The sequence below is a fragment of the Panthera pardus genome, unplaced genomic scaffold (genome assembly GCF_024362965.1).
Source record: "Panthera pardus isolate Hobbes unplaced genomic scaffold, ASM2436296v1 HiC_scaffold_13, whole genome shotgun sequence".
Lineage (NCBI taxonomy): Eukaryota > Metazoa > Chordata > Mammalia > Carnivora > Felidae > Panthera > Panthera pardus.
Genome location: NW_026526688.1, coordinates 43,274,548 through 43,562,905, shown reverse-complemented (window position 1 = coordinate 43,562,905; position 288,358 = coordinate 43,274,548). Strand labels below are relative to the sequence as shown.

Here is a 288,358-nt window from a genome sequence, read left to right as displayed (position 1 = left end):
TGTCGAATTTGATAAGTTCTTATAGATTTTGGATACTAACCCTTTATCATATATGTCATTTGCACATATCTTCTCCCATTCTCTAGGTTGCCTTTTAATTTTGTTGATGGTTTCCTTCACTGTGCAGAACCTTTTTATCTTAATGAAGTCTCAGTAGTTCATTTTTGCTTTTGTTTCCCTTGCTTCTGGAGACATATCTGGTAAGAAGTTGCTGTGGCTGATGTCAAAGAGGTTGCTGCCTGTGTTCTCACATTTAGGTCTTTCATCCATTGTGAATTTACTTGTCTGTATGGTATAAGAAAATGGTCTAGTTTCATTCTTCTGCATGTCATTGTCCAGTTTTCCCAACACCATTTGTTGAAGAGGCTGTCTTTTTTTCTGTTGTGTAGAAGATGAATTGACAATATAGCTGTAGGTCCATTTCTGGGTTTTCTTTTCTGTTCCTTTGATCTCTCTGTCTGTTTTTGTGTCAGTGCCATACTGTATTGATCACTATATCTTTGTAATATAAATTGTAATATAAGTAATATAAGTTGAAGTCTGGAATTGTGATGCCTCCAGCTTTGCTTTTCTTTTTCAAGATTGCTTTGTGGTTCCATACAAACTTTAGGATTATTTGTTTTAGCTCTGTGAAAAATGCTGTTGGTATTTTGATGGGGATTACAATAAATGGGTAGATTGCTTTGGGTGGTATAGACATTTAACAATGTTAACTCTTCATCTTTCCTATTTTGAATGACAGCCTTGCTGGATAAAGTATTCTTGGCTGCATATTTTTCCCATTCAGGATGGTGAATATATCATGCTACTCCCTTCTGGCCTGCCACATTTCTCTGGGGAGATCAGGTACTAACCTTATTTGTCTTCCCTTATAAGTTAGTGACTTCTTTTGTCTTTCTGATTTTAGGATTTTTTTCCTTTTCTCTATGTTTTGCAAATGTAACTAGGATGTCTTAGTGTTGGCATGCTTTTATTGATTTGTATGGGAGTTCTCCTGGATTTGAATGTCTGTTTTCTTTCCCAGATTAGGGGTGTTTTCAGCTGTAATTTCTTTCAAAGTTTGAAATTATTTATTTGATTATAGACAGATGGACAATATAGGGTCTGAAAGACAGTCTGCAAAACACACTTGAAAATTGTTTAGCATCCAGTTTTTCCCTTGCTCAATTATTCAAGTGCAAAGAAATTGTATGGGACATAAAGTAACAAAATCAGATACAAATTAAGAGATAAGACTTCTTGATTTTATATATATATATCCATATATATATATATATAATAGTTTTAAATTTAAATTCTATTTAGTTAAATTACATATACGTATATATGTATACGTATATATATACGTATATATACGTATGTGTGTGTATGTGTACACACACACACACATATATGACTTCTTTTTTTAAATTTATTATTATTTTTTTAATATATGAAATTTAATGTCAAATTGGTTTCCATACAACACCCAGTGCTCATCCCAAAAGGTGCCCTCCTCAATACCCATCACCCACCCTCCCCTCCCTACCACCCCCCATCAACCCTCAGTTTGTTCTCAGTTTTTAACAGTCTCTTATGCTTTGGCTCTCTCCCACTCTAACCTCTTTTTTTTTTTTTCCTTCCCCTCCCCCATGGGTTTCTGTTACGTTTCTCAGGATCCACATAAGAGTGAAACCATATGGTATCTGTCTTACTCTGTATGGCTTATTTCACTTAGCATCACACTCTCCAGTTCCATCCACGTTGCTACAAAAGGCCATATTTCATTCTTTCTCATTGCCACGTAGTATTCCATTGTGTATATAAACCACAATTTCTTTATCCATTCATCAGTTGATGGACATTTAGGCTCTTTCCATAATTTGGCTATTGTTGAGAGTGCTGCTATAAACATTGGGGTACAAGTGCCCCTATGCATCAGTACTCCTGTATCCCTTGGGTAAATTCCTAGCAGTGCTACTGCTGGGTCATAGGGTAGATCTATTTTTAATTTTCTGAGGAACCTCCACACTGCTTTCCAGAGCGGCTGCACCAATTTGCATTCCCACCAACAGTGCAAGAGGGTTCCCATTTCTCCACATCCTCGCCAGCATCTATAGTCTCCTGATTTGTTCATTTTGGCCACTCTGACTGGCGTGAGGTGATATCTGAATGTGGTTTTGATTTGTATTTCCCTGATAAGGAGCGACGTTGAACATCTTTTCATGTGCCTGTTGGCCATCCGGATGTCTTCTTTAGAGAAGTGTCTATTCATGTTTTCTGCCCATTTCTTCACTGGGTTGTTTGTTTTTCGGGTGTGGAGTTTGGTGAGCTCTTTATAGATTTTGGATACTAGCCCTTTGTCCGATGTGTCATTTGCAAATATCTTTTCCCATTCCGTTGGTTGCCTTTTAGTTTTGTTGGTTGTTTCCTTTGCTGTGCAGAAGCTTTTTATCTTCATAGGGTCCCAGTAATTCACTTTTGCTTTTAATTCCCTTGCCTTTGGGGATGTGTCGAGTAAGAGATTGCTACGGCTGAGGTCAGAGAGGTCTTTTCCTGCTTTCTCCTCTAAGGTTTTGATGGTTTCCTGTCTCACATTCAGGTCCTTTATCCATTTTGAGTTTGTTTTTGTGAATGGTGTGAGAAAGTGGTCTAGTTTCAACCTTCTGCATGTTGCTGTCCAGTTCTCCCAGCACCATTTGTTAAAGAGACTGTCTTTTTTCCATTGGATATTCTTTCCTGCTTTGTCAAAGATGAGTTGGCCATACATTTGTGGGTCTAGTTCTGGGGTTTCTATTCTATTCCATTGGTCTATGTGTCTGTTTTTGTGCCAATACCATGCTGTCTTGATGATGACAGCTTTGTAGTAGAGGCTAAAGTCTGGGATTGTGATGCCTCCTGCTTTGGTCTTCTTCTTCAAAATTACTTTGGCTATTCGGGGCCTTTTGTGGTTCCATATGAATTTTAGGATTGCTTGTTCTAGTTTTGAGAAGAATGCTGGTGCAATTTTGATTGGGATTGCATTGAATGTGTAGATAGCTTTGGGTAGTATTGACATTTTGACAATATTTATTCTTCCAATCCATGAGCAGGGAATGTCTTTCCATTTCTTTAAATCTTCTTCAATTTCCTTCATAAGCTTTCTATAGTTTTCAGCATACAGATCTTTTACATTTTGGTTAGATTTATTCCTAGGTATTTTATGCTTCTTGGTGCAATTGTGAATGGGATCAGTTTCTTTATTTGTCTTTCTATTGTTTCATTGTTAGTGTATAAGAATGCAACTGATTTCTGCACATTGATTTTGTATCCTGCAACTTTGCTGAATTCATGTATCAGTTCTAGCAGACTTTTGGTGGAGTCTATAGGATTTTCCACGTATAATATCATGTCATCTGCAAAAAGCGAAAGCTTGACTTCATCTTTACCAATTTTGATTCCTTTGATTTCCTTTTGTTGTCTGATTGCTGATACTAGAACTTCCAGCACTATGTTAAACAACAGCGGTGAGAGTGGACATCCCTGTCGTGTTCCTGATCTCAGGGAAAAAGCTCTCAGTTTTTCCCCATTGAGGATGATGTTAGCTGTGGGCTTTTCATAAATGGCTTTTATGATATTTAAGTATGTTCCTTCTATCCCGACTTTCTCAAGGGTTTTTATTAAGAAAGGGTGCTGGATTTTGTCAAAGGCCTTTTCTGCATCGATTGACAGGATCATATGGTTCTTCTCTTTTTTTTTCTTAATGTGATGTATCACGTTGATTGATTTGCGAATGTTGAACCAGCCCTGCATCCCAGGAATGAATCTCACTTGATCATGGTGAATAATTCTTTTTATATGCTGTTGAATTCGATTTGCTAGTATCTTATTGAGAATTTTTGCATCCATATTCATCAGGGATAATGGCCTGTAGTTCTCTTTTTTTACTGGGTCTCTGTCTGGTTTAGGAATCAAAGTAATACTGGCTTCATAGAATGAGTCTGGAAGTTTTCCTTCCCTTTCTATTTCTTGGAATAGCTTGAGAAGGATAGGTGTTATCTCTGCTTTAAACGTCTGGTAGAACTCCCCTGGGAAGCCATCTGGTCCTGGACTCTTATTTGTTGGGAGATTTTTGATGACTGATTCAATTTCTTCGCTGGTTATGGGTCTGTTCAAGCTTTCTATTTCCTCCTGATTGAGTTTTGGAAGAGTGTGGGTGTTTAGGAATTTGTCCATTTCTTCCATGTTGTCCAATTTGTTGGCATATAATTTTTCATAGTATTCCCTGATAATTGTTTGTATCTCTGAGGGATTGGTTGTAATAGTCCCATTTTCATTCATGATTTTATCTATTTGGGTCATCTCCCTTTTCTTTTTGAGAAGCCTGGCTAGAGGTTTGTCAATTTTGTTTATTTTTTCAAAAACCAACTCTTGGTTTCATTGATCTGCTCTACAGTTTTTTTAGATTCTATATTGTTTATTCTGCTCTGATCTTTATTATTTCTCTTCTTCTGCTGGGTTTAGGCTGCCTTTGCTGTTCCGCTTCTATTTCCTTTAGGTGTGCTGTTAGATTTTGTATTTGGAATTTTTCTTGTTTCTTGAGATAGGCCTGGATTGCAATGTATTTTCCTCTCAGGACTGCCTTCGCTGCGTCCCAAAGCATTTGGATTGTTGTGTTTTCATTTTTGTTTGTTTCCATATATTTTTTAATTTCTTCTCTAATTGCCTGGTTGACCCACTCATTCTTTAGTAGGGTGTTCTTTAACCTCCATGCTTTTGGAGGTTTTCCAGACTTTTTCCTGTGGTTGATTTCAAGCTTCATAGCATTGTGGTCTGAAAGTATGCATGGTATAATTTCAATTCTTGTAATCTTATGAAGGGCTGTTTTGTGACCCAGTATATGATCTATCTTGGAGAATGTTCCATGTGTACTCGAGAAGAAAGTATATTCTGTTGCTTTGGGATGCAGAGTTCTAAATATATCTGTCAAGTCCATCTGATCCAATGTATCATTCAGGGCCCTTGTTTCTTTATTGACCGTGTGTCTAGATGATCTATCCATTTCTGTAAGTGGGGTGTTAAAGTCCCCTGCAATGACCACATTCTTATCAATAAGGTTGCTTATGTTTGTGAGTAAGTGTTTTATATATTTGGGGGCTCCGGTATTCGGCACATAGACATTTATAATTGTTAGCTCTTCCTGATGGATAGACCCTGTGATTATTATATAATGCCCTTCTTCATCTCTTGTTACAGCCTTTAACTTGAAGTCTAGTTTGTCTGATATAAGTATGGCTACTCCAGCTTTCTTTTGGCTTCCAGTAGCATGCTAAATAGTTCTCCATCCCCTCACTCTCAATCTAAAGGTGTCCTCAGATCTAAAATGAGTCTCTTGTAGACAGCAAATAGATGGGTCTTGTTTTTTTATCCATTCTGATACCCTATGTCTTTTGGTTGGCGCATTTAGTCCATTTACATTCAGTGTTATTATAGAAAGATATGGGTTTAGAGTCATTGTGATGTCTGTATGTTTTATGCTTGTAGTGATGTCTCTGGTACTTTGTCTCACAGGGTCCCCCTTAGGATCTCTTGTAGGGCTGGTTTAGTGGTGACGAATTCCTTCAGTTTTTGTTTGTTTGGGAAGACCTTTATCTCTCCTTCTATTCTAAATGACAGACTTGCTGGATAAAGGATTCTCGGCTGCATATTTTTTTTGTTTAGCACACTGAAAATATTGTGCCAATCCTTTCTGGCCTGCCAAGTTTCAAAAGAGAGATCAGTCACGAGTCTTATAGGTCTCCCTTTATATGTGAGGGCACGTGTATCCCTTGCTGCTTTCAGAATTTTCTCTTTATCCTTGTATTTTGCCAGTTTCACTATGATATGTCGTGCAGAAGATTGATTCAAGTTATGTCTGAAGGGAGTTCTCTGTGCCTCTTGGATTTCAATGCCTTTTTCCTTCCCCAGTTCAGGGAAGTTCTCAGCTATAATTTCTTCAAGTACCCCTTCAGCACCTTTCCCTCTCTCTTCCTCCTCTGGGATACCAATTATGCATATATTATTTCTTTTTAGTGTATCACTTAGTTCTCTAATTTTCCCCTCATACTCCTGGATTTTTTTATCTCTCTTTCTCTCAGCTTCCTCTTTTTCCATAACTTTATCTTCTAGTTCACCTATTCTCTCCTCTGCCTCTTCAATCCGAGCCGTCGTGGTTTCCATTTTGTTTTGCATTTCGTTTAAAGCGCTTTTCAGCTCCTCGTGACTGTTCCTTAGTCCCTTGATCTCTGTAGCAAGAGATTCTCTGCTGTCCTCTATACTGTTTTCAAGCCCAACGATTAATTTTATGACTATTATTCTAAATTCACTTTCTGTTGTATTATTTAAATCCTTTTTGATCAGTTCATTAGCTGTTGTTATTTCCTGGAGATTCTTCTGAGGGGAAGTCTTCTGTTTGGTCATTTTGGATAGTCCCTGAAGTGGTGAGGACCTGCAGGGCACTTCCCCTGTGCTGTGGTGTATAACTGGAGTTGGTGGGTGGGGCCGCAGTCAGACCTGATGTCTGCCCCCAGCCCACCGCTGGGGCCACAGTCAGACTGGTGTGTGCCTTCTCTTCCCCTCTCCTAGGGGCGGGATTCACTGTGGGGTGGCGTGGCCCGTCCGGGCTACTTGTGCACTGCCAGGCTTGTGGTGCTGGGGATCTGGCGTATTAGCTGGGGTGGGTAGGCAAGGTGCACGGGGGCAGGAGGGGCAGGCTTAGCTCTCTTCTCCTTAGGTGATCCACTTCAGGAGGGGCCCTGTGGCAGCGGGAGGGAGTCAGATCTGCTGCCGGAGGTTTGGCTCCGCAGAAGCACAGAGTTGGGTGTTTGCACGGAGCGAGCAAGTTCCCTGGCAGGAACTGGTTCCCTTTGGGATTTTGGCTGGGGGATGGGCGGGGGAGATGGTGCTGGCGAGTGCCTTTGTTCCCCGCTTAGCTGAACTCTGTTGTCTGGGGGCTCAGCAGCTCTCCTTCCCTTTGTCCTCTAGCCTTCCCGCTTTCTGAGCAGAGCTGTTAACTTATGACCTCCCAGACGCTAAGTCGCGCTTGCTGTTGGAACACAGTCTATCAGGCCCCTCCGCTTTTGCCAGCCAGACTCGGGGGCTCTGCTTGGCCGGCGAGCCGCCCTCCACCCCGGCTCCCTCCCGCCAGTCCGTGGAGCGCGCACCGCCTCGCTGCCCTTTCTACCCTCTTCCGTGGGCCTCTCGTCTGCGCCTGGCTCTGGAGACTCCATTCTGCTAATCCTCTGGTGGTTTTCTGGGTTATTTATGCAGGTGTAGGTGGAATCTAAGTGATCAGCAGGACGCGCGGTGAGCCCAGTGTCCTCCTACGCCACCATCTTCCCTCTACTCTCTTCAGCTGTAATTTCTTAAAATACCCCTCTGTACCCTTTTCTGTGTCTTCATCTTCTGAGACACTTATAATAGGAATGTTATTATGCTTTATGTAGTTACTCTATTCCCTAAATCTATATTTGTGATCTAATATTTTTCTTTCCCTCTTCATTTCAGCTTCATTATTTTCCATAATTTTGTCTTTATATCACTTATTCATTCATCTGCTTCTTCCACCCTTATGGTCTTTACTTCCTGGACGTTCTGAATCTTGGTTATTGCACTTCTCTTTTTGGCTTACTTTTTAGGTCTTTTATCTCTGTGGTAAGGGATTACCTGGTGTCTTCTATGTTTTTATCAAGCCCAGCTAGTATCCTTATGATTGTTGCTTTCGATTTTCCATATGGCATTTTACTTATATTTGTTTTGAGTAGATCCCTGGCTGTGACCTTTTCTTTCATTTGGGATGAATTCCTCCATCTTGGCATTTTGTCTAGGTCTCTATCTTCTTTTGTGTGTTAGGAAAGTGTGTTATGTTTCCTGCTCCTGAGAGTAGTGGCTATATTATGAAGGGATTCTACACTGTTGGGGGCCTGGCACTTCAAGAATTGTCTCTGGTATGTGCTGTGTGCACTCTGTTGCTGTGTTTTGCCTGCTCTTTCCCTCAAGTCAGTCCTCTGCAGAGTTTCTCCTTGCCTGCAGTGGGAGTATTTGGACCTTGTTTACTGTGTGGCAAGTTTAACTAGGTGTGCTCTGGTCTGCTTGTTTAAAGAGATTTGATGCTATTTGCATTAGAGCTGAAGCTTTGCATAACTCATGGTGCATTGGGTGGTGTTTGTGCTGGCCTTCTGGGAGACGGGACTGCTGCTCTGATTTTCAGGCACATTTGCCCAAGAAAAACAGCATCTGTAGAGTGCAGGGGGCTGGGGCTTGGTGTAAGTAGTTTAGGCCACCACTTTTGGCAGAGTGCTGGTTACTGAAGTTAGTTTATGCTAAGGTGTGGGGAAGGCAAATGGCTCCACCCAGCTTCCTTGTTTCCAGAGAGGGAAGTTCGTGCCTGCTGCTTTCTGGGAAGCCCTTCCAGAAGAGTGAATAACCTCTTTTGGTGTATCCCAGGCATGCTTCAGATTGTTGCCTTTACACTGTCTGTGTCCAGGCTGCCTGCCTGCCTGGCAGTGCAGTACACCGTGGGCTCTATTGAAGGCAGGATGGCTGAGTTTTAAAACTGCACACTTTAGGGGCTTAGTATTGTGGGGACATGTACTGGTTCTCTGGGGGAGGGTCTCACCATGCTGGGACTGATGCAGGTTTGATACAGAATGGAAGTTGCACCAAAGCTCATGAGTGTTGAGTTTGGAGTAAAACACATCAAAGAGCCAGTGTCCAGGTTAGCTGCCTTCAGCAGGTGTCTCTGCATCCCTACTGAGGGGTGAGGGAGGGAAATGTTGCCTGCTGACTCTTTTGTCCCCAGAGAGACAGTGCCACCTCTCCCATATGTACTCCAACAAGGGGAAACTGTCTCTCACAGTGTCCCAGGGGATCCTCAGATTGCACTATCTGTCCCTCTTCTATCTGCCTTTGTTCTCCATATGAGCAGTGCAGCACTCTCAGGGCTCCACACTGGCCATTCTGTGGACCTCTAAAACTCTAGTCTTTGAGCCCTGCTGGGTGTAAAAACACAAAAATCAGCCCCTCTTGTTTTCCCACTCAGTGGCTTTGGAGAAATGTTTTCCTTGTGCAACCCCCTATGCACTCCTCTCTCGCTCTCTCTCTTCTTCTCTCTCTCTCTTTCTCTTTCTAAATCTCACCTCTCTCTGTGATCAGGGATCCCTCCCCTGCACAGAACTCATGATCTGTTTTCCTCAAACTAATATGCTGTTAGTCTATTTGGTAGATCTTTAGGTTTTCTCCAGAGATTATCATGTCTTCTGCAAATAGTGACAGTCTTACTTCTTCCTTACCAATTTGGATGCCTTTTATTTCTTTTTTTTTATCTGATTGCTGTGGCTAGGACCTCCAGTGCTCTGTTTATTAAAAGTGGCAAGAATGGACATCTTTGTCTTGTTTCTGATGTTAGAAAAAATCTTTCAGTTTTTCATCGAGTCTGACAATAGCTGTGAGTTTTCATATTTGGTCTTTATTATGTTGAGATATGTTCCCTCTAATCCCACTTTTCTGAGAGTTTCTATCATTAATGTTGAATTTTGTCATGTGCTTTTCCTTCATCTATTAGAATATTGTATGGTTTTTATCTTTCATTTTGTTAATGTAGTGTGTCATGCTGATTGATTTGATTTGTAGATCAACCACCCTTTTACCACTGTAATAAATCCCATTTGATTATGGTGAGTGATCCTTCTAATGTATTCTTGAATTCAGTTTGCTAATATTTGTTGAAGATTTTTGCATCTAAATTCATCAGGGATATTGACCTGTAGTTTTTTATTTTTGTAATGTCTTTTGCTGGTTTTGATAGTAGGATAATGCCAGCCTTGAAGAATGAATTTAAAAGTATCCTTTTTCTTCTAGTTTTTAGAATAGTTTGAGAAGGAAAGGTATTAAATCTTTCAGTATTTGATAGAATTCACCTGTGAAGCCATCTGGTCTTTGACTTTTGTATGCTGGAAGTTTTGATTATTGAATCAATTTCATTACCAGCAATTGGTTTATTCGGATTTTGTATTTCTTCCTAATTCAGTTTTGGAAGATTGTATGCTTCTAGTTATTTATCCAGTTTTTCTAGGTTGTCAGATTTGTTGGCACATAACTTTGTAGTAGTCACTTATAATCCTATGTATTTCTATGGTGTAAGTTATTTCTCCTTATTTCTGTTTTTGTTTGAGTCCTCTCTCTTTTTTCTTAATGAGTCTGACTAAAGGTTTATCAATTTTGTTTATCTTTTAGGCTCTTTGTTTCATTGATCTTTTTCTTTAAATGTTTATTTCATTTATTTATGTTCTGATCTTTATTATTACCTTACTTCACCTAGTTTTGGGCTTTGTTCTTTTTTCCTTTAGGTGTAAGGATAGATTGTTTATTTGAAATTTTTCTTGTGTCTTGAGGTATGACTGAATTACTGTAAACCTCATTCTTTTATGGCTCTTGACTGTGCATGAAAAATTTTGAATCACTAGGTTTCCATTTTCATTTGTCTCCAGGTATTTTTAAAAATTTCCTCTTTGTTGGGGCACCTGATTGCCTCAGTTGGTTAAGTATCTGACTCTTGATTTCATTTCAGGTCATGATCTTGTGGTTCCTGAGTTTGAGCCCTGTGTTGGGCTCCAGGCTCACAGTGTGGAGCCTGCTTTGGATTCTCTCTCTCCATCTCTCTCATCCCCTTTCCCTACTTGTGTGCTCTTTCTCTCTCTCTCTCTCTCTCTCTCTCTCTCTCTCTCTCCAAATGAATAGACAAACCTACAAAAAATTTCCTATTTGTTTTCTTCATTGAAACATTTGGTACTTCCTAGAAATTTAGTAAGCCTCTATGCCTTTGTGTTTATCCAGTTTTTTCTTGTAATTGATTTCCACTTTTATGCCATTGTGATCATAAATGACACTTTATGTATAATTTTAGTCTTCTTAAATTTATTAATACTTGGTTTTTTTCCTAACATGTGATTTATCCTGGAGAATTTTCCATGTGCTCTTGAAAAGTATGTATTTGCTGGTTTTGGATTAAATATTCTGTATGTATCTGTTAATGTCTATGTGTAGGTTATATGGTCAAACATGTCATTCAAAGTCACTGTTCCCTTATTGATTTTCTACCTGGATGATCTATCCATTGATGTAAGTGGGGTGTTCAAGAATCCTGTTATTATTGTATTACTGTAAAATTCTCCCCTTGTGTCTGTTAATACCTGCTTTATATATTTAGGTGCTCCTATTTTGAGTGCACAGATATTTACAATTGTTATGTCCTCCTGTTGGATTGAACCCTTTATCATTATGTAACACCCTTCTTTGTGTCTTGTTAGTCTTTGTTTTAATGTCTGTTTTGTCTGATATAAGTATTGTGACCCTGGCTTTTTCTTCACTTCCATCTGCATAGAATATCTTTTTCATCCCTTCACTTTCAGTCCGTATGTGTTTTCAAGTCTAACACAAGTCTTTTCTAGGCAACCTATTAAAAAAAAACCTGTCAACCAAGAATATTATGACTGGACAAGCTGTCCTTGTCCTTCAGAAATGAAGCAGTGATAAAAACTTTCTTAAACAAACAAAAGCTGAGGGAATGTATCATGACTAGACCTGACATACAAGAAATGGTAAAGAGTTCTTTGAGTATCATTGGAAGCACACTAATTAGTGTAGCATTATAAAAACATATGAAGGTAGTATATAAAAATATCTGGTAATGATAAATATGTACTCAAAGTCAGATTTCCCAATGGTGATGTGTAATCAGTGTTTAGTTTAAAAATGAAAAACAAACATATCAGAAATAACTATAATAAAAATGCTTTTATTGGATACATAATATTAAAAATGTGTAAAGTGTAACATCAACAGCCTAAACTTCAAAGGAGAGAAGTAAAAGTATAAAGTTTAAGGATTTTATGAAAATCAAATTGTTATCAGTTTAAAATAGGATGTTAAAATTTTTACATACTTTATGTAAACTTCATGGTAACTGCAGGGGAAAAACATGTAGTAGTTACACAAAAGAACATGACAAAGAGGTCAAAGCATACTGATACCAAAAGTTATCAAATTAGAAAAGAAGACAGGAGAATAAGAAGCAAGGAACAGTGTATTTATAAAATAGCCAGAATGCCATTAATAAGAGGACAGTAGTAAGTCCTTACCTATCAATAATTACCTTAAATGTAAGTAGATTAAATTCTCCAATCAAAAGACATAGAATGCCTGAATGGATTTAAAAAAAAAAATCCAAGGATATTCTGCATATAAGTAACTTGCTTTAGCTTTAAACACATAGACCTACTGAAAAGATAGAAAAAGAAATTTGAAGTTAATGGTAACCCAAAACACAAGCAGGGTTATCAACATTATATCACAAAATAGAATTTAAACTAAAAATGGTAAAAATAGACAAAGAAGTTCATTATATAATAATCAAGGAGCCTATCTTCATTTTGTTCGTGCATTGTTTTCTTAATTTTAATTGGCTCTATGTTCTTGTGGTTTACTAAGCTTCTTTAAGGTGATTAAATTCTCTGACAGTTTATAGGTCTCTATTTCATTGTGGTCAGTAATTGGAGCTCTCTTAGTTTCCTTTGGTGGTGTCAAGTTTTCCTGATTTTTCATGATCCTTGATTCCTTATGTCAGTATCTGCCAATTTAAATAAGTGGTATTATTTTCTAGATTTTACAGGTTTGGTTTGGCAGAGATAGTAATTCACCATTCAGCTTAAATTGAACTCTGGGTGTGTCAGCTGGTATCATCCTTGGTCAGGTGGTGTTTGCTATCATGTCAGTTTTGGGGTGAGACTACTGATTGAGCTCTGAGGTTGAGGGTAGGTGCTGCTGGATAGGAATACTGGCTTAGTTCCTTGACCAAGTGAGGCTGTAGGATAGGTTCTGCAGTTGCCTGGATTATCTACTCCTGAAATCTAAGACTTCAGGACTAGGTCCATACTCAGCAGTAGGCAGGGTTATGAATTCATTCTTGTCCTGGTGTGGCAGCAGAACAAGCCCCATGGCTTCCACAGCTAATGTTTGTGGACCCAAGTTAGGCAGCACTACACACTGAATTTTCTGGCCAGATGGGACTATTTGTTTTGCTCTGCAGATGTGGAAGGCCACAGGCTATGTTTTCTGTTTAAGTGCTACTGTAAGCAGGGCTGTAGGATGCACTAAGTAGCATCCTATGTGCTCTGGTAGGTTCCTGGGTGGGTGGGATAAAGTTGTATTCCACAGTGTGCTGAGATATGAATTAGTGTCCATGCCTGGTACTATCCTCAATAGAGAACACGGTTCTGGCCTGTCTCTTGCTTGGGAATCAAATTAAGCAGAACTATGTACTAAATCCCTGGCCTGACAGACCACCATCCTACCTGTACAAATGGGTAGGACTACCAGCTGGGCTTTCTGTTTGAGTGTTGTAATTGGAGTTGCAAGATGGGATACACAGATTCCTCGAACTCTGATTAGGTTTCCTGCTCAGATGGGCTGGAGACTGTACTTGGCTTTGGGAAGGTCTATGAAGTAGTTTTCATGTCTGATTTTGGCTGCAGAACAGGCCCTCAAATAGAATGCTCTTTCTTTGTGGATCAAATCAGACAGAATTGCATCCTCAGCTCCTTGGCCAATGAGGACAGGACCATCATCTTGGCTCTGTAGATGCAGAGGCACTTGATAGGCTCTCCGTTGAAGTGTCTCTGTAATTGAGGCTGCAGAGTGAGCTACCAAGATTTCTGGGAACTCTAGTTAGGTTTTATTGTTGGCAGGGTTGGATGGAAGCTGTACTCAGCAATGGGCAAGGCTACAGATTGGCTTCACTATCTGGGAATATTATGTATTCAACATTATATATTAAATATCACTAGACATGAAATATAGATTAAATATATACAATATATTTAATATTATTGAATTAATGTTAAGTTTCTTGCACACAGGTGAAAATCCTTATTCTTAAGAACTACATGCTGAAGTGTTTGCAATTTAATATCAAATAGTCTAGCAAAATGGACAATGAATGCCCAGACCCACATGCATAGACACATATGATAAAGATATATATAAAGAAGTGTGTCTAACATTAATAGTAGATTAATCTAGGTGAAGGATAAATGGGTAGTCTTTGAATTTTAAATTTTCTGTAGGTTGAATTTTGTCACCATAAAAAGTAAGTGGTATTATCAAAATTAATGACTCCTTAGAATGGCTGAATTTTATTGTATGTAAATTATACCTCAATAAAGTCCTAAAAATTTTGGGGTAGAGTAACAACAAACAAACATTCATTTCAAGAAAATTATTTACACAGATTTTATCACTAAGTCAAAAAGAAAGAGAAATGCACTATTTCCTCTAATGACTTGGTAGGGTATTGGGTTTCATCATTTACATGATCATATTCAGCAAATCCCTAGTGAGAATTTATATTAAGCATTTCAAAAAAAAGAGTTGAATCCTAATAAGTCTTAAAATGTTTTTATTGTCACCTCACAAGGGGTTGAGGTCTTCTTATGTAGGTGAGTCCAGTTGATAAAAATGGAGAAACTTTTTTTACAATATTTAAACATATCTGAATATACAATCTTGAATGTATAACTTGGAAATCAGCACCAAAATATTCTCAGATAATATAGAAAAAGTCAAAAGAAAATACCATGAGGACATGAATAAGAAAAAGAAAATTATAGGTCAGCTTTATTGATTACAATATTGTGAGTGTGATAAATATCCCTTTCAAAGTACAGAGAATCTCAGATTATGTGACATTTATGAGACAGCTTAAACAAAATGGAAGTGTTAGGTATAAAACTTTTTTAATGTTTTATTGTTTTAATTTTATTCATTTATTTTTGAGAGAGAGAGAGAGAGCAGGGAAGGGGCAGAGAGAGAAGGAGAGAGAGAGAATCCCAAGCAGGCTCCATGCTGCCAGTGCAGAGCTTGATGCAGGGCCCGATTCAATGAACTGTGAGATCCTGACCTGAGTTGAAATCAAGAGTCAAGGTGACTCAACTGACTGAGCCACCCAGGCACCCCATTTTTAAAATGTTTTTTGTAAGTATAAAACATCATTATTATTATTTATTATTTTTTATGTATAGAATATTTTTTAAAAGACCATCAAAAATATGCCAGGATTGGCAATCAAAAGATAATGAAGGTGGTATTACTAACAGAAAAAGTAAAATTTAAGATACTTAAAGTAGAAGAATGAGGATATTTTATATTGAAAGCTATAATTCAAATTAAAGAGGCATTTCTTTTTTTTAATTTTTTTAATGTTTATTTACTTTTGAGAGAGAGAGAGAGAGAGAGAGACGGAGCACAAGTGGGGGAGGGGCAGAGAGAGAGACACACACACAGAATCCAAAGCAGGCTCCAGGCTCCAAGTTGTCAGCATAGAGCCCATCATGGGGCTTGAACCCACAAACCATGAGATCATGACCTGAGCTGAAGTCAGATGCTTAACGAACTGAACCATCTAGGCACCCCTAACAAAGCATTTCTAATGATGAATATTTAGTTGACGAGTTATGAAGAAACTATAAAAACAAAACCTCTGGAAATATTCAGAAGAAAGTAATAAATGTCAAAACTATAGTGGAGCACATTAAGGCATTTTTCTTAGCCTCTAACAGATAGAAAAAAATTTTAACATACAAAGATCAAATTATTTATCAACCAGCTTTACTTAACACTTAACCTTTGTACCTTATGAGTGAATGACACATACATTCAATGGTAGTCATTTCTAGGTCACAGGGAAAACAGTAATTTTGTAAAACTAAAAACTGACATGCCAAAACTCCATCATAATACACTAAAACAATAAGGAATAAAAAGAGATATAATAATAGAATGAAAAATTTTAAATATTACCATAAGTGACTTTTTCAAGGTGGAAACACAAAACTATATAGGCTATTTAGAAATTAATGAATTCCATACAATATTTAAAAATTTTGGAGCATATGTATCAGTCACAGCAAACTTGGTGGCGCTATGATAAAAAAAATCCTAATCGCTAAACACAGTTTATTTTTTGTTCATGCAACATCAGCCATGGGTCTGGGTGGCTCTTTGGGCAGCTGTCTTCCATGTGTTGGCTCAGCATTCCAGAATGTTTAGGTTTTTTGGCATTTCTACATTGATAGTTTTTTTTTCTCCCATTTTCTAAGTCAATAGAAGAACAGACCAGACAGACATGAGCCACAGTAGGGAAATACTTTCTCTCAGAAGTGACATTTATCACTTTTGTCTTCATTCCATTGTCCAAAGTGAACTGGCCTGCTTATATTTAGAAAGGAAGCATTCCTGGACTAGAAGAGAGCTGAATATTGGTTAAGAGGGAGAATGCCTACCACAGAGAATTGTACCAAGACTTAAGTTCTAAAACTGTAAAGCAAGAGGAATGTGAGGCGAGCAGGCAATAGTTAATAAGTTGAACCACAGGAACATTAAAATAAATAAGTAAATCTAAGAGCTGGTTATTGAAAAGAAAAATAAATGGGTAGAAAGTACTATTAAGCAAAAAGAAAAAAAAAACATGGTTTAGAAACGATCAAGATGATATAACTATGGCCTTGGAGAAGAGTAAAACAAACAAATGCAAATTTGATGAATTCTCCAAAGGAGATACGAATTTAAGTCAAATTCATCATGTTGTACACCTTAAACTTACATAATGTTATATATAAATTGTATCACAAAAAAGATGGAAAAAAAAAGAATTTTAATAGATTCAGTTGCCAGTGTTAGGTATAGATAGTTTTAAAGGAAAGTTTTTAAGTGTTTGGGAAAACATAGTTCATATACTACTACAATTTTAGGGTATATGAAAAACATACAACTTAATTTTAAGTAGTGCTATAATAATTACTAAGCAACATTCATTTGCTCCATTATGATAAAGTGTGTACACACATAAAAACACATGAGCAACATGTCCATATTAAAGCAGTATTAATTTTAATAGCATATTAATAGAATGTAATGTTTTGATCAAGGAATATGATGGCTTAGTGTTAAGTAATATATTAATGAAATGCATTGCATCAATAGGTCAGAAGACAAAAGTAATTATCAATCATTATCAAAATGCTGCTGATAAAAATTCAACTCCATTTTTAATAAAAATTTTAGTAAATAGGGAGATATATAAATAGTTTTTTCTCAACATGATCTAGAATACTCATAAACTGAATACCACCTAATGATGAAATTTATGAGGTTTTCCAATGAAAAATCCAGAGCAAAGCTCACAATGGTGATATCACCATTGTTGTTTAATATTGTCTTGGCATTTTTAGGCAGTTAGACATAGAAAGAGCTTATTGGTGATGAGAAAGAATATTTCCAAACACATTATCCAGAATCACTTTAAAAGTGAACCTCTCATTAACCTCCCCTCTTCATGCTTATATGTTTTGGTTTGTGATTACATGTTATTATTTTAGAATAAGTACATTTTAAAATACCACATCAAAAACTTATGATTAAATTTTCATAAGTAATAAGTAATGCTACAAGTTGAGTGCATTAAACATTAAAGTCATGTTATTAAATATTTTTATTTACTTATTACATACATTAAGTTATAAATTATTTTATTTAATTATATATTTTATATATATATATATTGATTTCCTAGATTTCAACTAGAATATAGTCCTGTGGCTACTTTCGAATAAAGCACATTGTATAGGTGAAAGGTATGTGATATTTTCTTGATGGCATCCATTAGTTTTTAAAAATAATTTATCTTTTTCAGTTTGATTACATGGGCTCTGATATAAAGGTTGTAACACAGAAGATTATTCAGATAATTGGCTTTGTTAACACTGTAAGTTTTTATGTATTTTGTTTATATATTTTGTAAAAGTGTAGGTAATATGAATTGATGTGTATAATATTTTGTTGTACTGTTGAAGTTCCTATAATCAAAATACTGCATTAAATGTCATATGCGTTCTTATGAAAGTTTAATATAATTTAATTAAAATTTATTTAAAATTTATTATTATTATTTTTTTAGATACTTTCACAGTTAAAACTGACTGTTGTAATATCTTCCATAGAAATCTGGTCAAATAAAAACAAAATTTCTACTACAGGGAATCCTAATATTATATTATCTAGATTTTTAGAATGGAAATACAAACATGTCTCCCAACCTCATCAGACTGTATACTTATTTGCGTGAGTATAGTATTCCATTTTTGTATAGCATTAAAGGAATAACCCAAAATGATTTCATATGTTAATTATGAAAATAAGCACTTAATGAATATATACTCTGTCCTATAAATTTGTTAGACACCATGGGATGGGAAAAACATGTAAATTTAGAAGTCCTTGTTTTCAAGGAGCTAATGTGAGGCAAGACTTAAAAACTTTTATCAACTGACATAAAATGACCTGATAAAAGTAAAATTACATGAAAATACTGAAATAACTAAAGAAGGTTAATGATGAGTGATATAATTTCTTTGGCTTTCCTTGTTATACTGCTTGCTCTCTCTACATTTTTGTCTCCATTTGTTTTTTAAATAACATCAATATATAGAATTTATACATGCTCTAGAATCTAATGCACAGAAAAATCTATACATCTTTAATGGATAAGTGAATAAGGAGATCACAGAAAACTGAATGTACAGGAAACCAGAATAAAAACTATAAACATTAGTGCAGTAGCCTTTTGCATAAGCTATTAGGCCTTATCCTTATTACACTTCTGGAAGTTTATTAAATTTACAATTTACAAAATATCGAAATATTCTTAACATTGAAGATTTGAAAAACATATATTTAAATAGTTTATTTCAGAGTAGCATAGTGCTTAGGACATAGTAATTGTTTAATAATTGTTGCTATGAAAATGATTATCATTAATAATACCATTCTTAAATGCAATTCTGAGGAAAATTATTATTTTTTAGCTTCAAGAAACATCCTAGTTTTATAGGAGCCACATTTCCTGGGAAAATATGTAATAAGAATTATGCTGTAGGAGTTGCTCTGGTATGTAATTATTTTCCAAATCCTCGTATTTTCATGTTTTAAAATTTTCTAAATATTTTAAATGAATAAGTATATTAGTTTAATCATCCTTTAATAGTTTTTATATTGCTAAATTGGAGCATAAATACTAAACTATATAATTGCTTTTAAAAACACAACAACTTTAAATTAAACTGATCACAATGCCATATTATTTTTAAAAAACATATTTGACTAAGTAAAAGTTTAATTGTTTTGAACAGTGGCATGCTTGTATCAATATTTATTATATAACCAAATGTAATTTTAATGTTAATTATTAAACATATCAGCTTCTTACAACATTAATAATTGGTGTAAATTCATTTGCTCTTTTATTACATGACTTTTTTAATTTTAACGTAACTTTTATTGCATTCAATTCTTTATTATGTTTGGGATGAGCAGACTGTTGGAGGAAGAAACAGCCATCAAATGTTCATAACTACTGTTTTTTGGCAAAGTAAAAATGATCTCCTGCTACAGAATTATATTCCTTTTACAAGTTATATAAAAAATGAGGAAGGGAACTAAAAGTACTTCAGAAGTCTGCGCTATGATTTTTTTTTACTGATCCGTTTGCACAATTGGTTGTGTTTTAGTAGCAAGTAAAATGAAGCAAATTGCTATTCACAGACATTTAAAATCAGTTCCAGGGCTCCTGGGTGGCTCAGTCGGTTGAGCGTCCGACTTCGACTCAGGTCATGATATCACGGTCTGTGAATTCGAGTCCCATGTCTGTGGGCTGTGCTGACAGCCCTGAGACTAGAGCCTGGAGCATGGAGCCTGCTTCGGATTCTCTCTCTCTCTCTCTCTCTCTCTCTCTCTCTCTCTCTGTCGGTCTCAAAAATAAATAAAACATTTGAAAATTAAAATCAGTTCTTCACTTATTATTCCTATAAAATACATATTGATTGATTAGATAAATCCAATAACAGTTGTGCGGTTGTTACTATGGGTAGAGAACAATCATACATTTCATAAGGATTTGTTTTTATTCTTAGTGCCTAGTTTTGGTTTTCTCTCAGTGAAAACTTGAGGAAAGACCATCAGAAATTGTCCAGGTCTTCATTGTTGTTGTTAATTCTCCTTTGAAAACAATGTTTCATTGCTGAAGACTAATTTTTAGATCGTGTGTGTGTGTGTGTGTGTGTGTGTGTGTGTGTGAAGCAAATAAAGCAGACGATAATTATTGAGTATAAGTGGTTAGTATGTATGTTTTTCTGAGGCATTCTTTAAGACTTTAGTTTTGATTGGAATTTTTATAATAGGAATTTGTAAATAAAAAGGTGAATATATGAGTTAAGCAAGAATGCTATTAAAATATCAGTATAACATTAAAATATAAATATAAAAATAAATTATTTCTGATTGTGCCAACAACAAAGAGTTTGAAGATTAGATTTCAAAAAGATAGCTACCAATCATAATATTCCAGAAGTTTTTTTTAAATTAAGAATTACTTCCTTGAATATTGTGGCTTTATTAAATGTCTTGAAATCACGATAGTTTAAGTCCTCTGACTTTGTTCTTTGTCAGTACTACATTGTACATAACTTTGCATTCTCATATAGATTTTGAAACCAGCTTTTCTAGTTACACACACACACACACACACACACACACACACACACACACACGCACACATACACACAGGCTTAGATTTTGACTGGGATGGTGTATAATTTATGAATGAATTAGAGGAAATGACATATTATCAACATTGGATCTTCCCATCCACTAACATGGTTTATGTCTCCATTATTGAGGTCCTTAAAAAATTCTCTGTAGAGATTTCAAACATCTGCTAAATTTATTCATAGAGATTTTATATGTTCTGATGCTGTTGCAACTGGTATTGTTTAAATTTATCTTCCAATTTTTCACTGCTAGTGTATATATATGTGGTCTATTTATATATATTTTTTACATATGACCTTGATGAATTTATATAGGAGATCCATTATTTTTTCCAGCATTAATGAAATATAATTTTGCATATATCATTGTTTAAGATGTACAGCATAATGATTTGATATAGGTCTATATTGTGAAATGTTTTCCACAGTTAGGTTAGTGAACATATCCATCACATCTCACATAATTGCCTTGTGTGTGTGTGTGTGTGTGTGGTAAGAACCTTTAAGATCTACTCTGTTGGCAACTTGCAAATGTACAATACAGTATTGTTAATTATAGTCACTATGCTGTACATTGCATCTTCAGAAACTAGAAGTTTGTACTATTTAACCATTGGCACCTATTCCTGCCCCTAGAAACCACCACTCTGTTCTCTATTTCTAGGATTTTGGTTGTGTTAGACTCCACATATGAGGAGATCATACAATATTTGTCTTTCTCTGTCTTATTTCACTTAACATAATGCTCTCAAGATTCATACATGTTGTCACAAATGTCAGGATTTCCTTTTTTATGACTGAATGTTATGTATATATGAATATATATCACAATTTATTTATCCATTCATCTATCAGTGGACACTTAGGTTGTTATCATGTCTTGACTATTGTGAATAGGGCTGCAGTGAACATGGGGTAAAAATGTCTCCTTGAGGCAGAGGGTTTTATTTTTTCCAGATATATACCCAGAAGTGGAATTTATGATTCATATGATAGCCCTATTTTTACTTTTTTCAGGAATCTCCACACTGTTTTCCATAGTGGTGGTACCCATGTACATCAGCAGTGTACAAGGGTTCCATTTTTTCCACCAGCATTTATTATCTATTTTCTTTTAGATAATAGTCATTCTATTAGGTGTGAGGTGATATCTCTTGTGGTTTTGATTTGTAATTCCCGGATAATTAGTGATGCTGACCATGTACCTTTTCACGTACCTGTTGGCCATTTGAATATCCTCTTTGGAGACATGTTTATTCAGGTTCTTAGACCATTTCTTAATCAGATTATTTGGGTTTTGGTAGTGAGCTGTATGTGTTCCTAATATATTTTGAATATTAACCCCTTATCAAATCTATAGTTTGAAAGTATTTTTCCCAATATCTAGGTTGCCTTTTCATTTTATTGATTGGTATTTTGCTGTGCAGAACATTTTATGTTAAATAAGTACTACTTATTTTTGCTTTTGTGGTTTTGTGTTATATCCATAAAATCATTGTGTAGACCAATGTCAAGGAGATTTTTCACTATGCTTTCTTATAGGAGTTTTATGATTTCACTTCTTACGTTTAAGTATTTAGTTCATTTTCAGGTAATTTTAGGAAGTAGTATGAGATGGAGGTCCAGTTTTGTTATTTGCATGTGAATATCCAGTTTTCCCAACATAATTTATTGAGGAGACTATCTTTTCTCAATTGAGTGTTCTCAGCTCCCTTGATAAATATTAGTTGACCATATACATGGGAGGGTTTATTTCTGGGCTATCTGTTCTGTTCCACCGGTCTTTGAGTCTGTTTTTATGGCACTAACACTTTTTGATTACTATAGGTTTACCATATAGTTTGAAAACAGTAAGTTTGATGCTTCCACCATTGCTCTTTTTTGAGGGAGAGCTTAAACAACCAATATTGTCACAATTCTGGATGCAAGAAAGTCTAACATCAAGGTGCTGGCAGATACAGTGTATGGTGAAAGCTGACTTCTTGATTCATAGACAACTTTTTCTTTTTGGTACTTATGTTTTTTTTGTTTCAGTTTTTATCTAATTCTAGTTGGCTAACATATAGTATAATATTGGTTTAGGAGTAGAATTTAGTGAACCATCACTTACATATAACACCCAGTGCTCACCACAACAGATGACCTCCTTAATACGCATCACCCATTTAGCCCATTCCCTACCCATCTCCCCTCCAACAACTCTGTTTTTTGTCCTTGGTTAAGACTCTCTTATGGTCTTTGTCTTGCTTTGACTGACTTATTTCGCTTAGCATAATACACTCTAGATCCATCCATGTCGTTGCAAATGGCAAATTTTCATTCTTTTTGATCACCGAGTAGTATTCCATTGTGTAAATATATACCACATCTTTTTTATCCATTCATCAGTTGATAGACATTTGTGCTCTTTTCCTAATTTGGCTATTGTTGATAATGATGCTATAAACGTTGGGGTGCATGTGTCCTTGTGAATCACTATTTTTGTATCATTCGGGTAAATTCCTAGTAATACAATTGCTGGGTCATAGGGTAGTTCTATTTTTAACTTTTTGAGAAACCTCCGTACTGTTCTCCAGAAGGACTGCACCAGTTTGCATTACCACCAACAGTGTAAGAGGGTTCCCCTTTCCCTACATCTTTGCCAACATTTGTTCTTTCTTGTATTGTTAATTTTAGATATTCTGACAGGTATGAGGTGGTATCTCATCATAGTTTTGATTTGTAATTCTGTGATGATGAATGATGTTGATCATCTTTTCATGTGTCTGGTAGTGTCTGTTAAGTCTTTCTTGGAAAAATGGCTATTCAGGTTTTCTGCCTATTTCTTAACTGGATTATTTGTTTTTTGGTTGTTGAATTTGATAAGTTCTTTATAGATTTTGGATACTAACCCCTTATCAGATGTGTCATTTACAAATATCTTCTCCCATTCCATGGATCGCCTTTTAGTTTTATTGATTATTTTCTTTGATATGCAGAAGATTTCTTTTTTTTTTTTTGTCTTGATGAGGTCCCAATAGTTCATTTTTTCTTTTGTTTCCCTTGCCTCTGGAGATGTATCTTACTACATACTAGAAGTTGTTAGAGCTGAGGTCAAAGAGGATGCTGCCTGTGTTTTCCTCTAGGATTTTGATGATTTCCTATCTCACCTTTAGGTCTTTCATCCATTTTGAGTTTATTTTTGTGTATGGTGTAAGAAAGTGGTCCAGGTTCATTCTTCTGCATGTCGCTGTCCAGTTTTCCCAACACCATTTGTTGAAAACACTGTCTTTTTTCCATTGGATATTCTTGCCTGCTTTGTTGAAGATTAATTGACCATAGGGTTGTGGTTTCATTTCAGGGTTTTATTCTATTCCATGGATCTACATGTTTGTTTTTGTGCCAGTACCACACTGTCTTGATGAGTACAGCTTTGTGCTTGAAGTCAGGAATTGTGATGCTCCAGCTTTGCTTTTCCTTTCCAAGATTGCTTTAGTTCTTTGGGGTCTTTTGTGATTTCATACAAATTTTAGGTTTATTTTTTTTTAGCTCTGTAAAAAATGCTATTGGAATTTTGATAGGGATTGCAATACATGTGTACACTGCTTTGGGTAGTATAGACATTTTAACAATATTTGTTCTTCCAATCCATGAGCATGGGATGTTTTTCCATTTCTCTCTGCCATCTTCAATTTCTTTCATCAGTGTTCTATATTCTTCAGAGGACAGATCTTTACCTTTTTGGTTAGGTTTATTCCTAGGTATCTTACGGTTTTTGGTGCAAGTATAAATGGGATTGATTCTTTGATTTCTTTCTTCTGTTTCATTAGTGGTGTATAGAAATGCAACAGTTTTGGTACGTTGATTTTGTATCCTGTGGTTTGGTTGAATTTGTGTTTTGGTTCCAGAAATTTTCTAGTGGAGTCTTTTGGGTTTTCTATATAGAGTATCATGTCATCTACAAATAGTGAAAGTTTGATTTCTTCCTTGCTGATTTTAATGCCTTTTATTTCTTTTTGTTGTCTGATTGCTGACTTCCAGTACTATGTTAGGTAACAGTGGTGAGAGTGGATATCAGGTTTGTTCCTGACCATAGAGGAAGAGTTCTCAGGTTTTCCCCATTGAGGATGATGTTAGCTGTGGGTTTTTTGTATATGGCTTTAATGATATTGGGGTATGTTTCCTGTATCCCTATTTTGTTGAGGGTTTTTATGAAGAATGGATGCTGCATTCTGTCAAATTCTTTTTTTGAATCTATTGGAAGGATCATATGGTTCTTATTCTTTCTTTATTAATGTGGTGTATCACGTTGATTAATTTGGAAATATTGAACCACTCTTGCAGACCACAACTAAATCCCATTTGATTGTGGTGTATAATTCTTTTAATGTACTGTTGGATATGATTTGCTATTATCTTGTTAGAAATTTTTGCATCCATATTAATTAGGGATATTGGCCCCATAATTTTCTATTTTAGTGGAGTCCTTGTCTGGTTTTGGATTGAAGGTAATTCTGGCTTTGGAGAATGAGTTTGGAAGTTTTCCCTCCATTTCCACGTTTTGGAACAGTTTGAGAAAAACAGGTATTATTTCTTCTTTAATTTCTGGTATAAATCCCCCAGGAAGCCATCTGTCCCTGGACTTTTGTCTGTTGGGAAATGTTTGGTTACTTATTCAGTCTTTGCTAGTTATGGATCTGTTCACATTTTCTATTCTTCTTGTTTCAGTTTTGGTAGTTTATATGTTTCTATGGAAAATTCTTTCCATTTCTTCTAATTGCTCAATTTGTTGGCATATAATTTTTCATAATATTCTCTTATAATTGTTTGTATTTCTGTGATGTTATCTCATTTGTGATTTTACTTATTTAGATCCTTTCTCTTTCTTTTTGGTAAGTCTGGCTAGGGGTTTATCAATATTATTAATTTTTTTTAAACAACCAGTTCCTAGCTTCATTGATCTTTTCTACTTTTTAAAAATTCTATGTCATTTATTTCTGCTCTAGTTTATATTATTTCCCTTCTTTTGCTGGATTTAGGCTTTATTTGCTATTCCTTTTCTAGCTCCTTTAGGTGTAAAGTTAGGTTGTGTGCTTGAGACTTTTCCTTCTTCTTCAGAAAGCTCTGTATTGCTATATACTTCCCTCTTAGGACTGCTTTTGCTGTATCCTGAAAGTTTTGGGCCGTTGCGTTTTAATTTTCATTGGTTTCCGTGTATTTCTTTATTTCTTCTTTAATTTCTTGGTTAACCCATTAAGTCTTTAGTAGGATGTTCTTTATCCTGCATTTATTTTTGGGCTTTCCAAATGTTTTCTTGTGGTTGACTTCCAAGTTTCATAGCATATTGGTTAGAAAATATGCATGTTATGACCTCAGTCTTTTTGTATTGTTGAGGCCTGATTTGTGACCCAGCATATGATCTCGTCTGGAGAATGTCCCATATGCACTAGAAAAAAATGTGTATTCTGCTCCTTTAGGATGATATATATGTGTTAAGTCCATCTGGTCCAGTGTGTCATTCAAAGCCATTGTTTCCTTTTTGATTTTCTGCTTAGATGATCTGTCCATTGTTGTAGTGGGGTGTTAAGGTCCCCACTATTACTGTATTGATATCAATGAGTTTTGTTGTATTTGTTATTTATTACTTTTTTTAGAGAGAGAGAAAGTGCGAGTGGGGAGAGAGGCAGAGAGAGAGAGAGAGAGAGAGAGAGAGAGAGAGAGAGAATCTCACGCAAGCTCCATGTTTTCACAGATAGACCCCTTTATTATGATATAGTACCATTCTTCATCTCTTGTGCCAGTCTTTGTTTTAAAATCTAGTTTGTCTGATATAAGTACAGCTACTCCTGCTTTCTTTTGATGTCTCATAGCTTGATAGATGGTTCTCCATCCCTTCCCATTCACTCTGCAGGTGTCTTAGGTCTAAAATGAGTCTCTTGTAGGCACCATATAGATGGGTTTCATTTTTTTTATCTGTTCTGATACCATATGTCCTTTGATTGGAGCATTTAATCCATTTACATTCAGAGTGATTACTGTAGATATGAACTCATATACTGTCCAGGGCCTTGCACTTCAGGAAGTGTTTCTGGTATATGCTATGTGCCCTTTGCTGTTGTGTTTTCACTGCTCTTAACTACTGATCAGTCCTCTGAAGGGTTTTTCCTTGTCTGCAGTGGGTATTATTTGGACTTTGTCCACTGTGTGGTGACAAGTGTGCGCTATTCACTGAAGTCCATCGGTGCTGATGGGCAGGGGTAGAAATTGTGTCAGCCAGCTCTATCATCTTGGAGAGGGGAGTTCATGCCCACCACTGTTCAGGAATTCCCCACATAAGAGCAAATAACCTCCCCTCAATTGTCCCAGGCATCCTTCAGATCTTTTACTTCACCCTGTCTTTGTCTGAGCCAATGCCCACCTTGTATAACAGTGCTCCTGTGTTTTATCTCTGGCACACGAACTGTGTTTCAAAACTTCAAATTTTAGGGACCCACTGCAGCACAGATTTGTGCTGATCTTTTGGGGGAGGTCTTGCTGTGCTGTGGCTGGTGCCAGTTTGTCCCAGAAGAGAAGTCGCGTGAATGTATAGCGGCTTGGAGTTTATGGTAATGAACAGCACAAAGCCAGAGTTCAGGTTAGCTTCCCTCAGCGGGTGCCTCTGTTCCTATGCTAATGAATGGGGAAGCTCAATGGTGCCCACCAGCTCTATTGTCCCCAGAAAGCAGTGCCATCTTTCCCAAATGCACTCTAAGAAGGGGCACTGTTCCTTCCAGTGGGACCCAGGGGATATTCAGACCACGCTATCTGCTCCAAGGCCTCTGCACCCCTTCTCCACTGGAGCACCTCTATACCCACCCGACTCCACCCTGTGATGGTGTGGACTTATAAAACTTAAGACTTTGGGCTATGCTGCTTGTAAAAACTTGCAATCATCAGTCCCTCTTGTTTTGCCCATCTGTGATTTGGGGGATGTGTTTTTATTGTGCAATGCCCTGCACCCTGTTTTCTCTCTCTCTCTCTCTTTCCTCTCTCCTTGATCAGGGCTTCCTCCCCTCCACTGCATGGGTGATTCTTTTCTCCCCCCAGTCACATCTCTGAACCTCCTACCTTCCATGATGTGGCCTCTTTTCTCCCTCTAGTTGTGCAGTTTGTTCTCTCAGTCCTCAGATTGATTTCCTGGGTGTTCAGAATGATTTGGCATTTATCTAGCTGTGCTTGAGGGAAAAGGCAAGTCTAGGGTCCCCCTACTACTCTCCCATCTTAGCTCCCAGTCTAGAAGGGGAATATGGGCATTTTAACAATATTAATTCTTCCAGTCATAGAATATCTTTCCACTTATTTGTGTCATCTTAAGTTTCTTTCATCAATATCTTATAGTTTCAATGTGCAGGTTTCTCATCTTCTCAGTTAAATTTATTCCTAGATATTGGGGCACGTGGGTGGCTCAGTCAGTTAACTGTCTGACTCCGACTCACATCATGACTCGTGGTTTGTGGGTTTGAGTCCCAGGTCACACTCTGTGCTGACAGCCTGGAGTCTGGAGACTGCTTCAGATTCTGTGTCTCCCTCTCTCTCTCTCTCTCTGCCCCTTCCTTGCTCATGCCCTCTCTCTCTCTCAAAAATAAAATGAACATTTAAAAAATTAAAAAAATTATTCCCAGCTATTTTATTCTTTTTAATACAATTGTAAATGGGATTGTTTTCTTAACTTCTCTTTCTGATAGTTAGTTATTAGTGTATAGAAATGCCGCAGATTTCTATATATTGATTTTGTACACTGCAACTTTACTGAATTTATTAGTTTTAACAGTTATTTTTTTTTTTTGGTAGAGTTTTAAGGTTTTCTATATTTGCAAATAATCACTGTTTACTTCTTTCAATTGGATGCCTTTTTTTTCTTGCCTAATTTCTTTGGCTAGGACTTTCAATACTATGTTAAATAAAAGTAACAGTAATGGAATTCCTGTCTTGTTTGTGATCTTAGAGAAAAATCTCTCAGTTTTTCACCTTTGAGTATGATAGCTGTGAGCTTGCCATATATGGCCTTTATTATGTTAAGTTACGTTCCCTCTAAACTCACTTTGATGAGCAATTTTAATCATAAATTGATGTTGAATTTTATCTTCTATTCATTGTCCTGTTTTTTCTTTTTTAATCTTTCTTTTTTTTGTCTTCTATGGTTTTCATTGTACATTTCATAGGATTCAATTTCCTCTCCTCTCATCATATCATCAGTTATATTAAGAAACCTACTTAAGCATTTGTCCTAGAGTTTACATATACACTTGCAACTAACTTAGTTGTAATGTAGTTTTAATTAACTAGACTAAACTAACTGAACTAAAATAGCACTAATCTAGATGGGAAAAAAATTTAAGGTTACCTAGGATTTATTTTCATCAGATATTAAAAGACATACAGACATACTAATGATTCATGGAAGAGGGGAAGATGGCGGCATAGGAGGACCCTGGGCTCACCTCTTCCTGCTGGTCACTTAGATTCCATCTACACCTGCCTAAATAACCCAGAAAACCGCCAGAAGACTAGCAGAATGGATTCTCTGGAGCCAAGCACAGAGGAGAGGCCCATGGAAGAGGGTAGGAGGGCGGAGAGGTGGTGCGGGATACTCGGACTGGAGGGAGGGAGCCGGGATGGAGGGGCAGCCCGCCGGCCAAGCAGAGGCCCCAAGTCTGGCTTGCAAAAGTGGAGTGCCGGACGGAGTGTGTTCAGACAGCAAGTGGGACTTAACATCTGGAAGGTTATAAGCTAACAGCTGTGCTCGGAGAGTGGGAGGGCTGGAGGACAACAGGAGGGAGAGTTGTTGAGCCCTGGGCAATAGAGCTCAGCTTGGCCGGGAACAAGGGTGCTTGCCATCGCCATCTCCCTCGTCCATCCCCCAGCCGAAACCACAAAGGGAACCAGTTCCTGTCAGAGAACTTGCTTGCACCGCGCAAACACCCAACGCTGTGCTTCTGTTGATCCATCCCTCCAGCGGCAGGTCTGACTCCCTCCCGGTGCCACAGGGCTCCTCCTGAAGCAGATCACCGAAGGATAAGTGAGCTGAGCCTGCCCCTCCCGCCCCAGTGCACCTTGATGATCCATCCCAGCTAATACGCCAGATCCCCAGCACCACAAGACTGGCAGTGTATAAGTAGCACAGACGGGCCACGCTACCCCAGTGAATCCCACCCCTAGGAGAGGGGAAGAGAAGGTACACACCAGTCTGACTGTGTCCCCAGCGGTAGGCTGGGGGCAGACATCAGGTCTGACTGAGGCCCTGCCCACCAACACAAGTTATTCAAGACAGCACAGGGGAAGTGCCCTGCAGTTCCGCACCACTCCAGGGACTATCCAAAATGACAAAAGGGAAGAATTCCCCTTAAAAGAATCTCCAGGAAATAACGACAGCTAATGAACTGATCAAAAAGGATTTAAACAATATAACAGAAAGTGAATTTAGAATAATAGTCATAAAATTAATCGCTGGGCTTGAAAACAGTATAAAGGACAGCAGACAATCTCTTGCTACAGAGATCAAGGGACTAAGGAACAGCCAGGAGGAGCTAAAAAATGCTATAAATGAGCTGCAAAATAAAATGGAGACAACCACAGCTCGGATTGAAGAGGCAGAGGAGAGAATAGGTGAACTGGAAGATAAAATTATGGAAGAAGAGGAAGCTGAGAAAAAGAGAGATAAAAAAAATCCAGGAGTATGAGGGGAAAATTAGAGAACTAAGTGATGCACTAAAGAGAAATAATCTATACATAATTGGTGTTACAGAGGAGGAAGAGAGAGGGAAAGGTGCTGAAGGTGTACTTGAAGAAATAATAGCTGAGAACTTCCCGGATCTGGGGAAGGAAAAAGGCATTGAAATCCAAGAGGCACAGAGAACTCCCTTCAGACGTAACTTGAATCGATCTTCTGCACGACATATCATAGTGAAACTGGCAAAATACAAGGATAAAGAGAAAATTCTGAAAGCAGCTAGGGATAAACGTGCTCTAACATATAAAGGGAGACCGATAAGACTCATGACGGATCTCTCTACTGAAACTTGGCAGGCCAGAAAGGAATGGCAGGAAGTCTTCAATGTGATGAACAGAAAAAATATGCAGCCGAGAATCCTTTATCCACCAAGTCTGTCATTTAGAATAGAAGGAGAGATAAATGTCTTCCCAAACAAACAAAAACTGAAGGAATTCATCACCACTAAACCAGCCCTACAAGAGATCCTAAGGAGGATCCTGTGAGACAAAGTACCAGAGACATCGCTACAAGCATGAAACCTATGGACATCACAATGACTCTAAACCCATATCTTTCTATAATAACACTGAATGTAAGTGGACTAAATGCGCCAACCAAAAGACATAGGGTATCAGAATGGATAAAAAAACAAGACCCATCTATTTGCTGTCTACAAGAGACTCATTTTAGACCTGAGGACACCTTCAGATTGAAAGTAAGGGGATGGAGAACTATTTATCACGCTACTGGAAGTCAAAAGAAAGCTGGAGTAGCCATAGTTATATCAGACAAACTAGACTTTAAATTAAAGGCTGTAACAAGAGATGAAGAAGGGCATTATATAATAATTACAAGGTCTATCCATCAGGAAGAGCTAACAATTATAAATGTCTATGCGCCGAATACAGGAGCCCCCAAATATATAAAACACTTACTCACAAACATAAGCAACCTTATTGATAAGAATGTGGTCATTGCAGGGGACTTTAACACTCCACTTACAGAAATGGATAGATCATCTAGACACACGGTCAATAAAGAAACAAGGGCCCTGAATGATACATTGGATCAGATGGACTTGACAGATATATTTAGAACTCTGCATCCCAAAGCGACAGAATATACTTTTTTCTTGAGTGCACATGGAACATTCTCCAAGATAGATCACATACTGGGTCACAAAACAGCCCTTCATAGGTATACAAGAATTGAGATCATACCATGCATACTTTCAGACCACAACGCTATGAAGCTTGAAATCAACCACAGGAAAAAGTCTGGAAAACCTCCAAAAGCATGGAGGTTAAAGAACACCCTACTAAAGAATGAATGGGTTAACCAGGCAATTAGAGAAGAAATTTAAAAAATATATGGAAACAAACGAAAGTGAAAACACAACAATCCAAACGCTTTGGGATGCAGCGAAGGCAGTCCTGAGAGGAAAACACATTACAATCCAGGCCTATCTCCACAAACAAGAAAACTCCCAAATACAAAATCTAACAACACACCTAAAGGAAATAGAAGCAGAACAGTAAAGACAGCCTAAACCCAGCAGAAGAAGAGAAATAATGAAGATCAGAGCAGAAATAAACAATATAGAATCTAAAAAAAAAAACTGTAGAGCAGATCAATGAAACCAAGAGTTGGTTTTTTGAAAAAAATAAACAAAATTGATAAACCTCTAGCCAAGATTCTCAAAAAGAAAAAGGAGATGACCCAAATAGATAAAATCATGAATGAAAATGGAATTATTACAACCAATCCCTCAGAGATACAAACAATTATCAGGGAATACTATGAACAATTATATGCCAACAAACTGGACAACATGGAAGAAATGGACAAATTCCTAAACACCCACACACTTCCAAAAGTCAATCAGGAGGAAATAGAAAGCTTGAACAGACCCATAACCAGCGAAGAAATTGAATCAGTCATCAAAAATCTCCCAACAAATAAGAGTCCAGGACCAGATGGCTTCCCAGGGGAGTTCTACCAGACGTTTAAAGCAGAGATAATACCTATCCTTCTAAAGCTATTCCAAAAATAGAAAGGGAAGGAAAACTTCCAGACTCATTCTATGAAGCCAGTATTACTTTGATTCCTAAACCAGACAGAGACCCAGTAAAAAAAGAGAACTACAGGCCAATATCCCTGATGAATATGGATGCAAAAATTCTCAATAAGATACTAACAAATCGAATTCAACAGCATATAAAAAGAATTATTCACCATGATCAAGTGGGATTCATTCCTGGGATGCAGGGCTGGTTCAACATTTGCAAATCAATCAACGTGATATCTCACATTAATAAAAGAAAAGATAAGAACCATATGATCCTGTCAATCGATGCAGAAAAGGCCTTTGACAAAATCCAGCACCCTTTCTTAATAAAAACCCTTGAGAAAGTCGGGATAGAAGGAACATACTTAAATATCATAAAAGCCATTTATGAAAAGCCCACAGCTAACATCATCCTCAATGGGGAAAAACTGAGAGCTTTTTCCCTGAGATCGGGAACACGACAGGGATGTCCACTCTCACCGCTGTTGTTTAGCATAGTATTGGAAGTTCTAGCATCAGCAATCAGACAACAAAAGGAAATCAAAGGCATCAAAATTGGCAAAGATGAAGTCAAGCTTTCGCTTTTTGCAGATGACATGATATTATACATGGAAAATCCGATAGACTCCACCAAAAGTCTGCTAGAACTGATACATGAATTTAGCAAAGTTGCAGGATACAAAATCAATGTACAGAAATCAGTTGCATTCTTATACACCAATAATGAAGCAACAGAAAGACAAATAAAGAAACTGATCCCATTTACAATTGAGCCAAGAAGCATAAAATGCCTAGGAATAAATCTCACCAAAGATGTACAAGATCTGTATGCTGAAAACTATAGAAAGCTTATGAAGGAAATTGAAGAAGATATAAAGAAATGGAAAAACATTCGTGCTCATGGATTGGAAGAATAAATATTGTCAAAATGTCAATACTACCCAAAGCTATCTACACATTCAATGCAATCCCAATCAAAATTGCACCAGCATTCTTCTCAAACTAGAACAAGCAATCCTAAAATTCATATGGAACCACAAAAGGCCCCGAATAGCCAAAGTAATTTTGAAGAAGAAGACCAAAGCAGGAGGCATCACAATCCCAGACTTTAGCCTCTACTACAAAGCTGTCATCATCAAGACAGCATGGTATTGGCACAAAAACAGACACATAGACCAATGGAATAGAATAGAAACCCCAGAACTAGACCCACGAATGTATGGCCAACTCATCTTTGACAAAGAAGGAAAGAATATCCAATGGAAGAAAGGCAGTCTCTTTAACAAATGGTGCTGGGAGAACCGGACAGCAACATGCAGAAGGTTGAAACTAGACCACTTTCTCACACCATTTACAAAAATAAACTCAAAATGGATAAAGGACCTGAATGTGAGACAGGAAACCATCAAAACCTTAGAGGAGAAAGCAGGAAATGACCTCTCTGACCTCAGTCGTAGCAATTTCTTACTTGACACATCCCCAAAGGCAAGGGAATTAAAAGCAAAAATGAATACTGGGACCTCATGAAGATAAAAAGCTTCTGCACAGCAAAGGAAACAACCAACAAAACTAAAAGGCAACCAACGGAATGGGAAAAGATATTTGCAAAATGACACATCGGACAAAGGGCTAGTATCCAAAATCTATAAAGAGCTCACCAAACTCCACACCCGAAAAACAAACAACCCAGTGAAGAAATGGGCAGAAAACATGAATAGACACTTCTCTAAAGAAGACATCCGGATGGCCAACAGGCACATGAAAAGATGTTCAACGTCGCTCCTCATCAGGGAAATACAAATCAAAACCACACTCAGATATCACCTCACGCCAGTGACAGTGGCCAAAATGAACAAATCAGGAGACTATAGATGCTGGAGAGGATGTGGAGAAACGGGAACCCTCTTGCACTGTTGGTGGGAATGCAAACTGGTGCAGCCACTCTGGAAAACAGTGTGGAGGTTCCTCAAAAAACTAAAAATAGATCTACCCTATGACCCAGCAATAGCACTGCTAGGAATTTACCCAAGGGATATAGGAGTACTGATGCATATGGGCGCTTGTACCCCAATGTTTATAGCAGCACTCTCAACAATAGCCCAATTATGGAAAGAGCCTAAATGTCCATCAACTGATGAATGGATAAAGAAATTGTGGTTTATATACGCAATGGAGTACTACGTGGCAATGAGAAAGAACGAAATATGGCCCTTTGTAGCAACGTGGATGGAACTGGAGAGTGTGATGCTAAGTGAGATAAGCCATACAGAGAAAGACAGATACCATATGTTTTCACTCTTATGTGGATCCTGAGAAACTTAACAGAAACCCATGGGGGAGGGGAAGGGGAAAAAAAAGAGATTAGAGTGGGAGAGAGCCAAAGCATAAGAGACTCTTAAAAAGTGAGAACAAACTGAGGGTTGATGGGGGGTGGGAGGGAGGGTAGGGTGGGTGATGGGTATTGAGGAGGGCACCTTTTGGGATGAGCACTGGGTGTTGTATGGAAACCAATTTGACAATAAATTTCATATATTGAAAAAAAAATGACGGTGATGCAGGAAGAAGTTTATCACACAGTTCCCTAGAAACAGAAGGCACACCATGCAGGGACCATACAAGGAAGCACCAAGATTGTTCAGGCAGTGTAGTGAGCAAGGGGTAACATGGACAAAAACTTCCGTTGTTGTTTCTTGGGGAGGAATGGGTAAGGCAAGGTAAGCAGGTCTTGGATTGGCTCATTTAAATAATTTCAGCAGTCTTTCTCACATGGAGGCTGTACCTAGTTGTCTGGTACTTAACTCTGGTGTGGTTTGGGCAGATGAAGCGTGGCCTAGGGTATGTCAGCCTAATAAAAGAAGGGATAGGGCATAGGGGCTCTAGGTTGATTGATTTGCATATGAAAGATACACTTGCAGGTAAGTTGTTTACTATTTTAAGAAATTGGGTAACCCTGGGATGGAAAGTCTAGCATTGGCAAAGCCCCAGATATTAAAGCATCACAATACATAAAATAAAATACATCATTAATACAATTATCCCATTAATACAGTTTGATACATTACCAAATTTAAGGGGTAATAAAAGAGAAGACTTTTATATAGTAGGGCATAAGTTGTGTGAAACAGCACAGAAAACATTATGAGTAAAAGGGAGAAACACAGGTAGAAGTATAAGAAGTCTTGTAGGCCTTCCCATAACTAAATTAAAACACCTCATATATAATGAGTCTTTCTATATATGAAGGCAAGACATATCCCCTTCAAATGTAGGAAAGGGTAATGGGAAAGTTTTTAATGTTGATGTGAGGTGTAAGTTAACTAAGCATCCTTGAAGTAAGAGAGATTAAAGTCTTGGGCAGTAGAGAAACTCATTTAGGGATCCATTTGCTGGACTACAATTTGGAAAGGAATTGTTTGAGGAGACCATTATCCTCTTAGTTGAACCTGCTATCTGGGACCTATCAGGAACATTGAAAGTTATACTGAATGCTTCTTTAAAGAGACCAGCATTTTGTCTTCTAAGAAGTGAAATGTGTTTCTTAGTTAATATTAATGATATCTATAACTCTGGAGGGGATGAGGAATGTCCTGGCAAGTCATTGTATATTGTCCTAAGAGCTGCTCCTGATGAAAAGCTTGGATGGAGGAAGAAGGTGGTGCTTGAGTTCAAGCAGTTTTCAACTAAATGAAATTGCTTTTCTCTGAAGGTGGACTGAAATGTCTGATGCACCAGTTGATTGCTTTAGTGTCTGTAGTTGAAATATTAAGCAGCCAGCACAATATTGTGGGATGGAAAATTTAGAAACGTCTTCATGGATCATGGATGCCTTCTCTGAACTCTTCTTTATTTGCCATCTGTTCATAGTGCTTTAGCCTGGGTCATCAGGAACCCATCACTTTTTTTTAAGGCTATTTTTTTTTTAGAACAGTTTTAGGTTTACCACAAAACTGAGGGTAAAAGTACAGATTACCCATATACCTCCTGTCCCTAACATGCACAGCCTTCTGTATTATCCACATCCCTCACCAGAATGGGATATTTTTGTACTAAGGATGAACCTACATTGACCCATCAAAATCACCCAAAGTCCATAGTTTACCTTAGGGTTCAGTCTTGGTGTTGTACATAAGTTAGGGCAAAAGATGATAGATATCTATCATTTATGGTATTATAACAAGTGTTTTCACTCCCCTAAAAATCCTCTGTGTTCTGCCTATTAATTTCTCCCCTCCCTGTCTGCAACCACAGAGCTTTTTATTGTCTCCACAATTCTGTTTTTTTCTGGAAGTCATACAGTTGGATTCTACAATATGTAGCCTTTTCAGATTGGCCTTTTTTCACTTAATAATATGCACTCAAGCTTCCTCCATTTCTTTTCATGACTTGATAGCTCATTTGTTTTTAGTGCTTAATAACATTCTGTTGTCTAAAATGTGCCACAGTTTATCTGTTCACCTACTGAAGGACATTGTGGTTGCTTGCAAGTTTTGGGAATTATGAATGAAGCTTCTGGAAACATCTTTGTGTAGAAATTCAAAACTATCCAGAGATGAACAATATACCTATTGAGGGTGTTTTGGTTTTCTATTGCTATGTAACCAATTATGCCAAAACTTAAAGAGATAAAAACAAGAGAGTTCTGTGGGTCAACAATCAAGGAGCAGCTGAGAGGGTTATCTCATGGTTCAGCATGGGCAGGATTTTCTTCCAAACCTAGTCATTTGGCTGTGGTAGACCTCAGAAAATCTGTTTCCAAACTCATTCCTGTGGGCCTCTCTACAGGACTACTTCATGACATAGTAGCTGGCTTCCCACAGAGAGACTGAGACCTAGAATCCAAAAAGTCAGTCTTTTTATAATCTGTCTTGGAAATGGTGAACCATCTGTTCCTCTACATTTAGTTAATTAGAGGCAAGTCAAAAAGTCCAGTTTACACACAATGGAATGGAAATACTCAAAGACATGAATACCAGGAGGTAGATATCTTTGGGACTCATTTTAGAGTCTGCCTACTGCAGAGAGAATGTAAAATTGATTATTAAAATAAAAGATTAAAGTCATTTTCTTTAAAATAACTCAAAGAGGCAACATAATATGGTGTTTGAGACTCAGTTGGATTAGCTAAGATAGCTGATATTGTCATGAATAGTATTTTGAAATTAAACTACTGTGTTTACTTATCTATGTTTAATAAATCTATTATCCAAATGCTTATATAACTCTACTACAATTGCATTTACATAGGCATCTTGGATGCATTGATTTAAAAAATGAGTTTTATGTACTAATTTTTTACTGTAATTGTATTTAGAATAGTATATATATAACATACACTAATTTTTTATAGTATAGTAATTTTAATTTTGTTATAGTATAGTATACTATAGTATTCTTAGCTAATTCTTTTCTTTTTCCTTGTCTTTAGTATCCAGAGGATTTATCCCTGGAGTCATATACTATCAGTATTGTGCAGTTGCTTGGCTTTAATCTGGGATTGAGTTATGACAATCCTGACACTTGTTATTGTTCAGAAGATGTTTGCACAATGTCACCTAAAGCAGTGTAAGATAATTTTCTTTATTACACATATTCCTTTATTTATTTATTTTTGTTTGGTTAGGACCTTTTACACTTCTATTAACCAAACTGAAGTAATTGACAGTTATAGAACACTATACCTAACAACCACAGAATACACATTTTTCAAGCACAACAGAACACAAACCAAAATAGGCCCACCACGTCCCCCATGCGTCTCCATGCCTGGAGAAACTCTCTTCCTCCTTCCTGCATTCTGGAGTCTGACTTGTATTTTTCTCCCCTGGCCAGATTGAAAGCACCCTCTAAGGAAAAGCCATATGAATTGTGTAATTTCAGTGATTGTGCATAAAGCTAAATTAAATGCTTTGATATTTGCGTTTAAAACTGGCATTGTACGGTATAGGGATGAGTGGTACAATTCATGTTAGTAGTTTCAATTAAGGATTTTTTTTATTTAGAAAGACATTAAATTGTAAATAAATAATAACACCATGACCCATTGAAAGACTGCTGAAGAAAGGAAAAAAACCTTTATTTTAGAACCATTAATAATACATATTCCCTGCTCTATTTCTTAAATATATTTTTAAAGTTTATTTATTTTGACAGAAAGAGAGAGAGAGAGAGAATGCACAAGTGGGGGAGGGACAGACAGAGAGGGAGAGAGAGAATCCCAAGCAGGCTCTGTGCTGTCAGTGCAGAATCCAGCGTGGAACTCAATCCCATGAACCATGAAGTCATGACCTGAGCCAAAATCAAGAATCAGATGCTCCACTGACTGAGCCACCCAGGCACCCCTTCTGTTGGTTTTTTAATCATTTCAACATTCTATTTGTTTCATATATTTTTCTCCTGATGTTCATGCTTTTTGTCCCTAAGAAGTACTTGGTCTACTCTTTACTACACACCTATTGCCCAGGAGAGTGCTCAGTAAATATGTTGCAAACAGTGACTAAATCAGCTCAGTATATTTTCTCATTATTTCATTTTATCCTTTGATTACTGAATCCATGATACCCCAAAGTTTTGTAAAGGCACAAAGTAGATAATAACTAAATTTATTTCTTCTTCCTTGGATAAGTGGTTACTCAGAAGAATATTCATTCTTTCACCATCTTCTTGAACATTTTATTTATAAACTTTATAAAAATTCAACTTTGTCAAGGTATGATTCTTGCTGCAATAAAATTTGTGCACTGTAAGTGTACAAGTTTATGACTTTTGACAAATACATAAATATCTTTGAACCACAGTATCAGTGAGATTATGCAACAGTTTCATTTCCCCAAAAGTTCCTTTGTGACCCTTATTGTCCTTCTACCTTTTATCCTTGCCCCAGGCAACAACTGATCTGATTTATTACTACAATTAGTTTTCCTTGCTTCAGAACTTTATGTAAATTGAATTATTTGTGCTCTATTTTGAGTATTGAATCTATGACTCTGAATTATGTAAACACTTTTTTTTAATTATTTGAATATTTATAGTGCTTTAATTTAGGTATTTGTATGCCAAATCGTAACATCTGGACCATCTCAGTTTTGATTTCTTTTGACTGCTTTTTTTTTTTTTACATTGACTATGGATCACATTTTTTATTTCTTTGTGTTTCTGTTGTTGTTATTATTATTATTAGCATATTAGATATTTTTGATAATACAATAGAAAGCTTGGATGCCCCTACCTTCCTCTGAAAAGCATTGATTCTTGGAAATTCAATTATTGGCTAATTATATTGAATTTTATATGCTTGGTTTTACACTTTGTTAATATGGATCTATAGAAAGCTCAGGGTATTTTGAAACTCCTATAACTTGGCCGGATTGAACTTCCAAATTCACTCTCTTCTGGGGATCTTGTCAGGGCTTGAATTCAGGCTCTATTGGAATTGAGATAGAGTAGATTCTAGTTAGGGTAGAGGTCAGCAAACAACAATCCCCAAGCTAATCTCGGTGGTAGCCTGTTTTGTAAATAAAATTCTATTGAAATACAGCTAGGCTTATTGTTTTACCTATTGTTTATGGTTGCTCTTGTACTACAGTGGCAGAGTTGAGTAGTTGTACCACAGTCTATGGCATATTAGTCTATAATATTTATTGCCTGGCCCTTTACAGAAAAAGCTTGTCACCCCCTGGTCTAGAACATAATCTTTACTCTTAAGTCAGATTCTTTATAGTGTTTTAGTTGGATGCTGAGCTATTACTAGAGTGCTAACAGCTCTCACTGTCAAGACAGGTACTTATGGTGCCCTTCCCATTGTGTAGCTCAAACCACAGGTTTTTATTTGAAAAATGTTTAATTATGTTGAACAAAAGCCCTAATATGTACTTAAGTTAATGCAAACATGTTTATATTGGCATTACAAGAAAAATCCAAGACATATTTAAAAAAATAAAAAATGTGCTAAATACTGAGGCTAAACATTTAAAATTCAATTGTTTGGCATTGGCAAAGAAAATAAAGTGAACACAGTTCTTATGTTTAAAGGTTTAATAAATGTCATAAGACAGGCAAATAATACATCTTGTTTAAAACAGGATGAATGGCAATGAAAAGATTTTGGAGTTTTTTTTCATTACAAGAATTTTCATGGTGAAATTTTAAAAATATGGTAAAACATATTATCAATGCAATGAATAGTTTTCAAAATGTGCTTTTTTTTCCCATAATGCTTTTTAAATATCTTTCTAAAACATCATACATTAGTGGAAATGCAGAGATATACAGCAATAATTTTTGTCATACCCATTTTTAAAATATTTTAGGCAGTCTCGGGGTGTAAAGGATTTTAGCACCTGTACGTTGGATGACTTTAAATACTTGGCCTCACATTCCGGCCTTGGATGTCTTCAGAGAATCCTTCCTGAAGTGCCAGTTTATAAACAACAAAAGAAAAGGACATGTGGCAATGGACAATTGGAACAGGGTGAACAGTGTGATTGTGGCACTGTAAAGGTTAGTAGAAATTTTTTCAATTTTTAAAATTTCCTGTATATGTGTGTAATAGAAAAGAAGAAGATGAAGACCTTGTCTTTTAGAAAAATAAATTTAAAAAAACCTTCTTTGGGGAAGATGGAAGCTTTTAAGTTTCCTAATTTTGCTATTTTTTGAAGTGGACAGCAAAAGCCTTTTAGATAATATTTACCTTCTGACATTCTTTAGTGTATGCATCAACTCTAAACAAAATAATTAGTTACAACAAAGAGTGTCTAAAGAGTTGAAGAAATATACTTTTAACATCAAGCAGTAACAAAAACAGGAATATCTAAAGACCATAGACTATTACCAATGGAATAGCAAAATGCATTGTTTGCTAATATAGAGTGAAAAGTGTGCTATTGGCAGGTGATATCAATTAAAAGTATTTTTTAAAAAATCTATCACCTGTAGAAAATATATAAATATAGAACCAAACCCAAAGAAAGATGAAAGATGATAGAGGAAGCATTGACAATAAAGTGAAGTAGTCATAGGATAATAAAATGAAACAGCAATTGTAAAATATGGAACATATTATTAACTATATATTAATATGTTATTAAATATACAATATGTAAAAATATGTAATACATTATATATAGACATATTTATATTTACTATATATGTGTGTATATGTGTGTGTGTGTGTGTGTGTGTGTGTATTTAATGACACTGGAACACATTTAAAAGAAAAAAGCCAGAGGAGAGTTTACTCTTGAAAAATTGCAGCTGGAACAGATAAGAATTGTGAGCTTATGTTTTCCTAGTCTTGGGTGCTCCTCTACTTCCACAGTTGTGGCCGAATGAAATAGCTGTGAAAAATTGCAGCTTTACTGACTCGGTGTGACAGAGAACAGATTTCAGGGATGAGAATCACTGGAAATTTAAGGGGAAAACCCTGAAAGTAAGACAACTGTGAAAGTGCTAAAACCTAAAATCTGATGACTAATTTTACACATATTTGGCAGACTGCTAAAATATGCATAGTCCAGAAATACCCCACGGAGGAAAAAAGTAGGGTGAGACCATTGAAAGACACCGGTGCACCAGGTGAACCCTGTGAGTTCGATGATTTTTTTTAAGAGAATATTTTCTAACCATGTGCAATTCAGGCAGCAGAAATCCAAAGCCCTACTGGTTTCATTTATCAGAATGTAGAGCCTGAGACTGGCTACAACTGGAAATTAAAGAGGAATCTTCAGAAACAAGGCAATTACAGGTAGATTATACCCTGAAATCTAAGTACTGTCTCTGCCTAAATCCTTGCATGAATGCTACATTACATCAGGGAATCTGGCTAAAAATTCAGCAGTTGGAAGCCATATGAATTGAGCAGAGATAGCTGCTGTACATTGTAGGGGAAACAAAGCTTACAGTTTGTTTCCAGGTTACTTAATTTCCTGTTAGAAAAAAAAAAGCCTCTAGAAGGTCACAGCTGAATACGGGCATTATATCATTGTATCTATATTGTCTAACTTATTAATAAAAAAATTAATAGACATTCAGAAAATTAGGAAAATGTGAACCATATTTAGGAAAATACGCAGTTAAGGGAAACTGACTCTGAGAAGTCCAAATATATTGTATTTTGCAGATAAAGACTTCACAGTAGTTATTTTGAATATTAGGAGCATGAAAGGACATTATGCTCAAACCATTTAAGGAAAAATTATCATAGTAAGTGAGCAGCTAGAGAATCTCAACAGATATAAGTTAACTACAAAAACCATATACATTTAAAGTCTAGAAGTGAAAAGTACAACAAAAGCAGAATCAGTGAACTTGACCAAAAGCAGAGTAATCAATGAACTTGACCAATAGAACATTAAGAAAATATGATCTATAGAATAGAGAGAAAAAACGTTGAAGAAAAATAGCAAAAAACCTCAGACACCTGAGAGTAGATATTTTTTATTTTTTCTTAAATTTTTTAAATGTTTATTCATTTAATTTTGAGGGGGAGAGAGAGACAGACAGACTGTCAACAGGGGAGGGGCAGTGAGAGTGACACAGAATCCGAAGCAGGCTCCAGGCTCCAAGAGCCAAAGTCAGATACTTAACCAACTGAACCACCCAGGCACCCCAGAAACATTTTTCTTAAAAATTATTTATTTATTTTGAGAGAGAGAGAGAGAGAGAGAGAGAGAGAGAGAGAGAGAGAAAGTTCAAGCTGGGGAAGGGCAGGGAGTGAAGGAGAGAGAATCTCAAACAGGTTTCACACTGTTAGTGCAGAGCCCAATACAGGACTTGAACCCATGAATCGTGAGATCATGACCTGAGCCAAAACCAAGAGTTGGACGCTTAACCAACTGAGTCATAAAGGTGCCCCCACCTGAAAGGAAATATTAAGTGGTCCAATGTAGGTGTAATTGGATTTCAAGATAAAGAAAAGAGAAAGTAGGCGGCAGAAAAAAATATGCAGGAATAATACTGATTATTTTTCAAATTTGAAGGAAAACGTTTGCTTACAGATCCAAGATGCTCAGCAAACTACAAGCACATAGACACAAAAAAACCCACCTCTATACTTAGAGTAGTAAAACCTCCCAAAACCCCAAGATAAAAAGAAAAACTTAATTTCAGCCTAAAAAAAAACAGGTTAGATACACAATACAGTGATACAAAATATAGCTGACTTCTTATAACAAATAATGGAGGTCAGTAGACTTTGAAATGACAAAAAGTGATGAAAGAAAAAAAAAAAGGTCAACAATCAAGAGTTCTAGATTCAAAGTAATTATCCTTTAAAATGGAAGCAAACAAAGTTATTCTCAGTTAAGCAAAAGCTGAGACAATATGTCACAGTAAACTTGTACTACAGAATATCCTAAGAATTTAAAATGTTTGAAGAATTAAAAATTCCTGAACACAGGAATTGGTAAATATGTGGGTAAAAATAAATAGTTATATGTATGCTTTCTTTTCTGCTCTTAATTTTACTGACTACATTATATACATGCACAGATATGTAAATATACACACACTTATTCACTGCATAAGTGATACAATACATATATGTGCCTATAAATATGTATTTGTATGTATATATACTAAATATACAAATATGTATGGGTATGTTTGTGGATATGGATGCATATATGTTTATATGCATATAAACACACAAAAATATATATGTACATATACACATTATGTGTATATGTGTGTGTATCTACATATCTACATCTATATAATAACAGCAGCAGCACTAAATGTGGAAGGTGAAATAAGCTGTTGCAAGATTTCTATAATTTACGTGAAGAAAATCAGTATTAACTCTAAGTAGATTAGAGTATTTGAAAGATACATACTATAAATCCCAGAGCAAATATTGAAAAATTATGCAGAGATACAGCTAAAAAGCCAATAGAGGAGTTTTAATGACATGCTAAACATATTTCATCAGCACAAAATAAGACAAGAAGAGAAGAATTGAGGAAAAAAAACAAGATGAAATAAATGGAAACAAATGGTAAAATAACAAATTGAAATACATAAATATTAATAGTTACATTAAATGTAAATAGGCCAAGCACTCTGATCAGAAGCCAGAGATTATCAGACTACATAAAAATCAAGAGACAAGAGATATATTTTAAGCCCAAATGCTCTGTTTGGCAGAAAATAATAGAATGGAAAAGGATATAACAAGTAAACAGTAAATATAAGAGAGCTAAGGGGACTATATTAATATATAAAATAGAGATATACTAATGCTTCAAAATTATAAAAGGATAAATACATAAGGAAGTAATAACAATAATAAATATGTATACACTTATAAAAATATATCTACATGTACACACACACAGTAGATCTTCAAATTTCATGAAGCACTATCTTATTTGGAGGTTTATTTCACATCTCTTAGTAAGTGATAGAACAACTAGACAAAAATATCAGTAAGGATGTAGAAGATCTGAATAATACTTCTACCAACCACCTTAATATAATGATATTTATAGGCCACTATATTTAATAACTTAATATAAAAATTACTTTCAAGGGAACTTGGAATATTCATCAGGATGTACTACATTTTGTGACATGAAATAAATCTCAAAATATTTATTTTTTGTTGAGAATTAAATTAGAAATCAAGAATAATAAGATATCTTGAAAAGTTCCCAAATATTTAGAAATTAAGCTGCCACTTCTAAATGGCCCTTGGCTCAAAGAAGAAATTACAAAAGCAATTAAGATATATTTTTAACAGTTATGAAAATTTAAACATAACATCGAAATCTATGAGATTCAGTTGAAACTGAATTATAGTGTTATGAGGAAAATCTATAGCTACAAATGCTTATAATGGAGAGAAGAAAGGTCTAAAATCAATGATTAAGAATGCTACTTCGGGTAACTAAAATATTAGTCCAATTAAATCCATGATAAGTAGAAGGAAATAATGATAAAGATAAAAGTAGAAATCAATGAGATAGAAATCAGAAGATGAATATCAATGAAAATAAAAGCCAGTGCTTTGAAAATAATCAATATATTTGATAAATCTGCTGTTCTGATGAAAGAGAAATGAGGAAAAGAAAGGAATTCCCAGTATCAGTAATGAAAGAGGGTACATAAGGAATATTAAAAACTACTTTATGTAAATAAATTTGACAATTTAGGTGAAATTGGCAAGTTTTTTTTTTTTTTTTGCTTTTTAAAAATATTATTTATTTATTTATTTATTTATTTATAATATGAAATTTATTGTCAAATTGGTTTCCATACAACACCCAGTGCTCATCCCAACAGGTGCCCTCCTCAATGCCCATCACCCACTTTCCCCTCCCTCCTACCCCCCATCAACCCTCAGTTTATTCTCAGTTTTTAAGAGTCTCTTATGGTTTGGCTCCCTCCCTCTCTAACCTTTATGTTTTTTTTCCTTCCCCTCCCCCATGGTCTTCTGTTAAGTGTCTCAGGATCCACATAAGAGTAAAAACATATGGTATCTGTCTTTCTCTGTATGATTTAAAAGACAAATTATCATAACTGATGTCAGAAGAGACAGTTTGAATTTGTCTATTTGTTTACAGAATTGTACACATAAAGACTGCTGTGATCCTAAAACATGTTCAATGAAAGCAAATAAACAGTGTGGCTCCGGGGAATGTTGCACACAAGATTGCAAGGTAAGAGGCAATCTATTTTAGAGTAGCTCAGCATTAAATTTCTTTTCTTTTTTTTTTTTTAATGTTTATTTATTTTTGAGACAGAGAGAGACAGAGCATGAACAGGGGAGGGTCAGAGAGAGAGGGAGACACAGAATCTGAAACAGGCTCCAGGCTCTGAGCCGTCAGCACAGAGCCCAATGCAGGGCTCGAACCCACGGACCGTGAGATCATGACCTGAGCCAAAGTCGGCCGCTTAACCGACTGAGCCACCCAGGCGCCCCTAAATTTCTTGAAATACTGTTTCAAAGAGGTGGGAAGTATGTCAATATCCTATCTGCCTTTCCCATTGTATTATATCCAAGTACATTGGACCCTTCTTACACTTCATTCCATTTGGTAATCTGTCATTTCCAGAAGTCTCATGTACATATGCCTGATGATTCTTCTTTCCCAACTGTTACAAATCTTTCTTGTACCTGTTGAGACATTCCTATGATCAACATACATCTGAAGCAACCCTCTTTAGTAAGGTCTTATTTTTTAACACCCTACCTTACATGGGGTCAAGAAGTTAGATTAGATTTTTTTGTTATTGTTGTTAGGTAAATTCTCTTTACCATCTTCTGGTAAAGTCTTCTGTTCCTTTGCAGTTCAGTTATTGTTACAATCAATTAAGTGCTCTTTATTTAAAGCATTTAAAGAATTCCTGAATAATTGCCCCACACCCAGAAAAATTAACTGGAAATCTAAAGAAAAAAGAAGCAAACTATGAAAAAAGTAAATGGCAGATGTTCAGATAGGATTGGAGTAAGAATATGCTTTTATCTTTAAAATTTTGTTCCTGGGGTGCCTGGGTGGCTCCGTTGGTTAAACGTCTGACTTTAGCTCAGGTCATGATCGCACGGTTCCTAAGTTCAAGCCCCACATCGGGCTCTGTGCTGACAGTTTGGAGCCTGGAACCTGCTTCAGATTCTGTGTCTTCCTCTTTCTCTGCCCCTCGCCCACTCATGCTCTGTCTCTGTCTCTGTCTCTCTTAAAAATAAACATTAAAAAAATTTTTTTAAATTTTGTTCCCAAACTTTATTGGGATATAATTGGCATATAACATTGTGTAAGTTTAAGGTGCACAATGTAATGACTTCATACGAGCATATATTGTGAAATGATTACAATAAGGTTAACACATCTACAACTTTACATAGCAAAAATATTTAACATTTACAAAGAAAATTTCAAATATACAATACATTATTAACTATAGTTACCATGCTGTACATTAGATCCCCATAGTGATTCATTTTATGGCTGAAAATGTGTACCCTTGACCAACATCTTTCCATTTTTCCCCACAGTTTTACTTCTTCCTTTCTTTAAAAACAATTTTTTTAATGTTTGTTTATTTTTGAGAGGGGGGGCATGGAGGGGCAGAGAGTGAGGGAGACAAAGAGTCTGAAGCAGGCTCCAGGCTCTGAGCTGTCAGCACAGAGCCTGATGTGGGGCTCGAACCCACAGACCATGAGATCATGACCTGAACCGAAGTCGGATGCTTAACCGACTGAGCCACCCAGGTGCCCCTATTTCTTCCTTTCTGACTTGGATATCTTTTATTTCTTTTCTCTTGCCTAATTCCTCTGGCTAGGACTCCTAGTACTATGTTAAAAAGGAGTAGTAAGAATGAAAAACTTTGTCTTGTTCCTGATCTTACAGTAAAACATTTCAACTTTTCACAATTGAAAATTATGTTAGCTACGGCTTGTCATATATGGCCTTTATTATATTGATACATTTGCTCTATACCAAACTGTTGAGAACTTTGGTCATGAACGTGTGTTGAATTTTGTCAGATATTTTTTCTTCATTTCTTTGGAGGATTACATGAATTTTACCCTTATTTATATTAATGGGGGTGTATTATGTTTATTGCTTTCTGTGTCATCCTTACATCCCAGGGATAAACCTCACTTGATCATGATATATGAACCTTTTAACATGCTGTTGAATTTGGTGTGCTGATATTTTGTTGAGAATGTTCGCATCTATGTTCATTAGGGATATCAGCCTGTAATTTTCTTTCTTTCTTTCTTTCTTTCTTTCTTTCTTTCTTTCTTTCTTTCTTTCTTTCTTTCTTTCTTTCTTTCTTTCTTTTCTTCTTCTTCTTCTTCTTCTTCTTCTTCTTCTTCTTCTTCTTTTGGTGTCTTTGTCTGTCTTTGTATCAGGGTAAAGCTGGCCTTGTAAAATGAGTTTGGGAGAGTTCTTTCCTTTTTAATTTTTGGGGGAGTTGAGAGAAATTAGCATTAATTCTTTAAATATTTCATAGAATTCACCTGTGAAACCATCTAGTCCTGTTCTTTTATTTGTTAGGAAGTTTGATAACAGATTGAATATCTTTAGTTGTGATTACTTTGTTCAAGTTTTCCATTTCTTCTTGATTCAGTTTTGATAGATTACCTGTTTCTAGGAATTTATCCATTTCTTGTAGTGTTACGCAATTTGTTGGTGGATAATTGTTATGGAAGTCTCTAATGATACTTTGTATTTTTATGGTATCAATTTCAGTGTCTTTTCTTTTCTTTCATAATTTTATTTTATTGAGTAGTCTAGCTAAAGTTTTGCCATTTTGTTTATCTTTTCAAAATCCATCTCTTGGTTTAATTTATTATTTTCCTATTGTCTCTCTGGTCTCTATTTCATTTATTTCTGCTCTGATCTTTCTTATTTCCTTTCTTCTACTAACTTGGGTCTTAGGTTGTTTTCCTTTTTTAATTCCTTTAGGGGTAAAGTTAGGTTATTTGAGATTTTTTTTTAATATAGGCATTTATTGCTGTAAACTTACCTCTTAGAACTGCTTTTGTTATATCGCATATGTTTTGGTATGTTGTTTTTTGTATTTGTTTTTGTTTATTTTAAGATACTTTTTATGATTTCCTTTTTTCCTACTTCTGTGGTCCATTAGTTCAGGTATGATGTTAAATTGTACATTTTGTGGATTTTTCAGTTTTTTTCTCTGAAGTTTCATAACATTGTGCTTGGAAAAGATATTAGATATTATTTCAGTTTCCTTAAATTTCATAAAACTTGCTTTGTGGACCAACATATGTTTTGTCCTGGAGAATGTTCCACATGTGCTTGAGAATATTTTGTTCTTATTGGACATAATGTTCTATATATGTCCTTAAGGTCCATTTGGTTTATAGTTTTATTCAGGCCTGCTATTTTCTTACTAATTTTCCTTCTGATTGCTCTGTCCAATGTCAATAGTAGGGTATTGAAGTCCTCTACTATTATTGAATTGCTGTCTGTTTATCCCTTTGGTCTGTCAATATTTACTTAAGTTTTTAGGCATTCCAATATTTTGAGCATGTGTAGTTACAAGTGTTATATTTTCTTGACCTTTTTTTTTTTGTGATTGTTTTAATTGAAAGTCTGTTTTATATTACGTAAGTATAGCATACCCTGCTCTCTTTCGGTTACCATTTGCATAGAATAGTTTTTTCTTCCCTATACTTTCAGCCCTTGCATGTCCATAAAGGTAATTTGAGTTTCCTATAGCCAGCTTATTGTTGGGTTCTACAATAGAAATTTGATTGGAAAAAATCCGTTTACATTTAAAGTAATTATTGATAGTTAAAAGGACTTTCTATTGCCATTTTGTTAATCATTTTCTGGTTTGTTTGTTTTAGTTCTTTTTTTCCTTTATTCCTTTCTTACTCTCTTCTTTTGTGATTTATTTTTTGTAGTGCCATTCTTTGTTTCTCTTTATATTTTGTGTATCCACTGTAGGTTTCTTCTTTGTGATTGTTATAAGGCTTACATAAAAATTTTTATAGATACAATAGATATAATAGTCTATTTTTTAAGTTTTTATTTTAATTCCAGTTAGTTAACATACAGTGTGTGATAATAGTTTTAGGTATACAATGTAGTAATTCAACAGTTCCATACATCACCCTGGGCTCATCACAAAAAGGGCACTTCTTCATTTTCATCACCTATTTAACCCATACCCCCACCTGCCTCCTCTCTGATAACCATCAGTATGTTTTCTATAATTAAAAGACTGTTTCTTGCTTTGACTATCTCTTATTTTTTCTCCTTTCCTTGTTTGTTTTGTTTCTTAAATTCTACATATGAATGAAAACATATGGTATTTGTCTTTCTCTGTCTAACTTATTTTGCTGAGCTTGTTGTTGCAAATGGCAAGATTTCATTCTTTTTTATGGCTGAATAATATTCTGTTGTATATATGTATATATACCACTTCTTTATTCATTCATCACTTGATGGACACTTAGGCTGATTCCATATCTTGGCTATCGTAAATAATGCTTCAATAAACATCAGGGTGCATGTATCCCTTTAAACTAGTGTTTTTGTATTCTTTGGGTAAATACCTAGTCATGCGATTATTGGATTGTAAGGTAGTTTTTTATTTTTTTAACTTTTTGTTTACACTTCTAGTAGTTAACATACAGTGTAATGTTAGTTTCAGGTGTACAATACAGTGATTCGACACTTCCATACAACACCTGGTATTAATACTCATCACCTGTAATAATCTATTTTAAGCTGATAATAACCTACCTTCAATCATATACTAAAGCTCTACATTTTAAATTCTCGTTTAGTTCCCCCACCTTTTGTGCTATTAATGTTACAATTTGCATCTTTTTATATTGTGCATCCTTTAACAAATTATGTAATAATATTTACTTTATAATACTATTGTCTTTTAACTTTTTACTGGAGATAAAAGTATTTTGCCACCATTACAGTATTAGGGAATTATGAATTTGATTATATATTTACACTTACCGGTGCGTTTTATACTTTTATGTTTTCTTGAGTTATTGTCCTTTCATTTCAATTTGATGAACTCCTTATAGGATTTCTTATAAGACAGGTCTAGAGGTGATGCACTCACTTAGCTTTTATTTATCTGGGAATGTCTTTAACCCTCCTTAATTTCTGAAGGAAATTTTTTGCCTTGTATAGTTTTCTTATCCAGCAGTTTTTTTTTTTTCTGCTGCTTCATTTTTGGTGTATAGAAATGCAAAAGATTTCTGCAAGTTGATTTTATATCCTGTGACTTTGCTGACAGTTTGAGAAGAATAGATGGCTTGTGAAGTCATCAGGCCCAGGATTCTTGTTTGTTGGGAGATTTTTGATAGATGATTCAATTTATTTGCTGGTTATGGGTCTTTTCAAGTTTCCTATTTCTTTCTGTTGCAGTTTTGGTAGTTTGTATGTTTCCAGGAATTTATCCATTTCTTCCAGATTGCCTAGTTTGTTGGCATATAATTTTTCATAGTATTCTCTTGTGGTGTTGGTCCCTTCTATTTCTGTGGTGTTGGTCCCTTCTTTCATTAGTGATTTTTAACTATTTGGGCCCTTTCTCCTTTCTTTTTGATAAGTGTAGCTAGGGGTTTACCAATTTTGTTAATTCTTGCAAAAAACCAGCTTTTAGTTTTGTTGATCTGTTCTACTGGTTTCTTATGTTTATTTCTATATTATTTATTTCTCTAATCTTTATTATTTCTCTTCTATTGGCTTTAGGCTTTATTTGCTGTTCCTTTCCTAGCTCCTTTAGGTGTAAGTTTAGATTGTATATTTAGATTGTATATTTCTTGCTTCTTGAGATAGGCTTGAATTGCAATTTACTTTCCTATTAGGACTACTTTTGCTGCATCCCAAACTGTTGTGTTTTCATTTGTATTTGCTTCCATGTATTTTTAATTTCTTCTTTAATTTCCTGGTTAACCCATTCATACTTCAGTAGGATGTTTTTTAACTTCCATGTTTGAGGGCTTTTTTTTTTCCCTTGTGGTTGACTTCAAGTTTCATAGCTTTATGGTCTGAAAATATGCATGGTATGATCTCGATCTTTTTGTACTTATTGAGAGCTGATTTGTGATCCAGTATGTGATCCCTTCTGGTGAATGTCCCATGTACATTTGAAAAGAACGCTTATTCTACTCTTTAGGATGAAATATTCTGAATGCATCTGTTAAGTTCATCTGGTCCACTGTGTTATTCAAAGCCATTGTTTCCTTGTTGATTTTCTGCTTAGGTGATCTGTCCATTGCTGTAAGTGGGGTGTGAAAATCCCTTAATATTATTGTATTATTATCAATGAGTTTCTTTGTGTTTTTTATTAATTTTTTTCTATATTTGGGTGCTCCAAATTAGAGACATAAAGTTTTTTTTGTTAGAAAACCATGTTTATTAACATAATCATGAAGCTTTTACATTTATTTATTTTATTTATTTATTATTTATTAAATGTTTATTTTGAGAGAGAGAGAGAGAATGCATGCACGCAAATGGGGGAGGAGCAGAGATAAAGGGAGAGTGAGAATTCCAAGCAGGCTCCACATAGTCAGCCCAGAGCCCAACTCGAGACTTGATCTCATGAACTGTGAGATCATGACCTGAGCTGAAATCAAGAGTCAGTCACTGAAGTGACTGAGCTACTCAGGCATCTCAGAAGTTTTTAATCTTAGTCAAAGAAAGTTGAAGTCAAGACGGATATAATATAACTGCTATAACTCTTCTTATACACAGGGAATAATGACAGTCATAAAACCCAAAATAATATGAGACCACAGAGATTCACTGAGGCTATGTTTCTGTTTCTGAAAGTGACAAATTCCATTGTTTTATATAATGGCTATGGTAAGCTTTTAAATGAAAGCCCCCACTCCCCATCACTTCCTTAACCTCTCCTTCCATATACAGATTTGGATAAGTGTAAATGGGATACTTTGCCTTATCCGGAAAACTTGTTCTGGAAGAAAGTAGAAGGAAGCTGAAATTTAATAAGGCTTGTGGGATTTTCCAAAGTTCAAAATATTATTGTGACTACTTGTGTGGTTCCCTGCCCCCAAATACATGCCCTACCAGATACTAGAGTGCTTAAAATTTCACAATGGATTTATTACTTTGGGTTTTAAGATGACTTTGGGGCATTGAGAATCTCTCTGGGAGTGATAACACCCAGTATGACACATAGTGAATGTCCAATAGATGTTTGTTTGTTTGTTTTTATTTTTAATCATTTTATTTATTTTTTAAATTTACATCCAAGTTAGTTAGCATATAGTGCAACAATGAATTCAGGAGTAAATTCCTTAATGCTCCTTACCCATTTAGCCCATCCCCCCCCCCCCAACCCCTTGAGTAACCCTCTGTTTGTTCTCCATTTTTAAGAGTCTCTTATGTTTTGTCCCCCTCCTTGTTTTTATATTATTTTTGCTTCCCTTCCCTTATGTTCATCTGTTTTGTCTGTTACAGTCCTCATATGAGTGAAGTCATATGATATTTGTCTTTCTCTGACTGACTAATTTTGTTTAGCATAATACCCTCTAGTTTCATCCACATAGTTGCAACTGGCAAGATTTCATTCTTTTTGATTACTAATACTCCATTGTATATATATACCACATCTTCTTTATCCATTCATCCACCAATGGACATTTGGGCTCTTTCCATACTTTGGCTATGATCAGTAGTGCTGCTATAAACATTGAGGTGCATGTGCCCTTTGGAAACATCATACCTGTATCCCTTGGATAAATACCTAGTAGTGCAATTGCTGGGTCATAGGGTAGTTTTATTTTTAATTTTTTGAGGAACCTCCATACTGTTTTCCAGAGTGGCTGCACCAGTTTGCATCAGTGCAAAAGATCTTTCTCCGCATCCTCGCCAACATCTGTTGTATCCTGAGTTGTTCATTTTAGCCATTCTGACAGGTGTGAGGTGGTATCTCATTGTAGTTTTGATCTGTATTTCGCTGATGATGAGTGATGTTGAGCATTTTTTTCATGTGTCGGTTTGGCCATATGGATGTCTTTTTTTGAGAAGTGTCTATACCCATCTTTTGCCCATTTCTTCACTGGATTATTTGTTTTTTTGGTGTTGAGTTGGATAAGTTCTTTATACATTTTGGATACTAACCCTGTATCTGATATGTCATTTGCAAATATCTTCTTCCATTCTGTCGGTTGCCTTTTAGTTTTGCTGATTGTTTCCTTTGCTGTGCAGAAGCTTTTTATTTTGATGAGGTCCCAATAGTTCATTTTTGCTTTTGTTTCCTTTGCTTCCAGAGATGTGTTGAGTAAGAAGTTGCTGCAGCTGAGGTCAAAGAGGTTTTTGCCTGCTTTCTCCTCGAGGATTTTGATGGCTTCCTGTCTTGCATTGAGGTCTTTCATCCATTTTGAGTTTATTTTTGTGTATGGTGTAAGAAAGTGGTCCAGGTTCATTCATCTGGATGTCGCTGTCCAGTTTTCCCAGCACCACTTGCTGAAGAGACTGTCTTTATGCCATTGGATATTCTTTCCTGCCCTGTCAAAGATTTGTTGGCCATACGTATGTGAGTCCATTTCTGGGTTCTCTATTCTGTTCCATTGATCTGAGTGTCTGTTCTTGTGCCAGTACCATACTGTCTTGATGATTACAGCTTTGTAGTATAGCTTGGAGTCTGGGATTGTGATGCCTCCTGCTTTGGCTTTCTTTTTCAAGATCACTTTGGCTATTTGGGGTCTTTTTGGGTTCCATACAAATTTTAGGATTATTTGTTCTAGCTGTGAAGAATGCTGGTGTTACTTTGATAGGGATTGCATTCAATATGTAGATTGTTTTGGGTAGTATCGACATTTTAACAATATTTGTTCTTCCTATCCAGGAGCATGGAATCTTTTTCCATTTTTTTGTGTCTTCCTCAATTTCTTTCATAAGCTTTCTATAGTTTTCAGTGTATAGATTTTTCACCTCTTTGGTTAGATTTATTCCTAGGTATTTTATGGTTTTTGGTGCTACTGTAAATGGGATCAATTCCTTGATTTCTGTTTCTGTCACTTCAACCAATTTCTGTGCATTAACTTTATATCCTACAACTTTGCTGAATTCATGGATCAGTTCTAGCCATTTTTTTGAGGAATCTTTTGGGTTTTCCATGTAGAGTATCATGTCATCTGCGAAGAGTGAAAGTTTGACCTCCTCCTGGCTGATGTGGATGCCTTTTATTTCTTTGTGCTGTCTGATTGCTGAAGCTAAGACTTCCAATACTATGTTGAATAACAGTGGTGAGAGTAGACATCCCTGTCTTGTTCCTGACCTTAGGTGGAAAGCTCTCAGTTTTTCCCCATTGAGGGTGATATTAGTGTTGGGTCTTTCATATATGGTTTTTATGATCTTGATGTATGATCCTTCTATCCCTACTTTCCTGAGGGTTTTTATTTTTAATCCATTCTGATAACTTATATCTTTTGATTGGACCCTTTAGTCCATTTATACTCTGAGTAATTATTGAAAGAGATGAATTTGGTGCCAATGTGTTACCTGTAGAATTGATATTTCTGGTAATGTCCTTTGGTCCTTTCTAGCCTTTGTTGCTTTTGTTCTTTTTTTTTTTCTGACTCAAAGTTTCCCCCTTAAAATTTCTTTGTAGGGCTGGTTTAGTGGTCATGAAGTACTTTAGTTTTTGTTTGGGAAACTCTTTTCTGCCTTCTATATTGAATGGCAGCCTTGCTGGATAGAGTATTTTTGGCTGCATATTGTTTACATTCAGCACATTGAATATATCTTACCACTCCTTTCTGGCTGCCAAGTTTCTGTGGAAAGATCTGCTGTGAACCTGATCCCAACCTGATGCCTTATAGTTTAGGGACTTTTAAGTTTTTTCAGGATTCTTTCCTTGTCTTTGTATTTTGTGAGTTTGACTATGATATGTTTTGGTGATGGCTGGCCTTTGTTGAATTTAATGGGAGTTCTTGGTGCTTCTTGGAACACAGATTTGAAGTCTGTGTTCTTCCCCAGATTAGGGAAGTTTTCTGTGATAAATGGCTTACATAAACCTTCTGCCCCTTTTTTCTCTCTTTATCTTCTGGCACTCCTACTATACAAAGGTCATTATGTTTTAATAAGTAATTGAGTTCCCTAATTCTGCTTTTGTGTCCCTGATCTTTGTTTCCCTCTTCTTTCCAGCTTCATTATTTTCCATAATTTTATCTTCTATATCACTAATTCACTTCTCTGCCTTACCCATCTTCATTTTTATGGCCTCCATTTGGGTTTGCATATTGGTAATAGCATTTTTAATTTCAGCCTGACTAGATTTTAGCTCTTTTAGCTCTGCAGAAAGGGATTATCTGATGTATTCTATGCTTTTGCAAAGCTGCCTAGTATCCTTATCATTGTTCTTTTAAATTCTAGTTCAGATATCTTACTTATAACTACATTTACTAAGACCCTGGCTATCATTTCTTCTTTTCTTTCTTTTGAGTTGAATTCCTCCATCTTGTCATTTTGGAGGAAGAAAAAACAACAACAACAACAACAACAACAACAATAATAGAATGAAATAAAAACAAAAATTGTGCAAAAATCAAATAAAGGAAGCTAGACCCTAGGTGTGTTTTGGTCTTCCTGTTAACACAAGCTTGATAGAAAACAAAGAAAAGAGCAAAAAATAAAAATTTTAAAAATAAAAAATAAAATAAAAAATTTTGCTCTTTCTGCATCCAAGACACAAAAGAAAAATAACAACAACAACAGTAAAAACCAATAATAACAATGAAAAATGAATAAACAAATTACAAACAAAAAATCCCAAATGAAGCTAGATCCAGTTTCCCCTAGAGCTAAAACCTTGCAGCAGTCTGTGGGTGGTAGATTAAGTTCGTGGAAGGGATTCACGCTTGTCTTCTGAGGGAGGAGCTTGCTGTTCTGATTCTCAATCCTACTTGCTCTAGTGGAGATGTGCCTCGAGGGCCGGGGGTGTGTGGGCTCTTGGTGTAACAGCTCCATTCTCCATTTGGTCGTGCTTTTTAGCTTCCTGGTGTCCAACAGTATTGGTGGACTAAAGGTGAAAATGGCTTCACACTACTGTCAAGTCTCCAAAGTAGGAAATTCATGCCCTCACAGACACAGGATTGCATATCAGTCACCGCTCTTATATCCCCCACTTCTGTCAGCACCCTGCCTTCCCCTGTGTCCCAGCTGTCTGCCTACCAGGCAGCATCTCTTTCCAGAATTTTATATCAGGTATGGTTGTGTTTCAAAATACTTCAGAAGACCCTTGGGATTTGGACACAGTGATCTTCTGGGGGAGGGTGTCACCACACTGTGGCCAGCATGTCTCAGGAAATAGTCATGCCACTGCTCAGTGGCAGGGGCTCAGAGTTAATGGGAAGTCACAACACACAACTGGCACCAGGGTATGCTGCCTTCAGCCAGTGTCTGTGTTCCTTTACGGGTGAATGGGTGAAGGTGGCAGCTTGATGGTGCCAGCCCTGTCTTTTGCCCACAGAGAGGGTGTATCATCTCTACCAAGCATACTCCAAGCAGGGGAACTGCTTCTCCTTGAGCAACCCAGATTATCCTCAGATGGCTCTGCACACTCCAGGGGCTCCACCCTGCTTCCTCCTGGGAACACCACCAGGGGCTGACCTCTGAAACTTCAGACTCTGTGCTCCACTGTTCGTAGAAAATACTGGTGGTATTGAAACTGTCCTTTTTCCTCTGTCAGTGGTTTTGGGGAACAGTTTTCTTATGCAGTCCCCTATGGATGTTTTCACTCTTTCTCTCTTGCTGCTTTCAGGGGGGAGTGCTTTCTTATGCAAATCTGATGCACTTCTCCTCCTACCTCCCATCTTTCTCCTCTCTGGGAAAACGGCTGTCTCCCCTCTGTGGCACTGGCACTGTGGCTATTCTCTCCCCCAGTTCACCTCTTTGCACCATGTACCTGTTGTGTTCTCTCCCTCAAATTATACAGATTGTTCTGTTAGTCCTCAGATCAATTCCCTAGGTATTCAAAATACCTTGATGTCCATCTAGCTATGTTCAAGGGACAAGACAAACCCAGGATCCCCTTACTACACCATATTAACTGCCCCAAGCCATAGGCTCTCTTTAATATTTTTTCTTTTTTCTTCTTCTGACTGGATAATTTTATTTTATTTTATTTTATTTTTTTTAACTTTTTTTTTTAACGTTTATTTATTTTTGAGACAGAGAGAGACAGAGCATGAAGGGGGAAGGGGCAGAGAGAGAGGGAGACACAGAATCTGAAACAGGCTCCAGGCTCTGACCTGTCAGCACAGAGCTTGATGCGGGGCTCGAACTCAGGGACCGTGAGATCATGACCTGAGCGAAGTCGGACACTTAACCGACTGAGCCACCCAGGCGCCCCTGACTGGATAATTTTAAATGATTGCCCTTGAGTTAACTGTTTCTTCTGCTTGATCAGCTGTGCCTTTAAAGCTTTTTAATAGAATTTTTCAGTTCAATCATTGTATTCTTCAGATCTAGAATTTCTTCTGTTTGGTTCTTTTTAAAAAAAATTTTCTCTTCTTTGTGAAACTTCTCATTTCATTCATGTATTGTTTTCCTGATTTTGTTTTGTGCTCTCTTGTCTGAGCTTATGATGATTATTTTTAATTTTTTGTCAGACACTTTGTACATTTCCATTTCTTTCATTTGTCTTCCACAAGACCTCTGTTGTTGGCATCATGTTTCCTTGATTCTTGATGTTTCTTGAAGTCTTGAACTGCTGCCTTCACAATGGAAGTGTTTCACATCTCTTCTAGTGTTTACTAGCTGGCTTCGAGAGAGAAAGAAACCAGTCAGTAGTCAGACCAACTAGAGTTTTGGGGGTCTCTCAGACCTTTTTTATGGGTGTGCTTGTTCCACTCCTCTTCCCGGGTTGTTTCACACCTCCAGAGGGCCGGAGTTTAGGGTTGTACACCTTCTCTCAATCCCAGAAAGTCAGTATGGCTATGGAGAGCCCCTCAGAAAATTTCCATAAAACAGTGCCCTGAAGTGTTCAAGGTTGTGCAATTCAGCAAAGTCCAGCCAGGTGCTGATATCCATGTGTTGTCTGCAGGATTGTGCCCACTTGTTGGAGCCTCATGTGTGCCATCTGCTGGAGAGTTTGTCGTTCTGGCGACAGGTTGTGAGTGTGGAGTACTGGGGGTGTTAGTTGGCTTGTTGTGGGTGTCCTCAGATAATGCATCCTGTTGGCTCATGGGTGAGGTTCTTGCTGAAGTCTGTAAGACAGTTAATTAGATATGTGGCTGGTTGTTGTAATCTATGTGCTAGTTGATGTGAACCCCCATCTCTTTTCCCTAGTCCTTGGTATCTCAAGACTATTTAAGTATGCCAATTCCCTAAGTGGTCTGAGTCGGGTGAGACAAAAGTAAATCTCTTGGACAGTGTTTTGCAGGGCTGGGGAAACCAGCTTCTCATCACTTTTATTTTCCTCTGTCAGAGAAATCACAAGCCAAGAGTCTCTCTTGGCATTGAGCGGTGCCACCTTGAGGAATGGATAATGTGGGTAAAATGAAACTGTTCCTACCATCTTCCAATGAATCTACTCTCAGATTTTTTGCTTCATGTGGGGACTAGAACCTTTCAGCCAGATTGTCATTCAAGGTAGTTGTTAAAACAGGCATTTCTGTGAGGATATGCAGCCAGGAATCTCCTATTCTAACATTTGCTGATGTTACTCTCCTCTTCTTTTCCATTATTTGATATAATTTAGTCATAATTATTCATATTAAGGGTAACTTTAAAAAAATTGACTAACCTATCAAACACAAGAAGTATAGAAGATTACTAAGTTTCCTGACATTGATGCATCAAAAGGGAATAACTTAAACCAGTTGTATCAACAGGGATATGTGAACAAGTGCTATTGAGACTGGAATAGTCGTTGGGCCTAATTATCAAAAGGGACATAGCCCAAGCTATGAATTTTCTGATACACATAATACTCTCTTTACTATGCAGTCAAGGCTGGTGTGGTGGTCAGAGGCAATAAATTAACCCACCCATTCCTTATTAGTTGTGTAAAGGGTCATAGCCCTGACAATGAATGACACATTACATATACAGACTGAAAGTCTTGGCAAAAAATAAAAATAAATTAAAAACAAAATAAAAAAACAAAAAAGATTTTAAGAGAAAGCACTTCAGAAACAAGGAGTCAGCCATTTTTAAGTTTTAGGGCCATTTTGGAATTAGGGAGCCAAGTAAAGAAAAATTAACACCTCTTAATAAAGGAGCAAGTAGGATGATAAAACATTTGAGGAACTGCACATTTATAAGTGTATTGAAAAAGAAGTTGGGTGAAAGAAGCCAATCTGAAAAAGTTACAGACTCTATGATTCCAAATATATGACATTCTGGAAAAGGTGAGACTACAAAAAGGACCATAAAAAGATCAGTGATTGCCAGGGACTGAAGGGGAGATGAATGGGCAGAGCATGAAGGATTTTTAGGGCAGTGAAAATACTTTGTAAGATACCATAACAATAGATACGTGTCATTATACATATGTTTAAGCCCATAAAATATATAACAGCAAGAAAGAACTTTCATGTAAACTATGGACTTTGAGTGATTATGATGTGTCATATAAGTTCATCAATTGTAACAAATATACCACTCCAGTTGGAGATGTTGATTAGAGGGGAGGCTTTGTATGTGCTGATCAAGGGTTATATGGGAAGTCTCTGTACTTACCCCTCATATTTTCTGTGGCCCTTAAACTGCTATAAAAGACAGTCATAACAATAGAGGAAATTAGAATAAATGTAATATTTCCATTTATACATATTTATAACAGGAAGCATATTTTAAAGAAAGTAATATTAATACTTTTTCATTATACTTATATGTATTTTCCTTTAGAAACAATTTTGATCATTGTTTTTTATTTGATTGTTAACTCTATAAGCTTGGGTGACACAAGTATTGTGTTTTGTCTTCCCACCCATCACTTGAAGAATTTGTGTCAGAATTGCTATATATTGCAAATACTTGCCAACATGGAAAAAAGTATACAGAAAACCTATTTTGGGGAGTGGTGAATGTTACAGAGGTTGAGCCTCTAGGACCTTTGAAAGCTAGAACAAATTTGACTTGATCTGCATAGGATAGTGATGATAGCGATGAGAAACTGGGGCTTAGGTTGAGGAAAGCGTTTGTAGTGATGATATTTGGGTATTTGTTGGTGAAGACAGGTATACAGGAAATGAATCCTGAAGCTATTAGCTAAAGCATAAGTGCTAAAGAGATCAGAGATATGTAATTGAGGACATTATTTTTTTTTACAGTTGTTTACAATATGATATGTGAAATAAACATTTCCTGTGTGTCCTTAAATTACCTTTAAAAACATCTAGAAACTGTTTTCTAAATCTTTATCATGTATATTTATTGTTTTGTAAATGGTTGATTTCTGCTTTAAGGAACAGCATATGGAGAAACCATGTGAGCATAGCCATAATGGGTTGGAAGTAACTTTTTTGAAAGCAATTTTTATGTTAATTCCTTAGCCGTGCTTTTTGTCTTTCTTTTTTTTTTAAAAAAATAATTATGGTAGTCTACTTATCTTTGAGTTTCTCACTTCTCTCACGAGCATTATCCACTCCTTTATCCACAGTAAATTTAGTTTTTTAAATTTCTGTGCAATGCTTAAGTAGTTAATAAGAAGACTTAATTTTCTCATTGCTTTTAGCAACTTAGGAAAAAGTAAATGAGTGAAAATTTAAAACTTGAAGGGAAGTAGAACTTGAGTATCATTGATGCATAATCTTTTCTTATGTTCCTTTTCCCTTCTAGCTAAAATCAATTGGTATACAGTGTAGGAAATCATATGATGAATGTGATTTCACTGAATATTGCAATGGAGTTTCCCCACACTGTATGCCTGACACTTATGCACGTAATGGACAAAGTTGTGATTCAGGCGATTCCTTCTGTTACAAAGGACGATGTCGCATATTTACCAAACAGTGTAAAGAATTGATTGGAGGAGGTAATGACCATAACTTTCTCCTTAGTTCCTAAATTCTGATTATTACAAGCTTTGTTATTCAATTTTATAGAACAAAAGTAAATGTGATTTTTAATGAGTGACATCTTGCCTAGTATGTATTAGTGTTAAAGGAAATAAAATTTTCTTGATTCTGAAAAATGAAAAAAAACCCCAGAATTTATATGGAATTCTTGTTTGCAAAGGAAGAAACCTCAAGTGGAAATGCAACTTGTCAGAATATTATATAGAATTTGTGGTGGTGGGGTTTAGTTTAGGCTTAAATGAAACAAGGGTTTTTACTAGAACAAAGCAGAGCTCACCAAAGCCAGTAGGGAGATTCAAGACACCCTCTCGTTAGAGATTCTTACCACAGTGCAGTGCCTTACAAGCAGGGAGAAAACATCTAGCTCTCAGCTTCACCCAGCAGAGAAGGATTTGCTTAGATGTCCAACATGCATACATTTTCAAGGGGGATGCCCAAACATCTGGAATCTGTCCTGCCAGTTCTGGGAGCTCTGATGGGTCTGAACTGTCTAGATGTCCAGGGGCAACAGGGGTGGCAGCTTGAGCTATTAGACATCAATGGTACTCCTCCTGCTCACCACCAAGTGAGTAGATAAATAATCCTAGTTCCCAGCTTTCTATTTGGGAGGCAAAGACTTGATCCATTAGTCCAGATCCCCAAGTGCCAAACAGAAATCATGACGCTTATAATACACTAACAACTGAAAAATGCGTTAGAGGTATTCAACAGCAGACTAGATCAAGCAAACAAAATGACCAATGAACTCAAGGAGAAGTCACTGGAAATGATTAAGTAAGAACAGCAAATAAGATAAAGGAATGAGAAACAGTGACTTAAAGGACTTATGGAGCACCATTAGTGGGACTATATGCATTATGAGAGTTCCAGAAAAAAGAACAGAGAAGAAAAGGATCAGAAAGCACATTTGGGGCACCTGGGTAGCTCAGTCTGTTGAACATCTGACTCTTGGTTTTGGCTCACATTTGGTTTGTGGGATCAAGCCCCACATTGGGTTCTGAACTGACAGTGTGGAGCCTGCTTGGTATTCTCTCTCCCCCACTCATGCTTGCTCTCTCTCTTTCCCTCTCTCTCTCTCACTCTTCCTAAAAATAAACAAATAAACTTTAAAAAAGAAAGAAAGAAAGCATATTCTAAGAAATAATGGTTAAAAAGTTCCAAAGCTGGAAGAAGGAAATGAGATATCCAGATTGAGAAAGACCAAATAACCACCTCAAATAAGATAAACCCAAAGAAATCCATAAAATACATTATAATAAAATTGCCAAAATTCAAAGACAAAGAGAGAATTTTTTAAGTAGAAAAAAAAAGTAAGTTTTTACATCCAAAGGAACCCCCATAGGACTATGAGGAAAGTTTTCATCAGAAATCTTACAGTCCAGAAGGTAGTGGGAAGATATATTCAAAGCACTGAAAGAAAAAGCTGCCAACAAAGAATATTATATGAGGCAAAACTGACTTTCAAAAATTAAGGGGATATAAAATCTTTCCAGACAAACAAAAGCCAAATGAATTCGTGACCACTAGACCTGCCTTACACAAAATGCTAAAGGTAGTAATGCTAGCATTATGGTGGCATAAGACATCCCTCTTTTTGTGTTTCCCTTTTAACAAAAAATCCACATATATTTACTATATATCAGGTCTATTTTAGGAAGAACAAGAAGATGGGAAAATTGTTCCCAAGCTCTAAGAAATTAAATTTTAGATGTAAACACCTAAAAGATGATGTTAAGAGTAAAATACTAATTAGTAATGGGCTTCTGAGTAAGAAAATAATGCAATGAAGCTTTAAAAATGTTTTAGCTGAATTATTTTAAATAATATATAAGACAATGTCTACATATAAAATGAAATGGGTTCTTTTGTCTTTCCACAAATTTTTTATTGTGTTAAAATACACGTAACATAAAGTATACCATATTGAGCCATTCATAACTTTTCATCTTGGAAAAATGAAACTCAGTACCTATTAAACAATAACTCCATTCTTTCTCCTTCAGTCCCTGGCAACCACCATTCTACTTTCTGTATCTTTGATTTTGACTATGCTAGGTACCATATCAGTAGAATCATATAGTATTTGTCTTTTTGTGACTGGCTGATTATTTCACTTAGCGTAATGTCCTCAAGATTCACCCATGTTGTAGAATATTGCAAAATTTCTATGCTTTTTAATGCTGAATAAAATTTCATTGTTTGTGTGTATATAGCACATTTTTATTTTTCCATGCATCCATTGATGAACACTTGGGTTGCTTTCAAATTTTTAGTTAATTTTTATTTTGTTTTTTGAGAGAGAGACAGAGTATGGGGCAGAGAGAGAGAGAGGGAGAAAGAGAGAATACCAGGTAGGCTCCATGTTGTCAGCACAGAGCCCGATGTGGGGCTTGAACCCACAAACTGCGAGATCATGACCTGAGCCAAAACCAAGAGTAAGACTTTGCCTCAGGTCATGATTTCACAGTTCGTGGGTTTGAGCCCCACATTGGGCTCTGTGCTGACAGCTCGAAGCCTGGAGCCTGCTTCAGATTCTGTGCCTCCTACTCTCTCTGTCCCTCCTCTCTCCCCCCCACCCCCGTCTCTCTCTCAAAAATAAATAATGGGGGAAATAAGGATGTTATTTGAGTATTGAGTTTTTGTTACTCTACCTCCTTAAATTTAAATTTTGCACCATTCTAATCCTGGTCCTTGGGTAGAATTTGGAGGAATTGAGAAGTTTGAACTAGATTTAATCAAACAAAATCAAATCAAATCAGTAAATTGGGACAAAGCAAACAGATGCTAATTACTTATTGGGTGGGTTCAAGAGTAGGCCTTTTCAAAAGAGAATTGCTTATTATGGTAGATTCTGCTCACAAACCTATTTGTAGATTGTGTTTTGTAGCATCCTTTATGTGTATAGGTTGTGTCAGGAGAGAGAATGAAGTTTATTGAGCATGTTCTTCAACTATGAGAACTGTAAAGTTGCTAAGGAGAGCTCCTTTGCCAATTAATAGTGGTGACAACAAAATATCTCAGTTTTTATTACATGTGACTAACATGATCAACACAACACACCTCTAAATAACCAAGTCAAAGTGATGGGGCAGCTATTATTACGTTTGAATTTTTTGTGATTTAAAAATTAGACATAACTAAACATATGACAGGGGTGAAGTAGGTGCACATTGGCATCCTTCCTGATTTTAAAATTCAGTAATTATTTTTTTTAAGATTTTATATTTTATTTTGAGAGAGTGTCAGTGGGGGAGAGGGGCAGAAGGAGAGAGAGAGGATCTTAAGCAGTTTCTGTGCTCAGCATAGAGCCAGACGTGGGGCTCAATCCCATGATCCTGAGATCATGACCTGAACCAAAATCAAGAGTCAGAAACTCAACTGACTGAGCCAAAAAAGACAATTCTTTTTTTTTAATTGAAGTATAGTTGACACATAATGTTACAGTAGTTTCAGGTGTACAGCGTAGTGATTCAACAACTCTATACATTATGCTGTGCTCACCATAAGTGTAGCTACCATCTGTCACCATACAACACTATTACAACACCATTGACTATATTCCCTATGTTTTACTTTTTATCCCCATGACTTATTAATTCCATAACTGGAAGCCTGTATCTCCCATTACCCTTCACCAATTTGCCCATCTCCCATACTCCTTACTGGCAACCATTAATTTATTCTTTGTATTTATGGGTCTGTTTCTGCTTTTTGTTTTTGCTTTTTGTACATGTTTTGTTTCTTAGATTTCACATATAAGTGAAATCATATCGTTTTTGTTTTTCTCTTTCTGACTTATTTTACTTAGCATAATATCCTTTGGTCCATAAATTTTGTCACAGATGTCAGTATCTCATTATTTTTATGGCTGAGTAGTGTTCCATTGTGTGTGTGTGTCTATATATATACATATGTACATATGTATATATATATATATATATATAAAGAATATTACATATTCTTTAACCATTCATCTATTGATGGATGCTTAGGTTGTTCCATATTTTGGTTACTGTAAATAATGTTGTAATAAACATAGGAATGCATATATCTTTTTGAATTATGGTTTTTTTTGTCTGTTTGTTTTTTTGGGTATATACACAAGAGTGGAATTAGTCATATGATATTTCTATTTTTAATTTTTCAAGGCACCTCCATACTATTTTCAATAGTGGATATACCAATTTACATTCCTACCAAAGGTGCACAAGTGTTCCTTTTTCTTTACATCCTTGTCTTTATTTTTATTTTTTTTACTTTTAAAATTTACATCCAAATTAGTTAGCATATAGTGCAACAATGATTTCAGGAGTAGATTCCTTAGTGCCCCTTACCCATTTAGCCCATCCCCCCTCCCACAACCCCTCCAGCAACCCTGTTTGTTCTCCATATTTATGAGTCTCTTCTGTTTTGCCCCCTCCCTGTTCATCCTTGTCTTTAATTGTCTTTTTGATTCTAGTCATTCTGAGAGGTATAAGGTGGTGTCTCATTTTGTTTTTTCTTTGAATTTTTCTGATGATTAGTGATGAGTATCTTTTCAGGTGTCTGTTGGACATCTGCATGTCTTCTTTGGAAAATGTCTATTTAGGTCCTCTGCCCACTTTTTAAATTGGATTGTTTGCTTATTTTTGGTGTTGAGTTGTGTAAGTTCTTTACATAATTTGGATCTTTTTTTTTTTACATAATTTGGATCTTAACCCTTTATTGGGTATATATCATTTGCAAATATATTCTCCTATTTAGTAGATTGCCTTTTTTCTTTGTTGATGGTTCTCTTTGATGTGCAAAAGCTTTTTAATTTGATGTAGACTTACTAGTTTATTTTTGCTTTTCTTTCCCTTGCCTGAGGAGACATATTTAGAAACATGCTGCTATGACTGGTGTCAAAGAAATTACTGTGTGTTTTCTTCTGGGAGTTTTATGGTTTTGTGCCTTACTTTAGGTCTTTAATCCATTTTGAGTTTATTTTTGTGAATGGTGTGAGAAAGTAGGCCAATTTTTATTCTTTTTCATGTAGCTGTCCAATTTTCCAGCACTATTTATTGAAGAGTCTGCCTTTTCCCCAGTGTATATTCTTGCCTCCTTTGTCATAGATTAATTGACAATGTAAGTATGGGTTTATTTCTGGTCTCTGGATTATGTTCTGTTGATCTAGGTGTCTCTTTTTGTTCCAGTACCATACTGTTTTGATTACTACAGCTTTGCACCATATTTTGAAACCTGGAATTGTGATACTTCCAGTTTTGTTCTTCTTTCTCAACATTGCTTTGGCTGAGGTCTTTTGTGCTTCCATAAAAATTTTAATATTATTTGTTCTATTTATGTGAAAAATGCTGTTGAATTTTTGACAGGGATTTCATTGAATGTGTAGATTGTTTTGGGTAGTATGAAAAATTTAATAATATTGATTCCTCCAATCCATGACCATGGAATCTTGCATTAGTTTGTGTCATCTTCAACTTCTTTTGTCAGTGCTCTAGTTTTCAGAGTACAGGTCTTTCACCTTGGTTAAGTTTATTCCTAGGTATTTTATTATTTTTTGGTGCAATTGTAAATGGAGTTGTTTTATTAATTTCTCTTTATTCTACTTCATTGTTAGTGTACACAGGCACAAGAAAATTTTGCATATTAATTTTATATCATGCAACTTTACTGAATTCTGCACATTTACTGAATTATTACTTCTAATAGTTTTTTTTTGTGGAGTCTTTAGGCTTTTCTATATATAGTATCATGTCCTCTGCAAATAGTAACTGTTTTACTTCTTCCTAACCAATTTGAATTTCTTTTATTACTTTTTCTTGTCTAATTGCTGTGGCTAGAATTTCTAGTACTAAGTTGAATAAAAGTGGTGAGAGTGGACATTCTTGTATTTTTCCTGATCTTAGAGGAAAAGTGCTGTTTTTCACCATTGGGTCTGATGTTAGCTGTGGGTTTTTCATATGTGACCTTTATTATGTTGAGGTATGTTCCCTCTAAACCCACTTTGTTGAGATTTATCATAAAAGGTTATTGAATTTTGTCAAATACTTTTTCTGCATTTGACAAATGATCATATAATTTTATCCCTCATTTTGTTAATGTGGTGTATCCACATTATTGAACCATCACTGCATCCCCAGAATAAATCCCACTTGATTGTGGTGGATGATCCTTTTCATATATTGTTGAATGTGATTTACTGATATTTATTGAGGATTTTGTATGTATGTTACTCAGAGATATTGACCTGCAGTTTTTGTTTTGTAGTATGTTTATGTGGTTTTGGTCTTAAGGTGATGCTGGCTGCATAGAGTGTATTTGAAACTTTCCTCTTCTTTTATGTTTTGGAAGTTTGAGGAGAATAGGTATTAATTATACTTTAAATGTTTAGTAGAATTCTTGACCTTGACTTTTATTTTTTGGTAGTTTTTTGAGTACTAATTTAATTTCATTACTAGTTATTGGTGTGTCCAGATTTTCTATTTCTTGTTTTGTTAAATTGTTTTTTTAAAGAAAGAGAGAGTTTACATGAGCAGGGGAGAGGGGCAGAGGGAGGGAGGGAGGGAGAGAAAGAGACAGAGAGAGAGAGAGAGAGAGAGAGAGAGAGAGAGAGAGAATCTCAAGCAGGCTCCATGCTCAGTGCAGAACCCAACATGGGGCTTGATCCCATGACCCTGGAATCACAACCCAAGCCAAAATTAAGAGTTGCTCAACTAACTGAGATGCCCCTAAATTTTCTATTTCTTCTTGGTTCACTTTTGCAAGATTTTATGTTTCTAAGAATTTATATATTTTTTTCTGGATTATCCAATTTGTTGGCATATAATTTTTCATAGTAGTCTCTTATAGTTCTTTGTATTTCTGTGGTGTCAATTGTTATTTATGCTCTTTCATTCTGATTTTATTTATTTGAGTCCTCTCTCTTTTTTTCTTAATGAGTCTGGCTAAAGATTTATCAATTTTGTTTATCTTTTCAAAGAACAAGCAAGCTCTTGATTTCATTGATCTCTTCTGTTTTTTTTTTGTTTGTTAAATTTTTTATTTATTTCTACTCTGATCTTTATTCTTTCCTTCCTTCAACTAACCTTGATCTTTGTTCTTGCAAGCTGAAGTGGGTGCAAACTGGCAGTGGGAGGGAGAGGGGAGAGTCCCAGAGCTCTTTGCACAGAGTGCAGAGCTGAAACTGAAGTGGATGAAGGTCATGTTGTCCCAGGGCACTCCATGCACAGGGTATCTAAAGCAAGGCAGGGCATGGGCTGGAGGTTCCCAGGGCACTTTGTGCAGGGGTTGTTCTTGTGGGGTGGCTGGAGCTAAAGCAGGTGTGAGCTGGGAGGTCCCAGGGCATTCTGAACTGGGAGTGCCCCCATAAATCCATCTATAGTCAAGGTGGTATGGGCCTGGTGTGTTCCCCAGGTGCTTTGCACCTATGTCAGTTGGGCAAGATGGTTGGAGCTGTAGTGAGCATGGACCAGGGGTGCCCTGGTGTGGCTTTGGCCACCTTGGTGGGATTACTGGGGATGTCATGGGCTAGGAGCCTGGGACTCACTGAGGTAGTAGACCAGCTAGGGCACCCAGGCCCCTTTCCTGTCCATGCTATCAACGTAGAAAGAGGGTGCAAATTGTGGTGCTTGCCAGCCCCTCCAACCCAAAGGAGTTTTAGTAACTTCCCTGCCATGAGGCAAGATTCTAAGGCTAGTTCTTTTATATTCTAGCTGCTCCTTTAAACCACAGCTTTTTATCTGTGCCAATAGGGTCCAGGGCTGGTATGGGCCAAGGACCCAGATCTCACTGAGAAAATTGTCAGCTGTGGTATCAGGATCCTGCTTTTGCCTATGCTATCAAGGTGGAGGGGATATGTTAACTGTGGTGCTTGCCAGCCCCTCTGACCCATAGAGAGTTCCTATAGCTCTCCTAGTATTTGGCGGAGTTCTAGAACTGCATCTTTTATATTTTAGTTGCTCTTTTAAATTGCATCTTTCCCCCCTGTGATTTCAGGGCAGATGAATCTGCTCATGGTCCCTCAGTCCTATCCCTCCCTACTGGAGCATCAAGGGTGGAAGTTTCCTTTGCTACCATGTCTCCACCTCTCTTGTGATTCTCTTTATGGTCTTTCTGTATTTCATTGTGTAGAAACCATTCACTCAGTACTCAGTTCTTCAGGAGGAATTTCTCTATAAATAGATGTATATTTGGTGTGTCCATGGAAGGAGGAGAATTCAGGGTCTTCGTAAGTTGCCACTTGGGATTGGAGCCCTTCAAAATTCTTTTTTTTAGTGATTGTTAGCATACTAGGAAACAGAGATGAGGGCTTAAGTGTAGAAGAAGAGTTAAGTCAAATGCTCTTTGGGTTTCTTATCAGCATTGCATTATAGATACTCTTTCTCTCCTGTTTCATTTGGACTAAGAACAAACTATGTTTTCACACTGGATAGGAAACTAAGAAAGTAAACAATTTAGAGGACAAAGAGAGAGCTATGGCTACTTATATTCCTAATAATGTAACAGCATTTGAATAATTTTGCTGGTTATTTTCTGTTTGGTGCAGAACAAAGTCTATAGATTTAAAATGAGAAGCTCTCTTTTTAATCAGATCTACTCCAGCAACTTTTTAATGCTAGGCAATTATAAGCCTCCTTAGGTATCACATTATAATTTCCAAAGTGAGTTTATTATTTATATAATGATTGTTGGAATTATGTTTTGTAATTTACTTAAATTTTTTTCTTTCAGCTTCTAGAGGTGCTCCATTTGCTTGTTATGACGAAGTAAACTCAAGAGGAGATAGATATGGAAACTGTGGCCGAAACCATTGTGGTTATGCGTATGTATTTAGAAAATTATAATTTTGTTTGGGATGTTGGTTATATATTGCCAAGATCCTAGAATGTATATGATAATATATCTTATATCTTATTATATGGCAGTTTATCACACATTTCTTTGTTTCATGATCTGAGCTGAACAGTATTACCCATTGCCTACAAATAACATGTGTTCAGTGCCTATAATGTTATAACAACGATATTTATAGTGAGAATTATTTATCCTGTTTTACTAATGAGAGAATTGAAAACCAGTGATAATTTGCTCAAATTTCAGAAGCTAATATCAGACAGATCAGGGCTGTCAGGTTGCAAATATCATTATTTTTTCCCTTGCCACTTCGCCTCACAAAACAAAAAGAGTCACATCATACATAAGTCACTGTGCTCAAAAAATTTGCTGAGAGAAAATTAGTGAGACCTGGAGTTAAATTAGTAAGGCACTTTTTAAAAAAACTTAGGTATATCAGCAATCTATGTTATTTCAGTAAAAAGAGAATATTTTTTCTGCCTTATGCTTCTAGTCATCTTCTATGTGGAAAATTAGTTTGTGCTTGGCCACACAAAGAATTAGTGTCACGTGCAAATTTATCTGTGATTTACACACATGTACGGGAAGAAATGTGTGTATCTACATATCGGAACCAAAACAAGGCAAATAAAAATCCATGGACAACAATTGACAGTCCTGAAGAAAGAGATGATACATTTGTAGAAGATGGATCTGTGTGTGGTCCTGATATGGTAATTAGAACAACGACACTTAAAGTGTTTTAAGAATTTTTTTATGGTTATACTCATTTTGAACATACACCAAACAATTCATTTTTAAACAGACTTATTGAGATATTATTTACCATAAAAGTTACCCATGATGTGTACAAATATTTGCTTTTGATTAATGTATGGAATTGTACAGCCATCACCACATCCAGTTTTAGAACATAGCATTACTTCCCCAAATTTCCCTCTTGCCCATCTTTCCCCATAAGCAGCACATCCTGTTTTCCCAGATACTAACATCTAACCATAATATGGTACATTTGTTATAATCAGTGAACTAATGTTGGTACATTCTTATTAAATAAATTCCATACTTCATTCAGATTTCTTTTACCTAAAGTCTTTTCCAGGATTCCACTCAGGATACCACATTACAATTATTAGTTATGTATCCTTAGGCTTCTCTTGACAGTTTCTCATAGTTTCTTTGTTTTTGATGACCTTGACAGTTGAGGAGAACTGGTCAGATACTCAGTAGAATGTCCCTCAAATTAAGATTTGTCTGATGTTTCTCTTATGATTAGGCTTGGGAGGAAGACCACAGACGTAAAGTGTCTTTTCACCATATCATTATCAAATGTACATAACTTGTTGATGTTAACCTTGATGGCCTGCCTGATGTAATGTTTGTCAGATTTCTCACTGTAAAATTACTCTTTATTTCCCTTTCCATGTTGTCCTTCCTTGAAAGAAGTTACTGTGCATAGTCCATATTTCAGGAGTAGGAAGTTATGTTTCACCTTGGGGGCTCAATAGCTTGTCTATTTTTCTCCATTTATTTATTCAATCATTTATTTGTAAGATTATAGACTCACGGATATTTGTGTTATAGTCTGGGTTATAAACCAGTGCTACTGTATTTCTTTCATTGTTCAACTTTTTCTAGCTTTGGCCATTGGGAGTTCTTTTAGTTGACTCATGTGTCTCTTTGACAAACTCCTAACATTTTGAGGTTTTTTGTTGTTGTTCTTTTTGAATGCTTCCTTACTTTCTGGAATCACAAGATGTTCATTCATATTGCATGTTTCCTACCCCAGTTTCTAAAATCAGCCATTCTCTAAGAAGCCCTGGTTTATCTGAATGGGAAATGGTATTTAGAAAACAAGATCTAGGTATTAATTGTGCTTTTTGCTACTGGAGTGTCACTGCTTCTGGTCCCATCAACAGACAGAGCTAGGAAATCTATATCTTTATAATATTCATGTCTATGTAAACATATGGATAAATACACATGAATATATGGTATATGTATACATGTATATATATTCACACTTACACTCATTATATGGGTGTGTGTGTATATATATATATATGTATATATATATATTTCTATATATACCTACATTAAAAAGAATGAGGTCAAAATTATACTTCCAAATTGAATCCACAATATAAGGTTCATTCTAGCCTCCTACCTTTTCATATTTGTGACTGTTTTCAAAAAACCAAACAAAAGAAATAAAAAATATTTTATTCAAGAATTATTTGGGTTAATTCATTTTTCCTACGTGATGTGGTTAGATTATTTATTTGAAAACAGTACACTTTGGGATTTTCCCCTGTCCTTGTTCATTTTATTTTAGTTATTGATATGTGAAATATAAAGCAATTTTTAAGATTCAGAACTATATATGATTATACTCAGAGAATTATCATCTTTTTATCCTTCTACTCCATTCCCATTGCTACAAACTTTCTATCCCATTCCCATTACTCTCCCCTACTCCCAATAGAAAAACAATTAGTTTTTATTATTTGTTTCTATTATCTTAGTTTTTATTTAATTTCTAGTTATCTTACCTTTTAGTTTTTGCACAGTGGAGTTGATACGTGCATTTTTTATCTCTTTTATTAAACAAAAATTAGTATACTATATATGATTTTGTACTTTTTGCTTAACACATTTTGTTGGAATTAATCAGCTTTAGAGTGCTTCCTTATTATTTTATATTTTCTGGCTGAATTTTATTTGATTTATTAAAATTAATGCAATTTTAAATTATGAAAAAATACACATATCAAAAATGACTTGAAAATAGAGAAGAGGAAAAAGAGGAAAAAAGCATTCATACTATCATCACGTAGAGATAAATTCTCTGTATTTCAGAACACTTATTTCTAGTATTTTTAGTGATTATAATATGTTTTCACTGTTTTAATAATACAAAATTAATAAAAATGTAAATTATAAAGGTAATATATCTTTGAATAATTTTTGAAATGGCAAAAAATATGAAGAAGGATAACCATTACACAGAATCCGTTTACTTAGAATTAGCCACAGTTATTGGTGGTCTTTTTTTTCAATTAAACTTTTTATTTTGAAATAATTACACTTTAATGGAAAGTAAAAATAGTTCAGAGAGGCCTTGCCTATCTTTCACCTAGATTGTCTTAATGTCTTTAACCTGTATGATATAAAAAACAGGAAATTGACTTTGGTATAAACCTTATTTAGATTTCATCTCTTTTTATATGAGTGTGTGTGTGTGTAGTTCTGTGCCATTCTATAGCATGTGTATATTCATGGAACCACCACTACAATCAAGATACAGAACTGTTCCATCACAAAAAGGGAACTGTCTTATGGCTTTACTTTGTATTCATACCTCTCCCCTGTATCCCTAATCCCTCATTCTAATCAATTCTATATCTCTATAATTCTGTCATTTGGAGAATGTTATAATAATAGAATCACGTAGTAACCTGTAGAGATTAGTTTTTGTCAGCCAGGGTAATATCCTTGGGATCTATTTAGGAGGATGCATGTGTCAATAGTTTCTTCATATTTAGTGCTGAGTAATATTCCATTGTATAAATGTACCACAGTTTGCTTAACTATTCATTCTTAACCATTAAGAGTATTTGGGTTTTTCCAGTTTTCATCTATTACAAATAAAATTGCTATTGACATTTGTGTATAGGTTTTGTGTGGATGTAAGTTTTCATTTCCTGGAGTACAATTGCTGAGCCATGTGGCCAATGTATAAGTTCCTAAGGAATTGCAAATCTATTTTCCAGAGGGTTGTACCTTTTTACATACCCATCAGCAATATATGAGAGATCCAGTTCCTCTGCATCTTCACCAGCATTTGGTATAAACAATAATTTTTATTTTAGCCATAATAATAGATGGATAGTGATATCTCATTGTGGTTTTAAGTTGCATTTTCTTAATGGCTAATGATGTATATCTTTTCATGTGTTTATTTGCCACTTGTATATCACTGCCAATAAAATGTCTCCTGAAGTCCTTTTTGCATTTTCTGGTTGGATTTTTTTAAGTTTATTTATTTTTGCGAGAGAGAGAGTGAGTGAGGGAGGGGAAGAGAGAGTGTGAGACAGAGAATCGCAAATAGACTCTGCATGGTCAGCACAGAGCCTGACTCAGAGCTTGAGCCCATGAATCACAAGATCATGACTTGAGCCGAAATTGAGTTGGATGCTTAACTGACTGAGCCACCAAGGTGCCCAGTTTTTTTTTTTTTTTGGTCAAGTTTTGAGATTTCTATACTGGATGCTAGTTTTTTTTTATCAGTTATGTGGCTTATAAATATTTTCTTTTAATCTGTAGCTTAATTTTCATCCTCTTCACATGGGCTTTCACACTTTCAAGTCAACTCAAAAAGCGCTTTGCCTAGTCCTAGATACCCAAAGTTTTCTCCTATGTGTTTTTCTAAATGTTCTTTATCTTGAGTAAATTTTTGAATAAGGTGTGAGATTTAGGTCAAGATTTAGGTTAAGACTGTGGATAATGCATTATGGTTCTGCAGAGAAACAGAATAGTGTGTGTGTGTATTTACAGAGACAGAGGAATGGCTTATTTCAAGGAATTAGGTCATTTAACTGTGGGCGGTTGGCAAATTTGAAATCTATAGGGCAGGCAGGCAGTCTGGAAATTCAGTTAAGAGTTGATATTACAGTGTTGAGTCTGAATTCTGCAGAGCAGCAGGATGGAAACCCTGGTTGGTTTCTGTGTTGCAATCAGGAGAATAATTCTTTATTGGGAAAACGTCAGTCTTTGCTTGTAAGGCCTTCAACTGATTAGATGGATCCCACCCACATTATGTAAGGTAATTTGCTTTACTCAGTGTCTCCTGACTTAAATGTTAATTGCATCTAAAAATACCTTTCACACACACAAAAAATAAATAAATAAAAAAAATAAAAAAATAATAAAAAAAATAAAAATACCTTTCACATCAAACAACTGTGCGTCATACTTGACATGTAAAATTAGCCACCACAGTTGTGTAATTGCTCTGGTACCATTTGTGGAAAAAACTACACTTCATTCATTACATTGCTTTGCACTTTTGTTCAGAAACTATTGATCATACTTATGTGGGTATATTTCTGGGGTTTTATTGGTTTTATGTTCCTCTACCAATAACACAGTGTTGATTACGTTAGCTATATAAGAAACCTTATTTTGTGGTAGAGTGATTCCTTTCATTTTATTCTGTCAAGATTGTTTTAGGTATTCTATCACTTGTATTTACCAATATAATTTTAGAGTAAGCTTCTTTTTTTCTTACAAGCCAACCTTGCTGAAATTTTAATAGAAATTGCATTAAACTTATATCAATTTATAGGGAATTGACATCTTGGTAACACTGGAACTTCCAACCCATGAACTTGGAATATTTCTCCATTTATTAAAGCTTTCTTTGATTACTTCTATCATCATTTTGCATTCTTCAAAAAACCAATCCGGTACATTATTTAAGTGTATACATATTTTTTTCATTTTCTTTTGAATGATTGTAATTATTAGAACTTTTTTTTATATAGTTGACACACAACGTTCCATTAATTTCAGGTGTACAACTTAGGGATTCAACTTCTTTTTATGTTATGCTATGATCACCACAAGTGTAGCTATCATCTGTCACCCTACAATGCTCTTACAGTACTACTGACTATAGTCCCTGTGCTGCACCTTTTATTCCATGACTTGTTCATTCCATAACCAGAAGCCTATATCTCTCATTTCCTTTCACCCATTTTGCTCATCCCCCCCACTTCCCTTGTCAACCATCAGTTTGTTCTCTGTATTTGTAGGCTGATTCTGCTTTTTTTGTTTGTTTACCCATTTTTGTTTTTTAGATTCCACATATGAGTAAAATCATATGATATTTGTCTTTCTCAGTCTGACTTCTTTCACTTAGCATAATACCCTCCAGCTCCATCCATATTGTCACAAATGGCAAGATCTCATCATTTCTTATGGCCGTGTAATATCAGAGCAGTACAGTACTGGCACAAAAATAGACACATAGATCAATAGAATAAAATAGAGAGCCTAGAAATAAATCCATGCTTGTGTGGTCAATTACTATATGACAAAGGAGGTAATAATATACAATGGGGGAAAAGACTGTCTCTTCAACAAATGGTGTTGGGAAAACTGGGCAGCTACATGCAAAAGAATGAAACTGAACCACTTTCTTACACCAGACACAAAAATAAATTCATAAGGTATTAAAGATCTAAATGTGAGACCTGAGACCATACAAATCTTAGGAGAGAACACAGGCAGCAATATCTCTGACATAGAAACATTTTTCTAGAGATGTCTCCTAAAGCAAGAGAAACAAATGTAAAAATAAACTGTTGGGACTACATGAAACAAAAAACACTTTTGCACAGTGAAAGAAATTATTCTGTGCTTTTAAACATTGGTTTCCTCATGTTCATTGTTAGTTTATAGAAATGCCATTACTTTGTGTGTGTGTATCTTGCATCCTGTAATGTTGCTGAACTAACATACTAGTTCCAGGATTTTTTTTTCAGAGTTTCTTTGGGATTTTCTACATAGACAAATCATGTAACTTGGAAATATAGACAATATTGTTTCTTCCTCATCATTCTATATACTTTTAATTTCTTTTTATTGCTTTACTGCCATGGCTAAAACTTCTAGTGCAGTATTGAATATAAATGACAAAAGTGGACATCCTTGCCTTGTTCCTGATCTTAGGGAGGAAAGTGTTAGGGCTTTACATCACTAAACATGATGTTATTTGTAGTTTTGTTTTGTTTTCTTTTTGTAGATGCTCTTTATCATGTTGAACTAATTGTCCTCTACTGAGAGCTTTTATCCTGTGCCTTGGGTTTTTAATTTTTTTTAATTTTTGTCACATGTTTTTTTCTTTATCCTTTGATGTAGTCATATGATTTTTCTTCTTTACTTTGTTGATATGTTGGATTACACTGATAGATTTTTGAATGTTGAACCAGCCTTATATACCTGATATAAATTGTTCATGGTTTATAATTCTTTTTATACATTATTGGATTTAGTTTTCTAATATTTTGTTGAATAATTTCTGTATCTAAGTTCATGAGAGATATTGGTCTCTAGTTTTCTTTCTTTATACTGTGTTTATCTGATACTGAATATATTATATGAATTCATAAAATGAGTTTGGGAAGTACCCCCTTCTTTTCTATTTTCTGGAAGAGATTATTTAAAAAATACATTAATTGGTCTTGAAATGTTGGTTGAATTCTCCCCTGAAATAATCTAGGTCTGGAGTTTTCTAAGGAACTTTTAAATTATGAATTCAAAGTCAGTTGTTATAAGTATCTTCATGTTATCAATATCTTATTGGTGAATTTTGGTCATTCATGATTTTCTAAGAGTTGGTCCATTTCTTCTGAGTTTTTGAATTTATGTCTGTAAAGTTGTTCATGGTATTTCTTATCATCTCTTTTAATGTCTGAAGGATTGGGTAGTGATAACCTTGACTCAATTTCTAATACTGGTGATAGTTCTCTCTTTTTATACTTCTCAGTCTTGGTAGATATTCATCAGTTTAATATGGGTTTTCAAAGAACAATGTTTTTGTTTCATTGGTTTTCCACATCATTTTCCTATTTTCAGTTTCATTAATTTCTGCTCTTACTTTCTTTCCTTTTACCTTGGGTTTATTTTCCTCTTCTCCAGTTTCTTGAGGTAGTAACTTAAATTATTGATTTAAGGCCTTTCCTCATTTTGAATTTAAGCATCTTGTGCTATAAATTTCTGTCTCAGCACTGCTTTAGCTGTACCCCACATATTTTGGTATGCTATAGTTTCATTTCCTTTCAGTTCTATGTGTTATTTACTTCCTTTGGGAGTTCTTCTTTGACATGTGAATTATTTAGAAGTGTGGTGCTTCCTGAAGGGATAGGAGGAGTTTCCCCAGGCCAAGCAACAGCACGTCTCTCAGGGAGGAGGGGTGTATTAGAATCCTCCATTTGGTCCCTCCATCCCTTTCACCCCTACAGTTACTTTTATGTGTCTGGGTAGAGAAAGGACTCTCAGATCACTAGGATCTGAGAAGATCAAAAAAGCTTGCTGAGCTCATTTGTTTGTTATGTTTGCATCTCTCCTTCTGGTTGTACCCATCCACCCTGGTTCATCTAGACATGGTAGTGGCTTTCCTGGTTTGGCTGCTTGCTCTGTTTAGGCTCCTTCTCCAATATTACTTGCCTGTCCTGGCACTTCCTAGAGAAGGAAAGAATCTCTAGAGTTTCAAGTTAGTGGGGCTGTGGGGTAAAAGTAGCTTCTCAACTGGACTGTTTGCCATGACTAAGTCCCTCTTGCTGGTTTTGCCCAGCTGTCCTTTTATTAGGAGGAAGAGAGGAGAGTCTTAGGTCCCAAGTGGAAGGAGAAAGATTCCTCTGGCCATTTACTATTGGTGGGGTTCTAAATGCATCCCTCTTGCAGCTGACGGTGTTAGTCTTGATATCCTCTGATGTTGTCAGAGGGGATAACATTTGATCTGGGGAAGGAATGAGCCTACTGGATTGCCTTCTGGTACTAGTTTGAGGTGCAAGATCTGGATGGACTTCTGTTGGGTTGGAGCAGAGGGGAGATGGGGAGAAGCACAAGACACACTACTGTTCTTCCAGTTCAGGTCTCAAACCAACTCACCCTTTTTCTGACCACCACTGAGTTCTTCTTTTTGTCTCCCAAGCCATTTATAATTTTATAATATTTTATAATTGTACTTAGCAAGGACACACAGAAACAGGTCTATGTTATCTTCTCTAGACTCAAAGTCATAATGAATTCTTTGAATATTTGTTGTGATATTGTTTATATTTCCTATAAATTTTGCTTCATGACTTTTCAGTGCTAAGTTATTCCTTTCGTGTGTGTGTGTGTGTGTGTGTGTGTGTGTGTGTTTGTGTGTTTGTGACTTCCCGCATCTTTTCCAGACAAATTAATCCATGTAATGATATATAAATGTATAAAGTCTAGAGTCTAATCAGCAGTAAAAGCAAGTCAAACAAGGTTCAGGCCCCTACCATATTGAAATAATTCTCAGATGAGGAATTCAGATCCCTCTTTGCCTTATTTCCAAGTTTGAATACATTTTCTTAAAAGTATTACATTTTGATCATGAATAATGTCAAATATCATTTCTCAGCATAAAAATGATGGGTCTTGGTTTTGGGTTGATTATATAAATAGGTGAACATACAATTTTGAGCAAACTAGAACCAGAGAGTTACTGTCTGACAAATTCAGAAGGAATTTGGTCTGGATCTTTAAAATGATATTTTACTATGAGGCTAGGAAACCAAGTCCAAGAAATTTTCCCTACCATATCTCACTTGAAATATTTATAAATATAGGTGAATGTCTCTCTTCCCAAGGTTCTGAAAGGCTGCTAACGTCCTTGGCCCGTCAGGAAGAACACATTCTTACTAAATGTGAGCTCTCTAGAAGTCTAGAACAGATATTATGGAACAGAAATCTTTTATCTATGATATTTTCATTTCATATACTGTAGTTTTTATTCTAGAAGTTCTGTTGGTTCTTTTTAAAAATGTTTATTTATTTTTATAGAGCACTCGTGAGCAGGCGAAGGGCACAGATAGAGGGAGAGAGAATCCCAAGTGGGGCTTGGACTCAGGAACCTTGAGATCATGACCTGAGCCAAAAGCAAAAGTCAGATGCTTAACTGACTGAGCCACCCAGGCGCCTCCTATTTGTTCTCTTTTTTTATATCTACTAATGCTTTTCTCATTATGTTCAGGTCCTTTTTATATCCTTGAGCCTATAAAGTTTGTTTATAACAGCTATTTTAACATTCTTGTCTGTTACTTCTGTCACTTTTAACATTAGTAAGTATGGGCTCCGTTGGCTTGATTTTTCTACTATTTATGGGCCACATTTTCCTCCTTCATATTTTTATTACATACTGAATCTTATGAATTGAGTATTATTGAATGACTTCTTGCTTTAAAAATAATTGAATTTCTTTAAATTACTTGCAGGTTAGTTTCCTTTCAAGACTTGTTACGTTCTTTTTAGGGCAGAGAGTAAATTTGCCGCACTTCTAAGTTATGGCCCTTTATGGTTTCTACTGAATGTTCTGTGAATTCAACAAGGTCTGTATGTTTGGGCTGGTAGGACCTTGGACAATTTCCAGACTTCTGTGATTTTAGAAATTTTCATCTTACAGATGTTGATAATCTTTCTTTCTCTGGAAGTTGTTCTTGGTCAGTAATTCCCTCTTATGAAATAGTCTTCCCAGCAAATTCTAGCTTCCAGCCTCCTAAGCCTTCACTTACCCAAATCTCTGTCTATTAGATTTTTAAGCTGTGTTTGGGTGTCATCTCACTACACCTTAGTCAGGAAATTCCTTTTAAGCAGAGAGCCTGGACAGTGGGAGGCCTCACCTAATTTGTCTTTCTTTTTTCTGAGATAATAGTCTTGTGCTGCTTGTTTTCCATTCTCTAGAAATAGTTGTTTCCTATTCTTTACCTATTTTTCTACTTTTTTATGGTAGAAAGGTAATTCTGGACCCTGCTATTTTAATCTGACTGGAAGCATAAGTCCTTAATTTTTTTTTGAGCCTACATTGCCATGACAAATAAAGAAACAGTAAGAATATTGTTTCTGATGTTTGAGGAATGAGTGAGAATCAGTTACTAGTTTTAAACTGCTTTAGTTATAAAAGCATAGATACTAAATTGAGGATTAGGGATGCAACAAGTAGAAAGGAAAAGGGCTTCCTCACATACCATCAGAAAAATAAAAAAATAGAAAAGAAACCACAATTAATTTTCCTCATCATTTAATTCAGTCCTGTATAATTACATCATATCCCTTGGATCGTGAATTAGTAGTTTGTTTTCATGTGGCTTGATGCTTCTGAATGTAAAGGGTTCTAGTAAATCCTCCTGCAGCTTTGTAGTGTGGTCTGAAAATTGTCTAATTCATGCCAGCTTAAGCCCCACATCCTATATCTGTGAGTCTAATTCTTCAAGAATTTGTTAAATAAGTTTGTTAAATGAGTGAAAGAGAATGCAGGAGGCATTTCTGGTCACTTAGTGTATCTAGTTCATTGGCTTCCAGACATTATATCTGGGTAAGGATACAGTTAGACAAGGTCTACTCCATTTTATTTCTAAGCTTACCATTTAAAAAAAATGTTTACTTTTGAGAGAGAGAGAGGGAGAGAGAGAGGAGCAGAGAGGAAGAGAGAGAATCCCAAGCAGGCTCCACACTGTCAGTGCAGAGCCCAACTTGGGACTCGATCTCATGAACTGTGAGATCATGACCTGAGCCAAATATCCAAGAGTCAGATGCTTAACCATCTGAGCCACACCAGCACCCCAACTGACATATATTTTTTGAGAGAAAGTCTCAAGATGTGCTTGCTAAATTCAAATTTATTTCTATATAATATATTTTGATAATAGTCCATGAAAATAACCAAAGTTTCAGTAACATCTTGCTCATCTGGAAGCATGTGGAATACAAATTTGATCTGTGGTCTCTTTCCCCTTCAATTCTAAATGATAGTGTATCAGATCTCTTTTTTCCAGTGTCCCGGTCCTCCTCTTTCTGCACACCTGGTTGTTACTATGATCCAATGACAAAATTTACTCAAAAAGTAAAACCCTTTCACAAAGTACTGAATTTACTGAAAATTTTTCGATAAATGAAAAAAGTCACAAAAATTAATGCCATAAATTAGAACAGTGTAAATCCACAAATTAAACATTCCTTTTCTTTGAAGGCTTTTTAGCCATCTCATAGTTGGGAGTCTTTCATTGCCCTATTATCTCAAATAATTATCTGTCATCCTTGCTGTTCTCTTTCTCCTCATTTTTTTTTTTAACATGGAATCATAAGCTGTCTTCCTTTGTTGCTCATACCGTGATATTAAGATCTCAACCTCCCACCTCATAGTTCTCAACCTTAACTGCTTGCAATAATGAGGGGCCCCTGTCCCCAGAAATTTCGAGATAAATGTCTCAGATGCAGCCCAGGCATGGGTATTTTTTTTAAATGCTTTTTAGATAATTCTTGAACTCCAGGAACTAGTCAAATTATTCTTCCAGATAGTTCTCTTTTTAAGAGGGTTTCTAATGTTAGATGGTAAGAAAATAAAACTTCTAACTTCTCACAAGTGGTTACATCTTTATAATCTGAAGTCACATAGCTTATTTCACATTTATTTCAATGTTTCAATTATCACCTTTTTTTTTGTATTTTTATGCCAATTCTTGAAAGTATGAATTGTGAAATTTTCTTGTATTTTTCTTCTGTATTATCCAGGCACACAATCTGATTATTATGCCTATTTTCACTTCCTTTTGCTTTCAGTACTGTGTCAACTTTAACTGTGTAGAAATTCAATACCAGGTAAATTATCAGACGTGCAATTCTTCTCATCATTGCAATAACCATGGAGTAAGTAATTTCAATTTTCATTTTAAGCAACATGCTTTAACATTTCAGTGAACAGTTTGGAGACTTTTTAAAAAATCATTAAAATGGCTAAAAATCATTTTCATGCTGCTAGGTGTCATTTAATAGTCTATAATTTATAACTTCAATCTTATTTTCTCAAGAAGTCTTGCCAAACTGTTTATTAGAGAAGATAAAGTAGAAACATTTAAGATGAGTCTGGATGTATAAAGTATTTGGTAAATATATGGTGCAAATGTGCTATATGCACCATGAATTACTATACAACCAAAATAATCTTATTTTCACAGAGAGGAGGTAGAAACTAGTAAACAAGGTCATTAGAATTTTCTTACTAGTCTTGCTCGTTAGAATCTGGGCTGTTTTGTGAAACTATCAACTAAATGATAATTAGTGGCATGTTACCGGTAATTACCAATATTTGGGTCTGGTTGTGGAAAGAGATGAAGAATTTTTTAAAAAATGCTTTGGCAGCAGAAGCTAAATATACTTACTAAAGTATGGACAATTTCAAGAGAAAATTTGTGAAAATTTTTTGAATTTGTCTATTCAAGTTAAATTCTCTGGAATGGATAAACTCTCTGAAATAAATTCTCTGTTGAATAAGTATAGAATATTCATTGGTCTCTATTGAACCATCTTGGTCCACAAAACAACGTTCTATTTTCTGATTACTCCAGATTTGCAACAATTTGAATCATTGCCATTGTCAAAATGGGTTTGCTCCTCCTGAATGCCTGGAGAAGAAGGGAGAATTTGGAAGCATAGATGATGGACACATACCTCCATCTGGTTAGTGTCTTTCAAATTTCATTATTCAAAGATAATATGTAAGAGAAGAAATTAAAGTATAGATTCCAAGCTAGGTTGCAAAACAACTGATACCAACAAGCATGGTTTTGTTTTATCTGTAAGATTTTTAAAAATCTAAGACGGTAGAAGTTTGTTCTGTACTTTTATATTTTTTTAATCTTTTTTTAACATTTATTTATTTTTGAGAGACAGAGAGAGACAGAACGTAAGCAGGGATGGGCAGAGAGAGAGGGAAACAGAATCTGAAGCAGGCTTCAGGCTCTGACCTGTCAGTGCAGGGCCCAATGTGGGACTTGAACTCACGAGCCGTGAGATCATGAGCTGAGCCTAAGTTGGATGCTTAACCGACTGAGCCACCCAGGCACCCCTGTTTTATACTTTTATATTAATATTGATGTGGTTTACTAACAAAAAGTACACCCAATTAAATGTTAGACAATTTAAAAGTAGAAATTTCAGTGCATAAAATTTGACTAGTTAATTTAGATTGTTCACTTAGGGTTGTCTTATACATTTCTGGTTTAAAATAGTGTTTGTTAGTAGTTGTTGTTATATCAATGCCACCAGAATTTTTCAAGCTATCTTTTATTCCTTTCTGCTGCATTGTAAGGGTTCTCATGTAATCTTTAGAAATATCCTCTCTAGAATCTCTTCCCTGAGTTTTCTGAGTAGTATTTTGAGTTTAAGCAGATCTAGGCAGGCCTGGGTATATCTGGGGGATAGTTCCTGGTTTTAGAAGATATTGGAGCCCACCTAGAATAACCTGGAATCAGAGGCTAGCCGTCCTTACCCCTTTCCTTTTGGGGAAAATCATGAAATTCCTTGGCAGATTTACATGAAGCTTGGATACTAGGGGAAAGGCAAACCTAGGGTGACGAACTTTTTACAGAGTTAACACACAGCCATATTAGACTCTGTTTTAGAACCCCCCCCCCCAAAAGGGAATAATAATTTAACATGCAACATATAAGTATATATATATATTTATTTTTACATATTTATTTATTTTCACATAAATATGTATAAAATAGATGTTTATTTAAATTTATATTATTCTGTGTTATTGATTGTTTTGTCACATAAATGCTCTTATTTAAGCAAAACACTAATAGAACTCATTACCAGTGTCAATTGATAATAGTTTATAGTACAACAAATTAAGCAAATAATATATGTGAGCAAAAATATAACAATATTTAATAAGGATAATATTTTATAATATATTGTTTAATATAGCAATTGATGTTTACCTCTTTTTAAAAGGTCTTTACTGGATATTTAAATTTTTTAGCTATCCTGTTGTATATTATTAAGATTCATAAATGTAAGACTTTTCAAAAGGACAGTATAAATATAATAGGATTAAATATATGCTCTATATTTAACAAAAAATAACAATGACATGATTCTTTTTGTCCTATGATATGGTCAGGTGTAATTTTGACCCTTTCCATTTAATTGTCCAATTATCCTTCTCTGAATTGCTTGCAGACTTTCAGACATCCTTTCTTTTAAGCAGCAGCAAAATGGAATAGAGCCAAATATATAATTCCTTTTGACTTGAAGCTCTGCTTTATCAAGCCACTTACTAAATTCAGGTGTCTGTCCATTGTGATGGCATCAGCCAAGGATCTTTTCAACAAATGTATTTGAACATGGCATACTTTGGGCTTTATTTACTAGACACAGTAGGTTTTTAGAATTGTAGAAATTAGTTTGCAGGTCTCCAAAAACTTTCATTAGCTTTGTTTCTACAGGTGTCTTCTGGTAGACCAGGTATCTTATCAATCAGTTCCTTTGCATATTTAAATTCATCATACAGGCTACCCGTTTCAAAAATTCTCATCATTTTTAAACAGTGCAAAGCACATTGGATGTCATAAGTAAAATCTTTTTTTCTTAGGGAACATGGTTAAAGCATAGAAGTAATTTGAGTTTGTGAAATTTAAGTTTAATTACAAATAAATTACAATTTTAATTGGGACCTGAGAAGGTCCTATTTAACTTCTTGCCTTTTTCTAGTTACATTTTTTGAATTCTTAAACAGCCTTATTTCCATTATTTCATTGTATGAGTTGATGTCACAGCCTATGTGAAATTTTTCCCCCTAGGATTCACATATTATCAAATTGTTTCAGAGAAACAGTTTGTCAATTTCTGTTTTTACTGCAACCTTTCTTTCTATTTGAATCCTCAATGTATTGAAAAATTACAGAAGTACATTCTTCTTGTCCAGCGTTTTAAGAAAAAGGTGTTATGTCAGGCCAGTATTTTCAACACATTTTCTATAGCCGGTAACACTAAGAGCAATCTTGTGCGTGTCCACTTCTGAAGAAGCATCACCTCCCATTTCATAAAGTTTAAAAAATCCCATTATGAGCTTCTACACACTTTGAGGAAACAAAAGTGACCAAAAGCTTTCATGATGAAAGCCTCTATATCACAGGTAAACATATCTCCCTCCATTCAGCATTGTGTCCAAGGTGTATAGGATATTTAGCAGGTAGGATCTTTTCCTTGTCTTTGATAAGAAGTTTATAGACTGGATGGGACTTGCAGAAGTTTACATTTGCACTGCCTGCTAAGTATGCATACAGATGAGCAAAGTCTAGTTTAGATTTGAGCAAGATAACAAAATTTTTCTTTATCTTATCTATAATTTCATTAAAATTTGCATAGAAATTAAGAAACTTTTTTAAACTTCATTTTTGAAATCAAATTACGTCAGAGCTGGAGAAATACTTTCCTGCCATATTCACTTGGTAGGACAGAATCCTTGCTACACTTAAGGGGCCAACGATGTTATCAAAATTTTCACATTTTTCTCCCACCGGAAATTTTAGTGTAATCAGTGAATCAGGAAATGTAACTTCATTTGGTTTGGTAGGGGAATGAGTGATAGGGCAGTGCATGTTTGTTCCTATAGTGTGCTCAAGCTAATTTGCTGGTTATTTTTGTCGGGACTTTGGTGTTTTTTGGGGAGAGAAAAGTTTTTTGTTTTTATTTGGGAAACAAAAAGTGGAGTTGATTTAAACATACTTGCTTATTTCATCCAAGAAATTTGAGATTCAACCTCCAAATGTGCTTTCACATACCTATTGCATATTCCTTTTTTATTGAGATATAATTGACATACAGCATTATATTAGTTTCAGGTGTACAGTATGATTCAATATTTGTATACATTGTGAAATGATTGCTATAAGTCTAGTTAGCATCCATCACATACATAGTTGTAGGTTTTTTTTCTTGTGATGAGAACTTTTAAGGTCTATTCTGTTAGAAACTTTCAAATATGCAATACAGTATGACTTACCGTAGTTACAATGCTATACATTACACTCCTAGGACTTATTTATTTTATAACTGGAAGTTTGTACCTTTGACCCTCTTCATCCATTTCATTTACTGCCACTCCCACACCTCTGGCAACCATCAATCTGTTCTCTGTATCTATGAGCTTGTATTTTTTTTAACATATAAATGAGATCATACAAATGTACTGTCTTTCTGTCTGACTGATTTCACTTAGCATAATGACCTTGAGGTCTATCCATGTTGTTACAAATGGTAAGTCTTCATTCTTTTTATGGCTGAATAATATTCCATTATATATATATAACCCCATTTTTTTATCCATTTATTCATTGATAGACATTTAAGTTGTGTCCATATCTTGGCTGTTATAAATAATGCTGCAGTGAACATGGAGGTGCATATATAGTTTTGAGTTAGTGTTTTCATTTTCTTTGGCTACGTACCCAGAAGTGAAATTGCTGGATCATATGGGAATTCTATTTTTAATTTTTTTAAAACATGTGAGGTGATATCTTCTTATGATTTTCACTTGTATTTCCCTCTTGATTAGTGATGTTGAGCATCTTTTCATGTATGTTAGCCATTTGAATGTTTTCTTTGGAAAAATTTCTATTCATGTCTTGTGCCCATTTAAAAATCAGATTATTTGTTTGTTTTTTTGCTGGTGAGTTGGATGAATTCTTAATATATTTTGGATATTAACCCCTTATTAGATATATTATTGGCAAATATTTTCTCTCATTCAATGGGTTGCCTTTTAATTTTGTTGATGGTTTCCATTGCTGTGCAGCTTTTTAGTTTGATGTAGTCTCACTTGTTTATTTTTGCTTTTGTTGTTTTTACTTTTGATGTCAGATTTCAAAAAATTATCACCAAATCAATATCAAGGAGCTTACTACCTGTTTTATTCTAGGAGTTTTATGGTTTCAAGTACATTCAAGTCTTTAAAACATTTTATATTAGTATTTGTATATTATGTAGAATAGTCCAATTTCATTCTTTAGCATGTGGATAACCAGTTTTCCCAATACCATTCATTTAAGAGACTGTTCTTTCCCCATTTTATATTCTTGGCTCCTTTGTCATAAAATAATTGACCATATATGTGTGGGTTTATTTCTGCATCCAAATTATTTTTGTCATATTGTGTAATATGCTCTTTGGTTATTTATATTTTCAATCCAGTGGTATTAAAAATAGTCATGTAGGGTCACCTCATGACTGGGTGAGGGTCACCTCACCCAGTTGGTTAAGCATCTGGCTCTTGAGTTGGGCTCAGGTCATGATCTCACAGTTCATGGGTTTGAGCCCCATGTCAGGCTTTGTGCTGACAGTGCAGAGCCTACTTGGGATTCTCTCTCTCTCTCTGCCCCTATCTCTCTGCCCCCGCTCCACTCATGTGCTATCTCTCTCAAAATAAACAAACTTAAAAAAAAATAGTCATTTAGTTTTCATGTTCAGTGATGTCCGGGTCATGCTGGTGTTAGTATTGTAATGATTCTGATTATCATCATCTGAGCTCTTAGAAAACATGATTATAATATTGACAATAAGAAAAATTATATTAGCACTCTCTTGACACAAAGCACAACAGTTAATCCAAAGACTAAGTCAAAGATGGACTGTTAATGATTTCAATACCCTTAGGCTGCACACTTAAGTCGCATCACTCAAAATGAACCACAAATTAGGGGTGCCTAGGCAGCTCAGTCACTTAAGTGTCCGACTTCGGCTCAGGTCATGATTTCACAGTCTGTGAGTTCGAGCCCCGCGTCAGGCTCTGTGCTGACAGCTTAGAGCCTGGAGCCTGCTTCGGATTCTGTGTCTCCCTCTCTCTCTCTGCCCCTCCGCCGCTCATGCTCTGTCTCTCAAAAAATGAATAAACGTTAAAACAAGTGGACCACAAATTACAATTGTCAACATCTGCAGTCAGAGTTAAAAACAGCAACCATAGAAGGCGGATAATTTATGCTTACTCATTTGACCCCAAAACAACGTTGCTTTTAGTTCCTGTTTTTTTTAACTTCCAAATGGATTTTGTTCTTTAACTTCAACCTTCCAAACCAGTTTTCATAACTCAGAAAATTTTGCATCTCAGTATTGGATTATTTGGTATTTGAGACTTCCCATAAGACAACTTTGATGGTCCCAGGCCAATGTTCATGGTTGCTTTCCCTATATCACTCTGGGTCCAAATGGCAGTAGAATGGTGGCACTTGAACCTGGGATCAGAGGAAACCTTTTAATCCAACTAGTTTCCCTTGGTCAGCTGCCATAAGGTCTGTCTTAATCCCTTATATTCTGGGGCCTGTAGGTCTACTATGAAAGCTCCTCAGGCAGGAAGGATCCTCTCTTATTCATGGATGAATCAGTGTTTTTTGTTTTATTAAGGCCTCCAGCTGATTGGATGAGGCCTACTCACATTAAAGAAAGCTATCAGCTTTACTTAGTCTACTGGTTTAAATGTTAATCTTATTCCAATTCACACTCACGGAAACACCCAGGATAATATTTGACCAAATATCTGAGCATGTTGTGGCCTAGTCAAGTTGGACACATAAAATTAACCAGCACACACACTAATAATAGTATTTGCTAATAGGAAGATACTAGGAGCCCCTCGCTATAAAATTTTTTTGGTAGGGTATACTTACCAGTATACATAGATTCTTCTTTTTTTTAAATTAATTAATTAATTAATTTTGAGAGAGACAGACAGAGTGAGTGGCGGAGGGGAAGGGGCGGGGGGAAGAGGATCTGAAGTGGGCTCCGTACTAATAGCAGAGTGCCTGATGCAGGGCTTGAACTCTCAAAGCATGAGATCATGACCTGAGCTGAAGTCGGACACTCAATTTACTGAGCCACCCAGGCATCCCTGATTATTCTAAATAAACCTGGAATCTATCTATTTATGGCAGAATAGCCAGTTGGAGAAAGTGGGTAATCATGTAAGCTGCATAATTAACAGTGCCATTCATGACTACTTTACTCAAAGCTCTCATCTGTTTTTTTCTGAAATCATTCTGAATGTAGGGGAAAAAGGAAAAGAAGGGAAACTTTTAGGAGTTGCAGCTGATGGATTCAAGCTCTTTCATGAAAAACAAAACAAAACAAAACAAAACAACAATAAAAAAACCCACCTTTTTTCTGTACCTGATGTTTGTCTATAAAGTTTGGCAGGGGTAAGACCTCTGTTTTAGGGAGTCTGATTTAACAAACTCTTGAGCCATAAAGGCTAAGACATTTGGGGTAATAAAAGGGAGGAGGTGAAACACCATTAATAGTTAAATGCCTGAAAAATTCACTACACCTTTGGAATTAAGTAAAAGAAGCTTGAGAGAAGATTATTGGGGACTAATCTTAACCAATGTAAAATGGAGACCCAGAGTAAATAAGTGAATAAATATTCTTTCATGGTGGTTACTAGTAGTGCCTGTTAAAACTAGACAATAGGAGGTAAAGATGTAAGACCAGTTTTTTTTTTGGGTTTCTAGAAATCCTACTCATGCTCTGAGGCTTTCTGGGCATATATTACATTCCTTTTCGAATAACCCATGTGGCATCATTGATTATCCAAAAGACTATAAAAGTAGCTGAGAATCAATCTGCAGTATTTGGCCAGAGAGGATGCCCTCTTCATCTGATTCACTGGCTTTCTGATTACAAATATAATGTCATCCTCATTCCAGAGGTATTGGAAACCCCAATCACAAGCACAAACTAGACTGGAAAAGTGTTGCTCCTAGTTTGAACTGACTTGAAAAATGCTACAGGAACTAAAAGAGAAGCACTGGGGCAGTCTTCAGAGGAGTATATTAAGCCCTGACCATGCACAACTGTACCTGGGGGGGTGGCTCCTCTACTTATCAGATCCTCCATTGTTTGAACTAGCAGAGAACAGTATTTGGTATTTGGTATCTATACCAAATTAAAAAAAAAAAAAAACAACTTGCCAATAAATTTTGGAGAAAGCAGAGCTTGATAACATTATAAACCCAGATCGGTGGCTGGTATATACAATGTGGTGGAAGTTGAGTACCCATATAGGTCAGATGCTTAGGAATGAATACAGATGTCAGCTGAGAATGAATAAGAACTGATGAGGAAAATGTAGATATTAACATCAGTCAAAAATGGGTCAAAGTCAAGTTTGGCCATGCATTCTACAAAATAATTCTAGAGCCATCTTAATTTCCTATGGCTATATATTTGATTAAAAACTTAAGAGGAGAAAGACTTTTTTCTTTCTGTCTGGTGGCAGCTATCAGCTCAAAGGTAAGCCAAGATGGGCGATTACAAGTACATCCAGGAGCTATGGAAGAAGAAGCAGTCCCATGTAATGCGCTTTCTTCTCAGGGTGTGTTGCTGGCGCTATCGCCAGCTCTCTGCTCTCCACAGCCCCCTTTCCAGCCCCCCTAGCTGATAAAACCCTTAAAGCCCACAGACTGGGAGTACAAGGCCAAGCAAGGTTATGTCATACATCAGATTCGTGTGCGACATGGTGGCCATAAATGCCCAGTCCCTGAGAGTGTTACCTATGGCAAGCCTGTCCCTCATGGTGTTAACCAGCTAAAATTTTCCCCAAACCTTCAATCTGTTGCAGAGGAGTGAGCTAGATGCTACTGTGGGGTTCTAAGAGTCTTGAATTCTTACTGGGTTGGCGAAGATTCCACATACAAATTCTTCGAGATTATCCTCATTGATCCATTCCATAAAGCTATTAGAAGAAACCCCTACACCCAGGGGATCACCAAACCAGTCCACAGGCACAGGGAGATGGGAAGGCTGACATCTGCAGACCGAGAGCAGTGGCTTTGGAAAGGGGCACACTATCGGTGGTCCTCCCCATGCAGCATGGAGAAGATGCAATACTCTTCAGTTCTGCTGTTACCACTAATATAAATAATGCTCGTAAAATTCTTACCTAATAAACAATGTAGGACAGTAAAAAAAAAAAAAAAGAACTTAGTTAAATAATTTAGTTATTTAGTGAGTACAAATTTTTAATATTTAGAAAAAATATATAATGTAATGTAAGAGAAATTAAATGCCACATTTCTCAGATTTAATTCTCATGTATAGGTACAATCCCAATACTCTCTATGATATACATGTTTGAATTTTGGATAAGCTATATCAGAAAGAAGTTGAAGAAATGGTTGCAAGCATTAAACGTATACTTCATGAAGGAAGATTACCTTCAATCAAATAAATCTATACTATAAATCTACTATAGGGTGTAAGGTTGGAAATTCCTGAGCAATAAAGCACTAGTAGCAGCCCATTTTATATTTTATATGTTAGTTTAAATGTTAATTTATATGTTAGTTTAATTCATATTTTATATGTTAGTTTTAATAGTTTGTATGTTAGTTTAGTGTTTGGGAATAATGTTGGTAATGATATCCTCTACATATTTTCATTTGGTTAATAAAATTTCTAATATAATTTGAAATTATGAGTATAATATGAAATTACCTATAATTTTCCATTACAGGTAAAAGTGATTTGGGGGGACGATCTACCACTCCTTCAAAACACCAATTTGAACTCATTTTCTACATTTCTCTACCTCTGCTCATCATCACTGCTGCTGTTGTAATAAAGCAGAATAAAATAAGAGAGCTGTGCTACAGGGGGGAAACTGAAAGTGACAGGTATGTTTTTGTTTACTCTTATTAAATTCAATGAGTCAAGAAAAAAGTATTCCTGTTTCATCAGGGATAATCTAAGACAGGAGGTAGAACAATATGAGGCGAGGCCCAGGGAAATATTTCAAATCCGTCTGATGTCCTCCTTTTTTTTGTTGTTTCCTAGTTTTACTCCTTACTATAACCATTCATTTTACCACTAGTATCACTTTCAGAGGAGCTATAGCTGCCAAGAGTATTGTGGAGGTCTGTTCAGCCTCTTAGTCTACCAATTCTGTCTTCGGGCTTCATGAGAATATGTAATACTGCATCTCAAGGAATTTTTTAGATACAGGTACTCAGACCAGTAACAAATGACTTTATTAGAATAGCTCTCTCAGCTGAAAATAGTATTTATGAACCTGCTTCCATAATATTTATTTTCCTAAGTATTGATGCTGCTAATTTATAAAAACATTTCTTAACCAGAAATTACATGTGCAGTTTATAACACAGGTTAGGACACAGAAGGCAGCGTCATGAAATGGGAAAAAATTACATTTTAGCCTCAGAAAACCTATTTTTAATGCCTAAATCTTGCATGCAGACACTATGGCACCTTGAGCAAGTGATTTAATCTCTATGTTCTTAAAATTATTCTCTATAAGAAGGACAGATTCCATATGTTTTTACTCCTATGTGGATCCTGAGAAACTTAACCAGACCATGGGGGAGGGGAAGAAAAAAAAATGGTTAGAGAGGGAGGGAACCAAAACATAAGAGACTCCTAAAAACTGAGAACAAACTGAGGGTTTATGGGGGGTGGGAGGGAGGGGTGAGTGGGTGATGGGTATTGAGGACACCTGTTGGGATGAGCACTGGGTGTTGTATGGAAACCAATCTGACAATAAATTTCATAATAAAAAATATTATTCTCTATAACTCTATACAATGAGAGATAATAAGCTTCCCTTATTATTTTCAAAAGTATAATAAACTTTTGGGTATACAAAACTAGTAAGTGAAATCACCACATTATCTGTAATCTGTTACACAAATATTTAGTCATAATTATTAAGCCCCTTATTCATAATTTACTATGTTTTTCCACAGAGCGATTTACCTCTAGTTCTAACTTCCAGGAATTGGTAGAAAGAGAAGACATGAATATATTATGAAAGGAAGAAAAAAATAGGAATATATAGAAAAATTAACTGAAATTTTTGACTGCTACTTTAAGGCTTTAGCTTAATTTGACCAGAGGAGTTAGGGGTATCATAGAAGCAAAGGGCCTGTCTGTACGTATGTGGGCTTATAAATAATAATACATGTAAAAGTAAGATGAGAGGAGTTAGCCAACAAAGCAAGGTGGCTGATGGCATTTGTTCTAATATTAAGCATCTATCTATAGATGAATGCATAAAGAAGATGTGGTAGATATACACAATGGAATATTACTCAGCTATAAAAAATAATGAAATCTTGCCATTTATAACAACATGGATGGAACTAGAGTGTATTATGCTAAGTGAAATCAGTCGGAGAAAGGCAAATATGATTTCACTCATATGCAGAATTTAAGAAATGAAACAAAGGAACAAACAAGCAAAAAAAAAGACAAACAAAAAGCAGACTCATACATACAGAGAACAAACTGGTTGCCAGATAGGTGGTGGGTTGAGGAAATGGATGAAATAGGTGAAGGGGATTAAGACTACACTTACCTCGATGGACACTGAGTAAAATGATTGTTGAATCATTATACCATACACCTGAAGGTAATATAACACTCAGAGTATGTTAATGTAATTCAAGAAAGACAAAAAAGAATTGTACCTGTTTTATTTTGTTGGAAAGAGACATTTAATGAGTCACTCTGTTTCTTTGAAAAATATTCACTTAGTTGTTCAAGATTTAAAAATTTTCCCACTTAAAATAAACTTTGTCAATTTTATAGATCTGTGTCAGAAGAAAGCAGCAGTAACAGCAAATTATCCCCCAGTGAAAGGTGAATATAGAACAACGCGATTAACCATTGTGCATTGTATGTTTTGATCATTGTTTAGGAGCACTTCAAAATTATTAATTTGAAACCAAAATATTTGTTCATAAGATTCTTTATGTTTCTCACTGTTAGTTAGCATTTATAATACGAAAAAAAACAAAGCTTGCTTTCATGATATCTCAATCTCTCTTTACCAACCTACCCTAAAGGAGTGATTTTTGTGTACACTCACAAGCATCAGTAAGCACATAATTTGTGGGATTTTTTTTTTTTGAGCATTGGTAAAGAGCACTTATATCTTAATGACATTTTACTGCCACATGTAAAGAACACTGATATTATAAGGGATATCATATGTGCTTGTAGTTACACTATTGTCTTAGAAAAAAATAACTGCTAGTAAGATAAAGACTTGACATTTTCATTCATTTTACTGTCTTAATTCATCTGGGAAAGTAAATTTAGAGATGAGACTATGGAGTAATCAAACAGAATATTTTGTAAAATTATATATTCCTTCTTTGTTATTGGTATATAAATATTTCCCATACCGTATGATGGGTAGAATATAAAAGGAGACAATATTTTATATAGCATCCCAGATTATTTTTCAAATTCTGTCTTCATCCTTGCAGTACAAAGTTGCATGCTATGATATTTGTGTAACAAATATTGAGATACATGTCTGAATTGAGGGAATTCCTAATTTTGAAAGAAACTCTATTAAGTATGGACAGTCACCTTCCTAATCTTATTGTCAAGACTGACTGTTTTAGGTTCTAAAAAAATTAGGCATATCATTGCTTTCTAGGTAAGACTATACTTTAATCCTTTTAATCACAATGAAATGCGTATTACAGGACAGAGAACAATCAAATGTGGTTTATTTCATGATAATCTCTATCAAAAAGAAAAAGAAGAAATAATTGCACTCAAAGACTGGATGGAAACAAATAATTAAGGGAAGAGCAGAAATAAATGAAAAGGAAAATAAACAGAAAAATAACAAAAATGAGCAAAGAGAGAGGTGGATTCTTAAAAATAGTAATGCATATAATTAACTGAAACTACACTGTGTATAAACCTTCTTTCAAGTAACATCTTCTTCATTAAAATATACGTGTAATGTAAGTTTATGTGTAGAAGGATATGAGAATGACCATATGCTTAACTCATTGGAATGTGTATAATACGTCCTTTACCTAACATTTTCTTTCATTAAGACAAATGTTTGTAAATGTATCTGTTGAAGCATATGAAAATAGAAAAAAAATTAGTCAGTGGCTCAAAATAAAAAGAGAAAGGTTATAAAATACCAATGTCAGGTAATAAAATTGTATATTAAAAATCTTTTGGACATTAGAAAAAAAGATAATAATAGTGATAACTTAAAATCAATAAATTTAAATTTTCATATGAAATATATGTACTTTCCAAAAACATATCTTTCCCAAAGTAGAATAGAGAAAAAAAAATGCAAATATGAATAAGTCTTTCCCATTAAATATCTGGAAACTGTCACTTAAAACTTTCTCACAAAGTTGATACTTGGGCATATTGTTTTCATGGCATGCATCAGGAACAAAAGAGCCAAGATAAATTAAGCCAGCACTTCCTTAATCACATTATCTTATATTGCATTGGCCAAACAAGTCACAATACCAAACCCAATGAGGGGATGTGTGTGATATACTCCACCCACTCTAATAGGAGATACTAAAAGGCCACATGGCAAAGAGCATGGATGAATAGACATATACCAGAAAAAGAATGAAGACATGGGAAAGTAATTCAAACCATTATATCTTTCAAATATTTAAAAAAGAAGTAATACCTGTCTTACACTAGTCATCTGGAGAATATAAAAAGAAGCGTATCCCAGGTTTCTCCATGTGGCCAGACTAACTTTAATACCAAAACTTGACAAAAGCTCTACTAGAAAGGAAAATTATAAATCAGTTTCTGATTAAAGATGCAGCAATTTTAAATAAAACATTTCCAAATAAATCTAGTTAGCATTGTAAAAGATAAATAGCCATGGAGGGGAAGGGTGAACTAATAACGATAAGTTCATTTAAAATTAGAAAATAATATAATTTACCATATTGATAGAAGAGAACAATATGTGATCATTTCTATAGGTGAAGAAAAAAATAGCCTTTCACTACAAAAATGCCCACTTAACCAGTGATAGAAGGATATTGCAATTTGGTAAAGGAAATTTGAAACAAGAAAATATACAGAAAACATTCCAGTTAATGCTGAAATTGTGAATGTTTACCCCTGAGATCAGGAACATATTTCACAATTGTATTCTTTTTCAACATTGTATGGGTGATCCTAGCCAGGAAAATAAGGTAAGAAAAAAAAGTAGAAAGATTGGAAATAAAGAATGAATAATGTCATTGTTTGTAGATAATATGACTGTGTACATAGAAAAGTCTAAGAAATTACAAACAAATTAGAATTAATAAATGAATTTAAGGTGCCTGGATACAAGGCCAATATATAATCAGTTTTTTTAATGTTTATTTATTTATTTATTTGAGAGAGAGAGAGAGAGAGAGACAGAGAGCCCACAAGTAGGGGAGGGCAGAGAGAGAAACACAGAATGTGAAGCAAGCTCCAGGCTCTGAGCTGACAGCACAGGGCCCAATGCAGGGCTTGACCTCACAAAGCCCGAGATCATGACCTGAACTGAAGTGGGCCGCTAAACTGACCAGGCACCCCAAGATTTTATTTTTAAGTAATTTCTATACCCAATGTATAGGGGGGGACAGAGGATCTGAAGTGGGCTCCATGCTGACAGGCTGACAGCTGCAAGCCTGATGTGGGGCTCGAACCAACGAATAGTGAGATCATGACCTGAGTCAAAGTCATATGTTCAACTTGACTGAGCCACCCAGGCACCCCAATATAAAATCAATTTTAACTTTACACATACACAAGCAACAAACAATGAGAAAATTAAAATTGAAAAATGCAACTATATATACTTTGTGTATGTGTGTGTGAGAGAGAGACAGACAGACAGATACACAGACAGAGAGACATACATGGGAATGTATTCAGTGAGAATATGAAAGAGATTTATACTTGAAATACAAAATATTGCTGAGAATTTTAAGAAGACCTGAATCAATTGAGGAACATGGTGTGATCAATATTTTAAGATATAATTTTTTCCCAAATTGATCTATAGATTTAATGCAATCCTAAAATAAAAATCTTGACATTATTTTTGATGGAAAATTATAAAATGATTGTAAAATTTTTGTGAAAATAGAAATATAATAACATAATGTTGAAGATGAAAGAAAAAGAAAACTTTCACTGCTTAATATCAACACTTTCTATTCAGTGATCCATTAATTCTTGTTTTGTGTGTGAGGTAGTGATAAAAGTTTATTTTTCCCATATAGATATATAATTGATCCACAATTGTTCAAAAGAACATTCTTCTCTCCACCACATAGCAGTGGCGCCTTAAGAGTGGAATCTCTATTTTTTTTTGTTGGTTCCAAAAACAGACCCACAATATACACATGTCTTATTTACTCTTGTTTTTAATTTTTTAAAAACATTTATTCCCTTTTTTAGAGACAGAGAGAGACAGTGTGAGCAGGGGAAGGACAGAGAAAGAGGGAGACAGAGAATCCAAAGCAGGTGCCAGGCTCTGAGCTGTCAGCACAGAGCCCGATGTAGGGCTTGAACTCACGAACTGTGAGATCATGACCTGAGCCAAAGTCAGATGCTTAACCCACTTGAGCCATCCAGGCACCCCACGTCTTATTTACTCTTAAGTATAGTTGGCTATATTTATATTAGAAAAATATATGTTAAGTCAAAACCTGTCACAAGAAACACAGGTCATACATTATTTACACTATATGATGATAAAAAGGATTAATTCACCAGAAATGTGTATATATATATATATACGTATATGTATATATGTATATATATGTATACATATGTATACGTATACATACATATGTATATATATGTATATATATGTATATATGTATATATATGTATACGTACGTATATATATATATACACGTATATATATATATATACGTATATATATGTATGTATATATGCACCCAACATCAGAGCATCTAAATATATAAAGCAAACGTTGATAGATATGAGCAGAGAAATCCATAGACAGCTATACAGTAAAAGTAGGAGACTGCAGTATCTCACTTTCAATAATAGAACATTCACACAGCAAATCAACTTAAAAAGAACACCCTTGAGCAACCCTATAGACCAATGGGACCTAATAGACATATATGGAACAGTCTACCCAACAGTAGTTGAATATAAATTCTTAAGTGTACATGAAATATTCTTTAGTATAGATGAAGTATTAGTTGACAAAAGAAATCCTAACAAATTAAGAAAATTTATGTCATACCAGGTATCTTTTCTGACCACAATGGAATGAAACTAGAGATCAGTAGCCGAAGGAAAACTGGAATATTTACAAAAATGCAGAAATTAAACAGTACATTCTTGAACAACCAATGAAGAAGAAATAAGAAGGAAATTAGAAAACTTTCTTTTGGAGTATTTTTTAAGAAAATATCTTGAGACAAATGAAAATGAAGACACAGCATACCAAAACACAGCTTAGGGAAGCCTGGGTGGCTCAGTTGACTGGTTACGTGTCAGACTTCAGCTCAGGTCATGATCTCACAGTTCATGGGTTCGAGCTCCACATCCAGCTCTGTGCTGACAGCTCAGAGCCTGGAGCCTGCTTCTGATTCTGTGTCTCCCTCTGTCTTTCTGCCCCTCCCCCACTCAGGCACACACACACACACACACACACACACACACACACTCTCTCTCTCTCTCTCTCTCTCTCTCTCTCTCAAAACTAAATAAACATTAAAAACAATTTTAAAAAGTAGTGCTTAGAGGGAAGTTTATATCAATAAAGGCCTACATTTTTTAAAAAGTAGAAAGATCTCAAATAACAACCTAATTTTACACATCGAGAAATGAGGAAAAGAAGAACAAACTAAAGCCCAAAGTTAGCAGAAGGAAGGAAATAATAGAGATTAGAGCAGATAATAACAAAATAAAGAATAGAAAAGCAGTTGGGGTGCTCGGGTGACTCAGTCAGTTAAGTGTCCGACTTTGGCTCAGGTCATGATCTTGCAGTTCGTGAGTTTGAGCCCTGGGCTTTGTGCTCAACAGCTCGGAGCCTGGAGCCTTCTTCAGATTCTGTGTCTCCCTGTCTCTCTGCTCCTCCTTCATTCATTCTCTCTCTCTCTCTCTTTTAAGAATAAACAAATATTAAATTTTTTTTTTAAAGAATAGAAAAGCAATTGAAAAAATCAACAAAAGCACTGTTTTTTAAATGAAAATTAATTAAACTTTAGCTAGACTAACACAAAAAGAGAGAAGACTAATATGAATAAAATCAGAAATGAGAGAGCAGACCTTACAACTGGTGCTACAAAAATAAAAAGAATCATAAAAAATTATTATGAACAATTACATACCAACAAACTGGAAAACCTGAAAGAAGCGAATAAATTTCTAAAAACACCCAGCTTACCAAGGTTAAATTATGAAGAAATAGAAAGTGAACAGATCAATAACTAGTAAGTTTGAACCAGTAATCAAAAACGTCCCAGCAAATAAAGTCCAGGATAGACTGGCTTTACTGGTGAATTCTACCAAACATTTAAGGAATAATTAATACCAATCTTCCTCAAACTCTTCCAAGATATTGAAGAAGAGGGAACACTTTCAATCTCATTTTATGAGGCCAGCATTACCCTGACACCAAAACCATACAAGGACACCACAAGAAAAGAAAGCCATAGGCTAATATCTGTGATTGGTATAGATGCAAAAGTCCTCAGCAAAATACTAGCAAACAAAGTTCAACAGCACATTAAAGGATCATCCCCATAACAAAGTGATATCACTGGGTTGTAAGGATGGTTCGACATACAAAAATTAATCAATGTGATATCTCACATTAACAAAATGAAGAATAAAAAATGGCAGGGTCATTTCAATGCATACAGAAAAGGCATTTGACAAAATTGAAAACATTTTTATGATATAAACTTTTAACAAATTAGGTGGAAGGAGATTACCTCAATATAATAAAGGCCATATATGAAAAGCTCACAGCTAATATCATACTCAACAGTGAAAAACTTAACCACCACATCTTACTAAGTCTAGTAGTGGAAGCTCTAGCCAGGACAGTTAAGTAACAAAAAGAAAATAAAGGCATCTAAATCAGAAAAGGAAGATGTAAAATTGTTCCTGTTTGCAGGTGACATGATTTTATATTTTGAAAACCCTAAAAATGCAATAGGATCTGCTGAAATAAATACTTGGGAATAAAATAAATAAAATACTTGGGAATAAACTTAAGTAGGATGGTGAAAGACTTGTGTATTGATAACTGCGAGACATTGATGACAGAAGTTAAGTAACACACAAATGAGAAGACATTATAGGTTTTTGATTGAAAGAATTCATACTGTTAAAATGTCCATACTACCCAAAGTTATCTGCAAATTTGATAACATTTCTATGGTATTTTTGACAGAAATACAAAAAACAATTCTAAAACTCATGTGGAACCACAAAGTACCCTGAAGAGCCAAAACATGCTGAGAAAGAACAAAGCTGGAAGCCTCACACTTCCTGATCTCAAAACATACAGATGACCCTTGAACAACATGAGTTTGAACTGTGTGGGTCCACTCATACACAATTTTTTAATAAATACAGTATAGTGCTGTAAATGTATTTTCTCTTCTTTATGATATTCTTAATAATCTTTAGCTTACTTATTAATACAGTACAATATATATATATATATATATATATATATATATATATATATACATATAAATTGAAGAAGAGGGAACACTATTATGAGGCCAGCATTGGCTGTTTTAATTGACTGTTTTTATTGACTGTTTTTATTGACTGTTTATATTTTAATTGACTGTTTATATTATCAGTAAGGCTTCCAGTCAACAGTAGCCTATTAGTAGTTAACTTTCAGGGAAGTCAAAAGTTATACACAGATTTTCAACTGCATGGGGGGTTGGTGCTCCTAATCCCTGTACTGTTCAAGGGTCAACTGCGTTGCAAAGCTACTATAATCCAACAGTATGGTGCTCATATAAATACAGATACAGACCAATGGAACAGAATAGAGGGCTCAGACATCAACTCATGCATATATATATATATATATATATATATATATATATATATGTATATAGTCAACTGATCTTTGAAAAAAGTGCTGAGAATACACAGTGGGGAAGAGAGTCTCTTTGAGAAATGGTGCTGGGAAAACCTGTAGGATATCCACATATAAAAGAATGAAATTTGACCCTTTCTTTACACCATACACAAAAACAATTCAAAATGGATTAAACACTCAAATGTAAGACCTGAAACTGAAAAACTCCTAGAAGAAAACTTAGGGGAAAATCTTCATGACATTAGCCTTGGCAGTGATTTATGGGGTTGCTTATTTTCAAAAAACATTTTAAGTATTTTTAATGTACTATCAAATTTTATTAAAACATATAGGATACTTTGGTAAGTATACAAGTTAAAAAGAAGTTTCTCATAATCACAGTATTCAAGAAAAATTTCCTTTAACAATATAGATGCATATCTTCTTAAATGTTTTTCTAAGCAAAACATACATATACTTTTTTTTTTACTTAGAGACTATTATGGACAACTTTTAATATCTGAAGATATAGGTCTATGTCATCATTTTGTGACATATAGTATTCAATTTAAAAATGAAAAATAACTCATTTTAAAAATCCATCATTATGAATATTTAGACTACTTCCAGTTTTTCATTGTTGCAAACACCCTGTAATAAACATTATTATATAAATATACCTTTAGAGCAATTGTCCAATTATAGTCTCAGAATAAATCCCTATAAGAGAAATTCATCAAAACATAAATATAATATATACACTATCATTGTCTTTGATACCTATTGCCAGATTACCTAGTTGTAGTGATAACCACCAATCCATTATATCAGGTTGTAACTTTTATAAGTTAGTTACTATTAAGTAGTCAGTTGCATATGTGAATGGTATACTTTCTGAACTATAGAATATCTTAAATTTTAGTTTATTTTTCTATCCTATTGAATTTTCTGTTACTTTCCACTGTGTCATTTAGTAATGAGCTATTTCTATAACAAGTGCAGCACAAATAGAAAATACACAATACAGGGGTGCCTGGATAGTTCAGTCAGTTAAGTGGCAGACTCTTGGTTTTGGCTCAGGTCATGATCTCATGGTTTGTGAGTTTGAGCCTTGGGTAGGGCTTGCGCTGATAGCATGGAGCCTGGTTGGGATTCTGTCTCTCTCTCTCTCTCTCTCTCTCTCTCTCTCTCTCAAAATAAATAAATAAACTTAAAAAAAGAGAAAATACACAACATACTTATCTGAGATTACAGGAATTTTTGAGACTTTCTTTATATGAGAGATGCTTAGTGTATTTTTACCCTCTCCCATCTCTCATTGCACTGATTTTTGTTATGTAAATTGGAATTTTAGACCTAGCCTACCATTAATAAATTCCTGTTTTTAAAACATGCCTTATTTTGGTTCCAAAATTTTTGTCATTTTCAATTTTGTACTGAAGTTTTCAACAAACATTTTGACTTTATTTTATGCTTAACTGTTTTCATTTTTCATTATAAAGGGTGATATTTAGATTTTAATTACATTAAGATCCTTTTCCATCCAGAGACATTGGTATTCCCAAATCTTACCTTGACTGTCCTTTCTTTCTTTTTTTAATGTTTATTTTTTTTCTCTTGAGAGAGAGAGAGAAACGGAGAGAGAGAGAGACAGAGAGACAGAAAGAGAGAGAGGGAGACACAGAATCCAAAGCAGGCTCCAGACTCTGAGCTTTCTGCATGGAGTTGGATGCTGGGCTCGAACCCATGAACTATGAGATCATGACCTGAGCAGAAGTTGGATGCCCAATGAACTGAGCCATCCAGGTGCCCCTTGACAGTCCTTTCTTAATTCATTCAATAAATTGTATCTGTATGTGAGTATGTGAATCATTCTGGTTCTTATGACAATTGTAACAAACAATAAACATTCATTTCAAAAATACAGGTATGCAAAATAATGAAACAGTGATCATTAATTTTAGCACCCACGAAGATTATTGTTAAAATATTTTAATATATAGTTGCACACATGTGTGTGTGCATATATATTGGTGTTTTTATATTTTACCAAATGTGATTGTACTTAGAATTATTGCAATTTTTTTTTCTTTTTTATTCTAAATTAAAATTCATATATTTAGAATGGAAATTTCAAAGTACTTTGTTTTATTGACCTAAATAGTTTCTGAACATAGGCAAATGAACAACTTACAGAATTTTAGGAAGCTGCTTCTATTACAAAACTAAGAGTATTTGCAGTTGAGGTAACAAATAATTGATTTTCTGGAATTAATTTTTATTTCCCTGATCCTTTCCCTTCAGTTAATTATAACCTTCAAGTTATTTGTGTTAGGGCTTGAAAAAAAGAGAAAAAAGCACCACTGGCATTTTGTTTGTGTTATATTCTATTTTGTTTTCTCTTGCAGCAACAGTCTGTAACAACATTGGCCTGGAGAAAGGACATTACCAAAGAAATCCTCAGAAACTGAACTAAACCAAGAAGGGAAAAATAATTTCACCCTCAACTCTGTTGGCACTACTGACGGTTTAAAGTATGAAATAATAAATCATCAGCACTTGAATCACCAAAATTATGTCTGATGTTTTCTCTGTATTTTCAGTCTCAGCTTCCACCCTATGTACTCCAACATGAATCCATCAGAGGCTCTGAATCAGGTGAAAGCAGCCTAAGACCCTCATCTCATGAAGCCAAGAGGGCCTGCCAGTTCACTCTCAAGAGTGAAGTATACAGTGTCACGTTTTTCCCTTATGCTCCTTAGGTTGACCCGAGTCTTCTTTCCTCAGTCCAACCTCCCTTCTTCTCTTCAGAGCTCCTGGCTTTCAGCTAGCCTGTGACTTGCCCCAGTGGCACTTATGAAAATAGGATCCAAATTCAATCCAATGCTTCTCTCTTTGAAAGCTATATACATGCTTGAGCCTGTTGAGACTCCTATTTACCAAGAGCAGATTTACTGTAGAGCTAAGGAAGCAAAAGCATCAGGGCCACTTACTTACATAAGGCTCTTTTCAAAGTCAGGACCCAATTTTATATTCTCTTTTTCAGAGATAGTTCATCAAATTTGATAGAGTTTGGGCCCTACAGAATCTGAATTTTCCTCTTTGCCCCAACCTTGGCAGTGGTGTGCTGGAGCCAGTTCGTACCAGCTTACAAGAATTCATTACTAAAATTTGAGAAATTTTGCTCTCATATAAAAAGACAACAAATTTTCGGGGTGCCTGAGTGGCTCTGTTGGGTTAAGCGTCCGACTTTGGCTCAGGTCATGATCTCATGGTTCGTGACTTCAAACCCCACGTCGGGCTCTGGGCTGATAGCTCAGAGCCTGGAGCCTGCTTTGGATTCTGTGTCTCCCTCCGTATGCCCCTCTGCTGCTTGCACTCTATCTCTCGCATTGTCTCAAAAATAAATAAATATTTTTAAAAAATTTTAAAAAAGACAATACATTTTGGTGAAGATGTGGAGAAATTGAAACTATTGCCCACTGTTGGTAGGAATGCAAAATGGTGCAGCTGTTATAGGAAAAAGTACGGTAGTTTTGGTATGGTAGAAAAGTATGGTAGAAAACTACCATATGATCCGGCAAAGATGGAGAAAAATCATTTTGCTTTTAGATTAGAAAAGGGAGATGGATATGGAAAATAGGAGGGTGCCACTGAAATAAAATGTTTTGCTTCCTGGAAGACCACTTCTCTATTACTCATAATTTCATACAAATTGTGTAAAAGGCCAGTGAAAAGTTGGAAATTGGGTGGTTGTGTAAAACTTTGAGGATTTAGAAAGCTTATGAAAGAAATTGAAGAAGACACAAAAAAATGGAAAAAGATTCCATGCTCCTGGATAGGAAGAACAAATATTGTTAAAATGTCGATACTACCCAAAGCAATCTACATATTCAATGCAATACCAATCAAAGTAACACCAGTATTCTTCACAGAGCTAGAACAAATAATCCTAAAATTTGTATGGAACCAGAAAAGACCCCAAATAGCCAAAGCAATCTTGAAAAAGAAAACCAAAGCAGGAGGCATCACAATCCCAGACTTCAAGCTATACTACAAAGCTGTAATCATCAAGACAGTATGGTACTGGCACAAGAACAGACACTCAGATCAATGGAACAGAATAGAAAACCCAGAAATGGACCCAAAAATGTATGGCTAACTAATCTTTGACAAAGCGGGAAAGAATATCCAATGGAATAAAGACAGTCTCTTCAGCAAGTGGTGCTGGAAAAACTGGACAGTGACATGCAGAAAAATGAACCTGGACCACTTTCTTACACCATACACAAAAATAAACTCAAAATGGATGAAAGACCTCAATGTAAGACAGGAAGCCATCAAAATCCTCAAGGAGAAAGCAGGCAAAAACCTCTTTGATCTTGCCCGCAGCAACTTCTTACTTCACACGTCTCCGGAGGCAAGGGAAACAAAAGCAAAAATGAACTACTGGGACCTCATCAAAATAAAAAGCTTCTGCACAGCGAAAGAAACAATCAACAAAACTAAAAGGCAACCGACAGAATGGGAGAAGATATTTGCAAATGACCTATCAGATAAAGGTTTAATATCCAAAATCTGTAAAGAACTTATCCAACTCAACACCGAAAAAACAAATAATCCAGTGAAGAAATGGGCAAAAGACATGAATAGACACTTCTCCAAGGAAGACATCCAGATGGCCAACCGGCACATGAAAAAATGCTCAACATCACTCATCATCAGGGAAATACGAATCAAAACCACAATGAGATACCACCTCACTCCTGTCAGAATGGCTCACATTAATAACTCAGGCAACAACAGATGTTGGCGAGGTTGTGGAGAAAAAAGATCTCTTTTGCATTGTTTGTGGGAATGCAAGCTGGTGCAGCCACTCTGGATAACAGTATGGAGGGTCCTTAAAAAGCTAAAAATAGAACTACCCTACACCCAGCAATTGCACTACTAGGTATTTATCCAAGGGATACAGGTGTGCTGTTTCGAAGGGACACATGCACCCCCATGTTTATAGCAGCACTATCAACAATAGCCGAAGTATGGAAAGAGTCCGGATGTCCATTGATGGATGAATGGATAAAGAAGAAGTGGTATATATATACAATGGAGTATCACTCAGCAATCAAAAAGAATGAAATCTTGCCATTTGCAACTACATGGATGGAACTGGAGGGTATTATGCTAAGTGAAATTAGAGAAAGACAAAACTCACATGACTTCACTCATATGAGGACTTTAAGAGACTAAAACAGATGAAAATAAGGGAAGGGAAACAAAAATAATATAAAAACAGGGAGGGGGACAAAACAGAAGAGACTCATAAATATGGAGAACAAATTAAAGGTTACGTGAGGGGTTGTGGGAGGAGGGATGGGCTAAATGGGTAAGGGGCACTAAGGAATCTACTCCTGAAATCATTGTTGCACTATATGCTAACTAATTTGGATGTAAATTTTAAAAAATAAAAAATAAAGTTAAATTATAAAAAAAAACTTTGAGGATTTTTATTCCTATTTAGGAAACACAGGGCTTAGTAGTTCTGTATCAGTCAAAATATGTGCTGTTACTCAGATATACTTTCGTATGAAGTCATTTAATAGTAAATGTAAATTCTCAAATCAAAATGTAAAACCATTTCTTCATTGCTTATTGCACACAGACTTTGATCCCTGACATTTTTCTGGAATCACTCTTTAAAAATTGCCTTATCTCTACAGTGTTAAATTCTATGGATTCATCTCAGTCCTCTTTTTCTGTTTTTGTTTGTTTGTTAGTTTGTTTATAATTGATTATTCCTCATTTAAAATTTGTTCCTTCTTTCATTTCTGAAACATTTCATCTCTTCTGATTCCTAGTTGCACATCTACCTCTGAGAATTCTTTCTCAATGTACTTTGTTACCATCCATTTATTTTTCCTTAATATTGATGTTATTCACCCTTGACTTCCATCTCTTTTCATTGTACACCAGCAGTTCATAACTAACTGTGTGCATCATTCTACCTGGGAAGATTTTGCAAAATCCTTATTCTGAAAGCACCAACTGTTGAAATTTGTATTCAGTAGGATATATCTCTGATAATGCTGGTTATTCCCCTGATATAAAATACTCTTCGTTGCTGTTAACTCAAATATATATATATGGAGAGAGAGAGAGAGAGAGAGAGAGAGAGAGAGAGAGAGAGAATCTGAAGTGTGTGTATACACACACACACACACATACATACACACACACGTATAGGTCAGTGTTTTATCTGAGTTCATATGCCAACCTAAATTCCTGGTAGCCTCATGAGGAACTAGACACAGATTACCAAATTAATTCTTGTTGGTGATTGTACCTCTCCCTAAGTGTGGGTCATTTTTTGAATTCCTGGGTAAAAGAAGAGCCCAACTTAGATAGGTAGAGCTCAGGACATGCAGAGTACTCACATATGGATCCCCTAGGAAAATATACAGAGCCTGCCTGCTTCTCCAGAATTATAATTAGAAACCGGGACACATTCCAAAGGAGAATGATTTCATCTATGAAACTTGAGATGATCCATACTAACATGCTCCCCTTTGACTCATAGCTTCAGCTGAACACTATTTAGATGGATTCTGATGGATGGTTTGTGTCACCTTGTACAGGTATGGCCCATTTTCTGGGCAGTGGAGTCTGTCCTTTATTTGATGATAGACCTCCAGGCTTCTTCAGTCTTGCAGCTCTGTGTTCTCAGCACAGGACTCCATAGTTGCCAACAAAACTGAAGAAAGTGTGGAAAACTCACTCCTGTCTGCTATCACTAACTGTCAGTGATACAAAAAATTTATTCTTATGGTGGATTGGCTCAATTTAGTCACATAGTCCTAACTTCAAAGGAGGCCAGAAAGCATCAGAACTCATGGAATATTTGGGGACCATTATTGTCCCTACCACATATGAAATGGAAAAAAAAATTAAGGCTGTGTGATATCTGTGATAACTGTGGCCTGCCACAGTTCCCATGTTAGAAGACCTTCTAAAGAACCTTTTGACAGGGCTGCAGTCATAGATTTGACTAGATCAGCTCCTGTCACTCATAAGTCCCTATAGAATCAGTTTGTTAGTTTCTGGGTTGGATGTTAAACAAATTTCTGAGGTACACTGACACTGGAAAAGTGCCATTGCTGTGCTGACAAAGGCTTTAGCCATTTCTAAAAGTTGGACACCCTGGATGCACATAAGTATGTGCATAAACTGAGTGCCATGTGTGACAGGCACAGGAATGTTCCTTACAGTATTCTTGCTATAAGGAGCATGAGTGGTGAAGGGCCTGAGCTGACACACTCTGAAATACACAAGTACCTTTTTATCGAGGTCACACTGCCCATGATCTGCTCTCAACCAGTGGTGGAATGTTGATCAACATACTAAAGCAGGCATTCCTAGGAGACTTAGGACTCCTCTGACAGCTGACTCTAGCTTGAAGACTCCCCAACAGTCCTGATGAAACTTCCTTATGTTGAATGAGCCCTCCTTAAACTATGTGAATCCTAGATTGCTGCCTTCCAGTTTTCCCTCCCTCTCTCCTCTCCTTGGGGTCAGACTTGCTTCAGTCTGCCACCTTTCTCAGCCTTTTCATCTTTCTCCCCATTTTCCACATAGTGGTTTTCCTCCTAATAAAATCTGTGCACATTTAGTCCTGTCTTGGCATCTGCTTCTCAGAAGATCCAGGTTAAAACAATAACGAAAGTATTATGAGTAAATTGGTAGTAAGATGTGGATTTGGTTTGGTTCATCGAATCTGGGAACAAATCAGGACAGGATCCTCGTTGGAAAGAAGGGCACAGATAGTCCCTAACACAAGGTGGCAGTACGATTCTAAAAATTTCATGGCAACCGGGAAAAGTAGCCCAGTAGAGGAGAATGTGGTGGTAGAGATGCAATAAACCAGGTTTTTAAAGTCAGTGGAGTTAGTGGATTACTGCTAAATTTTGTTAATGCCCTACAGAAGGATGATAAGAGAACTAAGGCTGTTGACAAGAAGTTACTGGCTATGCCTGTGAGCCATAGAGTATCAATGGTACTTACAAAGAGGCCTTTATCAGCCATTGTTGCCTATCAGACATAGGTGGATGGAAGGCAGAAGATCTATTTGTTACACTTCCAAGTTTAGAGACTTCTGAATACTCAAAGGAGCTCTGTTAGGCTGTGGGAAAAACCTGAGATCCTGAAAATAGGAAAGAGGACTTCTGGATGTATGCCACTGAGGATGTTGATTTTTTTCACCCACCTCCTCCACTCACTGGTTGGAAGCCACTGTGCTTGAAGATGCTGCAGAAATTTCTTCCTCACAGAACAACGGATGCCTTCACCCCTATCTCATAGGAATTTCCGATTTCTTTTTCTGACTCACAGGCCAATAATTAGGGTTAAATCCTGTCAACACAGATGGTGATGTGCTGGCCAGGTGGTAATGCTTGGCTGCCAGAATCCAAGAGACCTAAATCAGCATGGGTGAAGGAGCAGCCAAGGGGACTTGACTCACAGGTAGTTTTGCAGAGAGTAAATAGAGGATTGTGGCTTTTGGATGCAAAATAGATTGGCAGCCAACTAGAGAGTTGCTTGACATCAGTAATGAAGAGAAAGCAAGAGTAGCAGGACACTGAGAATTGTTTTCCCAGTAAAAAAATCACAATACCTGAGTCCCAGTTCCCAGACCTGAACCATTTTTCAAATCTGAAACCCATTGACTGAAAACATGGTTTGGTTCCTTGTTGGTAAAACCCTCTAACTCCATGGAAAGTATAAACTGTCATGATACCTCCTGTCTTTCCCTAAAGGAAGCTGCAGCCAATTACTCAAGTGTCTGTACTCTGACAAAATGGGACTGACATTATATTTTGAGGACAATTAGACACAAATTCTGGGTTGATATTGACATCATCAGCACCCTTGTTGGATTTGGGGCCTATGAGAACCAGGTGATAAATTGGTTCTTGGCTAAAGTTTGGCTCACGGTTGCCTCCTGGGTATATACACGCCTCCTGTGGTCATTTACCAGTTCTCAAGTGCATAATTGGAACTGATATACTTGGCAGTTAGAGTAATCCCACATCGAATCCGTGATCTGTGGAGTAAAAGCTCTCCTAGTAGAAAAGACCAAAAGTAAATCTCTGACTGATACCATTTTCCCTTGGCCAAGATTGTAAATAAAAACAACATATCTTGTATGGGGACAGATGGTAGCTACACTTGTAGTGAGCAGAGCATAATGTATAGAGGTGTTGAATCACCATGTTGTACTATTGAAACTAATATAACATTCTTTGTCAACTATACTCAAAAACAAAAAAACAAACAACAAACAAACAACAACAATAAAAACATATCTTTGGGGAAAGGAGGTAGTGGAAATTAGTACCACTTTTAACCTGCAAGGGTGGTGGTCTCCATCATATTTTTGTTTAATTTCTCAGTCTTGTCCCAGCAAAAATGAGATGGAAACTGATAAATGATTAGACCAGTGCAGAGTTAACTAACTGTATAGTTGGCCCTTGAACAACAAGGGGTTAGGGATGCTCCACAGTTGAAAGTTCATGTGTAACTTTTTTGACTCCCCAAAAACTTTACTAAGAGCCTTCTGTTGTCCGGGAGCCTTGCCGATAACATGAATACTTGATTAATACATATTTTGTGTGTTATATGTATTATATCCTGTATCCTTACAATAAAGTAAGCTAGAGAAAAAATGTCATCAAGAAAATCATAAGGAAAATAAAACACATTTACAGTACTATACGTATATTTATGGAAAAAAATCTGCATATCACTGGACCTGAGAAGCTCAAACTTGTGTTGCTCAAGGGTCAAGTGTATACCTAATTTCAATCAATGTGTCACATGTGGTATCATTTCTGGAGGTGATTAATAACACCTCAGGTGCATAGCATGTGGCCATTGATCTGGGGAATATATTCTTTTCCACTGAGATCAGAAATAGTTTACATTCACGTTTACATTCACTGACTGTGCTAATTCCCTGTGCAGCAGGAATAAGAAAATGAAAAATACAATACACACCAGAGGAATCTCTTCTTTCCTCAGTGTGCCTCTGGTATCCTCTAATGGCAAGGTTTAGCATCGCCTTCACTGGTAATGGATAAAATGCTTAGAATTCAATCCATTTTTGCAGAGTAAGTATTAAATAGTGAATTCAAATCTGAGAGGCAATAAATTGATAACTTGAATATGATTAGATAAAAGTGAAGGAAAAAGCCTAAGCTAGTTTATGGGTGGTTTGGCCTGGCCTTCTGGGTATGGGCCTGAAGAGTATTAAAGCATTGGAGACAAGGAGGTCTGGGGTAGAGGCATATGGGTACAAAGTGTTAATATTTTTGTATTACATATTAATGTCCACTAGAAAACATTCATTACCAAGAAAGGTACTAGAAAGAAAGTTCCCCCAAAGGTGTCATGATAGGCATATAAATGGCATGGCCATGGTAGCTATATATAGGCTTAATACCATAGATTTCCACTTACTGAGGCAGACAGAGTTATTGCTGCCTCTGAATGTCAAACTTGTCAAAGGCAGAGACCAATATTAAGGTCCAATTTAGCACTTCTTTTTTTTAGGAAGGTAGCTGCCACTTGGTGGCAAGTTGATCATATCAGAACTTCTTCCATCCTAGAAAGGCCAGAGTTTTCTTTTAATTTTGTTCAATTATTCATTCGCCTTTTCTACCTGCAGAGTCTTGGTGGGCACTACTGTTTATGGGATTACTGATATAACCAGTAATATAGTGGAATCCATAGGCATTAGAATCCCACATTGCATAGCATCTGACCAGGGCACCCACTTCACAGTGAAGAAGGTATGGGAATGAGCCCACGACCATGAGATCTACTGATTGTTTCTCATACTGTGCCACTTAACCTCATAGAACTCTTGAACAACTACCTAAAGGTGAAAATGAAGCACCAGCATGAAGGTGGTATTCTAAAATAATGGGATGATATCTGTGATGATTAATTTTATGAGTCAACTGACTCAAGTATAAAATGCTCAGATAGGTGGTAAAACATTACTTCTAGATATCTGAATAGAACAAAAAGGTAGACAAAGGGCGAATTTGCTCTCTCCTTGAGACACCCATCTTTTCCTGCCTTTGGACATCGGTACTCTTGTTTCTTGAGAACTCAGATCAAGGGCTTACATCATCAGCACCAAATTCTCAGCTCATCAGACTCATCAGACACTAATTATACCACCAGTTTGCCTGGTTCTCCAGCTTGCAAATGGCTGATCATGGGACTTCGTGGCTCCCATGATCACATGAAACAATTCTAAAATAAATTTCATATGTATCTTTATATATGTATATAGACATCCCATTGGTTTTGTTTCTGTAGATAACATTGACTAATACAATATCCTTAGGATGTAATATATTTATTAGTCCAGAATTCCTAATGTGTCACTGAAAGGAAGGAATATAGAATGGGAATATAGGGGTGGAAGTAGGAGTGGCCCCATCTACTTTTTTCCCAACGCCCAACTGGGGGATTTTTTGGCTTTCTGCTCCACATTCTTGGATCTTTGGGTAAGAGATGATGATTCCCAAAGGAGGCAGGCTCTTTCCAGAAAAAAAGAGCAAATTTCTAACTTTCTAACTAAAATACAAGGATCGCTGCTATCAGGGCACTTTGAACTTTTTGTGTCCAGTGACAAAAAAAGCAAAAAATAAAAAAAATTAAAAAAAAATAAGAGTCACTGTCCTGGCAGGGACAGTGGACTCTGATTAGCAGGAGGAAGTGAGAGTGTTTTTACCCAATGGAGGCAGGGGTAACACAGTTGGAGCCCATGTGATAGACACCTGAGGGTGTCCCATTGTAACTATGAATGGACATGTTCAACAATGCTGAAATAAGGAAAGTTTGATTATTAAGGCTTCTGGCACTTCAGGATAAAGTTCTGATTACACCATCAGGAAGCCATGGAGACCTTCCAGGTGAGAGCTGAACAGGAGGGGAGTTTAGAAGAATCAGTAGGTACCAGGGGTTTGGATTTCAACACATATTTTATTGTGATAAAAAATACATAACTTAAAATCTACCCTCTTAACAAATTCTTAGTAGACAGTATTGTTAACCACAAGCACAATGTTATACATAGATCTCCAGAATGCTTTATTTTGCATGGTTGAAGTTCTATATCCACTGAGGAGTAACTCCTCATTTTGCCCTGCCCCCAACCCCTGGCAACCACCACCACCATTTTACTCTATGCGTCTAAGTTTGACTACTGTAGATACCTAATATATAACTGGAATCGTGTAGTATTTGTCCTTCTGTGACTTGCTTATTTCAATTGGCATAATTGTACTCAAGGTTGATCCATGTTATAGCATGTGACAGGATTTCTTTACATTTCACGGCTAAATAATATCCATTATATGTATAAACCACATTTTTTTAACCCATTAATATGTTGACAGACATTTAAGTGCTACCATTGCTTCACTATTATGAATGTTGCTGCAATGAAAATGGAGTGCAAATATCTATTTGAGATCCTGATTTCAATTATTTTGAATAAATACCTAGGAAGGGGATGTCGCTGGGCCATATAGTTGTTCAATTTTCAGTTTGAGGTTTGACACTGTTTTCTATAGCAGCTGCACATTTTTACATACCCACTAGCAGTGTAAAGGGGTTCCAATTCCTCCATATCCTCATCACAACTAGTCATTTTCTGAGTCTTTTTTTTTTTTTTTTTGTATGCCCATCCAAACACGTGTGAAGTAACATTTTGGTTTTGATTTACATTTCCCTGATGATTAGTGACGTTGAACATCACTATTTTGCTATGGAGTTATAGGAGATTCTTGTAAGTTTTAGACATTCTTTAAAAAAATTTTTTTAATGTTTTATTTATTCTTAGAGAGAGAGAGAGAGAGAGAGACTGAGTGGGTGAGGGGCAGAGAGAGAAGGAGACACAGAACCTGAAGCGGCTCCAGGCTCTGAGCTGTAAGCACAGAGCCCAATGTGGGGCTCAAACTCATGAACGGTGAGATGACCTGAGCTGAAGTTGGACGCTTTACCTACTGAGCCACCCAGGCACTCTTGGACATCAATTCTTTATCAGATACACAGTATGAAAATATTTTCTCTCATTTTGTAGGTCACCTTTTCTTTTTTTTTCCATGCAGAAGCTTGCTACTTTAATATAATCTCACTTGTTTATTTTTGCTTTTGTTGCCTGTGCTTTTGGTGTCATGGCTATGATTGCTGTTATGAAGTTTTTCCTGAAGTTAAGAAGCTACAATTTCAGGTCTTGTAATTAACTATTTAATCCACTTTGCATTGATTTTTGTGTGTGATGTCAGATAAGGGTTCACTTTCATTGCTTTGCTTGTGGATATCCAGTTTCCAAATATTACTTGTTGAAGACACTATGCTTACAGCAATGGGTATTCTTGGCTCCTTTTCCAAAGATTAGTTGACTGTATATGTGTGAGATGACTTCTGGGCTCTCTATTGTGCACTATTTGTTCATGTGTTTGTCTTTTTTTTTTTTAACGTTTATTTATTTTTGAGAGACAGAGAGAGACAGAGCGTGAGCAGGGGAGGGGCAGAGAGAGAGGGAGACAGAATTCGAGGTAGGCTCCAGGCTCTGAGCCCTCAGCACAGAGTCCAATGCAGGGCTCAAGTCCATGAACTACGAGATCATGACCTGAGCCAAGGCAGACATTTAACTGACTGAGCCACCCAGGTGCCCTTATATGTCTGTCTTTATGCCAGTACCATACTGTTCAATTACTGTAGCTTTTTAATCTTTTCAAATCGGGAAGTATGAGGCCTCCTGCTTAGTTCCTATTTCTCAAGATTGTTTTGGCTCCAAAAGGTCAATTTTTGTTCCATATTAATTTCAGGATTGTGTTTTCTATTTTTATAAAATAACACCATTAAAATTTTGATAGGAATTGTGTTGAGTCCATAGATCACTTTGGGTAGTTAGTATGAATATTTTAACAATATTAAATCCTGTAATCCAATAGCATAAAGTGCCTTTCTGTTAATTTTTGCCTCAACTTCTTTCTGCAATGTTTTCTACTTTAAGTGTACAAGTCTGTCTCCTTATTGGTTAAGCTTACTCTTAAGCATCTTTTTGATGCTATTGTAAATGAGAGGGTTTTTTTTTTTATTAATTTCCTCTTTTGGTTGTTGATTGTATGTAAAAACACAACTGATTTTTGTATGTAGATTTTGTACCTTAAATCTTTGCTGAATTTGCTTATTAGTTCTATCCTCTCTTATTTTTTGGAAGAGTTAGAGAAATATAGGTATTAATTGTTCTTTGAATGATTAGTAGAATTCAACAGAAAGCCATCTTGTCCTGGGCCTTTGTTTGTTGGGAAGTTTTTAACTACTGATTCAATCTCCTTAGCTGCAACTGGTGCATTTTCTATTTCTTCATGATTTAGTCTTCGAAGGTTGTAGCTTCAAGGAATTTATCAATTTCTTCTAGGTTGTTCAATTTGTTGGCATATAATTGTTCACAGTCATCTCATATGATCCTTTGTATGCCTGTGGTACCAGTTTTAACTTCTCTTTCATTTCTAATTTTATTTATTTGAGTCATCTCTGTTTTTCTTGGTAAGTCTTGCTAAGGGTTTGTCCAATTTTAAACTCTTTTCAAGGAACCAGCTCTTGATCTTTGATCTTGATCTTGATCTTGATTCATTTATCTTTTCTATATCATTTATTTCTACTCTGATTTTTATTATTTCCTTCCTTCTACTAACTTTGGGCTTAATTTGCCCTTCTTTAGTTTATTTATTCGCTAAGGTACGTTGTTTATTTGATATAAATATCTTTAAATTTTTAAAAAAGTTTATTTATTTTGAGAGAATCAGAGACAGCACGAGTGGGGAAGGGGCAGGAGGGAAGGGAGACAAAGAATCCAAGTAGACTCTGCACTGTTAGCATGGAGCCTGATGTGGGGTTTGAACTCACAAAACAGTGAGATCATGACCTGAGCCAAAACCAAGAGTTGGACGCTTAACTGACTGAGCCACTCAGGGACCCTCTTATATATTTTTAAGTTTATTTATTTTTACAGAGAGAGAGAGAGAGAGAGAGCACGTGAGTGGAAGGGGTAGAGAGAGCGAGCAAGAGAGAATCCCAAACAGGCTCCATACTGTCAGCACAGAGCCCGAAGCAGGGCTCAAAGTCACGAATGGTGAGATCATGACCTGAGCTGAAATCAAGAGTTAGACACTTAAACAATTGAGCCAACTGACTGAACCGTTGTGCAATTATTTGATATTTTTCTTGTTTCTTGAGATAGGCATTTATTGCTATGAACTTCCCTCGTACACTTGATTTTGCTGCATCCCATAAGTTTTGCTATGTTGTTACTTCCCTTTTCATTTGTCTTGCAGTGTTTTTTTTTTTATTACACTTTTGATTTCTTTGCTTAACATTTGAGGTTCTTTCATAATCTACATAAGTGTCATATGTCAGATATTCAGTCTGAAACTTTCTCCCAGTCTGAATTTTAATATTTTTAATCCTCACAGCAGGGTTCCTCACAAAACATATGTTTCAAAATTTAATAAAATCAAATCTATATTTCTTTTTATGTGTTGTGGTTTTGGTGTTAAGGTCAACAACTTTTTGACTAGCCCTAAAATCACAGATATTTTCTCCTAAGTTTTTCTTCCAAAGTTTTATTGTTTTACATTTTATACTTGCTCTTGGATCAAATTTTATCTAATTTTGCATAAGGTATGAGATATCAGTCCAGGTTCATTCTTTTGTTTGTGGATGCTTAATTGTAGTTGCATCATTGCACCAAGAAGCATAAAATACCTAGGGATAAATCTAACCAAAGATGTAAAAGATCTGTATGCTGAAAACTATAGAAAGCTTATGAAGGAAATTGAAGAAGATTTAAAGAAATGGAAAGACATTCTGTGCTCATGGATTGGAAGAATAAATATTGTCAAAATGTCAATACTACCCAAAGCTATCTACACATTCAATGCAATCCCAATCAAAATTGCACCACCATTCTTCTCAACACTAGAACAAGCAATCCTAAAATTCATATGGAACCGCAAAAGACCCCGAATAGCCAAAGTAATTTTGAAGAAGAAGACCAAAGCAGGAGGCATCACAATCCCAGACTTTAGCCTCTACTACAAAGCTGTCATCATCAAGACAGCATGGTATTGGCACAAAAACAGACACATAGACCAATGGAATAGAATAGAAACCCCAGAACTAGACCCACAAACGTATGGCCAACTCATCTTTGACAAAGCAGGAAAGAACATCCAATGGAAAAAAGACAGTCTCTTTAACAAATGGTGCTGGGAGAACCGGACAGCAACATGCAGAAGATTGAAACTAGACCACTTTCTCACACCATTCACAAAAATAAACTCAAAATGGATAAAGGGCCTGAATGTGAGACAGGAAACCATCAGAACCCTAGAGGAGAAAGCAGGAAAAGACCTCTCTGACCTCAGCCGTAGCAATTTCTTACTTGACACATCCCCAAAGGCAAGGGAATTAAAAGCAAAAATGAACTACTGGGACCTTATGAAGATAAAAAGCTTCTGCACAGCAAAGGAAACAACCAACAAAACTAAAAGGCAACCAACAGAATGGGAAAAGATATTTGCAAATGACATATCAGACAAAGGGCTAGTATCCAAAATCTATAAAGAGCTCACCAAACTCCACACCCAAAAAACAAATAACCCAGTGAAGAAATGGGCAGAAAACATGAATAGACACTTCTCTAAAGAAGACATCCGGATGGCCAACAGACACATGAAAAGATGTTCAACGTCGCTCCTCATCAGGGAAATACAAATCAAAACCACACTCAGGTATCACCTCACACCAGTCAGAGTGGCCAAAATGAACAAATCAGGAGACTATAGATGCTGGCGAGGATGTGGAGAAACAGGAACCCTCTTGCACTGTTGGTGGGAATGCAAACTGGTGCAGCCACTCTGGAAAACAGTGTGGAGGTTCCTCAAAAAATTAAAAATAGACCTACCCTATGACCCAGCAATAGCACTGCTAGGAATTTACCCAAGGGATACAGGAGTACGGATGAATAGGGGCACTTGTTCCCCAATGTTTAAAGCAGCACTCTCAACAATAGCCCAATTATGGAAAGAGCCTAAATGTCCATCAACTGATGAATGGATAAAGAAATTGTGGTTTATATACACAATGGAGTACTACGTGGCAATGAGAAAGAATGAAATATGGCCCTTTGTAGCAATGTGGATGGAATTGGAGAGTGTTGTGCTTGGTGAAGTGGGCCATGCAGAGAGAGACAGATACCATGTGTTTTCGCTCTTGTGTGGATCCTGAGAGACTTGGAGGGGACCCATGGGGGAGGGGAAGAAAAAAAAAAAGAGGTTGGAATGGGAGGGAGCCAGAGCATAGGAGACTCTTAAAAACTGAGAACAAACTGAGGGTTGATGGGGGGTGGGAGGGAGGGTAGGGTGGGTGATGGGTACTGAGGAGGCTACTTTTTAGGATGAGCACTGGGTGTTGTATGGAAACAAATTTGACAATAAATTTTGTATATTGAAAAAAAGGGGTCTCTTGTGGTTTGGCTCCCTCCCTCCCTAGCTTTTTTTTCCTTCCCCTCCCCCATGGTTTTCTGTTGGGTTTCTCGGGATCCACATGGGAGTGGAGACGTGTGGTGTCTGTCTTTCTCTGTATGACTTGTTTCACTTAGCATAACACTCCTAAATGTCCATCAACTGATGAATGGATAAAGAAATTGTGGTTTATATACAAAATGGAATACTATGTGGCAATGAGAAAGAATGAAATATGGCCTTTTGTAGCAACGTGGATGGAACTGGAGAGTGTTATGCTAAGTCAATTTATTTGTTCTTAACACTCACGTTTAGATTACCTGCAAAAACTTCATTAGACATGAGCCAAGTTGACCATTATTTTTTACTGACAAATTTTGCAACAGAGATAACTTGAATTTATTTGCCTTTAAGTAAACCCAGGCAGAATAAAAGCTTTATATTTAATGCTAAAAAAAATTGTAGTTGCATCATTTATTTAAAAGGCTAAAATTTTCCCATTCAATTACTTTAGAAATTTTGTTAAAAACCAGTCTGGCATGTTAATATAGATTTATTTCTAGGTTCTCTACTCCATTCAACTGTTCTCTATCTATCTTCAGCCAGTACTCTACTGTCTTTTAACTATAGTTATTAGTAAGACAACATCAAGTACGGTGTTCATTTTACTCATCTTTTTCAAAATTGGTTTAAACATTCTAGATCTTTTGCATTTTCATATACATTTTGTAATTACCTTGTCTATATCTACAAAAACAATTGATGCAATTTTAATATGAGTATTCCATTGTACACACACACACACACACACACACACACAATTGCCAACAAGTTGGGAAATCTGGAAGAAATGGACAAATTCTTAGAAACTCACACACTACTATAACTGAAACAGGAAGAAATAGAAAATTTGAACAGGCCCTTATCCAGCAAAGAAATTGAATCAGTTATCAAAAATCTCACAACATATAAGATTCCAGGGCCAGATGGTTTTCAGGGGAATTCTACCAGATATTTAAAGAAGAGTTAATACCTATTCTTCTCAAACTATTCCAAAAAATAGAAATGGAAGGAAAGCTCCCAAACTCATTCCATGAAGGTAGCATTACCTTGATTCCAAAACCAGACAAAAGCCCACTTAAAAGGAGAATGGTAGGGAATATCCTTTATGAACCAGAATGCAAAAATTCTCAACAAGATATTAGCAAATCCAATTCAACAGTACATTAAAAGAATTACTCAGCATGACCAAGTGGGATTTATTCCTAGGATGCAGGTCTGGTTCAATATTCACAAGTCAATCAACATGATACACCACATTAAAAGAAGAAAGAATAAGAACCATATGATCTGCTCAATAGATACAGAAAAAACATATGACAAAATAGACATGTTTCTTGATAAAAAAAAACCCTCAAGAAAGTAGGGGTAGAAGGAATACAACTCAACATCGTAAAGGCCATATATGAAAGACCCACAGCTAATATCATCTTCAATGGGGAAAAACTGAAAGCTTTCCCCCTAAGGTCAGGAACTCACCAAGGATGTCCACTCTCACCACTGTTGTTCAACATAGTACTGGAAGTCTTGGCCTCAGCCATCAGAAAATAAAAAGAAAGGAAGGGCATACGAATTGGCAAGGAAGAAGTCAAACTTTCACTCTGCAGATGACATGAGCCTCTACATGGCAAATTCAAAAGATTCCACCAAAAACTGAAAGAACTGATACAAGAATTCAGCAAAGTCATAGAATATAAAATCAATGTACAGAAATTGTTTTTAATTTCTACACACCAATAATGAATCAGAAAAAGAGAAATCAAGGAATTGATCCCATTTACAATTGCACCAAAATCATAAGATACCTAGGAATAAACCTAACCAAAGAGTTAAAAGATTCCTATGCTGAGAACTACAGAAATCTTATGAAATAAATTGAAGATGACAAAAAGAAATGGAAAAAAATTCCATGTTCACGGATTGGGAGAACAAATATTGTTAAACTATCAAAACTACTTAAAGCAATCTGCATATTCAATGGAATCCTTACCAAAATAACACCAACATTTTGCACTGAGCTAGAATAAACAATCCTAAAATTTGTATGGAACCAGAAAAAAAGCCAAATTGCCAAAGTAATGTTGAAAAAGAAAATCAAAGCTGAAGGCATCACAATTCCAGACTTCAAGCTCTATTTCACAGCTGTAGTCATCAAGACAGTATGTACTGGCACAAAAACAGACACACTGATCAATGGAACAGAATAGAGAACCCAGAAATGGGCCCACAAATGTAAAGCCAACGAATCTGCCACAAAGAATGAAAGGGTATCCAGTGGGGATGGGGGGAAACAGTCTCTTCAGCAAATGGTGCTGGGAAAACTGGACAATGACATGAAGAAGAACACACCTGGACCACTTTCTTACACAATACACAAAAATAAATTCAACATGGATGAAAGACCTAAATGTGAGACAGGGTTTAAACCATCATAATCCTGGAGTATAAAACAGGCAACAACCTATTTGACGTCGGCCAAAACAGCTTCTTATTGGTCATGTCTCTAGAGGCAAGGGAAATAAAAACAAAAATGAATTATTGGGACCTCATTAAGGTAAAAAGCTTCTGCATAGTAAAAGAAACAATTAACAAAACTAAAAGGCAACCAACAGAATGGAAGAAGATATTTGCAAATGACATATCAAATAAAGGGTTCGTATCCAAAATCTATGAAGAATTTGTCAAACTCAACACCCAAGACACAAATAATCCAGGGAAGAAACAAGCAGAAGATATGAATGGACACTTTTCCAAAGACATCCAAATGGCTCTAACAGACACATGAAAAGATGCTCAACATCACTCATCATCAGAGAAATACAAATCAAAACCTCAATGAGATACCACCTCACACCTGTCAGAATGGCAAAAATTAACAACTCAGGAAACAACAGATATTGGCAAGAACATGGAGAAAGAGGAACCCTTTTGCACTGTTGGTGGGAATGCAAACTTGTGCAGCCACCCTGGAAAACAGTATGAAGTTTCTTCAAAAAATTAAAAATAAAACTACCCTAGCCCTAGCAATTGCACTACTAAGCAATTGCACTACTAGGTATTTATTCAAAGGATACAAAAATGCTGATTCAAAGGGACACATGCACCCCAATGTTTATAGCAGGGCTATTGAAAATAGCCAAAGTATGGAAAGGGCCCAAATGTCCATTGATGGATGAATATATATATATATATATATATATATATATATGTATATATATATTTTTTTTGTTGTTGTTGTTGTTGTTTTGTTTTGTTTGTTTTCATACACACACACCACACACACAGACACACACACACAATGGAATGCTAGTGGGTGATCAAAAGGAAGGAAATCTTGCCATTTGCAACAATGGACAGAACTAGAGTGTACTATGCTAAGCAAAATAAGTTAGTCAGAGAAAGACACATATCATATGATTTCACTCATGTGAAATTTAAGAATTTAAGAAACACAACAGATGGACATAGGGGAAAGGAAGGAACAATAAGATAAACAGAAAGGGAAGCAAACCATGAGACTCTTAAATACAGAGAACAAACTGAGTGTTGCTGGAGGAAGGCGGGTGGGGGGAATGGGCCAAATGGGTGATGGACATTAAGGAGGGCACCTGTTGGGTTGATCACCGGGTGTGTTACGTAAGTGATGAATCACTGGGTTCTACTCTTGAAGCCAATAGTATATTGTATGTTAACTAACTTGAATTTAAATAAATAAATTAAAAAGTAACAATAAGTTACATTTGATCCAAATGTCAAAGTTTTATTTTGGATGAAAATACAGCCACACACACACACACACACACACACAGATCTTCTACTTACTATCAGAAATTAAGAACACAATTCCATTTATAATGGTATCAAAAGAATAAAATACCTAGGAATACATTTGACCAAGGCAGTAAAAGACCTATACTGTGAAAATTATAAGGCATTAATGAAAGTGAAGAAACACACAACATAGAAATATACACAAAAGCTATATTCTTTTTTTCCCTTTTTTACTCTCATTTTCTTCCCCAGTAATTTAATGATTTCTTGCTTCTACTAGTTTCTCTAAACCAACCCTTCAAGAAATATAAAGGGTGACACTTTGAGTAGAAAGGAGAGACTAAAAGTGACAAAGAAGAGAAAATATCCAGAAACATGGCAAAACAAGTAATGAAATGGCAATAAATACATATCTACAAATAGTTACTTTGAATGTAAATAGACTAAACTCTCCAATCAGAAGATAGAAGATGTCACAATGGATAAAAAAATAAGACCCATCTATATGCTGCCTACAAGAGATTCATTTTATATCTAAGGATACCTGAAGATGGAAAGTGAGGGGATGGAGAAACATTTAGAACACAAAGGGATGTCAAAAGAAAGCCAGAGTAGCAATACCTGCATCAGAAAAACTAGATTTGAAAAAAAAAGACTGTAACAAGAGACAAGAGGGGCACTATACAATCATAAAGGGGAAAATCCCATAAGAATATCTAAAAGTTATAAATATTTATGCTTCCAATTATAAATATAAATACTGCCAACATGGTAGTATTCAAATATGTTAAAGAATAACAAATATAAAGGAACTCATTGAAAATAATACAATAGTTGGGGAGGGATGATGGCGGCGTAGGAGGACGCTGGGCTCACCCGGCGTCCTGCTGATCACTTAGATTCCACCTACACCTGCATAAATAACCCAGAAAACCGCCAGAGGATTAGCAGAACGGAGTCTCCAGAGCCAAGCGCAGACGAGAGGCCCACGGAAGAGGGTAGGAAGGGCGGTGAGGCGGTGCGCACTCCACGGACTGGCGGGAGGGAGCTGGGGCAGAGGGGCGGCTCACCGGCCAAGCAGAGCCCCCGAGTCTGGCTGGCAAAAGCGGAGGGGCCTGATAGACTGTGTTCCGACAGCAAACACGACTTAGCATCTGGGAGGTCATAAGTTAACAGCTCTGCTCAGAAAGCGGGAAGGCTGGAGGACAAAGGGAGGGAGAGCTGCTGAGCCCCCGGACGACAGAGCTCAGTTTGGTGGGGAACAAAGGCGCTCGCCAGCGCCATCTCCCCCTCCCATCCCCCAGCCAAAATCCCAAAGAGAACCAGTTCCTGCCAGGGAACTTGCTCGCTCCGCGCAAACACCCAACTCTGTGCTTCTGCGGAGCCAAACCTCCGGCAGCGGATCTGACTCCCTCCCGCTGCCACAGGTCCCCTTCTGAAGTGGATCACCTAAGGAGAAGAGAGCTAAGCCTGCCCTTCCTGCCCCCGTGCACCTTGCCTACCCACCCCAGCTAATACGCCAGATCCCCAGCAACACAAGCCTGGCAGTGTGCAAGTAGCCCAGATGGGCCATGCCACCCCACAGTGAATCCCGCCCCTAGGAGAGGGGAAGAGAAGGCACACACCAGTCTGACTGTGGCCCCAGTGGTGGGCTGGGGGCAGACATCAGGTCGGACTGCGGCCCCGCCCACCAACTCCAGTTATACACCACAGCACAGGGGAAGTGCCCTGCAGGTCCTCACCACTCCAGGGACTATCCAAAATGACCAAACGGAAGAATTCCCCTCAGACGAATCTCCAGGAAATAACAACAGCTAATGAACTGATCAAAAAGGATTTAAATAATATAACAGAAAGTGAATTTAGAATAATAGTCATAAAATTAATCGCTGGGCTTGAAAACAGTATACAGGACAGCAGAGAATCTCTTGCCACAGAGATCGAGGGACTAAGGAACAGTCATGAGGAGCTGAAAAGCGCTTTAAACGAAATGCAAAACAAAATGGAAACGACAACGGCTCGGATTGAAGAGGCAGAGGAGAGAATAGGTGAACTAGAAGATAAAGTTATGGAAAAAGAGGAAGCTGAGAGAAAGAGAGATAAAAAAATCCAGGAGTATGAGGGAAAAATTAGAGAACTAAGTGATACACTAAAAAGAAATAATATACGCATAATTGGTATCCCAGAGGAGGAAGAGAGAGGGAAAGGTGCTGAAGGGGTACTTGAAGAAATTATAGCTGAGAACTTCCCTGAACTGGGGAAGGAAAAAGGCATTGAAATCCAAGAGGCACAGAGAACTCCCTTCAGACGTAACTTGAATCAATCTTCTGCACGACATATCATAGTGAAACTGGCAAAATACAAGGATAAAGAGAAAATTCTGAAAGCAGCAAGGGATAAACGTGCCCTCACATATAAAGGGAGACCTATAAGACTCGTGACTGATCTCTCTTTTGAAACTTGGCAGGCCAGAAAGGATTGGCACGATATCTTCAGTGTGCTAAACAAAAAAAATATGCAGCCGAGAATCCTTTATCCAGCAAGTCTGTCATTTAGAATAGAAGGAGAGATAAAGGTCTTCCCAAACAAACAAAAACTGAAGGAATTTGTCACCACTAAACCAGCCCTACAAGAGATCCTAAGGGGGACCCTGTGAGACAAAGTACCAGAGACATCACTACAAGCATAAAACATACAGACATCACAATGACTCTAAACCCGTATCTTTCTATAATAACACTGAATGTAAATGGATTAAATGCGCCAACCAAAAGACATAGGGTATCAGAATGGATAAAAAAACAAGACCCATCTATTTGCTGTCTACAAGAGACTCATTTTAGATCTGAGGACACCTTTAGATTGAGAGTGAGGGGATGGAGAACTATTTAGCATGCTACTGGAAGCCAAAAGAAAGCTGGAGTAGCCATACTTATATCAGACAAACTAGACTTTAAATTAAAGGCTGTAACAAGAGATGAAGAAGGGCATTATATAATAATCACAGGGTCTATCCATCAGGAAGAGCTAACAATTATAAATGTCTATGCGCCGAATACCGGAGCCCCCAAATATATAAAACAATTACTCACAAACATAAGCAACCTTATTGATAAGAATGTGGTCATTGCAGGGGACTTTAACACTCCACTTACAGAAATGGATAGATCATCTAGACACACGGTCAATAAAGAAACAAGGGCCCTGAATGATACATTGGATCAGATGGACTTGACAGATATATTTAGAACTCTGCATCCCAAAGCAACAGAATATACTTTCTTCTCGAGTACACATGGAACATTCTCCAAGATAGATCATATACTGGGTCACAAAACAGCCCTTCATAAGATTACAAGAATTGAAATTATACCATGCATACTTTCAGACCACAATGCTATGAAGCTTGAAATCAACCACAGGAAAAAGTCTGGAAAACCTCCAAAAGCATGGAGGTTAAAGAACACCCTACTAACGAATGAGTGGGTCAACCAGGCAATTAGAGAAGAAATTAAAAAATATATGGAAACAAACGAAAATGAAAACACAACAATCCAAACGCTTTGGGACGCAGCGAAGGCAGTCCTGAGAGGAAAATACATTGCAATCCAGGCCTATCTCAAGAAACAAGAAAAATTCCAAATACAAAATCTAACAGCACACCTACAGGAAATAGAAGCGGGACAGCAAAGGCAGCCTAAACCCAGCAGAAGAAGAGAAATAATAAAGATCAGAGCAGAAATAAACAATATAGAATCTAAAAAAACTGTAGAGCAGATCAACGAAACCAAGAGTTGGTTTTTTGAAAAAATAAACAAAATTGACAAACCTCTAGCCAGGCTTCTCAAAAAGAAAAGGGAGATGACCCAAATAGATAAAATCATGAATGAAAATGGAATTATTACAACCAATCCCTCAGAGATACAAACAATTATCAGGGAATACTATGAAAAATTATATGCCAACAAATTGGACAACCTGGAAGAAATGGACAAATTCCTAAACACCCACACTCTTCCAAAACTCAATCAGGAGGAAATAGAAAGCTTGAACAGACCCATAACCAGCGAAGAAATTGAATCGGTTATCAAAAATCTCCCAACAAATAAGAGTCCAGGACCAGATGGCTTCCCAGGGGAGTTCTACCAGACATTTAAAGCAGAGATAATACCTATCCTTCTCAAGGTATTCCAAGAAATAGAAAGGGAAGGAAAACTTCCAGACTCATTCTATGAAGCCAGTATTACTTTGATTCCTAAACCAGACAGAGACCCAGTAAAAAAAGAGAACTACAGGCCAATATCCCTGATGAATATGGATGCAAAAATCCTCAATAAGATACTAGCAAATAGAATTCAACAGCATATAAAAAGAATTATTCACCATGATCAAGTGGGATTCATTCCTGTGATGCAGGGCTGGTTCAACATTTGCAAATCAATCAACGTGATACATCACATTAACAAAAAAAAAGAGAAGAACCATATGATCCTGTCAATTGATGCAGAAAAGGCCTTTGACAAAATCCAGCACCCATTCTTAATAAAAACCCTTGAGAAAGTCGGGATAGAAGGAACATACTTAAACACCATAAAAGCTATTTATGAAAAGCCCACAGCTAACATCATCCTCAATGGGGAAAAACTGAGAGCTTTTTCCCTGAGATTAGGAACACGACAGGGATGCCCACTCTCACCGCTGTTGTTTAACATAGTGCTGGAAGTTCTAGCTTCAGCAATCAGACTGCAAATTGGCAAAGATGAAGTCAAGCTTTCGCTTTTTGCAGATGACATGATATTATACATGGAAAATCCGATAGACTCCACCAAAAGTCTGCTAGAACTGATACATGAATTTAGCAAAGTTGCAGGATACAAAATCAATGTACAGAAATCAGTTGTATTCTTATACACTAACAATGAAGCAACAGAAAGACAAATAAAGAAACTGATCCCATTCACAATTGCACCAAGAAGCATAAAATACCTAGGAATAAATCTAACCAAAGATGTAAAAGATCTGTATGCTGAAAACTATAGAAAGCTTATGAAGGAAATTGAAGAAGATTTAAAGAAATGGAAAGACATTCCCTGCTCATGGATTGGAAGAATAAATATTGTCAAAATGTCAATACTACCCAAAGCTATCTACACATTCAATGCAATCCCAATCAAAATTGCACCACCATTCTTCTCAACACTAGAACAAGCAATCCTAAAATTCATATGGAACCGCAAAAGACCCCGAATAGCCAAAGTAATTTTGAAGAAGAAGACCAAAGCAGGAGGCATCACAATCCCAGACTTTAGCCTCTACTACAAAGCTGTCATCATCAAGACAGCATGGTATTGGCACAAAAACAGACACATAGACCAATGGAATAGAATAGAAACCCCAGAACTAGACCCACAAACGTATGGCCAACTCATCTTTGACAAAGCAGGAAAGAACATCCAATGGAAAAAAGACAGTCTCTTAACAAATGGTGCTGGGAGAACTGGACAGCAACATGCAGAAGATTGAAACTAGACCACTTTCTCACACCATTCACAAAAATAAACTCAAAATGGATAAAGGACCTGAATGTGAGACAGGAAACCATCAGAACCTTAGAGGAGAAAGCAGGAAAAGACCTCTCTGACCTCAGTCGTAGCAATCTCTTACTCGGCACATCCCCAAATGCAAGGGAATTAAAAGCAAAAATGAACTACTGGGACCTTATGAAGATAAAAAGCTTCTGCACAGCAAAGGAAACAACCAACAAAACTAAAAGGCAACCAACGGAATGGGAAAAGATATTTGCAAATGACATATCAGACAAAGGGCTAGTATCCAAATCTATAAAGAGCTCACCAAATTCCACACCCAAAAAAATAATAACCCAGCGAAGAAATGGGCAGAAAACATGAATAGACACTTCTCTAAAGAAGACATCCGGGTGGCCAACAGGCCCATGAAAAGATGTTCAACGTCGCTCCTTATCAGGGAAATACAAATCAAAACCACACTCAGATATCACCTCACGCCAGTCAGAGTGGCCAAAATGAACAAATCAGGAGACTATAGATGCTGGCGAGGATGTGGAGAAACAGGAACCCTCTTGCACTGTTGGGTGGAATGCAAATTGGTGCAGCCGCTCTGGAAAGCAGTGTGGAGGTTCCTCAGAAAATTAAAAATAGACCTACCCTATGACCCAGCAATAGCACTGCTAGGAATTTATCCAAGGGATACAGGAGTACTGATGCATAGGGGCACTTGTACCCCAATGTTTATAGCAGCACTCTCAACAATAGCCCAATTATGGAAAGAGCCTAAATGTCCATCAACTGATGAATGGATAAAGAAATTGTGGTTTATATACACAATGGAATACTACGTGGCAATGAGAAAAAATGAAATATGGCCTTTTGTAGCAACGTGGATGGAACTGGAGAGTGTGATGCTAAGTGAAATAAGCCATACAGAGAAAGACAGATACCATATGGTTTCACTCTTATGTGGATCCTGAGAAACGTAACAGAAACCCATGGGGGAGGGGAAGGGAAAAAAAAAAAAAGAGGTTAGAGTGGGAATGATCCAAAGCATAAGAGACTGTTAAAAACTGAGAACAAACTGAGGGTTGATGGGGGGTGGGAGGGAGGGTAGGGTGGGTGATGGGTATGGAGGAGGGCACCTTTTGGGATGAGCACTGGGTGTTGTATGGAAACCAATTTGACAGTAAATTTCATATATTAAAAAAAAAAAAGAAAATAATACAATAATTGTAGGTGACTGTAACACCCCACTTACATCAATGGACAGATTATGTAAAGAGAAAATAGACAAATAAATAATGGCTTTAAATGACACACTGGAACATATGGACTAAACAGATATATTCAGGACATTCCTTCCTAAAATAGAAAAATATATATTCTTTCAAGGGCACATGGAACATTCTCCAGAATGCATCACATATTATTAGGTCACAATAAAGGTCCCAACAAATACAGAAAGATTGAAATCATACCATGCACCTTTTCTAACTACAACACTGTGAAACTAGAAGTCAACCACAAGAAATATCTGAAAAGACCACAAACACATGGAAGTTAAACAACATGCTATAAATAATGAATTGGTAAACTGAAAAATCAAAGAAGAAATTTTGAAAAATACATGGAACAAATGAAATATTCAAAAATAAATCCAAAATGTATTAAATACCTAAGTGTGAGAGAGGAAATCATTAAAATCCCAGAGGAGAACACAGGCAGCAACCACTCTGAGATCAGCACTTTGGTCATCACAACGTCTTCTAGATATGTCTCCTGACGCAAGGGAAACAAAAGTAAAAATAAACTATTGTGACTACATGTCATAGACTCTGGGTCTAAAGTTCTCTCTTGTCTACCAAGAGAGTGGTATGCAAGATGAAAAGCAGGAGATTGCTAATGTCCAGGAAAAGACAAGAGCCCCGAATAAGGGTTCTTGCCCTGTTTTTATTAGGATCAGAAGGCTTACACACATGGCAATAGACGCACAAAGAGACAATGAATCTGTGAACATTAAATTGTGGATGTGAGAGAAATGGGGTCTTGAAGATATTTGGGGTTAGGGGTTTGGGTTAATACGAAGCAAAATCCTGACAGTGGGCAGTCGGGCAGAAGATTGTTTACAGCAGACATGAGGCAGCACCTCTGTTTATCTTAGCTAGCCTAGAGGATGAGACAGGTAGGGGAAATAACCTCAGAGTGAACAAAGCATATTTCTTTTCTTAATCTCCACTCTGGGCTGCTCCACCTGCAGCACAGTGGTCTATAGGCCAATTTACCTGTTTACCTAACTTGGTCTTTTCATCCTGTGAAAGCAGCTTTTTCCTATAATACTAAATTGGGGGTGCTTCCACCTTGAATATCTAATCTTGTTTATTTCATATACCTATGTATTGTGCACCTTTGTGCCCTTATTTCTGGGCCTTTGCCCCTCCCTCTTTATTCTGAGTGCTCTGCACCTCCTCTCTATTCTGGGGTGCCTTTGCACCTCCCTATTCTTGTTTGCCATGTCTTGTTTACCCAAACTTGGGTGTGAGCATCCTATGGCTTTACATTTCTTTATGCCTGGTTAACCCATTGGTGTAAGCCTGGGGGATTCCTAAGCTTATCCCCCACAACTACATCAAAATAAAAACCTTCTCCACATTGAAGGAAACAATCAACAAAACCAAAAGGCATCCTATGGAATGGGAGAAGATATTTGCAAATGACATATCTGATACAGGATTTCTATAAAAAATCTATAAAGATGTTATCAAACTTGACACCCAAAAAACAAATAGTCCATGAATGGATGTTTCTTCAAAGAAGACATACAGGTGGCCAAGGGACACATGAAAAGATGTTCAACATCAGTGATCATCAGGAAAATGCAAATCAAAAGTATAATGAGAAATCACATCACACCTGTCAGAATGGCAAAAGTCAACAACACAATAAACAATAGGATATGGAGAAAGGTGAACTCTCTTGCACTGTTTGTAGGAATGGAAATTGGTGCAGCCACTCTGGAAAATAGTGTGGAGGTTCCTCAAAAAGTTAAAAAATAGAAATATGCTATGATCCAGCAATTACACTACTAGGTATTTACCCAAAGGAGACAAAAATACTAATTCAAAGGCACACATGCACTACAATGTTATAACAGCATTATCTACAATAGCCAAACTATGGAAAGAGCCCAAGTGTCCATCAACTGATTAGTGGATAAATAAGAAGTGTTACACACACACACACACACACACACACACACACACACACACACACGGAATACTACTCAGCCATAAAAAATGAAATCTTGCCATTTGCAATGATGTGGATGGAGCTAGGAAGTATAATGCTAAGTGAAATAAGTCAGTCTGAGAAAGACAAATACCTTATGATTTCACTCATACATGGAATTTAAGAAACAAAACAAATGAGCAGAAGGAAAAAAAGAGAGGCAAACAAAGAAACATACTTTTGGGGTGACTGGATGGTTCAGTCAGTTGAGCGTCCAACTCTTGATTTCAGCTCAGGCCATGATCTCAAGGTCTGTGAGATAAAGCCCCACCTCAGGCTCCCTGCTGAACATGGATCCTGCTGGGGATTTTCTTTCCCGTCCTCTGCCCCTCTTCCCCACCTCTCAAAATAAAGAAATAAACATTGAAAAAAAAAGAAACAAACTCTTAACTATAAGCAATGGTTTCCAAAATGGAGATGGGTGGGGATGGGTGAAATAGGTGATACAGATTAAGGAGTGCACTTGTGTGTACACTATTGTACACCTGAAACTAATGTTACACTGTATGTTAACTAACTGGAATTTGAACAAAAACTTAAGAAAATGATAACAGGGGCGTCTGGGTGGTTCAGTTGGTTAAGCATCCAACTTCGGCTCAGTCATTATCTTGCAGTCTGTGAGTTTGAGCTCTGTGCTGACAGCTCAGAGCCTGGATCCTGCTTCGGATTCTGTGTCTCCCTCTCTCTCTGCCCCTCCCCTGCTCACACTCTGTCTCTCTCTCTGTCTCTCTCTCTCTCAATAGATAGATAAATAAATAAACAAATAAATAAACATGCATTAAAAAAATTAAAGAAAATGATAACTGAAGGTAATTTTCTTAAAAGTTATAAAAAAGGCCATAAAAAACAAAATTGGTGCCCCTCTCATCCCAGTGGCTTAGTCTTCTCAACAATTTCATCAACTTCCACATTAAATTATTCAGCAAACTGATTTTTCTTCCTAAATATTTCTCTGGTATTTATACTACTTTTATTTTTCTTCCCACTCTAATCCTAGGCTGAGAATATTTTTGACCTAAGCTATGTAAAATTCCCTTCAGAAAAAAAATTCCCCTCAATGAACCTATTGCTTCCAGTTGTCATTATTTAATCTTACCATCCCCAAGTTATTACAAGTTATCATTTTTTTTATTTGAGAGAGAGAGAGAGAGAGAGAGAGAGAGAGAAAGAGAGCACAAGGGAGAGGAGCAGAGAGGGGGAGAAAGGGAGAGAATCTTAAGCAGGCTCCATGCTCAGTACCAAGCCCAACTCAGGGTTTGATCCCATAACCCTGGGATCATGACCTGAGCTGAAATCAAAATTCAGATGCTCAACCAACTAAGCCACCCAGGAACCCCTACAAGTTATCATTCTAACACAAAATCCATCATTTATTTTCAGTAAAACTCTTGGATGATATATTTAAGAATAAAGTCCTAAACTTCACTAACATCCATACAAATCTATATGGCTCACATCTCAACTGTTATAACCACCTCTAGGTTCACTTGATATCTGTAAAGAAAACAAAATTATATTAGCTTTATTCCCAAAGAATTTTTTATTTCTAGCTATGGTATCTCTTATACACATTCAGTTTTCTGTTAGTTTCTGAGGCACTTGGAGATAGGGACGGTGTCACACATAGTTTGATATCTGCCTGGTTTCAGGCTTGTAATAAGCATATAAAAATTATTGAATTAAATTCAAATGACTTGAATGCCTATGAATCATGCCCAGAAAAATTAGCAGTTGATACCAACAATGCAAATACAGTAATGAATTTAGATAATAAGTATATATTTCCCTTTTGGTTTTATCAGGTTATAGACAATCAGGGAGAAATTTTACTTTAAGAGCAACATAATTTTGATATGTTAATTCCCTCATTTTTTATATAATTTGACAAAAAGATGAAATACTAATTTTAAGGTACATAGACACATTCAAGTAAATTAAATGAATACAGTATACACCAAGGACCACACTAAAACTAAATGCTTAGGCTGTAAGTACTTTAGTGAAATATGCAAAATTGTTATTTTTAAGTTAAATCCCTTTTGTTACCATTTGTTACCTGTACCAATATTTTCTTGATAAATAGACACTAAAAGTAGTTTTAGGAAAAATATGAAAAAGGTATATATATATATATATATATATATATATATATATATATATATTCTTAAAAGGCTATACTCCATTACATTTTTTTTCTTTTTACAAATTGAGAAAATCATTTGTTTTGTGGATAAATATTGTATTTAAGGAATGTGAGCAGAAGTATTCCATGGAAGGACAACTTGAGAATTGTCTGGCAAAAAAAGTCCTGGCAAAACTGAAATTATGCAAGTCATCAACCTGCATATTAAGCCAAAAAATGAAATTTCTTTCCAAGTTATTCCGTTTTCATGTGTGAATGTCATACCAATGGGGAAAATGTTTACATTTGACCTTTTACTAGCCACAGATTTTTCCAAGAAGCCAAGTTATTCACAATGGAATAAATAAAATAATGGGAAAATAAAGTTGTTCTTACAGGATTTCACAGTTGTGATTTGTTTTTTGGTTTTGGTCTGATACTTAAACTGCTAATCCATAATGAGGGATTAAAACACTTGCATACACCCATTTCATATTTAACTTTTACTTAATTTCCTTAACCAAAGGGTTTTTTAAGAAACAAAGTTATCTACGATAGAAGAATTTATTTATACGACTTTTTTACACTCTTTATTTGTGTGCACGTGTGTTTGTTTCGACCTGAGACTTAAAATAGAAATACCGCAGTAGCCACGGTTAAAACATGCAACCGTCTGCTACTAACCATATTGTGAATTTCCATTTTGTTTTTCTCCACTAAAGTAATTCAGTCATTGTGCCAGAAAATGATCACGTGGACTACTGATACAGCCAAGCACTTCACCAACAGATGGTCCATTTCCAAAGGAGAAAACTTCACTTTATGACCCTTATGTAATCCCTAAATGTGTTTCAAATATCCGCATTTGGAAAATAAAGCCCAAGCCCAAGCCCACTTGTGCACCAAGCCAGGCTGCCTTGTGCCTCCACAGCCCAGAGGGCGGTGGGTGGGCGCCGGGACTGTGGCTGTGCTTGCGGGTCAGCAGAAGGGGCGGGGCGGGCTGATCAGCCGCGTGCCCCTCCCCCCATCGCCCCGTCACCCCACCGCCCCGCCGCCCGCGCCGCCCCCACTCCCTGCAGGCCCGGAGCTCAGGGCCCAGCGCGCGAGCGGCAGCCATTCCGCAGCCAACCGCCATCACCGTGGCAAGGCCGCCAGGCCGCGCAATGCTGCCTGTCCTGCTGATCCTCTCAGGCCTGGGCCGGCTGACCTCCGCCGGCCATCGTGAGTGTAGGACCTGCTCCGTAGAGGGTCACCTGTCGCAGAGCCTGTGGGCGTGGCGGGCTCCAGAAGCTTGCTCCAGGACCCTGTGCCCGGCTGGGGGGAGCCCTGCGTCCTGTCAGAGCCCGCCTAGAGTCAGGATCCTGCGGGGCCTGCTGCTGGGAGCGCTCAGAACAGTACTGGGACAGTTGTCCTCACGTGCCTGACCCTGCACTTGGAGGAGGGGGCGAGCCGCTTCTGGGAGGTGGGGTCCCGAGAGCAGCTCTTCTTCACCTATTGGGGCGGAGGTCAACAAGTCCCAAAGTGTCTCTGGAAGATGGTAGGGTCACGTCCCATTTCTAGGTAGCCTCTTCTGGAATGCACAAAGTCTGATTCCGTGGTGGGAGCGTACCTGCGTGTGTGTGTGTGTGTGTGTGTGTGTGTGTGTGTATGAGTTCGTGGAAGTTCAAAGAGTGATGTCAAGTGGCAGGACCAGTGAAGAATAAGGATGCTGGCAGGCAGTGGGGAATGCTTACAGGTGTTTTCCTTACTGCAGATCCTGAAACATCACTTCTACAAATTACAGTGCCACGGAAGATAGAGACAAACACCGAGGGTGAAGTTTCAGAAACGCATGTAATTAAGAAATCACTTCTTTTTTGAGTGCTTTATTTTTACTGGGCTACGTGACCCAAATCAGCCAATGCACATATTCCTTTGAAATTTTGTGTCTTGATTTTTCTCATTTTCCAATGAACGTTATGAATCATTTTTAAAACACAGACTCAGAAAAAAGTGCCCCAAATCCCTATCACACAAAATGATATATATAGCCTACTGGACTTTTTTTTTTAACAGAATATGTATATTTAAATATTTATCCTGTGTAAATGAGGTCACACTAACATTTACTTTTTATTTAACATAACTTTTTATGTTATTTATTTTTTAAATTTATTTAACATAATTTTTAAAATGACAATATATGGGGTGCCTGGGTGGCTCAGTCCTTTAGGCGTCTGACTTAGGTCATGATCTCACAGTCTGTGAGTTCGAGCCCTGCGTTGGGCTCTGTACTGACGGCTCAGAGTCTGGAGCCTGCTTCAGATTCTATGTCTCCCTCTCTCTCTGCCCCTCCCCTGCTCATGCTTTGTCTCTCTCTGTTTCAAAAATAAAAACATTAAAAATTTTTTTTAAATGACAATATATAATTTCTTCATGCCTATATTTGTGTATATAGGTGTATATGTCTATTAAAATGAAAGTGATATTATTTTAAATCTGATTAAAAAGTAAAGCAAGTACATTGTAAAATTAAGTCTAGACAGGACAGAGTTGTTCAGAAAGTGAATGTCCGCCTCAGTTTCTAAAGGTAGTAAATTTGAACTGAATGAATTTTTAGAGATATGCACACACCTGCACATATAATTTTAGTAATAATATATGAGTGTGATAATTGGCTTTTAATTTATTTATAAAGTTAGAATATACTTTTATGATAATAAATAAAACTGTCATTTTTCATAGCCATTCACATATGGATGTAACATTATTGTTTGTCAGATTTAAACATGTAGTTTTATAAACCTTCTTGGTAGTCATTTCCATAGGATCAATGGGCAAGCCATTTTAAAAAAATGGTGCAGGGGCACCTGGGTGGCTCAGTTGGTTAAGTGTCTGAATTTGGCTCAGGTTATGATCTTGTGGTTCCTGAGTTTGAGCCATGTGTTGGATTCTGTGCTGACAGCTTGGAGCCTGGAGCCTGCTTCGGATTCTCACTCTTCCTGCCCCTCCCCTGCTAATGCTCTGTCTCTCAAAAATAAATAAACATTAAATTTTTTTTAAATGATGCATATTACAGAATATCTATCAGAAAAGTTTTATTGTAGTTAACTTTCATTAACAAAGAATAATGATGCTTCTTGAGGGCTTTTGCAGGCTTGGTTCAGACTTCTTATACCTGTTTTTTTTTTTTTTTTAAGTTTATTTATTTTGAGAGAGACAGAGTGTGAGCGGGGGAGGGGCAGAGAGAGAGAGAGAGAGAGAGAGAGAGAGAGAAGGAGGATCTCAGGCAGGCCCTGTGCTGTCAGTGCAGAGCCTGATGCGGTGCTTGAACTCACAAAACTGTGAGATCATGCCCTGAGCCAAAATCGAGTTAGATGCTCAACCAACTGAGCCACCCAGGCACTCCCGGCTTCTCGTTCCTGTCAATGTGATAAGTATAATGAATGCTTCACTTTTAATTGGCATTTTTAAATTAAGTCTTAAGACAAGATGCTTTTACATATATTGCCTATTTGAATCTTTTTTTTCTTGTTAATTTCTTACCGATTTTGATTTCCCTTTTTAAAAAAGTTTTATTTATTTTAGAGAGAAAAAGCAGGAAAGGGACAGAGAGAGGGAAACACAGAATCCCAAGAAGGCTCTAAACTGTCAGGACAGAGCCCGATGTGGGGCTTGAACTCACAAACTGTGCAATCATGATCTGAGCCCAGCAGTCAGACGCTTAACCAACTGAACCACCCAGGTGCCCCTTGTCTTCCCTTTTTATATGAATTAGTTTTGGTTAGGACACTTTGTTTTCAAGAAAGATGTGTTGATGTAAAGACACACGGGAATATGATAGGAATCCAAGGATTGGAACCTCTGTAGCAATATCTGAGAGGAGCATTGAATTGCCAACTGGAAAACTGTTAGACGCTGGGGTGGGTTTTATAGACTGAGTGGTCTGTTTGTCTCGTTTTATGACACACACATACACACACACACACACACAATCCAGTAATTATGTGTTCATAAAAGCTATTACACCCAAACAAATACCCAGAGAATTTAAAATGTTTAGGACATATACTGGGAACATGCTAGCCAAAAGCAAACACGAGTATCTATGACAAAAGTGGGAGAAAACCAACATTTAGTACACATACACACACACCATTATGAGAGATAAGCATGCTACTTAATAAAATATTCAGTTCACTAGGAATATGTAACAGTTCTAAATTTGTATGTTTTTAGAAAAATGCTCTCACATATAAGGACTGATTACACTAAAGGAAGAATTTTTCAAATCCATTTTCATAGTGATATCTTAAAATGTTTTTTCTCAAGTGTTGGTTTACAAATCATAAAGGGATTCATAAAGACAATTTGGACAACAAAACTATTTTATTTGATGGGTTTATATAGAAGTGAACCCATCAAATTGAATATATTGTTTTTACCTCTCTGCTATTTGTTAGGACTCACTAAACTCTATGGGATATCACCATAATGCTTTTATTTAATGGCAAAAGTGCAGCAAGAGAAAGAGAATTCAGGCAAATATCAGGAATTCCAGAAGCACTCACAGTGAGCTTCCTATGAACCCAGTCTCTGCGTTCTAGAACATGTTGAGTCTCTGGCTTGAAATAACGAGACTTATGGTAGGAATTTTGGCTTTCGGAGGACTCCTTAAAAAGCTTTCAGTGATGCTTTAAGTAGCCAAGCCAACCTTGTCAAACTGGTTAGGGAAACATTAAAGAAGTTAACTTTAGTCTAAAAAGTTTTTGAACCTTAAAAAGTACCCTCTAAACCTCACTGTCTTTGTCTCAGCAGAGAGTCAGAACATCTAGACTTGTAGGCAACTCCAGAAATAAAGGTAGTGTTTTTCTAATCCAGCTGTAATTCAACTATATAGTAAATAATGCACATTCTTCTCAAGAATATACAGTTAATTCAACAAAATTGACAAAAACAAGGAAAAAATGTTAAAATATCAAATTCTGACAATACAGTATTTATCTTGTAACAATTCAATTAAGTTAAATCTTAAAACAATTTAAAATGTATATGGAAATTTAAAAATACACTTCTACATTATTCATGGGCTGAAGAAGAAATCGTAAGTCATAATGGATATTAAACAATAATAGATGAGATTGAAGAAATTACAACCCCAAATTCAAGTCATATTCTGAAATGACATAGAGGCATACTTTACAGTCATTTGCAATTTTGTAAATTTTATTCCTCTTTGCACCCACCAACAAAGATTCAAAAAATGTACTGAAGAAAACCATAGATTAAAAGGAGAAAAACAATGTCACAATAATTTGGGGAGATGTCAACACACCTTTTTCAAGAGTTGTAAGTTATAAAAGACGGAACACTATAGAAGGTTTAAAATGACTTATGCAGAAAATTGTACCCAATGACAACCATGCTCAATAGCAAAATTCACATTTTTCCCCATGTTTTCTACATTTTGCAAATGTGGAAATTAACCATGTGTATGTTTTATGATAATGTCACAAATTGGATTCTTTGGGATGTGGTCTTTGAGAGGATTCTCATGAAGGCAGGTACGCTCTTGTGATGAGCGCCTGCGGAAAGGATGAGAAGAAGCAGGAATGGGGAGACAGAGACTCAACTGAGTCTCAACAAAGTGTGAAGCTGGCATGGCCCATCAAGATCTGGAGTTGGAATGAGGGGGCTTCTCATTAAATGGGGGCTGTATCAGAAAGTTGTGAGTTGGTGTGAGGTGACCCTCTTCAGCTGAGGCAATTCCTAAAGAGGACAGGGAGATGAAGATTCTGTGGGTAGCACTTCTGACAGCTTGGGGACGCTTCCTATCATCTTAAAAGGGGACCCATGTTGTATTTAATTTTCAATTTATTTGGGGTAGAAATTGCAAAGTAGAGAAAAGATAATGAAATTCAGGTTTCTTCCAAGATTACTCAACATTTCTAAATGTATCCATTTTAAATTAAAATTTCATTATGATAATAAATGTTAATGACTAATGCTCTTAGTTTTGAAACAGATTTAGACTCCTTGATTTCATTGAAATTTAATTATGGTTAATTCTGTCATATATTCCAAGATGGAGAGAAGATAGCAATATACTTATATATGCATATGTTATTTTGAGACATGTGTGATATGATCTATGTTTATATGAAAGAGTAAATAAATTTTAAGAATTTTGAATTTCTAATAATTACATTCTCTCTGAATACTTTGCTGTAGGTCACTTATGCCATCAAAATTGACCAGAAAATATACACTCTCCACCTTGAAAAACAGTAAGTAGACATTCTTTTCATACAGTTGTTTTTAGTTTCTGAAATGTTTACAGTCACTACCCTAAGTTGAGCCTAAACAAGAGCATGACTCTTATATTTAACATGTTACATCTTTGTGATTCAAGTCAGACTAGAGTTCCAAGTTTTCATCGTGAGATTTTAAGTCTAATGTCTGAGCCAAATTTTAATTTCATGATGTGAAATTAATGTATATCAGATAGATGAAAATTAGTCTATATAACTCTTTACAATATAGCCACCACTGTAACAATTAAGGCAATAGCTTTATTTGTCCATATTTAATTTTGTTCATGCTGTCATTTTATATATGACTTTATGATTATATACATGATTTTAAGCATTTTACTTGATATTACACCAACATTTTTTTTTAATATTTAAATTTTTTTTTCTGCATCTATTGACAGGATCATATGGTTCTTACCTTTTCTTTTATTAATGTGATGTCTCACATTGATTGATTTGTGAATATTGAACTACCCTGCAGCCCAGGAATGAATCACACTTGATCATGGTGAATGATTCTTTTTATATGCTGTTGAATTCAATTTGCTAGTATCTTGTTGAGAATTTTTGCATCCATATTCATCAGGGATATTGGCCTGTAGGTCTTTAAAAATTTTTTTAATGTTTTTTTTTAGTGTTTTTAATGTTTTTTTAAATGTTGTGAATGTTTTTTAATGTTTTTAATATATTTTTTAATGTTTATTCATTTTTGAGAGAGAGAGAGACAGAGAACGAGTCAGGGAGGGGCAGAGAGAGAGGGAGACAGAATCCAAAGCAGGCTCCAGGCTCTGAGCTGTCAGCACAGAGCCTGATGCGAGGCTCGTACCCATGAACTGTGAGATCATGACCTGAGCTGAGGTGGGAGGCTTAACCGACTGAGCCACGCAGGTGCCCCAACACCAACATTTTTTTAATCTCTTAAATTTTCACTCTGTGAAGAAACCAATTTCACCAATTAATAACCTTGTGTGTATCTTTCCACCATTTTCTTTCTATTCTAAATCTCACCTTTCCTTTAAATAAAATATGTAGAAACCTACTAAAATGGGTTTGTTTTTAGACAAGTGGAAATACTGTTCTGTGATTGGCAGGTCTTATTTAATAACAGTGTTCATTTTCTTGCTTCATATATATATCTTAGCTCATTCTTTAACAGCTAACATCTGTAGTATGGCAGGTTGATAGGTAATGAGGTTGTTTCCAGGGATTGTCACTAAAGAGGCCTGCAATAAACATCCTTGTATGTGTGTTTTTATGTGATAGAGATTTTGTTTTGTAGGCCTGATATCAAGAAATGTGTTTCTGGATCAGGAAGTATGAATAAAAGTAATAATAGTGATAATGATAACAACAAAACAACAAAAGTAACTGACATTATGGGGCACATATCAATTACCAGACATATTTCTAAGCAGTTTGCATATAGTTACTGGTATAATGTCCAGACCAACCTTCTTTATTACTCACATTTTATATTAGGATTTTGAGAGATAATGCCAGTTTCTGAAAAGACAGTAGCAGTTTAGATTTTCAAAAGCATGCAAGATGTGCCAAAATATTATACTGCATCTTTGTGTCAATTTGTATTTCCCTAAATAAGTTATCTAAACAATTATCAACTATTTTCATTTTCCTGTTTCCTGGTTCTAATTTAATATTTATTTTTCAGAGCAGTTTTAGGTTCACAGCAATATTGAGTGGAAGGTACAGAGTGTTTCTGCATATACCCTGTGCCTCCCCGCACACATGTATAGCCTCCCCATTATCAACATGCCCCACCAGAGTGATATATTTGTTATAATTGATGAGCCTGCACGTCATTATCACCCAAAGTCCATAGTTTATATTAGTCCAATATTTTTTATATTTGCTTTTTTCTTTTGAATGATTAGACATTAAAAAAAGGAAAATTCTGAGAATAATATAATTACTTTCTTATCATGAAAGACACACATGTAAGCATTTTATTTATGTATTTTTCTAAAAGGTGTACATGACAGGTAATAGTGAAATCTATCATTTCCATTTCTGGAAATAGTTCTTTCACTCCCCAGTGCTAATCACAGTTATGATACTGACACATACTCTAGTGTCATGATTTTATCCTTACTCATCTGTATGCCTAGAGATGAATAAAAATAATCATGTTTTGCTTGATTTATTGACTTTGGCTCAGGTCATGATCTCGTGATTCATGAGATTGAGCCTTGCATTGGACTCTGAGCTAATAGCACTGAGCCTGCCTGGGATTCTCTCTATCCCTCTCTCTCTGCTTCTCTCTCTCTCTCTCAAAATAAATAAAATTAAATTAAAAAAAATCATCATGTTTTGAGTACTACTTTAAATACGCATAATGGTACAATACTTCTCTATATAATTTATCTTAATATGGTGGACCACTAAAGTGACCCCAATTCTTTACCTTTGCCTTTATCTTCACTCTTTGCCATGTAACTTTGAGTTCCTATCATCAAGAGGTGGAATATATGCATCACACCCCAGCCTCCCCACTCCCAGCCCTTGGATATGAGTTTATCTGTGCAAGGCCAACTTCATGGGTGTATGGTCCTCCAGGACTCCATGGTTAGACATGCTCTGTACTTGGTTTAATTCTCTGTTGTTGCTTCCCTGAGATTCTTAATACTTTTGAACAAGAGACCTCATATTTTAATTTCACTACGGGCCCTGCAAATCATGTAGCCCATTCTATGGCTATGTGACTTACTTTGGCCAAAAAGATGTTAGCTGACTTGATTTAAACAGAGGTTTGAAAAAGCTCCCCTGCGTTCCTGCTCTCCATCTTGTTTGTCTGCCATCCCCATGAGAATATGCTTGGGCCAACTTGCTGGGAGATGGAGACAGGTGGGGCACAGCCAAGGTGCCCTAATCATCTCTAGATAAGTCAACATTCAGCTGAATCCCAGACCATTGAGCAAGCCCGGCCGCCATTAGCAGAACTACTAAGTCTACTCACACTTGACCCAGAAGTGTGAGCAATAGATACTAATTATGTTACTGGGTGTGTTTCTCGTTTTGAGGCTGTGCTTTTTGTGCAAAATTTTTCATAACGTTTTTATTTGAGAGTCATTCATACAGATTTGTGCAGAATGAGTTCATTGATTGTAAATACATATGTAGCCATTGAATAAATATATCTCACTTGTTATTTGTCAACCTATATATTTATAGCAAGAAAAGCTGTCTTGTGGCTACCTTTGGCCATGATGTTCTGGGCTCCAGTGAAATTGAAGAGCAATAAATGATACAATTGTCAAGAGTGCTGTATGCTACTAATTTTTACTTCCAAGGATTTATACCAGTCTTCACTCACACCAATAATTCAAAAACATTTCTGTTCTCTACATTCTCAATAAAATGAGTATCTTCACTCACTTATTTTTGTTAATGCATAAGAAATGCTATTTTATTGTTATTTCTATTCATTTGTTTTGGGTTATTTATTTTCAATCTATGGCTTATCCTTCTGCTTTTCTTTCTGTTTTTTTTTTTTCCCATGATCAATCTGTGGGAAGTTTTGTTTCCTGTAGATATTAACTCTTTATACGTTCTGTATGTTGCAAACATGCTATCCAGCTTACTTATTGTCTTCTTCCTTTGTTTGTGGGATTTATTGCTAAAAAAATGAAATATTCATATAATCATTATACTCATATTTTCTTTCATAGGTTCTCAGATTCCTCACTTGTGTCACTCACATCTTGAATTTATAATATTCCTGTAGAATTTTAAAAATTCTTTTTACATTTACGATGTAAATCCAATGCTTTCAGTTTCTTTACCTACCAACTGTTTTTGCATTTTCCAAGTTTTATTTCTGCTCTCTTTTTATTTTTTCCTTTTATTGCAATTTTATGCAATATTGTATTAGTTTAGTTTGTATTGTTTAGTTAGACTAGTTTCAGATTATTTTCTTCAGATGGGTAGCTTTCTAAACCTGTTCATATCTGCAAATGTCCCTTTTGTTCTCATAACTGAATAAATCCCTTAATTTTTCATTTTAGTTTTAAATCATTACACATTAAAAAATTTTTTTTTATTACGTTTAGTTTTGAGAGGCAGAGAGAGACAGAGCATGAGTGGGGGAGGGGCAGAGAGAGAGGGAGACACAGAATCTGAAGCAGGCTCCGGGCTCTGAGCTGTCAGCATAGAGCCTGACATGGGGCTCGAACTCATGAACTGTGAGATCATGACCTGAGCCGAAGTCGGACGCTTAACCGACTAAGTCACCCAGGCACCCCAAATCATACACATTTTAAAACATTTTATGGAAATATATGGTCTCATCCAGGGTCTTATGGATCTGCCCTTTATAGTATAGGTTTTCCTTCAACTATTTTTCACATCTTTATTTTGGCTGTGTTTTTTTACCTATTTGGTAGTAAATTTGTTCTGTTTATTGGCTAGGCCTCTAATTCTGTTCTCAGCACACAAATTCTCTTTGGGACATTTATTAAATTATTTTTAACTGTCATCATCATTTTAGTTTTGAGTATTTTTTTTCTTAAATGATATGCTTTGAAAGCTTATTAACTTTTTAACTTGTTAACTTTGCTTTAAATAATCATTATTTTCTGTAATCAATTTCTTCATTCAACCTCATAGGGAACTTGCTTTTAAGTTTTGCCTTTTTCCCTTTTGTTGTTCATTTTCCTTACATTGAATGTTGTTTTCCATTGAATGGTCATTTGTATTTTTTTATTTCACTAAGCAGGCTTCTTTGTTGTTTTGTGTAGAAGCAAAAGTATACTTTTATACCCAGGATGAATAAACTTGCAAACTAAACTTTTATCCTTTTATTTTAAAAAATTTATTTATTTAAGTTCAAGTTAGTTAACATATAGCATAGTATTGGCTTCAGGGGTAGAACCCAGTGCTTCATCACTTACATATAACAGCCAGTGCTTATCCCAACAAGTGCCCTCCTTAAGGCCTATAGCCCATTTGGCCCTTTTCTCCCCCTGGCCCCACCTCCCCTCCAGCAACCCTCAGTTTGTTCTTCATATTTAAGAATCTCTTATGGGTGCTCCTGGGTGGCTTACTCGGTTAAGCCTCTGACTTTGGCTCAGGTCATGATCTCACGGTTTGTGAGTTTGGGCCCCATGTAGGGCTCTGTGCTGACAGCTCAGAGCCTGGAGCCTGCTTCAGATTCTGTGTCTCCCTCTCTCTGCCCCTCCCATGTTCCCATTCGGTCTCTTCCTTTCTCTCTCTCAAAAATAAATAAATATTGAAAAAAAAAGTCTCTTATGGTCTGCCTCCCTCTCCATTTTTATCTTATTTTTCCTTCCCTTCCTTTATGTTCATCTGTTGTGTTTCTTAACTTCCACGTATGAGTGAAATTATATATTTGTTTTTCTCTGACTGACTTATTTCACTTAGCATGATACACTCTAATTCCATCCACGTTGTTGCAAATGGCAAGATTTCATTCTTTTCATCACCAAGAAATATTCCATTGTGTGTGTGTGTGTGTGTGTGTGTGTGTATGTGTGTGTGTGTGTATATATATATATATATATATATACCACCCTTACTTCTTCTTTATTCATCAGTCTTTGGATATTTGGGCTCTTTCCATACTTTGGCTATTTGTTGACAGTGCTGATATAAATATTGAGGTGCATGTGGCCCTATGAATCAGCATTTTTGTATCCTTTGAATAAATACCTAGTAGTGCAATTGCTGGGTTGTAGGGTAGTTCTATTTTTAGTTTTTTGAGGAACCTCCATACTGTTTTCCAGAGTGGCTGCACCAGTTTGCAGAGTGGCTGCACCAGTGCAAAAGAGATCTTCTTTCTCCACTTTTTTGCCAACATCTGTTGTTTCCTGAGTTGTTAATTTTTGCCATTCTGATAGGTGTGAGGTGGTATCTCACTGAGGTTTCGATTTGTATTTCTCTGATGATGAATGATGTTGAGCATCCTTTCGTGTGTCTGTTAGCCATCTGGATGTCTTCTTTGGAAAAGTATCTATTCATATCTTCTGCCCATTACTTCACTGGATTATTTGTCTTTTGGTGGTTGAGTTTGGTAAGTTCTTTATAGATTTTGGATACTAACTCTTTATCTGATATGTCATTTGCAAATATGTTCTCCTTTTAATTATGCTTTTCAGAAATCTGTTGAATTTCGTTTTCCTGGGAAATGATTCTGGGTTTCCATTTCCACCACCTTCATTTACATGCTTAGTTACTAAAATGAGGCTCTGCCCTTGTGCCAGAATTTGTGTTCTAGGTACTTGCATATAAACCAACCCAGAATATTTGGGATGTCCTTGAATATGTGTGCAATATGAGCTGATAAATATCAGTTTTTTTCTGGGAAGCCCTCTGGTTTTGTTATTTAAATTGAGGAAAAGAGAAAGCTGTCAGGAATGAGCAAAGATGAAGGAGGTCTGGAAAGAGAAGTAGTGGTGAAAGTATGCACTCCGTGAATGCTGTAGTCCTTCTCTGACTCTTGGCATTGAACTGCCCCTTGATATCTGGAATCCTTGAGAAACCCCAGTTCTCTCCACAATAAATAATGGTGTCAGATTGTTCTGTAAGAATCGCTATCTTCTCTGTAAGATTTCACTTTGGTACCATTTATGTGAGGTTTGTCTGTAGAGATCATTTAGCTTATGAAATTTGAGCAAAACACTAGTCTTCTAAAAAAGGCTTTAAGAACTATTGTGTGCTTCTGCAATTTCTTTTCCTCTTCTGCTACAAGAAAAGCATGTTTCAGCGGGTAGGAGGTATGTCTTTTCCCAGGTTCCAGAATGAAGATAGTGTGGGGTTGACAATAAACATGTAAAGAACATTCACTGTTGATTTAAGGCATTGAGAATTCTGAGGTTGTTTTTACCACAGCACAATTTCATGAAAACTATCAGAAAAAGCATATATTTTTTGTTTCTTATCAATCCATGGCTACTTGTTAGCAAATATATTTATGCCCTGAGATTTACTGATGGTTGGATCTTAAAGAAAATTTGTTGTGGGAATCTGGAAGTCCTGGTTTTATTATACATAGATCTATGTCATTATGATGTCCCTACTGGTATCTGATTATACTGCTTATTATGTTTTCCTATATACAAAACATGCTGTCAGAAAGCAAATGAGATAATGGAGAGATGGCTCAATTTAATTTTTGGATATTTGAAACGGTAAAATTGAATGTAAATTATGCTTAATTTCATGATTTTGCTTGTATTTATATTACTATTACAGTGAAGTGTCATTCCTTTCGTTGAATTAGGTCATTTTTAGACCCTCATTTCCTTGTGTATGCATACAACAAATCAGGAACATTGTATCCAGATTCTTCATTTATGAAGGTAAGTTTTGCTTTGTGTTCTGTAGATTTATGTGTTTTTATTGTGTATATATATATATGTATACACATACATACATACATACATACATACATACATCATTAAAGTGCTGTTGGTGGAAAGCAAAAGGATGCCTTCTATCCCACAGAATTATTCGGCAAACAGATTAGAAGCCCAAATATAAGATGGCAATTTGTAGGAAGACAGACTGAATAGAACAACTACTTTTCAAACTTGGAACTCGAATCTCCTATCCAAACAGGTCCTTTAAACTATGACAAGTTTAGAGGTCTTAGAGGGAAAGTGAGTTAAGGAGCTAAGAATAAGAAACCCCAAAACACAGAGTCATTTTGTTTATTTGTTTGTTTATTTATTTATTTATTTATTTATTTATTTTTTTGTTTTTGGAAAATATTTTTAAATTTTATTTTTGTAATTTGCATCCAAATTAGTTAGCATATAGTGCAACAATGATTTCAGGAATAGATTCATTAATGCCCCTTACCCATTGAGCCCATCTCCCCTCCCACAACCCCTCCAGGAACCCTCTGTTCTCCTTATTTAAGAGTCTCTTATGTTTTGTCCCCCTCCCTGTTTTTATATTATTTTTGCTTCCATTCCCTCATGTTCATCTGTTTTGTCTCTTACAGTCCTCATATGAGTGAAGTCATATGATATTTGTCTTTCTCTGACTGACTAATTTTGTTTAGCATAATATCCTCTAGTTTCATCCACATAGTTGCAAATGGAAAGATTTCATTCTTTTTGATTACTGAGTAATACTCCATTGTATATATATACCACATCTTCTTTATCCGTTCATCCACCAATGGACATTTGGGCTCTTTCCATACTTTGGCTATGATCAGTAGTGCTGCTATAAACATTGGAGTGCATGTGCCCTTTGGAAACATACCTATATCCCTTGGATAAATGCCTAGTAGTGCAATTGCTGGCTCGTAGGGTAGTTCTATTTTTAACTTTTTGAGGAACCTTCATACTGTTTTCCAGAGTGGCTACACCAGTTTGCATCAGTGCAAAAGAGATCTTCTTTCTCCACATCCTCGCCAACATCTGTTGTTTCCTGAGTTGTTCATTTTAGCCATTCTGACAGGTGTGAGGTGGTATCTCATTGTAGTTTTGATCGGTATTTCCCTGATGATGAGTGATGTTGAGCATTTTTTTCATCTGTCAGTTTGGCCATATGGATGTCTTCTTTGGTGAAGTGTTTATTCATGTCTTTTGCCCATTTCTTCACTGGATTATTTGATTTTTGGGTGTTGAGTTTGATAAATTCTTTATAGATTTTGGATACTAACCCTTTATCTGATATGTAGTTTGCAAATATCTTCTCCCATTCTGTTGGTTGGTTGCCTTTTAATTTTGCTGATTGTTTCCTTTGCTGTGCAGGTCCCAATAGTTCATTTTTGCTTTTGTTTCCCTTATCTCTGGAGATGTGTTGAGTAAGAAGTTGCTGTGGCCGAGGTCAAAAAGAGGTTTTTGCCTGCTTTCTCCTTGAGGATTTTGATGGCTTCCTGTCTTACATTGAGGTCTTTCATCCATTTTGAGTTTATTTTTGTGTATGGTGTAAGAAAGTGGCCCAGGTTCATTCGTCTGCATGTCGCTGTCCAGTTTTCCCAGCACCACTTGCTGAAGAGACTGTCTTTATTCCATTGGATATTCTTTCCTGCTTTGTCAAAGATTAGTTGGCCATACGTTTGTGGGTCCATTTCCGGGTTTTCTATTCTGCTCCATTGATGTGAGTGTCTGCTCTTGTGCCAGTACCATACTGTCTTGATGATTACAGCTTTGTAGTGTAGCTTGAAGTCTGGGATTGTGATGAGCTTTGTAGTGTAGCTTGAAGTCTGGGATTGTGATGAGCTTTGTAGTACAGCTTGAAGTCTGGGATTGTGATGCCTCCTGTTTGATTTCCTTTTTCAAGATTGTTTTGGCTATTTGGGGTCTTTTCTGGTTCCATAAAAATTTTAGGATTATTTTTTCTAGCTCTGTGAAGAATGCTGGTGTTACTTTGATAGGGATTGCATTCAATATGTAGGTTGCTTTGGGTAGTATCAACATTTTAACAATATTTGTTCTTCCTATCCAGGAGCATGGAATCTTTTTCCATTTTTTTGTGTCTTCCTCAATTTCTTTCATAAGCTTTCTATAGTTTTCAGTGTATAGATTTTTCACCTCTTTGGTTAGATTTATTCCTAAGTATTTTATGGTTTTTGGTGCAACTGTAAATGGGATCGATTCCTTGATTTCTCTTTCTGTCACTTCACTGTTGGTGTATAGGAATGCAACTGATTTCTGTGCATTGGCTTTATATTCTGCAACTTTGCTGAATTCATGAATCAGTTCTACCAGTTTTTTGTGGAATCTTTTGGGTTTTCCATATAGAATATCATGTCATCTGTGAAGAGTGAAAGTTTGACCTCCTCCTGGCCAATTTGAATGTCTTTTATTTCTTTGTGTTGTCTGATTGCTGAGGCTAAGACTTCTAATACTATGTTGAATAACAGTGGTGAGAGTGGACATCCCTGTCTTTTTCCTGACCTTAGGGGGAAAGCTCTCAGTTTTTCCCCATTGAGGATGATACTAGTGTTGGGTCTTTTGTATATGGCTTTTATGATTTTGAAGTATGATCCTTCTATCCCTACTTTCTTGAGGGTTTTGTCAAGAAAGGATGCTGTATTTTGTCAAATGCTTTCTCTGCATCTATTGAGAGGATCATATGTTCTTGTCCTTTCTTTTATTGATATTATGAATCACATTGATTGTTTTGTGGATATTGAACCAGTCCTGCGTCACAGGTATAAATCCCACTTGGTCAGAATGAATAATTTTTTTAATGTATTGTTAGATCCGGGTGGCTAATACCTTGTTGAGGATTTTTGCATCCATGTTCATCAGGGAAATTGGTATATAGTTCTCCTTTTTAGTGGGGACTCTGTCTGGTTTTGGAATCAAGGTAATGGTGGTTTCATAGAAAGAGTTTGGAAGTTTTCCTTCCATTTCTATTTTTTTGGAACAGCTTCAAGAGAATAGGTGTTAACTCTTCTTTAAATGTTTGGGAAAATTCCCCTGGAAAGCCATCTGGCCCTGGACTCTTGTGTTTTGGGAGATTTTTGATTACTAATTTGATTTCTCTACTGGTTATGGGTCTGTTCAAATTTTCTATTTCTTCCTGTTTCAGTTTTGGTAGTGTATATGGTTCTAGGAATTTGTCCATTTCTTTCAGATTGCCCATTTTATTGGCATATAATTTCTCATAATATTCTCTTACTATTGTTTTTATTTTCTTCTGTGTTGGTTGTGATCTCTCCTCTTTCATTCTTGATTTTATTTATTTGGGTCCTTTTCTTTTTCTTTTTGATCAAACTGGGTAGTGGTTTATCAATTTTGTCAATTTTTTCAAAGACCCAGCTTCTGGCTTCATTGATCCGTTCTGTTTTTTTGGTTTTTGTTTTTGTTTTTGTTTTTGTTTTTGGTTTCTATAGCATTAATTTCTGCTCTAATCTTTATTATTTCCTGTCTTCTGATAATTTTGGGTTTTATTTGCTGTTCTTTTTCCAGCTCTTTAAGGCGTAAGGTTAGGTTGTATATCTGAGATCTTTCTTCCTTCTTTAGGAAGGCCTGGATTGCTATATACTTTCCTCTAATGACTGCCTTTCCTGTGTCCCAGAGGTTTTGGGTTGTGGTGTTATCATTTTCATTGGCTTCCATGAACTTTTTAATTTCCTCTTTAACTTCTTGGTTAGCCCATTCATTCTTTAGTAGGATGTTATTTACTCTCCAAGTATTTGGAGTTCTTTAGTCTCCAAGTATTTGTTACCTTTTCAAAATTTTTTCTTGTGGTTGATTTGGAGTTTCATAGTGTTGTGGTCTGAAAACATGCCTGGTATGATCTCAGTCTTTTTGTACTTGTTGAGTGCTGATTTATGTCCCAGTATGTTGTCTATTCTGGAGAATATTTCATGTGCACTGGAGAAGAATGTATATTCTGCTGCTTTAGGATGAAATGTTCTGAACATATCTTTTAAGTCCATCTGGTCCAGTGTGTCATTCAAAGCCATTGTTTCCTTGTTGATGTTTTGATTGGATGATCTGTGCATTGCTGTGAGCAGGGTGTTGAGGTCCCCTACTATTATATTACTATCAATGAGTTTCTTTATGTTTGTGATTAATTGCTTTATATATTTGGGTGCTGACACATTTGGCACATAAATGTTTACAATTGTTAGGTCTTCTTGGTGGATAGACCCCTTGATTATGATATAATGCTCTTCTTCATCTCTTGATACAATCTTTACTTTAAAGACTAGATTGTCTGATATAAGTATGGCTTATAAACATTGTAAACAGCATATAGATGGATCTTGTTTTCTTATCCATTATGTCACCCTATGTCTTTTTATCGGAACATTTAGTCCATTGATGTTTAGAGTGAGTACTGAAAGATATGAATTTATTGCCATTATGTTGCTTGTAGAGTTGGAGTTTCTGGTGGTGTTCTCTGGTCCTTTCTAGTCTTTGTTGCTTTGGTCTTTATTTATTTGTTTTTGTTTTTTCATCTTTTCTCCCCTCAGAGAGGTAAAAAATGAGGTAAATAAAAAAATTAAAATTAAATTAGATTAAATTAAAATAAAAAATAAGATTAAGGAAATACTAAAATTAAAAAAATAAAAACAAACACACACACACAAAATGGAATAAATGATGCTATATCTTTAGTCTGGGTGTTGAAAGGGGCTTGATAGATTAGAGAAAATAGGGGAAAGAAAAAACAAAAAGAAAAAAAACAAAAGGAAATTCTTTGAAATTTTGATAAATGGATACACTGAAGTAGACTAAAATTAATTGATGGAAGTAAAATAGAATTTAAAAATATTACACAAAAGTAGAAAATATAGTAGAAAAAAATTAAAAGTATTTTTAACAAAAATTGGAAATAAAAATTAATTTTTTCTCTTTCTGTATTCAAGAAAAAGAAAAGAAACAAAAAAGAAAAGAAAGGAAATTCAATAGATGGACCAGCGAACAGAGTGACATACAACTGAAATTACTTTATTTTCCCCTAGAAGTCAAATTATGATGAGCTTTATAGTCTATACACTAAGCAGGCAGAGAGACTTGTGTTCCTGAGGAGTGAAGTTTGCCCATTTGGGCATGACTTAGAGTAATGGCTCTGTTCTCCACTAGATGGCGCTGCTTAGCTTACTGGGATGGATTTTTGTGGTGCTTGTAGGTGTGTATGTTCATTCACAGGAGTGGTGAAAATGGTGCACCCAGCTACCCAGTCTGTAGTATTGGAACTCTGTTCTCCCTGAACAGCAATTGTGCACCCATCCTTTGTCTTTGACTTCTGTCCACTCCCCAGTTTTACACAGTCCGTGACCAAGCCCCAGGCAGTGTCTCCTTCCTGAGTTTTGTCTCAGATGCAGCTCTTTTTCCCAACCTGTTACTTCTGAGGGACTGTGGCTTTGACCTGTTCTGCCCCTCTGCAGGAGGGTCTCACCGTGCAATGGCTGGGTGCTGGCTGCACCCAGGAAGTTTGTGGGAACATGCTGCTGCTGATGCCTAGAGACTGTGGCCGGGTGCCAGCCCGCCCCAGAAAAAGTTTGTGTGATAGTGTAGCAGCAGAGTTTGAGGGATTATTGAAAATCACAACACACATCTGACACCATGCTTCACCCTTAACGATGGTGTTCCAGCACCAGTGAATGTGGTTGTTCTCCTGGGTCCACTGGGCCCTTGCCTTTGGGGGACCCACACAGCCTCTACCAGGTGTCCTCCCAGCAGGAGAACCACCTCTCCCCATGTGGCCTGAAGAACCCCAGGCTCCACTTTGCTCCAGGGGATTTGCCCTTCCCACCAGAGCACTGCCAGGTATCTAGCTGTGGAGTTTCAGACTCTGCACTCCCCCTGTTTATAGTCTTAATGTAGTTTAAACCCTCTCCTTTCTCCTTTATCCCTTTTTAGTTCAGTCCCTGTGGCTGTTTCCACTTTTCCACTTTCTCTCCAGCTGCTTTTGGGGGGGTGCTTTTCCCATATTCCCCTCCTCCCCCCGTCTCCGTCCTCTCTCTGCACACAAAAGCAGCTCCCTGTCCTCCGTGGCTTCTCTCTTCCCCAGTTCACCTTTCCATGTTGTGTATCTGCTGAATTCTGTGGTTCAGGTTGTGCAGATTGTTATGTTAATCCTCAGATCAGTTTTCTAGGTGTGCAGGATGGTTTAATGTTGGTCTGGCTGTATTTCACGGAGACAAGACACACAAAAAACTTTCATGCTGTTCCACCATCTTGGCTCTTCCCCAGAGTCATTTTAATTGAGATTTTGTAGGGCCTGAGCAGAGGAGGAAGTAGTGGGAATTACTGTGTGGAATGACCTTATAGAAAGAACTGCCTTATAGAAAGGGAAAGTGAGGATGCAAAAGCATGTTGAGTATAGAATCTGAATAGGTTCACATGGGAAACACAGGAGTTTGTGTTGTTCCCAAAATGCAGATAGGAGTCAAGAAATTTTAAGTATGTGAGAAAGTTAGCTTTAGTCTGTGAGATATTTATTTTGTGAGAACAGATGATTGGGAAGAAGTAAATGCAAGTGAAGAGTCAGATTCTATTGCCACATTGCAACTGAGAGACAATGAAATTAAAAATAATTAGTACAACATTGTTTTGTTTTTTACCATATGCAAGTAAAAAGCAGAACAAAATACATGAGACTCCTATTTTGAGACATTTGGCAATAGGCTGATCAGGAATTTTTTTTCTCTGAGAGAAAAGAAAGCCCAGAAGATGAGTCACATTCAACTTGGCCTTCCGAGGATAAAGTCTTAACCAGAGCATAGGGAGTTGGAACCAGGCAGAACTTGAAGAATTTGGAGTTCAGCATTGCTGAAGCAGCTGGAACTGGCATGACACAGGACCAGAGAAGAGGGGCCATGAGACGTATGATTTTTTATGGAGAGGGGAGTTGCCCTTATGTCCCTGACTAAAGATTAGCCTGCCTATGTGCTGGATAAAACTCTACTAAAGGGCAGAGAGTAAAATGGAGATAATACTAAAGGTCAAACAGTGTTGGGAGATGTTGTATTTTCAGCCTGGACAGAGTAGGGTGACTTTGCTGACACCCAGACATTCAACTGAGACCAGAAAGACTGATTCTTAGGAGGAAAGGTCAAGCTTTAGAGTAAGAGATACTCTTATCACCCCAGTTCCCTACCCAAGGTCTAAAACTCAGAAACAAGAGGGTTCAGAATGGTTGCCATTAAATTAATTTGCCTTCCTATACCAAATGCAAAACTCTACAAAGGGTTAAAACATAGTAGATGAAAGAAATAATGCAGATAAGGGTAGAAATCAATGAGATAGAAAAATGAAAAAGAATAGAAAAAATTAAAGGTCAGAATTTAGTTCTTTACAAGGACTAATTAACATTAATAACCCCTAGTAAGACTCTTCTAGAACAAAAACAAATTCCATCAATATTAGGGATGTAGGGAGACATGATTAGTCATACAGAAAATAAAATGATATTTTGGAGGATTATGAAAGCTGTATGTCAATAAATTTGGTAATTTAGATGAAATGACAACTTTGCTGAAAAGGACAACTTATCAAAATTGAGGGGAGAAATAATAGAAAATCTCAATCACTTGAAATCTATTTAAGAAATTGAATTTCTAAACAACCACATTCCCACAAAGAAACACCAGCTCTACATGTTCTCACACTTTACCTTGTCTAGTCTTTAACTATTTAAAGTATTGCTTCTATGAACATTCATGTGAAATTTTTTGTGTGGACATAATTTTTATTTTTCTGGGATACGTGCCCAGGAATATGATTGCTAGGTCATAAGGTAAGTTTGTTTGTTTTTTAAAATAAATTATCAAGTATTTTCCAGAGTGTCTGTACCATTTTACACTTCCACTGGCAATGTAGGAAAGATGGAGTGTCTGCATTTTTGCCACCATTTCATCCGTATTTAAATTTTTTTAGGGGCACCTGAGTGGCTCATTTGGTTAAGCATCTGACTCCTGATGTCGGCTCAGGTCGAGATCTCACAGTTGTGAGATCAAGCCTGGCATCTGGCTCCATGCTGGGCATGGAACCTGCTTAAGATTCTCTCTCTCCCTCTCCCTATGTCCCTCCCCCTTGCTCGCTTGCTCTCTCTCTCAAAAAAAAAAAAACAAAACTAAAAGTAACAAGATTTTAAATTTTAGTCATTATGATAGACGTGTAGTGATATCTCATGCAATTTTAATTTGCATTTCCCTAATGTCCAGTGATATTGAACATATTTTCATGAAATGAAATGTCTATTAATGTCCTTTACCCATTTTCTACTTGGATTGGTTTGTTTTTTATTGTTGGTTTTTAAACAGTTTATATATTTTTAAATACAAGTCCTCTGCCAGATAGGTGGTTTGCCAATATTTATTCCCAGTCTGTAATTTGTCTTTACATCCTCTCTATAAGGTCTCTTATTGATCAGAAAATTTTAATTTTGATGAGAATTAATTTATCAACTTTTCCTTTTATGAATGGAGGCTGAGGTATCAAATTTAGGAACTCCATGTATCCCTAGCTCCTCAAGATTGCATGTTATTTTTTTTTTTTTGTCTTAAAAGCTTTATACTTTTATTTACATTTAATTGTTCACTTTGAGATAATTTTGTGTAGGGTGTGATACTTGAATGAATCAAGCCTCATTCTTTTGACTGAAGAAGTGATTTGTTCCAACACCATTGATATAAAAGGTTGTTTTGCATCAAATTGCTCATGCATCTTTGTCAAAAAGTCAATGGGGCATATTTTTGTGGAAATATTTCTGGGTTCTTTATTTTCTTCAGTTCTTCTATGTGTCTATACTACTGTCAATACCATCCTATTTTCCTTAGTTTACCTGTAAATTGGCATTTACATAGGCCACCATGATTCCTCCTACTTTATTCTTTTTCAAGATTTTTAGACTATAGTAAATATTTTGCTTTTTCATATAAATTTTGGACTAGATTATTTCATGAATACAAACAAATTTGCTGGTATTGTGATAGACATTGTATTAACCCTATAGATCAATTTGGCAAGAATTAACATTTTTGACATGTTGAGTCTTCCAACCCATGAATGCAGTGAGTCTCTTCATTTATTTCATTTATGTCTTTCAATAGCATTTTGTAATTTTAGCATTCATATCCTGCACAGAGTTTTTTTTTAAGTTATATACCAGATCATTTTATTTTCTTTGGAGCAACTGTAAATGGTATTGTATTTTAATTTCAGTTTCCACATGTTGTTATCTGGAAATACAATTTATTTGTTTGTGTTGATCTGGTTACATCATTGCTGAAGTCACACATTAATTTTATAAAGTTTGTTTTTTAGATAGATTCCTTGAGATTTTTTTTACATAGATATGTCTTTTACAAATAGGGACATTTTTCTTTTTTCCCTTTAAGTCTGTATGCTTTTTATTTCTTTGCTTTGCTTTACTGTGCTTGTTACAACTTCTAGTGCTGTGTTGAATCACAATAGTGAGGGCAAACTTTCTCACCTTGTTCCCAATCTTAGGGATAATGTATTCAGTCTTTCTGAATCTTTTTGAGGATAATGGTTGTTGTTTTTTTTAATATACTCCTTATAAATTTGAGGAAATCTTTACTTCTAGATTGCTAACAGCTTTTTTTCCCCCATCAAATGTTGTGTGTTACAGATGGCTTTCTGTATGATCTGATCATATGAGTTTTCTATTTTAGCCTGTTGATATGATGGATTTCATGACTTATTTTCAGATGTTAAAACAGTATTGCATATCTTGAAAGCTACAATTTGGTTCTGGTGGATAATTCTTCTTATCCATGACTGGATTTGATTTGCTAATAATTTCTTGACGAATTTTTTGTCAAGGTTCATGAGAAATATTGGTTTATAATTTTCTCTTTTTGTACTGACTTTATCTAATTTTTCTGTTAGTGTATTAATGGCCTCATAAAATAAATTGGGAAGTGTTATTTCCTATTTTATTTTCTGGAAAATGTTATATAAAGTATATGTTAATTTTTAAGATATTTGGTAAAATTCTTTAGTGACATCACTAGGCCTGGGAATTTTTGTGTGTATATGCATGTGGAAGATTTTTAATTACTAACTCAGTTTATTTAATAGTTTTAGGAATATCTTCTTTATCTGTTTTATATGTATCGTTATGGTGGTTTGTGGTTTTTAAGGAATAGGTCCATTCCATTTCAGGTATGGAATTTATGGGTGAAGTTTTGTCACAGTTCTTACTATCCTTTTAATAGAAGTGTTTCATTTCTGACGTCAATGATTGCCATCTTCTCTCTGCTTAACTTTGTCAGTCCTGCTAGAGATTTTTCAATTTATTGAATTTATCAAAGAAGTAGTGTTTTTTGCTTTTTCCATACTATTGTCTTATTTCAATGTCATAGCATTTAGCTCTTAGGTTTATTTTCTCCCTTATACCTTATTCTGGTTTAATTTTTTTCTAGTTCATTGATAGAACAACATATTATCAATTTGTGACCTTCCCTCTTTACTATTATAAGCATTTTAAGACTAAAATTTCCTGCTTAGCACTGCTTGAGCCGCAGCCTAAAAGAATATATTGTATTTTCACTTTAATACAATTATATGTACTTACAAAATTTCCTTCCAGACTTCTTGATTCATGGGTTTTTAAAAGTGTATTGTTCAAATTTGGAGAGTTTTCCTGTTGTCCTTGTCTTTTGATTTCTAGTTTGATTTCATTGTGTTTAGAAAATATATCCTATATGATTTCGATCCTTTTAAATTTGTGAAGGTTTGCTTTATGATTTTTTTTCCAAATTTTTATGTAAATTCGAATTAGTTAACCTGTAGTGTAATGTTGGTTTCAAGGGTAGAATTTAGTGATTCATCACTTACATACAACACCAAGTGTTCATCATAACAAGTGCCCTCCTTAATACCCATCACCCATTTAGCACATCCCCAAGCCACCTCCTTCCACCAACCCTATTTGTTCTCTATCATTAAGAGTCTCTTATTATTTGCTTCCCTCTCTCCTTTTTTCCACCTTGCCATGTGTTTATCTGTTTTCTTTCCTAAATTTCACATATGAGTGAAATCATATGGTATTTATCTTTTCTCTAACTTACTTCACTTAGCATAATATACTCCAGTTCCATCTACGTCATAGGAAATGGCAAGAATTCATTCTTTTTGATGACTGAGTAATATATACATATATATACCACATCTTTTTTATCCATTCATCAGTCGATGGATATTTGGGCTCTTTCCATGCTTTGGCTATTGTTGATATTGCTGCTATAAAAATCAGGTGTATGCGCCTCTTCAAATCTGTATTTTTGTGTTCTTTTGGTAAATACCAAATCCTGGATCATAGGGTAGTTCTATTTTTAACTTTTTGAGAAACCTCCATACTGTTCTCCAGAGTGGCTTCACCAGTTTGCATTCCCAAAACAGTATAAGAGGGTTCTCACCTCTCAGCATCCTCACCAACATCTGTTGTTTCCTGTGTTGTTAGTTTTAGCCATTCTGACAGGTGTGAAGTAGTATTTCATTGTGCTTTTGATTTGTATTTCGCTGATGATGAGTGATGTTTAGCATCTTCTCGTGTTTCTGTTAGCTAGATGTCTTCTTTGGAAAAACATCTATTCAGGTCTTCTGCCCATTTCTTAACTTGATTATTTGTTTTTTGGGTGTTGAGTTTGATATATTCCTTACAGATTTTGGATATTAACCTTTCATCAGATATGTTATTTGCAAATATCTTCTCTTGCCTTTCATCTTCATTGATTGTTTCCTTCTATCTGCAGAAACTTTTTATCTTGATGAAGACTCAATAGTTCATTTTTTCTCTTGTTTCCTTTGCCTCAGGAGATGTGTCTAGTAAGAAGTTGCTACGGCCAATGTCAGAGAAGTTGTTGCCTGTGTTCTCTAGGATTTTGATGGTTTCCTGTCTTACATTTAGGTCTTTCATCCATTTTGAATTTATTTTTGTGCATGGTCCAGTTTCATTCTTCTGCTTGTTTCTGTCTGGTTTTCCCAACACCATTTGTTGAAGAGGCTGTATTTTTTCCATTGGATATTCTTTGCTGCTTTGTTGAAGATGAGTTGACCATATAGCTGTGGATCCATTTCTGGGTTTTCTATTCTGTTCCATTGATCTATGTGTCTGCATTTGTGGCAATACCATACTGTCTTGATGACTGCAGCTTTGTAATAAAGCTTGAAGCCCAGAATCATTATGCCCCCTGTTTTGCTTTTCTTTTTAAGTATTGCTTTGGCTATTTGAGGTCTTTTATGATTACGTACAAATTTTAGTATTGTTTGTTTTTGGTCTGTGAAAATGCTGATGGTATTTTGATAGGGATTGCATTAAATGTGTAGATTGCTTTGGGTAGTATGGACATTTTAGCAATGTTTGTTCTTCTAATCCATGAAGATGGATTTTTTTTTCCCCATTTATGTGCCCTCTTCACTTTGTTTCATAAGTGTGCTATAGTTTTCAGAGTACAGATCTTTTACCTCTTTAGTTAGATTTATTCCTAGGTATCTTATGGTTTTTGGTGCAATTGTAAATGAGATTGATTCCTTGATTTCTCTTTCTGCTGCTTCATTATTGGTGTATAGAATTGAAACCAATTTCTGTATATTGATTTTGTAGCCTGCAACTTTGCTGTATTCATGTATTGGTTTTAGCAATTTTTTGGTGGAGTCTTTCATGTTTTCTGCAGAGTATCATGTCATCTGCAAATAGTGAAAGTTTGACTTATTCCTTGCAGAATTGTATGCCTTTTATTTCTTTTTCTGGTCTGATTGCTGAGGCTAAGACTTCCAGTCCTATGTTAAATAGAAATGGTGAGAGTGGGCATCCCTGTCTTGTTCCTGACCTTAGAGGAAAAGCTCTCAGAGTTCCCCGTTGATGATGATATTAGCTGTGGCCTTTTGTATTTGGCTTTTATGGTGTTGAGGTATGTTTTGTCTGTACCTACTTTGTTGAGGCTTTTTATCAAGAATGGAAGTGGTATTTTTATCAAATTCTTTTTCTGCATTTATTGAGAAGATCGTATGGATCTTATTCTTTCTTTTATTAATGTGGTGTATCACCTTGATTGATTTGCAAATATTGAACCATGGACTAAATCCCACTTGATTATGGTGAATAATTCTTCTCATGTACTATTGGATTTGATTTGCTAATATCTTGTTGAGAATTTTTGCATCCATGTTTATCAGGAATTTTGGCCCATAATTTTTGGTTTTAGTGAGGACTTTGGTTTTGGAATCAAGGTAATGCTGGCCTAATTGAATGAGTCTGGAAGTTTTCTTTCCATTTCTATTTTTTGGAACAATTTGAAAAGAATAGGTATTAACTCTTCTTTAAATGTTTGGTTGAATTCCCCTGGGAAGCCATCTGGCCCTGGACTTTTGGGGATTTTTGGTTGCTGATTTAATTTATTTACTGGTTATGGGTCTGTTCAAATTTTCTATTTCTTCCTGTTTCAGTTTTGGTAATTTGTATTTTTCTAGTAGTTCATCTATTTCTTTAAGATTCCCCAGGTTTTTTTTTTTTGCATATAATTTTTCATAATATTCCCATATAACTGTTTGTATTTCTGTGGTGTTGATTGTGAGCTCTTCTCTTTAATTAACGATTTTGTTTATTTAGATCCTTTGTCTTTTCTTTTTGATAAGTCTGGCTAGGGGGTTATCAATATTACTAATTCTTTCAAAGAACCAGCTCTTAGTTTTATTGATATGTTCTGCTCTTTTTTGTTTGTGTATTTATATATTGTTTATTTCTGCTCTAATCTTTATTATTTCCCTTCTTCTACAGGCATTAGGCTTTATTTGCTGTTGCTTTTCTAGGTCCTTCAGGTGTAAGGATAGGTTGTGTATTTGAGACTTTTCTTGCTCCTTGAAGTATTGCAATATACTTCCCTCTCAGGAATGCTTAGTTGCATCCCAAAGGTTTGGACCATCATGTTTTCATTTCACATGCTTCCATGTATTTTTTAAATGTCTTCTTTAGTTTCCTGGTTAACCCATTGGTTCTTAATAGGTTGTTCTTTAATCTCCATGTATTTGTGGTCTTTCCACATTTTTTCTTGTGGTTGACTTCAAGTTTCATAGTGTTGTGGTCTGAAAATATGCATGGGACAATGTCCATCTTTTTGTACTTGTTGAGGCCTGATTTGTGACCCCATATGTAATCTATTCTGGAGAATGTTCCATGTGTACTTGAGAAGACATTGTATACTGTTGCTTTAAGATGAGATATCCTGGATGCCTGTTTAGTCCATCTGGTCTAGAGTGTCATTGAAAGCCATTGTTTCCTTGTTAATTTTTCTGCTTATATGATCTATCCATTGAGGGAAGTGGGCTGTTAAAGTCCCTTACTGTTATTGTATTATTATCAATGAATTTTTTAATGTTTATTATTAGTTGATTTTTACATTTAGGTTCCTACAAGTTGGGGGCATAAATATTTACATTGTTAAATCTTCTTGGGGGATACACTCCTTTTGTTGATATAGGGCCCTTCTTCATCTCCTCTTACCGTGTTTGTTATAAAATCTAGTTTGTCTGATATAAGTATCACTACTCCAACTTTCTTTTCACACCCATTAGCATGATAGATTGTTCTCCATCCCCTCACTTTCAATCTGCAGATCTCTTTAGGTCTAAAATGAGTCTCTTGTAGGCACCATATAGATGTGTCTTCTTTTCTTTAATTCATTCTTATGCCCCTTGTCTTTCGTTTGGAGCATTTAGTCCAATTACATTCAGAGTGATTATTGAAAGATGAATTTAGTGCCATTGTGTTACCTCTAAAGTTGGTGTTTCTGGTGATGGTCTCTGTTTTTTTTCTGGTCTTTGTTGATTTTGGTCTTTCTTTCCCTTAAAATTTCTTGTAGGGCTAGTTAGTAGTCACTAACTCCTTTAATTTTTATTTGTCTGGAAACTCTTTATCTTTCCTCTTCTGAATGACAGCCTTGCTTGATAAAGCATTCTTTCTGCATATTTTGCTATTCAGCAGTTGAATATATCATGTCATTCTCTTCTGTCCTGCCACGTTTCTGTGGACAGATCTGTGAACCTGTTCTGTCTTCCATTGTAGGTTAAGGACTTTTTTCCCTTGTTGCTTTCAGGATTTGTTTCCTGTGTGTGTATTTTGTTAATTTGACTATGATATGTCTTAGTGATGGCTGGCTTTTGTTGAATGGGAATTATTTGTGCTTCTAGGATTTCGATGTCTCTTACCTTCCCCAGATTAGGGAAATTTTAGCTATACTTTGCTCAAATAAGCCTTCTCTTCCTTTTACTTTCTCTTCTTCTGGGACTCCTTTGAGGTGAATATTAATGTGCTTTAAGAAGCCACTGAGTTCCCTAAGTCTACATTCATGATCCAATACCTTTCTTTCCCTCTTTTTTCAGCTTCATTATTTTCCATAATTTTATCTTCAGTACCACTGATTTGTTCCTCTGCTTCCTCCATCCTTGTTGTCATTGCATCCACTTGGTCTTGCATCTCGGTTATAGCATTTTTTTTAAATTTCTTCTCAACTAGTTTTTAGTTCTTTTATCTTTGCAGGAAGGAATTCTCTGTTGTCTTCTATGCTTTTCTCAAGCCCAGTTAGTATCCTTATGATGTTTTTAAATTCTGTTTCAGACATCTTACTTGTATCTGTGTTGATTAAATCATTAGCCATGACTTCTTTCTGTTCTTTCTTTGGGGATGAATTCCTTCATCTGTCATTTTGTCTGTGCAACTAGTTTTTTGTGTGATTATTAGGAAAATCTTTTTTTTAAAATTTTTGCTCCTGAGAGAAATGGCTACGGTAAAAAGTGGTCCAAAACAAAAACAAAAACAAAACCCCAAAAAACCCAAAAAACCAAAAAAACAAAACACACACAAAGGGAAGCTAGATCCTATTTCCCTTAGAGCTGAAGCTTTGCAGCACCCTATGAATGGTAGAATTAGTATGTGCGAGTGGTTTGTGTTGTGTTTTATGAGGGTGAAGCCTGCCGCACAGATTCTCAGGTGAACTTGCCCTACTGGAGATACACCTGCAGGGTGCAGTGGGGTGGGGCTTGGTGTAAGTGGTTCTAGCCTACACTGTGTGGCACTGTTTTGCTCATTGAAGTTGGTCAGTGTTGATGGGCATGGAGGAAAATAGCATTGTCCTGTTCTTTCCTACCTCAAGCAGGAAATTTGTGCCCACCACTCTTCAGGAAGCCCTCACAGAAGAGCCAACAATTATCCCTCTTGTGTCCCTGGCTTCTGCCAGATCCCTGCCTTCACTCTGCCTGTGTCTGAACTGTCTGCCTGCCAGGTGGTACAGTACTCCTGTATTTTATCTCAGGTGTGCAGCTGGATTTCACAACTCCAAATATTAGAGATCCACCCTGTGAGGACCTGTGCTGACCCTCTCTGGGAGGGTCTCACTGCACTTTTGCCCTTTGCTGGTTTGTCCTGGAAATTGGTTTTACAACTGTGCAGTGGTTTAGAATTTATGGTGTTGTGCAGCCAAAACCTGGCACTGAGATTTGCTGCCCTCAGCCAGTGCATCTGTTCCTATGCTCGAGAATGGGGCAGCTCAATGGCACCTGGCTGGGTCTTTTGTCCCTGGAGAGGCCATGTCACCACTCCCATGTGCACTCCAAGTAGGGGAACTGTGTTTCTCCAGGTGATCCAGGGGCCAGGCTGCCTGCTCTCAGGTCTCTCCTCTCCTTCCTTACTAGAGCACCATCAAATCCTCCATGCACTACCCTGGTGATGGCACAGACCTCCAAAGCTTCAGATTTGTGCTCCATTACTTATGCAAACTTGCAGTGGGTGGTCAGCCCCTCTTTTCCCAGTCAGTGGTTTTGGGGAATAGTTTTTCTTCTGCAGTCTCCTGCACATGCTTTCACTCTTTCTGTCTTGTTCCTCCCTCCCTGATCAGGGCTCCTTCCTTTCGCAGCACCTGCAGTTCTTTTCTCCCCCAAATCAACTCCCCACAGCTCCTACCTTCCACAGTGTGGTCACTTTGCCACCTCAGGTTTGCCATGTCTTCTTGATGGATTGATGCTTTTATGATTATGCAATGACTCTCTTTGTCCCAAGTAGATTTCTTTGCTACTAAGTCCACTTTATCTGGTATTAATAGAGCCACTTTGGTTTATTTTTATGAATACTCATGTCACATATATTTTTCCATTATTTTCATTTCAGTCTACCTCTGTTATATTTGAAATGAGATTATTAAGAGTATTTAGTTGGGTCACAGTGTGTTTCTTTTTTCTCCTGTGTACTCTGTATTTTGTTTACTATTTTTAGACTATTTATACATAAATTAATTATTGATGTCTTAGGGTTTTTGTTTGCCATAACCCAGGTGTTTCTTTTTTGTTTTTGTTTTTGTTTTTTTTCTATGTTACTAATTCCTTTGTCTCTTCTTGCCTTCATCTGGGTATTTGGACATTTTGTAGATTACATTATGATTTATTTATAGTGTTTTAAAATATTTCTTTTTAAAGTATTTCCTACTATTATGGACTTTATACTATTTCAGTAAAATATTGAAACTGTTACTGTTTGGGTTCATTTATTCTCTGCACTTTTAAAATACAATTGATTAAATGTTCCTTTACATACGTTAAGTATCAGATAATATTGTATGATTTTTGTCTCAACAACCAAATAAGATTTAAGAAACTCATGAATGAAGAGATTGCCCATTATATTTACCACTATATTAATCCATCTCCCCCTCACCCCACCCAATTCTTTATGATGCTCCAAGCCTTCATGTGATATTATCACCTTCGTTTTTTGGAATTTCTTTTTGACATTCTTTAGGGGACCTTTTAACATGTTTTTTAGTGATAGTTATTTTTAATATTTTTCTCTTTTAACTTTTATACTAGAATTAAAAGTAATTTACCCTCTACCATAATATTAATACAGCACTCAGCCTTTTCTATATATATAACTTTATATATATAAATCTCTCTACATATAACTATATATACATAACTTTATATATATAAATCTATATGTATATAACTTTATATATATAACTTTGTATATATAATTTTGTGTGGGGGGAGGGTGGTGAGAACACTTAAGGTTTACTCTCAGCAAATTTCAAGTTTAGAACATGTTATTATTATTATTAATTAATTAATTTATTTTTTGAGAGGGAGAGAGATAGTGCATGAGTGGGGGAGGGGTATAACACATTATTTTTAAATACAGTCACCATGCTATACATTGGATCCCCAGAGCTTAATCATCTTATAACTTAAGGCTTATACCTTTTTTTAAAATATTTATTTTGAGAGAGAGAGCACGGGGTGGGGAGGGGCAGAGAGAGAGGGAGACACAGCATATGAAGCAGGCTCCAGGCTCCAAGCTGTTAGCATAGAGCTGGATGTGGGGCTCAAACCCACAAACCGTGAGATCATGACCTGAGCTGACATCGGAGGCTTAATCAACCCAGGCGCTCCAAGGCTTATACCTTTTGACTAGCATCTCTCCATTTCTCCCAACCCCCACCACCTGGTAACCAGCATTCTACTCTGTTTTAATGAGTTCAACTTTTTGTTTTTAGATTTCACACCTAAGTGAGATCTTACTGTATTTGTATTTCTCAGGTTGATTTCATTTTGTACAATGTCCTCTAGGTTCATCCATGTTGTTGTAAGTGGCAGAATTTCCTTCTCTCTCATGGGTGAATGATATTCACACACATACATAACACATTTTCTATGCCCATTCATCCATCCTTGAAAACTTCGGTTGTTTCCATATAATGGGTATTGTGAATATTCCTGCAATGAACATATGAATGGAGATATCTCTTTGAGAAATTGATTTCCTTCCTTTTGGATGTATATCTAGAAGTGAGATTGCTGAATCATAGTTCAGTTTTGTTTTTAATTTTTTGAGCAATCTCCATATTATTTTCCATTATGACCATACTCATTTACATTCTTACTGACCACATACAATGGTTCCCTTTTCTCCACATCCTTGCCAACACTTGTTATCTCTTGTCTTTTTGATAAAAAGCCACCCTGTTGGGTAAGAAGTGATATCTCATTGTTTTGATTTGCATTTCCTCATGATTAGTGATGTTGAGCACCTTTTTATATACCTGTTGTATATCTTCTTTGGAGAAACATCTTTTCATGTCTTTTGCTCATTTATTATTGGATTATTTGTTTTTCTGCTGTTGAGTTATAGAAATACCTCATATATTTTGGTTAACCTCTTACAGATATGTGGTTTGCAAATATTTTCTCCCAATACATATATTGCCTTTTCATTTTGTTGAGTATTTCCTTTGCTGTGCAGAAACTTTTTAGTTTGATGCAATTCCATTTAAAACTTTTTGCTTTTCTTTCCTGTGATTTTCATGTCAAAGCCAAAAACTGATTGCCAAGACCAACATCAAGGAGGTTTTCCTGTGTTTCTTCTAGTTTTATGGCTTTATATCTTTAAGTCTTTAATCCATTTCAAGTTAATTTTTGTAAGTGGTGTAAGGTAGGGGTCCAATATAATTGTTTTGCATTTGGATATTTAGTTTTTTTCACCATTTATTAAAGAGACTATCCTTTCCCCATTGTGTGTTTTTGGTACCCTTGTGAAAGATTAGTTGATGTTCTATGTGTGGGTATATATCTAGGCTCTTAATTCTGTTCTGTTCTTCTATCTGTTGTTTTTTTAAGACAATATCATAATTTTCTGATTACGGTAGATTTGCCATAGAGTTTGAAATCAGGAATTGTGATTCCTCAGCTTTCTCCAGATTGCTTTGGCTATTTGGATTCTTTGGCTCCATAAAAATTTTAGTTTTTTTTTTTTCTGGTTCTGTGAAGAATTCCAGTGAATTAGGGATTGTGTTGATTTGTAGATTGCTTTAGGTAGTATGGACATTTAATAATATTTTTTTTTAAGTTCATGAATGCAGGATATCTTACTATTGCATCTTCATCAGTTTCTTTCATCACTGTATTATAGTTTATAGGGTATAGATCTTCCTTTATTAAATTTTTTCCTTTTTTATTCTTTTGGGTGCTATTATAAATGGGTTTGCTTTTAAAGCAAGTTTATTAGTTTTAAATTTGTTAGTGTATAGAATCAAGTGATTTTTACATGTTGATTTTGTCCTGTGAAACATTACTGATTTTTCTTTTTTAACCTGTTTCTGTAATTGCTTACCTTACATTACTTCATTTTTGAATGTTGAACCAGCTTTGCATACTTTAGACAAATCCAAGTTGTTGATGATTTATAATTATTTTTATTAATTGTTGGACTTGATTTGCTAATATGTTGCTAAGGATTTTTTCATATATGTTCATGAGAGACATTGGTCTGAAGTTTTCTTTTAATATTTTTGACTGGTATTAGGATAATACTGTCCCCACAGAATGAGTGAGAAAGTATTCCCTCTGCTTCTATACTCTGAAAGAATTTGTAGAGAATTGGTATAATTTCTTCCTTAAATGTTTGGAGGAGTTCAACAATGAACCCATCTGGTCCTTGTGCATTCTGTTTTGGAAGATTATTAATTTTATATTTGATTAATAAATACAGACCCATTCAGATTGTCTATTTCATCTTGTGTGAGGGTTGACGAATTGTGTTCTTCAAGGAGTTGGTCCATTTCAGCTACATTTTCAAATTTGTGGGTGAGGAGTTGCTCATCATATTCCTATATTATCTTTTTAGTACTTATGGGATCCATAGTTATGCTGCCTTTTTAATTTTGATATTAGTAATTATTTTCTCTCATTTAAGTTAGACTGTGTGGCTAGAGGCTTATTGATTTTATTGATATTTTCAAAGAACCAGCTTGTGGTTTTATTCATTTTCTGTGTTGATTTCCTGTTTTCAGTATCTTATAATTTCCTTTTTTTTAGTTTACTTTGGATTCAATTTGCTCTTCTTTTTTTAGTTACTTAAGGGGGAAACTTAGATTGTTGATTTTAGATCTTTCTTCTTTTTAAATATATGCATTAAATGCTATAGATTTCCCCCTAAACACTATTTTTGCTGCTTCCCATAAATTTGAAAAGCTGTGTTTTATTTCTATTTAGTTAAAAAAATTTTCTTTTGACATTTCTTTTTTGATCTGTGTGTCCTTTAGAAGCATGAAGTTTTTTAAAATTTTCTTTTATTTTGATAGCACACATGCATGAGCTGGGGAGGGAGGAGCAGAGAGAAAGGGAGAGAGACAGACAGACAGATGGAGAGAATCCCAAGCAGGCTCTGTGCTGACAGTATGGGAGTTCAAACTCACGAACAGAGAGATCATGACCTGAATCAAAAGCAAGAGTTGGACGCTTAACAACTGAGCCACTCAAACATCACGGGAAGCATGTGTTTGGGATTTTCCAGCTATTTTCTTGTTATTGACTTGTAATTCCATTGTGGTCTAATAGCAGACATTGTATTATTTCTATTCTTTTAAGTTGCTAGTGTGCTTTTTATGGCTCGGAATGTCTGTCTTGGTGAGTGTTCCATATGAACTTGATAAAAATGTGTATTCTGCTATTTTTGGATGAAGTAGTCTATAGATGTCAGTTATATCCAGTTGATTGATGATGTTGCTGAGTTCAACTGTGTCCACTTTCAAATTATACTGTATCATATCACAAGTAGTGTGAGTCCCTTATAATAAAAAATAACCCTAGTTCTTTCCTCCCATCCCTTGTATCATTGCTTTCATTCACTTTACTTACATATAAGCATATTATATATATATGAAATATGAATATAAAATGTATATATGATATATAAGGTGTCCATATAAACATATGTAGTTAAATACATTGTTGCTATTATTTGAACAATTTTTATATCAGTTAAGGATAAGAAAAAAGTTTTTATTTTCCTATCATATTCCCTTATCGGCAGTCTGCCTTTATGTAGATTTAGGTTTCTGACCTATATCATTTTCCTTTTATATATAGGATTTTTTCAAAATATTTCTTGAAAACAAGTCTGCTGGCAATAAATTCCCTCAATTTTTGTTTGTCTCATAAATTCTTTATTTCTTTCTTTTTGAAGGATAATTTTGCAAGATATAGAATCCTTGGCAGGGTGTTTTTTCTCTCATTGCTTTAAATATTTTGCTTTAATCTTTTCTTGTGTGCATGCTTTATGAAGAGAAATCTTATGTAATTCTTATTATTGTTCTTCTATAGTTAGAAGTCTTTTCCCTCTGGCTTCTTTTAGGACTTTTTCTTTATATTTGATTTTCTGTAGTTTGAAAATGATGTTCCAAGGTGTAGTGGGTTTTATTTGTTTGTTTGTTTTTTTTTAATTCTGTGTGGAATTCTGTGAGCTTTTTGGATCTGTGATTTGGTGTCTGACATTAATTTGGGGAAATTGTCAGTTATTATTGTTCAAATATATCTTCTGCTCCTTTCTCTTTTTCTTCTCTTTCTGGTATTCCCATCATGTGTATGTTACAACTTTTGTGGTTGTACTGTAGTCTTTGAATATATTCTTCTGTTTTAGTCTTTTTTTTTCTTTTCAGATTTTAAAGTTTTGTTGATATATCCTCAAGTGCAGAGATTCTTTCCTCAGGAAAGGTACACTTCATTTCTGTTATGGTGTTTTTTCATCTCTAGCATTTATTTTTGGTGCTTTCTGAGGATTTCTATCTTTCTGATTACATTGGCCATCTATTTTTACACAGTGTCTAGTTTATCCATTAGAGCATTTAGTATAATAATAAATATCATTCTAACATTCCTGGCATGTCTGTTTCTGATACTTGCTCTGTCTTTTCAAATTGTGTTTTTGCCTTTGGTATTTTTTCTCAATAGCTGGACATGATGTAGCAGGTGAAAGGAACTGCTATAAATATGCCTTCAGTAATGTAGTGGTCAGCTGTGAGGAGAGAAGTGTTCTTTAGTCATATGATTAACTTTCAGTGTTTTACTTGGCCTGTGCCTCTGGAATATGCACATCACAAATCTTTCTCAGTTTTTCTTTTTCTTCCTCCTTAGGTGGGGCAGAATGGCCCAAGTGGGCTGGAGTTGGGTATTTCTCTTCCCCAGGTCAGTTGGGCTTTGATAATACCCCAGTAAGTTAGTCTGTTTGCTACTCAGACCTGTCTTTAAGTTGATATTTTTCTTATGCTTGATCTAGTCTGCTGTTGAAACTTTCTAGTGAATTTTCCTATCTCTTTTTTAAATTATTAATTTGTTTGTCACTCATTATCAGGGAAATACAAATCAAAACCACACTGAGATACCACCTCACACCGGGAAGAGTGGCTAAAATGAACAACTCAGGAAACAACAGATGCTGGCGAGGATGTGGAGAAACTGGAACCCTCTCGCACTGTTGGTGGGAATGTAAACTGGTGAAGCTGCACTGGAAAACAGTGAGGAGGTTCCTCAAAAAATTAAAAATATAACTGCCCTATGATCCAGGAATAGCACTACTAGGAATTTATGCAAGGGATACAGGAGTGTTGATTCATAGAGGCACGTGTACCCTAATGTTTATAGCAGCACTTTCAACAATAGCCAAATTATGGAAAGAGCCTAAATGTCCATCAACTGATGAATAGATAAAGAAGATGTGGTTCATATGTACAATGGAATACTACTTGGCAATGAGAAAGAATGAAATCCTGCCATTTGCAGCAATGTGGATGGAGTTGGAAGGTATTATGCTGAGTGAAATAAGTCAGTCAGAGAAGGACAGATATCATGTTTTACCTCATAATGTGGATCTTGAGAAACTTAACAGAGGGCCATGGGGGAAGAGAAGGGGAAAATAGTTACAAACCATAAGAGACTCTTAAATACTGAGAACAGGTTGAGGGCTAATTGGGGGGTTGGGGAGAGGGGAAACTGGGTGATGGGCATTGAGGAGGGCACTTGTTGGGATGAGCACTGGGTGCTGGATGTAAGTGATGAACCACGGGAGTCTACCCCAAAAAGCCAAGAGCACACTTTACACACTGTATGTTAGCCAATTTGACAATAAATTATATTAAAAACAAAAAGAAAAAAAAATCTTACTTTGTTCATGCATTGTTCTCTTGACCTCAGTGTGTATCTTTATGAGAGTTATTTTTTTATTGAGGTATAATTGGCATTAACATTATATCAGGTTCAGATGTTCAACATGATTCAGTATTTTCAGTATTTGTATATGTTGTCAAATCATTACCACAGTTATTCTAGTTAACATCCATCACCATACAGTTACTGGGTTTTAAGATATACTCTCTTAGCAACTTTCAAATAGACAATATAGTATAATATAGAATAATTAACTGCAGTCACTGTACTGTACATTATATCCCCATTGCTTAGTATTTTGTAGCTGGAAGTTTGTGTCTGAGAGTTCTTTTTAACTTCTCTTTAATGTTAATCATTTAAGTTCATTTCAATAGGGTCAATTTCTGGAGATTTATCTTGTTCCTTGTTTGAAACATTTTTTTCCTGATTCTTCATTTTACTTGACTCACTGTTTGGGTTGTTGGCTCATAGTCAAAGCAGTCACCTCTCCCAGTCTTCACCAACTGGCCTTATGCAGTTGTGGACTCCCCAAATCAGCCTTGCCATTGATTTTGGGGGCCTCTACTAACTTTTTCTTTCTTCAGGTAGAAACAGGCACCTGTTTTTGTCCTGCTGTCTCTGTGCAGGGTAGGAAGGAGGATCAAAGGTATCTACCATTCCAAACTGCTGTCTCTGGTCTCTAGATTGTAGAGGCAACTAGATTGTACCAGGTCTATCTGCTCCAGGATTGGTGAGACAGATGCGATTTCTATGAGCAGTTTTGGTGGAGTGGGGCACTGCATGCATGGATAAACTTTTTCCTTCTCTAGTGAAAAGCAGAAAGCTAGAATTTGCATTAACTTACTCTGTGCTGAGTGTGGGTATTGCAGATCAATTATGTGTAACTAGTCCAAGTCACCACCTTTATTTTTGCCTGGGTTGCTAGCTGTGCTGAACTCATCAGGGCTCCAAGACTGGTGACACAGTTCTTTTGGTAGCCCCTTCAGAAAAATTGGGGCACTTGACATGTGAAAAATCCCTTTCCTTCCCTGGTCAAGCTGGGAGCCGAAGGGTCTCTTTGTGATCATATGGCAGTGCCCTGGACAGTGTCCCTGGTGTAAGGTATACCAAATCTCCATACTGGCTTTAATGAGTCTGATTTTGCATTCTCCTAGAGTGGTGCAGAAGCCTTTCAATTAGTTTTTGATTAATCATAAAGAGAATTTGTCCATGTATTACTGCTAAATTGGTGTATTTGTTCTATGGTAGGGGGTCCAGGGCTTCCTACTCTATCTTCCTGACCAGAATTTCAGCCTTTATTTCTCTGAGTACTTTTCAACTCCACTTTCTTTCTGTTTTCTTTCTTGGATTCTGATATATATTTTAGATCTGGTATTGTTCCACAGCTTATTTGAGGCTCTAGGATTTTCTTAGCTCATTTTTCTGTTTCATATATTGGATAAATTCCACTGATCTGTCCTCAAGTTCAGAGATTCTAACCCTTGTCATCTCCACTTTACTTTTGAGCCTATCCTAATACTTTATTTGCTTTCTTTGTGGCTTTTATTTCTATTCTGTCATTTCTTTCAAGATAATTTGTAATTGTTCACTGAAGCAGTTCTCCATGGCTGGTTTAAAATCTTATCTGCTAGTTCCAACATGTGTCTCATATCAATATTGGCATCAGTTGGTTGCTTTCTCTCTCTCTCTCTCTCTCTCTCTCTCTTTTTTTTTTTTTTTTTTTTCAGTTCTTGATATAGTGGGTGATTTTCGCTTGTGTCCTTGATATTTAAGTCTTCTTTTTTTGAAGGCAGTCACCCAGTTTAAGTTTAGATTTAGAGTGTGTTGTTTGAATGATAATTTAGCTTTCTTGTAGGTTTTAAAGTTATTCTGTTGTGCTTTGTTCTTCTAGCTCTACTGGACCTCTGCTATTGCAGCCTTTGGTGGTAAGAGGTATTACCTGTGCCACTGCCTCTCAGTGAGGAAAGTTCCTATCTGGAACGAATGGAAATAATATGTATGGCAGCTAGTAATGTATAATAACAACATATAAACAAATTCATAGGAAAGAATGTGAATCATAATAACATAGCATTAGCAAAGGAACAGACTGACTGTAGAATCACTAGAATTTTAAGGGGAGAGATGGGAATATTCACTGAAAGAGAGTATTAGGGGAGAACCTGGGAAGACTAATGCTGTGAAAGTCCATGGAGAGGAGGGGTTGGAATAAGATGATAAACATGGTGAGATATTACAGAGAAATAAAAAAAAAAAAGAAATATCATTTAAGATACTTTTGGGTAACTTAAAAAATAAGTGAAATGTTCAGATTTGAAGTCAAATTACTACTGTGAGATACATAAAGTTAGTAGTTATAAACTATACATTCAAGAAATGTGGCTTAGAAAGAAAAGATGCAGTAAAGGAAGTTGAAAAAAAATTAGAATTATAGCAAAGGTTATCTGGGGAAGGATAAGAGTCATGATTATTCTTAATCAAAAAGAGTTAAGAGGAAGAGATTGCAAGTAATGCAATATCTGGTGGATAATATGGTAATGGCTACATCTGAATGTTTGATGATGTTTAGGAAGTAAGGATAAACCAAAAACTTTATTTACAAATCATTCATACACTTGTTGTGATGAGCGCTGGATGTTGTATAGAAGTATTGAATCACTGTGTTGTGCACCTGAATCTAATATTACACTGTGTGTTAACTAACTGAATTTAAATAAAAACTTAAAAAAAACCCAATTATTCATGAATGTATCTTCATATACTCCTCTTTAGGGCCATTGCCTTTATCAAGGATACGCTGCAGAGGTTCCAAAATCAGTTGTGACACTTAGCACTTGTTCTGGACTCAGGTAATGGCATTTTCTAGAGATGAACATGATTGAAAATCTTGTGTGGTCTTAAAAAATTTTTTTTTAAGTTTATTTATTTTTGAGAGACAGAGACAAAGATAGAGACAGAGCGTGAATGGGGGAGGGGCAGACAGAGAGAGAGAGAGAGAATCTGAAGCAGGCTCCAGGCTCAGAGCTGTCAGCACAGAGCCTGAAGTGGGGCTTGAACCCGTGAACTGCAAGATCATGACTTCAGCTGAAGTTGGACGGTTAACTGACTGAGCCACCCAGGCGTCCCCAAAATCTTGTGTGATCTTTTAATTTTCAGAAACATCTTGAAGGATAGAATGAAGACAAAGAAAATAGAGACTTTGATTGTGTTTCTTCCCATATACTTTCTTTTCCTCCTTCTCTTTTTTAATCACTGTCCCAGGCATGCAGTGATAATACTTATGCAGAAATAGCTTCCACTAACTAGTTTGAAGAATATTCAAATTTCTTAGTCACACTAGAACCACAGTGACTCCAAATGGCATAATAGAAGCTATAAAATTGTGTTTGAAAGTTTATCAAAGTACAAAGAGATGATTCTTAGATATTAGACCATAAGCACCACTGTTAAATTTCTATAAAATTTTTTATTTAATGGTGATTTACATTTCTCAGTGGGTACTCTATATTAATTATCTTTTTATTTCTTTTTTATGTGTTTAAATATTTAGGGGATTATTGCAGTTGGAGAACGTCAGTTATGGCATTGAACCATTGGAATCTGCAGCTGCATATGAGCATATGCTTTATCAAATAAAGAATAATAAAATTGAGTTTTTGCCCTTACAAGAAAATTATCCCACGACCCAAGTGGTAGATCAGTCCTACCGGATACTTGTGAAATCAGAAGTAAGTAACCACTTAATTGTGATCTTCACTTGTGTTATCTTTGATAAATTTATTCACATTGGAATGTGTTACATTTGGAAAGCAGATTTAAACTGATATTGATTATATTAAAATTTTCAATTGTAAGATATTTATTTTAAATATATTTTTGGGGTGCCTGGGTAGCTCAGTTGGCTGGGTGTCAGACTTCGGCTCAGGTCATGAACTCACCATCCATGAGTTCGAGCCCCGCATCAGGCTCTATGCTGCGAGCTCAGAGCCTGGAGCCTGCTTCAGATTGTGTCTCCCCCTCTCTCTGCCCCTCCCCTGCTCACTCTCTGTCTCTAAAAAAAAAAATGAATAAACGTTAAAAATAATTTTAAATATATTTTTATGTTTAGACATATGATATATAGAAAATGTAATAGATTTAAACATAATTAAACAATAAAAATTCTCACATTTTCCTAATTGCAAGTATATTGATGCATATATACATATTTGCATTGTTATTGAATTAACATTCTACTAATATAATGTTACACAAATTTGCTGATTATTTCTTTCTCAGAATTTTCCTTGCCAATACATTTTTTCTTTGTAGCAAAGTGTTATTTTGATAGAAAATTTAAAAGTGGAAAAGTGGCAAGAAATTGTCCTAAATCTCATTGTCTATAGAGAGATAGTGCTTTTGGAGTATTGGAGTATTTGTTCCAATTCTTTTAATATATCTAATTATAAATGTAGATCTATAAGTATATAGATTTTTAAAAAATTTATTTAAATTCTAGTTAATTAACATATAGTGTAGTATTGGTTTCAGGGGTAGAAGCCAGTGGTTCATCACTTATATATAACACCCAGTGCTCATCCCAACAAGTGCCCTCCTTAATGTCCATCACCCATTTAGCCCATCCCCCTACCCAACACCCCGCCAGCAACCCTCAGTTTGTTTTCTGTTTTTAAGAGTTTCTTATGGTTTGCCTCCCTCTCTGTTTTTATCTTATTTTTCATTTCCTTCCCCTATGTTCAACTGTTGTGTTTCTTAAATTCCACATATGAGTGAAATCATATGATATTTGTCTTTCTCTGACTGACATATTTTGCTTAGCATGGTACACTCACTCTACTTCCATCCACGTTGTTGCAAATGACAAGATTTCCTTCTTTTTGATCACTCACTAGTATTCGATTGTATATATACACCACAACTTTATCCAACTATCAGTTGAAGGGCATTTGAACTTTTTCCATTAGTTGGCTATTGTTGATAGCACTGCTATAAACATTGGGGTGCATGTGCCTCTTAAATGTAACATGATTTAATGATAAGTAAAAAATACGCATTATCCTTTTAATAGCAAACAGGAAATTTAAAATGTGCATTATCTTTTAATAGCAAAAAGGAAATTTCAAAGTGGAGTAAATTTCCTTTTTGTTGTTAAAAGGATAATGCACATTTTTACTTACCGTTAAATTATATTACACTTATTATTACTTTAAATTAAATATATTGGTTAACATCTATTAAAATATTAAATAAACACATATGTAAGGAAAATAAGAATGGATTCTATGCCATTTTCTAGAGGTAAATGAAATTGTGGAATCCACTGCAATCATTTTGATGTGTACCCTTTTGTACTTAAATATGTTACAAAATTATGTCATATTTTGTGTTTTTATTTTTTTTAATGTTTATTTATTTATTTTGAGAGAGAGTGCTCATGCACAAGCAGGAGGGAAGGGCAGAGATAGAGGAGAGAGAGAATCCCAAACAGGCTTCGCATTGTCAGCACAACCCCAATGCAGGGCTCAATCTCAGGAACTGTAAGATCATGACCTGAGCTAAAATCAAGAGTTGGATGTTTAACCGACTGAGCCACCCAGTCACCTGGCTTTTTGATATCTATCTATCTATCTATCTATCTATTTATTTTACCTATACATACATGTGTATATATATATATGGATATATATATATATGGATATATATGAATCCCTGTCTACATATTCTCATCATGATTGGATATCACATTAAAGAGAAGCAGGGACGCCTGGGTGGCTCAGTTGGTTGAGCGTCTGACTTTGGCTCAGGTCATGATCTCAGTTCGTGGGTTCGAGCCCCACATCAGGCTCTGTGCCGACTGCTTCCTCAGAGCCTGGAGCCTGTTTCAGATTCTGTGTCTCCTTCTCCCTCTGCCCCTCCCCCGCTCATGCTTTGTCTCGCTTTGTTTCTCAAAATAAATGTAAAGAGAAGCAAAACAAAATAGTAATGAGTGGTACTTAAACTGAATTTATGATGAACTCCATCTCATTGTTGCTTTAATTTGAGTGTATTTATTTTGTCAAAGATATTGGTACATATACAGATTAATAAAACTGCCCTTTTAGAAACTCATAAAATTATAAAATATAATCATATATAGGGATGACCCCCAACTTTATGCCAGCTCTGGAAACCATCTGCATGTTTTTTTTTAAAATTTTTTTTATTGTTTTAATGTTTATTTATTTTTGAGACAGAGAGAGACAGAGCATGAACGGGGGAGGGTCAGAGAGAGGGAGACACAGAATCTGAAACAGGCTCCAGGCTCCAGGCTCTGAGCTGTCAGCACAGAGCCCAACGCGGGCTCGAACTCATGGACCGCAAGATCATGACCTGAGCCGAAGTCTGCCGCTTAACCGACTGAGCCACCCAGGCGCCCCCCATCTGCATGTTTAATACAACACTGGGTACAATTGAAGACAATTTTTGCCACTGAAATAGAATACTATCACATAAGTAAATTGAAAAACTTTAAAGGATTCCATGAATACTCTTCTGTGGCAGAGGAAGACCCTAAGAGATGGACATAAGTTTGGAAAAAGACCCCCTCCAGTGAATCAGCAATAAGACAGAGATTAGATAAGATAAGATAGAGATAATATACCTTCCATTGCCTTGATTTGAATTACAAGTCTGTCCATTTTAGCCACAAAAACTTTGGCAAGTAACATAATCTATGTTTAAATTCCTTATCTGTAAAAAACTAATAATAAAAATAATATCTAACTCATACAGTTATTTCAAAGATTAAGTACATTTATAGATAGAAATTCCTTAGCATAGTATATAGACAAGTAAAATCCCAGTAAAAATCACTACTACTATTATTATTTGCTCACCATATTTTCTAATGTTGTGGGGGAAGGTAATTGGAAGTAATTATGGAAAGTTTGGGTACAAACAAAATGTAATAATGAAGTAAAATAGAGATAAACATTTCAGCACCTAAGAAGAAACCAGGGATGTCATTTCAGGAATGGAGATAAATATTTGTATGTATTTGGGAATTTTATATCTTTTATGAAGTAACTTGACAATTGCTTTTCATCCTGAATTTGATACACTTAAATCTATAGGTTTAGTTAAACATGTTTTCACATGATTAATGCTTTTATGAGCACAAAAAAAGAAAGTGAATATCTTCAGTCAAAGCAACAGAAAAAAATAACATAAAAGTTTCTGTTTTAAGCATATTTTAACATTCATGAAAGTAAACACAGATACACTTATAAACAAGGTAAATACCTTCATTATAATCCAGAGTTGAAAAGTAGAAGAGAAACCAAACAATATACTATAAAGGTTTTATCTATTAAAAGAATATTAAACACATGTCTTTACCCCCCTGCCCCTTTTTAAAAACCCACTGAAATGAAAAGGAAGTTTTAAACCAGCATAAACATACAAGCACAAAGAAAACAGGAGAGGAGTAATAACAATGGACATTGGAGATAGCTGATTTAGTGCCCCAAATTTGAATTCTAAACTGGGTAATTCGGATAAGCTATTGGAACCTTGACATGTACTGCAGTACTATTCAAATGTTTTTGGAATTGCCTGTCCAGTTGCCCTAGGAAGTGATTTTAAAGGTGGGCCCAAGAAGATAATTCGTTGAAAATAAATTGTATAAGTATTTAGCAACCTTGGCTTCCTGTACTAATCAGTTGGAGACTGACATAATTGAAAGCTGTTTTCTTTGGGGAGTCTCTGAAATGGGGACACCACACACAGATGTTCTATTGTATTTCCAGGTGGAAGAGGAATATCATACTGAAACTGGTGTGTTTAAATTAAACTTGGCACATTGGATATTGGGAACCAGGCTTACACATTCTAAGAATTGTATTGGAAGACCCCTCTTCAGGAAGGAATTAAACTAGCCAAAAGAATCAAAACTAATCATATCGACAGGGTTTTCTCTGCCAACAACCCAGACACATTGCTTTCTCTGAAAAAAATATCCTGTAAATTCCATTTATGGTCATAGGGATGTGGGAATAAACTGTTAAATACTCAATTGCTAATATATGAAGGGGCCCTAGACATATGATGAAACAATTTAATATGGAAGATAGAGACATGAAAAAACAAATTTTTAAAGCTTGAGGTATCAAAGAATACAGAGGGTGAAGAAAACAAAATGGCAATATCCTCAGAGGAATAAGGGAAAATATTTCATCTATAAATTTAAGAATAGAGTGCTATTTAAAAAATTACATTCAGCCTGTAATTGTTCTTAGAAATTTAAAATTATGATAATAAAAATGAAAAAAAAAGAGAAACCTCAATAGGAAGTTCACAAAATAAAATTTTAGAAATCACACAAAAAGTAAAGTATAAAGACAAATGACAGGGAAATTTGAAAGATAAGAAATTAAAATAAAATAAGAATTCGGGTGATACAATAGGAGTCCCAGTATGAATAAAGAGAGGAAATAAAGAATTGAATAAATCACAAAATAATCCAAGAAAAATTCTCAGAATTATTTAAGGTGAGTTTCTGTACTGATATTTAAAAAATCGGGTTTCTTATATAGTCAAGATGCAGAATAGCCTGAAATTTCCTAGCAGCAATACTGGAATTTGAAAGACAATACCACAATTACTTAAAGTGAGGCAAAGTAATTTCCAGTCTGTAATTCTGTACCAACCCAGAACTACATAAGTGAAATTTTTTGATTGAAACTATTTCTTTTCCTCCTAATGTGACATGTTCTTACCCCCAAAATGAAACAAATAATTAAGCAGAAACAAAGAGACCCTAATCTCACCCTGACTGAAGATAGTAACCAAAAGCAATCACAACCAAATTTACAAACAATAGTTGCCAAATATCATGAACTTTCAACCAGATGAAAAGATGGAAGAATTGTGTAAGCAGCTGTCCTCAATCGGTATTTTTCATGAGAATCACTATTAGGTCAAATGTCACTAGATTTTGAAACAAACAATTCCCAACTCTCAGTGGCTTAACAGGTTTATGTCTTGCTCATGAAAATACCAAAGTGGATGAAACTCTCTGGTTGATTCCCTTCCTAGCTTTGGCTCAGAAGTCCCCTACTAGGTTATTTGAATTTAGTCAAGAGTAAGGGGAGAAGTGTGAATGCATCCCAACCCCAAGAGTTGGGCCTGGACAGGTGTCTCATAGACATCTCTTCCCTTGGAGAAGGAAACAAATATCCTTGGATAATTGGCCATTTCTTATAATAAAACAAAAGTGTAATAAAAGTCACTAATCCCCACCCTTTGTTCAAGAATGGTTTGACTTGAAAGAACTACATATGTTGTAAAATAATAATAATCGGAAAGGAGTAAACATGGAGCATATGAAATAGAAGTATAAAATGTAAGGTGGAAAAACACAAAATCCAAAGTGAATGAAAAAACTTCTAGTTTATATTCATGTACTGCCTCATAGGTGCCACATATTGTTTTAAGAGCTTTACATATATCCTATCTTTCCAATTTTTTCAACAATTCTAAAAGTTGGTACTGTTACCCCCTTTTTCAGATTAGGATACAGATTTATAGAGTTTAAATTATTTTCCTAGGAAATTCTCTGGTAACATGTAGCATTAAAATTCAAACCCAGATAATATGACCATGACCCCAGAGATATGGTATGTAGTACGCTAAGAGCCTACCTTTATATAGTCTGTTTAAAAAATCCTTGGAAGTGCTCAGGAAGTAAATGTAAGAGAAAAAGCTATTTTAAAAATGAAAGACATTGATAATAAGACTAACAAATAAGAGAATAGACACTGTGAGATTACAGTCAGGTTTAAGAGAATAGAAAGCATTGTTTATTATATATAAACAATGGTAGAGAAAAACCTAGAATGTGTAATGGTGAATTTTATGTGTCAACTTGACTGGGACATATTGATCAGATAGTTGGTCAAGTTTTGTGGGTGTTTCTGTGAGGGTGTTTTTGAACAGGATTAACATCTAAATCAGTTGAAATGCCCTTCATATTTGGATGGACCTCATCCAATCAGTTGATGTCCTGACTAGGACAAAAGGATGGACCATCCCACAGAATCATTCAGCTAACTGCCTTCAGATTGGAAATGTAGCATCAGCTGTCCCTGGATTTCTAGCCTACTGGCCCATTCTGTAGATTTTGGACTTGCCAGCCTCTATAATTAAGTGAGCCAATTCCTTATAATAAATCTAATTATAATAAATTATAATAAATGTTTATATATACACACATCCTATTCTGTTTTTCTGGGGAATCCTGGCTAATGGAGTATGAATATGAAAGACTGATAATAGAAATTAAAGATAATTACAATTGTCATTCATGAATTAAATAGCACCCAAAGTATTCCAAGTTAGTAAAGAATAAAACTTTGTTGAATAGAAGAGTCCTGAATTTGAAAATTATCTCAAGAAACCCTGATAAAAACTGACAACCCCAAGATATAATATGGTTAATATGTTGGACTATATAAATAATGAATAATTCTATAGGAATTTGGCATCAAAGAAAGCCAGCCACAAAGGTGGAAAAACTCAGACTGTTTTAGCCTTTGCCAAAATTAAGTGCTGTAAGATAGTCAGGAATGTCTATACAAGGAGTGTAGAGAATGGTTTACTTAGGAAATTGACAATATCCCAATGTTCTTCTACCCAGTCGAGTTGCCATTATGGTATAAAGACATTTTTATTTTCAAAAATTCTGACTATAGTATCTATGGGACTTTGAGGTATTATTACTTAAATCAGTACAGGAATATAGGAATTGAATAAAACAATTTAACATATTTATGAAGAAATCCATATCAGTAGTTCCAGAAAAATCATTTGGCAAAATTCAGTATCCATTCATGATAAAAACTAGGAATAGAAAACTTCTTTGACCTGATAAAGAACATCTATAAGTATCTACCTAACATAATGAATCCTAAGTGATAGAATGTTTTGCCCCTCTTATGGGCTGCATGCTCTATCCCCAAATTCATATGTTAAAACTCTAACCCCCAGTAAGATGGTATTAGGAGGTTGAGGCCTTTGAAAAATAATTGGGGTTAAATTAGGTGGTGAGTGTAAGGCTCTCATGATGGGATTAATGCTTTTATTAAAAATTAAGAGACATGGATCTCTCTCTCTGCTCTGTTGTGTGAGCATATAAAAGGAAGATGGCCATTTCCAAACTAGGAAGAGTGGTCTCACCAGATACCACCTCTGCTGGTGCCTTGATCTTGAACTTCCCAGCCTCTAGGACTGTGAGAAATATGTGTTTGTTGTTTAAGCCACCTAGCCTGTGGTATATTTGTTACAGCCTGAACTGACTAAACAGCCCCTAAAATTAGGAATAATTCAAGGATGTCTGCCTTCTCTACTTTCAGTCAACATTTTATTGGAGTTTCTGGATACTACAATAAGAAAAAAAATAATAAATGGCATACATTTTTTAAAGGAAAAAATAACCTTATGTTTTTAGTGACCTAACTCTGTATATAGGAGATCACAAAGAAACTCTACCAAAGCTATCAGGAATGTAAGAGAGTCTAGCAAAGTCACAGGAAACAAAGATATTGATGTTGTTAAGATGTTCATTTCCCCCTAATTGATCTGTAGATTCAGTGTAATCCCAATCAAAATTCCAGAAAACATTTTTGTGAAAATTCGTTCTCAAATTCATAAGGACATGCAAAGATCCTAGAATAGTCACACAGTTTTAAAAAGAAGAGCAAAATAGGGCCGCCTGGGTGGCTCAGTCGGTTAAGTGTCCGAATTCGGTTCAGGTCATGATCTCACAGCTCTTGAGTTGGAGCCGGCTTCAGGCTCTGTGCTGACAGCTCTCTTTGCCCCTCCCCCACTCGCTCTCTGTCTCTCTGTCTCCCAAAAATAAATAAACATTTAAAAAATAAATAAAAATAAGAACAAAATAGAGGACTTACATTACCTCTGTTTTTTTTTAAGGGCTAGGTAGTATATATTTTAGGCTCGTGAGGTATATGATCTATTGCAGCTACCTCACTCTACCTTTGTAGCATGAAAGCAGCATAAACAACGTATAAACAAATGGGTGTGGCTTTATTCGAATAAGATATTTTTTACAAAACAGCTGGCCATACCTTGGGTTATAGTTTGCTGACCCCTGCTATAGAGATATATACCGTGATTGGTGTAAGCATAGACATATAGATCAGTGGAACAGAATAGGTCAGAAGTAGACCCACATACTAATGGCAGATTGATTTTCCACAAAGGTGCTGGGGACTTTAAAAGGTTAAAGAATGAGGTCTGCATTAAATGCTGCTAGAAGACTGGACATCCATATGGAATAAAATGAATCTTGACTCTTATTTAAAAAACTGAATTAGAGCATTGGCTTAAATATCAAAACATAAAATTTCTAGTAGGGAACTTAGGAGAAACCAAATTAATGAGCCATAAACATGTGAAAAGCTGTTTTACATTAAGCATCAGGGAACTGCCAATTAAAACCTCGATAAGATATCAGCACACACCAATATATGGAAATGATGGAAAAGACAATATCAAATATAGGCAAAAATGAAGAGCAATTGGGACTCTTATTCTGGGTGAAAATGCAGAATGATCAAACTACTTTAGAAAGCAATCTGGCACTTTTGTATTTACTTTACACACTCACAATTATCACATAACTCAAGTATTCCATCTTCAGATATTTACCAAGAACAATGAAAGAATATAGCTAACTGCACAAAGATCTGTGCATGGATATTCATAGCAGCTTTGTTTATAATAGCTAAAATGGGGGGCACCTGGGTTGTTCAGTCGGTTGAGCATCCGACTTCGGCTCAGGTCATGATCTCATGGCTTGCGAGTCCAGCCCCACGTCAGGCTCTGTGCTGATGGTTCAGAGTCTGGAGCCTGCTTCGGATTCTGTGTCTTTCTCTCTCTCTCTCTGCCCCTCCCCCACTCACACTCTGTCTCTCAAAAATAAATAAACATTAAAAAAATAAAAAAAAATTAGCTAAAATGGCTAAATAATCCAAATTATCATTGTCAACTGAGAAAGGAGCTGAAATAAAACAAAAGCATTTATTTGGGGTCTCAGAAATGCAATTTGGTGACTACAGATTTGGGTAGCAATCCAATTGTCCCCTAGGGAACAAAAGTGAAGGTTTTATTTTAAAGGTGAAAGGGGATGCTTGCATATGTTGTTTACAAAGATTTTGGCTGTTGTTGGCAGAAAACTAAACTTGGCTAAACATAATTGGCTGCTAAGGCTGTCACTAAGCAAAAGTTTGTTACTGTAGCAAGTTGCAGATGTTTGTGCAGACTCCTTGGAATATTTAAGTTTGGATCCAACTCAGAAATTTGTGGTTCCATCCAGTGAGGAGGTACATAAGGCCCACCTCCTTAATGGCCTCCCAGTTTCATTTTAAAACCCCTTGATGTAAGTGACTCCGTTTTATTTCACCTTTCACATCATCAACAGGTAAATGTATGAAAAAGTTGTGGTGTATTCCTAAAATGGTGCACTACTTAGTAATAAGAACTGATGAATTACTAACAATCACAACAACATGGGTGAATTCTCCATGAAAGAAGTCCAATATAAAAGTACACATCATATGATTCCAGTTACATGAAATTCTCTACCCTGTGGTGAGAAAATCAGATTATTGCTTGCCTTGAGCCATGTGGGCAATTGACTGAAGAACATGATAGAAATTTTGTTTATCTTACTTATGGAAATTATTACATGGATATTTACATTAGTACTAATTCATATAACTGTATTCTAAAAATGGATGCATTCTATTGAGTGTAGCCACAAGTTAATATAGATAATAAAAATAATGAGAAAATAGAGGCAAACATCTGGTGTAAAATTGATGGGGATTTATTTAGTTTGAAGGTTGCAGAGGGAGGGTCTTGGAGGAAGGTTTTAAGAGGAAAGAAACATGGTTTCTCTGGTAGCTTTTCGAGGATTCTAATGATTAAGAATATAGGTAAAAGCTTCTGATTTGTTCCTAGAATTTGTATTTGGAATCTCACCTGCTTATTTATTCAGTGGGCATTTATTCTTTTATTTTCCTATTATTTATATCTTGATGAATCTGTATTTATATGTACCTATACCTCTCTTTGTGTATGTATGTCTATATATATATGTATATATATTTGTATATAATGTAGATGATGATTACAAACAATATAAGAATTAAAAAAATGTTTTATTTAACTGATGTCCTCTGTTTCACAGAAAAAATCAGATGTTGAGCTATTGAAAAGAATTCTGAAAATTCAAATCATTATGGATAAAGCCTTGGTACGTATTACTGATATATTTCATCATATCTTTGTCTTATGTTTAAATTCAAAGGGAATATGAAAAAGAAACTTCCCTTGGTTGCAATACAGGTATTATCCTCTGTTCACATTATGTATCTCTGTATAGCAAGACAGAAAAAAAATGTTGTCTATTGGTTTTACATTGACATATGGGGACCAATATTTATGATGTTGATTTCCAAATCATTATAGAATTCTAGCAATAATGTATAGATATGAATGTATGGAAGGGTTCTACTACACTAAATCTGTTGGATTACAGCTAGCTATAGAAATTTCTGAATCTGCTCCAAATTGTGGCAAACTCTTTTCCTTAAGTAAGTTTCCATTTTAAAACAAGCTATTTTATTACTCAGTTGGAGATCCTTGTTAAATATTATCTTTTATAAGATTATGTGTACAATTGCTTGAGTTCTCTAGTGGAAGTTTCGTATTTCAAAAATGAGGTTTATTCATAGGAATATTTGTTTAGTTATGGAAATTTTTGTTTATGTAATCAGTTTGAGTAAAGTCATATGAGTAAAAAGTTAAAAGATCAGATTTGTCCATTATCACTGATATTTTTGCGTAAAGTGTCTCAGTGAGTGTCATAATGTCATAAAAGGAAATATTTAAATAATTTTTAAAAATCAGTAACTTACTGTAAAGAATAGATAGACAAAATAAATAAATAATAAAAAAGCACATATAGTTTTATTACCAGGTGATAAATCATATACACACATCCTGTTTTTAATGTGTACATGCATATTTGTATGTGTTCATATACCTTGTTTTAGATATGCTATTTTGTAAATTAATTTATAATGCTTTATTTCCCACTTATTAATGAAATATATTACTTCAATTTAATTTTGATGTTCACAATATCCAATTAATAAAATATTTAATATAATTTAATCTGATTTACTAGCTAATGCCCTTTGGGAACTTTTTTCATTTTGTTTTAATGATTCAAATTATTATTTAAATTCTAGTTAGTTAACATATAATGTAATATTAGTTTCAGGGGTAGAAGTTAGTGATTCATCACTTATATAATGCCCAGTGCTCATCACAAAAAGTGCCCTCCTTAAATACCCATCACCCATCTAACCCATCTCCTACCTAGCTCCCCTCCAGCAACCTTCAGTTTGTTCTCCATGCTTAAGTGTCTCTTTTATAGTTTGCCTTTCCCCTATGGTCATCTCTTGTTTTTTGTTTTTTAAATTTCACATATGAGTGAAATTATATGGTATTTGTTTTTCTCTGACTTATTTTGATTAGCATAATACACTCTAGCTCCATCTACAGGTTGCAAATGGCAAGATTTCATTCTTTTTTATGGCTGAGTGTGTATATATATATATGTATATATATATGTATATATGTATATACATATACATACATATATATATATACATATATATATACACATATATACATATATATGTGAACAATATATATATATATGTAATATATATGAATATATATGTGAACAATAGCCAAGTTATGGAAAGAGACCAAGCATCCATTAATAGCCAAGTTATGGAAAGAGACCAAGCATTCATTATTTATTAATGGATAAAGATGTATATACAAATCTCCTCTAGGATTTTGATGGTTTCTTGTCTCACATTTAGATCTTTCTTCCATTATATATTTAGTTTTGTGTAGGGTGTAAGAAAGTGGTCCAGTTTCATTCCTCTGCTTGTTGCTGTTCATTTTACACAACACCATTTGTTGAAGAGATTGTTTTTCCCCCCTGTTGGATATACTTTCCTGCTTTGTCTAAGATTAGTTGACCATATAGTTTCTTCTTTTTCTTGTGGGCTCCTATGATACCAATGTTACTATCCTTTAAGAAGTCACTGAGTTCCCAAGTCTACATTCATGATCCAGCACCTTTCTTTCCCTCTTATTTTCAGCTTCATTATTTTCCATAATTTCATGTTTCATCATTTGTTCTTTTCTCTGATTCTTCCATCCTTGTGCTTATTACATCCAGTTGGTTTCACATCAGTTACAGTATTTTTTATTTCATTCTGAAGTTTTTAGATCTTTTATCTCTATAGAAAGGACTCCCTGTGTCTTTTATGCTTTTCTCAAGCCTAGCTGGTATCCTATGACTGTTGTTTTTAAATTCTGAGTCAGACATGTTATTTATATCTGTTTCAATTAGATCCCTGATCATGACCTTTTCTTGTTCTTTCTTTTGGGATGTATTCCTCCATCTTGGCATTTTGTCTAGGTCTGTCTTATCCTGTGTGTTAGGAAAGCCTCTTATGTTTCCTGCTCCTGGAAGTAATCGCTTTATTAAGAAGAGGTCATTTACTGTCCAGGGCCTGATGCTTCAGGAAGTGTTTCTGGCATATGATGTGTGCACTTTGCTGCTGTGTTTGGTTGCCCTTTCCTTCCGTTCATTTCTTGGCAGAGCTTTTCCTTGCCTGCAGTGGGAGTGTTTGGACCTTGTTCAGAGTGTGGCGAGTTTTAAAAGCTGTATTGAAAAGACTGATTCTATTTCCATTAGAGCTCTCTCTCTCTCTCTCTGTCTCTCTCTGTCTGTCTCTGTGTGTCTGTCTGTCTCTCTCTCTTTCTCTCCTCTCTCTCTCTGAAATCAGGGATCCTTCCCCTCTGCAGCACCCATGATTCTGTCCCCGCCAAATCACATCTCTGCACCTCCTACCCTACACAATATGGTCTCTTCTCTCCCTAGTCAGGCAGTTTGGTCTGAAGGTCCTCAGATAGATTTCTTGGGTGTTCAGAATGATCTGATATTTATCTAGCTTTTTCCAAAGGAGGAGATAAGCATAGTGCCCCCAAGGGCTGCTAATTAAATCTAAATAGCCTTTTTTTCTTTCTCCATTTAGCTGGTTACTCTTACTATTCCAATAAGAACAGAAGGCATTTTCAATGCAAATGACATGCAAAACAAAACAAAGAAACCCCAAAACAACTACAAAAAATTCCAAGAGTTCCTTAAAATATGCTATGATTAGTATTTCTTCTTTTATGTTTGGTTTATCTGTCTTAAATTTTGAAGTATAGCTTTGTAAACAGAATATTGATAGGTCTTTTTTTTTCTCTGTTCAGATAATCTCTGCCTTTGAAAACTCTTGTGTTTACTGTTAATTTGTCTGCTTGATCTATGAATGATTAAGAGAACTATGTAAAAATTCCTATGATAGTCAATTTCTATTTGTAATTTTGTTAAATTTTATTTTATACATTTTGTTGCTATGCTATTAGTTATAGTCAAATTTAAAATGCTTTCATGTTTCTTGGTAATTGAATATTTTTATCAATGCATTGTGATAATTATTATGTCCATTTTTTGCTTTGTTTTTTCATATTAATGTAACTGTTATATTAAGTAATATAACTATCATTTAACATACACTTTTTGTCTATTATTTTACTTGTATATATTTTCATGCTTTGACTCTTAATATCTCTATGTACTTATAATTTAGAGGTTTTTGTTTTAATTTGCATATAGTAGATTTTAATAGTCTCTGTCATTTGCCTACTATTTGGTCTGTTGATAATTTGTGATTATTGACATATATGGTTTTATTTCCATACTCATATTTTTTATTTCCTTTGTCTTGCTTTTCATATTTTCAGTTATGCAAAGGATCAGTCACCTTCACTCATACCACCCATGCTGCATTGTGTAAATATACAGTATCATTTATTGTGAAAGGTTATATACAGAGAAATAGCAAAGTATAAATAGTTTTCATTTTATTAAAAAAATTTTTAATGATATTTATTTTTGAGACAGAGAGAGGGAGAGAGACAGAGCACAAGCAGGGGAAGGGCATAGAGAGAGGGAGACACAGAATCCAAAGCAAGCTCCAGGCTCTGAGCTGTCAGCACAAAGCCCGAAGCGGGGCTCAAACTCAAGGGCCATGAGATCATGACCTGAGCCAAAATCAGACACTTAACCAACTGAGACACTCAGGTGCCCCATAAATAGTCTTTAAAGACCTAGGAGGATAACATCTTTTGGCCATATCAGAGAACTCTATCCATCACATTTGATTTTCTGTTAGTAGTCTTGTACAGATTTGTTGGAAATTACTGAAGATACCAAGTTGCCAATTTTATGTTTTCAGCTAACACCTACAAATGTGTGCACACATAATTAGAAACATTTAGAGAAAATATGATTTCTGTTTCTTTGAATGGACATATTCTTGAAATTATTCACTATTATGGCCCTCAGAGCTCTGTGTTTAGAAAGTACACTCCTTATCCAGGATATATAGTCATGTCATCTTATTTGGATGAAGGCAGATGATGGCAGCATACTATAGCAGAAAAAAAAAGACAGTAGTTTAGTTAGTTGGAGACTTGAATTCTGCTTCTTATCCTTTTGACTATTTTCTGTATATGTAAGAGATGATCACAATCTTCTTACTTTAGGTTACATTCTCTTACATTCTGTATATGTAAGAGTTCTGCTTCTTATCCTTTTGACTATTTTCTGTATATGTAAGAGGTAATCACAATCTTCTTACTTTAAGGTTATTGACTAATATGTAAAGTCCCTAGGTTTATGCCTAAAACTTATGAAGCACTTGATAATAATTCTATTTTTCCCTTTCACTTGAGCATTGCATTATTTTAACATTTTGTATCCATTTAAAATGTGTTAGTTTAGTAATTTTCATTAGTGATTAAGAAACAAAATTTGTATTTCAGTTTGATTTAATGGGCTCTGAAGTAGCAGCTGCAACTGAGAAAGTTGTCCATATCGTTGGTGTAATCAACACTGTAAGTATTCATGTTTCATTTAAATAAGAAACATTCCATATTAATGCAGTAATATTTGTATATGTAGCATTTCCAGGTTTTTTGAAAGTATAGTCCTACCAATGAGTTTCATCCACCAATGGATTTCATCTCCAAAAAAGTGTAAATTGAATATATATTAGCATTATGTATAGAGATGTAATGTTATATTTATGATAACCTAAAACTGTATATTATGTATCTTCTGTTTTCAGATATTTTCCCAGCTTAAAGTGACAGTTATGCTAACTTCTTTGGAGCTCTGGTCTGATCAAAATAAGATTTCGCTTAGTGGGGATGCTAATGAAGTACTACAAAGATTTGTGTCATGGAAAGAACAATTTTTGTTTCAGAGGTCCCATGATATGGCATACTTATTAATGTAAGTATCTTATTTTCATTGATATAGGGTTTATCAAATTATTTAATATGTTAGCTATCAATATTATATACAAAATGTTATGCATTTATGACAAGACACCTCAAAAAAAAGATTGTATATATACCATTTTGACAAAAAGAAAAATATAAAAATCTGAAGACAATGTAAGACACTAAGTCATAGTAAGCCATTATTAGAGTAGACTGTTTATCTATGGAAACGTAATAAACTTGAAAATTCAGAAAACCTTGAGATAAGCATGGGGCCTCAATGATTTTAAAGATTTTTTCAGAGGTAAATAATTGAAACCATTATTTTAACTTTAAATACAAAGTACATTAGTTAACAGAATGGAATAGTTGTATATAATGCTGGTTAAAATAATATATCAAAATAGTAATGTGGTTACCATCTGGTATATCTATACTGACCAAAGGAGTAGCTATTTAACTACTTGCACTATTTCTTTCAAGAGTATATATGTTTTTTTGTTTTAATTATTTGATTACTTAGATGGAAATAAGAAAAACAGTTCTGAACATCTGAATAATATGCAATAGAATTATAAATCTATTGATGTTTCCTGTGGAATTTAAGGGCAGGTTTGGGGACTCAGGAGCTATAATAACTAAGGATTGAAATGTATAAGGACACTTTCTACATTCTATCTCTTTTTTTCTTTTTTCTTTAAAATAATTTTTTAATGTTTATTTTTGAGAGAGAGAGAAAAAGAGAGAGCACAAGGAGGGGAGGGGTAGAGAGAGAGCGAGACAGAGAATTCGAAGCAGGCTCCAGGCTCTGAGCTGTCAGCACAGAGCCCAATGTGGGGCTTGAATCCACCAACTGTGAGATCATGACCTGAGCCAAAGTCAGAAGCTTAACCGACTGAGTCACCCAGGTGCCCAATCTTTTTTTTTCTTAATGAGTCCACTGCATATTCTGTCTCCTTGTCTCCCTGTCCTCCATTCCAACATTTTTTAGATACTGTAGGGGTTCACTATGTGCAAATCATGGAAGTAAGCTATCTTGGCTTGTACGTCTTAGGACTATATCCATCCAGTGATGGCAACAGTGATAATTAATGTTTTGGAAGGATTAGGCACTGCTGGGTTTTGAGCTGTATACCATATAATGTTAAAGTAGACTTTAGAACTTAACTTTGTAGGAACTGTGTAGGAACTGTAGGAACCTGTAGGAACTGTAGGAACTGTAGGAAACATAGCTTTAGGGACACCTGGGTAGCTCAGTAGGTTAAGTGTCTGATTTCCGCTCAGGTCATGATCTCATGACAGGTGAGTTCGAGCCTTGCGTCAGGCTCTGTGCTGAAGTCTGGAGCCTGCTTGAAGTCTGGAGCCTGCTTGAAGCCTGGAGGCTGCTTCAGATTCTGTGTCTCCCTCTCTCTTTCTGCCTCTCCTTCACTCAGACTCTGTCTCTCTCTCTCTCTTAAAAATAAGTAAACATTAAAAAAATTTTTTTAAACAAAGCTTTATTGAGAAATTTAATTCTTAAAAGTCATTAAGTCAGTAATAATTTAAAATGCATTTATTCAGAAGAAAAAATTTATTATATGAAAATGTATTATTTATTATAGTTATAGGAACCATCTTAATTATGTGGGAGCAACATATCATGGAATGGCATGTAATCCAAAGTTTGCTGCGGGAATTGCTCTGGTATGCATTTTATTCCCATGTATTCAGTAATTATCTCATGTATTAAAAGTTAATATCTACTTCAAGAAACAAAATATGTATAGTTTTCTACCATGCTGTTTTGACAAATTTTTATAAAATGCTTTTTTTGTTAGGTTTGAAACTCAAATGTTATAATTTTTAAAGTCTTTTGCTATTGTGGTAAAATACACATACCATAAAACTACCATTGTTGCTAGTTTTAAGTGTACAATTCAGTAGTACTAAGGTAAGTTCACATTGTTGTAAAACAAATCTCCAGAACTTTTCATTTTACTTAAATATTTGTACTTTTTGACCAACATGGTCCTATTTTCCACTTCCTATTTCCAATCTAGCCCCCAGAATCCACCATTCTATTCTGTTTCTGTGAGTATGACATTTTTAGATTCCACATATAAGAGAGATCATATAATATTTGTCTTTTTGTGTCTGGCTTATTTCACTTTGCATAATTTCATCCAAGTTCATCTATGTTGTTGCAAATGGCAGGGTTTCATTCTTTTTATGGCTGAATAATATTCATACAAATACATATATATGACATTTTTTATACATTTATCTGTCAATGGACACTTAGGTTATTTCCATACCTTGCCTACTGTGAGTAATGCTGCATGAATAGGGAGTGCAGATAGCTCATCAATATATTGATTTTAATTATTTTGGATATATACCCAGAAGTAGGTATTTGCTACATCATATAGTAGGTCTACTTTTCATATTGTGAGGAACCATCATACTTATTTCTAGGATGATTGAAACATTTTATAATTCTACCAACAGTTCACATTTTATATTAATCACATCTTTATCAACACATTATCTTCTGTTTTTGTTCTTGTTTTTTAATAGCAGCTATCCTAACTGGTATGAAGTGATATTTCATTGTGGCTTTGATTTGCACTTCTATGATTACTAGTGATATGAGCATATTTTCATATGCTTTTTGCTTTTTGCATATTATCTCTGGAGAAATGTCTATCCAAGTGCTTAGTCTATTTTTTTTTTTTTTTTTTTTTTTTTTTACCATATAATCCAGCAGTTGTCCTCTTTGGCATTTCCCAAATGACTTGAATACTTATGTTCACATGAAAACCTGCATATGAATGTTTATAGTAGCTTTATTCATAATTGTTAAAAATTGGAAGCAACCACGATATCCTTTAATACATGAATGGATAAACAAACTGGAGTAAATTGATATAAAGGAATACAGTCCAATTTTTAAAAATGAGCCATCAAGCCATGAAGACATGGAGAAAAATGCGTAGTGGCTAGTGAGAGAAGCCAATCTGAAAAGGCTACATCCTGTGTATTCTGAAAAAGGAAAAATTGGAGATGGTAAAAAGATTACCGGTTGCTGGGGGTTTGTGTCTTGATGACATCATTACTTTCCAAGTGTTTTTTTGAAGACAAAAATGCTACCTGCAAGTTGTCATTGTATTCTGTCTTTAAAAAAAATTAATTTGGCTCTCTCCCAAAAATATTTCTGAAGTCAAAACTGATTGCAAATTCAACCCTTAAGAATCTGTTTATTTTTCTAAGTGTTCATTGAAAAGTAATATAGTTACTGAAACAATGCATTCTCTTCTAAAATTTTGTTAAAGCTTATTGAACTATAATATGTAATAAAACCATATGGTAGCATTAATCTTATTTTGTTATATATCAGTGCTATTTGGATTAAACATACTACAACCCAAAAAGAAAAACAAAATTTGCCTATTTTTGTTTCTAATTTTCCATAGTCCTAAGAAAATAGTGATATTTGGCACAGTAGTTTCTTAAATTTGTATTTGAATTTAGGTTATATGGCCAAAAAGAAAAGATCAAGGGGGTAAAAAAAAATGGCTCCTGTCAAGAAACAGAAAAAACAATTCTGTTTTGTTTTGTTTTGTTTTGTTTTGCATTTAGTATCCACAGATAACTTTAGATGCATTTTCAGTTGTTATGGCACAGTTGCTTGGAATTAATCTGGGATTAACATACGATGAGATCTACAATTGTTACTGCCCAGGAACTACATGCATAATGAATCCGGAAGCAATGTAAGATTTTATTTTTATCAAATCTGTGTCTTCTTTTGGGAATTGTTTGTAGTAGTCACTAATGTATAATCTCTTGCAATACAACTTGAGTAAGAATATTTTTTATTAAATACATAAGGTGCTTGTTTAAGCTTATTTAAAGTCGAGTATTTCATATTGTAGAAAATGTGCTTAATATTTCTACATTCAATGTTACACAGAAAGTGAATGTTGATGATTACTTTCTGGGGGTTTACCACACTCTTGAGGTGAAACTCATTCAACTAACAATATTATGTAATAATCATCACAGTAATCACTGTGTTGCAGGGATTGTACTAGTCTTACAAATGGTTAACAAGATCGATATGTCCTAAATATCTTAGTCTATCAGGGTCTAAAAATTAAAAATTAGGCACAAGAATAAACAAAGAATAAACTAAGCTTATGCCAAGAAGGAAATAAATAAATAGGGAATACATTTGAAGAAGAAACTTTCTGATAAAGGAAAGTTTTCCTGAGGAAACAGTTATGAGGGAAATTAATCTGGTCATGTAAAGAGCTTGTTGAAAACTTTTCAGGGCCAGCAAATGAAGTGATATTCGAATAGCAAGTAGATTGAAAAGCTCAAAAGACTAGAATAAGGAAATTGGGGGAAGGATAAAAATGAAAAAGAAAATGGCTGGGACTATAAGGAAGAGTGTTTTAGCCCTTGGGGAAAGTAAGTAAAATGCAATGAGACTAAAGCATAACAAGTCAGGGAAAGAAGTCAGGCGGTGATTCAGGAATGTATGAAAGAGCCTGATTATGTAATCATAATGCAAGAGTTGGAGTTGTATCATAAATGTTAACAAAACACATTTTAAATTGATTTATGCAGTATGGATAGTAAAATTACCTTAAAATGAATATAAAATATATCAGAGGGAACAACTATATAGTAATATTTTGGAGATGATTCTCATTAATACAATATATTAAGATTGAGAGGGAAAAAGATGTGAAGAATTATTTGTAGGGTTTTAAATATCACAATTATTAACAGATATTGAAAAAGGCAATTATTTAGGAAAAGAGAAGTCTTAAGGGCAGTTTATGTTAATTTGGGGATTCTGAGTCATCAGAGTTAAATACACAGTTATACAGGTTCTGATCTCAGAGGACAAGGAATTTGAAATGTGTGAGCCATCAATTTATTGATGGAAGTTAAAACCATGAACAGAATATTTTGAAAGAAGCTGAAAGAGTGATAAGAGAGAGGTGCCTTAAGATTTAGCTTTGTGTCCTTTCGTATTTACAGGCTGAGTAATTGAGGAAAACCAGTGATATGTAGTGATAAAGGAAAGAAGAAAATATTAGAACAAGAACCAAAATGGAATGGAGTTTTACCTAGGGAAGAATATGTTGTAAGAATAAGGGAGAGGATGGAAATCAAATGGTAAAAAGTATCAGCATGGTATTTTAGCCTCCCACAAAATGCTTTTTTATTCTCTCAAAAATACAGAGTGAAACTTGGAAAATAAACAAAAAAATAAAAGCACAAGTTTCCCAAATTGAAATGCACCAAAAATACCACAAGGTATTTCTCTCCAAATAACTGGATATGAGGATCACCTAAAGGTGCACAGAGGAGAGACTGTTCCCTCTTCTTGGAACACATCTGTGAGAGGTGGCACTCACAGAGATGCCTCTCCAGGGACACAAGAGTTGGTTGGTGCCATTTCCCTCACCTGTCCCTCAGCATAAACGCAGAGACACCTGCTGAGGGGGGGCTAACCTGAATGGACACTGGCCATTTAGGCTGCTTGCTTCAAATCTCATGTCCCTGTGCTCTCATGTGACTGACCTTCACGGTAAATCTGCATCCATCCCAACATAGCCAGACCTTCCCCCAGAAGACCAGCACAGTCTCCCACCATAGCACACCCCTAAAGTTTGGAGTTTTAGAAGTCAGCAGCTTCGCTGGGATAGAGCTGCACTGTGCAGCTCCAGCCAAGCAAGCAACCTAGAGACAGTGTGAAGACAGCAACCTGAAAAATGCCTGGGACATAGGAGGGGAAATTATTCACTCTTCCGAGAGTCCTTCCCTCAGAGCAGCAGCATGGAGACCCCTCTCTGAGGACAGAGGAGCTGGCTGGTGCCATTTCCCTCTTCTGTCTCTCACCAGCTTCAATAAACAGCACAGCTCCAATACTGGCTGCCTAACTTGCAAGTCCCACCCTCCGGTGCTCTGCTGCTACTGCTTTTCTCAGGCAAGGGTGCCTAAGAACCAGTGCAGCAGGCTACTTCCCCAGAACACCAGCAGAAACACCTGCATGCACCACATCTCCCAAACACAGTTTTACAAGGCTTCAGTTCTAGTGGAAGTAGCCTCAAGTCTCATTTAACAAGCTGACTAGAGCACACTTAGTTAAAACTCACCAGTCTGGTCAGGGTCCAAACACTCCCCACTATAGGTTAGGAAACCTTTTGCAGACGATTGGCCTGAAGGATAGAGCAACCAAAACACAGCAGCACAGTGCACACAGAACACACCAGAGACATTCCCTGAAGTGCCAGCTCTTGGGCACTATATGACCTTTTCTTCATAAAGCCATTACTCTCAGGAGCAGGAAGCATAACAGGTTTCTCTAACACACAGAAGAAGAGACTTAGACAAAATAACAAGACAGAGGAATTCATCCCAAAAGATAGAACAAGAAAGGTCACAGCCAGAGATCTAAGAGAAATTATCTCTCTATCTCTCTATCTATCTATCTATCTATAATATGCTTGATGGAGAATTTAAAGCATCAATTATAAGCATACTCACTGGGCTTGAGAAAAGAATGGATGATATCAGGGAAGCCCTTACCACAGAGAGAAAAGAATTTTAAAAAATCAGAAATAAAAAATGGAATAACTGAAATTCAAAACAGATTGGATGTAATGACTACAAGGAAGGACCAAGTAGAGGAATGAGTAAGTGATACAGAATATAAAATAATGGAAAAGAATGAAGCTGAACAAGAAGGAGAAGGCTTATTTGAGGAAATAAAAGCTGAAAACTTTCCTAATCTGGGGAAGGAAACTTCCCTAATCTGGAATCCAAATCCAGGAGGTACAGAGAACTCCCATCAAAATCAACAAAAGCAGGCTAACACCAAGACATATTGTAGTTAAATTTGCAAAATATAGTGATAAAGAAGACATCCTAAAAGCAGCAAGGCAAAAGAAGTCCCTAACTTACAATGGAAGACACATAACTCTAGCTGCAGATCTCTCCTCAGAAACATGGCAAACTAGAAGGGAGTGTCATGATATATTTAATGAGCTGAATGAGAAAAATCTGTAGCCAAGAATACTCCATCCATCAAGGCTATAATTCAGAATAAAGAGTTTCCCAGACAAACAAAAAACTAAAGGACTTGTGACCACTCATCCAGCCCTGCAAGAAATATCAAAGGGGACTCTTCGAGTGGGAAGGAAAGACAAAAAGGGACAAAGACTGGAAAGGAACAGAGAAAATCTCCAGAACTAATGACAAAACAAGTAATAAAAAGGCACTAAATATATATTTTTCAATAATTACTCTGAATGTGAATGGACTAAATGCTATAATCACAAAACATAGGGTATCAGACTGGATAAAAAACAAGATCCATCTATATGCTGTCTGCAAGAGACTCATTTTGGACCTAAGGACACCTGCAGACTGAAAGTGAATGGCTAGAAAACCATTTGTCATGCAAATGAAAGTCAAAAGAAAGCTGGAGTAGCAATATCAGACAAACTACATTTTAAACCAAAGACTGTAACAAGGGATGAACAAGGGCATTATATCATAATAAAGGGAACTATCCAACAAGGTCTAATAATAGTAAATAGTAAATCTCATGCTCCCAACATGAAAGCACTCAATCAATAAAAATAGCAAACATAGATGAATCCATTGATAATAATACAATAATAGTAGGGGAATTTAACACTCCACTTATGCTGATGGGCAGATCATCTAAGCAGAAAATCAACAGAGAAACAATGGCTTTGAATGACACAATGGGCTAGATGGACTTAACAGATATATTCAGAATATTTCATCCCAAAGCAGCAGAATACACATTCTTTTTGAGTCCACATGGGACATTCTCTGGAATAGATCACATACTAAGTCACAAATCAGGCTTAACAAATATTAAAAGAATGACATCACACCATGCATATTTTCTGATCACCATGCTATGAAACTTGAAGTCAACCATAATAAAAAATTTGGAAAGACTACAAATACATGAAGGTTAAAGAACATCTTACTAAAGAATGAATGGGTCAACCAGGAAATCAAAGAACAAATTAAAAAATACATGGAAACAATGAAAATGAAAACACAACAGTCCAAAAAATTTTAGATGTAGCACCAGTGGTCCTAAGAGGGAAGTATATGGCAATGCAGGCCTACCTCTGGAAGTAAGAAAAATCTCAAGTAATAATCTCAAATCTTATCCTTATACTTAAAGGAGCTAAAGAAAAAATAACAAATTAAGCCTAAAGCCAGCAGAAGGAAGAAAACAGTAACGATTAGAACAGACATAAATGATACAGAAACCTAAAAAAAATAGAACAGATGATGAAATCAGGAGCTGGTTCCTTGAAATAATTAAAAAAATTGATAAACCCCTAGCAGACTTATCAAGAAGAAAAGACTCAAATAAATAGAATCACAAATGAGAGAGTAGAAATAACAGCCAAGACCACAGAGAAACAAATTTATAAAAGAATATTATGAAAAATTATATGCCAACAAATTGGACAACCTGGAAGAAATGTATAAACTTTTAGAAACATATAAACTACAACTGAAACAGGAAGAAATAGAAAACTTGAACTGATTAGCAGCAAAGAAATGGAATCAGTATTCAAAAATCTCAGGACAAACAAAAGTCCGGGGCCAGATGGCTTCACAGGTAAATTCTACCAGACATCTAAAGAAGATTAATACCTACTCTCTCAAACCATTCCAAGATATAAAAAACAAAGGAAAATTTACAAACTCATTTCAGCAGGCCAGCATTAACTTGAATCAAAAACCCGACAAAAGACTCCAGTATAAAGGAGATTTACAGGCCAATATTGAAATGAAATGGATAAAAAAAATTCTCATAAGGTACTAGCAAACTGAATGATAGTACATTAAAAGAATCATTCACCATGATCAAGTGCGATTTATTCCTGGGCTACAAGGGTGGTTCATACTTGCAAATCAGTCAGCATGATACACCATATTAATAAAAGATAGGATAAGAAACATTTGACCATATATGAAAAACCCATTGCTAATATCCTCATTAAGGGAAACCTGAGAGCTTTTCCTGTAAGGTCAGGAACAAGATAGGGATGTTCACTCTCACCATTGTTATTTAACATAGTACTGGAAGTCTTAGCCTCAGCAATCAGACAACAAAACATAATAAAAGGCAAGGAAGAAGTCCAACTTTCACTATTTACAGATGGCATGATAATCTATATGGAAAACAAAAAAGACTCCACCAAAAATTGCCAGAACTGATAAATGAATTGAATAAGTGGCAGGATACAAAATCAACATAGAGAAATCTGTTGCATTTCTATACACCAATAATAAAGTAGCAGGAAGAGAAATCAAGCAATCGATCCCATTTACAACTGCACCAAAAATCCTAAGATAACTTAGAATAAACTTAACCAAAGAGGGAAAAGATCTGTACTCTGAAAACTTTTGTAAAACACCGATGAAAGAAATTGAAGATGACACAAGGAAATGGAAGATCACTCCATGCTCATGGATTGAAAGAACAAATATTGTTAATATGTTTATATTACCCATAGCAATCTACAATTTTAATTCAATCCCTATCAAAATACCAACAGCATTTTTCACAGAGCTAGAACAAACAATCCTGAAATTTGTATGGAACCTCAAAAGACCCCAAATAGACAAGAATCTTGAAGAAGAAAAGCAGAGCTGGAACTATCACAATTTTGGACTTCAAGTTATGTTACACTCCTGTAGTGATTAAGACAGTATGGTACTGGTACAGAAAAAGAATCAGAGATCAGGAGAACAGAATAGAAAACCCAGCAATGGACCCAAAATTATATGGTCAACTAATTTTTGATAAAGCATGAAAGAATATCCAATGGAAAACAGATAGTCTCTTCAACAAATGGTGCTGGGAAAACTGGACAGCAATATGCAGAAGAATGAAACTGTACCACTTTCTTACACCATACACAAAAATAAATTCAAAATGGATAAGGGGCCTAAATGTTAGACAGGAAACCATCAGAATCCTAGAGGGCAACACAGGCAGCAACCTCTTTGACATCAGCTGTAGCAACTTCTTATTAGACGTGTCTCCTGAGACAAGGGGAATAAAAGCAAAAATGAAATATTAGGACTTCATCCAGATAAAAATCTTCTGCACAGGGAAGGAGCACTCAATAAAAGTAAAAGACAATGTTTGGAATGAGAGAAGATATTTGCAAATGACATATCTGATGAAGAGTTAGTATCCAAAATCTATAAAGAACTTATTAAACTCAACACCCAAAAAGCAAATAATCCAGTTAAACAATGGGAAGAAGTCATGAATAGATCTTTTTCCAAAGAAGACATAAGATGGCTAACAGACACAAGAAAAGAATCATCTGGGAAATGCAAATCAGAACTACAATGAGATACCACCTCACACCAGTCAGAATGGCTGACGTTAACAACCCAGGAAACAACAGGTATTAGTAAGGATGAGGAGAAAGTCCCACTGTTGGTGGGACTGAAAACTGGTGCAGCCACTCCGGGAAACAGTATGGACCTTCCTCAAAAATTAAAAATAGAACTACCATGTGATCCAGCAATTGTACTACTGGGTATTTATCCATAGGATCCAAAAGACTGATTTGGATAAAAAAGAAGAGTGGTCAACATGGTGGAGAAGTAGGGGATCTGAAGTTCCTTCTTCCCTCAAACACAGTAGTGTTGAGGCCAGCGGACTTGGAATTCCAAGAGTCCAGGCTTCAGAGTCACAGAGACATCTCCAGGGGCCCACGGGGACAACTTGGCAGGCCATAGGTGCATGATTGTGAACTGGGAGAGATATAACAGGTGGTGTAGGCACAGGGAGGAGGGATCCTCTTTTATGGAGAGACAAAAGGAAGAGAAAGAGAGGGTGTGGAAGTGTAGGATTGTATTTGGACAAGAGAAAAACCATGGACTGGAGATCGGAAAAAAACGGAGAAAGGTCCAATTTCTAACTGCAGGGCTTTCTCGGGCCTGGGACTGGCTGCCCTGTTCATGCGCCTGGGAGGAGGGGAGCTAGGCCTGGGCTTGGTCTAGCTCAGAGGGGCAGTCCGCAGTGGGAGAAAGCAATCCCCTCCCTGGAGTGCTGGGGGAGTAAGGTATATAGCCATTCTAAGGACAAAGGACCCTGCCTGCGCCCGCCAGCCAGAGGCCCATTATAGGCAGGGCACTTCCCCAGAACCTGGGTGTGCAGAGCAAGATCTTTTAAGACATCAGGGTTTTAATTCCAGTCAAGTGCCTAGTAGGCGTGGGAGACTGTGGAGTGGGGCAGGGGGAAGCAACCTGCTCTCACCTACGCAGCACTGTGAGGACAGCCTGAACACCAGGTCTGGGAGGGGGGACACCTCAGGGGACGGTGTCACCATTTTTTTCCTCATCACCAAAAAGGTGGGGCTTCAGGGTACCAAGGGGCCCACAGTGGAGGCAGGATGCCTACACCAAACCACACCCCTCCGCACATGGTAACTAGCTATCTATTGGAGCGGGATTGATGCTGACCAATCAGACAGCCCTCTTCCGGACCAGTGCAGCCACTGGTTCTGAGGCACCCAGGGTTTTGCATTTTTTAATTTAATTCTTGGTCAATTCTATATATTTTTTCTTCTTCTTCTTCTTCTTCTTCTTCTTCTTCTTCTTCTTCTTCTTCTTCTTCCTTTTCTTCCTCTTATATTTCCCTTCTCTAGTCTGGTTATTCTGGTTTGTTTAAGCAGACATATTTAATATGTCTGTTTACACCTGTTCTGTATCTCCTTATTCTTTATTTTCCTCTCTCTCTAGATTAAACCGTATAGTTTCTCTGCCTGGTCAATTTTATTTTATTTTATTTTATTTTTCCCCGCCCCAGTCATTTCTCTCTTTGTATGCGATAAGGCTTCTTCCACCACCACCACCATCACCCCCTTTTTTTTAAAAAAAATTGTTTTTCCCGAGGTTACTTCAATGAACAAATCAAAGCACACCTGATGGAGGGTTCAAACCACCACTACAAGTAGGGAGATATGGCAACCAGAGTCACAACAACAGACAGCATGTGACACACTGCAAAAATACCTCCTGATGGGCCAGGCCTTGGACGATGTATGACCCCTCTTTAATATCATAGTGCTTGCCAGTTCAGGACACATAACAAGCTATTAAAACATATTAGGGAAAGAAAACTAGCCAAAATGATAAAACAGAAGAATTCTCAAAAGAAATTCCAAGAAGAAATGACAGCTAAAGAATTGCTCTAAACAGATATAAGCAATATATATGATCAAGCATTTAGAATAATAGTCATAAGTTTAATCACTGGGCTTGAAAAAAGCATAGAAGTTAGCAGAGAATCTATTGCTGCAGAGATCAAGGAACTGAAAAATAGTCATGACGAATTAAGAAATGTTGTAAATGAGGTGCAGAATAAACTAGATTCAGTGACAGTGAGGTTGGAAGAGGCAGAGGTGAGAATAAGTGAAATAGAAGACAAAATTATGGAAAATGATGAAGCTGAGAAAAAGAGAGATAAAAAGTACCATACCATGAGGGGAGAATTAGAGAACTAAATGATTCAATGAAGGGTAATAATATCCATATTATAGGAGTTCCAGAAAAAGAAGAGAGAGAAAGGGGCAGAAGGTTTACTTGAACAAATTATAGCTGAGCACTTCCCCAATCTGGGGAAGGAAGCAGACATCCAAATCCAGGAGACATAGAGAACTCCCTTCAGACATAACAGGAATAGGTCTTCTCCATGACGTATTATAGTGAAACTGGCAAAATACAAAGACAAAGGATTCTGAAAGCAGCTAGAAATAAACAGGCCTTAACCTAAAAGGGTAGACACATAAAGTTAGTAGTAGAACTTTCCACTGAAACTTGGCAGGCCACAAGATAGTGGCATAAAATATTCAATGTACTGAATAGGAAAAATATGCAGCCAAGAATCCTTTATCCAGCAAGGCTGTCATTCAGAATAGAAGGAGAGATAAAGGCTTTCCAAGACAAACAAAAACTGAAGGAGTTCATGGCCACTAAACTAGCCCTGCAAGAGATCCTAAGGGGGACTCTCTGAGTGGAATGCTGCAAAGACTACAAAGGTCCAGAGATACCATCACAAGCATGAAACCTACAGATAACACAATGACACTAAATCCATATCTTTCAATAATAATGGACTAAATACTCTGATGTAAATGGTATAAATGCTCCAATCAAGAGACATAGGGTATCAGAATGGATAAAAAAAATGGATTAAAAAAAATACAAGATCCATCTATATGCTGTCTACAAGAGACCCATTTTAGACCTGAGGATACCTTCAGGTTGAAAGTAAGGGGATGGAGAACCATCTATCATGCTGCTGGAAGTCAAAAGAAATCTGGAATAGCCATACTAATATCAGACAAACTGGATTTTAAACTAAAGGTTGTAACAAGAGATGAAGACGGGCATTATATCACAATTACAGGGTCTATCCATCAAGAAGAGATAACAATTATAAATGTTTATGCACCTAATTTGAAAGCACCCAAATATATACATCAATCACAAACATAAGCAATCTTATTGATAAGAATACAATAATTGCAGGTGATGTTAACATTCCACTTACAACAATGGACAGATCATCTAGGCAGGAAATCAATAAAGAAACAATGGCCCTGAATGATACACTGGCCTAGATGGACTTGACAGATAAATTCAGAACTTTTCGTCCAGAAGTAGCAGAATACACATTCTTCTCGAGTGCACATGGAACATTCTCTAAGATCACATACTGGTTCACAAGACTGATTTCAAGGGATACATGCATACCCTGATGTTTCTAGCAGCATTCTGGACAAATTATGAAAATCAAATATCCATTGATTGATGAATGGATAAATATGTGAGAAAAGAATGAGATCTTTCCATTTACAATGATATGGATGGACCTCGAGAGTATAATGCTAAGCAAAATAAGTCAGTCAGAGAAAGACAAATTCCATATGATTTCCTTCATGTGGAATTTGAGAAATAAAACAGATGAACATGGAGAAAAAAGAGACAAAGCAAAGAAAGTCTCTTAACTATAGAGACTATAGAGAACAAACTGAGGGTTGTTGAATGGGAGGTTGGGCTAAATGGGTGATAGGTATTATGGAGGGCACTTGTGATGAGCACTGGGTGTTGCATGTAAGTGATGAATCATTAAATTCTATATCAGAAACCAATAATACCCTACATGTTAACTGACTGGAATTTAAATAAAATTTTAAATTTTAAAAAACTGAAAAAAAATACATGTAATTATTGACTCTCAACTGGATCTTTTTGCTATAAAGTGCCAATATTTTGATGAAGGGTAAATTTGGATGACATCTGAAGATTAGATATTAGTAATGCATAATTATTTCCTGATTTTGAAAGGTTTTAGAATTAATATCTATGTAAGAATTGTACATTAAAATATTTAGAGTTACTAGGATTGTGTTTGACAACTTATTCCTCATTGTCCCAGGAAAAAATTTATTCTTTTGGATGATTTTTGTGTCATTTCTCTATATTTTAGATTGTTACAAAATCAAATAAAAAATCATTATATATTACATATAGAAGCACAGAAATATTAAAACAGGTAACAAAATAAAAAGAATATAGGGTTTATACATTTTTTGTGATCAATGTTGAGATATTTTAATTGATCAATTTTTATCAAAGTAGAAATGCTTGTGATTTTTCACTAATATTTTCAATTATATTTCTAAAGTTTTCTATATAAATTTTCTATTATGTTTAATTTTCTTGTAATTAGTGCTTGTAATAATGATTATAATTGTGATGTTGGAAATCATAATGAAAGTAATGATAGGACGTGTAAAGAAAGATTTTTGTGTGGCAAGCATTGTTTGTGTTTTAATATATTCTAACTCATGTCACCTTAACTTCCTCTACATGTTCTATTATATTGAATTACCATAGAAGTAAACTTATTGCTGTTATTTATAACTTGTATTAACAATAAAAACACTCTTCCTTCCTTCTTGGCTCTTTGGTAAGTGAAATATTACAGAATTTATAGTACTTTTCAGTAATTCATAGAGTGTTACTTTGATACTGATTTTATTCCATTTATCTGAGGAATATGATTTATTTTTAGACATTCCCATGGTGTAAAGTATTTTAGCAGTTGCAGCATGGATGAATTTAAGCACAAGGTTTCACAGCCTGAATTTGAATGTCTTCAGAATAAAACAGTTTCAGAAGTGGTTCGCCAAGGAAGAACTGCAATTTGTGGTAATAAAATTGTGGAACCACCAGAACAGTGTGATTGTGGTCTTCCAGAGGTTAGTGACAAACATTAATAATTTATCTAAAGATTTGTTTTTGTGTTTCTCATGTAGTTTTATAAATATAGATGTGATATAGGAGGACTTTCTCTGAAATGCTGAACCATTTTATTAAACATCTAAAATACGGAGGTATGGGGCTTTTGATAACTGACATCCTGAATTTGAAGCATTTGAAGAGTTTAAGTGAGGGGTAAGTGTAGCATGGATTAAAGAGGTAGATTTTCTTTATTATGTAACCATTAATAGCAATACCCACCTTTCTGTATCATAAACATTATTAACATCTATACTATAATCATTACCTCAATCATGTCCTGAATTCCTCCAGAGTGATTGTATTGGTTCATTAAGTTCTTACATGTATGTTGTTGTTTACCTCCTCATCTCCTGATTTCTGTCCTTGCATCTGGGGTAACTTTATTTATTTTAACTTAACTTCACAGAATTGGGTTGATAATCCTTGGTTTGTTACTGTTATATTTAAGTATTTGCCATTACCTTTTTTTTTTTTTTTTTCAGTTCTTGGTAAGATAGTGAATCTGCATTTTATTACGCCTGTCTTTATATTGCATGTTGATTTTTTGGAATGTCCCATATTTGGTTGAGAAAATGTAAACTCTTGAATTGTTAGAAACTAAATTCTATATAACTTGATTACATCATAATTTTTAAGTGATTGCTTCAAATCTTCTGTATGAATTTTATTTACCTGAACTCTTGGCACTTGAGAGGTAATATTTATGTTTTCAACTATGCAGTTGGATTTGCCTAATTCTTACTATAGGCTATTCAATTTATGCTTTCTGTGTTTTGAAGCTTTTTGATATGGTAGAGAATTATGGTGGAGATTGTTATATCTTCCTGGAAATTTAACTTTTATTTTCAAATACTGAATCTCTTTATTCCAGTGTTGCTTTCTGTTTTAAAGTCTATTTAGTCTGACATTATCTATATATCTATGCACACACTAGCTTCCCTTAATTAGCATTTCTATGATATTTCTGTATTCTCATTTACTTTTCCTGTACTGTTAAGTTCAAGATCTACATTGGGTTTTAATTTATTATCCAATCTGTCTTTTATTTATCAGATTATCCTCTTAAACATTTTTGTGATTAATTTTTGCATATTTTTAATTAACTAAAGTCTATAATTTATTCAGATTTCTTTCTTTTTTTTGTTCAAGTTTGTTTGTTGGTTTATTTATTTATTTATAGAGGGAGGGGAAGAGAGAGAAGGAGAGAGAGATCCTAAGCAGGCTCTGCACCTGTCAGTATGGAGCCTGACTCAAACTCACGAACCATGAGATCATGACCTGAGCCAAAATCAAGTCAGATGCTTGACCAACTGAGTCACCTAGGCATCCCCAGGTTTCTTTTCTTTATACTGAATAGCCTCTTTATGTGCCAGGATCTTCTCTGGTATACCTCATTACATTTAGGTGTTATGACTCCTTACAGTCCTCCGTACTGCATATTTTTTATAACTTTAGTTGCCCCAAATTTCCATATTTTTATGTTCATTTTGCCACATTTGTTTTTTAATTAAATTTTTGTTCATTTCTCTTGATCTGTGTGTTTTGTTTTTCTTTCTTCCTCTATTTAAGCAATTTAGTGGATATATACTTTTTATTTTCCTTTACTGATTATTCTTGCATTTTTGCCATACATATTTAAGTTTTAACCATATCTAGGCCACTTTCAAAATAATGGGGTTTACAATTTACAACCCAATTAACTTACATAACATTTTTATAAATATTGCATTTCTGTCACCTCTGTGCTTTACATTGGAAAATTCCTTATAACTTTTTTCTGAAAATATTTGCTTTATTTTACCTATCATTTCTTTTGGTTGTTAGGGTTTTTTGCATGTCAAAGTTTCACTGTGAAGAATTTTATTTAAATTATATTCTCTTTCTTAAAATACACATTAGTATTTTTTAGTTCTCTTTAAAGGAAGTTCTCTGCCCACTTTAATGATAAATATTTATGTGATATATAATTGTGATATATAATACACATGAAATATATGCATGAAAGATGAACAAAGTGTGTAATGGATATATACTTAAAAAGCATCTGAATAATTTGCACTCAGGCCTTATCAACTAAGTTTAAAAGTGATCACTCCTCTTCAGTTTTCAGGAAGAGTTTAGGAGGGTAACATTTAGTTAAATTTTTTGTGAACATTTGGAAGAATTCACCAGTGAAGCCAACTGGACTTGGTCATATGATTCTTTGGAGTTTTTTGATTACTGACCCTATCTCCTTACTAGTAGTCAATCTATTCATATTTTCTGTTTTTTAATGATTCAGTTTTGGTATATGTATTTCTAGGAAATTATCCATTTCTACTAAGTTGTTCAATTATGGGCATATAATTTTTCATAGTAGTCTCTTATGAACCTTTGTACTTCATGGTATCAGTTGTAACCTCTCCTCTTTCATTTCTGATTTTATTATGAAACTTCTTTTTCTGTTTCTTGGTGAGTCTAGCTAAAACTTCGTCAATATTTTTAATCTTTTAAAAGAATTGACTCCTGGTTTCATTGATCTTTTAGATTGGGATTTCAGTCTCCATTTAATTTATTAACATCTGATTTTTGTTATTTTCTTTTTTCTACTAACTTTGTTTGTTCTTCTTTTTCTAGTTCCTATAGGTATAAAATTAAATTGTTTAAAATTTTTTTGTTTTTTGAGGTAGGCCTATATTGCTATGTACTTTCCACTTGGAAATGCTTTTACTGCATCCCATAGACTTTTTTTTATGTTGCATTTAAATTTCATTCATCTCAAGGTATATTTTGAATTTAAAAAAAATTCTTTATTGACTTATTTGTTATTCACTATCATACTATTTTACCACCATATACTGAATTTTTAATTTTTCTAGTTTTCTTTTTGTAATTGATCTCTTGTTTCATACCTTTGTCAGAAAAGATGTTTGATATGATTTTAGTCTTCTTAAAAGTACTGAGACTTCTTTTGTGGCCAACACATGATCTAAAATGGAGAATGTTCCATGTGCACTTGAGAAAAATGTGTATTCTTGCTGCTTTTGGATGGAATGCTCTGTATATGTCTATTAATTTATCTGGTCAAATGTGTTTTCTTTTATTAGAAAAATAAAGTAATAATTCTAAAATTTCGTAAGTCTATGGTAATATATTTTTAAAAGTGTGTGAAATTGTTTTTTTTTCCTCTCCAAATTTTTATGTAAACTCCCATTAGTTAACATGCTTCAGTAGTAGAATGTAATGATTCGTCACTTACATATAAGGCCCAGGAGTCATCACAAGTGCCCACCTTAATAGTCATCACCCATTTAACCCATCCCCCACCCTCCTCCCCTCCAGCAATCCTTAGTTTGTACTCTATAGTTAAGAGTCTGTTAATGGATTTGCCTCTTTCTTCTTTCCCCTCTATGTTTATCTACTTTATTTTTTAAGTTCGACATGTGAGTGAAATCATTGGAGTGCATGTATCCATTTCTCAGTACCATAATGGACTGTGCTGCAATGCTCAGGAGAGAAGAAAGGGCAGGCCAACTATCATCAGTTCACTGCCACACCTTAACCAACATATATAGCTTTCATTCTATTTGGATGAAACCCTATATCCTTGCTCTGTTTATTTTTGAAGGAAGGTGCCAAAGGTGTTGGGTCAATGCTAACCCAAATGCATTATGTCGGATAGGGAATTGAGGCCCTCTTGTCTTCCTTTTACTTGTCCACAGTAAAGCACAAGAGTGGCCAGGAATAGTCCATTGTCATGGCCCAAGTATTTAAGTACCATGGGTCTTCTTTAGGTCAGTAGTGAGAATTTCTCCCAAGGGCAGACTATTAATGTTCTCATTAGATTCCCTCTGGCTTAATATCCAGATCTACATGAACCTATGGCTCAGACTTCAATTATTGGTTGATTTATTTATCTTCTGGCCCTTGACTTGCATGGAATTTTGTTTGGACTTTGCCAATGCATCCATTCTGGAGACCTTATTGCCCAGTTCATGAATAGTTTCCAGAGACTATTCCTAGACACAAGAGGAAAATGAGTTGTCTCTGATAGGCTGGTTGCACTAGAATGGTTTTAAGTGTACTGATTTGGGTGACTGTTTCATCATCTGAGCACTCTTAGTCTTTTTTAAAAATCTAGGACAGAGTCACAGTGCACCTAAGGGAAGAGGTAGCTTGACCCACTGGATTTCAAGGTATTTATTGGAGAATGGAGATTCATTATGGATAAGCCAGTTTTATTATGGCTGTAAAGACCTACTGCAATAAGCCCCAAGAGGTTTTCACATTCCCATTCTTCATGTGCATGCCATTAGCCAGAGTGGTCATTGACCAACTGTACTTAGAGAATGAGGTTAGTTCTTTTTTTTTTATTATTTTTTTTTAAGATTTATTTATTGTTGAGAGACAAAGAAAGACAGAGCATGAGCAGGGGAGGGGCAGAGAGGGAGAGAGGGAGACATAGAATCTGAAGCAGGCTCCAGGCTCTGAGCTGTCAGCACAGAGCCCTATGCGGGGCTTGAACTCATATACCATGAGATCATGACCTGAGCCGAAATCGGACACTTAACTGACTGAGCCACCCAGGTGCCCCGAGAATGAGGTTAGTTCTTGAGTGACAATGACTTCCTAGCCTTCAAATCTAGCAAAACTAGCATAGATCTCTAATATTGTAATTGGATGAGGTAGCTTTAATGATTTTATCAGGTTTTGCCCAAGTATATCTAATTTCTTTCCTTTCTCTTGAATTGTCAGAACATAACTCAGTAAATGTTGGAGTGATTAACTGCTCTTAGTCACCATGAATTTTACTATCTATAACTCTGGCCACCATCAGAAAGAAAGTAGATTCACTTTCTTGATAGTGTAGGTGAGTGAAAAACAACCATAATAACATTTTTTTTCTTTTTTTAGTATTATAAGACCATCATTCCCCACTGATGGAACTTATCAGGAGTCTCAACATGATAGTCAAAAACCATTTGTCCCATTGTCACTAAAGATGTCAGTACCCAATTCTGCTTCTGTCTGCCATACCTACCCAAATGATCCATAGAATCCATCTTTGTGCCTAGAAAGGCATTTTGACCTTGTCTTTGGTTTTAAACAAAAAGATTTGTGATGTGTCTAGGTGGTCTTCATTATATTTATTTATATTTGTTTTTCTTCTGACTTGCTGATGTTTTTTGGAAGTGAGTGATGATATACTTAATTAGATGTGGAAAAAAAGATATAGAACACTTACATTACCATAGTTTCCCATACCTCCTTAAGTAAATCCTATAAGAATCTAAATTTCTGATTTCTGTCATAACTCATTATTTTTGTCCCCTATTGAAATTCATATGAATGAATCATAGATTATGGATCTTTTTTGATTCTGGAACATTTGCTTTATATATTTTTGATATTCATCCATATGATTGAATGTATCTGTAGTTCATTTGTATTTGTTATAGAGTAGTATTTCTTTGTATGGATATTCCTTGGAGTGTTTGTCCATCAAATTATTAATGAACATTTAGATTGTTTTTGTTTGGGACTATTATAAAAAAAGCTCCTAAAATATTCATATCCAAATCTTGCTTGGACTTATGTTTTCATTTCTCTTGGGTAAATATATAGGAGTGGAATTTCTGAGTTACATGGTAGTTGATTAACTATTAAATCTATAACAACATGTCAAACTTCTTTCCCAAATGTTGTAATATTTTATATTCCAACCATCTGTGTATGAGAGTTGTAATTTTTCCTTATTGTCATCAACTTTTGTTATTGCCAGTCTTTTTCATTTTAGTCATTTGAATTTGTGCTGGTATCTCATTGTGTTTTTAATTTATGTTTCCTCTATGAATAATTATACTGGACAGTGTTTCATATGATTACGGGACTTTCATATGCCTCCTTTTTAAAGTGTCTGTTCAAACATTTTGTACATATTTATAAGGTTATTTGCTTTTTTATTATGTAGTTAGAGAAATTCTTTTTTTTAAATAATGTTTACTTAATTTTAAGAAAGAGAAAGAGAGAGTGAGAGAGGGGCAGAGAGAGGGAGACACAGAATCTGAAGCAGGTTCTAGGCTCTGAACTGTCAGCACAGAGCCTGATGTAGGGCTTGAACTCACAAACCAGGAGATCATAACCTGAGCCAAAGTTGGATGCTTAGGCAACTGAGCCACCCAGGCACCCCTAGAAATTCTTAATATAAACTATATGCAAGTCTTTTGCCAGATTTTCTCCCAGTATGTGGCTTGGTTTTGTATTTTCTTAAAGATATCTTTCAAAAAGTCAAATTTTTAATTGGGTGAAGTTCAGTTTACCTTTTTTTTTTTTCTTTTACGTGTTATCCTACTTGAGTCCTATCTATCCCATGGTTGTGAAGCTTTCTCATAAGTGTTCTAGAAGTTTATTGATTTTAGATTTTATATGTATATCTATGATCCGTTTTTGAGAAATGTTTGTAAGTTAAGGATCAGGATGTATTTTTTCTATATGTATATCCCAATTGTTCCAGGACCATTTGTTGAATAGCTATATTTTTCTTGGCACCTGTATTGAAAAACAGTTCATCACATACTTTGTGTTCCATTGTTTCATATATCTAGCCTTATACCAATAACAGCTCTCCTTACCCTAACTCATAAAATCAGGTAAAATGTGTCTTCATATTTTGTACTTCTTTAATCAAGATAGATTTGGTGATTTTAGGTCTTTGCATTTCTATGTAAAATTTAGAATCAACTTTTCTATTTCTACTCACATCCCCTAAAGAAAAAAATCCTAATTCTGCTGCAATTTTGACTGGGATTTTTAAAAATCTATAGATGAATTTGTAGAGAAGTGAGTTATTCATAATGTTATGATTTCAAACCATGATCATGGTATATTGTTCCATTTATTTAGGTATCTTTAATTCTTAAAGTTAACCCTAAACATTTAATGTTTTGAATGTTATTGTAAATTGGATACTTAAAAAAAATTTTAATTCCCAGTATCCTTTGCAGGCATATAGAAATAGAATTAAGTCATGAAAGTTGTTGATTCCTCCAATTAATGTTACTTTGAATGACTGACTTATATTTTGGAAAATACTTACAAAATAATCAGGATTACCAACCAAAATGAGTATATGAAAATGAATATGCTTCTGTATTTTATTCCAGAAATAGAGAACCACTTCAGTAAGATATTAAATATTGAGGAGACATTTAAAAATGGTTTGGACAACTAGGAGAAAAGAAAACATCCTTTTGATTCTCAAATTTCTCAATGATATACCTTGGCTACCTGTTTTATAAAGTTCTGGCTTCCAGTCCCATAATGGCATTCTGTTCCTAAAGCATAAGTCCTTAAGAGTCAATTTCTAAGCCAGGTATTTAGTCTAGATTTGGGTATTGTGAAAATTTGCTCTCTACTGTAGGCTTTCTCTTTGATACTAGCCTTGGAATTTCCTGTCATGTCATTGATTTTTGCTCCCCCTGCCTGCATTAATATTTAGTTTCCATTCAATCCTCTAACTGCACTAAATACTATTGACAGTTTTTCAATAAAATATTTAAATTGTGAAGCATAACACACTTTAGTTAATATTGAAATATAAAATAAAAAAAATATCATCTGACTCCTGTAAATTTAAACTTGTTATATAGTGATAAAGGTCTGATATACTTTAATAATACACTAATGTTGCAGTTAGTGTAATTATAACATTATATCTAATTTTGTATAAAATATGTGATAATCCAAGTAGTACAAGAGATCAAGAATAAATTACTATTTTATAAATGCACTTGATATATTTATCTACTGTTTTGAAAGAAAGATCCCTGATTACAGCTTCTCTTACAGCATAACACTCAAAACATTCTATATGTTATAGTTTTCAGTTTATAGGTCTTTCACCTCTTTTGTTAAGTTTATTCTGAGGTATTTTATTCTTTTTGGTGCATTTATAAATGGCATTGTTCTCTAATTTTTGCTTCTGCTACTTTGTGGTTTTGTTATTAGTGTATAGAGACACTACTGGTTTCTGGGTATTAATTTTGTATCCTGCAACTTTAATGAATTAATTTATTACTTCTAGTAGTTTTTTAGGGGAGTCTTTAGAATGTTTTGTGTCTAGTATTATGTTATCTGCAAATAGAGACAGTTCAACTTCTTTACCAATATGGATACCTCTTTTTTCTTTTTCTTGTGTGATTGCTGTGGCTAGGACTTCTAGTACTATGCTGAAAAAAGTAGTAAGAGTGGACATTCTTGTCTTGTGTCTGATCTTAGAAGAAAATCTCTGTTTTTCAACATTGAGTATTATGCTGGATGTGGTAAAGGATCTGTACTCTGAAAACTGAAAAACGTTGATAAAAGAAATTGAAGATGACACAAACAAATGAAAAGATATTCCATGATTATGTATTGGAAGAATTAATATTGCTAAAATGTCCATATTACTTAAAGCAATCTACAGATTCGGTGCAATCCCTATTAAAATACAAACAGCATTTTTCACAGAACTAGAACAAATAACACTAAAATTTGTATAGAACCATCAAAGACCCTGAATAGTCAAAGTGATCTTGAGAAAGAACAAAGATGGAGGTATCACAATCTCAGATTCCAAGATATCCTACAATTCTGTAGAAATGGCCTTTGGGGACCTCCATCCACTCAAGAGAGACGCCAAACCACATCCCTGTCTGCTGCTGCTAACGTGAGCTGTGCCCCTGGCCACTGCCCTGCTTTGGGGGGATCCAACCTAAGACTACCACTCAGCACAAATTTTGCTAACGCTGTGAGTGACTTATTGAGCTACCACCTTGCTCCATGCCCAACCTCTGTGCTCATGGCCTCACACCGTGCTTAGCCACCACATGACTGTGGTCACCTCAGCAACCACATGCCAGACCCTGGCTGCAACCACTAACATGCTCCCACAACAGGGATATAATCAGTGCAGAAGTCTAGACTGAAGGGAAAAGGTACTCAGACACCATAGCAGGACACAAGCAACACATATAGGAGACTCCTCTGAAGTGCCAAGTTCTGGTGAACCAAGGACACTGCACTACAGGACACTACAGGACCTCTTCATAAAGCCACTACTTTCAAGAGCAGAGGATGTAGGTGACTTTCCTAACACACAGAAACAGAGAGACAAAAATAGAGGAATTTGTCTCAAATGAAAGAACATGACAAAATCACAGCAGGGGACTTAATTGAAACAAAAAGAAGTAATATGCCTGATAGAGAATTTAATGATTGTAAAGATACTCACTGGGCTTCCAAAAAAAGTGGATGACATCAGTGTGACTCTGGACAAAGACATAAAAATAACATATCAGAGATGAAGAACTCAATAAATGAAATTTAAAAAGCAATGGAGGGGCACCTGGGTGGCTCGCTCAGTTAAGTGTCCAACCTTGGTTTAGGTCATGATCTCGTGGTTCATGGGTTTGGGCCCAGTATCAGGCTCTTTGCTGACAGCTCAGAGCCTGAAGACTGCTTTGGATTTTGTGTCTTCCCCTCTCTCTGTCCCTCCTCTGTTCATGCTCTGTCTCTGTCTCTCAACAATAAATAAATGTGAAAAAAAATTTTGAAAAGCAGTGGATGAATTAAATAGTAGGCCACAAGAAGGGAAACAGAGATAAATAATATGCCTGATGGAGAATTTAAAGTAATGATACTCACTTGACTTGAGAAAAAAATGGAGGACATCAGCAAGACTCTTGACAAATAGATACAAAATAACATATCAGAGATGAATAACTGAATGAATGAAATTAAAAATATAATAGATGTAATAAATAGTAGGCTACAGGAAGCAGAGGAATGTATCAGTGATCTGGAGGATAGAGTAATGGAAAGCAATCAAACTGAACAAGGGAGAGACAAATACTGCATTATGAAAATATAATTAGAGAACTCAGTGACTCCATTAAGCATAATCACATTCACATTAGGGATCCCAGAGGGGAGGAGAGGGAATGGGGGGCTGAAAATGTATTTGATAAAATAATAGTTGAAAACTTCCCAAATCTGGGGAGAGAGATAGAGATCCAAATTCAGGAGGCACAGAAATCCCCCAACAAATTCAACTCAAAGAGGCCCACACCAAGGCACATAGTAATTAAAATGGGAAAAAAAATAGTGATAAAGAATTTTAAAGGTTGTAAGTGAAAAGAAAACATTTACATATAATGGAAACCCCACAAGGCTATGAGGTTAATTTCAGCAGAAATTTTTGTAGGCCATAGGGACTGGCATGATGTGTTCAGAGTGCTGAGGGAAAAATCTGTATCCAAGATGTTCTACCTAGCAAGGCTATCATTCAGAATAGAAGAAGAGATAAAGAGTTTCTCTGACAAAGAAAAACTAAAGGATTTCATAACTACTAAACTAGCTCTACAAGAGATATTAAAGGGGGCCCTTTGAGTGCAAAGACCATAAGTGAGAATATGAAAAGTAAAAAATATAAAAAATATAAAAAAATATAAAGGTAAAAATATGTTTCTGTAAAAAGTAGCCAAGGTTTTCATAAAAAGATATAAAATATGATGCCTAATATCTGAAGTGTGAAAGGGAGAGGAGTAATGAATGAGATCAAAATTAAGCTACCATCAATTGAATATAGACTGCTATATGTAGAAGTTGTTATATATAAACCTTGTAGTAACCACAAATAAAAAAAAAAACAGTAATAGAAATTCTGCAAAAAATAGAATAAGGTATTCAGGTGTATCACTAAAGAAAACCAAAAAACTATGAAAGAGATAAAGAGAAGAAAGGATCAGAGAAAAGCTATCAAAAAATCACAAATCAGACAATAAAATGGCAATAAATATCTATCAAAAGTTACTTGGAATGTGAATGGATTCGAAGCAAAAGACTCATTTCAGACTTAAAGACACCTGCAGATTGAAAGTGAGGAGATAGAGAAACACTAATCAGGGAAATGGATGTCAAAAGAAACCCAGAGTAGCAATACTTAGACAAAATAGACTTTTAAAAAAAATTTAAATTCTAATCAACGTACAGTGTAATATTACTTTTAGATATACAATATAGTGATTCAACAGTTCCATACAGCACCATACAACTCATCAAAACAAGTTCAGTTCTTAACCCCATCACCTGTTTAACACGTCTCCCCATGCATCCCCCTTCTAGTAACTATCAGTTTGTTCTCTATAGTTAAGAGTCTGTTTCTTTGGCTCTCTTTTTCCCCTTTGCTCATTTGTTTCTTAACTTTCACATATGTGTGAAATCATATATTTGTCTTTCTCTGACTTATTTCACTTAGCATAATACTCTTTAGATCCATCCATGTCATTGCAATTGGCAAGATTTCATTCTTTTTTATGGCTGAATAACATTCCATTGTACATACATGTCACATCTTCTTTATCAATTTATAAATAAGCGGACACTTGGGCTGTTTCCATAATTTGGCTATTGTAGTTAATGCTGCTATTGACACTGGGGTGCATGCATTCCTTTGAATGAGTGTTTTGTATTTTGGGAATATATACTCAGTAGTATTTTTGTATTCTTTGGTTAAATACCTAGTAGTGCAATTGCTGGGTCATAGGGTAGTTCTATTTTTAACTATTTGAGGAATCTCCTTACTATTTCCCAGAGTGGCTGAACCAGTTTGCATTCCCACCAACAGTGCAAAGTGTTCCCCTTTCTCAACATCCTCACAAACTGAGAAACAGACTCTTTTTTTTTTTTTTTTTTTAATTTTTTTTTTTTTTCCAACGTTTTTTTTTTATTTATTTTTGGGACAGAGAGAGACAGAGCATGAACGGGGGAGGGGCAGAGAGAGAGAGGGAGACACAGAATCGGAAACAGGCTCCAGGCTCCGAGCCATCAGCCCAGAGCCTGACGCGGGGCTCGAACTCACGGGCCGCGAGATCGTGACCTGGCTGAAGTCGGAGGCTTAACCGACTGCGCCACCCAGGCGCCCCCAGACTCTTAATTATAGGGAAGAAACAGATGTTTGCCAGAGGAGTGGTAGCTGAGGTAATGAGTTAATTAGATGATGGGATTAAGGAGTGCACTTGTCATAATGAACACTGTGTGATGTATGAAATCTGAAACTAATATAGCACTGTTATGTTAAATATACTAAATTAAAATTTAAAAAGAAAAAAAAGAAAACAAAAAGGCAACCTACTGATTAGGATGAGATATTTGGAAATGAGATGCCTGATAAGGGATTAATATACAAAAAATATATAGAATTTATATGACTCAACATTATTTAAAAATGGGCAGAGAAGTTGAATAGACATTTTTTCAAAGAAGACATCCAAATGGCCAATGGACACATGAAAAGATGCTCAACATCACTAATCATTAGGGAAATGCAAATCAAAATCACAATGAGATCTCACCTTACACCAGAAAGAATGGGTAACAATCAAAAACATAAGAAATAACAAGTATTAGAGAGGATGAGGAGAAAGGGTCCCTGTATACTGTTGGTGGAGCCATTAGGGAATGAAGTATGGAGGTTCCTCAAAAAATGAAAAATAGAAATTCATATGGTTCAATATTTCCCCTACTAATATTTACCCAAAGAAAGCAAAACCACTGTTTCAAAAATATATATCCACCCCTACACTTATTGCAACATTATTTACAATAGCCAAGACATGGAAGTTACCTACTGTCAATGGATGAGTGGATAAGGAAAAGTGGTATATATACCATGGTGTGTGTATAAATAAATATAAATAAATATATATATTAATATACACACATGTATATGTGTGTGTGTGTATATATATATATGTGCCATGCACACACACACACACACACACACACACAATGGGATATAATGCAGCTGTAGAAAAGGTTGAGATTGTGCCATTTGAGACAACATGGATGCACCTAGATGACAATTTTTAAGTGAAAACAGACTGTGATAGACAAGTAACATACTATTGCACTCATAAGTTGAATCTAAAACAAAACAAACAAAAAAACAAAAAAACCCCACCAAATGAACAAGCAAAAAGCAGAATCAGACCTATAAATACAGAGAACAAACTGATGGTTCCTAGAGCGGTGTGAAGGGAATGGTTGGGCAAATGGGTGAATGGGAGAGGGAGATACAGGCTATGGAATGAATAAGTCACAGGAATAAAGTGCATAGTGTAAGGGATATAGTCATTGATATTGTGAATAACATAGCATAACATATAAACTTGTCAAAGCACAAAGTTGTACACCTGAAACTAATATATAATGTGTGAATTATACTAAAAAAACTCAATGTAAAGTGAAAAGAAATGCATACATATATATATATAACACAAACATTTTACACACATACTATAAACTCACATATTTAGTGGGATCATGGTGGAATAAAGTTTTATCCATAAACTTAAAGAACAAAACCAGAAAAAAAGATGATAGTACTTAGATTTTATGAGTCGACCATTTCACAATATCACAATATCAAAAAGTTACCAAAAAAACCCCACCCAAACAAAAGTAAGTTGTCATGACAAATTTTAAATGTAGTGATATATGTTGGTGGCTAGGGCTTAATATCATTAATAGAATGCTTACAAATAAAGGAAATAAACACATGAATACATCAACATAAATATAGACACAGAAATATTAAATAAATAATAGTGTGCAGATATGTAAAATTTTCTGTATACTAATAAAAAAAATATTAATATTGAAGCAAGTATAAACACATAGTGATTTGTGACTATCCACTTTACTAATTTTTAAATATTACTATCAGTCTTGTGACATATCATTATTTTATGCTACAGGAAGAAGGAAATGGAAGTATATTATGAAGAGCCATTAATATTTTTGTGCTCTCTTATCTAATAATTTCTAGAATTAATATTTACTGTAAGGTCTGAGAGTAAAAAAAATTACAAACTTTTTTCTTTGAAACATTATTTATGTTAATAAAATGTTGTTATAATTTAGACCTCTACTCTGTCACATCCATAAGTTATTAAATATTCCAAAGATGATATCTTGAAGAGGTTTGGTAAGATAGAAAAGTACTAATGATACAATGAATGAAAAAAATCTAAGAATTTAGAGTGCATACATTTATATATTCCTATAAGATTGAAAGAAATTGCATTGAGTTTTTTACAGTCATTTCCTTGAGCATGGAAGCATGAATGATTTCATTACCATTGTTTTTCCAATGCTGAAAATATAAGTTTAACTGAAGTGGTGTTAAAAATAAATACAGAAGTAAAAATCATACTATGATTGTAATTAACTTAGGGAAATATTTTGTGTATTTTGACAATAAATACAATTACATATTTTGTTGAAAATTCCTATTATTGTTTTCTATTTGCTTTTAGGAATGCGCTCACAAAAAATGCTGTAATCCTGTAAGTTGTACTCTAATTGGAAACGCAGAGTGTGGCAGTGGACCATGCTGTGATAGAAGAACTTGTCTGGTAAGCTTTCAAAATACTACATGATTTCCTTTCATAATGTGTGTTCTTGTGTGTCCATTTTTTTAGCATTTTTTAAGCTTTGTTTTTTTTGCACAACTTCAAATATGTAACTTTATGGACCTGATTCATACATAATTGATTTCTAAGTTCAGAAGATGTACTTAGATCTTTTTATGCCTTCTTAGCTATGCCTCCCATTGCACTGTTTTTAGTCTCTACTCAGGGCCCATCCAGTTATTATTCAATATCAATTCCAGATTATTTGGGTGCTATGAATTTCTCTTGGTCATATCTGAATGTAGCTCTTCATAACCAAGCAACTTATGACAAAAAATTAAAAATAAGGCACCCAACACACAGTTGATGTACAATGTTTGAATAAACAAATAATGATAATAATAATAATAACAATAATAACAATAAGGCTCTCATTTTGAGAATAGCAGAAAAGGAGTCCATGTAGAGTAGTCAGCAACATATAGCATGTCTACTATTCAAGTTTTATCTTTTCAAGGGACCGCTGGTCCTGTAATTGAATTGAATCCTTAACTTCCTTTGGGAAATTTCCCCTTCACAGTCCTTTATAGCCACACCTGAAAGGAGACTCAGTAAGATTTGACTTTTGGGGATTGCTTCATCTTGCCTTTTTTGTGTCACTTTCAGGAGTCAACGACAATCAAAATCTGATTAGAAATTTGCCAGGTTGTCTGTCAGTAAAATCTGTCCTAATATAATTCTACTTTGTTCTGTGTTTTTCACTCTTTATGCTAGTAATTAAAGCCACTTTTCCCTTGTCTTCAAGGATGCAAGCGTAGAGTTTCTGCTACTTAGCAATAAACCTTGTTGCTCTTCCCTTCACCAGAGCGCTCACCTTGTCCTTTGTCTCCAAATCAGCAGGATTGAACAAATAAGGCTTTTCTACACAGCCCATTGCCCTTTCTCTACAACCCAAAGGGCAGTTCTTTAAAATGGGGACAATTCTTACATTTGGTAGAGACTTTAAAAGGATTAGGTGAAGAAAAACTTGCCATAAAACTTACCATTTGCAGGTGAACAATTTAGTGATAGTACATTCACAGTGTTATGCAACTGCCACCTCTATCTAGTTCCAAAACAAGTTCCTCAATCAAACAGGAGACTCCTGGAGCATTAATAAGCACTTGCTCTCCTTTCTTCCTTCCCCTCAGTCCTGGCTGGACAACACCAATTGGACAGCACCAATTTATGTTCTTTCTGGAGTAACCTATTCTGGTTATTTCATATGAACCATAGAATATGTGACCTTTTGTGTCTGGATTTCTTCACTTAACATAGTGTTGAATATTCATTCATCTTGTAGCCTATGTATCAGTGCTCCTTTATATGGCTGAAAATATTCCATTGCATGAATATACCACAGTTTATTAATCTATTCATTCATTGATGAACATTTAGGTTTTTTCCAATCTATTTCACTCGCGGTTTCAAGTAAATTCATAATTTGACTTTAAGTAGTTAAAATGCAATAATAATGGAAATGATAGAAATACACTGTTCTTGTTTAATTTTTTTTACATTTTTTGGTTTACTACTTTAAAAATATATTTGTTTTTCTTTGTCTCATAGATAGCTGAAAGAGGACGTTTATGTAGGAAAATGACAGATCCATGTGATTTTCCAGAATTTTGCAATGGAACATCTGCGGCTTGTGTACCTGATGTGAAATCTGCTGATTTAGAACCATGTAATAATAATACTGCCTATTGCTATGAGGGAATATGCCGAGATCCAGATGTACAGTGTGAAGCATTATTTGGAAAATGTAATAGTTGTATCTTTTTTCTGGGGTTCCTTTTCAAACTGTATTTTTCTACAGTCAGTAAACCATCCTATAGCCACAATAAAGGGTAATGTTTGTTTAAAATCCAAATTTGAAAAAAAATAGTTAATCATTATGACTTTGAACTATATCAAGAGGCAAAATAGGCCTAATAACTACAGAACAAAAAAAATAGTATATTAATCAAATTTCACGTGTTTGGCGCAAAGAGGAGTAGAATATTAGAATTGTAGGTAAGAGAGCAAATGACTGCTTTCTTAATCATTTCTGCCTTTGACACAATTTTCCTATTCTCAAGTGGGTAGTTTTTAGTGTTTCTCCTTCTTGTGTAGCCAGTAGATGACACTAAAAAATTCTAGTAGATGACACTTACTGGGCACTGCTGTTGTCCAGATGTTTCTATATTAATTTACCACTTTTGTTTTTTTAAGGTTAGTAATTGTAACTATTTATATTTTCAGTTGCTAAAGTTTCTACTTATCTATGTGCACAAGAAGTGAATTTTCACGCAGATCAATTTGGAAACTGTGCCAAACATGGTTGCAATTTTCGGTGTGTATTTAGACTACTATACTTAAAAAATTTTTTTAATATTTATTTACTTTTTGCAAAGTAAATAGAGAGAGATAGATCATGAGTGGGGAGGGGGGTGGAAGTGAGAGGGAGACACAGAATCCAAAACAGGCTCTAGGCTCAGAGCTGTCAGCACAGAGACTGACTCGGGGCCTGAACCCATGAACCATGAGATCATGACCTGAGTGGAAGTTGGCCGCCCAACTGACTAAGCCACTCAGGCGCCCAATACTACTATACTTTTTTAAATGCATGTTTGTGTGTGTGTGTGTGTGCGCGCGCGCATGCAAAAATAAGTTAATATAAATGAGAGATGAACCTAGTATATACAGATAAATTTATTTGTCATACTTCATATATTCTGAATAACTTTGGTGTTATGATCTGAATAACATTTTGAATTATCTTCATGTTTTGAATTGTTAATGATTTAATATATTATATTGTGTTCCTAAGAGACATATGAGCAACCTTTTTTTGCCTTATATTGCCAGGCATATCCTTTGTGGAAAGATAGTTTGTCACTGGACACATTCACAGATAGTACCAGTAAAAACTTTTAATGTTCAATATACTTACCTTGGAGGCCATATATGTTTGTCAGCATATTTGAGAAATGAAACACAATCTTCAGAGTATGATTTTACTCAAGTGCATAATGGCACAATATGTGGTCAAAATAAGGTAAATAAAAATTTTACTTTGTTCCATATACGATGTTTGTGTGTCTGAGTATCTGTGTATGAATGTGTTTGTTCATGAGAAAGAAAAAAAGTGAGAGATATAAGGAAGGATGAGGTCCAACATGGTAGTCTGGGAAGACCCTGAACTCACTTCCTCCCTGGACAAACTGAATCTTCACTGAGATATCAAGCAGTTCCTCCTGGAGAGAGAGACAGAGAGAGAGAGGGAGATTCCAAATTTTTCATTTATAAATAATGTTACAAATTTTGGTTACTGTATCATGATCTTAAGATTGGAAGGACAGAATTTCTTTTAGTCAATACTAAAATCCTCATTTATTTTTAAGACTTAATATTGTTATGATGTCAATGTTCTCAAAATGAATTAATGAAAATGATACCATCAAAAATCAAACTCCAGATTTTTGTTTTTGGTTTTGCTTTTATTTATTTATTTTTTTGGTGGAGGAGGGGATGCATTGTTGTTGAAAATTGAAAACTGACTTAAAGGTTTATATGCAAATGCAAAGGGCAGAAATACAAAATGGTCACTAATTTTTTTAAAAATTTAAATCCAAGTGCGTTAACATATAGTGTAATAATGGTTTCAGTAGAATTTAGTGATTCATCACTTAAATATAACACCAAGTGCTCTTCCTAATAAGTGCCCTCCTTAATGCCCATCACCCATTTAGCCCATCCCCCTGCCCAACACCCCTCCAACACCCCTCAGTTTGCTCTCTGTCTTTAAAGGCTTTTTATGGTTTGCCTCCCTCTCTGATTTTATCCTACTTTTCCTTCTGTTCTCCTATATTCATCTGTTTTGTTTCTTAAATTCCACATATGAGTGTAATCATATGATATTTGTCTTTTTTTTTTGGTTAATTTTGCTTTGCATAATACATTCTAGTTCCATCCACATTGTTGCAAAAGGCAAGATTTCATTCTTTTTGATCACTGAGTAATATACCATTGTATGTATATACATCGTATCTCCTTTATCCATTCAAAAGAATAAACCTGGACCACTTTCTTATACCATACACAAAAATAAACTCAAAATGGATGAAAGACCTAAATGTAAGACAGGAAACCATCAAAACCCTAGAGGAAACAGGCAACAAATACTTTGGCCTCAGTCACAGTGACTTCTTACTAAATATGTCTCCGGAGGCAAGGGAAACAAAAGCAAAAATGAACTACTGGAACCTCATCAAAATAAAAAGCTTCTGCACAGTGAAGGAAACAATCAACAAAAAAAGCCAACCGGTGGAATAGGAGAAGATATTTGCAAATGACATGTGGGATAAAGGGTTAGTATCCAAAATCTATAAAGAACTCACCAAACTCAATACCCAAATAACAAATTGTGAATGTAATTTTAAAGAAGAAAATGGAAACTGGAAATTCATACTACCAAATATCAAGATTTATTGTAAAGTTAAAATAATTAAAGCATTGCAATATTGGTATGATGATAAACTGATATCTAGACTAAAATAGAAAATATTATTTCAGAGGAACTGCAGATCAAAATGTTTTAATAAATACCTCAGAGAAAGCTTAGGGTCTGATATACTCAAAGATTTCTTAAATGCTACAAAATGAGTTAAATATAAAGGAAAATATTGATAAATGTATTATGTGATGATTAAAAATTACAGGTAGAGATTTGGGGTTCCAGAATGATGTACTATACATAGTTTTCTATTGTGTACAGTTAAAAACAATTTTATATGTAAAGCTAACATAATACTGTGAAAGCTGAAGAGAGAAAGGCAAGACTAGGTAGGGACTTCGGAACCCAAGGAACAACACAGCAGTGAGTTTCCTTTCATTTTTGCCTCATATATTGCAACCTGGGTGTCAGAAAAGCTAGCAACTCAGAAGTGCCAAATGGAACTGACAAAAAAGAGTCATCAAGGAAAGCCTGACTTCTTTATCCAAAGGGGCAGTCAAGCAAACAGTATACTTTTAAATAATAACTGCTCTACTTCAACCACACAACATAGAAAGAATTGTGGTCATACCTTCACTCTAACCAGGGTGGTATGAACAGAAGCCTACTGGTGTCTGTCTTTCCCTGACCCTTGTAGTAATTAGGAGGCCCTCTCATCTCAGGTAATATCCCTTGTCCCTTGTCTAGAACTCTAACAGAGAACTGCTAAAACAGGTTTAAACAGGATTCAGAATCGCATAATACTCAAAATATCTAGGTTTCAATAAAAAATCAGTCTTAATACCAAGAACCAAGAAAATCTCAATTTGAAAGAGAAAAAAACACTAACATCATAACACCAAGATTACACCAATATACTTTAAAGAATGTAAAGCAGCCATCATTAGCGTATTTCAAGAGCAATTACAAACATGCTCTTGAAACTACTAATGGAATGATAGAAAGTTCTAGCACACACAGAGAAGATATAAAAAAGAACCAACTGGAAATTTTAGAAATAAAAAAAAAAAGTTATACGGGCACCTGGGTGGCTCAGTTGGTTGAGTGTATGACTCTTGGTTTCAGCTCAGGTCATGATCTCACAGTTTTGTTAGTTTGAGCCCCGCATCGAACTGTGCTGACAGAGCAGAGCCTGCTTGGGATTCTCTCTCTCTCCCTATCTGTCCCTCCCCCACTCACAAATAAATATTTCTGTCTCTCTCAAAATAAATAAACTTAAAAAATAATAATTTATAAAACTCGGTGATAGGCTCAGGAGCAGAATGAAGGTGGCAGGGTAAGAATCAGTAAAGCTGAGGATAGAACCATAGAAAATACCCAATCTGAATAACAGAAAGTACACTGAAAAAAAAATGAATAGAGCCTCAGGGATGTGTGACATTATAGCAAAAGATATAATATCCATGATATTGTCATTCTAGAAGAATAAGAGAAAGAATTTAAGAATGGAAAAGTATATGAGGAAATAATGCCTGGAAAGTTTCCAGATTTGCCAAAAGGCATAAGCCTAAAAATGCCTGAAGCTGAAAGAATGTCATATAGGATGAACCTAGTAAAATTCACAGTTGGATACAGCATAATTAAATTTATGAAAATTAAGACAAAGAATCTTAAAAGTAGTGAGAGTGAAACAACATCTTACCTTCAGGGAAAATACAATTACAATGACAAGAACTGAAATGAGACCATATGGGAACGAGATATACAAATGCCACAGATTACTGTGCTGATTTGTCCCACCAGCCGTATGACTGCTTAAAGCTTTACAGATCAATTCACTCATCTCTCCAGCAGTGATTCTCTCCTGGGAAAGTCTGATCATTAGCCTATGCCCAACTGGCCAATGTCCCCATGTGGGGAAAACAAAAAAAGGAGTGAGGGAGGAAGGAAATGGAAGGAAGGGAAGTGAAGGGAAGGGGGGAAGTGAGGGAGGAAGAAAGTTTCTCCCTATTTGGTTCAGTAGGAGCTTTAAACTGGTGTGACTTTTTACTCTCACACTATTGCTAATAAAAAAAAAAAAACCTAATTGCCAGCCTTTTCCATGTGACAGGGGTTTGTCACATGACAGTCTTCATTGTGGAAACTGGCTTTTAGGCCATGATACTGCATTGGATGGCACTCTTCTAGAGGACAAACCATTTGAAAAGCCCCAATTCTGTAGTCACCATTAATTCAGTTGCTTTAGAAAACAAAATACCTTTCTAAACTTTCTCCTTTGGAATAAAAGTGTTGTGTCGACTAAATTTTGTAACTGAGAGAAAGGAGAGGTGAGTAGTGAATATGAAAGCTAACTACTTCTGTGGTTTTGAGGACAGATTTCCATTGATAATTCTGCATTTTAGCCACCCTTCCCTACCTGCCTTTTTGACTCTTCTTCCTCTCCTGTTCCTTCTTACTCAGGCTGCAGTTCCTCCAGAGCATTCAAGGTTGATCAACCAGGGTCTCTCCTTTACCATTGTATTTGATGATGTTGCTTCCTCGCCTCATTTTATCCACCAGGGCCTTCATTTTATTTCAAAATCCCAGGAAGTTCTTAAATCTTTTATCTTCAAATTGCCTCTTTCTGATACTCCTTTACTCACATTAATTAGGAAAAGGGGAGCTGTTGTGAGTGAATTTGATGTGGAGTTTTTCTGTGGTTATTTAAAAAATTCATCCAAGATATACTTTATTTTATGTGTTACTCTTCCTTGTTCAGTTGATTTCAGAGTGGTTGGAAAGGAAAGACCTCTTTATCTTACTCTCACTAAATGTGGGTCCTTTGTAAAAATTATCCTGATAGATAAAAAGAAAGAGGGAGAGGAGGGAGACTTTATTTATTAACATCTAATAGAAAGTACATCTAGAAGAAAAGTACATCTTCTTTATTAATCATAACGAAATTTTAAATAAAACACTCATATATTGAATACTGTTATATACTGGGTGAAGAGTATACTGCATGGAGATAGGCATATTCCAGCAATGCAAGTTTGCTTAATATTGGATATGATAGAAAGCTTTCTGATTTTTTTTATTTATAAGGCTTAGAACAGGAGAAGTGATTCTAGTTCACATACATAGGCCAGGGAAGATGAACATATCTCAGCACATTCATTTCAAACTTGAAAAGGGATATGTTTGGGACATTTAAATGTCCAAAACTAGATAAGCTAATCAATGAATTGATGAATAAAATTAACTCCCTTTTTCTTACCTGGGACTCTACAAAGATATGCTTATATAATCCAGGCATTTCTCTTTAGGAAATATGTTTTTTCTTATATTGTTTTTTCTTTTCTTTGAAACATGGTATGGCTGCTTCTGGGACACTGTTTGTGTCTCTTGTTCAAAGAAGGAAGTCTTATATATTAGTTTATATTCAAAACATCATCTCAACCATTGCTCAGGCCTAGCTACTTTTGTAGCGTCTCTTGTTTTTGCTGTCATGACAAAAGAGCCAGCTGCAAATTGATCCGTTTACTTGAAGGAAATTGTATCAGAAGCATGGGTCTTAACTTTTCCTGACTTTTCCCCCTAAAGACAACCCAATGAAATATGACTAGTTATTATTGCCTCAATGGCAATGTTTAAGGAGCACTAGAATGAAAATGATTTGTGCACAGGTAATGCTGGTTTGTACAAAATTTTGTTATTCTTGCTGGCTTCATCAGAGCACTTCCAGTTACTGAACAACTGATATTCTATCCTTTATGATTGGTTAATGGTGATAGAAAATAATGATTTTTAAGACTATTCATCATACAATGTATATTCTATCAGATAACCTGAGAAAAACCGACAGATAATTTTTACTGACTTCCCTAAAGATATTAAAATTAAATTAAAATCTGGATAGAGGAATAAGCACTTAAAGTCCACATGAAAATGAGGTAAATAAACAAATAATTTAAAAAGTATCTTGTGTTTAGTGAGCATTTACTATGTGTGTCCAACAAATTATTTCATCCTTATAACCTACATTTGAACAAATTTGGGTTATCAATTGCTGTTCCAAATTCGAAGTTGGATAAGCTGAGGCACGGAGGGATTAAATAACTTTCTCTAGAACACGGTGCAAATGTAAAAGACAAGAGATATTGTCATTAAAGTTGGAAATAAATATAAAAATTATAAGAACACTGATATTTAGCATTGATCAATATGAGGCTCTGTGACTAAAGTAGTTCCTGCACTGAGTATTGGCTCTATCAATAACTTATGCATGTCCCCAAAACAGCACATTTATTTTTTCAAATATAAAATGAGGATGGAGCCCCTGGGTGACTCAGTTGGTTAAGCATCCAACTTCAGCTCAGGTCATGATCTCGCGGTTTGTGGGTTCCAGCCTGGCATCAGACTCTATGCTCTCGGAGCCTGGAGCCTGCTTCAGATTCTGTGTCTCTCTCTCTCTCTCTGTGCCCCTACCCCGCTTGTGCTCTCTCTTTCAAAAATAAATAAGTAAACATTTTAAATGAGGATAAAAACATCTCTTTTACGGGGTCAATCTGAGTATATACTATAAAAATGCATAGAAAATGCAAAGCCAGATCCTAGCTCATTACAAATAGTACAAATTGGCTGTTTTTGTTCTTACACCAATTAGTATCAATAAACTCACAGCTGTGCTCCCTCATGGGAAAAATAGAATCTCATTTTCAAAATTTTATGTGTAATAATTATATGCCATTTGGACTCCCAGCTTCTTTTATTAGAAGGAGTAGATGTCATGAAATCCAGAGTGGTGTGTGCGTGCGTGCGTGCGTGCGTGTGTTTGCATGTGTATTTGTATCTATCTTCTGCATCTAATTTCTGTATCAAGTACAATTGCTCAACTCTTGACTTTAAATATTTTCTGTTGGTTGTTTTAACATTTCAGTATTGTTATAAAGGAGTCTGTAGAGAAAGAAGTGAGAACCCAGTAAAAACAAATTGTGACTCAGTAAAAAATTGCAGTGGACATGGGGTATGTAATAGTTTCTCTATTTTTATATATAGTGTTTAAAATCCATTAGTGGCATTTTCCACTAGTAATAAGGTTAAGAATTATTTTATATGGAAATTTCTTTTAGAAACTTGCAGTTAAATAAGGAAATGGATTCCACTACTTATACTTATGTACATGATTTATGTGTTAAGATTATTAAAGGCCTCATGGGCTAATAAGCTGTGAACTTTGTACAAAAATGCAAAATGAAGCAGTCTGTTATTATGTTAGATTAAGAGTGTGAAATTTTGGAAATGGGCTTGTTGAAGACTACAAATATACTTTTATACATGCTTATATAAATTTTGCTTACAATTGAATGTATGTGTACTGATATATATATGTAAACACACACTTAATATACTTATATTACATGTATTACACATATTTTTGTGAGAGCAGTTTCTTGTCCATTCAGATCTCTTTTATTCTTTAGTGGCTTCAATTTATTTCCTTGTATGTTTCCTCCATACTATATTTGAAAATTCATTTACTGATGGACTTTTAGATAATGTTAAATTTTTACTTGACTAATGTAAAGTTAGTCAATGTTTACTTGACTTCAATTTATTTCCTTGTATGTTTCCTCCATACTATATTTGAAAATTCATTTACTGATGGACTTTTAGATAATGTTAAATTTTTACTTGACTAATGTTATTAATGGCACAATGAACATTGTTGTACACTCACCTTTGCACAATTATCTCATTTCTTAAATTGGTAGCAATGAAATCAGATCGGTCAAACTTATGCAGCATTTACATTTTCAGAAATATTTTGTTTTTAAGAAATATTGTACCAGTTTTGCTCTCACCTATCATGGATGAAAATGTGCATTTTCTGAAATTCTGGCCAGACTAGCTTCTCAGGTTTTTTAATCTCTTCTCACATGCTAAACTATTGTTAATTCACATTTAGTTAATAAATAAAGTTCTTAAGCATGTATGTGTGGTCATATTTGCCATTTATATTTCTCTATTTGTCCATTCACTGTGAAATTATCTATTAGGGTATAGAAATTTTGTAAATTTTGTAAATTTTTCAAGCCAGCATTTGGCTTTAACTCTGTGGCTAGTGTCTCCTTGCCATGTCAATGCTTCATATTTTATATAATAATCCAGGAAAAAAGTGACCTAGCTGTGTGACTAGTATCAAAATTTTCTCCAAAATCACTTACATGTCCTATTATTAACAGTTTCTTTTCTGTTTCTTTCCTTTCTTACTTAAAGTTTAATTTTTGCACGAACCTATTTCTAGATTCTCTGTTCTGCTTTTGACCCCTGTTTTTTCTTTTCTTTTCTTTAAACTTAAATTTTAGTTAACATACAGTGCAATATTGGCTTCAGTAGAATTCAGTGATTCATCACTTATGTACAACCCCACTGCTCATAAAAACAAGTGCTCTCCTTAGTACCCATCACCCATCTCCCATCCACCTGTCTCTCTCAACCCATAGTTTGTTCTCTATCATTAAGAGTCTCTTGTGGTTTGTTTCCCCCTCTTCTCTTTTTTTTACCCCCTCCCCATATGTTTATCTGCTTTCTTTCTTAAATTCCACAATGAGTGAAGCCATATTGTATTTGTCCTTCTCTGATTGACTAATTTCACTTAGCATTATACATTCTAGCTCCATCTGTATCATTGCAAATGGCAACATTTCATTCTTTTTGATGGCTGAGTAATATTCCATTGTATATGGAAGTCGATGGACATTTGGGCTCTCTCCACAGTTTGGCTATTGTTGATAATGCTGCTATGCTATGAAAACTGGGGTGTAGGGGAACCTAGGTGGCTCAGTTGGTTTAGCATCTGACCTCAGCTCAGGTCATGATCTTACAGTTTGTGGGCTTAAGCCCCATATTAGGCTCTGGTCTCACAGGGCAGAGTCTGCTTCAGATTCTCTGTCTCCCTCTCTTTCTCTGCCTGTCCATGTTCATGCTCTCTCTCTCTCTAAAAAATAAAACAAACATAAAAAACATTGGGGTTCATGGACCCCCCTTCAGTCTGTATTTTTGTATCCTTTGGGTAAATATCTACTAGTGCAATTTCTGGGTCATAGAGTAGTTCTGCTTTTAACTTTTTGAGGAACCTTCATATTGTTTTCCAGAGTGGCTTCACCAGTTTGCATTCCCACCAACAGTGTAAAAGTGTTCTGCTTTTTCCGCATCCTCACCAACACTTGCTATTTCTTGTGTTGTTAATTTTAGCCATTCTGACAGGTGTGAGGTGGTATTTCATCATGGTTTTGATTTGTATTTCCCTGATGATGAATGATACTGGGCATCTTTTCATGTGTCTTTTGACCATCTGTATGTCTTTGGAAGAGTGTCTATTCATGTCTTCTGCCCATTTCTTAACTGGATTATTTGTTTTCTGGGTGTTGAGTTTGATAAGTTCTTTATAGATTTTCGATACTAACCCTTATCTGATATGTAATTTGCAAATATCTTTTCCAATTCTGTAGGCTGCCTTTTAGTTTTGTTGATTGTTTCCTTTGCTGTGCACAAGCTTTTTATTTGAAGTCCCAATAGTTCATGTTCATTTTTGTTTCCCTTGCCTTTGGTGAAGCGTCTAGTAAGAAGTTGCTCCAGCCAAGGACAAAGAGGTTTCAAAATCCTTTAGGATTTTGATGGTTTCCTGTTTCACATTTAGGTCTTTCATCCATTTTGAATTTGTTTTGTGTATGGTGTAAGAAAGTGTTGCCCAGTTTCATTCTTCTGCATGTAGCTGTCTGATTTCCCAATACCATTTGCTGAAGAGACTTTTTCCATTGAATATACTTTTACTATTTTGTAAAAGATTAGTTGGCAATCTAGTTGTCATATAATTGTGGGTCAATTTCTGGGTTTTCTATTCTGTTCCATTGATCTATACGTCTGTTTTTGGTGCCACTACCATTGTGTCCTGATGGCTACAGTTTTGTAATATAGCTTGAAATCTGGAATTGTGATGCCTCCAGTTTTGTTTTTCTTTTTCAGGATTGCTTTGACTATCTGGAGTCTTTTGTGGTTCCATACAAATTTTAGGATTGTTTGTTTTAGCTCCATGAAAAATGCTGGTGTTATTTTGATAGAGGTTACATTAAATGTGTAGATTGCTTTGGGTAGTATAGATATTTTAACAATGTTTGTTCTTCCAGTACACAAGCATGGAATACTTTTCCATTTCTTTGTGTCCTCTTCAATTTCTTTCACAAGTGTTCTATAGTTTTTAGAGTACAGATCTTTTACCTCTTTAGTTAGACTTATTCCTAGGTGTCTTATTGTTTTTTGGTACAATTGCAAATGGGATTGATTCCTTGATTTCTCTTTCTGCTTCTTTGCTATTGGTGTATAGAAATGCAACAGATTTATGCACAGTGATTTTCTATCCTGTGACTTTGCTGAATTTATGTACTTGTTATAACAATTTTTTGGTGGAATCATTCAGGTTTTCTACATAGAGTATCATGTTGTCTGCAAATAGTGAGTTTGACTTCTTCCTTGCAGATTTGTATGCCTTTATTTCTTTCTGTTGTCAATTGCTGAGGCTAACCCTTCCAGTCCTATGTTAAACAGTAATGGTGAGAGTGACATCCTTGTCTTGTTCCTGACCCTAGGGGAAAGGCTGTCAGTTTTTTTCCCCATTGACGATGATATTAGCTGTGACCCTTTCGATTCATCCACGAGGTCACATTTATAGATATTTTCTAGCCTTCCTATTTCTAACAAATACATTTGTATCTATTTCTGGTTAAGCATGCTTTTTCTTCTTTGTTTTCCCCCATCATTTTGGTAAAAGTTCCCTCTTATCACAGGTATTTTTTTTTAATCTAACACAATTCATATTATATGTCAACTCCCACCATTTTATAATTTCTAGCTTTACAATTTCTATAGTTTTTTAGAAGAATGCATTTCAGTTGTATCATAATGTTACCTATTTTTATTTAAAAACACAAGTGACTAATAAAAGGAAATATCTATGACATTGAAAAGATATTGCATTGACATTTTTTATGTTAGATTTTATTTTAAAAATTACTTTCTGCATGAAAATACCATTAAAACTACCTATAATATATGAAATTATCATATTTTAATAACATTATCTAACAGACACAAATAATGCACTTAATTTTTATCTTGTACATAAAATGTTCTCTTTTTTTTTGTTTGGTTTTGATTTTAGGTTTGCAATAATAAGTTTAATTGTCACTGTGATGTTGGATATTCTCCTCCAAATTGTTATCTAAAACCATCATCACCAGGAGGAAGTTATAATGATGGGTATTGGTTTCCAGAGGGTTAGTATCTAGATGAGTGTGCTTCAGTAGAGCTTTATGTACTTATAGAAATGGTCTCCACTGATTATGTGGCTATTGAGTAACTGACATGTGGTTAGTGCAACTAAAGAACTATAATTTCCATTTTATTTTACTTTATTTACTTTATTTAACTTAAATTTAAGTAGCCACTTGTGGCTAGTGGCAACTATAACAGTACAGCTTTAGATCATGTTGTCAATGAAAATTTGTATATACTTTTTTTAGTTCCAATCAAGGAGTGAGCATGCTAATAGCCCTGTAATTTTAACCATGGTTCCCAAAACATTTCTGTTTATACGGCCGAGTTTTCTAGATAGGTATGGTTAAAGTACAGTTTTTATAAAGTATAGTTTTATTATGTATTTATATATTCCAAGGATGTTAACTATTGTGATGTGCTAATTCACAAATGAGTTTGCATCTTTAGTTAACCATACTGTTGAAAGGTAAAGATAATAAAATCTATATCCATAGTATATGGATAGTAAATGGTATGAAACATTTTAAAATTTATTTGGTGAACATTCATGAACAAATAAAGCATATTTGTTTTTTCTAAATATTAAAATGTAAAAATCTCATAACAGTATAATTCCATTAATATCTTTCCATCATTTGCACTTTTGTAATAATATATATATATATATATGTGTGTGTTGTTAACCTGACAATACATTATTATATTTGCTTAAGTAGCTAATAGAATGTTAAAGATTTTTTTAATATAAATATTTACATTTACTCATCCATTTACTGTTTTCAGGGGCTTTTTAACTCCTCCAGTACATTCAGATTTCCATGTGCATCATATTTTTTCACACTGAAAAACTTCCTTTTGTGTTTCTTTTTATTTGTACCTTGCAGTGACCAATGGACTCGGTTTTTATCTTCAAAATGTTTTTATAAAAATGTCTAAAATTGTGAAGTGTATTTTCACTGGAAATAGAATTCTACATTGGGAATTTTTACTTTCAGTAGTTCAAAGATGTAACCCATTTGTATCCTGGCTTACATTTTCAGATGAGAATACAGTATCTATTGTATCATTCATCCCAATAATATGTTTCTTTTATTCTTTGAGTTTCAGACATATTTTATATATTTGATTTCAACAGTTTCACTATGGTTTACCAATATGTGTTTCTCTATGAGTTTATCCTGCTTGGGTTGGCTGAGATTCTTAAATCTATACATTGATATATTTTTGAAAATTTTGAAAAACATCAGCCATCAGCTCTTAATATTTTGTTTTTATTAAACATATGTGGTTTTTCAAAAGTTTTTATACAGTAACATTCACTCTGTGGTATACAGTTCAATGGATATTGAGAAAAAAAAAAAGCACAGGCTCTTGTTCCCAACACCTCGGAACTTCCCCTGGATTTCCCTTTGTATTCCTCCCCCACTGCCAATTCCTGGCAACCAATTACCTGCTCTTGTCCCTATAGATTGGTTTTTTCCAGAATGTCATATTAAGTACATATGCCTTTGAGATCAGTTCCTGTTGCCATATGTTTTAAGAGTTCATTCTTTTATTATTCAATAGGCTTCTATATAGAAAAGATATAATTTGCTTATACATTCAGCCAATGAAAGGTATTTTGGTGTTTCTTGATTTTGGCTATTATGAATAAAGCTACTATGAACATGTGCACATAAGCTTTGTATATATATATATATATATATATATATATATATATATATATATATATAAGTTCTCACTTTGGGATACATATCTAAGAGTGAGACTGCTGAGTCATTTACTAAGTGCATTATTTCAGTAAGTGTATTTTTAATTTTATAAGAAACAGCCAAACTATTTTCCAAAGTGGCTGCACCACTTTTTTTCTCTCTCTCTATTCTCTCTATGAGATTTCTAGTTTCTCTGCATAGATCATCCACACTTCACAAGCATTTGATATTGTCAATTTTTTGGTTTTGTTTGGTGTTGCCACTTTTAGATGTGTGATGTTCCATTGTGATTTCCATTTAACTTTTTATGTTGAAGTAATTATAGATTCACAAAAAGAAATGCAGAGAGAAGTCCTTTGTACTCTTTACTCAGCCTCCATCAGTGTTACCATGATTCAGTACTATAGTACAATATCAAAACCATGAAATGGACATTAATAAAACATACAGACCTTATCCAGATTTCACCAGTATACATGCACTCATTTGTGGATGTGTATATGTGTGTGTGAGTGCACAGGTGTGTGTATTTAGTTCTATGCAGTTTTACCACGTGTTCAAATTTGTGTAACCACCACCACAATCAAGATACAGAACTCTATCATCACTATATGGACCCTAATAATACCCTTTTATATAGCTACACTGATCCCTTCTTTCTGCCAATTTTAACTCATGGCAACCACTAATCCGCTCTCTCTCTAGTTATATTATTTCATGAATGTTACATAAATGGGATCACAGAATTTGTATCTCTTGGAGTTTGGCTTCTTTCTTTTGCATAATTTTCATGATTGCATCCAAGTTGTTGCATTTATAAATACTTTATTTATTTTTATTGATGAATAGTATTCCTTTGTATGGATGTATCAAAATATGTCAAATTATTTACTCACTGAAGTACATTTGGGTGTTTGCCAATTTATAGCTATTATGAATAGATATGAAATGATAATTTGTGTAGAAAATTATACATGAAAGTAAATTTTTAATTCCCTAGGAAATATCCCAAGAGTTAAATTACTGGGTCCATGATAAGTCATTTATAGTTTTAGATGCAGACTACCAAACTATTTTCAGAGTGGCTGTAACATTTGACATTCCCACCAATAACATATGAATGACCAGTTTATTGGCATCCTTGCCAACATTTGATATCACTTTTTTTAGCCAGTCTGTTAGCTATGTATTAATATCATTATGGATTCATTTTGCACTTCCTTAATAGGTAATGATGTTGAATATATTTAAGATGTTTATTTGGCATCTGTATATCCTCTTCAGTGAAAAATCTATTCATATTTTTTGCCCATTTTCTAATTAAATTGTGTGTTTTAATGTTGAGTTTTCAGATTTTTAAAAAATTTTCTAGGTACATGTATTTTGTTGGATATGTAATCTTAACATATTTTCTTCAGTTCTATAATTATTTTTTGCAGACCCAATTTTTTAACAAATATATTCATTTTGATAAGTTGTACTTCTTTTCATTTTTCAATCATGCTTTTGATGTCAAGTGTATGAACTCTTTGTTAACCTTAAATCCCAAACTTTCTGCCATATTTCTATTTTATTTATTTATTTATTAATATAATTTATTGTCGAATTGGCTTACATACACCACCGAGTGTTCATCCCAAGTGCCCTCCTTGATGTCCATCACCCACTTTCCCCTCTCCCCCACCACGCATCAACCCTCAGTTTATTCTTTGTATTTAAGGGTCTCTTATGGTTTGCATCCCTCCCTCTCTGTTTCTAAAAGGTGTTAGTTTTGTGTCTTAACTTTTAAGTCTATGGATCTATTTTGAGTTACTTTTTGTAAAAGGTGATAGATTAACATTTTGATTAATGGGTATCCAAATGCTCCGCCATAATTCTTTGAAAAAAACTACCTTCATTCATTGAATTGTTTTTTCACATTATAAACAAAATTAGTTGGACATTTTTGCCTTGGTGTATTTCTCAGTTATCTATACTGTTTTCCATTGCTTTATGTGTCATTTTCTCCACCACTGCTATGATGTTTTTATTATTGTTGTACAGTAATTTTTAACATTGGGAAAAGTGATTCCTCCTACTCTATTATTTTTCAAAATTGTTTTGGCTACCCTAGAGTCTCCTTTCCAAGTACATTTTAGAATAAACTTGTCTATGTTTATTGAAAAATAATGCTGTTATAAATTATGTTAAACCTAAGGATCAATTTAGGAAGATTTTACATCTTTGCTTTTTATTACTAAATATTCCAATAATACACAGTATGTTTCTCCATTTATTTAGGCCTTCTTTGATTTCCTTCATCATATTTTGTAATTTTCATCAGATACTCTACATATTTTATTATTTCATATTTGTTATTTCATTTTCTTTTTATTGATTGTAAATGATATTGCACTATAATTGAATATATTTTTATTTTATGATATAAACACCAATTAAAATGATTAATCACAATGTTGATCACTCCTACATCATCTAACTCCTTCCATTCAACTTTGCATACACTTTTGTCCACTGGCAAACCATATCAAATAAATGTTCATGTCCAAATACAGTAAAAGATGAAAGAATATTATCCTAGATTCTTGTTTACAATAAGGAGTGTTCCAAATATCTGTGATAAAATATTGGTTGTTGAAGATAACTGTCTGGATGAGAATACCATATTTCTTGCTTGCCATTAGAAATATTCTTTTTAACCATTAATTATTGAGTTGAAGGAAAATTTCGATATCATTATCTGAAGAGTTGTACTATGAGATTTAATTAACATAATTAATATCTGCATCACCATTAGAAGATAGTGTTCTCTGTTTCTTTGCATTTGTCTGATAAAGAATTGTAAAATGTCCTCCATCAACATTATTTTCTTTACAATTATGGGCAGTTAAAGAAAATTTTTGAATTCTTACTTGTATTTAATAGAAGCTAAGATAAAAATATGGAATTTTACTCCAATGCCTTTTTGTATCTTCTTGAAATTTGATATATTACTTGGGAAACAAAATAACAAAATAAGAAAACTGAAATTTTCCAGTGGGAAAAATTAGGGAGCCCTGAAATAAACCTTTGCATATATGATCTAATGATTTTCAGTAAGAATACCATGACCATTCAGTGGAAGAAAGGGCAGTCTTCTCAACAAATGGTATTGAGATAATTGGGTATCAATATGCAAAAGACTGAGGTGGATGCTTACTTATGCAATAGACAAAATAACTCCATGGATCAAAGTTTTTAAATGTACCAGCTAAAACTATAAAATTCTCCAAAGAAAATGTGGGGAAATCTTTATAACATTAGATTTGGCAATGACTTTTTGGATATGACACCAGAAGCACAGGCAAAGAAAAAAAAATTGGAATTCATCATAATTGAAAACTGTTGTTCATCAAGGGACACTATCAACAAAGTGAAAATGTAACCCACAAAATGGGAGAAAGGGTTTTTAATCATATATCTGATGAAGGATTAATATCCAGAATATGTAAAGAACTCTTATAACTCAACAAGAAACCAATAACCCAATTAAAAAATGGTCCAAGGGCTTGAATAGACATTTTTCTGAAGAAGATATACAAATGGCCAATAAGTACATGAAAAGATGCACACATCACTAATTGTTAGGGAATTGCAGGTCAGAACTACAAGATTCCAATTCATATCTATTATGATAGCTATTATAAAAATTTTTCTGAAAATATCAAATGTTGATAAGGATGTGGAAAAATTAAACCTGCTGTAAGCATTGCTGGTGGGAATGTAAAATGATGCATCCTCTGTAGAAAATAGTATGGTGATTCTTTCTTTTTAATTAATAATTTATTTATTTTTTAATTTATATCCAAGTTAGTTAGTATATTGTGGAACAATGATTTCAAGAGTGGTGTCCCTTACCTATTTAGCCCATCCCCTGCCCTCCCAAAACACCTCCAGCAACCCTCTGTTTGTGCTCTATATTTAAGAGTATCTTATGTTTTGTCCCACTCCCTGTTTTTTATATTATTTTTGCTTCCCTTCTCATATGTTCATCTGTTTTGTATCTTGAATTCCTTATGAGTGAAGTCATATGATATTTGTCTGTCTCTGACTGACTCATTTCGCTCAGCATAATACCCTCTAGTTCCATTCACATAGTTGAAAATGGCAAGGTTTCATTTTTTTGATTGCCGAGTAATACTCCATTGTATATATATATACCACATTTTCTTTATCCATTCATCCATAGATGGACATTTGAGCTCTTTCCATACTTTGGCTATTGTCAATAGTTCTGTTATAAACATTGGGGTGCATGTGCCCCTTTGAAACAGCATACCTTTATCCCTTGGATAAATACTAGTACAATTGCTGGGTCATAGGGTAGTTCTATTTTTAATTTTTTGAGGAACCTCCATACTGTTTTCCAGAGTTGCTGCACCAGCTTGCATTCCCACCAGCAATGCAAAAGAGATCGTCTTTCTCTGAGTTATTAATGTTGGCCATTCTGACAAGAGTGAGGTGGTATCTCATTGTGGCTTTTATTTATATTTCCCTGATGATGAGTGATGTTGAGCATTTTTTCATGTGTCGGTTGGCCATCTGGATGCCTTCTTTGGAGAAGTGTCTAATCATGTCTCTTGTCCATTCCTTCACTGAATTATTTGTTTTTGGGGTGTTGACTTTGATAAGTTCTTTATAGATTTTGAATACTAACCCTTTATCTGATATGTCATTTACAAATATCTTCTCCCATTCCGTCGGTTGCCTTTTAGTTTTGCTGATTGTTTCCTTCACTGTGCAGAAGCTTTTTATTTGATGAGGTCCCAATAGTTCATTTTTGCTTTGCTTTCCTTGCCTCCAGAGACGTGTTGAGCAAGAAGTTGCTGCGGCTGAGGTCAAAGAGGTTTTTGCCTGCTTTCTCCTCGAGGATTTTGCTGGTTTCCTGTCTTACATTTAGGTCTTTCACCCATTTTGAGTTTATTTTGGTCTCGATCTTTTTGTACTTGTTGAGGGCTGATTTCTCTCCCAGTATGTGGTCTATTCTGGAGAATGTTCCACGTGCACTGGAGAAGAATGTGTATTCTGTTGCTTTAGACTGAAATGTTCTGAATATATCTGTTAAGTCCATCCAGTCCAGTTTGTCATTAAAAGCCATTGTTTCCTTGTTGATTTTCAGTTTAGATGATCTGCCCATTGCCATAAGTAGGGTATTGAAGTCCCCTACTATTATGGTATTATTATCAATGAATTACTTTATGTTTGTCATTACTTAATTTATCTATTTGGGTTCTTCCACATTTGGAGCATACATAGTTACAATTGTTGGATGTTCTTGGTGGATAGACCCCTTACTTATGATATATTGCCCTTCTTCATCTCTTATGACAGTCTTTATTTTAAATTCTAGATTGCCTGATATAAGTATTGCTACTCCAACTTTCTTTTGGCAATGATTAGCATGATAGATAGTTCTCCATCCCCTTACTTTCAATATGAAGGTGTCTTTAGGTCTACAGTGGGTCTCTTGTAAACAGAATACAGATGGATCTTATTTTCTTACCCTATGTCTTTTGTTTGGAGCATTTAGTCTATTGACATTTAGAGTGAGTACTGAAAAATATGAATTTATTGCTATTATGTTGCCTTAGATTTGGCGTTTCTGGTGGTATTCTCTGGTCCTTTCTAGTCTTTGTTACTATTTATCTTTTTTTCCCATCTTTTCTCCCCTCAGAGAATCCCCCTTAAAATTTCTTGCAATGTTGAGTTAGTGGTCACAGACTCCTTTAATTTTTGTTTTCTGGGAAGCTTTTTCCTCTCCATCTATTTTAAATCACAGCCTTGCTGGATGAACAATTCTTGGCTGCATATTTTCCCAATTTAACACATTCAGTATATCCTGCCACTCCTTTCTGGCCTGCCAAGTTTCTGTGGATAGGTTTTCTGCAAATCTGATCTGTCTTCCGTTGTAGGTTAAGGACTTTTTCCCCCTTGCTGCTTTCATGATTCTTTCCTTGCCTGAATGTTTTGTGAATTTGACTATGATATGCCTTGTTAATAGTTGGTTTTTGTTGAATCTAATGGGAGTTCTCTGTGCTCCTTGGATTTTGACGTCTGTGTCTTTCCCCAGGTTAGGAAAGTTTTCTGATATGATTTGCTCACATAACCCTTCTACCCCTATTTCTCTCTGTTCATCTTCTGGGACCCCTATGATTCTGATGTTTTTCCTTTTTAATGAGTCACTGATTTCTCTAATTCTTAAATCATGCTCTTTTGTCTTAGTCTTCCTCTTTTTTTTCTGCTTCATTTTTCCAGATGTTTGTCCTCTAGATCTATCGCAAATTCATTGCTCTGATTCATCCATCCTTGCCGCCGTGGCGACTATTCAAGATTACAGCTCAGTTGTAGCATTTTTTATTTCATCCCAACTAGCTTTTACCTCTGCATAAAGGGATTCTAATCTGTTTTAAATCCCAGCTAGTATTCTTACTGTCGTGATTCTAAATAATAAAAATGGAAAATAAAATATTTTTCCTCCTTCTGTATTCAAGAATAAGAAAAGAAAAGAAAAATTGAATAGATCAGCAAACAGACTGAAACAGGATTGAAATTACATTGGTTTTCCCCAGAAGTCAAACTATGAATCGCTTTATAGTCCGTAAACAAAGCAGGTGGAGAGACTTGTGGTGTTGCTGAAGAGTGAGGTTGTCCCGGTTGGCGGGGCTTAGTGTGGGGTGGACATGTAGATGTGTATGGGCATGCATGGGAAGGGTGACAATGGTGTCACTCAGCTACCCAGTATCTAGTATCAGAACTCTGTGGTCTTCCCAACCAGCAATCATGCACCCCTCTTTTGTCTCCAGCGCCAATCCACTCCCCACTTTTATACTGTCTGTGACCAAGCTGTCAGGTTGCCAGGTGGCATCTCCCTCCTGAGTTTTATCTCAAATGTGGCTGTGTTTCCCAAACCCTCACTTCTGAGGGACTGTGGCTTTGACACACTCAGATCTTCTGGGGATGGGTCTCACCAAGCGATAGCCAGGTGCTGGCTGCACCCAGGAATGTTTGTGGGACCATGCTGCTGCCAATGCTCAGAGACTGCAGCTGGGTGCCAGCGAGCCCCAGAAGAAGTTTGTGCGATCTTGTAGCAGCAGCAGCGTTTCAGGGATTATGGAAAATTAAAACACACATCTGGCACCAAGTTTCCCCTTTAACATCCTTGTTCCAGCACCAGCGAATGTGGTTGTTCTCCAGGGTCCCTTGGGACTTTTGCCTGTTGGGTGGTTGCACAGACTCTATCAAATGTCCTCTCAGCAGGGGAACCGCCTCTCCCCATGTGGCCCAAGGACCCTTTGGACCTCACTCTCTGCTACTGGGGATTTTCCCTTCCCACCAGAGCACTGCCAGGTATTGAACTTCAAAGTTTCAGACTTTGCACTCCCTCTGTTTATAGAATCTTAATGGAATCTAAAGTCTCTCCTTTCTCCTTTCTCCCTTTTTTGTTCAGACCCCTGCATACTCTCTTTTCTCTCCAGCTGCTTTCATACTCTCCCCCATCTCCATCCACTCTCTATGTGCAGAAACAGCTCCCTGCACCCCACAGCTTCTCTCTCCCCCAGTTCACCTAACCACGTTGTGTACCTGCTGAGTTCTCTGGTTCAGGTTGTGCAGATTGTTGTGTTAATCCTCAAATCAGTTTTCTGGGTGTGAAGGATGGTTTAGTGTTGATCTGGTTATATTTCAGGTTTGAGGGATGCAAAAAATCTTCCATGCTCTTCTTCCATGGCTCCTCCTTCTAGAGTCTTCATAAAATTAAACATAGAATTACCATATCTTGCAATTTCACTTGTAGGGATATACTCAAAACTATTGAAAGCATGGACTCAAACATATCTTTGTACACCCATGTTCATAGCAGCAGTATTTACATTAGCCAAAAGGTGGAAACCCCCAGACATTCACTGACAGATAAATGGAGAAACAAAATGTGGTATTACATACAATGGACTATTATTCAACTTCAAAAAAGGATGAAATTCTGAAACATGCTACAAGATAGATACAACTTAAGTCTGTATGCTAACTAAAATAAGCCAGTCATATTAGGATAATCATGTTTTTATGAGGTACATAGTTTATCATAAAGTAGAATGGGAGTTGCTATGGGCTGTGGGAGGGAGAAATGATAACATAATGTTTAAAGGGCTCAGTTTGGAAAAAAAATAAAGGGCTCAGTTTGGGACAATGAACAAGTTCTAGAGTTTGACAGTGATAATTGATAACAATGTGAGTGTATTTAATGCCCCTGACTGCAAACTTAAAAATATTTAGAATGAAATATATTATGTGTTGTATATTCTACCACAACAAAAAATTAAATTAGGAAAACTTCCAGTTATGATGCACCAGAAATCATATAGTATTTGTAAATACAGCAGTTAGGGGCTCTTGGGTGGCACAGTTGCTTAGGCATCCAACTCTAGGTTTTGGTTCAGGTCATGATCTCATGGTTCATGTGTTCGAGGCCCACGTGCTGCAGTGCTAACAGTGTGGAGCCTTCTTGGGATTCTCTGTCTTCCTCTCTCTCTCTGCCTCCTCCTGCTCTCTCTCTCTCAAAATGGATAAGTAACATTAAAAAAAGAAAATATTTAAATATAATTTCAAAATTAATGAAAAGCTTAAGGCATACACTAAAAACTAAAAAAAAATTATTGAAAGAACGTTCTGCATAAAGGAAAAACATATCATGTTCTCAATGTTGTTGGAAGTCTCAACATTGTTAATATAGAAATATTTTCCAATTGGATCTGCAAATTCAAAACAATTCTTAACAAACCCAAGCAGTATCTTTTTTGCATAAATTGACAAGTTGATTTTATTTATTTATTTATTTGTTTGTTTATTTTAATTAAAAAAATTTTTATGAAACTTATTGTCAAATTGGTTTCCATACAACACCCAGTGCTCATCCCAACAGGTGCCCTCCTGAGTATCCATCACCCACCCTCCCCTCCCTCTCACCCCCCATCAACCCTCAGTTTGTCCTCAGTTTTTAAGAGTCTCTTATGTTTTGGCTCCCTCCCTCTCTAACCTCTTTTTTTTTCCTTCCCCTCCCCCATTGTCTTCTGTTAAGTTTATCAGAATCCACATAGGAGTGAAAACATATGGTATCTGTCTTTCTCTGCCTGACTTGTTTCACTTAGCATAACCCTCTCCAGTTCCATCCATGTTGCTACAAAAGGCCATATTTCATTCTTTCTCATTGCTACGTAGTATTGCATTGTTTATACAAACCACAATTTCTTTATCCATTCATCCGTTGATGGACATTTAGGTTCTTTCCATAATTTGGCTATTGTTGAGAGTGCTGCTATAAACATTGGGATACAAGCACCCCTATGCATCAGCACTCCTGTATCCCTTGGGTAAATTCCTAGCAGTGCTATTGCTGGGTCATAATGTAGGTCTATTTTTAATTTTTTGAGGAACCTCCACACTGTTTTCCAGAGTGGCTGCACCAGTTTGCATTCCCACCAATAGTGCAAGAGGGTTCCCATATCTCCACATCAACTCCAGCATCTATAGCCTCCTGATTTGTTCATTTTAGCCACTCTGACTGGTGTGAGGTGGTATCTGAGTGTGGTTTTGATTTGTATTTCCCTGATGAGGAGCAACATTGAGCATCTTTTCATGTGCCTGTTGGCCATCCAGATGTGTTCTTTAGAGAAGTGTTTATTCATGTTTTCTGCCCATTTCTTCACTGGATTATTTGTTTTTTGGGTGTGGAGTTGGGTGAGCTCTTTATAGATTTTGGATACTAGCCCTTTGTCTGATATGTCATTTGCAAATAATTTTTCCCATTCTGTCAGTTGGCTTTTAGTTTTGTTGACTGTTTCCTTTGCAGTGCAGAAGCTTTTTATCTTCATGAGGTCACAATAGTTCATTTTTGCTTTTAATTCCCTTGCCTTTGGGGATGTGTCAAGTAAGAAATTGCTGTGGCTGAGGTCAGAGAGGTTTTTCCTGCTTTATCCTCTAGGGTTTTGATGGTTTCCTGTCTCACATTCAGGTCCTTTATCCATTTTGAGTTTATTTTTGTGAATGGTGTAAGAAAGTGGTCTAGTTTCAATCTTCTGCATGTTGCTGTCCAGTTTTCCCAGCAAACACCATTTGTTAAAGAGACTGTCTTTTTTCCATTGGATATTTTTTCCTGTTTTGTGAAAGATTAGTTGGCCATACGTTTGTGGGTCTAGTTCTGGGGTTTCTATTCTATTCCATTGGTCTATGTGTCTGTTTTCGTGCCAATACCATGCTGTCTTGATGATGACAGCTTTGTAGTAGAGGCTAAAGTCTGGGATTGTGATGCCTCCTGCTTTGGTCTTCTTCAAAATTACTTTGGCTATTCGGGGTCTTTTGTGGTTCCATACAAATTTTAATTTGCTTGTTCGAGTTTTGAGAAGAATGCTGGTGCAATTTTGATTGGGATTGCGTTAAATGTATAGATAGCTTTGGGTAGTATTGACATTTTAACAATATTTATTCTTCCAACCCATGAGCACGGAATGTTTTTCCATTTCTTTATATCCTCTTCAATTTCCTTCATAAGCTTTCTATAGTTTTCAGCATACAGATCTTTTACATCTTTGGTTAGGTTTATTCCTAGGTATTTTATGAATCTTGGTACAATTGTGAATGGGATCAGTCTCTTTATTTGTCTTTCTGTTGCTTCACTGTTAGTGTATAAGAGTGCAACTGATTTCTGTACATTGATTTTGTATCCTGCAATTTTGCTGAATTCATGTATCAGTTCTAGTAGATTTTGGTGGAGTCTATAGGGTTTTCCATGTATACAGTATTATGTCATCTGCAAAAAGTGAAAGCTTGACTTCATCTTTGCCAATTTTGATGCCTTTTATTTCCTTTTGTTGTCTGATTGTTGATGCTAGAACTTCCAACACTATGTTAAACAACAGCGGTGAGAGTGGACATCCCTGTCGTGTTCCTGATCTCAGGGGGAATGCTTTCAGTTTTTCCCCATTGAGGATGATATTAGCTGTGGGATTTTCATAAATGGCTTTTATGATGTTTAACTATATTCCTTCTATCCCAACTTTCTAGAGTGTTTTTATTAAGAAAGGATGCTGTATTTTGTCAAATGCTTTTTCTGCATCGATTGACAGAATCATATGGTTCTTATGTTTTCTTTTATTAATGTGATATATCACGTTGATTGATTTGCGAATGTTGAACCAGCCCTTCAGCCCAGGAATGAATCCCACTTGATCATGGTGTATATTTCTTTTTATATGCTGTTGAATTCAATTTGTTAGTATCTTGTTGAGAATTTTTGCAACCATATTCATCAGGGATATTGGCCTGTAGTTTTTGTTTTTTTGATGGGTCTCTGTCTGGTTTAGGAATCAAAGTAATACTGGCTTCATAGAATGAGTCTGGAAGTTTTCCTTCCATTTCTATTTTTTGGAATAGCTTGAGAAGAATAGGTATTATCTCTGCTTAAATGTCTGGTAGAATTCCCTGGGAAGCCATCTGGTCCTGGACTCTTATTTGTTGGGAGATTTTTGATAACTGATTCAATTTCTTTGCTGGTTATGGGTCTGTTCAAGTTTTCTATTTCTTCCTGTTTGAGTTTTGGATGCGTGCAGGTGTTTAGGAATTTGTCCATTTCTTCCAGGTTGTCCAGTTTGTTGGCATATAATTTTTCATAGTATTCCCTGATAATTGATTGTATTTCTGAGGGATTGGTTGTAATAATTCCATATTCATTCATGATTTTATCTATTTGGGTCATCTCCCTTTTCTTTTCGAGAAGCCTGGCTAGAAGCTTATCAATTTTATTTTTTCAAAAAACCAACTCTTGATATCCTTGATCTGCTCTACCGTTTTTTTAGATTCTATATTGTTTATTTATTCTCTGATCTTTATTATTTCTCTTCTTCTGCTGGGTTTGGGGTGTCTTTGGTGTTCTGCTTCTATTTCCTTTAGGCGTGCTGTTAGATTTTATATTTGGGATTTTTCTTGTTTCTTGAGATAGGCCTGTATTGCAATGTGTTTTCCTTTCAGGACTGCCTTCGTTGCATCCCAAAGTGTTTGGATTGTTGTATTTTCATTTTCATTTGTTTCCATATATTTTTTAATTTATTCTCTCTAATTTCCTGGTTGACCCATTCATTCTTTAGTAGAGTTTTCTTTAATCTCCACGCTTTTGGAGGTTTTCCAGACTATTTCCTATGGTTGATTTCAAGCTTCATAGCATTGTGGTCTGAAAGTATGCATGGTATGATCTCAATTCTTGTATACTTATGAAGGACTGTTTTGTGACCCAGTATGTGATCTATCTTGGAGAATGTTCCATGTGCACTTGAGAAGAATATATATTCTGTTGGTTTGGGATGCGTTCTAAATATATCTATCAAGTCCATCTGATCCAATGTATCATTCAGGGCCCTTGTTTCTTTATTCACCGTGTGTCTAGATGATCTATCCATTGTTGTAACTGGAGTATTAAATTTCCTGCAATTACCACATTCTTATCAATAAGGTTGCTTATGTTTGTGAGTAATTGTTTTATATATTTGGGAGTTCCCGTATTTGGTGTATAGACATTTATAATCATTAGCTCTTCCTGATGGATAGACCCTGTAATGATTATATAATGCCCTTTTTCATATCTTGTTACAGCCTTTAATTTAAAGTCTAGTGTGTCTGAATAAGTATGGCTACGCCAGCGTTCTTTTGACTTCCAGTAGCATGATAAATAGTTCTCCATCCCCTCACTTTCAATATGAAGGTGTCCTCAGGTCTAAAATGAGTCTCTTGTAGACAGCAAATCGATGGGTCTTGTTTTTGTATCCATCCTGGTTCTCTATGTCTTTTGGTTGGAGCATTTAGCCCATTTACATTCAGTGTTATTATAGAAAGATACGGGTTTAGAGTCATTGTGATGTCTGTATGTTTCATGCTTGTAGTGATATCTTTGGTACTTTGTGGTCTTTGCAACATTTCACTCACAGAATCCCCCTTAGGATCTCTTGGAGGGATGGTTTAGTGGTGATGAATTCCTGCAGTTTTTGTTTGTTTGGAAAAACCTTTATCTCTCCTTCTATTCTGAAAGACAGACTTGCTGAATAAAGGATTCTCAGCTGCATATTTTTTCTGTTCATCACATTGTAGATTTCCTGCCATTCCTTTCTGGCCTGCCAAGTTCCGGTAGATAGATCTGTCACTAGTATTATCGGTCTCCCTTTATATGTTAGAGCATGTTTATCCCTAACTGCTTTCAGAATTTTCTCTTTATCCTTGTATTTTGCCAGTATCACTATGATATGTCATGCAGAAGATTGATTCAAGTTAGGTCTGAATGGAGTTCTCTGTGCCTCTTGGATTTCAATGCCTTTTTCCTTCCCCAGATCAGGGAAGTTCTCAGCTATGATTTGTTCAAGTACACCTTCAGCCCCTTTCTCTCTCTCTTCCTCTTCTGGAATTCCTATGATATGAGTATTGTTCCATTTGATTGCATCACTAGTTCTCCAATTCTCCCCTCATACTGGTGGAGTTTTTTATCTTTTTCTCAGCTTCCTCTTTTTACATAATCTTATCTTCTAATTCACCTATTCTCTCCTCTGTCTCTTCAATCCCAGCTGTGGTCGCCTCCATTTTATTTGGCACCTAATTTTAGCATTTTTTACCTCCTGATGACTGTTTTTAGTCCCTTGATCTCTGTAGCAATAGATTCTCTGTTGTCCTCTATACCTTTTTCAAGCCCAGAGATTAACTTTATGACTATTATTTTAAATTCATGTTCTGCTATGTTGCTTAAATCATTTTTGATCAAGTAGTTAGCTGTCGCTACTTCTTGGAGTTTCTTTTGAGCAGAATTCTTCCATTTCATCATTTTGGATAGTCCCTAGAGTGGCGTGGAACTGTAGGACACTTCCCCTATGCTGTCCAGAGTAACTTGTGTTGGTAGGCAGGGCCGTAGTCAGACCTGATGTCTGCTCCCAGCCCACCGCTGGGGCCACAGTTGGACTGGTGTGTACCTTATCTTCCCCTCTTCTAGAGGTATGACTCACTGTGGAGTGGTGTGGCCCCTGTCTGGGCTACTTGCTCACTGCCAGGCTTGTGGTGCTGCTTCTATGGGATCTGGCGCATTAGCCATGGTGGATCCACAAGGTGCACAGTGGCGGGAGGGGCAGGCTTACCTCTCTTTGCCATCAGTGGCCCCTGCGGAAGGGTCTCTGCAGCACCAGGAGGTAGGCAGGCAGAGCCATCGGAGGGATGGATCCATAGAAGCACAGCGTTAGGTGTTTGTGTGGTGCATGCAAGTTCGGTGACAGGAACTGGTTCCCTTTGGGATCAGCTGGGGAATGGGGGAGGGATATGGCACTTGCCAGCGCCTTTGTTCCCTGCCAAGCTGAGCTCTGTCTTCCGGCGCTCAGCAACTTTCCCTCCCAGTGTCCTCTTGCCCTCCTGATCTCAGCAGAGCTGTTGACTTTTAACATTCCGGATGTTAAGTCCCACTGGCCATCAGAACTCAAGTAGTCTGGTCCCTCTGCTTTTGCAAGCCAGATTCGGGGGCTCTGCCTTGCCTGGTGGGCTGCCCCTCCACCTCCCCTTCTCCCTCCCACCAATCTGTGTAGTGAGCACCACCTCTCCACCCTTCCAACCCTCTTCCGTGGGACTTTTGTCTAAGCTTGGCTCCAGAGAGTCCATTCTGCTAGTCTTCTGACAGTTTTCTGGGTTATTTAGGCAGATGTGGGTGGAATTTAAGTGATCAGTAGGACGTGATGAGCCCAGCATCCTCCTACACTGCCATCTTCTCCCTGAGAATCCCGACAAGTTGATTTTAAAAGTCATACAGAAATTCAAGGGACACAGAATGTTAAAAAATAATCTTGAAAACATACTTTTCAAGATAATTTGAAATTGAAAACACTTTTCTCAATTCCAAAACATATTATAGTGTTAAAATAACCAAGACAATGTAGTACTGTCCTATGGATAAAGATAGACATTATTTCAATGGAATAGAATATAGTCCAGAAACATTATACTTACAGTCACTAGTTTTTTATAAGAATTCCAAAGCAATTCCACTGGGGGAAAGAGTGTTTCCCCAAAATGGTGTTAGGACAAGTGCCATGGCATGTTAGGACATGCAAAAGAAAGAAGTGAGATGGGTACATCACAACAATAAAAAAATTGAGTGAAAATGGATCATAGATCTAAAAGCATTATGGAACACCTAGAACACATATGAGTAAATCTTTATGAACTTGGCATATGCTGTGATATAAAAGACAACAAAGCACATATGAAAAAAGAAGATAGATTGTGTGAATTACATCAAAATTAAAAAGTTTTTTGTAAGTTGTTATTTATTTATTTATTTATTTATGCAATGAAAAGCCTACTTTTAATGCTAAACTCAGTTAGAAGGGATAAGAAGGATTACAGAGCGGAGTGGAGGCTTTGACGATTTTCCCACTGCGGGCTCTTACTCCTCAAAACCTAATGACTCCATCTCAGAGGGGACTTCCTCAACAACCACATTTATTTTTTATTTTTTTATTATTAAATATAATTTATTGTCAAATTGGTTTACATACAACACCCAGTGCTCATCCCAACAGGTACCCTCCTCAGTGCCCACCACCCACTTTTCCCTCTCCCCTACCCCAATCAACCCTCAGTATGTTCTCAGTATTTAAGAGTCTCTTATGGTTTGCCTCCCTCCCTGTCTGTAACATTTATTCCCCTTCCTCTCCCCCATGGTCTTCTGTTAAGTTTTTTAAGTTTTTACTTTAATCACCCAGTACTCATCACAAGTGCTCTCTTTAATCCCCATTACCTATTTCACCCATCCTTTCATCCATTTTCCCTCTGGTAAACATCTGCTTGTTCTCTATAGTTAAGACTCTGTTTTTTGGTTTGTCTCTCTCTCCCTCTCTCTCTCTTCCACCACCCTTTGCTCATTTGTTTTGTTTCTTAAATTCCACATAGTAATGAAGTAATATGGTATGTGTCTTTCTCTTACTAATTTCACTTAGCATTATACTCTCTAGCTCCATCCATGCCACTGCAAATGGCAAGATTTCATTCATATATATATAATATTTATAATTTATATATTTATAAATATATATAATGTAATATTATATTATAATTTTTCATTCATATATATTTATATAACATCTTTATCCATTCATTAATAAATGGGCACTTAGGCTAATTCCATAATTTGGCTATTGTAAATAATGCTGCAAAAAACACAGGGGTGCATGCTATCTCTTTGAATTACTGTTTTATTATTCTTTGGGTAAATATACAGTAGTGCAATTATTGGATCATAAGGTCTATTTTTAACATTTTGAGGAGCCTCCATATTGTTTTCCACTGTGTCTGTACCAATTTTCATTCCCACCAAATTTTTTTCTCTATGACCTTGTCAACATCTGTTTCTTGTGTTTTTGATTTTTACCATTCGGACAAGTGATATTTCAGTTCGGTTTTATTTTATTTATTTTTATTTTTAAAAAATATTTATTTTGACAAACAGAGTGTGAGTGGGGTAGGGACAGAGAGAAGGAGAGAAAGAATTCCAAGCAGCCTCTGCTTTGTAAGCACAGGGCCTGATGCAGGGCTTGATCCCATGAACTGTGAGATCATGACCTGAGCCAAAATCAAGAGTTGACACTTAACTGATGGAGCCACCCAGGATCCCCTCATTGTGGTTTTAATTTGCATTTCCCTTATGGTAAGTGATTATGAGCATCTTTTCATGTGTCTGTTGGCCATCTGGATGTTTTCTTTGGAGAAATGTTGTTCATTTCTTCAGCCCATTTTCTAGTTTTATTTTTTGGGAGGGTGTTGAGTTTTATAAGTTATTGATAGATTTTGGATACTAACTTTTTATCAGATACGTCATTTGTAAATTTCTTCTCCCTTTCAGTAGGTTGCCTTGTAGTTTTGTTGATTGTTTCCTTCACTTGTGTACGAGATTTTTATCCTGATGGAGTCCCAATAATTTATTTTTGATTTTGCTTCCTTTGTCTCGGGAACATACCCAGAAAAAAGACATACCCAGAAAAAAAATTGCTCTTGTCCCAGTAATTACTACCTGTGCTCTTTCTTACAATTTTTATGGTTTTATGTCTCATATTTAGGTCATTAATCTATTTTGATTTTATTTTTGTGTGGTGTAAGAAAGTGGTCCAGTTTCATTCATTTGCATGTAGCTGTCCAGTTTTCCCAACATTATTTGTTGAAAAGAATATCTTTTTCCCATTGGATATTCTTTCCTGCTTTGTCAAAGATTAATTGATCATATAATTGTGAGTTCATGCCTGGGTTTTCTATTCTGTTCTATGATTTGTGTGTCTGTTTTTGTAAGAGTGCCACAATGTTCTGATTACTATAGCTTTGTAGTATAATTTGAAGTCAGGGATTGTGATACTTCCAGCTTTGCTTTTCTTTTTAAAGATTGCTTTTGCTATTCAGAGTCTTGTGGATCCATACAAATTTTAATGTTGTTTGTTCTAGCTCTGTGAAAAATGCTGTTTGTATTTTGATAGGGATTGCATTAAAATTGTAGATTTCTTGGTTTAGTATAGACATTTTAAAAATATTTGTTCTTTGAATCCATGAACATAGAGTATCTTTCCACTTCTTTGTGTCATCTTTAATTTTTTTCATCAATGTTTTATAGTTTTCAGAGTACAGGTCTTTCACCTCTTTGGTTAAGTTTATTCTGAGGTATCTTATTATTTGGCACAGTTGTAAATGGCATTGTTTTTTAATTTCTCTTTCTGCTGCTTCATTATTGTTATATAGAAATGTAACAGATTTATGGAGATTGGTATTGTATCTTGTGACTTTATTTACTTCATTTATTAGTTCTAGCAGTTTTTTGGTGTAGTTTCAGGTTTTCTATACAGTGTATCATGTCATTTGCAAGTAGTAAAAGTTTGACTTCCTTGCTGATTTGGATGCCTTTTATTTCTTTTTGCTGATTGCTGAGGGTAGGACTTCCAGTACTATGTTAAATAGCAGTGGTGAGAGAGGACATCCTTATCTTGTTCCTGATCATACAGGAAAAGCTCTCAGCTTTCCCCCATTGAGGATGAGATTAGCTATAGGTTTTTAGTATATGACCTTTATTATGTTGAGTTATGTTCCTTCTATCCCTACTTTGTTTAGGATTTTTATTAAGAATGTATGTTGTACTTTGTAAAATGCTTTTTCTGCATCTACTGAGAGAATCATATGATTCTTTTCTTGTATTAATGTGGTGTATCACATTGATTGATTTGCAAATATTGCACCCTGTAGCCCAGGAATAAATCCCAGTTGATCTTGGTGAATGGTTTTTTAATGTATTGTTGGATTCTGTTTCTAGTACTTTGTTGAAGATATTTGCATCTATGTTCATCAGAGATTAGCCTGTAGTTATCTTTTTTGTAGTGCCTTTATCTGATTTTTGTTTCAGGGCAATGCTGGCCTCATAGAATGAATTTGAAAGATTGCCTTCTTCTGATTTTTGGAACAGTTTGAGAAAAATATATATTAACTGCTCTTTAAATGTTTGGTAGAATTCACATGTGAATCCATCTGGTCCTGGACTTTTTTGGGAGTTTTTTTCTTTATTTTTTTTTTAACATTTATTCATTTTTGAGAGGCAGAGCATGAGTAGGGGAGGGGCAGAGAGAAAGGGAGACACAGAATCTGAAGCATGCTCCAGACTCTGAGCTGTCAGCAGAGCCCAATGTGGGGTTCGAACTCAACCCGTGAGATCATCACCTGGGCTGAGGTCGGATGCTTAACTGACTGAACCACCCAGGCACCCCTGTTGGGAGTTTTTTATTACCAATTCAATTTCTCTGCTAGTAATTAGTCTGTTCAAAAATGCTATTTCTTCCTGTTTCATTTTTGGTAGTTTATGTGTTTCTAGGAACGTATCCATTTCTTCTGCATTGTTAAATTTGTTGACATGTAGTTTTTCATAATATTCTCTTATAACTATTTGAATTTCTGTGGTGTTGGTTGTTATTTGTCCTTTCTCATTTGTTTATTTGGTTCTTTTTTCTTATTGAAAGTCTGGCTAGAGGTTTATCAATTATATTTATTTCTCTCAAAACCTCAGCTTCTGGTTTTATTAATCTATTGTATTATTTTCTATGTTATTTATTTTACCTTAATCCTTATTATTTCCTTCCTTCTAATGGTTTTAAGTTTTGTTTGTTGTCGTTGTTGTTTTTTTAGCTCTTTTAGGTGTAATGTTAAGGTCTTTATTTGAGAATTTTTTCTATTTTCAAATTTTTATTTAAATTATAGTTAATTAACATATGGCCAATATTGGTTTCAGGAGCAGAATTTGGGGATTCATCACTTACATATAAAACCCAGTGCTCATCGCAAGTGCCTTCCTTAATACCCATCACCCATTTAGCCCATCCCCCCACCCACCACCTGTACATCAACCTTCAGTTTGTTCTCTATACTTCAGAGTCTCTTACTGTTTACTGGCCTCTCTCTTTATACCCTGCCCCCTTTGCCTATGTTCATCTGTTTTGTTTCTTAAATTCCACATATGAGTGAAATGATAAGGTATTTTTCTTTCTATGTCTTATTTTGGTAGGCATATCACACTCTAGCTCCATCCATGTTGTTGCAAAGTTTTTGATAGCTGAGTTTAAATATATATACATACACATACATATATACATACATAAATATGTTTATATATATATATATATATATATATATATAATTGCAAATATATGTGCTACAATTTCTTTATCCATTCATCAGTAGTGGACATTTGAACTCTTTCCATAATATGGCTATTATTAACACTGCTGCTATAAACATCAGGGTTCATGTGCCCCTTTGAATCAGTATTTTTGTAATCTTTGGGTACATACTTAGTAGTGCAATTGCTAGATCATAGGGTATTCTATCTAACTTTTTGAGGAAAGTCCATACTATTTTCTAGAGTGGCTGCACCAGTTTGCATTCCTACCAACAGTGTAAGAGTGTTCATCTTTCTCCGCATCCTCGCCAGCATCTGTTGTTTCCTGTGCTGTTAATTTTTGCCATTCAGACAGATGTGAGGTGTTAACTCATCATGGCTTTGAATTATACTTCCTTGATGATGAGTGATATTGAACATCTTTTCATGTGTCCATTGGCCATCTTGATGTCTTTTTTGGAAAAATGTCTAAATGTTTTCTGTCCATTTCTTAACTGGATTATGTGTTTTTTGGGACTTGAGTTTGATAAGTTATTAAAATCATTGGGTACTAACCCTTTATCTGATAATGTTGTTTGCAAACATGTTTTCCCATACCGAAGGTTACCTTTTAGTTTTGTTGATTGCTTGTTTCACTGTGCAGAAGCCTATTATCTTGACCGAGTTCATTTTTTGCTTTTGTTTCCCTTGCCTCAGGAGACGTGTCTAGTAAGAAGATGCTACGGCCAAGGTCAAAGATTGCTGCCTGTGTTCTCCACTAGGATTTTGATGGTTTCCTGTCTCATATTTAAGTCTATCATGTATTTTGAATTTATTTTTGTGCAAGGTTAAGCAACTGGTTTAGTTTCATTCTACAGCATGTTGTTATCCAATTTTCCTAACACCATTTGTTGAAGAGACTTTTTTCCCCTCACTGGATAATCATTCCTGCTTTGTCAAAGTTGACTGTATAAATGGGTTTTCTGGGTTTTCTTTTATGTTCCATTGATCTATATTTCTGGGGTTTTTTTTGTGCTGTTACCATACGGTCTTGATGATTACAGCTTAGTAATATAGTTGAATCCTGAATTGTGATGCCTCCAGATTTGTTTTCCTTTTTCAGGATCACTTTGGCTATTAAGGGTCTTTCGTGGTTCCATACAAATTTTAGGATTATTTGTTCTAGCTCTGTGACAAATGCTGCTGTTATTTTGATAGGGATTGCATTAAATGTGTATATTGCTTTGGGTAGTATAAACATTTTAACAATATTCTCCCAATCCATGAGCATGCAATGTTGTTCCTTTCTTTGTATCCTCTTCAAATTACTTCATAAGTGTTCTGTAATTTTCAGGGTACAGGTATTTTACCTTTTTGGTTAGTTTTATTCCTAGGTATCTTATGGCTCTTGGTGAAACTGTAAATTCCCTGATTTCTCTTTCTGCTTCTTTATCATTGGTGTATAGAAATGCAATAAATTGTTGTACATTGATTTTATCCTGTACCTTTGCTGATTTCAAATATCAGTTCTGCCATTTTTTTTGGGTGCAGTCTTTCATGTTTTCTACATAGAGTATCTTGTTGTCTGCAAATGGTGAAAGCTTGACTTCTTCCTTGTTGGTTTGTATGCCTTTTATTTCTTTTTGTTGTCTTATTGCTGAGGCTAGAACTTCCAGAGTTATGTTAATTAACAATGGTGAGAGTGGATATCCCTGTCTTATTCCTGACCTTAGAGGAAAAGCTCTCAGTTTTTCCCCATTGAGGATGATATTAACTCTGGGTCTTTAGTATATGACTTCTTTGCCAATTTGGATGGTTTTTATTTCTTTTTTGCTTTTTTTTAAGTTAAATTTTTATTTTGAAAAGGTGGCACTGGAGGCACTAGTGAAATAGAGAAATAAGAAAATCCACAATCATAATTGAACATTTTAACACATTTTTCTCAGTGGAAACTAGTGGAACAATCAATTAATCACCAAGAACACACCATATTTGAACAACATGTTTAAGACACTTGTCTTGAGTGACATATCTAGTAGTGAGCCCACCAACTGAAGAATAAACATTCTTTTCATTTTTTTTCAATATGTGAAGTTTATTGTCAAATTGGTTTCCAAACAACACCCAGTGCTCATCCCAAAATATGCCCTCCTCAATACCCATCACCCACCCTCCCCTCCCTCCCACCCCCCATCAACCCTCAGTTTGTTCTCAGTTTTTAAGAGTCTCTTATGCTTTGGCTCTCTCCCACTCTAATCTCCTTTTTTTCCCCCTTCCCCTCCCCCATGGGTTTCTGTTAAGTTTCTCAGGATCCACATAAGAGGGAAAACATATGGTATCTGTCTTTCTCTGTATGGCTTATTTCACTTAGCATAACACTCTCCAGTTCCATCCATGTTGCTACAAAGGGCCATATTTCATTCTTTCTCATTGCCACGTAGTACTCCATTGTGTATATAAACCACAATTTCTTTATTCATTCATCAGTTGATGGACATTTCAGCTCTTTCCATAATTTGGCTATTGTTGAGAGTGCTGCTATAAACATTGGGGTACAATTGCCCCTGTACATCAGTACTCTTGTGTCCCTTGGGTAAATTCTTAACAATGCTATTGCTGGGTCATAGGGTAGGTCTATTTTTAAATTTTTGAGGAACCTCCACACTGTTTTCCAGAGTGGCTGCACCAGTTTGCATTCCCACCAACAGTGCAAGAGGGTTCCCGTTTCTCCACATCCTCGCCAGCATCTATAGTCTCCTGATTTGTTCATTTTGGCCACTCTGACTGGTGTGAGGTGATATCTGAGTGTGGTTTTGATTTGTATTTCCCTGATGAGGAGCGACGTTGAGCATCTTTTCATGTGCCTGTTGGCCATCCGGATGTGTTCTTTAGAGAAGTGTCTATTCATGTTTTCTGTCCATTTCTTCACTGGGTTATTTGTTTTTCGGGTATGGAGTTTGGTGAGCTCTTTATAGATTTTGGATACGTGTGGGTGTTTAGGAATTTGTCCATTTCTTCCAGGTTGTCCAGTTTGTTGGCATATAATTTTTCATAGTATTCCCTGATAATTGATTGTATTTCTGAGGGATTGGTTGTAATAATTCCATTTTCATTCATGATTTTATCTATTTGGGTCACCTCCCTTTTCTTTTTGAGAAGCCTGGCTAGAGGTTTGTCAATTTTGTTTATTTTTTCAAAAAACCAACTCTTGGTTTCCTTGGTCTGCTCTACCGGTTTTTTGTTTTTTTTTCTTTTTTTTTTTTTTTTTCTGTTCTTGGATTCTATACTGTTTATTTCTGCTCTGATCCTTATTATTTATCTTCTTCTGCTGGGTTTGGGGTGTCTTTGCTATTCTGCCTCGATTTGCTTTAGGTGTGCTGTTAGAGTTTGTATTTGGGATTTTTCTTGTTTCTTGAGATAGGCCTGGATTGCAATGTATTTTCTTCTCAGGACTGCCTTCACTGCATCCCAAAGCATTTGGTGTTGTATTTTCATTTTCATTTGTTTCCATATTTAAAAAAATTTCTTCTCTAATTGCCTGGTTGACCCATTTATTCTTTAGTAGGATGTTTTTTAAACTCCATGGTTTTGGAGGTTTTCCAGACTTTTCCTGTGGTTGATTTCAAGTTTCATAGCATTGTGGTCTGAAAGTGTGCATGGTATGATCTCAATTCTTTCATACTTATGAAGGACTATTTTGTGACCCAGTATGTAATCTATCCTGGAGAATGTTCCATGCACACTCGAGAAAATATATTCTGTTGCTTTGGAATGCAGAGTTCTAAACATATCTGTCAAGTCCATTGGTCCAATGTATCATTCAGGGCCCTTGTTTCTTTATGTATTCTCTGTCTAGATGATCTATCCATTGTTGTAAGTGGAGTATTAAAGTCCCCTGCAATTACCACATTCTAATCAATAAGGTTGCTTATGTTTGTGATTAGTTGTTTTATGTTTTTGGGGGCTCCCGTATTCGGTGTATAGACATTTATAATCGTTAGCTCTTTCTGATGGATAGACCCTGTAATGATTATATAATACCCTTCTTCATCTCTTGTTACAGCCTTTAATTTAAAGTCTAGTGTGTCTGAATAAGTATGGCTACTCCAGCTTTCTTTTGACTTCCAGTAGCATGATAGATAGTTCCCTCCATCCCCTCACATTCAATCTGAAGGTGTCCACAGGTCTAAAATGAGTCTCTTGTAGACAGCAAATCGATGGGTCTTGTTTTTTGTTTTTTTTTTTAATTAATTCTGATACCCTATGTCTTTAGATTGGAGCATTTAGTACATTTACATTCAGTGTTATTATTGAAAAATATGGGTTTAGAGTCATTGTTATATCTGTAGGTTTCATGCTTGTTAGTGATGTCTTTGGTACTTTGTGATCCTTGCAACATTTCACTCACAGAGTCCCCCTTAGGATCTCTTGGAAGGCTGGTTTAGTGGTGATGAATTCCTGCAGTTTTTGTTTGTTTGGAAAAACCTTTATCTCTCCTTCTATTCTGAAAGACAGACTTGCTGAATAAAGGATTCTTGGCTGCATATTTTTCCTGTTCATCACATGAAGATTGTTAAGATCCGTTTATCCCTAGCTGGTTTCAGAATTCTCTCTTTATTCTTGTATTTTGCCAGTTTCACTATGATATGAAGATCAATTCAAGTTACGTCTGAAGGGAGTTCTCTGTGCCTCTTGGATTTCAATGCCTGTTTCCTTCCCCAGATCAGGGAAATTCTCAGCTATGATTTGTTCAAGTACACCTTCAGCCCCTTTCTCTCTGTCTTATTTCTCTGGAATTCCTATGATATGGATATTGTTCTGTTGATTGCGTCACTTAGTTCTCCAATTCTCCCTTCATACTCCTGGATTTTTTTTGTCTCTCTTTTTCTCAGCTTCTTCTTTTTCCATAATTTTATCTTTTAATTCACCTATTCTCCCCTCTGCCTTTTCAATCCATGCTGTGGTTGCCTCCATTTTATTTTGCACTTCATTTATAGCATATTTTTAATTCATTATGACTATTTTTTTAGTCCCTTGATCTCTGTAGCAATATATTCTCTGCTATCTTCTATGCTTTTTTTCGAGCCTAGCAATTAATTTTATGACTATTATTCTAAATTCTTGTTCAGTTATGTTGCTTAAATCGTTTTTGATCAAATCGTTAGCTGTCTCTAATTCCTGGAATTTCTTTTGAGGAGAATTCTTCCATTTAGTCATTTTGGCTAGTTTTCTGCCCCTCATGCGTTTTAAAAACTTGTTGTGTGCTCTGTACCTGCGACCACTGCTATATTATAGGACGGTCATACACTATCCAGGGCCTGGCCCTTCAGGAGGTGTTTTTTTTGGAGATTGTTACTTGTTCTCTTTTTGTGACTTTGGTTATTTTATTACCCTACTCATAGTGATATTTTGGACCCTCCACCAAGTGTGCTTTGATTTGTTCCTTGGAGTAGCCCTTTTCTCCAGTTTTCCCATTTTCCTCCAGTAAGATTCAGTTTCTTTTCCTCCAAGACTCTGGGGTTAAAAGTCCTTTGGCTTCTGCACTTCTTTCTTTGAAAGATGTGGGAAGTATGGGTCCCCCTACTTCTCCACCATGTTGGTCCTGTTTTTTTTGTTCTTTAGAGGAAACTCTGCAGTTGTAGAAGCACCTCCACATTTCATTGCCTTCAGCCACTCCCCCGAATTATTTACATTGGTTTCCAGTCATCTTTGGTGCAACTCTGGAGTCTTGAGTATTTCTACAGTTATTCAACATACTGATTCAGTCACAGAGGCCATGAGGCAGTGCTGTAAGTTGTATCTCTGCCTTTCATCCACAGTCTTCCTTATGAGGCTTGCTTGATGGTCACAAGACAAATAGATCTCTGCACTGGCCACCAAAATCTTAAAGTTTATGTGGAAGTCTTCATTGCATTCAGACATGTATACATCCAATCAGTCTTAACACCTTACTCTCTCCAGCTATGTCCCTGAAACAGCACCCACCTGTTATATTGTACACTTGAAAGTAATGTAACACTATATGTTGATTATACTTAAGTAAAAAAAGGAAATTAAATAAAAAGGGAAGAAAAAATTTTTAAATAAAAGTAAGCACCAGTATTGGCAATCATTTTTTTATCAAAAATTTTTAACAGTTCTTTCTTTTTACTGTAATTTTTAATTTTTTTTACATTTTATTTATTTTTGATAGACAGAGAGAGACAGAGCATAAGTGGGGGAGGGGCAGAGAGAGAGGGAGACACAGAATCCGAAGCAGGCTCCAGGCTCCAAACTGCCAACACAGAGCCCAAAGCGGGGCTTGAACTCACAAACTGCGAGATCATGACCTGAGCTGAAGTCAGACGCTTAACCGACTGAGCCACCCAGGCACTCTTACTCTAATTTTTAAATTTAAAAATTTAGTAGATATTAATATCAGTTTAATATGTTTTAAGTAGCAGTTAATAAAAGGGAATATAATAGAAAAATATGTTCAAATATAACACATAAAGATTAAAAATATACCTAAAGATTAAATACAAGTTTATATTAATATTGAACTTCTAAAAATATATAACCACTTTGGGGCATAGTCACAAAATATTGGAAAACATTTTTATTTTTTTAATATTTTAAAAATGTTTTTAGTTTTTAAAACATTTTAAAATATATATTGTTTATTCTATGACTGTATTATTTGAATCCAAAATTTTTATAATTGAAATTACTAATAAACTTTGAGTATCAGTTTTGAAAATGTTAAAATATATTCTCGTGTTTTCAGAGAAAGGTCAAAACATACCTGCAAAACGACATGCTGCTCCTGAAAAAAATGGCCTCTTAATCAGTTTCTACATTTTTCTACCTTTCCTTATTTTAATTGCCATTATTGCTCTTAAATGGAATAAAATAAGATTTTGGAACAGAGTGGAAACAGTAAGTGGAGAGTAAGTAAATCTATTATTTTTAAAAATTAATATTAAAATCCATTTGGGGAATAACTAAAACGTAACTCAGAATATAGTAAGTAGCCCTTAAAAGTGTTGAATTTGGATCTTGGATGAATTTGGTTAGGATTTATAAATATTGAGGCTTGTTATATACCACAGTTTTTCAGATTTCAAGTAGTCATTCCTTTTCTTATAGGTCCAGAAATAACCAAAGGTACTTAGTAAATTCACAGTGCCTCTCAAATTGAAAGCCATGTTTGCTACACATGCCTGTCTACTACCTAAGCAACCTCCTTTTGTTTTTTGTTTTTGTTTTTTTTTGGCGTAGACATTCAGTTGTGTCAAGAAGATTAATAGAGTTAGAGACTAATAGAGCTAGAGAGGTAGAGAAAGCCCTGTTTGCTATACTTGCTTGTCTACTCCCTAACCAATCTCATTTTTTTCCTTTTTTTTTGACATTGACATTCACATGTGCCAAGGAGATTAATAGAGATAGAGAAGGAAATTTTGTGAATTAAAGAGGTAGAAGGTGAGAAAAATGTTTAAAAAACATGATAGGAAAAGGAGAATACAGATGACAATGCCCATTACACTTATTTAATATTGCTCATCTGTTTCTAAAATTAGAAATAAGTTACTTGAAATGGACACCAAAATAAATCTAGTTAATATCTGTCACCATACATGGTTACAAAATTTTATTTTCTTGTGATGAAGACTTAAGATCTATTGTCTTGGCAAGTTTCAAATATGCAATACTTTATTATTATTATCACCATGTTATACATTATATATTCACGATTTATTTTATAACTGGGAAGTTTCTACCTTTTCCCCCCCTCACTCATTTACTTATCCCACAATCCCAACTTTGGTAATCACCAATTTATTCTGATTATCTATGGGCTTGCTTTTGTTTTGTTTTGTTTTGTTTTTAAATTTGATTCCACACGTAAGCGAGATTGTATGGTAGTTGTTTTTCTCTTATTTCACTTACACACAGATTTTTTCTTTACCATATCACCAACACAAGTCACAGTTTTGCTCCATGGATATTCAGGAAAAAGGAATGCAGAAGTAAAGATAAATGCGTCTCATTATTCTATGTGAAAGGAAAATGTCTCTGTTTCTCACTTGTGAAAATAAAGATAAAATAATGATATAAGGCTTCCATCAAAAAAACCTCTTAAGATAGTGGATTTATAGGAAACATACCTCAACATAGACCATATATGAAAAACCCACGCCTAATATCATACTCAAAGATGAAACTTTGAGAACTTTTCCTCTAAGCTTAGCAACAAGGCATCCACTTTTGCCACTTTTGTCAACATAGTACTGGAAGTCCTAGCCATAGCAATTAGACAACAGCAACAAAAAAGTTGTTAATCCAAATTAGTAAGGAAAAAGTAAAATTGTCACTCTTTGCAAATGGCAGGGTACCATATATGGAAAAGCCTAAAGACTAAACCAAAAAATTGTTATAACTAATAAATGAATTCAGCAAAGTTGAAGTATACAAAATTAATATACACAAATCAGTTGTGGTTATATACAATAATAATGAAGTAGCAGAAAGAGAAATTAAGGAAATAACTCCATATGCAATTGGAACAAAAAGAATAAAATACCTAGGAATAAACCAAACCAAAGAAGTGAAAGAACTTTACTCTGAAAACTAAAAGACATTGATGAAATAAATTGAAAATGACACAAATGGAAAGATATTTTGTGCACATGGATTGGAAGAATTAATATTGTTAAAATATCCATACTACCCAAAGCTGACTACAGGTTAAATACAATCCCGATCAAATTACCAGTGGCATTTTTTACAGAACTAGAACAAACACTAAAATTTTTATAGGACCACCAAAGACCACAAATAGTCAAATCAATCTTGAGAAAGAAGAACAATGCTAAAGGTATCACAATCCCAGATTTCAAGATATACTACAAAGCTGTAGTAATCAAAACAGTATGGTGTTATCACAAAAATAGACACATCAATCAATGGAACAAAATAAAGAGCACAGAAATAAACCCATGATTATATGGACAATTAATCTGTAACCAAGGAGTCTCTTAGAATATGCAATGAGAAAAAGTCTCTGCAACAAATGGTGCTGGAGAAACTGGACAGCTACATGTTAAAGAATAAAACCAGACCACTTTCTTATACAATGCACAAAACATAAAATGGATTAAAGACCTAAATATGAGACCTGAAACCATAAAAATCCTACAAGAAAACATAGGCAGTAATTTCTTTGACATTGATCATAGTAACATTTTTCTAGATATGTCTCCTCAGACAAAGGAAATAAAAGCAAGAATAAACTATTGAGACTACACCAAAATAAGCGTATGCACAGTGACAGAAACCATCAAGAAAACAAAAAAGCAACCTATTGAATGGGAGAAGACATTTCTAAGTGATATATTAGATAAGTGATTAATATCTAAAATACATAAAGAATTTATACAATTGAATACCAAAAAACCCCACAAATAATCTGATTAAAATATGGGCAGAGAACCTGAATAGATATTTTTCCAAAGAAAATATACAGATAGTAAACAGACAAATGAAAAGATGTTCAACATCACTAATCATTAGGGAAATGTAAATCAAAACCACAATGAGATATGGTCTTACACCTGTCATAATGGCTAGAATCAAAACAAAACAAAACAAAACAAAACAAAAAAACAAGAAATGACAAGTGTTGGCAAATATGTAGAGAAAGAAAAAAACAAACCTTGTGCACTCTTGGTGGGAATGTAAATAGGTGCAGGTATTGTGGAAAACAGTAAAACTAAAAAGAAAATACCTAGAAGATATTACACTAAATGAAATAAGTCAGACTGAGAAGACAAATTTCATGAGTCCACTTATAAGTGGAAAAAATAATGAATAAACAAACAGAAAGCAGAATCAGACCTATAAATACAAAGAACAAATTGATGGTTGCCAGAGGGGAGTGGAGTTGAAGGGTTGGAGAAAATGGGTAAGTGGGAGAGAAGATGTAGACTTTTACTAATGGCATGAATAAGTCATGGTAATAAAAGACACAGCATAGAAAATATAGTCACTGACATTGTAATAGTGCTGTACTAGGACAGATGGTAGGTGCACTTGTGGTGAACATAGCGTAATGTATACACTTGTCAAGTCACTAAGTTGTACACCTAAAATTAATGTAACGTTGTGTGTCAACTATACTCCAAAAAGAGAGAAAAACATAAAATTACAATGGTTTCTAACCCTAATTAATGCTATTTCTTTTTCACAGATCTATATCAGAAGACAACCATAGTAACAGCAACCAGTCATCAAGTTAAAGGTAAATTGAAGGAATAAAATTATTGAAAATGATATAATTCATAAAATAGTTTTAAAAATTTAACAATACCTCAGTGTAAAAAAACTATTATTCCATATTCCTTCATCGTGATTGCTATTTATCAATATCATATACTAAAAAAAGACTAAAAACATTTAATAATTTTGTTTTATATTAACTTATAAATATTTAATGTTAACTAATATTAGCCAGAGATTTATTAACCAACATTTTGGTAATAAGAAATGACTTTAAAGAGATTTTAAATATGTTCTTAAAATATTTATGAGCCATCATGCATCCTGCTCCCACATTTAAGGTTCTAATTTGATAGATTTACACAGATTGACTCCCAGCATTTATATTTTTTCCTCACTAAGCCTCCACAGTTATAGTTAGCCGTATTTTAGAAATGAGGAAACAAACATGAAAAATTTAAATAATTATCCATGTGTACAGAATTTTAGTAAATTTTGAAGCTGGAGTTTCATTTAAGACAACCAGACTCCAAGGATTAACTCTTAAAGAACTCAACATCTGGGGACATCTGGGTGGCTTAGTCAATTAAGTGTCCAACTCTTGATTTCAGCTCAGGTCGTGATCTCATGGTCGTGAGATTGAGCCCTACTTCAGGCTCTGGTCTGGGAGTAGAGTCTGCTTGAGATTTTCTTTCTCCTCCCTCTGCCCCTCCCTTGCTTGTGCATTCTCTCACTCTCAAAAAAAAACCCCAAAACAAAACAAAAGAAACAACAACAACACACACACACACACACACACACAATTTTGACACATGTAGCATGAGGTATGCCTGGTGAAGGGAAATGAAATTTACATTTATTGAGGACCAATTAGATGTCAGGCAAAATGATAAATGCATTGTCCCTCCAGAAAAGAGAGACAAATTCTTTATTATGAGAAGGGGTAACATTGGCATTTGTATAGATTCAATATATCTATCTATATATTTTCTGTATGTGTATATACATATATATATATACAGATGTATCTGAATATGTCTGACATATCTGAATATGTATGTATATATTCAAATGTATAAGTCATATACATAAAGAAATCATAATATTTTACATTTTAGACATCACTGGGAGTAAGTGGAAGAATTAAAAATTCAACCATGAATGAAAACAAGAGTTCATCCAATTACTAATCAGCCATTCCTCCTTATCTGACTTTGATGGAGAGTTAAGTCAATGGATCTCTGTTTCCCTATCTGCCACCAAAACAAACAAACAAACAAACAAACAAAACACTAATACTATCCTCCATGTAAAATAGTCTTATTTCTCAGTAGGGAGAGTTGGGAGAGTTGGTGGTGAGGGAGGAGGTGGATATTGGTTTTAAATATAATTGAGTGGGCCTTATTCAGCAAGAGATGTGTAAACAAAGTATTGGAGGAAGTTGCAAGTATCGACTCAGTTTATTTATTGAAAAGGAGGTACTTGAATTCCCAGGTTCAGTTCACATGGGACTTTTATTTAAATGTAAAGGATACAGTGCAAGAGAGAGTGCGGGCAAAAATGGGCACCGGAGAGATATCTCATGCACAAGGCCTCAAGTTTCCTTTAAATTTTAAACAGCCCATTATAAATTCCACTGCCAATGTCTTGGCAAAAAGTGAAACCAAGCATCCAGGCTTTCCCAGAGATAAAGATAGAGCTTTTCCATTCCAGCTGTAAATCAACTCCTTACAGAGGCATAGAGCTGGCAGAGGTCGCCATGCGTATATCTAGGCAGGAGCTTTCCAAGCATGTGAATGATCCAATGAAAAAATAAGTCAGAAATGTTTGATGATTAACAGTGATGTCAGTTTAGCTGGAGCAGAGTTAGCAAGGGGACTGTGGTAGTGAGTAGGTCAGACAGTAAAACTCTTGTAGGCTGTGAGAAGTGTTGAGGGCTGTGTTTTATTCTGAGAGGAAATCATTGGAAGATTAATGTTCAAGACTTCCACTTTAAAAGGCTGGTTTGTTAAAATAAATAAATTAAAAAAAGACTGATTTGTTGGAAATAGTTTGTATGGTGGCAAGAGGAGAAGTGGAGAAACCAGTTGGTGGCGAAACTACTGCAATAATCCAGGAGGGAAAGGATGGTACCTCAGACCAGGGGTAGTGAAGACGGTTTTAGGAATAAATTTTGAAGGATACCAACAGAATGAACTGGCAGTTTCAATATAAAGTGTAAGAAAATGTGCTTAAATAACGTTTATTGATAAAGCAGCAAGATAAGCAAGGTTAAATGTAAACACAGACCTGTTTTCAAATTTATGCTCTTATTACATTTTAAAATTTATATTAAAATTTATGAACGTTGCAAGAGAAAATCTACATGGATAATTGTGAACCAAGACAAATGTTTGGCATGCCATGATGAGGAGCATGTTTTCTCACACACGAGAAAGTATTTCTCATATAAAGTATTTTTGAAGTAGTAAGGGAGGGATTCAGCATGATATGGTTGGCTTTTTTACATATTTAGGGAAAAAGTCAGACTCAGTGAGAACTGGAGGCTAGTGAATCAACTCCGACTGTATGTATATGGGTCACCTGTTGGAAAGGCACGGAGGATTTCTTGAAATACTCTTCCTCTGAAGATAAAAATAGACAAATTAGTTGTTACTTATTTCTTCACATATTCTACTGTTCTTTTCCTCTCTGTTTCCTTGCTGGTGACTTTCTTTTATCCATGTGAAGTGTAGAAACTGTGTAAATATAATGCTTGTGAATATGACTTTTAATATTTCCTTTTACTGTGGCTATCACAGACAACTTAGAAAAAAAAAATGGGTTTACACATTTCGTGAAACACAGGCCTAGATTGTGACACTATAATCAGTGTCTCATATACCAATGATTTGCTATACCTCTAGTTGTCTAGTAAAATGAGATCACTTTTATTAACAATTAAAATTTAGCATATCTCTTTCTATATTTGTTTTACAACAGCGACTAAACAATGTCAAAAAGCCATAGGTTGGAAAAAGGATATTACCAAGATGCTAACCATTAATTGACCTGATTCAAGAATGAAAGAAAAAAAAAAACCCTATTCTCTCCTTTTGTCATGGCTTAAAGCTTTTCAACTTCACAAACAAAAATAAATCCTGAGAGTGAAAGTATGTAGGTTTGTGTCTGTTGATTCTTCTACATATTGTGATCCTTTATGGGAAAATAAGCAACTTTTGAACCAGAGAAGTTGTCACATCCCCAGATGTGAACATTCCTTATTCACTGAGGACACCCCACAGTCCACACCTCTCCCAACTGCCCGTGATTCCCTGCCCTATCCCTTCCAGGCTTAGGGATATTGAGAGGAAATGTTGCCAGGTAAGGCCAGCCCCAGAACGAACCCCCAGATAGACACTAACATCCATTCCATCTCCAGGGAATTGCTCCAACTGTGTTTCTGGTCATAGATAACTGTTGTGTCTCTAGGTGAGAATTCTGTGGCCTCATGTAATTTGGGATCTGGGATATATCATTGTCCTTTGGGGAAGACAGACTTGCTCCTCCTGTTTTGCTGGAGATGAGCTTTTCTGGGAAATATTTTCTTGCTTCAGGGTCCCCCTCCCCATCTCCCTCTTACTAAGATGAGTGCACTTCTCAAAGTGCACCTCAAAGTGTTGTACATGGATAAGGGAGCCATCAACCTAGCTGGAATCTAATGAGAACCTACAGAGTCTCCCTCAATAAACAAGGATGCTCCTGGTTCAGGGTTGGGGGTACCTCACCACAGAGGCTAAGAGATTCCTTTTCCAAATGTCCACCAACTGATGAATGGATAAACATTGTATGAATAGTGATCTATGCATGCAATGGAATATTATCCAGCCATAAAAAGGAACAAAACACTGATACCTCTACAACATGAACGAACCTTTGAAACCATTCTGCTAAGTAAAACTAATCACAAAACCCATATGTTATTCATTTGTATGAAATATTCAGAATGGGGACATCTATAGCGACAAAGGGTGGTGGTTATTTTCGGCTGGGTTAAGTGGGGATGAAAAGCTGGGGTGAGGGGTGGTGATAGCTAAAGGGTACAGGGTTCCTTTTGAGATGATGCAACTAACATAGACTGTGGTGATGGCTGCACATATCTGTGAATATATGGAAAATACTAAACACATTCAGTTGTATAATTTAGTGGTCACTTGTGTGGCAAAAAAAAAAAATATATCAGGATGATTCTACCATAACTTTACCACATCCTTATTGTCACTAACTTATTTTGGGTCATTATCATTACTTTATTTTATTTTACTTTATTTTATTTTATTTTATTTTATTTTATTTTAATAATTTATGAAGATCCCATGTATACTACCACTTAGCAGATCCAAGTTTTAAGCCTGACTGTACTTTAACATTGCAACTATTGACACAATTCATCCTTGTAATAGGGTGTACTGGGATAAAAGAAAGTATAGGAGAGAGGTGGGTGGAGTTCAGTTGGGTCTTGGACATGTGTGATTTAAGATTTCTCTTAGACTATTTAAAGAAAATTGCATGCTCTTTTCCAGCCAAGACACATTTCCTGTTTGCCTTGCTGCCCCCCGTCCCCCACCTCTGCAGTTTCCCTGCAAGTGCTTAGAGTAACTGTTAACAAAACACTTGGGTTGCATTAAAATTTTTTTTAAATTTACATTTATTTATTTTTGATAGACAGAGAGAGGGCACAAGTGGGGGAAGGGCAGAGATGGAAGGAGACAGAGAACCCAAAGCAGGCTCCAGGCTCCAAGCTGTCAGCACAGACCCTGACGTGGGACTCAAACCCACAAACCACAAGATCAAGACCTGAGCCAAAGTCGGACGCCCAAACGACTGAGCCACCCAGGCACCCCTTGGGTTGCATTTTAAAGTTTCCTTTCCCTTTCTTCAACTGATTACAATCTAATACTGTAAGGATAGGCACACAGTTGATGAAAAGTGCTTTTTGATTGCCTTATCAAAGATCAAATACAATATTCTTGATTTTTCCTTATTTGCAGAGATACTAAATTAAGTCATCAGTAGTACGATTTAAGTAGAAAATTTCTTATAAAAAATGTTTCTTTTCCTTTTTTCTCCACCAGAGCAAATAAAACATGCCAGAAAAACATGACACGTAGAATAGTAATTACCAAGAACTTCAACAGAAAAGCAAATCATACTCATTTACCCCTATGTCACTACTGAAGAGTTTAATCAATGACAACTTAGTCAGAACAAATAAGCTGTGTGCAAAGGCATAAGCTTGTGTCTGTTGCCTTCTCTCCCTCCACCTGTGGCAGCTGACCAGCCACTTGGGAGCCCTAAGGGTGGGCCAGCATGAGCTGAAAACAGTGCAGTCTTTACTCAAAGAGACAAAGGACAGTGTGGTGGACACCTGAGTACTCCTGCACACAAACCTCAGAGCTGCCCAATGGACCTCAGCCCTGGCCATGCTGGGTGCACTATGGCCCAGCCTACTTCTTTCTCTTTGCACTGCTCTATGAGCTTGGAACACTTCACACCTACCTGGGTAAGAGGACTCCTCCCTCAATCTCCTCCTTTTGTCTCCAAGCAGGACCAGGATCTTCCTGGAGAGCAATTTCCTGTAACTCCGTGATCCCTATCTCTCCCCTCCTAAATCCTCAGCTGGTTCCTTCCTCTGTGTCACCCTAACCGCAAGGCCAGGGCTGAGGATGTTAGCCAAGGTATCAACTCTGAATCAAGGGTCAAGGGTCTGAGGATTGCTGGAAAGAGGGCAGAATGGGATGACTCTAGCCTCACCTTATCCCACAGATACAACTAGATAATACTAACATCAGTGTAAAGAACTCAGAAATAACTAAGATGTACAGCGCCAACGTCACAACTAAATGAAGAGAAGAGACTGCACTGAAGAGTGCAGGAAGGGTGTAGATGTTGTGGGTAGCTAAATGGACCCACAGGACTGTCAATAGGAAGGAGGAGCCTGCAGGCATGGAGAGGAGAGAGAAGCAGACTCTCGCACTGGGGAGCCCTCACGGACAAGATGAATCCCTATGACATTTGGCTTTGAAACCAGACGGGCTGATTTTCATCAGTTCTTACAACCAGTAGGACTTAAAGCCTGGAGTTTTAAAAATCAGCAGGATCAGCTCTGGGAAAGCCAGGAGGTGAGGGGAAATTGAGTCCCTCACCTTAAAGAGATAGCACAAAAATTAGCCCTGCAGAGATACAGCATAGAAACAGCAGTGTGAAAAACACATGGGGCACACAGGAAAGAGAACTGTTTGCTAATCTAAGAGCATGTATTTCAAGGACAGAGATTTTTAGGAGACTCCTCTAGGAACTAAGGAGCTGGCAAGCTCCATTTCCCCGCCCCATGACCCAGCATAAACACAGAGCCACTAGCTGAAACCAGTGTAGCACTGACACTACCTAGCTAACTTGCTAACACTGCATGTCTCACCCCTCTGCAATTTGGTGGATCCACCCCATCAAATATGCTCTTGCCCAGAGTTCATCCAAGGCGGTGCTACAAGCCTGGCAATGAGCAAGCAACCCTGACACAGGTCAGCATTACTCCAAAGTGACACCTTCCCCAAGTAAGGGAAAGACAACCACAGGATCCAGGAGCCTCAGGAGTGGGCTGGGGACAGACACCTGGTCTGACTGCTGGCCCCACTCACCAATGAAAGCTTTTCAGGGGACAACACAGAGAGAGTGCCCTGAAGTTTGGTGCTACTGCATCTCTGACAAATGCCTGTTCTAACTCAAATCAAGCCTAGGGCAGCCCCAGATTGGCTCACTAACACCATAGAGACCAAAGATTGCCCACAGCAGGCAAAGAGAGCCACTGCAGATGACTGGACTGAAGGGAGATGCAGTCCAATCATGATAGCAGGGTGCATACAACACACATAGGAGACACTCCTGAAGCACTTGGTTCTAGTGACAGGGGACATTACACTGCAGGGCACCACAGGATCCCTTCTTCATAGGACCACTGTGTTCAAGAGCAGGAGATGTTTTCAACTTTTCCTAATGCAGAGAAACAGACACAGAGAGTTATAAAAAAAATGAGGAGACAGAGGAATATGTCCAAAATGGGGGAAAAAAATAGGACAAAATCATAGCAAGACCTAAGGATAACAGAAATAAGCAATATGCCTGATTGAGAATTTACAGCAATGATCATAAAGATACTCATTGGACTTGAGAAAAAAGTGGAAGACAACTTTGAGACACTTAAAAAAAAGATTAAAAAAAGCCAATTAGAGATGAAGAATAAAATAAATGAAATTAAAATTATACTAGATAGAATAAAGAGTAGACTAGATAGAGCAGAAAAGTGAATTAGTGACCTGGAGGACAGAGCAATGGAAAGCAACCAAGCCAAGTAGGTAAGAGAAAAAAAAAAACTACGCAGAAAGACTTAGGGAATTCAGTAACTCTATCAAGTATAATAACATTCACATTATAGCAATCCCAGGAGGAGAAGAAAGAGAGAAGGAGACAGAAAATGTATTTGAACAAATAATAACTGAAAACTGTCTGATTCTGGGGATGGAAACAGAAATCTAGAACCAAAAGGCACAGAGATAATCCAAAAAAATCAACCCAAGGAGGTCCACACCAAAACACATAGTAATTTAAAAAATAGCGATAAAGAGAGAATTTTGAAAGCAACAATATGAAAGAAGACAGTTACATACAAGGGAAACCCCATATGGCTATTAGCTGAGTTTTCAGCAGACACTTTTCTGTGATATATTCAAAGTCCTGAAAGGAAAAAAACATCTGCAGCCAAGAATACTCTATCCAGCAAGGCTATCATTCAGAATAGGAGAGACCAAGAGTTTTTCAAATATTAAAAGACTTTATGACCACCAAAAGACTCCTTCAAGAAATGTTAAAGAGGACTCTTTGAGTGGAAAGGAAAGACCATAAGTAGGAGTAAGGAAAGTAGAAAGCACAAAAGCAATGAAAATATGTGTATCTTTAAAAGTTAGTCAAGGTATTCACAAAATAAAAGAATGTAAAGTATGACGCCATATACCTTAAATGGGGGGAAAGAGGAAAGAATGGGTTCAAACTTAAGTGACTATCAACTTAATATACACTGCTATATGCGGAAGGTGTTATATACAAGCCTAATGGTAAAGATAAATAAAAAATCGGTAATGACAGTAATTCCATTACAACTAAAACTACCTTTGGTTGGAAAATTCTTTGCATAAAAGTTTATTTTCCTCCATTTTTTTTTTCTGATTTACTTCTGTTTGTACATTGCCATTGCATGATCATTTTAAACTTCAAATTGTTTACATAAAATTTCCTGTCAAAAAGTACATGAAACAGTTTTACATAAGGTGTTCAGTACCTGTCTACATTTTTTATATTTTATATATGGAAATCCTGAAGCCATTTTATTCTGTGATAGAGTATGCTAATGTTCTCCCTTTTATTTCTTAGAGTTGGCCTCCTTCATCTCTCTTATTTCCTCCTTTAATCCATTATCCCATTTTTAGACAAATATTTTCCCCAAAATGGCAACCATTTAAACTGTAGTCAATTAAATACTCGCCTTGCTTTGTTTTTGCATCTTCTCTATAAAAACCTCTGGCTTATCTCTCCACTGTATATCCCTAATCATTTGGGTTTTGTCACTGCCTTATTTGAAGGGTTGTTTGTACAAATAAACTCTTCAACATGTAATGTGCCTCAGTTTATCATTTTACAATACAAATCAATATAATAGAGAATGAAATAATATATATATATATACTATATATAATGATGTGTAAATTTTATATAAAAATCATGTTTTAATAAATATATCAAGATACATGAATATTTTCATTGATATACTTATCTTTATACATATATATGCAAGTATATCAAAGATTATGTATTTACATAGTTTATATATATATATATATAAATACACACATGGATGTGTGTGTCTATATACATATTTCAGGAAATGTATATATACACCTAGATGAATACACATATAAAAATATATAAAAACTATATTTACCTCATGACATATATATTAATAAATGCATATATAATTAGATATATACATACATAAATACATACACATATTTGAAAGATATATGTGTGTGTATATGTGTAGGAATATATTAGGAATATAGGTATCTGATATCCTGACTTTTATAGGAATTTGAAGAAGATATGAATTTTTATATGATGCCTCCTGATTGTTGAATGCAGGACATGTGTGAAAATTTTCACATTGCTCGTGTACTACCTCAATTGCGAATACCTCTGGACTGCTACACCAATTGCACAGTTTCCTTGTGACTTCTTGTACATTCATTAATGTACCTTAATCCACAATAGTATCAGCTTTTATGCCATTGGAAATGGCAAATATCTCTGTTTTTGGCATATATCTTAGGCATATATATCTCCATGTGTTTATTCTCTCTTATGGAATATTATAGTAAATCCCAATCATCTGTATTTTTCATAAGTCAGTCCTATGAAAGTGTAAATTACATACCATGGAATGAGACAATATTAAGTTGTAAAGTAAGATATTATCATATTACACATTTATTATACCTATGTAATAATTAACCTGGTCAAGATACAGAATATCTCCAACATCTCAAAATCACTTATTATGTCCTTTTTCAGATTTCATCTTACTTGACCCAGGCACTGTCAATCTGATCTCTATTACTACATTGTCATCTGTACTATAATTTTACATCAACAGCCACATCCAGGATGCACTCTATTATGTTTCACTCTGAATAATGTTTCTGAGTTTCATATATATTTTATGTTTGTTAGTGTCTCGTTTTTTTATTGCTGGATAATATACCCCTATTTAAAATACCAAAATTTCTTTATCTATTCAACTAATGGGTATCAGGGTATTTTTTCCAGTTTCTACTATGACTAAAGTTACTGTAAAAATTTATGCAGAAGTCTTTTTTTGGACATACATAATTTCTTTGGAGGTAAACACCTAGGAGTGGTTTGTATGGGTCTTATAGTAAGAGTACTCTTACCTTTACGAATTTACTAAAATGTTTTCCAAAATGTATAATTTCATATACATGCATGCAATTCATGGGAGTTCCACTTGCTCCAAATCTTGGCCAATATTTAATAATGTCAGTCTTTGTAATTTTAGCTATTGTGATGGATATGTAGTAGTGATTTAAATGGAATTGTGATTTAAATAGAGTTTCTCTGAAGATAAACATTGTCTTTTTATGTGTTTATTAGACATCTGTGTCATTTTCTACTTTCGTAAAATGTTGACTAACATAGTTTGCCTATTTTTTAAAATTATTGATACAGATATTTTATCATATATACACATATGCTATTTTTTCCAATCCTATGGTTTGATTTTTTTACTTACCAGTGCTTTTCAAAAATCAGATTTTGTTAATTTCAATGAAGTCCAACTTATTTTTTGTTTTTCTTTTTTGGTTGGTGAATTTTTCACCCACCTAAAAATATTTCTATACATATGTTCATGAAGACTTTCCCTATATTTTCCCTATATGTAAGTTTTATGCTTTTAGTAATTATGTTTGGCTTAAAGATTCATTTCAAATTAGCATTTTTATATGGCATGATGAAAGGTTTGGGGTTTCTGTCCTCATAGTAACAGTGTAGTTTTCCTAGAACCATTTGTTGGCATGACAGTGCTTTACTCATGGAATTACTTTGCTATCTTTGCTACAAAGAAATCCAGTGTGTGTGTGCGTGTGTGTGTGTGTGTGTGTGTGTGTATTTATGTACACATACATATAGACATATAGAGGGAGGGTGAGAGAGATGAAAAGATAATCTGTTTCTGTAATCTGTATTCTGTTGCACTGATCTGTGTCTCTTTGAAGTCATTAACACACTAGCTTAATTAATGCGGCTTTATAGTACATAGTGCAGATTGGGTTCCAGACCACTGGATAATATTGCAAATATGGCAATAAAGTGAATCAATACACTTTTTGGTTTTCCAGTCCCTATAAAAGTTATATTTACCCTATACTGCATAAGTCTATTAACTGTGCAATAGCTTTATGTGCCAAAAATCAATGTACATATCTTAATTAAAAAAATACTTTATTGCTAAAAAATGTTAACTATCATTGAGCTCTCATTAGTGGTAATCACTGGTGACAGATCACTATAACAAATATAATGAGAATATATTATATTGCAAGAATTACTAAAATGTGACACGGAAACATGAAGTGAGTAAATGCTGTTGGAAAGAGTCATGCCTATCGAATTTCTCAAATTCCTCAATGAATTCTTCAATGAAGGTTTCCACAAGCCTTCAATTTGTTAAAAAAAATGCGCAGTATCTGTGAAATGCAATAAGACAAAGTGCAATAAAATGCAGTATACCTGTATGTCTTTTTTTTTCTTTAAAAGTAATTTTGGCTTTTTAAATTCTTTTCATTTCCATAAAACTTTTCTAATTACCTTGATAAATTCTAACACATGCACTAACATGCACACTCTTACAATCTTGATGGGATTTTTATTGGAATGTCTCTGGATTTCTAGATCAATTTTGTGAAGGTATGCTAAGGAAACCTAACTAACTTTGTATGAGGAAGCCATGAAGGGAGGGTTCTCATGCACATACCATTCATCACAGGTTACATCATTTAGCAGGAAGAAAGGTTTCGTTTTGGTCTGGCAAGAGCAAGCTGCCCTTGCCTTCAGCCAATGAGAAGCCACCACCACTTCAATGGGCTTCAGAGGTATTAGTTAACTTTCTCTTTTAAAAACATATTTCATGGTGTCAGAAGTGGAATGCAAATAAGCTGAACCTCTGAGGAGCTAATGTACACATCTAAGCACCTTGTGTTTTCCAATTCTGTGAGTAGTCTTCTTCCTTTTGGTTTTGAAAGCATCTTCTTGGATTTGAGGTCCCTCCTTTTGTTTACACTTCCCAATGTTATTCAGGATCTGTTTATCTGAGGACATTGTCCTTTTGGTAATTAATTGATTGCTTTCTGAACTCTTGTTTATGAATTATGGGTCCCAATACTCAATTCTCTCAGGAGAGTCCAGCCATTTTAATGTTAAAACAAACAAACAAACAAAACAAAACAAAACAAAACAAAACAAAAAACAAGAAACTGGTCTGGAGGAGGAAGATGGAGGTAGAGTAAGAGGACTCTAGGCTTGTCTTCTCCTAGGGGCACAACTAGATAATTATCAAATCAGTCAAAAATGCCCCACAAATTGACCTGAAGTCTGACAGAAGAAACTCTACAACTAAAGGGAGACAAGAGGCCACATTGAAGAAAGTAGGAAGTATGAAGACATGGTTTAGAGGAGAAAGGGATCATGGGTGCTACAAAAGGGAGGGAACTATTGTTGCAGAAAAAGGTGAAAGACAGGAGCACACAGGGGAGCATACAAGGAGAATGTTACCCCAAAGCCATTGGCTTGGAATATGACAGGGGCTGAATTTTGTGAATTCTTACAAGCAGTAGAGATTAATGCCTATTTAAAGGTCAGTGAACATGATTAGGATAGAGCCTAGAGGGTACTTCCCTGTTCTTGAAGAGAAGACAGGCAAACAACTTGGGGACAAATAGCTTAGAAACAAAAGTTTGAAGAATGCCTGAGGCACACAGGCAGGAGACTATTTGCTCTTCTTGGAGTGCTTCCTTGAGAGGCAGTGTTTTTGGAAATGCCTTTCTGGGGACAAAGGAGCTGGAAATAAACATATCCTGCCTCCACCATATCTCCAGCACAAACACAGAGCCACTTGTGGGAAGCAGCACAGTGCCAATACTGGCTGCCTAACTTGCATACCCAAGCCCCACACCCCTTCATTCTGGTGGGATTACACTTTTCAGTCAAGCTTGTGCCAGTCCTGGTATAACAGGACCCTCCTGCAGAAGACCAGCACAAACAAGTACCCACACCATGTCTCTTGAACAAGGAGTCACACATCAGAGACACTCCCTGAAGTTCCATGCCCTTGGGCACTACATGACTTCCTCTACCTAAGGCCATTACTTTCAGAAGCAGAAGTCATAACAGACTTTTCTAATACAAAGAAGAAGGTAGAGATTTGAAAAAAAATGCTAAGATGAAGGACTTTATCCCAAATGAAAAACAAACAAACAAACAAACAAACAAAGATAAGGCCATGACCAGAGATCTAACAAAAACAGATATAAGTAGCATGACTGGTGGAGAATTTAAAGCAACAATAATGATATTCACTGGTCTTGAGAAAAGAATAGAAAACATCAATGAGATCCTTATCACAGATATAAAAGACTTAAAAAGTAATCAACAAGAGACGAATAGTGAAAAAATACTAAAGCAGCAAGACATAAGTCTTACTTCACAAGAGCAGACACATGAGGCTAGCTAGAGATCTCTCCACAGAAACTTGGCAAGCCAGAAAAGAATAGCATGATATATTCAGAGTGCTTATGGCAAAAATCTTCAGCCAAGAATACTATATCAAGCAAGGCTATGATTCAGAATGGAAGGGGAGATAAAGTTTCCCAGACAAACAAAAAATAAAGGAGTTCATGACCATAAGCCAGCCATACAAAAATTCTTATGGTGACTCTTTGAGTGCAAAGGAGAGACCAAAAGTGACAAAGACAAGAAAGGAACATAGGAATCTCCAGAAATGACAACAAAACAAGTAATAAAATGGCATTGAGATACATATCTATCAATAATTATTTTGAATGTAAATGGACTAAATGTTCCAATCAAGACATAGGGTGTCACAATGGATACACAACACAAGACCCATCTATATTCTGCCTACAAGAAACTCAATTCAGACCTAAAGACACATGCAGATTGAAAGTGAAGGGATGGAGAAACATTGAATACACATATTGATATCAAAAGAAAGTCAGAGTAACATTGCTTACATCAGACAATTGATTTAAAACAGAGTGTAGCAAGAAACAAAGAAGGGCACTGTATTATAATAAAGAGGTAATCCAACAAGATATTACAATTGTAAATATTTATGCACACAATATGAGAGCTCCCGAATATATAAAACAATAACATAAAGGAATTCATTGATAATAATACAATAATAGTGGGGGAATTAACACCCTATTTATATGAATGGACAGATCATCTAAACAGAAAACAAAAAAAGAAAATTACTTTAAATGGCACACTGGAACAGATGGACTTAACAGATATATTCAGAACATTCTATCCTAAAACAGCAGAATACACATTCTTTACAAGGCACATGGAATATTCTCCAGATCAGATATCATATTAGGTCACAAATCAGTCCTCAATAAATATAAAAAGATTGGAACCATACCATGAACATTTCTGACCATGACACTATGAAACTAGAAGTCAATCACAAATTTTCCAAAAAAAATTGTAAAGGCCACAAATACACAGAGGTTAAACAACATGCTACTAAACAATGAATGGATCAATGAGGAAATGAAAGCAGAAATTTAAAAAACACATGGAAACAAATGAAAATAAAAATGCAATGGTCAAAAACCTTTGGGATGCAGCAAAAGTGGTTCTAAGAAGAAAGTATATGGCAATACAGGCCTACCTCAATCAAGAAGCAAGAAGAATCTCAAATAAACAACCAATCTTTACACCTAAAGGAGTTAGAAGAAGAACAAATGAGGCCTAAAGCCAGCAGAAATAAATGATACAGAAGCTTAAAAAGCCAATAGAACAGATCAATGAAACCAGGAGCTTGTTCTTTGAAAAAATTAATAAAATTGATAAACCTCTAGCCAGACTTATCAAAAAGAAAAGAAAAAGGAACCAAATAAAATTACAAATGAGAGAGAAAAAATAACAACCAATGCCACAGAAATATGAACAATTATAAGGGAATATTATGACAAACTTATGCCAACAAACTGGACAACCTGGCAGAAATGGAAACATAAAGTACCAAAACTGAAACAGGAAGAAGTAGAAAACTTGAACAGACCAATAACAGCAAAGAAATTGGATCAGTAGTCAAAAAACTCCCAACAAATAAAAGCCCAGGGCCAGATGGCTTCACAGGTGAATTCTACCAAGCATTGAAAGAAGGGATAATACATAGTCTTCTCAAACTATTGGAAAAGAAGAAGAAGAAGAAGAAGAAGAAGAAGAAGAAGAAGAAGAAAGCAAAGGAAAACTTCTAAATTCATTCTATGAGGGCAGCATTACCCTGATGCCAAAAACTGGATAAAGACTCCACTAAAAAACAGAACTACATGCAAATATAGCTGAAGAACCTGGATGTAAAAATTCTCAATAATTTACTAGCAAATTGAATCCAACAGTACATTAAAAAAATCATTCACCACGATAACGTGGGATGTATTCCTGGGTTGCAAAGGTGGTTCAAAATTTGCAAATAAATCAACATGATGCACTACATTAATAAAAGAAAAGATAAGAAGCATAGGATCATTTCAATAGATGCAGAAAAAGTGTCTGGCAAAGTACAACATCCATTCATGATAAAAGCTCTCAACAAAATAGGTTTAGAAGGAACATACCTCAGCAGAATCAAAGCCATTTATGCAAAGCTCACAGCTAATATCATCCTTAATGAGGAAAAACTGAAAACTTTTACTCTATGGTCAGGAACAAGACAGGAATGTCCACTCTCACCACTATTATTTAACATAGTCCTGGAAGTCCTCGCCTTAGCACTCAAACAGCAAAAAGAATTAAAAGGCATCCAAATCGGCAAGAAAGTCAAATTTTCACTATATACAGATGATATGATACTCTATATAGACAATCTGAAAGACTCCATCAAAAAACTGCTAGAATTGATAAATGAATTCAGTAAAGTTGCAGAATACAAGATCAATGTATAAAAATCTGTTGCATTTCTATACACCAACAATGACACGGCAGGAAGAGATTTAAGGAAACAATCTCATTCACAACTGCACCAAAAACCATGATCCTTAATAAACCTGACCAAAGAGGTGAAAGACCTGTACCCTGAAAACTATAAAGCACTAATGAAAGAAATTGAAGATGACACAAAGAAATGGAATGACATTCCATGCTCATGGATTGAAAGAATAAATATTGTTAAAATGTCTATACTGCTCAAAACAGTCCACACACATTCAATGCAATCCGTATCAAAACACCAACAGCATTTTTCACAGAAATAGAACAAACAATCCTAAAATTTGTATGGAACCACAAAAGACCCCAAATAACCAAAGCAACCTTGAAAATTAAAAGCAAAGCTGGAGACAACACAACTCTGGACTTCACATTATATTACAAAGCTGTAGTCATCAAGACAGTATGGTACTGGCACAAAAACAGACACCTAGATCAATGGAAGAGAATAGAAACCCCAGAAATGAACCCTCAATTATATGGTCAATTAATCCTTGACAGAGAAGGAAAGAATATCCTACTGGAAAAAGACCATCTTTTCAACAAATGGTTCTGGGAAAATTAGTAAGCAACATGCAAAGGAATGAAACTTGACCACTTTCTCACACCATACACAAAAATAAATTCAAATGGATTAAAGACCTAAATATAAGACCTGATACCATAGAAATACTCAAGGAGGACACAGACAGTAACCTCTGAAATTGGCCACAACAACTTCTTTCTAGATATGTCTCCTGAGGCAAGGGAAAGGAAAGCAAAAATAAACTATTAGGACTTCATCAGAATAAAATGCTTCTGCACAACAAAGGAAACAATCAGCAAAACTGAAAAATGCAACCTATGGAATGGGATTAGATATTTGCAAATGACATCTGATAAAGTGTTAGTATCCAAAATATAGAAAGCACTTATCAAGCTCAATACTCCAAAAATGAACATTCCAATTAAAATGGGCAGAAGACATGAATAGACATTTTTCCAGAGAGGACATGCAGATGGCCAACAGACACATGAAAATATGTTCAACATCACTGATCATCAGGGAAATACAAATCAAAACTACAGTGAGGTATTACCTCACACTTGTCAGAATGGTTAAAATCAACAACACAAGAAATAACAGGTGTTGGTGAGGATGTGGAGAAAGGGGAACCTTCTTGCACTGTTGCTGGGAATACAAACTGGTGCAGCCACTCTAGAAAACAGTATGGGAATTCTTTCTCAGAAAGGTAAAAATAGAACTACCCTATAATCCAGCATTAGCACTGCTAGGTATTTACCTGAATAATACAAAAATACTAATTCAAAGGGATACATGTATCCTGATGTTTACAGCAGCACTATTTACGATAGCCAAATTATGGAAAGAACTCAAATGTCCATTGAGTGATGAATGGATAAAGTATGTTTCTTGGCTTGCATCTCTCTTTTTCTCCCCATGCTCATTTGGAAAATTCATTATTATTTAAAAATTAGTCATTGCCCAACTGAGATGTATCCTGAAAGATGGAAATTAAGTAAAATATCCATGTGATCATTATGTTAAACATAAACACATACTCTCCTCACAATTGATTGGGAAAGAAACTATAACAATAAATACCCTTTCCTTAAAATCATGCTTCAGAATAGAACTTATAGCATCAATTTGAAGAAGATTCCTACCAGCAGTTCTAATAAATTTTATACATAATAGTGAATCCTTAAAAGTAGATTCATTTATTTGACATTAAAGAAGAATGTTTATTATTTTTGTGCTGGTATGCAGTAGTGGAATAAGCATATTGATACAAAAAAAAGTTCAAATACATAACTAGACAATGAAATAAAAAATTTCACTTCACTATTACAAATTAAAAGTGTGCAACAAATAAGAAAAAAATTAATAAGTGCTTTGCAAGATACATTCCAGTAATTTAAAGATCTGAATAACTTAACAAAAGCAAAACACGAAATTTTAATAGATAGTTGTTTCTAGAGTGAGAATATTTAGAATCAAACTATATCCAATTCATTCTCTACCAAATCTCCATAAATACTTCTCTTTTAACTGACTTTGAACTACTCTTCTGCAAAAGTAGATTTCAAATTTCATCTAGAAATAAAAACTAACCAAGTGTATGCATCTATTTTAATAATTGAGAACAATCAACCATAGCAAATTAAGTACACACACACACACACGGGCATGCACATGCACACAAACACAGTGATTGAAAGAGATAGCATTGGCCAAAAGCAAACAATACAGGTAATTAAAGTGAATAGATAGTCCATTTCTTGGTCATTACTACATCACCAGTACATACAATAATTTCTGGTACATACTAGATGCTCAACAAATACTTGTTGGTTGAATGGATGCATCGGTAAGGTAATTATCTTTATAATAACATATAATTTGTAATAATGGGTAAGGATTTATTATTTGGTATCTTTAAAATACTGCATTAGGAATAATGTTACGTGGAAGGTTTATTTGAAAGATTTTCTTAAAGAGAACTAAGGAATAATACAAAAGATCTTTTTAGAAAAAGAACTTTTTAGGAGCACCTGGGTGGCTCAGTTGGTTAAGTGCCTGACCCTTGATTTCAGCCCAGGTCATGATCCCAGGGTCTTGAGATCAAGCCCGACATTGGGCTCTGTGCTGAGTGTGAAGTCTGCTTGGGATTCTTTCTCTGCCCCTCCCTACTCACTCTCACTCTCTCTCTCTGTCTGCCAAAATAAATAAATAAACCTTTTTTAAAAAAGAAAAATAACTTTTTATTTTTAAGTAAACTCTTAATTAGTTGTGGAGCTCAAACTCACAACCTGAGACCAAGAGTTACATGCTTCACTGACTGAGTGCTGAATCACCAAGTTATACACATGAAACAAATGTTACACTGTATGTTAACTAATTGGAATTTAAATAAAAACTTAAAAAATAAAACCATATAACTAATAGCAAACAAAATTCAAAATAAAACCATAGGTCCTGCAAAAAAAAAAAAAAAAAGAAAGAAAAAGAAAAGAAAAGCAATGTTTTAGAACTTTTCCTTTTGTAAGGAAATCTTGTCCTACAAAATATCAAACATTCTTTGATGCTGTTTAATTTTATTCACTGTGGTATTGGGCCTTTGGCATAATAAGTGAAAGTTGACAACTATATATTTGTATCTATTAATATGTCAACATTTATATCAATTTATCTAACCAAACATGAACAAGTTATATAGATATATAACATTTATTTTCAGGATGGAAAAAGTTAATGTCATAAGGGTTTATCTATAAATCCAATGCAGTGCCTATGAGAAAGGGAGAAGCAGCCCCTGACATGCAGGATCTGGCCTAATATCAGCTGGGCCTTGGTGTTTCTAGGAGCTGGCCTGACACGGATAGGCTGTGTGGGTCTCCTTTTGAACATAAACAATTTCATAAAAGGTCAAAAGCTTGTATCATGATGGATGAAGAAAAAAAGCAAGGCCACTCTCTATGTTTGAATACAAGTAAAACTTCAAAACTTTTCAAGTCACAGAAATGACCAAACATTTCCATCCTGGCTAACATGAGATATTCCTGTTCCTTGACCAATTTTGACTTAGCATTAGTGTAGTCTTTCCTCTTCTAGACAAGAATTACTAAAATAGTCAGAAATGTATCCCCTTGTTTCTGACAGCATCTAATCTGGCAAAGCCCAGATTCCGTAAACCTTCCCCCAAATCACGTAACACAAGCTTGAATCCCGTAATGACACCCTCACAGGACTACCACAGTTTCCCATGGTGTGTGTCCCCCTGTGCTGACACTAGTAATAAATCCAACTTGTTCAACCACAGATGTGTTCCAGGTGGTCTTTGGTAAAATGAGTGGACATCTACATCTTCTTAAATATCCCTTATTTTACACAAATGGAAGCTCTGTTTTATGCACCCATCCACATATATGCTGGCATGTGCATTTGTTTGTTCTTGTATTCACAAATGTAATGACAAGTAATAAATATTTAAGCAAATGTCCCCCAAAATATAGAGGTATACATTTCAGAAAAAAATAAATATGTAAGTTTTAAAAGAAATAAAATATCAGAATAAAGTATTATAATAGTTTATATCGTTCGCAGAATGGAGGTCTTGGTAGGGAGACACCAATCCTCATAGTCATAAAGGAAGAACATTAAAAAATACACAATTAGACTGGGTGGCTCAGTCAGTTAAGTGTCCAACTTTTGATATTGGCTCAGGTCATGATCTTATGGTTTGTGGGATCGAGCCCCACTTTGGTGATAAATTTAAAGTGATGAATAGATGAACATTTGTAGTTTTAAATGTATATATTAGAAAAAAGAATGGTTTAAATTGAGTAAGATATACTTCCATTCTTAGAAGCTATAAAAAGAACAAACAATACTCAAAGTAGAAAAAAGGACCAGAAGAGCAAAACTCAATAAAATAGAAAACAAATATATAATACAAAAAAAGAGATTCAAAACAGTTTTTTTGAAAGTTAATACAAATAAAAATAATAAACTCAAAGTGATTGAATAATGTAGAGAAAAATCACAAAATTATCAATATTGAGAATGAAAAAATGGAACATTTGTACAGATCTACAGAGTTCAAAAGGATGATAAACGAGGGAAGGGGATTATGAATGACTTTGGCCAATATATCTAGTAACTCAGAAGAAATGGATAAAATCCATCAGAAACAGAACTTGGCTAACACAGAAAGAAAATATCTGAACATTTAAAAACATTTGCTTCATAAGTTAAAACAAAAAGTCTCTCACAAATAAAATTTTAAGTCCAAATCTCTCCAGTTCTGAATCCTGAGAAACATTAAAAGAAGAAATATTCACAACAATTACACTAACTTTTTAAAGAATAGAGGAAGGAATAACATTTCCCAATTTCTTTTATGAGGCCAGCATATCTCTGGTACAAAAATTGACAAGTTTATTGAAATGAAAGAAAATTACAGACAAATATTTCTTATGAATATGGATGCAAAAGTCCTAAACAAAATGCTGGAAAATCAATCCAGAAAAATATAAAAAGATAGTACATAAAGTAGGATGTATTCCAGAATACAATTTGTTTCAACACTAGAAAGTCAATAATTTTGATTCACAAAATTAACAGAAAATGGAGAGAGCTATAAGATCACATCAATTTATATAAGAGAAACTTTTGATAAAATTCACATTCACAATAAGATGTATACCCTGAAATCCCAGCAAACATTGAGGGGAGTGAATTTTGAATTAGAATGTGTATGTACAAAAATCCGTTAAATGTAAGCCCCCATATAGAAGATATTTGCAAATCATTATATCCAACAAA

At 35.6% G+C, this 288,358-nt stretch overlaps 2 protein-coding genes, 1 non-coding gene and 1 pseudogene across 5 annotated transcripts in view; all 4 read left to right on the top strand.

The window, feature by feature from the left end:
- LOC109262292 (disintegrin and metalloproteinase domain-containing protein 5-like) overlaps window positions 1-104,828 on the top strand; it is a 134,262-nt gene extending 29,434 nt beyond the window's left edge. For all 3 annotated transcript variants that reach the window (XM_019440723.2, XM_019440722.2, XM_019440724.2), the window contains 14 exons: window positions 17,741-17,812; window positions 18,005-18,168; window positions 18,912-18,993; window positions 37,875-38,011; window positions 40,756-40,945; window positions 46,006-46,101; window positions 61,705-61,900; window positions 70,656-70,746; window positions 71,272-71,491; window positions 83,148-83,234; window positions 83,933-84,044; window positions 92,881-93,040; window positions 94,971-95,021; window positions 104,664-104,828. In XM_019440723.2, the coding sequence (XP_019296268.2) occupies window positions 17,741-17,812; window positions 18,005-18,168; window positions 18,912-18,993; window positions 37,875-38,011; window positions 40,756-40,945; window positions 46,006-46,101; window positions 61,705-61,900; window positions 70,656-70,746; window positions 71,272-71,491; window positions 83,148-83,234; window positions 83,933-84,044; window positions 92,881-93,040; window positions 94,971-95,021; window positions 104,664-104,676 (1,671 nt within the window). In that variant the 3' untranslated portion in view covers window positions 104,677-104,828. The remainder of the gene's footprint in view (window positions 1-17,740; window positions 17,813-18,004; window positions 18,169-18,911; window positions 18,994-37,874; window positions 38,012-40,755; window positions 40,946-46,005; window positions 46,102-61,704; window positions 61,901-70,655; window positions 70,747-71,271; window positions 71,492-83,147; window positions 83,235-83,932; window positions 84,045-92,880; window positions 93,041-94,970; window positions 95,022-104,663) is intronic.
- Window positions 91,626-92,280, top strand: LOC109262133 (60S ribosomal protein L15-like; annotated as a pseudogene).
- A 30,891-nt stretch (window positions 104,829-135,719) lies between the features above and the next one.
- LOC109262290 (A disintegrin and metallopeptidase domain 3-like) lies at window positions 135,720-270,281 on the top strand. The gene is made up of 21 exons (XM_019440717.2): window positions 135,720-135,854; window positions 136,381-136,460; window positions 140,838-140,893; window positions 148,176-148,254; window positions 175,102-175,178; window positions 175,880-176,057; window positions 186,578-186,643; window positions 191,356-191,427; window positions 191,661-191,827; window positions 193,419-193,500; window positions 195,436-195,569; window positions 206,981-207,167; window positions 221,547-221,645; window positions 223,251-223,446; window positions 223,926-224,016; window positions 224,532-224,721; window positions 231,038-231,124; window positions 235,319-235,433; window positions 263,636-263,798; window positions 267,098-267,148; window positions 270,109-270,281. Exons 1-20 carry the CDS (start codon window positions 135,791-135,793, stop codon window positions 267,144-267,146), a joined length of 2,232 nt encoding a protein of 743 aa, XP_019296262.2. The 5' UTR covers window positions 135,720-135,790; the 3' UTR covers window positions 267,147-267,148; window positions 270,109-270,281.
- Window positions 178,092-178,174, top strand: TRNAQ-UUG (transfer RNA glutamine (anticodon UUG)). Its single transcript has one exon. It is a non-coding gene; the product is annotated as a tRNA-Gln (tRNA).
- Window positions 270,282-288,358: the final 18,077 nt, after the last annotated feature.

What these genes read in the sequence shown, in the direction of transcription:
- LOC109262290 (XM_019440717.2), top strand. Translation starts at nt 135,791, where the DNA reads ATGCTGCCTGTCCTGCTGATCCTCTCAGGCCTGGGCCGGCTGACCTCC. An exon ending in GTGAAGTTTCAGAAACGCAT is followed by an intron (nt 136,461 to 140,837) that starts GTAATTAAGAAA and finishes ACTTTGCTGTAG; the next exon opens with GTCACTTATGCCATCAAAAT. An exon ending in GATATGGCATACTTATTAAT is followed by an intron (nt 191,828 to 193,418) that starts GTAAGTATCTTA and finishes TATTTATTATAG; the next exon opens with TTATAGGAACCATCTTAATT.